The sequence below is a fragment of the Taudactylus pleione genome, unplaced genomic scaffold (genome assembly GCF_031769625.1).
Source record: "Taudactylus pleione unplaced genomic scaffold, aTauple2 ptg000086l, whole genome shotgun sequence".
Lineage (NCBI taxonomy): Eukaryota > Metazoa > Chordata > Amphibia > Anura > Myobatrachidae > Taudactylus > Taudactylus pleione.
This window is the reverse complement of record NW_028284488.1, coordinates 12,454,844-12,743,201: the sequence shown is the minus strand read 5'-3', so window position 1 is coordinate 12,743,201 and position 288,358 is coordinate 12,454,844. Positions and strand designations below refer to the sequence as shown.

The following is a 288,358-nucleotide window of genomic DNA, read 5'->3' as shown; positions in this document are numbered from 1 at the left end:
TCATATCAACGAGGAAATCGTTGTGCCGGCTTTTAACTCATCTGACCTTTCAGTGGGTGAAGCCACTTTGGACGTTGTGCGGGCCTTAAGGATTTATGTTGACCACACTTCTTCGATTAGGAAGTCGGACGCCTTGTTTGTCCTCTGTGGCTTCCGTAAAAAGGGTTGGCCTGCTTCACAGCAAACTTTGGCAGGTTGGATCCGTATGGCAATTTCAGAAGCTTATCTTCATGAAGGCCTGCCGGTTCCATCCCCTGTGAGGGCTCATTCCACTAGGTCTGTGGGTCCTTCGTGGGCAGCTCGACGTGGTGCCTCTGCAGTCCAGATCTGCAAGGCTGCCACGTGGTCCTCTGTCCATACCTTTGTGAGGTATTATGTGTTTGACACCTTTGCCTCTCAGGATGCTTCCTTCGGGCGGCGGATTCTCCTTTCAGCACAGGAGCGTCATCACCCTTGAAGGATACTGCTTTGGGACATCCCCAAGGTATCCTGTGGATACCCTATGGACCCTGAAGTAGAAAATTTGAGATATGGTAAGAACTTACCTTTGTTATCTCTATTTCTACGAAGTCCATAGGGTTCCACAGGACTCCCGCCCTGTCGCACCTGTGCTGCAGATGGGCTTTGCTCTGGTCACCGGTTTTTCCATCTCCCTCTGGTGAGAATGTGATTCTTGTGTGTGTCCAGATCTTTTTTCTCTCTCTTCCTTCTCCTCCGGCCTATGGCTTGGTACGTAACTGATACCTTGGCTCAGGGGCGGGGTATAGGAGGGGGACCCTAGTGCATCCTGGGAGGCTGAAAACTTAACTCTATGCTGCCCGATGCCTGACGTCATCACCTATACCCCAAGGTATCCTGTGGAACCCTATGGACTTCGTAGAAATAGAGATAACAAAGGTAAGTTCTTACCATATCTCATATTATTGCAGTCTAGTCTTGGGGAACTGTGGCAGCATGGAGTAATTATAACTGCATAATATATTATTATGACAGTAGGGAAATTATATACATGCAATACATGAATTCACTGCAATGATTTTCCGCTACTGCACAATGCTGCTAATACTCACTCCTGCTGTACCAGCATGTTTAGTACTCTGCACTGTAGCTACTGTACCACTGCCAACTTTATTAATATTATATTATGTGGTACACAACTCTGTCTGGACAAGGGACACTTCAACTTCACTATGCAGCTAGTTTTGGTCTTTTTTTTTTTGTCTTGCTCAGCAACACTTTATTGGCTTTCTCCGTCTGCTGTTTAGCATTTATTTTCTGCAAGATGATGATCAGCCTCAAATGTTCAGAGCCCTGTTACATTGGTCTGGAGAAGTGCCTGTGAAATGATGAGTCAAAGATGACTGTACATGCATTAATGCAATCGCTGATATTTATATATGTTTTTATTTTTAATCTGGAGTTAGTACATTTCTAGTGGCTCCACCCAACTTGGTCTCTGTCTCCACAGCACTGCTTGCTTTCATATTCAGCTCCAGGCTATGGAAACAGTTGTGAGCTGCAAGGAATGATTCCAGGTGTAGGGATTGGTAAAGCAAGTTATAATCCTGAATGACTGTCACATTACTGTCGACCAGTGAACATGTACAGTATTGTATTAATATCACTGTGATTAAGAACTGCACTGGAGGAGTGAGGGTATTATTGTGCACAAGGAATAGTAGTGTAAATAAAAGTTTATTTTTTGTACAATATATAGTTTGGCACTTGTTTTTTTTTTATCATACATGCACTGCACCACAAATGGCTGTCTATTCACTGCAAATGTATGTGCTAAACACCTAAGTATTTGGGGGGCCTCTATTCAGCTGCATCCACAAATTAGTCAGGACTAAAGTAGAAATTACTGTTCTTCTAATCTACACTGTTAGGGATTGGCCAGAGAAAAATGGGCATGAAATAGTGGCAACAGAGCCGCTCTCGCCAATGATTTGCAATAGCATGTAGCGAGTGCAAGTTAACTATTTCATGGTTTAATGATCAATGGTATTTTGGTGTGCAAGCGCAGTGTGACTAGAAAATTTGCACATGTAAACAGGAGCTGTGCTGTGAACACTGCTGCCAGGTGGCTGCAGCTGAATTGATGCAATGCATGGTCGCATATGCATCAGAAAACAAACAGGAGATGGTAGAAGCCGTCAAAATGTTGGCATCAACTGGAAAAACCATTTGCCTGGGATGACTGATTGTTGCTAACCATTTGTTTTCATCCCTACACCTTTGGAATCAAGCACCAGAGGGTTCACACCCAGAACCCTATCCATACACATTAACTGAATTTATTTCTTGATTTCCAGTCTACACTGATAAATCTGATTATGGACAATGTGACTGCAGCAGTGGATGGAAATAGGACTGTGCACCATTAAGGCTAGGAGAATCAAATGGTGCCCATACGGGGGATGCAGTCAGGAATCCGACTGTCGAAATGCCAGCCGGCTTCCTGTCTAATCCCGGCAGGTGTCTAATGACAAGCGTAGAAATCCAGACGCCTGTCATTATACCTAGGCCGGGAGCCTGGCATACCAATGGAAGGTAAGCTGGGCGCGGACACCCGCGGGGAGGGGGGGGGTCTCCTGGGGGGAACTTAGGGTTAGGCCCCCCCCCCCCCTCGTGAGGGTTAGGCACCCCCCCGGGAGACTTAGGATCCAGCACACCACCAACTTACCGCCGTCTATAGCGATCCGCGATCGCCGGTACCTATAGTAACTTGCTCAAAGTCGAGCAAGTTGATCTGCATGCACGGCCAATGGACGTGGCTGTGCATCGTTGGTCGAAGGTAAGTTGGTAGGGACCATTTAAAAGAACGATTTGAAAGATAACAATATCGCTACGTGAGTATGTACCATTACTGCAGGTTGTCGATCTGGGGATTGCGATGTGCGATCCCATGCAGCACTATGCGGGTGGGGAAGCCGACATATCGGGCGGTCGGCCACCCAATCGCACCGCGTGTGGGGACGCCTGATATGTCGGATCCCCCATCACATCGCACTATGGACCTCAGAGTCTCTCGCTAGCGCTGTGCGCTCGCAAGCGGCCCGATGGTTTGCGTACGCACATTCTTCGTTCTGTACATCCGCGAACTACTCTGTGCGATCACAGGCCTCTCGCTCGCCCAGCAAAGACAGCCCAGTGAAATGAGTGACAGGAGAGGCCGTTTGTGGGCGGTAACAGGGGCAGGACACTAATAATGGGAGAGTGGAGGTGCGAACGCAGGCGTGCCTGTGTGTTTCAATGCCATTTTAGAGAGGTGCATAATTAACACGCAGCATCATAGTACACGTCACATGCCTGTTTTGTACACTGAAGTCCTTGCAGTGCTTGTGGTAGGGGAAGGCAACCACAGGCGCTGCGATCGGTTCTGACTGTCCTCGATGTACCAATGTTTTAATACACTTCCTGGAGATGACGTGTGCTGGTGGGCGGCTCTGCCTGTGCGATTGGGCGTACGCTGGCCGCTCGCTAAGACATGGTGGGCGAGCTTATGCCGTGGCGAGCGATCACTTCCCGTGGCGTCACTTTGACAAATTTGCATACGCTGGGGGCGAGCGATCGCATCTAGCGAGAGACTTTGAATGAGGTCCTACGTACGGCCAGCTTGAGTAGCAGAGAAATATTTTTTAATATTCCCTTAGAAGAGCACCCAGAGACAGGAAAGGGAATGAGACACGATCGGGATAAAACGTGCTTTCCATTTACAAAACTAATCTTCCCGAAGCAGCATCAGCAGGTAAATAATCCTGGCCTGGGCGGATTCCAGGATCTACGTAACCTGACCGCAACACAGGTCCCTCCTAGTACAGCGCTTCCCTCCCTCCACGCTTACACAGTATGTGGGACTACAGGTCACAGAATGATCCGCCCCAGTAGCTGGAGGAATGACGCTTTCCTGCCTAGGCTCGCTATCCCTGTGGCAGCGGCCACAGTTATGCTGTATATATGAATGAGACACGTTGCTGCTGGTGGCTTTCCAGCCCCTGCACTTTCCCATGCAGGCAGGCTGCTATATATAATAACGCACCTGCACCGCCCCTGTCTATCCCGCGTTGTACACCATTACACACAGTCATTGTATAGTATATGATATATAGTGGCTCTGACGGGTTGAGGGCGGGGCAGGGGGGGGAGACTGTGAAGGAGAAAGAGGGAGGTGCCGGAGCCGGTAGTAGATCAGTGCTATAGGGAGGTGACGATGACGGGGCTGCCTCAGGACTGGCTGCAATTGTGATTGGCTGGCCGGTGACGTCATCGCACGTAGGGCGTGGACGTCCGTGCTCGTCTCCGTGTTCTTTCTCAGTCTCTGCCAGCACTTCCGCATCCGCTGTACGCGCAGTCTGTGAGCGCGCTCTTGACTTTTCTCCTCTGACACCCGAATCACCCGCAGCCGCCAAACATGAATGAGGAGTACGACGTCATCGTGCTGGGCACCGGCCTGACGGTAAGAGCCTGTTCTCTTACCCTTCTCAGGGCACCGAGCCACACCTCAGCTGTGTGGCCCGCAGCTTGCTGGTATACCCTGCCCATAAGGCCTAGAGACCGGGGACACTCCCAGCCTGGCATGGTGTAGCTCAGGCAGAGCAGCAGCCGATTTCCGGGCTATATTATGTGATGTGTCTATACTTTTATACACAGTTCTTCCTATTTCCCCATATCTACATATACTGCTTATGGTTCTAGAGGACTGACCAGGTACAGGAGGGTGATTTTATCTGTTACCAGACCACTTCTGTTAATGATATGTGGGTTAATTACACAATCAATAATTTGGTCAATTTCACTGATTTATAATATATTACTTTCTTACCCTGGTTGCTGCCAGCACATAGTACAAAAGACTGCAATGAGCATATGCCTCTAAAGAATGGGGCATATCTGTGTCAATGAGCTAGCTGGTTATTATTTCCCTCACCATCAATTCATAAAGTTATAATAATGTCTAAATAGTTTATGGAACTGTTGTGAGCAATAAGAAAATCAATCTATTACATTGGAATTTAATATAAAGCTTATGTTTATAGACTAAAAATTTCCTTATTAAAATTATACAAATACATTTTGTTCAGCAAAATGCAAATTTACAAATAGAGTGGCATCTCGATTCCGAAGCATAGCTCGTGCATGTGTTAATTCAACCACTAATATTTATATAATGTTTTTATTCTGAAACTGGAGTCTGTGCTTTTCTAAACCCAAAACTATCTCCAACTTCAGTCCTGCTTTTAGATATGATCAAATAGTGATTTAATAATTAAACTACATTGTGAATCACTGAACAGGTGTCATTCTCTTAAACTATGGATAACAACTAAACATAGCATGCTAGAGGTAAAGTTCCTTAAGCAAATCAGAAAGTTAAATGCTGGAGCTCCAGTTTCAACACTAATGGCCATATTCAATTAGCGGCGAAAAGCTGTTTTTTGTGAAACAGTTTCGCCAGTGATGTCATTTCGCAAGCGGAAACTTATCCCCGTATTCAATTGTTGCGACTTTTCGCCGGTGTGAAAATGCAATGCAAAGTACCCGGCGGAAAAGTTTTGCCTATGAATAGCTGGCGGAAAAAGGTGCAGAATTGTGGTTTTGGGTTGCAAAGGTGGGGAAACCACCCTGCACTCTTAGGACAGGTCCCGAAAGGTAAACTGCGTCAAAATAATCCAAAAAAGAATTAAAGAACACCCTAAAAAATGACTGGAAAAAGGGGGCAAAATAGTTCAAAGTTGGAGTACAAAATTAAAAACTAGCGAAATAGACTTGGGGGTTTGCAAGTATGGGGGAAGTGTCTTTTTGATTGCAGGTGTTTGCTGAAAGTGCGTTTTTAACGCTTTTTAAGACCTCACTTTAGCAATTCTTAATCATGCTTGCATCCATTTTCATGTACCCCAAATTTGCTGGGACTACTTATTTTTGTCCAAAAACTGCAAAATGCTATTCACTTGTGCAAAGTCGCAAAATAGCACCAAATGAGAGCAATTAAGCGCCCCAAATACCTCCAGCAGGGATATTTGGGGGTATCCATAGAGATCCCCCATGTCATTGCATCTTTTGGGGGGTGTCAGGCTGATTTCCCCCTATCTTTCAGCACTTTTCGCCTGTGTGAGTTTCGCTGGGACGCGTTTTCGCGTCCTTTGGAATTGAATGCGGGGATAGGCGCAATACTTTTTCGCATGCAAAACCAGCGATGTCAGCGGAAAGTCCAGCATGTGAAAAGTACGGGAGTTTTCGCTTCTAATTGAATAAGCCTCTAAGGGCTGTTTTCAATTAGAGACGAAAAGCCTTTTTTGCCAGTTTTTTGGTACTTTTCACCTATTTCTGCTTTTGCCTGTTTTGCAATTGAATTAGGCGAAAAGTGCGGACGCGCATGGAATGAATTCGCCTCTGAAACGGACTAATGAAGTGGAAAGTCAGACAGGCGAAAACTTTCCGACCTTTCGCCTCTAATTGAATACGGGTCTATGACCAAATTCTTTAGGTCTGCAGCTTCCCCTCCAAATCACCAATTTCTTAACTGAGATACTTCAGCTGACAGTCTTAAGGTACGTATCCACTAGGCGATTAAACAGGCCGATTGAACAATAACAACGTCGTTATCGTTCAATCGCTTGCTAATCGTCCGCAAATCGGCCATGTAAATGTAAAAAACGAACAGCGATGCTCGTGCCCACTGTTCGTTTTTGACATCTATCATCACTCGTACATGCTTGTCAACTTGACTATCACGTCAGGTTCAGCATGTCCGGGGATGATGGATGTGCCGAAACTGAACGTTCAGTGTAGGCACATCAGACTGTGAAATGACGGCAAGATTACAATGTCGTAATCGTGCTCTTGTTTCACAGTCGGGAAGTGGATATGCACCTTTAGGGGTAAATTTACTAAAGTGAGAGGTTTTTAGAAGTGGAAATGTTGCCCATAGCAACCAATCAGATTCTACATAACATGCAACTAGCACCTTCTAGAAGATCAGTGAACGTGCTGAGTGAAAAAAATTGTGGGTCCCATGGACCCCTCACTTTAAAATATTGGGGTCCTCCATTGTTTCTGGGTCCCATTACATATTGTGGGGGGTGAGGGCCGGGAGCAATTGGGACAGTGCTGGGGACATATAGCAGATGGGGTAGAGGGGGATAAGGGCAAGCAGCAGTTGGGGTAGAGCTGGATGTAAAGGCAGGGAGAAGTTGGGGTAGATCTAGAGGGGAGTAAGGGCAGTCACTGCTAAGGGTAGGGAGGGAGTAAGAGCAGACAGTAGTTTCAACAGTGCTGGGGGCCAAGGAGGGGGCTAGGAGCAGACAGGGCTGGGGTAAGGAGGTTGCAAAGGTGCAGTACTGGGGGTCAGGGTGGGGGCTATGGGCTTTCACTGGCATTGCACAAAAGGGTCCCACTACACACTGTCAGTACCCTGGAGCGATTAAGACGGGCAGACCTGTCGCCACTACTCTGGCTTTCCCCTTGTCAGTTCAGACCCCACATGTTACTCGTTCCTCCCCCCCATCCAATTGGACAAAGGAGACGCTGCGAATGAAGCGGATTGGTTTTGGAAGATACTGGGCCGGCTGTGTGTGTATGTATATATATATATATATATATATATATATATATATATATATATATATATATATATTTATTTCATTCACACACACCCTCCAGCACCTCACATCCTCCATGTCACCCCAGAGAGTGTAAAAGAACTGGAGGTGAGCTGTCCCCTCCCCACACTGTCACTTTTCACCCAAACAGCCTGCAGCTAAGGGCATTCTACCACCTCTCACCTGGGTTCTGGGCAGAGTGCCGTGAGAGTGTAGATGCTGGTAACTGGAAAAGGGCTCCAGGACACACGGCTCCCCTGACATCTCCTCCTTCTGCTTGGAGCTGGGGTGCAGGTGCCAGATGTACTGGGGGTGGACCGGACGTGCCGCCTGTACTTGTCAGGGATGCAGGTGCTGCCAGTGCCTGTATGGGGGAAGGATCAAAGGTGTTGCCGGTACTGGGGAGGGGCGCGGTGCATTCTGGGGGACCCATTCAATTTTAAAAATTGAGTCCATCATTGCTATAGCGCGTATTTTGCAAACACAAGATAATAGCTAGAATCTGATTAGTAGCTATGGGCAACATCTCTACTTGTGCTCAGATGTCAATTTTTTGACTTGCTTCACTAAAATCATCACTGCTTTTGCTCCCTTTTGTCATACATTAATATTTCATACACCTAAACCCTCCCCGACAATTACTATATAAAATAGTGAAAACTGCATCAGTGTGTGCAGTGGTTTGGTTCTCAACGGTTTGGTATGTAATGCTGGTGCTTGGGATCCCTAACTGTAATGCTAACCCTACCCCTAACCCCGCTACTTCGCCTCGGGGTTCCGGTGGTCGGCATTGTGAGTGCCGGAATCCCCACTGCTTTTCAATTATGAATGAATATTGTTCTAGATGTTAGCCCAAACAGGCAGACTCTTACTAGGGACTTTATTTTATACTATGTACAGATGTAGTGTACTTGTCTAAGATACATTTTGGTTGCAGTTTTATACACGTCAAAACTTCTTAAATAGGTACAAAATAACAGAAAATAGTTATTCATAGTATAATGTGCCTTTACAAGGAGTGCTTAGTCACACAGTGGCAAGATGGATGAGACTTGCAGCTTCTCTTTAAAGACATTGGTTAACTATGCATCTGGTGGTATAAAGAAACAAATGTAGTACAAAATCTACATAGAAACCGTAAAAGTAAATTCAAAAGCTTTTGCTGATGTACTGTAGGTCTATATTGAGTCAAAATGAATGCCCGCTTCATAGCTCCTTTCACATATTTCTATTGACAGTATAGTTTGGTCTAGGTTTGGCCATTGATGGTTACCAACCATCGATTGTTTGCCACTGATGGTCGATGGTTTTGCCATCAATAACTGAGGGCCTGATTCAGACCCGCTCACGAGCGCTGAGCACTCGCAAGTGGGTCGTTGTTGGCCCAGTGCGCATGGCACGACGGAGCCGGCTCCGTCGTGCGCATGCGCGAGACCCGGATAGCGACGGGCAAACCGTCGCTCCGGGTCTCGTACCAAAGGGGGCGTGCTGTCGATGTTGAGTGACAGCACGCTCCCTGTGGTGGGCGTGGCTGCCAAGACGGAGGCGTTCCCATGGGAACACCTACCGTCTGGGGCCGGCCCCACTGACATCACAAGTGATGTCAGTGGGAGTGGTTTCTGCTCTGTTAGAGCTGAAAGCACTCTGGGGCTTGCGGCAACGAGACTCTACCACAAGGGTCTTGTTGCAAGCCCGATGGTCTTGATCATCGCGACCATCTTCCTGGCAGCTCGCTATAGCTGTGGGTGGTAACCCACAGCTATACGAGCGGCCAGGAGACCTCTCTAAAATTCAGGAAGGACGGCCTTGATTCAGAGCGAGTGCTCTGTCAGAGCGTCCATCTCTGAATCGGGACCTGAGTCCAAAATGGTGAGATTGCAATCGCTTAAGAAAACTGTGACATCGCTGGTCAGGCCCTTGAATGCACCAATCTACAGTTTTTTAATTTTATAGGGCATTTATGCACATTTCAGTCACACTCTCTCATTTTGATTTGAAGTACCTCCGCTGCAGCCCCCTTGTGGTGCCATGGAAATAAGATTATTATAATAATGAATATCTTCTTGCTCCAGAGGAGTGAGAGCAATAGGACATATTTAAGTAAATAGCTCAGTTATTTCAGTCATATTAGTTATCTCAGTAATACATATGTTTTATTTTCCTTATAAGAAAATTTCAACCTAATGAATAACCCTTAGAAAATATCCATAGTCACCACAAACACCATTAGTGTTCTTACACAAAGGCTGTACTGTATTTATGTTCTCACTGCTCTTTGTTGAACACTACAGCATGGGTAAAGTTTCCTGTTAAAGAAACATTAAATTCAGCTTTAACAGCCCAGATTCTATTAACCACTTAGCTGACTAATAATTTTCTAAAAAAAAAAAAGTCCCCAAAATTATGTAAATACCATGATTCAGTGTGATTTTTATTAAAGAATATGCTAATTTGTTAATAAAATTATATTGAATCAAGCTTAAATAGCTAATATTTACACAACTTTCGGAAAAGAAAATAAGCCATTTGGGGGCATTTGGAAATGTAATAGTTTATATTAAGTAAAAAAAAACAAAAAAAACCTTACTTTGTTTATTTATTTATTTTTTTATATGTTAAACTGCGTTATAAAAGAGCAGTCACCATCTCTGCTGTGCTACCTGGGAGAAGCGCGGCTACAGACTGGCAGGCCGGAGCAGACTCTGTGCCAGACTGGGTGGCCATAGACAGCAACCCGCAGCTGCCCTAAGCTCCGGCTGCAGAATGTTTGCCTTCCTGCCCCCCTTCTGTAGCAGCCGCTGACATGCTTCACAAACACTGTCTCATCAGATGCAAATGTGTCGGGGAAAGCCCATCCTGGCATGGTCGCATCTGATGTGACCACATCAGGCATGTGGTTAAGAAGTTTTTAATGCAGTGTTAAATAAATTCCTAATGAAACTACATGCTTATACTGGATGTAATTCAGGCATTTTTCATTTTGAAAATCTTGGCCTATAGTATAGATTTTAGTTATTTACTAATTACTTTCTCAGATGAATATAACTTTCACCAAATTTCTATGGGCCTCACAAACTGTGCTTTATGTATTACATTGGTTAAATCAGCCTCTGGCAGTTCAATAGAAATGGTGCGGTGCTGAATGTACTGGAAATCCCGCTACTTCAGCCCAGATGGCTCTGTAATGTGCATTTGTGAATGGAGTATGCCAAATGCCTGGCCTGTTTTTGGAACTGGACGTGAGAAACTTCTCACTGCGATGTTGGATAGTGTAAAATAATGGCTTTTCTGCGCATAATCCCAACTGCTATATTTTTCAACTATAGGAATGAAATTTAATTTAGCTATATTTGAAATTTTTTTATTTTTTTTTGGACAATAAAAGCTATTACATATTCTGCTTAATTTATCGTTTATGTAGCGCCATCTTATTATGCAGTTCTGTACACAGAACAAGGATCTCTCTTAGCAGTCCTTGTCACACAGTGGTTCTCAGCCCACGTGTTTTCCCAACAGGTCATGTTTTGAGGATTTCTGTTTGTAAAATAGATTAACTCATCTGAGCATGATTAAAGAAATGCACAAAACATGACCTGTTCTGGAGTTGAGAACCACTGCATTAGAGCTTTATAACCAAATTCCCTATGACGCATACAAGGGGGCATTTTAGTCGGTAACCATTTAACCTACCAGTATGTTTTCATATTGTGGTTGCATACAGTAGCACCCAGGGAAAAAAAACACACGAACAAAGGTAGAACTTAATACAGAGTGTAAGTATTGGTTCATTAATTTACATAATTTTTTTGATTCCATTAAATTTGCATGAAAGTTTGGTTAGACTTTAAGAAAGCCATACGCATATAAAGCTCTGATCAGATGAGTTTTTGCTTTACTACTGCATCTTTAAGATGATTCTTACAGTCCTTTTGTAATCATTGTCCTAGTCTGTTTGGCGCGTAATGCACCACCCATTACTTATAGATGTGTATATTTGTCCTGTGGTTTTTCAGAAGTTTGCTACAAAGTCTCACAGAATTTATAATTTTAGTCATTAACTTCAATGTCCTTTTAAAGCTAGTACAGGTTGAGTCTACCATATCCAAAATGCTTGGGACCAAGCGTATTTTGGATATCGGAATATTCCGTATTTTGGAATAATTGCATACCATATTGAAATGTCTTAGGAATATGGCCCAAATCTAAACACAGAATGCATTTATGATTCATATACACCTTATACACACAGCCTGAAGGTAATTTTATACAATATTTTCAATAATTTTGTGGCTCAAACAAAGTTTGTGTAGATACATGAAATTCATTTATATGCCATATACACTTTATACACACAGCCTATAGGTCATTTTATACTTTAGTTTAATAATTTTTTGCATTAAACAAAGTTTGTATACATTGAACCATCAAAAATGAAAGGTTTCACTGTCTGTCATGCTAAAAATATTCCGTATTTCGGAATATTTGGATATGGGAGACTCAACCTGTATTAAAGTTCTCAAATTTTGTTTGGAGGCTGCTACTTGGTTAATATAAGCTGTGTTTAGTTAATGTTCAGTTGGATCATCTTTTGCAGCATCTATATCGTGGATTGTTGGGTTGAGATGTAGGGGGGAATTCAATTTAATGTGCCGTTGAAAGTGGCAGGAGGGAGCTTGTCCAGCTATTTCATTTAGTGCGCTGTTAGAGCGACTAAACTATTCTCGCACCCTCCTGTGGGTGCGAGGAGAAATCCATCCGAGTAAAGTGCCAGCCGCAAAGCTGTTTTCCGGTTTATCGTGGCGCTGACAGCCTCGGGGCTGGCACTTTAGTCGGAGAATGACTGTTCTTGCGACTAAAAACCCAGGTTAAGTCGCGAGAACCAGCATTCTCAGACTTCAATTCAGCGCAATGTTTAGTCCGGCAGTTAGAATTTAAGAGCTCTGGGAGCTCCCTCTCGGAGCTTTCAACAACGCACTGAATAGAATTGCCCCTCAAGAAACTAGTTTGGCATATTCTTAAGTCTGCTGTGGTATGAGAGGCTATTTATATTTGGCTTTCACATTGCAAAGGTTTTACTAAAGAAAAAACAAAAAAAAAATTATATATATTTTTTTTAATTTCTTTAATCCCTTTAAAAAAGAAAGTCACTCTTTTTTTAGTAAAATTCTGATTGTAGTTTAATCTTGGGTATATATTCAATTGCACTATATAACAATTTTTTTATTTTTTTTTGTCCTTGTATAGAAAGTGCTGTTTCTAAATTGCTTATCTCAAAAGTACGGAAAGTGGTATTTATTCCCCTCAAACTTTGCTTGTGTGGACATTTTATACTTGGAAATGTACCTATTTCACATGGAAAAGGGTGATTTTGCTTTTCTTTTACACAATGTGAGAAAATAATGTATGAAAATTAACATATAAAGTTGTACAAACATGACCACAAAATAAGTAGAAGTGAGTAGGTTTCTGAGGATTTTAGATTATACAGTACATCACTTTCCCGAATCAGCCCAAGATTGTAGTCTCCCAACATGTTCTCATTTATATTGCCCATGGCAGCGACATTCAAACTCTAGTATATCCTGGAGAAGCACACGTCTTGCTCCTCCAGGTACGCTCCTATGTTCTCATTGAATTTCTCAAGATGAGCATCAAGGATATTGACTTTGAGGGACATCCTGCACCCTATTGTGCTGAAGTTCTTCACCAAAGGTTCAAACAACACCACGTAGTTTTTGGCCTTGTGATTGCCCAGGAAACCTCAAACCACTGTGATAAAGCTGGTCCATGCAGTTTCTTCCTTCTGAGCGAGCACCTTTGAGAATTTCTTGCACTGCAAGAACTGGTCCCACAAAAACATCGTCTCTGATCTTTGCCTCAGACAGCTTAGGAAAGAAGTCTTGAAGGTACTTGAAGGCTGCTTAGCTTTAACAAAGTGTTTCTTAAGGCCCAACTTGATGTGTAGTGGAGGCATCAGCACCTTCCTGGAGTCCATCAGTGGCTCCTATTTGACATTATTCGTCCCCACAGAGAACTCTTGTCTGCTGTGGCCAGTGCCGACTGTTGATGCGGCTGAATGCTCTGTCCTGGTGGTTGCTGTGATATAAATCCAGTTAATTCCCAGTGAGCTTACAGTTCCCGCAGACTCCCGGCAGTATGAAGCAGCATTTGAGGTACAGTCAGTATTACTGAGCTACCCTCTGCTCTGCAGCCCCTGCATTGCAACTGCACTGAAGTATCAAATGTTCTGGACAATAATATTTGAAAAATATCTCTGACCAGGTCACAAAAGCATAGTTTGTGGGGAATAATTGGCATTTTCTATACTCTTGGGGCGTAGGCAACTATAAAATAACACTTCAAACACAAGGACAAACAAAAAAATAAAATTTGTTACATAGTGTTATCGGCCTGATCAGTTGATGATCGGGCAAACAAGGGGTTACTGTGACACGGGTCCTTAAGTATTGGATCGGACTATAGAATGTGCCAGTGTTTTAGAACTGACTCGCTCTCATCCTGGAGGATATAGAATATGTGGTTGGAAAAATTAGCCCAGTTGGCTGGGTCAGTCCTTCCTTTTGCCTTCGTAGAGACTCCCAAATTAGGGACAGACATTTGAGGATTGCTCCATCCACCTCATCTTGATTATAACCCCGTTGTACGAAGTCAGCCCCCATATTTATAAGTGTTTGCTGAAGGCTCTCCTTATCTAAGGTAATTCTTGCTGCTCTGATGAATTGCGGGAAAGGTAAGCCCCGCTTGAGGGGCTTCGGATGGAAACTTTCAGCATGGAGGACTGTATTAAGATCCGTCAGCTTCTTAAAAATACTAGTCACAAATTCCTGGTCAACGATAGCTATTGTAACGTGCAGAAAGTGGAGTGCTTGAGGGCTGCTAGAGTAGGTAAACCTGATGGTGCTGGTTAACCCATTCAAAAAGATACGAACTGATCAAGAGCTTCCACACCCCCCGTCCAAATTAGGAAAATATTGTTGTTTAATCTGGATGAGCGGGTGACGCGTTGCCGCATAGCTTGCCGGTACCCATCGGCAATATTGTATTGCCAAGTGGACGCGGCAGCTACAAGCTGGTAGTGTGACAAGTGAGACTCATTTTTGTCTATTTAGGATTAGGAGCCTTTTCTCACTATTTAATAGCCGACTCTGCTAGTTCCCTTGTACTCATGATTAAGGGGTTCATACACCGAAACGGCCGCCGTGCCCAGGGCTGATTGAAATGGTCACCAGGCATATGATAAGTATTCTGCCTGATACTGGCTCCTGTAATGTGATCTATAGCTGCTGATTATGAATGTTCAGCATGGCTATTTTTTTTAATGCTATATTACACATGTTTCTGCATATGATGATGGTGGTGTGTTGGTGTATTTTTTATTTTTTTATTTTTTTTTATATATAAATATTTGTTTTGAAACACCTTGTCACTTTACAAGCACAATAAATACATTAACAATACAAGACATGGGCACAAAGCATTACATCCAACAGTTAAAACAGATTTACAATGTGCCAGAAACATTAACATGAAATGGTGAACACCACTAGTGTAATTACATAAACAGGACTGACTTACTATATAGGCTATTCTTTTTCTTGCTTTTTTCAATTTCTTTTTTTTTTTTTTTTTTTTTTTTTTTCAAACAATACATGGCTTCCTGCTACGTATTTTAAGATCAGTCTGTCTTTCCTTCCTGTTAAGTTACTGGTCATACTGGGAAATCATAGTAGTAATAGGATCACTTGATATCAACTTTGTGAAAATGATTACTAAATGTAACCTAGACATAATTACTGCTCTTTGGGCCTGATTCAGAGGTGGACGCAGTGTCGATGTTAGAGGCATGCGCCCGAGTCGCATTTTGTATGCGTTCTGATGGTTGCCGCCAGGGGCTGCAGAGCAAATAAGGGGTTTATGGACGTGTTGCTGTCAGCTGCTGCGACTATTTCTTATCCGTAGTTGTACTGATTCCAGTTACCGCTTTCCAGCCAATCTGCCCCAACTGTAATTTTTCAAACGGAAGACAGTTGGGGCCTGATTGGCTTGAGCACCATTTATCATACGCAACACGTTCGTGAATGATAAAACTCGTAACTAAAGGCCCCCCTACATCAGCAATTGATTGCAGCAATTTGCAATCGATTGTGTATAAAAATCTTTCCCTTTTTCAATCGATTGCAGAATTGCCACAATCGATTTTTTTTTTTTTTTTTTTTTGCAGGCAGGATTGGTGCAATCAATTGCTGATGTATGGGGGCCTTAACATGTTATTGTTTACACTAATGGTGTGATACATCTGTGGCTTTTTGATGATCTTTTACAGTTGGATTACAGTTTAATACCCCTTTTTTACACCAAACAAATAACCCGGGTTATTACCAGGTCGATCCGGGTTCTGTGTGAACGGCTCCCAAAAAAAAAAACCGTGTCGATTTGCCGGGCAATCTTACTCTGGTTGAGAGCAGGGTTGAAAACGGGTTGTTCCCGGGTCATGAGGCAGTGTAAACGGGTGCTACCCTGCTTATTTGACCCGGCTAGCTCCAAAAGACGCTGATTGGAGCTTCTGGGGCACCGGCAGATGATGTAATTTGTCAGTGCCCTGTAGAGAGAGACACACATGAAGCCATCGCTTGCCTGCCTAACCTCCTGCACCACAGCAGCCTGACCAGCAGCACAAATGCAGGCAGGCACACAGCCTGCCACAGCCAGAACTGCAGCCTGCACCACAGCCTGACCAGCAGCCACAAATGCAGGCTGATACACAGCCTGCCACAGCCAGAACTGCAGCCTGCACCACAGCCTGACCAGCAGCCACAAATGCAGGCTGATACACAGCCTGCCACAGCCAGAACTGCAGCCTGCACCACAGCCTGACCAGCAGCCACAAATGCAGGCTGATACACAGCCTGCCACAGCCAGAACTGCAGCCTGCACCACAGCCTGACCAGCAGCCACAAATGCAGGCTGATACACAGCCTGCCACAGCCAGAACTGCAGCCTGCACCACAGCCTGACCAGCAGCCACAAATGCAGGCTGATACACAGCCTGCCACAGCCAGAACTGCAGCCTGCACCACAGCCTGACCAGCAGCCACAAATGCAGGCTGATACACAGCCTGCCACAGCCAGAACTGCAGCCTGCACCACAGCCTGACCAGCAGCCACAAATGCAGGCTGATACACAGCCTGCCACAGCCAGAACTGCAGCCTGCACCACAGCCTGACCAGCAGCCACAAATGCAGGCTGATACACAGCCTGCCACAGCCAGAACTGCAGCCTGCACCACAGCCTGACCAGCAGCCACAAATGCAGGCTGATACACAGCCTGCCACAGCCAGAACAGCAAACTGTAGCAATGCTGTAAGCAGTCCCCACCCCTCTTTTGTTGCCTTTTGTGACCATCTTTGTCAGACCTTAAAACAGACCATTTTTAATGACTTCTATAGAGAAAAGCAGGGATTACCTGGGTTCAGTGTAAACGGGGCAAACTCGGGAATAACCCGGGTCGAGTTGCAGTGTAAACGGGGTCTGAATCCGAGTTCGACCCGGGATTGACCAGTGTTCAAATCAAAATCAACCATAAAAACCAGTTTATGCAACTTTTGCCCTAGGATAATGGGCGTCAGCCTTAAGTCAATAATTAAAGGCAATCTGTGTTCAATTACCAAGAATTAGAGAGCGTACTATGATTGACAGGTAGGCGACCAGTTTGCAGAAAAGTGCTAGTGCATACAATGAATGAATTAATAAATCACATAAAATAAGTATGTGATAAAACAGTGGGGAGTAGCAGTCTCTTACCCCATGAACTTTACCTCTCTCTCTTACTCAGATAATCTGACATCCTATTTTTATTCATTTATCCATTTCCCTTATTGATTTGTGATTTTTTTTATTTTCATATGTCATCATCCTTAATGCATTTCAATTTTCTCTATAGAATAAATTATATTTTATATTTAATTATTGCACTTGATTTTTTTTTGATTTTTTATCACATACTCATTTATGCTACATGTGATTCATTATTTTTTTTCTCTATAAATATATATTTTATATTTCATTATTGCACTTTTTTATCACTGTTTTATCACATACTTATTTTATGCAACATGTGATTTATTAATTCATTGTATGCACTAGCACTTTTCTGCAAACTGGTCGCCTACCTGTCAATCATAGTACTATCTTAGCATTCCCGCTAGGCTGTTTTAGCGCGGCGCCCTGCCCTCCTGGAGGGCAAAAAGCACCCTGTCCTCCAGAAGGAGGGCAAAAAGCACCCTCCCCTCACAGCCTGCGGGTGCCGTCTTCACCCGCGGGTCGCAGTGTCCCACGGGTGGAGAAATGTGCGCATGTGTCCGGCATCTATTCTCCCTGTCTGCAGCGCTTGGGGGCTGGCCAGCGTGTCCGTAAGTGCCGTGCACGACCCCAAGAGTGATGAAAAGGGTATGTGCCTTATAGACACGCCCCCTTTTCAATGACCACGCCCCCTTTTCGGACACGAACGCGCCCAAAGGTGCCCTCTCTCGCTCCAGCGCCCTGCTAGAGTGAACACTACTATCTGTAATATACAAGTACTTAAATTATCTGCACAAATGGTAAATCTTGTGTAATTAAAGTCCCCTACACACTAGATGATTTTATTAACGATTTGGTCGATTCCAACGCATCGGAATGAGAAATCTGTAAAACCACCCAGTGTGTATGCCCTCTAGAGAGGGCAATCTTGTGCGCGCGTACGCCCGAAAAGGGGGCGTGTCTATAAGGCGCGTCCCCTTTTCGTCATACTTGGGGGCGTGCCCGGCTCTTACGGACATGTCGGGAAGCCCCCAAGCGCTGCAGAAAGGTAGAATAGATGCCAGGCGCATGCACCCAGCGTCTATTCTCCGGCGGTGACCAGGTACCGCATGTTTGTCCACCCGCGGGTGAGAACGGCTCCCGCAGGCTGTTAGGGCAGGGTGCTTTTTGCCCTCCAGAAGGAGGGCCGGGGCGCCGCGCCCCGCTAAAACAGCCTAGGGGGAACGCTACATCTGGATTTGAAAGGGGTGATGTTGAAAAACATATTTACAGTCAAAGGGCGGTATTCAATTGTTTTGCCCCCTTACGCTCCTGACAGCAGGTCTTCAATTGTTGCTTCTGTCGGCCGCAATCAGCTGCCAGCGCACCATTTCAGCTCGCAGACCCCAGGGGGGTGCGAGTTGAAATGGGCGAAAAGTGACCTGTTTAGTTGCCTAAGCTGCACCTTTCGCGATCGCGTCCTGCACTTTGGTTGGAGGTAGCCATTTTACGCGACTAAACGCAAACACTATGGACGTGATCAGCGGCAACAATTGAATAGAGCCCCACGATCTCCCGTCACTTTAGACGGGAGATCCGGACCGTGAAAACAATTTAATATCGCCCTCAATCTCTTCTGTTTGAGGATATCGAAGGCATTCGTCATTCTGGAATTGGAGTGCCACTATTTGTATAAAAAAAAAAAAAACATTTTTTATATATATATATATATATTATAAATTTATTTTATTTTTTTGAGCTATAGAAGATGCTAACATTCTCCCCTTTTCATCTTAGCCTTACCATACTGTAAACTGTCTATTTGGCACTTGATTAGTTGTCCAGATAAAGAGGTAACAGGTGTTCATAGGCTCTTAAGCAACACTTGTGGTGCGTACACACGGTACGATCAGTCAGCGATAACGATACGCTGACTGATCGTCCTGCACCTTCCTGGAGTGCTGTATGATCGCTATCAATCATCCAGCACACCGCCAATCGCGGGTCCCTATAGTATCGACCAGGTTGGCTTGCATACATGGCGATGGATGACAGTTATCGCCCATACGTGCTCGCGCATCGCTTGTCGTTGATGGGTTGGAAGGGACAAAAAATGCACGGTATGTACAATAACAATATGATCGATATCGTTCATATCGAGCATTTTAATCGCCCCGTGTGTATGCACCGTTAGAATTGCTGAACAAGGTAATATTTTGTAACTATTGACGTCTAATATTTAACACTAGTTGATCTATATGAATTATTAAATGACAAGCTTTGGCCTGAAATGACTTTTGATCTCTAGTATATTTATTTCTTCTTGGCAAGGTTGCAGCCTAGTAATTACAAGGTTTCTGCAGAGTAAGGTTATGTGAGCTCTTTGGTCATTATTTAATTTCAAAAGGTATGGCAAAGTGGCAGTGCTTTTATTTTTGTTTGATTAACATTGAGTTTTTATAGTATAGATTACACATACTTTCTAGCCCTCATTCAACTGGCTGATTATGAGCATGAATGATATTGGTCTCTGGCATATTTTGGTATATTTAACTTTTATTTTCTCGAAATAATCATAAATAGAACGATAACGGGACGATTTGTAGCTCATGGTGTGCACAGACAAGTGCCTCATGCTGAAGTACTTTGCACAGGTTGTGTAAAGGGGTGTACACTTTAGGGTGCCCGGCATCTTTGTTGTTCCTATACAGCAAATTGTCCCGTTATCGTTCTAGTGTGTACCTACCTTTTTGTTTGTCTTTAGAGGTGTACCCAACGGCATTATTGAACATTCTACTAAAATATTTTATTTTCAGTCTTTTTATGAAATTGTCAGTTTCAACATTACCTGGTGAGTAATGGAGTGTTGTAGCTGCACAAAGGTTGTGTTTAGAAAATTACTTGACCCATGGCTCTGAAACTAGAGGCTGCAACCCCCTTCTCTTCTGTACCGCTTATTTATTAAAACACCTTTTTAATGGGATAATACTAGGGCCGTAATGGCTTGTTGTCTTTATATCCACAAAACTGGATTGACATCATACTGTCCTTTCCTTTTTGACTCCATTAGAAAAATGAAATGTGTTTCACATTGAATACTTCTATGTGTTGTTGGTAACTGTATTGTTTGTTCATTGCAGGAATGCATCCTGTCAGGAATAATGTCTGTAAATGGCAAGAAGGTGTTGCACATGGATCGCAACTCTTACTATGGTGGAGAGAGCGCTTCCATTACACCCCTGGAAGATGTAAGATTGTACCTTTGTTACCTATAAACCAGTATTGGGGTTGCCTGACTCCTCTGTACACCTTGTGGCTAATTAATAAATAAGCGTAACAAATAGTATTGTCTGCTAGGATTGGCCACTGTTTATTCCCAAACAGAATATAAAAACCAACATTCTGTTGATTGGTAAACTATATAATTTAGAAAGCCCTTTACTGATTATGGAAAAATGAAATAAATCATTTTCACTGTATGTTGGCATTTGTACACATTTGACATAACAGCCAGTGTCTAATATGTTAAGTTTGTCCTAGAACTGCTGCAGGTTTTAATAAGAAATACTGTATACAATTAACGTCCTGGCTGTGGAGCTGTAATTGCTGTCTGCAGCATGCTTTGTTATGGTGTACGTAATACGGCAAGATAAAGCTACTGAAGTTATTTTTGTTTATCTGCTTTTCCACTCTGGAGGGCTAACTTTTACTGTAAGTCAACCATCTGTATAATCACAGTTTGAATTATATATTTATATTTTGACTTTTAGTTATACAAAAGATTTAACATCCCTGGGAGCCCTCCAGAGTGTATGGGACGGGGACGCGACTGGAATGTGGATCTGATTCCTAAATTTCTCATGGCTAACGGTAAGATAATTTTGCTGTCTTATCTGCTTAACAGCCAATTCAAGTGGAGGAATTGAGACGCGCCTTGTTCCATGTAACGGGTTTTCAAGGTGGTTGGAATTCAGATTTTTAAATTAATTTTTACATATTCATTTAGTTATTAAACACTTTATGGGTTTGCCATCTAATTAGTATGTAGTTTTAAACCTAATTTTGTATATATGAAGTATCTGTTAGACTTTTTATGCTATAGTAAATAGAATGAGGTTTTAAAGTTTAATCTACACAGAAAACAATTGGGATTGCCTTGCTGTTTGTTTGTAAAATGATAAATACAATAAGATTGAAAATGTGGATGCCATAACCTTTCTAGTTGTGGTATTAACTTTGTCTTTGTTAATGTAAATCTTAAAGTATAGATGGATTCCTTCCTTTAGCATTATGAGCCATCTTGGGAGTAAGATCCAGCCATTTCTGCTCCAGGTCTCTAAAAATCTGCTTTTCAGGTCAGTTGGTGAAAATGCTGCTCTTCACTGAAGTTACTCGTTATCTGGACTTTAAAGTGATTGAAGGCAGTTTTGTCTACAAAGGAGGAAAAATCTATAAGGTTCCATCCACTGAAGCAGAAGCTCTGGCATCCAGTGAGTAAATTTTTCTTTTTCTTTTTTTTTTTTTTATCGAATATATAGAAAAACATAGGGGAGATCAAACACATAAAATGGGGGAATAAGAGAGACAGGTCATCCCATAGGCATCAGTAAACAATCCAAGAATAACAAAATATAATAATCGTCTGAATCTACCATCGGAGTTGCATTTAAATTGAAAGGCGGGGAGAGGGTCTGAGGAGTAGCGTGTGCAGAGGGAGGGGGGGGGGGGAGCGCACCCTTACCCTCACCCTCTGTAACATATATATGCCATGGAAGCAACTTCTTAATGGAAGAGGCGGCTGTAGAATTTGGATTTCCAATGTTGGGCTATGGTGGCCCTAGCCGATACTAGAATGTGACCAAGGATGTAGCGGGCAGATTTAGGAACAATGGAAGGGTACCAATGTAGAAGGGCACAGAAGGGGTCTGGGGTCATAGTAAGACCTAATACGTCATATATAAGGGTAAACCCTTCCGTCCAAAAAGGGCTTAAAACAGGGCATTCCCAAAAAAAGGTGGAAAATAGAGCCATGAGAATGGCAAAGACGCCAACAAAATTTTGAGGTCGCAGGCCATTTCTTATGGAGTTTAGAGGGAGTACAATCTATTTAAAAGCTTGGCATGCATTTCAGTATGGTTGGTGCATTTAGAGAGAGAGATGGATAGATTCCCACTGTTTAAGGGTGAAAGTACGTTGGAGATCAGTCTCCCATTTTTAAACTGAACTAGGGACTTATCCGTCAGATCTGAGGGGGGAAGGATAATAAACCATACCAATAAGATATGGCACCACGAGAAGGTCTAATTAATCAGACTAAAATTTGATCTGGAAGTGATTTAAACACACTAGAATCATTTTTACATACTATCAACCCAATGTTGAAGGTAATAGAACCAAGCTGAGGTAATTAAATTTAACGCAAGTCAGGGAATGGTAAAATGGAGAAAAAAAATCTGTCAGAGACCCGATACCTACGCGCATCCAATAAGAAAAATGCAAATGGGGCAAAGATCTATCCTAACGCCTGGAGGGAAACATTCCTTGTGGGAAGAGTAATCTCAAAATGGGTTTTGTGCTTAAGATCCCAAACTCTTAGGACATCACAATGGAGGTTGTGGACGGAGCTGACTGGGCAACCAAAGGAGGTTAGGAAGAGGAAAACCTTCAACGATAGCATGTTCCAAGTCCACCCAGGGCTTAGAATGAGGGGGCAGAAACCAGTCACATAATTGGGAGAGTAGGGCAGCCTCATGATATTTAGTAAGGTCAGGAAGGGCATTTAATTTGTAATATGAAGCAGCACTATAGTTATCCAAGATAGTATGGTCTCCGGGCTGGTTACAAACAAGACTGTCTGCAAAAAGACAGTTTGAGAAGTATTCGAAAACTGAAAGCCCAGTGAACGCCAAGGACAGACTACTTGCTTGGGCAAGGGGTTTAATGGCCAACACAAATATTAACAGAGAGGGGGCAACCCTGTCTAGTGCCATTGGGAAAGAAGATGAAAGGAAACCGTTGCTAAAGATTCGGGCAGAAGGGCCAGCATGAAGGGCAGAGATAGAATGGAGAATGTCTCCCTGGAATCCAAACTTGGCTAACACCTGGTGCATGTATCTCTAGTGTAGCCTTTCAAAGGCTTTTTCAGCGTAAAGAGAAAGGAGGGGAAAAGGCGACTTAGTATAGGATACCCACTCAACCAAATCCAGAACCCTGCGTTTATTATCCAGAGCCTGACGTCCCAGAACAAAGCCCTCTTGGTCAGGATGTATTAGCTGCGTAAGCAAGGGGTTCAAGTGATTGACTTTAAATTTAGCATAAATTTTTACGTCCGTATTGAGAAGTGCAATAGGACGATAGTTCTTACATTCAGAGGGGTCCTTACCTGGCTTTGGAGTAGTCCTAATTTGAGCTTCCACCATTTCAGCAGGAAAGGAATCAGTATGAGAAGCCTCTGTATAAAGCTGTATTAGAAGGAGGGGGTGGGGGGGGGGGGGGAGACCAAGGGGTGTTCAAACACTCCAAACAATCCGCTAAAGCTTTTTTTTTTTTTTTTTTTTTTTTTTTAAATTTGTAAAGCCATGGCTATGTGTACTTGTGTATTTAAAAAAGCATCTTCAGGCTTGCAAAGAAATGTACGAGAAATCAGAACTGCAGACCAATTGCCCTTTAGAAGGTTATATCACCCTATGATTTGAAAAAGAAATGGAGAAGTAATGCCTCCTTTAGTCTAAGTTCTTGTTTTGCAGCAAGGGGGCCAACTGCGTATAGACTCTGGAAACAGATGTCATAGGGCATTGTCCTTTGGGTCAAAACGCTAAAATGAAACTTGTGAGCAATAGTTACAGTGCATCCAGATGGAATTTGGCAAAGCATTCCCAGTAATATTTCTTGACTATCTTCTCCATACGCAACTCTGGATAAGCAGCACTGTTTGATACAGCACTATTATCATTCTCACTAGAGAATTGTAGCATTATGTGACAGTTACCCTTCCTACATCTCTTGCTTTGTCTTCCTGTTTTAACTTGACTGTGCATTTTTTATATTTTTTTTATTTTTGATAATATATCTGCTTGTTCTCTGAGGAATGGTAGATTATATTTTCCTTTCCTCTCTTCGAAAAGGTCTCATGGGCTTGTTTGAGAAGCGTCGGTTTAAGAAATTCCTAAGCTTTGTTGCAAATTTTGATGAGAATGATCCGAAGACTCTTGAAGGAATTGATCCCAAGAAAACAAACATGGAAGAGGTTTACAAGAAATTTGATTTGGGCCAGGATGTCATCGACTTTACAGGTCACGCACTGGCTCTTTACAGAACTGATGAGTGAGTGTTTTTTTTGTTTGTTTTTTAAATTGACCTCAGGAATGTGTATAACAACATTATGAATACGTTCAGCATTGTATTTCATAATTGGTGAGGTTGAAGCCAAATCTCCACATTTATAAGTGTGAACATGCATGTTTTGATCTCTATTTTCCTATACAAGTGATGAGGAGTACACTGTGGAATTTCTATATAGACGCATATTCAATGGACATGTTCCATTGCATTTGGAGTCCTTATTGCCACAATTGATATGAGTCTCTTCAGTCCCCTTCAATAGATGACAACCAAAAATAGCATTAGCAGTTTGAAACAGACCATATAACATCTTGCACATCTGTGATTTGAACAAATATAGAACGGTCAGACGCCACTGAGTGTTTCTACTAATACAGCTGTAACATAGGAGAGAGTCAATCTCAATACAAAAGAGGAATATAAATAATTGTTAGCAGTGTACAAATGGCCTACATTAATTATTAACGAAGGTCTGATGACATGTCTCAAAACATAAATTTCATTTTGTGATTTAAAAAATATAATAACAGCACATGAAGAGGCCTCTTGCAGATAAAACCGCAGATATTTCTCTTGCAGCAAGGCTGGGGAACACTAGACAATGGGATTGTAGGTTGGGGCTGGAGCTGGCACCTAAATTAAAACTGTAGCTAGAAAAAGTAAGCTGCTCCCCCCTCCCAGCCCCCCCTGCAATTCCAGTGGTTTTTTTTGTAGGTGCTCACGGAGTAGGGCACATTGGAAAGAGCATTTCTACTTCAGGTTCCATAGGGGTCCACAGGGTTGACCTTGGGGTATATCTGGATCCATGGGCACCACGCAGTTAAAGCTTTGCTGCTCCCAGGATGCACTGGGTCCATTCTCCTATATACCCAGCCACAGGCACCTCCAGTTTTAGTTGGTGCCCGGCCGGAGTCGGGTCACCCTAGCGCAGGGGGGGCTGCTGGGCAGCCCCTAAGCTAACTATTAGTGAAATTTATTTTTTAGCACTTTTCAGAGTGGCAGCTTCAGACAGTCTATTGGACATCTAAGCTGCCGCTCCTTCAACCCCACTGGTGCCGCGACCCAGTACAGATCTGGGGATTGCAGCTGGACCCCAGAGTCTGCACGGGCTCTGGGCTCTCCCTGGACTGCTGCCGGAAGCGCCGGGGACAAGGTAAGCTGCGGGTCGCTACTTGCAGTGACCCGCATGTACTTCCTTCTAAATGCAGTCCTTTGCCTCTGGTCTCTGGGGATAGACCGGAGGCGCTAGCAAGTGGCGGCGGGCTCCCCCTCCCAGCAGGCATACCGCATGAGACCACTGGACCACCAGGGAACAAGTGCCGGCAGCGGGAACCGGCGTCCCTGGAGTTGAACGCTAGCCAGGGTAGAGAGCCTTCCCTGTTTAGCGGCTCCTCCCCTCAGCGCGCATTTTCTCCTGTGTTCTGGTGACGCTGAGCTGCTTCCTACTGCGGCCACTACCCCACTGAGGTCTCCGGTGGCCATCTTTTCTCTGGTGGGCAGCGCAGATCTCTCTAGGCGGTGTGTGGTCGATCCCCCTGTGTACCTCTCCCCTGCAAAGGTTAGTGTACACAGCGCTATAGCCCTCCCAGACACTGAGTCTGGGCGGTTGATTATAGTGACAAAGTGCAGGCTGTTTAACTTTCTACATTGCATGTGACTTTTGCTAGTGCTGTGACTGTATCTGCTGTTTTCTACTTAACTGTTAGTCTATACCTATCCCTTTCCTTTTCCTCCAGCCCTGGCACGTGTGTGTGTGTGAGAAGGGCTTTTCAAGGATTTCACTTATATAAATTAATGTATTTGTGAGGTCTTTCACATACGGTTGTGTGCTACACGTTGCCATATTTGTGGACTTGTGTGCTGCATACTTGTGGGCGTGGCAAGAGCTTCCTGGTTATATTGATAGAGAGATAATAAAAAAAAAAATATATATATATATATATATATTTTCTAAAAAATAAACACGGACTTCGTCAGAGGTCCGTGTGACGAAACGCGTAGGGACGTGGCCTGGCCTGGCGTGATTTAATCCATGGTTGATGTTACCAGAGCAGGTTGCTGTACCACCCAGAGATTTTATGTTTGGAGCTTTCAATACTCGCGGTGGTCTGATCGCCACCGTTGGTACGTTTTATCATTTTTATGATACGTTTTAAATAAATGTCATTGATGAAGCACTATGTGGCGCTCCCTTTGTTTATTTTTTAGATAAAATTTTTACCCGGTGTTTGTATACGGGGATCTTGGAGAGGGGAAGACGCTGGCCTATTTATGAGGCATTGCTTACAGACCGGCATTGAATTGTTTGAAAAACTACCGGGACTGTCGCTGTATTTTTAAAAGAATTTGCGCTGCAGTGGGGAGTGTGGAGGATTTATCACAGGATGGTGTGTATGATGTCAGTTACCTGGTCCCGCTAATCCCACAACTTTGGGACTGGATCCCCCTTGGGCGGTATTTTCCCAGGTGCTGGCCTCCATCGCGGACCGTCTGGTGGTCCCGACTACCCTCCCCCATAGGGGGTTACCACAACCAACCACCCCCCCCCTCTCCGGGTGTACCGCAATTATTGCAGTCTCCCCCTGGGCCTCAGACAGTTCATCCATATGTGGGGTTCCCTATGTATGTTCAGTCTCCTCCGATGACGCAGCAGTCCGTCATCCCTTTCCAAGGTCTCCCGCAAGCAAACCCACCGTGGGTAGATGTGTTCTCCAATTATGGCCAGAGTTTGGTGGCCTCCTCTTCGGCAAAGTCCAAATATCCCAATTTTAAACAGACGAAAGTGATGTCTGCTGTTGTTCCTTTTATCTGACCAACTGACTGATCATATGGCGGAGGCCTGGCAATCACCTAGTAAGAGGTTCATGCCGCAGAAACGTTTAAGCAGTAGTCATCCCTTTCCTGCTAGTCATTGCAAGAAGTGTGAAACACTACCGGCGGTGGATTCCCAAGTCACTCGCCTAATCAAGAGTGCTACCTTACCAATGCCGTCCATTTCATCCCTTATGGACCCCATGGACATGAAAGCGGAGACTTGTTTAAAGTCCATTTATTCTTTCTCGGGGGCGGTGGCCCATCCATACATGGCCATCTTTTGGGTGGCTAAAGCCATTGAAAGCTGGGCCAATGTACTAGAGGATACGTTTCCTGAGGAAGCTTCGGAAGTTCAGAGAGCTTTGATTGATTGGTCAAATGAGGGATGCCGCTTCCTATACTGGGGAGGCGTCTTTAGATGCTAGTCTTCTCACTTCTAGAGTGTCTGCGGCAGCGGTCTCTCCTCGCAGGTCTTTGTGGCTTTGTTCTTGGAGAGCGGATGCAGATTCCAAGACAGGCCTGGAGGCCTTACCCTTTAATGGGGAAATTTTGTCCTGTCCTGTCCTGACCTGGACAAAATTGTGGATACCTTGGCAAAGTCTAAATCTGCGTTTTTACCATCAGCTGCAGCCTTTCGGTGCTTTCGGACTCTGGGTAAGTCCAAGGGTCAATCGTTCCCGAGACAGTCGTCAACCAAGACTGCCCCTAAACCAAAGAAGCAGGCCTGGAGCACTAGACGCCCTGCTTCCAAGCCCGAAGATAAGCCTTCAGCCTGATGGGACGGGCCTCTCTCTGGGGGATCCCAGAGTGGGGGGCCGAATTTTTCAATTGGCCCAATGCTGGTGCAATACCACCACGGATGCTTGGGTACAAGAAGTCTCTCAGGGGTACGCCCTGTCCTTCCGGTACAGACCCCCTCAACAGTTCTTCTGCATGAGCCTTTCCCAAGACAAGACCAAGGCATTGTTGATCCAGGAAGCCATAGAGTCCTTGCTGAAAGCAGGGGTGGTTGTTCCCGTTCTGCCATCTCAACGCGGGACGGGTTACTACTCGTATCTCTTTCTGGTTCCAAAACCCAATGGGTCTCATCGGCCTATTTTCGACCTCAAATCATTGAACAAGTTCCTCAGAGTGCCTACTTTCAGGATGGAAACTTTGCGTTCCATAATTCTAGCTATGGAACCGGGGGATTATATGGTCTCCCTGGATATCCAGGACGCCTACCTCCCATGTTCCTATGGCCCCTTCACACCATCAGTATCTGAGGTTTGCTATACAACATCTTCACTTCCATGTTCAGGCTCTACCCTTTGGTCTTTCCACGGCTCCAAGGGTTCTCACCAAAGTGATGGTCGTCATGGCTGCACATCTGCGCAGCCAGGGTATATGGCTTCTGTCGTATCTGGACGACCTCCTATTGCTGGCTCTCCGGAGGTCCTTTTGCAACATCTACACCTGACAATCGCTTGTCTGCAAGCGCACGGGTGGCTGATAAACTGGAAGAAGTCCTCTCTCATTCCATCACAGAGGATGGTTCATTTGGGAGCCCTTCTAGACTCCCGTCAGCAACGGATCTTCCTGACTCTGGAAAAGGTTGCCTCCCTACAACTGCGAGTGAGCAGTTGTCTAAAGAGTACCCAGGTGTCGGTTCACTCAGCAATGAGAGTTCTCGGGTCCATGGTGTTGACATTCGACATGGTGGAGTATGCACAATTTCATTCCAGGCCCCTGCAGGGGCTGATTCTATCCAAATGGAACGGGTTGCCATACCGAATCAGGACTCAGATGCGTGTGTTGTCTCTGGAGGTGCGCCTGTCGATGACCTGGTGGCTTCAGACAACTCATCTCACTGAAGGCCGCCCCTTTTGCATCTCGGACTGGGTCCTACTCACGACAGATGGCAGTCTCCGGGGTTGGGGGGCGGTGTCGGGTCCCCTTTCACTTCAGGGCCCTTGGATAGAGTAAGAAGCAGTTCTTCCCATAAATATTCTGGAGCTTTGTGCCGTGTACAGGACCTTGCAGTTGTCCGGTCACGCTCTTCACGGAAGAAGTTCTGTCCGACAACGCCACCACAGTGGCGTACATAAACCGTCAAGGGGGCCTCGCAGTCGAGCAGCAATGTCGGTGGTGTCACGCATCCTGTCTTCGGCGGAATGCCACCTTCAGGCCTTCTCGGCAGTCTTCATTCCAGGAGTTCTGAACTGGGAAGCGGACTTCCTTAGCAGTCATGACGTGCATCCCGGGGAATGGTCCCTTCATGCAAATGTATTTCAACTGCTCGTGGACCTCATGGCCTCCCGTCACAATCGCAAATTGCCAGTGTACGGATCCAGGACAAGACGCTGGCGCAAGCCTGGTGGATGCGCTGTCAGTGAAATGGACATTTCAACTGGCGTATTTCTTCCCTCAGATAGCCTTGCTGCCTCGGGTCCTTTGGAAATTCAAACAGGATGGCAGCACGCTTCTGCTGGTGGCACCGGCTTGGCCCAGACGTCCCTGGTACTCCGATCTTCGGGGACTATCCATTGACATTCCGTTTCTTCTGCCTCAACGTTGGGACCTGTTGTCCTCAGGGGCCCTGCCTTCACCCGGACCTGGGTCGTTTGTCTTTGACGGCGTGGCTCTTGAGACATCCGTCTTGAGAGCCTGGGGTTTTCCAGCTGTCATCAGCACAATGCTACAGGCGCGCAAGCCTGCTTCCGCCAGGATTTACCACAGGGTGTGGCATACTTATTTTCAATGGTGTGAGTCCAGAAACTACGATCCTCAAGTGTTTCTAGGATTTTGTCGTTCCTTCAGTCTGGATTGGACTTGGGTTTACGCCTCGCTTCATTGAAAGTTCATGTGTCTGCACTTTGTGTAGTTCCAGTGTAGAATCGCTACGCTGCCTGATTTCCGTACCTATTTCCAGGGTGTCCTCAGGATTCAGCCTCCCTATGTTCCACCAGTGGCTCTTTTGGGATTTGGCAGTGGTGCTTCGGGCCTTGCAGGGTCCTCCATTTGAACCTCTAGAGCCAGTAGAACTCAAGTGGATGACACTTAAGACTTTGTTTTGCTTTCCTCCTGACAATTGCTTCAGCCAGAGTGTCAGAACTAAGCGCACTTTTTTACTGTTCTCCTTTTCTGATTTTTTTAGGGCAGTGCTTCGCACCTGGAGTGCGCATGCCCGGGTAATGATGTTTGTTTCTCCCTGCTATTTGCGATTATGTACAAACCTGCTGTCGGTTGTTGCTAAGCACGCTGAACACGGCAGGGAGTTTTTTTCTGTATGGGCCACAAGCCATGCAGTGGGTTTGGTGTAGTGGTTGGAATTGCTGCCTCGTAGCGCTGAGGTCTTGGGCCCACTCCTGCCGTTGCCCTGTGTGGAGTTTATGTTCTGCCAGTGCTTGAGTGGGGTTCCATCTGTGCACTCCAGTTAGCACATTTGGGCAATGTTTTCATTTGTGCACAGGATACAGTACAGTGTCCTCGGGGGCCTTGTGTGTGGGTATAGACCCCAGTTACGTGCAGGCACTTCATGGCTGCGTCCATCAGGGTGCAGCCTGCGTGGGCCCAGACTCTCAGTAGGTCAGTGTCCACCCTAGTGAAGCTGGTTGCACTTAAAGAGGAGAAAAAAGTCAGGTCTCCTTGCAGACTCTGGATTCTTCCCTCTAAAGGGTTTGGTGGATGGTATGCCAGCCACGACATGTCCCTCCCTGGCTCCGGGCCAGGTAGGGTGTGTCGTTGAAATTTGCAACTGTTCCCTCTCATTGGCATGCAGTATCACCAGCTGCGTAGAGGAAGGGAGGGGGGGGAGGACTTGTCAGTGTGTTCCTCCTTCTAGGCCCCAGCAGCCCAACTTCGATGGTACTTGTGGAGACTAGCAGACTTGCGGTCTTTGACTCACTACTGCAGTGCGCCAATTTCTAGGTGGTTGGATATGGATTCCCAAGCAGTGGCTGTGGGTCTGTTCAAGCGTTGGCGACAAGTTCTTACTTTTCCTTCTATGCATCTCTTCGAGGAGGCCTAGGAGACGCCGGATTGAGAGGTCTCCGATCCTCGCAGATTTTGCTCCCAACAGATTAGGTATCCGAATGGAAGCACCTCCCTCGGTTGTCGCTGCGGTAGCCATTTAGCTCACCAAATGCCCCTTCTTGTTTGGGGCTCAGGGTCCTTTAGGGATCTGCTAGCTAAACTTTGGCGGGTTCGGGGGCGTCGTTATCTGGCCTTAGCGAGCCTCGACATGGGTGGAGTGTGCTCTGGTCATTTCTGCCGATGTACTCTTCACAGGGGGTTTACGGAGATTTGCCTGGGGTTTTCCTGCCGGATTGGCGGGATAGTTTTGCGGCAGTATCTGTGTGGGAAGCCATGTAGGACAGATTCACAGGTAGCTTCTGGGTTTCAGCTACGGACATTTTTGCCTCAACGGGTGCTTTAGCTCTGGGTTTCACATGCACATTTATACCCAAATTGTTCCTTACAATATCTACAGTTTCGTAAGGACTTTTTCCTTTAGCTAGTCCAGGATACCATGTTTTCCACTGGTCAGGAACACTCTATTCTTCCGGTGGCTGTCCCTCCTGGTGGGGTCAGTCTTGCCAGGTTTTTGTTCCTCTTTTCGGGGTGGTGCGTTCTTGGAAGGTCTGTCTGCCACAAGCCGACTCTTGCCTGGCAGGGGTTCGGTTTCCAGGGTCAGTTTTCTCATACCATTCGCCACTGTGACACGGCTCCAGGAAAGCCTAGTGCTTCACGGGGTATCGCTCTCTACCCAGTTCACTTGCAGGTGGTAGAACAGTTGCTCCAGTTCAGAGATTGTTGAGGGAAGACCTGGGTGCTAGGCATCATTTGCTAGGGTTCCATTTTGGACTTCGGAGGTCTGCCGTCAGGGGGTGTTTTGTACTGCACCATTGCTCTTCCCCAGGAAGTAGCAAGCATGGTGGAATTGGACCAGGCTATCATTCCACTCCTCTCAGCCGGCTGTTTTTGCTCCAGTTCCGCGGCAAGTACAGAACATGGGGTTCTATCTCCTTTCTCGTTGAATGCCGAACGGCTAATTCCGCCCACGCTTGTCTATTCGGGCCTTGATTGCCAAGGGGTGAGGTAGTTCAGTTCGCATGAACTCTCTCCAGTCAAGGATCCACAGCACGGAGGCCAACAACTCCATGTCAAACACCTGAAACATATCTCTACAGGTTCAGTTTCGGGCAGGTCCTTCTTCCGCAGTGGGCAAGTGACAGTGGTCCTTGCCTATTCCGGGCCTAGCCGTTTGTTGGAGCCCCGCAATAAGGTCCATGCTGCCGCGCATGTTACGCACAGAAGGTATCACAATTAAGCCCACTTTGGATGGTCTGCTTGGGCAGAATACTTCGACTTCACAGTATGGACCTTCCTGGGTCACTTGTTTTCAGTTTTTTTTCAGAGCAGTGCAGTATCCTGACTTTGCAAGGTCTCCCGTGGCTTCCTTGTCTGCACCTTCAGTTCTAGGGGTAGCCTTTGACGCCTCTCTCCAGCTGTGTTTTTTTTCTTGCAGCGGAGTTTGCATGGACCCTACCGCACTTGGTCTTAAGGGTCTGGTCAGTGCCTCGTTCGTTGACCTTGGCATAATGGTTTCCGCGTAGGGACCATTCAGTGGACAAGGTTCTACTCACAGGGGGTCCGGGGGGTAATTCTCCAGACTTGGAAGGGTTGCTCTACATCCCTCTCATTTCTCATTATAGTCTGCAGGCACTCGTCACTCTCCATTTGGTTGAGGTTTTTCCATTCTCCTCCAGGTCCAATCTTTGGTCCTCCTGGATTGGCTCATTGTGTCCAGGGCCGCAACTCTCCTGGGATGAGGTGCCGTGAAATTACTTTTTTGGCTCCAGTGCCTTGGGTCACCATTCACAACGGCTTGGCTGAGTGATGGGCTCGGGCTCCAAGCCATCTCTTGGGCTCTCTTGGAGGCCTTGTCCGGCCTCACCGGACAGACGCACTCTGTTGGACAACGACTCGGTGGGGGCATATATATCTGTCTTCCAGACAAAAGTGTATGGGCGATGGGGGATGATGCCTTCAGTATTTTCCTGGGCAGAGACCTGTGTTCCAACTTTGGACCTCATTCAGAGCCGGACGCTATTTGCGCTCGCTCGTTCAGGAAAAAGGGGTGGCTATTCAAATGAACCGTTCGCTCTTTGCTGTCTGTTCACGCCTCTAGGTCTGAACGAGCGAACAAAACATGCGGTCGTTTTTTGGAAAACTACGCCCTTTGGCCGCTCGCATCCTACGTCATATCCGCTATTTATTAGATTAATCGAGTACATCGACCAGCGTATGAACTGCTTGCTATTCTTGTGGTTGGTTTTTCCTACCGCAATCTTGCGAGCAGTTCTGACTATAAAATAACCCAGTGACGTGGTCAATGACGCTGCTGTATTAATTATGCACACCCTTAAAACGCCCGTTTTGACCTTTAAGCACGCCTGCGTTCGGATCTCCACTCCCCGTTTTCAACACATACGCCTCCTCCTGTCACTCAAAATAGCAGGCATTAGCTATGAAGCGAACAAACGATTTTCGGCCGCACAGACTAGTTCGCGCATGCGTATTACGATCCGTACGCATGCGCAGTTGTGCAAACATCGCTCGGAACGAACGAGCGGCCGCTTACGAGCGGCTCTGAATCAGGCCCTTTGTTCCCACAGCTTCTACCGGTTGTGGGAACTTGGACAGCTTCCTCCTTCAATGGCACCACGTTCTCCCAGAGCAGTGGTCTCACCTTCCAGTGGTCTTCCGATCGCTTGTTCGGATGTAAAGCCCTCCGCAGAGGTATCTCATGGCCTCTCTACATGTTTTCTCCAGAGTTTTGTGTGTATCCGCTGTCTTCCGCAGTATTCTGTGAAATTTTTCATCTAGAGCATGGGTTTCCGCTGACCCCACTGTTCCCTCAGGTCTCCAGATGCATCAAGGATTCCCGAGTGAGGGGGACCTAGGGTCTCCAGGCTGGCTGCGCTGGTACGCGGCCGGTCTCCTGAGATCGGTAGGTCTGGGGTGGCGTCTTGCACTTCGCACAGACCTGCTACAAAAAGGCCCGATTTCTACAGGGGAACTTCCTCTTTTAGTTTTCATGAACTGACTTGGTTGACAGAGCGTGAGAAAACTGCTGGGTTTTTCTCTCTCGGTGGTCGGTACTCTGCGGCAAACCCTGTTTCCATCTCACACTTACCTCAGGGCTTGGTCGCTCTCTCTTGTGGTGTAACCATTACAAGTTTTTGCCTTTCGCATTCTTTGCCTTCCTTCTGGTGAAATTGGAGGCCAGTTGACAACTTAATTCTGTGACTTTTTTTTTTTCCAGCGGCAGTTGCCTTTCTTCCGAGGATCCAAACTGCTTTTACAGGGTGTGCTGCGTTTTGGCCACCGTTTTGTTTGCAGACAGAGCCGTGGACTCTTACTAATACTCTTCCACACGTTTGCTCATTTCTATGTTTCAGGTTTTTTTGCCTCCGGTGGCACCCACTTTGGGCATACTGTTCTCCGGTCAGGCAGCCTGAGCGTTCCCTCCCCTAAGGGTGGCTTTTGAAAGTCCCATTGTCCAGTGTTCCCCAGCCTTGCTGTAAGAGAAAATATGATTTTTAGTCACATTATCGTTGAATCCTTTTTCTCCTAAGCAGGATTGGGAACACTGCTATCCCTCCCTCACAGTCAGTTGTGCGAGGTGTTGCTTCTTGACCAGTCTTTTCCCTACTGGGTTGTTTGGCTGTTCATAACAGTTCCTGCTACTCCTCTACGGACTCTTTTTAAAGAAGTACTGGAATTGTGGGATTGCAGGGGGGAGGAGCTTTTTAAAGCTACAGTTTTAATTTAGGTGCCAGCTCCAGCCCCAACCGACAATCCCATTGTCCAGTGTTCCCCAGCCTTCTTAAGAGAAATGGATTCAACGGTAAGTTCACTAAAACTCCTATTTTTTTTATTTTTTTCAATGTGTGTAAAAAAAAAAAAGTCTGCAAATTCAGCTGTTAGTATGGCAAGACATGAGCTTCAAATATTGATGTATGGCCCTTTTACGTGAGACAAGTGTCCAGCTTTTTAGGTAATGGTTTTCTACCAGATCCATGGAAATGTTAGTGGTATCCAAATTAGCAATGTAATCCAACGCAAGATTGTTGGTTCCTCCTGTACCTGGTAGGTTTGCTGGAAGTCCCATAAATGAAATGAGTCCATGTCAAATAGAAAGGAGGTTCTTGTAGTAAAGTCACTGTTGATAAATTGTGTCAACTGATGCGTTTTTTGCATGTATCATTGTGCATTGACTTTTCTATTTATTTACCCACTAGATATCGGCATCAGCCTTGTCTTGAGACTGTAAACAGGATTAAGCTATACAGTGAATCCCTTGCACGGTATGGCAAAAGCCCATACCTGTATCCACTCTATGGCCTTGGAGAACTTCCACAAGGGTTTGCAAGGTAAGAGACCAACAATTTCACACTCATCAGACTAAATTCTCTGTAATCACCTAACCACAATCTGAGTTAGTTTTTTTATGATCACTTGGTTGCATGCACATGCCTTGTGGTATAGAGATGATTTTTCACAATATTTAAGTGGTGGTTTGCTAGACCTGTGAATAAAATATTCCTTCGTAACAGGATACAATTATGTGGTTGTCCTTTTGGGCCTGATTCAGCAGCGATCGCAAATGTAACTATATACGCAGATCGATTGTTAGCCATTGCGCATGCGTATAAGCTGCACTGCGATCACGCTAAGATTACACGCATAGAGGAATCCATCGCAGAGTGAGTGACAGGCGTTTGGTGGTGGTGACAGGGAAGTGGTTGGAAAAACGCAGGCGTGCCTGTCCATTTGAACATTGTTGCTTGGGCGTGCATAAATTAGCCAACGCGATTGCATATGCAGCTTGAAAGCCCACTGCGTTCGAAGAGACTTGCACTGTCTGCTGCAGGTCTGACCTGGCGTAATTGCTGCGTGACTGGTCGATGTGTGTGGATGGTACCGATGTTTACGAAGGTAAGCCACATCGTATGCATGTGAGAAGGCAACAATGGGCGTCTTTATGCCGACTGTGCTTTGGCAGGCATTGGCATATTTTTCACAGCTGTGATTGCATTAGCAATTGCTGCTGAATCAGACCCTTAGGTTCCCTTATCATTCAAAGAAACAAAGAACATGCACTAGTACAGAGGTTCCCAAACTTTGTCCTCAAGGCACCCTAATAGTCCAGATTTTAAGGATATCCATGCTTGACCAGCTGTGCGCAACCATAGATATCTAAAACCTGAACTGTTGGGGTGGCTTGAGAGCTGCGTGTGGTAACATCTGCACTAGTGACATAGCTGAACTCCTAAATTGAGGTCTGCAATAATCCTGAGTTAGTTACAGGTTTGTCTACCTAAATAACTCCATGGTGCTGGGTTTTTATTTTCTTTCTTCCTCCATATAACTTTGCCTTTAGAATTCTTTAAGAATTCCTTTTATATCTTGCTAATTTAGGACCTTCTGGTCCATAGCCATGTTCATATTTTTGCATTTCATGTTTTATTGGTAATTTGTCTATCCAAGTGCATTTTGTATCTTTTGAGAACTTGTAGAACTTTCATGTGGTGATCAGCATTAAATTAAGGTTATAGGCTGAAACTAGATTACTTTTTCCTTGTTTCTAGCCATATAGAATTGGCATAACGCTAGAAACTAATTATTACTTGACTATATAAGTACTAAATGTACTTTACCTTTTTTATAGACTATTCTATGTAGTGAAGACTTGAAAGACTATTCACATCCCAAAAGGTCTTACTTTTTCTAGCACTTCAAGAAGAATGGAAATACTAATATTTATATACCTCGTTCAACAAAATGGTCATTATTTGCAAAGTAGTTATGAAGATCAGACCTGCTGATTGTTTTTGTTCTTGATGGCAGGTTTTTAATCACTTAGCTTCATTGTGGTCTTTCTTTGCAGATTAAGTGCCATTTATGGAGGAACCTATATGTTAAACAAGCCAATAGAGGAGTTGGTAGTTGAGAATGGAAAAATTGTTGGTGTAAAATCTGAAGGAGAGGTAGGCATTCTTGTACACCTTTTTAAAAAATACATTTTAACAGGGTTTTGTTCATTGGCCAGTGATTTGGAAATTACATTTGTAACTAGCTTGCAAGATATAGTGAGATCAGGAAGCATAGGCGTAAAAGGAGTTACAATAAGTCATTATTTTTCTTTTTTCTTTTTGCAGCTTCATGAATAAATATGTATTTATTGTATGTGAAGTGGCTAGTATACTGGTGAAAGGTAAATGTGTTCTTGGAGTTGAAATATGGCTTGCGTTATTTGCATTGTTTATAAACATCAACCCATTTCAGAAGATACTTTTTACTGCAAAAAAGGAAAGCTTTTCAGTAAAATTATGTTGGTCAATATACTAATGTTGTTGGCTAAGTGAGAAGGAGACTGCGCAGCAGCAGGGCAACCTGTTGGGTTTTGTGTAACCTAGATGTAATAGTGACTGTTAATCGTTTTGTATATTAGTGCTGACCTTTGGCTCAACCGTTTCCACACTGCAGCCTCTAGAACAGGAGTTCACAAGGTGGTATGGTCGATAAGCCCCCATGATACTCAAGCTCCAGTACCACCTAGGCAGCCCACTGGAGCTAGTACCACCTAGGCACTAACCCTGGACCAGTCCTTGCTGCACTAACGGCAATGTCGCATTAATGATGGTGTGAGACAGTCATTGAGTCGCTGTGACTGGAGATCTTCGGAAAGAGCATGTGCCGTCAGTCGATGGATGGTGCCTAAAGCTGGAGAAGCGAATTCCGAACTGCAGAGTCCAGACACAGACAAGAGGGGAGTCTTAACACAAAGATGGACTGTTTACTACTGGGGTGATGGCTGGAACAATTGATTGGGTATACTGAGGGAGGGAAGGGGGAGAGGGCACATAAAAATAACCGATGGTGGGAGCACATAAATGCAGGCAAGCGAGGGAGGAGCACATGAATGGACATATAGATGATTGAGAGGAACAGTGCACATGAATGGGGTTAGGAAGGCACAATACTGAACATATGAGGATGTGGGGGAGAACAATACAGAACAGGATGTTGCATATAGAGTTCTTTACATGTTCATAAATTCATACCTTCTGCAAAGTGGTACTTGCTATGGTCCCCTAAGCAACTGTGCAAGGTTTTGCCCATTTTACAAATGAAAACTAAGACGTGATCTACGCCTGATATAAGAGCTAGGAACAAATCAAAACAAGCAGCAATTTGCTCCTGGAACAAATCCTGTTGCAATACAAAGGATTCAAATGTATTTCTTTTTGTGCACACAGGGCATTGTTCTCCCCAAGCTATTTTTTTTTTTTTTGGGTGGTCCGCCCGCCAAGCAACCCACTGCTGCCTGGTCCTTCCGGCGCACTCACCAATGCGTTACATTCCCTGCCACCTTCACCTCACTGTATGGACACCAGTGGAACCTCAGAGGATGGAAGATGGCCCTGTGACGTTGGCGCAGCTAGACATTCGGGCGCGTCAGTGCAGGGCAACAGACTGGAAGGAAGAGATCCCTTCCCCTGAATAAAAGCAAGGGTGCGCTGTCCGGTCGGGAACAGTCACCTGAGCACATTGAAGAGAGTGGTCCTCCTGCGTCCACTCTCTGTTCTGTGTATTTGAGAGCTGTAAGAAAAAAAAAAAAAAATCTGTGGAGCCAGGAATTGGGGAACAGTGGGCCTGATTCAGCAAGGATCGCAATTCTGCTTACTCGCTGTTGTAAATATCAGCCGTGCTATTTAAATGTGTGCATTCACATTGCGAACACAGCCTGACATAAGGACGCCCACTTACCCTCACTCGCATCCATATACTAGGGCAACATAGCAAAGCAATTTATAACATCAGACCCATATGCACAGTTAAGGCAGGTCAGACCACACATAGTGTGCTAACTTCTGCGCACGCTATGAGACCTCAGGTGGCATCTGGTATCGTAGTGTTTTAATTTATGCACGCCCATGCAACGGCGTTGAAATGCACAGGCACGCTTGCGTTCGCCTGGCCACCACCCACATACGGCACTTCCTGCCACTCTGCTCTGGGTCTGCGTAGCCCCTGCAAATGCAGTTCCCATCGCATTTGCTAATTCGCACACTGCGATGCATGCGTTATGTGAATTGACCAATTTGCATGCATATTAACAACTACGTTCCTTTCTGAATCAGGCCCAGTGTCCTGGAGCGGTTTATAAATAATTTTTTTTACTAGCATTCATAAAGCAATTGGGCAGTATCTGGGCATTTAAGAAAAATAAATTTGTGTCCATGACAAACCAAGGCAGTCCGTGACAAAGCAATTGGGACTACTAGGCCTCGAAGAAGAGAAGAATTAGTATATAAAATGTTAATCGCAATAATGAAATGTTGAAATCCTGACCTTTGATTTTAAATTTGTGAAGGCCCCCACATTTTCTGGGGAGAACACTGCAGGGGAAATAGTAACTGCTATTGCATGTATTGAACAAATACTTGTTATCTTTGTTTTGACCCTGAAATTAAAATTATGGCCTGTATTAAATTTAGCGCGAAAAGCCGCTTCGCGGCGAAAATTTTTCGGGGGTGACGTCATTTTCGCCTATTTTGGTTTTGCCCCGTATTCAATTTGTCAATGCAATGTACCAGGCAAAACAGTTTTTTGTCTATGAATAGCAGGCGGAAAAAAGGGCAGAATTGCGTTTTTTCGGGTGCGACGTTGTGGGAACCCCGTGCAGTCTTCAGATAGTCCCCCAAAGGTAAACTGTCAAAAAAAAAAAAACACTTAAGGACCCCCCAAAAAATGACTTTGAAAAAGGGGGCGAAAAGAAAAGTTGGGGTACAAAGTTAAAAACTAGCGAACTAGACTCTAGGGAGGTCCCCAAGTATGCCCCAGGTGTTTTTTTTTTTTTATTGCAGGTGCTTGCGGCAAGTGGATTTTTCGCGATTTTTACAACTACACTTTAGCAACTTATAAATATGCTGGCCCCCATTTTCAAGTACCCCAAATTTGCTGGGAATAGTTATTTTCAGGAAAAAATACTCCTGAATACTATTCTGCACCACATATTGAAAAATGCTACTTAGCAGCTATTGAGCCCGTTTAAAAAACCCAAATACCTTCAGCAAGCCAAATCGGGGGGTACCTTAGCTAACCCCCTTGTCTCAGCATCTTTTGGGGGGTGTCAGACTGATTTTCCCCATATCTGACAGCACTTTCTGCCTGTTTCAGTTTCGCCGGGTGCCGTTTTCGCATACTTTCATATTGAATACTGGGTAAATCGTGCACGCGCGTGATACTTTTCCGCCTGCCAAACAGGCGAAGTAGGCGGAAAGTCCGGGCCGCAAAAAAGTGTCTCGGCTCATATTGAATACGGCTCTAAGCTGGGATACATCCTTTCCAACCATATATCTCTGGGCACATTTTAAATCTGTCCCACCTCCAGTGCATCATGGGTTTAACGAGGAGCAAATTGTGTCCCCTCCCCCCAATGAATCAATTCCTCTGTCAGCAGCACTCCTTCTCAACATCTCTCTGGTCTCAAGACAATCCCAGCGCTGGAGGGGCATAATTTACATGCAGTAGTGCTGAGACTGCTTTGAATGAAGTGATTATTGTCCAGTAAGGAGGTTCTGATGAGCGTGCTTAGTAGCGCAGTCTGCATCCACTCACTCCAAGATCTGCATGAAGGATTTTTTTTTTTTTTTTAATCGGCCACTGAACTGCAGTGCTGCAAGGGAGCTTATTATATTGCCTACAAGACTCTAATTAAGAAAAATGCCTACATCCACGGATTTTTTTTGTGGAAAGAAGTCATTGCAAGAAAATATAATACTGCTAACTTAAGTTTTCCTATAACGTTGGGTTATTGTTTAATCACATTTTATCACTGCTTTCAGCTTCTTTCACTTAGACAATTTTCAACATTGAAACATTGGGGGAATGTATAAAGGAGCATTATGGGGTCGCTGATACCACTTCTCCCCCATATATTGTTGTGGAGATGAGATTGAAATAACCAGGGCGCTATGCGCCTCTGTAATTTTCGGCGCTTCTTTCTGCAAGAGAGTGCGCCGATGGGCAGGCAAACGTATGAACGGTTAAGGGCAGCTGTCGTTGCCGCATGCACAGCACTGTCCCAGGATGCAACTGCTGCTGTGCACGGGAGATCTCGTGCATGCCTACTGGAGCTGGCAGGCAGTTGAAACAGTGCAAAAGCAGTATGTTGATGCGCTGTGGGTGTCTGGCAGGGTTCACCGTGGGGGGGTATTTACTCCCCTGCTCCAGCAGACCAGATGTTAACTCATCTTGCCTGTACTACTTCCTGCTTTGCCTTTGTAAAGGGGTGAAGCAGGAAGAGCTATAGTGGCCCGATAATCCAAGCACACCCCCCCCCCCCCCCCCCCCCACCCCTAAATTTCTGTGCAACTCCCTACATGTAGAACTGGAGAAATGTCTAGTATATGATTTCCCACAGAATTATTACATGCCAAAAGTAAAACACATTTTGAATAATTTGAGCATGTTTTACAGTACACTGTATTTTATGTGCTTTTCATCTGATGGCCTTCGTTGTACAGATTTGTCCTTGCATATCTTCGCTGCAGTTGCGACAAAAAGCCCCTCTCGGCGCACCTGGTCCTATTAGAATGCTAGCGATGAGTGTCTCTTTTTGTGTATTTTTGTACTGAAAATACATCTAAGTCGCGATGCGACTAGGGCACACCAGCAGACAGAGCTGATTAATTTGATATGTAACACTTGTATATCTGTGTGCGAATGAGTCCCTAAATCTGTAAACTAAGTGCTACAATGTAGCAGTCGCAGCTTTTTTTATTCCAAGTTCCGTTGTGGTTCATATACAGACTCAGTTGTACATATACAGACTCAGTTGTACACAGATATACAAGTGTCACATATTAAATGAATCAGTCTGCTGATGCGTCCTAGTCACATCGCATTGTGACTTAGGGCCGTATTCAATTAGTTGCAAGAACTAACTTTTCTTTCGCCATTGGCGAAAATGTCTGTTTTCGCAAAAAAGGGCGAAAACCGCAACAGGCAAATAAGAGTAGTTTTCACTGGACCAGGAGAAAAAAAGGGTTCTGAAAGAAATCCCCACCAAAAATAGGGATTTTGCATATTTTTTATTTCTTGTTTTTTTCTCCTGGTCTGGGATGGAGAGAACTTTTCTCCGGGTTTTTTTTGCCTGTTGACGTTTTCTCCGTTTTTTTTGGTGAAAATTTAGTCGTTTATTTGGCGAAAAAATGGCCGTTTTCACCGCTAATTGAATACGGCCCTAAAATGGATTTTCTGCTAAAAAAAAATGTTTGGCACAAACAGTTGCACGGGAACTGGCAGGTCACTCACGCCAGGCAAGGTGCACTGCGTGATGTAGTGAGGCTAGATTGTGACTATCTGTAATAACATGGTTGTAATGTAGATTAAAGAGCTCATCGGTTAAGTCTAAGAACTGTGTGAGTGTTTCAACTGAATTTAATAGAAATTACCTCAAATAATAGGTGCCAGCAGTCGTCTTTTTTTATTTTTTTTTAATGTGTCTTTCAGAATTTTTCTTGTTCTGTTGTAAGGGATTCTTAATCAGATGTACATATAGTTAACACAATGACCCAGACCATGGTATTCACAGTGCATTATATGACAGACATTGCAGTGATTATGGTGCTCGCAGGACAGATTAACAAAGATGGCTGGTTGCACACATCTTTATACATTTATCAGAAATTAGGGAACTGGGTAAACGGCAACCTAAAGAAAAGCTGTCATGCTTTGCTTAACACCTGTTTTACATGGCCTTATGCTGCTCCTTGTACCTAATGCAGCTCTGCATATTTTATGCTCTTGAGAGAGCCTAGTAAATTGATGGAAGGGGAAGCGTATGAGCATAATCTCTACATACAAAATTAATATTTTGCCAGGGCGGTTTAAATCGTAGTGAAAATCTGTGAATTGAACAAATTGCTCTTCAATTGATTGGATTCTCTGTTGGATTTGTTTGCTGTTTTATTGGCAAAATAAGTGAGTGTCCATAAAGTTAGGTAACTTGCGATTCTGCAAATGACACTTAAATGTGTTTTGTTTTTATAAAAGAGTAATGCTGCTTTCCCACCCTCCAAAAAAGAAATTCCATTACTACAAATGCAGGTAGTTTCTGAATGGAGAGCCCTATTTTGATATGCATTGGTTTCAGCTAGTTTTTCATTTATTCTATTCATTTTTCTTTATTTTTTTTCCCATTTTAAAGTGTTACTACGATTTTTTTTTCTTCTATTTCTGTTTTACAGGTCGCTCGTTGCAAGCAGTTGATTTGTGACCCTAGCTATGTTTCAGATCGTGTCTCTAAAGTGGGGCAAGTTATTCGCGTAATTTGTGTTTTGAGCCACCCAATAAAGAACACCAATGATGCCAACTCCTGCCAGATAATCATTCCTCAAAATCAAGTCAACAGGAAATCTGGTGTGTTCACTGTATATCATTAATTGTGATTAATCCTGTACATACTCAAGAATAAGAGATGGCTCTTAATGTATTTCAAAATACTTTATAAATAATTACCGTTGTAGTAAAGGAATGTTTTTTTGGTCAGTTATTGCTTATGGCTTGGTTCTAATTTGTTCATTCTGTAATGACATAAAATGTAGTGATGTCACTTAAGGCAAGGCTGAGACACAGGATTAGCCCATATTAGAATAGAATTGTGTAACTTTTATTATGATCTTATATAAGTGAATCCAAGGTCAGATGTATTTTGTGATTTATTCAATATCTTTTTTTATAAAATGATGGTTTCATTCTAAATGTAACTTTCTTAATCCTCAAGATATCTATGTGTGTATGATTTCCTATGCACACAATGTGGCTGTTCAAGGAAAATACATTGCTATAGTCAGCACTACTGTAGAAACCAATGATCCTGAGAGGGAAATCAGGCCTGCTCTTGAACTCCTGGAGCCCATTGAGCAGAAGTAAGTGCACTTTTTATTTATTTGGTGATCGATGTGTGCATCTATGTAGTAATATTACTTTGTAGTTTTGAACTGCGTTGTCTTATAAGTGTACAAAATAAAGTTTTACCTTTTGGGTGGGATGTGGTTCCCTCAACATGTAGGGCCTATTTGAAATCAGCTGAGTGAGTGTTCATGGGTATGCAGGAACCCTATATATATATATATATATATATATATATATATATATATATATATATATATATATATTCACTCTAGCTCCGGCGGCAGGCAGGGCGCCGGAGCTAGAGAGGGCAACCATGTGCGTGCGTGTCCGAAAAGGGGGCGTGTCTATAAGACGCGTCCCCTTTTCGTTATACTTGGGGGCGTGCCCGGCACTATTGGACACACCGGGCAGCCCCCAAGCGCTGCAGAAAGGGAGAATAGTCTATCCTCTGGCGGTGACCGGGTCACCGCACATTTTTCCACCCGCGGGGCACAGCGTCCCGCGGGTGAAGACTGCACCCGCAGGCTGTGAGGGCAGGGTGCTTTTTGCCCTCCTCCTGGAGCCTAGCGGGAAATATTTATAAAAAAAAAAAATTTTATTTATTTTTTTACATTATACAGAACTGTTTTCATGTGAGTGTTTTCGCTAATTGCTTTTTGTTAAAACATTTTCTAAAGTTTTTTGTTTCGCTTTCAATACTGAGCAGAAAAATGCAGGGCAGTCTATTATGACAGACTATATAAAAACTTGTTTGGAATTTTAACCTTTGTAGGATAGTAGTAATAATAAAAGGAAGTCATTTCTTGTGCTCCTTATTTTTGATCATTCAGTATAAGTGGCTACTATTGATGTGTAAGCCTGAGTTGTGAGACTTTACAGAATAATTACACCTTTTTATGCAGATATCGACCTAAACCTCACCCTTCTCACCAACCTGTCGCTCTTTACCTTAAGACCCCCATACATGGCACGATATAGGTGCTATATCGTGCCGTGTATGGGCACGATATTGTTCTGCGAGCTCCCGCGGGATTGTACATCGCATCCCCTGGTCTTCCTGCAAAACCATCTGATCTGGGATGCGATGTACGATCCAATTCGGATGAAGGAGGGTGGAGCTGGCATATCGTGCGGTCCGCGGGGACCGCACGATAGCCGGCGGTGACGGCACGATCCGTCTGCCAACGGATCGGCAGTCGCCCTACACCAGGGGTCAGGAAACTTTTTTACCTTTTACCCCAAAATATATTTAGATACGCCGACGTTACCCCCTTGATTTGAAAGGAAGGAAATCCTAGCAGTGCCCCCATATTGTGCCCCTGTAGCAGTTCCCCCAATATAGTGCCGCTTGTACAAAAAAACCACTTACCTTAATCCACGCTCCTGCATCTGCCGCCGTCCTGTCCGCCCGGCTGCTCCTTGGCACTATGGGAGAAACATCATGACGTCTCTCCCAGAGTGCGCATGGAGAGAGCCGAAGCTGGAGTTCAGAAGAGAACTCCAGCCTCCGGCTAACGAGGCGCTGCATGGAAGGAGCCGGGCGCCCGCTGGTAACATCTCAGCGGGCGTCCGGCTTAGAGCCTCCCTGCGGCGCTGGGCTGGAAGTCACTGGCGCCGCACCCGGCGCCAGTGACCTCCATTCCTGGGGGTACTGGACGGACAGCCGTGCATGCAATGATTAATATGCATGCCTGGCTGTCCGTCCATTACCCCCAGGAATTTCATTTTTACCCCATTTGGGGTAATTCACTCCTGTTCCCCGACCAGTGCCCTACATGGTGCATCGCACAGTGTATGGCCACCTTTACCTTTGTACATAATCCCCTGAAGCAAGAGGCAGGATACTTGCAATTCCTAATTAACCCCAACATCACAATCTTTGCTCTCAGAACAATGTCATGCAATGTTCCAGTGCAATAGTCCTGCTGAGAGAATCCTAATGCACTCTAACAGCAAGGGGAGGGGGAGTCCCAGGCGGACAACTTTTTATATTCTGATGAGCTGAATCATGGTCAGGAAGGGTGAGGTTACTAGTTTAATAAGCAAAACTAAAAAAAAAAGGGTGACATTATTCTTCAGAGATGAATGATTTGAAAGTGATCTGTCCTAAAGAATCCTGTGATTGCTTATATTTTACATATGGATTTTCGCTTCTCCTCTAGGTTTGTTAGCATTAGTGACATGTATGGTCCTACTGATTTGGGAACAGAAAGTCAGGTAAGTCTATGAAGGTATCAAATTAAAGGTGTGCCCATTGAATAATTGATTAGTGCTTAATGTCTAGTGGTATATGTGTGTGTTCTATCTATAGTGTGTGTAGGTGCAGTACTAGGCAAAGGTGTTAAACATAATTATTGCACTTCAGACTGATCATGAGTGATACTCTATCTAAAATGAGGATAGAAAAAAAATTTAAATAACTTTGTTAAACAAAGCAACACATAAGAATGAAACAAAATCCTTGCAAATAAAAGTGACTGTTCAAACATATGCTGTGTACAGCAAATATATTGATAACAAAGAACATTTTTTTAATCATCCATAAAGTAGTCCTAGATGATTCTAAATCTGAATAGATCTTATATATGCAAGATCTACTCTAGACCTATACCTCAATGATTTTAGTTGCTTTAATGCTCCAATGTAAATAATGCTCGGAACAGCTTATCTGATTTTAATAGTAAATGTGACTGTTCAGTTAAAAAGTGTATCTAACTAGTTACTGGGTTGAAATATAGAAGCTTAGCAATTATTTTACATGTTTCTCAAACATCAAATCTGGTGGACCATGGGGTGTAGAGGGCTTGTTTGTGTGCTGCCTTCTCCCCCTCCAGATTCCACATGGAAAGCACCTTGTGCCAAAGTAGTGGGTGTATTATTCCTAAGGGCTGTCTGTAAGGTTTTCTATTTTTCCTGTCTTCTATTATTGAAGCCGTTACATTTATTTTCTGCTGAGAACTCTGCTGGTGGGCAGGTAGGAGCGCTTTTCTGCCCTCCCCCGCCACACCTGCCTTTGAGCTTCAGTTCTTCACGGAGAGGAGGTTCCAGGCCACTAATCTTTGGGTGTCAGATAGTGACCTACAGATGCCGCAAGTACAGGCGACTGGAATAGTGGTAGCACAGTAATTTTCACTGCAATTTAACGGGGCTCACTGTGATCCTGCCCCCAGCTGCTCAGTGCTGCTCTGCAGGTCTTCTAGCGGCTGACTCTGAAACCAACTATTGTTTCGTTCCAATAAGGTGGCAGAGAAATTGTCTGAGCAGCTCAGTTAAGGGTTACATTCCAGATTGACCAGACTTTTTACCCTTAGTGGATTCATGTAGAGATGTGATGGCCTATATGATTTACATGACCATGGACAAGGCTCTTGGCCTGTCCTGGATTTCTGCGTTGGTCGTGGCAGCCACATGCACTCTGGATGAATGCTGGAAAGTGGATGCAGGAACCAAACTGGTTTTGGAAGCTTTATTTCTTTTGCTGGATCTGTTCTCTTTGGTACAGGTCTTAATGCCATAATCACTGATGCAATATGAGGTTTTTGTGGCAGGCTTTACAGGAAGAAAAGTAGAGGGTAACTGTATCTGTCTGTTAGTGTCTCCTGTGGGATGCAAGGAGCTCCGCCACAAGGCTTCACAGGTACTCGCGGGTGCTACCAAAGAGGCGGTCAGTCAGAACAGGCATGTGTCCCAAGCCAAAAACCCTGCTGAAAAGCAGTCGATAACTGGGCTCTTCAGCACCTAGACCGGTCTGTGGTGGGGACCCATCTGCTCTGTTTTCAGGACCAGTGGGTGGAGGGCATCATCGAACGAGGTTATGGGGTGATTGCACCTGCTCCACCAGACAAGTCTGAGTTCTACTCCCACGTGTTCTTGGTCCCAAAACCAGACTTGGTCTTTCTGCCCATCTTGAACCACAAAACTCTCTGCCAACATAGTTCCAGACGTGTTTCAGTTGTTGCAGACAACTCGACACTCCCAGCTGTGGTGGCTAAGCAGACACCACCTGGGACAGGGTTGATCTTTCGACCTGGCAGTGGACCATAGTGACCACAGATGCCATTCTGCAGGGTTGGGATGCAGTGATGTGGGGTCTACAAGGGTTTTGGAGTCGGGCAGAGGCAAGACTTAAAGTAAATGTCTTAAGCTGGGTACACACTTGCCGATGTGTGTACCCAGCTATGCGATGATCGACTGCACGATGCAGTGACCGACCACCCGATAGGTTGGGCACCGGCTTCATCCACTATATCGGCATCTGGGTTGTTCCTTCGACCCTACATACAGGCCAATGGAACAACCCTGATGGACGACCCATGGGAGCGCGCATAGGGCTGTATTCAATTAGTTTTGCACCCACGTTACTTTTTCGCATGCTGTACTTTTCGCCTACATAGCGTATTTTAGCAGCGGAAACTAATCGCGTGTGTACTTGCTATTCAATTCCAAAAAACATGAAAGTGCAACCCGGCGAATGCAAACCAGGCAAAGTGCTGACCGAATTGGGGAAATCAGCCTGACACTCCCTAAAAGATGCACTAACATTGGGGATCAACGTACATGCCCGCATTTGGGGTACCTAAGGTGTCAATTTCTTCTAATTAGCGTCTTTGCACAAGTGGTGAAGAATGGCATTAAGCAGTTTTTTTGGTGAAAATAAGTAGTCCTGTCAAATTTGGGGTACTTGAAAATGGGTGCAAGCATGGTTTAATGTTGCTAAAGTCAAGTTTAAAAAAAACGCACCTAAAGCAAGCACCTGCAATAAAAATAAAAAACCCTCGCCAATACTTGCAGACCTCCCAAAAGTCTATTTCGCTAGTTTAAGTTTGTACCCCCACCTTGCATTTTTTCGCCCACTTTTTCAAAGTGCTTTTTTGGGGTGTTTTTATTTTAGGGTTTTTTGACGGTTATCCTTTGTCGGGGGGGGGGGGGCGCTGTCCCAAGGGCGCTGAGTGGTTTCCCCACTTTTGCATGCCAAAATAGTGATTTTGCACTTCTTTTCTCCATCTATTCAAAGGTGAATCTTTTTCGCCTATTACTTTGCATTGCGTTTTCGCCTACGCGAAAAGCAGATGAAACTGAATACGGCGATACTTTTCCGACAGGCATAAAGTCTCAATTGGCGATACTTTTTTTGCGGATTCCGACTTTTTGCGGCTAATTGAATACGGCCATAGTGGGTACACACTGTCCGATGTGGACTGTCTGCCCGATCCGCAGGATCAGGCGATCTATCGTCTGTTGTTTCTACTTAAGGGTCCATAGGGTGTCCACAGGGTTGACCTTGGGGTATAGGTTGGGAACCAAATCCGGGCACCACGCAGTTAAAGCTTTTAGCTCCCAGGATGCACTTGGGTCCACTCTCCCTATAACCCCGCCCCCCAGCCAGAGGCACCTCAGTTTAAGTTGGTGCCCGGCCGGAGTCGGGTCACCGTTAGTGCAGTGGGGAGCTGATTAGCAGCCCCTAAGCTTAAAATTTATTTTAAAAGAGTTTTATTATTTTTTACTTCTCTTCAGAGCGGCAGCGTCAGACTGTCCAATGGACGTCTAAGCTGCCGCTCCTACACCCCGCCGGCGCTGCGACGCCAGTACAGATCTGGGGATCGCAGCGGGACCCCAGAGTCTGTACTAGCCGGACTCTGGAGGAATCCCTAGGCTGTTGCCGGATCGACAGGGACAGGTAAGTCGCATGGTCACCGCTTGCGGTGATCCACGTGTGAATATGCAGCCTTATGCCTTCGGTCTCTGGGGACAGACCGGAGGCGCTAGCGGTGGCGGCGGGCTCCCCCTCCATGGAGGCATACCCCGCGTGTCCACTAGCCCACCAGGGATTATAGCGGCAGCGGGAGCCGGCATCCCGGGGGGTGAATTGCTAGCCAGGGGAGGAAGCCTTCCCTGTCTAGCGGCTCCTCCCCTCAGCTCAGCGCGCCTTTCAACACGCAGTCTGGCGTCGCTGAGCTGCTTCCTCCGCGGGCCACGCTTCTTCTGAGGTCTCCAGCGGTCATTATCTCTCGGTGGTGCTGCAGAACTCCTTGGATGACAGTGAGCCCAGTCCCCCTGCGTACCTGGCCATTTTGGGTGAGTGTACACAGCGCTATTGCCTTCCCAGACACTGAATCTGGGCAGTTGAATGTAGCGGCATTGTGCAGTATATTATGTCATGCAAATGTATGTATATATGTTTTTCTGCATTGTATGTGACTTATGCTAGTGCTGACTGTCTGTCTGCTTTTCTCACCTGTCAGTGTATATCTATCCCTTTTCTTTATCTGCCCTAATACAGGTACACCTAGGGTGGTTCTGAGACCTCACATATATATACTTGTTAATATTTGTGAGGTTTGTCACATACTGTTGCGTGCTGCACGTTGCCATATTTTAGATGGAACTGTGTGTTGCATACGCTGATAATGGGTCCCTGCAGCTAATCTTAGCGTCAGTCAGGACCGGTATGGCGCTGCTTAATATTTCCGTCAAGATAGTGAAATATATCTGACCAGGAGATTGCGCACGATACTGCACCCATTATTGCTATCCTGCAAGCCATGTGCTGCAGGTATTAGTGCAGAAAGGTTTTGTATGCGGCGCCATCTGGTGCCGGGCCCCTTGCACGACCCCTTTGGGCGGTTTATTTCTCAGGATCCTCTCCTTTGAGGATCGCCGGGCGGGCCCCATTGTCGTAACTCGCTTGTGGTTACTTCACCATACTGCCCTTTTCAACTCGGGGTATCTCGCAATTACTTGCACTTTACCCCTGTGTCACAGACTATCGCTCCCTGCCGGGGTTTTTCACAGTACATGAATTACCTCCGGTACCGCATCGGTCTGTCATTCCCCTTGCAGGGATTACCACAACTGCCACCCTGGTGGATGTCGTTTTCTACGAAATACTAAATGGCGTGATATACGCCCTGTGGTTACTTCCCAGTGGCTCTGCCGTGAACTGGAGGGTGTATTCGGCTCTTTCCCCCTCACATGGGGGGGAGCCGATTTCAAGTATTATTATTCCTGCTTTGGGGCTGGTAGCCGGGTTCATTCTGGATATATAGAATGTCGATCCTGCACCTGTATCATACATTTCCCATTCCCTGAGGGTCCTCACAAGTAATAGAAATCTCCTTCTGGGGTGGATTTGTATGTTAATCGTCGGGTTACAGGCATTAATATGCCTCCCATCCCGGCCTGGACGGATTTTACGGATCCGTAGGTGGTAACTTTACTGAAATCAATGTACTTGTTTTCAGGGCCTGTTGCCCGTCCTACCATGCCATCGCATGGTTGGTTAATACTGTTGCATGCTGGGCTGATGCATTTGTAACGTTTTTCCCCTTCAACACGTCTGGGATTCACATAAAATATGCAATTGTCATATGTGGGATTACCTACATTGGATGCCGGTCTTCTAACTTTCAGGATTTCGGCTGCGTCTGTATCCGCCGCAATACCCTATGGCTGCGTTATGGGAAAGCAGAGGTGCAGTCTCCTACCATGGGGAAGATCTTGTTTGGTCTGGCCTTGACAAGATTGTTGCGTCATTGGCAGTATCACTAATGGAGAGATGCTGTCTTTAGCTACTCCCACTACATTCGGACTAACTCTGTTAAGTCTTTTTGTCCTCAGGGTCAGCCTAAAGGCCTGTTTTTTCCTAGGCTGTTGGCCTCCACGGGGGCCACCATATCTAGTACCGAGCTGTCCTGGACTTCTGGACGGCCCTGCTTCTACGCCGGAGGATAAGCCTTCAGCCTGACGGGGCAGGTCTACATCTGGGGGATTCCAGAGTGAGATACTGATTCTCAACGGCCTCTCATTGCTCAGGCGGCCTCTTCACAGGCGTTGTTACACGGGCCCTTCTTCCGATCAGGGCCTTACAAACCCAGAAAGCTATACAGCCTTTGCGGTAAGCAGAGCTATTTCGGCCAGCCTCACTATCTCAGCGAGGGACTGGTTGTTCTTTTTTCTTTCTGGGGCAGTGACTGACTGGTCCTTCATTTGCCTATACTCTGTCTCAAATCCCTAAATCAGATTCCAAGGGTGCCTGGACTCAGGTGGAATCCTCCTTGCTCCATCATCCGACGTTTGGAGCCTGGGGACTTTATGGTATATCTGAGTATTCAGGATACGTACCTACGGGTACATACAGAGCCCTCTCATCAACAGGGGTTCAGGTTTGCTGTGCCACAGCAAAACTTGCAAGTTTTGGGACTGTCCTTAACTCCACCGGGGTTTACCAGCTTTACGGATTTTCTGACGGTTCACCTGTTAAGTGTATCCTAATGCTCCTTTCTCTGGACGTCATCCTGCTTTTAGCAGGATCACCGAGGTCCTTTACCGCCGGGTCAGGATAACCGTGGCTTTTTCTCGGCACAGATAATTAGTCACCGGAGAAAAGTCCTCCCTGCATCCCTCACAGAATATTCTTCATCTGGGAGCACTGCTGGATTCTCAGGAATCTGGGAATTTTTCTGGCGTAAGACAAGCTCTCCGCTCTTCAACTTGGAGTGTGCGGATGTCTACGCGGTCGACATATGTCATTACTCTTGGTGATGCGCGGTCTCCCAGAGTGTCTACCTTTTGGGAGGGGGGAATGTGATCAGTTCCATCTGGAGAAGAGTCAATTATGGCAAGGCCTGGAATGGATCGAGTTTTTTTTTCCATCTGATCGCTTTTCGGACGATGATGCTCTCTCCGGAGGCGAGTCGGTCTCTGTCCGGGTGGCTATGTCCATCTCATCCAGGGTATTCTTTGCTGCAGACAGTGTCTGGTCCGCATTCATTTCGGGGTAGCTGGACGTCTGTCGCTTCCGCCCTGCCACTTGTTGGAACTTTCGGCTGTCTTGGGCCTTCACTCTGGCCTAACCCTCATGTCACGGTAAACCTGCATAGGTTCAGTCCAACAGTGTCACAACAGTGGCTTCCATCTAGGCAACACTGGTAGTTCGGTGACAATGACAGGAATGTCATACATTCTCACATAGTCCAAGGGTCTTCTCCTGGCCAACTCTGCAGTGTTCATTCCGGGAGCTCTCCATTGGGAAGCGGGCTTCCTCAGCCGTCACGACGTGCATCCCGGGGACTAGTCTCTTCTCCAAGAGAGGTTTCAACTCCTGGTGAGCAGAGGGGGCCTCCCTGAGGTGATTGGTCCTCATGGCCTTCTGACTCTATCACACACTACCGGTGTTACAGTCCAGCTCTAGGAGTACTGAAGCTACCTTCAGTGACTCTGTCAGTGAAGTGGTCCTTCCACTTTGTGTACCTGTGTCCTCCGGTCTCCCTTCTTCCTCGAGGTCTTCGGAAGTTTAATTCGAGACGGAGGGGCTTTCCTTCTGGGGGCTCCAGTTCATCCCAGACGTCACTGGTACTAGGATTTTCGGAGTCTCCTCATCGATGCTCCGGTCCTACTGCTTCACTATCTGGACCTGTTGTCTCAGGGTCCTTGTTTTTCCCTGGACCTGGATCGTTTGTCTATGACTGCGCCCCTGCTGTGGTCCTAGGGCTTCCCTGGCTCTGTCTTCATTGAGATGTTTAGAGCAGACAGGCCAGACTTTGCTGGGATCTGCCACAGACTGTGGCATACGTAATTCTTACGGTATCGTACCTGTCGATATGAACCTCCGGTGTCCAGGATTTCCAGATATTCTGGCATTCCTGCCGGCTGGCTTGGGTTTCACCCTCGGCCTGGCCTTCCTGACAGTGCGGATCTCTACACTGTCGGTATGGTTAAGATATGGAATTTCTTCACTCTGGTATCCAGTTCATCCTTTGGTGTGTTTTCTGGCTTATGCCTCCATTTGTCCTCCCTAGGGACTCCTTGGGAGTTAGTAGTGGTTCTTCGTTCCCTCCGGGGACGGTCGATGGAACCGCTGGTTGTGATAGCCATTACATGGTCTATTGCTTAGGCTCTCTCTTTCTCTCAGGGTGTTTATATTAACCAGGAGAGTGTCTGACTTGGCAGCGTTCTCATGTGGCTCCCTCTTCTGGAGGGCATCATGTCAGGGTGTGAGTTGCTCTCGCCCTGTGTTTCTTCTTAATGTGGTTTTTAGGTTCCATATTATTCTGGAACTTATGGTACAGCCATTCAGCCCCCAGTCCTCTCGGCTGGTGTGGCCTCATTGACTGTGGTCCGGCCTCTTTGGATTTATGTGATCCGTTCAAGCTCCTTACGGAAATCGGACTCCTTATTGGTGGTCTGAGATTTCTAGTTTTCACAGGAAAGGATGGCCGGCCTATAACTAAATGTTGGCTGGATGGCCTCGTATGTCTTCCTCAGGGGCTTACCCAGGGGTAGGCCTTTCTGTTGTTGATGCTTGTTTTTTTCTCGGGCCATGTAACCCTTGTGGGCGGCTCGCTGTGGCGCCTCGGCTGTTTTGCCTTACTAGGTGGCCACGTGGGCTTCTGTCCACACCTTTTTAAGGTTCTAGGCATTGGTTTCCTTTGCCTCTCAGGATGCTTCCTTTTTGGCGACTGATTCTTCTCTCAGCACAGGAGCGTCCCCACCCTTGGTTGAACTGCTTTGGGACATCCCCAAGGTCAACCCTGTGGACCCCCTATGGACCCTGAAGTAGAAAACAAGAGATATGGTAAGAACTTACCTTTGTTATCTCTGTTTCTACGAAGTCCATAGGGTCCACAGGACGCCCGCCCTGACGCACCTGGCTTCATATGGGCTGTGTTACTGGTCACCGGTTTCCTGTCTCCTTTTCTGAGAGTATGGTTCTAGAGTGTTCCAGTTTTATCTCTTTTTCTCTCATCCGGCCTTTGGCTACTTATAAACTGAGGTGCCTCTGGCTGGGGGGCGGGGTTATAGGGAGAGTGGACCTAAGTGCATCCTGGGAGCTAAAAGCTTTAACTGCGTGGTGCCCGGATTTGGTTCCCAACCTATACCCCAAGGTCAACCCTGTGGACCCTATGGACTTCGTAGAAACAGAGATAACAAAGGTAAGTTCTTACCATATCTCTTGTTGTACCCAGCTTTAGAGTTCAGGGTAATTAATCTGGCGCTCCTTCAGGCATAGTGTCCCCTTCGAGGAAGGCAGCTCAAGATCCAGTCGGACAATGCCACGGTTGTGGCTATCATCAATCACCAAGGCGGAACCAGCAGCTCCATGGCGATTGTGGAAATATCTATCCTTCTTTCAGTTGAAAGTCACATGCCAATGATATCAGCAGTGTTAATCCCAGACATGGATAACTGGGAAGCAGATTTTCTAAGCTGGCAAGAGGTTCAGTCCAGGGAACGATCCCTGATTCAGGAGGTTTTTTTGTCCAATTCGTGGAAAAATGGGGTCTGCCAGAGGTGGACTTGATGGCCTCCATAATCATAAGGTGCCGCTCAATGGCATGCGCACAAGGGATCTAAACACAATCCTGTTGGATGTGTTGATTCTCCTGGAAGTTTAGTTTATTGTATCATTTTCCCCCGATTTCACTGATCCTTCGCATAATGGAAACAAGCCATATCAGAGGGAGTTCCCATCATCCTGGTGGCTCCAAATGGCCAAAAAGGTCCTGTTTTGCTGACATCCTCAGCATGGCAGCGGATTGTTCTTGGCGGCTGCTCGTCCGACCAGATTGCTCAGTCATGTCCGATTTAAACTCTTTTCACTGAAAGTTCACACGTTTCTTCATGTCCAGACACAGTTTGTTTCTCTGGTTGTTCCATGAGATCTCAATTTTAGTCCTGTCTGTACTTTAAAAGTCACATTTTTGCACCTCTTGATGTCGTGGATCTCAACTTTCTGACCTGGAAAGCTTTTTCCTTTTTACTGGCTGTTTTATCTGCTTTCTTGCACGTTACTGTTACTCTTTTTTTTTTTTTTCATTACGACAAGGTGGTTCTGTGCACCAGACCTTTTTAGCCGAAGGTTGCCTCCCTGTTTCATATTAACCCAGGATATTGTAATGACTCGTCCTCTTGCAGCAGGAATTCTTTGAGCCGCCTTGTTGAGGCCAGAGTCTTGCAGCTCTATATGGAGAGTATACCATAGAACAGACTGCTGCCTCATGCTCTATGATGCTCAAGGTACTCATAGGTAAGTTTGGCCATCTTCTAAACAGTCAGTGGCTAGATGCATCACAGCGAAAATCTGACAAGCGTATGTTTCGGAGGGGCCCCCAGTTCCAAATCCCTTGATGGCCCATTCTACCAGGACGGTGAGCACCTCTTTGGCAACACTTCACAGTGCCTCTGCAGAGCAATAATGCAAGGCGGCCACGTGATCCTCAATCCGTACTTTTACAAAATTAGACACATTTTATGTTTTTGTAGCTAAATATGCCAGTTTTGGGCATAAAGGTTTCGCGCAGCAGTAGCTGAGCATGTATCCTCCCTTAGGGGCATCTCTTGTAATGTCCTCATGGTATCCAGCGACCCCCAGATTGAATGTTAGAGAAATTAAGAGTTTTGATTCAACAGTGAGTACCAGTTTCTTATAATCCATCTGGGGGACAGTGTGCTCTCTCCCTTTCTGTTACTCTGTTTTCACGCTCTTGTTTGAGTGTTCTTATTACGTGTATTATCTATCTAATTGAAACTGAGGTGTTGTGCTCTATGGGATGTAGAGGGGGTGGAGGCAGCTCTCAAACATGCTCAAATTTATACGTGTGCCTGCTTCTTGAATGGCACCCTCTACACACCATGGTATCCAGAGTTCCCCAGATGGGATAAGAGAAACAGATTTAATGGTGAGTACCAAAAATCCTATTTTTGCATCTTCATGCTCCTCACATGGAATGGTCTGTCTAGAAACTGCTCCATGTGCTGTCCTAACTTGAGTGAGGGGAACCTCTGCATCTGACCAGGAATGTTTGGTGTACTGTATTTTGAACACAAATGCATTTAATGTAACTGGAAATGAGAAGTGTTCACTTAGACATTTTCTCCCGTTTGGATAAACATTTGTACTAAGGTTGAGTACATTTTAGAGTTTTTTCATGGGTGGACGGTCTGTCTGTTTGAACCTGGAAATGTACATTTTGTTCACTAGTAGTAATGTTCTTACCTATAGATTTTTATCTCGCGCACATATGATCCAACCACCCACTTTGAAACGACCTGCAATGACATCAAAGACATCTACAAGAGAATGATGGGATCAGAATTTGACTTTGAGGAGATGAAGCGCAAGAAAGCGGACATCTATGGAGATAACCAGTAACAACATGGATAAGTCTAGGAGAATTTCTGAATCTGCTACAAAAATTTATTTCTGGAAATTAGGAACACTGTATGAAACTCAATATTGTAAGGCCTGCTTTTTGTAAACACTGAAATTCAAGAATACTGCACTGGTAACTGCTCTATGCCCCTCTCCTATTTCATTTTGTGAGAACGCTGCTGTCCAGAATCAAAAGATAATCTGTTGTTACCAGCCTAATTTAGAAGGCACTGATTTTTTTTTTTTTCCAGTTTAATTGAAAAAGTAAATCATGAAGTGAAGTATATGCCTTCAATTTTGACTTTTGTCTGTGTATTTTAATTTAGTGCCCTTTCTGGTTATACTTCTTATCAAAGATATTATTATTTTTTTTTTTTATATATATATATATATAATCTGTAACTATAAAGATTTCAAGAAACCTTTACCAGATGAGCGTTCTAATCTCTTTTGCTGTAAGACGCTTGAAAGTATTTTGGGCAGCGCCTCTGCTACTGCTATTCCCTCCCTATGTTAGTTAATAGTCACGTCTATTCTGCAACATGGAGCTCAAAGTGTATGATTCTTGCAAAGTTTTAAACCTCTGACACCAGCTGGGAAAAGTTTGGCTGTAGACCTTTCTGTTTTAATCTAATAAAGTAAGAAAACAAACCTATAGTATTATGCAGGTAATTCCTCTTGATTTCCTGGCATTATGAAACAGAAATGCAGTATTGATTTGACAGTCCTACCCTAAAATGCTGTTTTAATAGGAGTTAAAGTTCCTGTGCTGCAAAGTAAAGCCAAATTGTGGAAACCAGTACTGTGTTTTATTTGAGCTGTGTCTAATGATATATATTTCAACGTAAAACAATGAGCAATTCCTTCCTTTTTTTTTTTTAATTGATGAAAAAAGGTTTAAAGTGAAGGATGGCTTGCCCCAGGGATTTATGCTGCAGAGGTGAAATATATTCCTTCTGGAACACAAGGAACCTTTCAACTTGGCTCCTAAATAAAGAACATGTATGTCGGAATGGCTCCGGTGCTTCTTTAAACTTCAAATTTTGTTTTTTCTAACGTCCACAAAATAACTTAGTTGTATACGGAAAACACAAAATAATATATAGTGTACACTTTTTAAAAATTAAATTCACTCTTTTCGTATTGATGAAGCGCTTTCAACAATCTCGCATTGTTGATGAATGGTGGCTACATACACAACTGTTATTAATTTGTGGTCTCTTTCAGTCTCTGGCACTCCAATTAGACAAGTTTCAACATAGTGTATACCAAAAATACAGGATTAATGGTGTCAAAATGCTTGCCTGCAGGTGGAAAATAAGAAGCTTCGGACATTTAACTCCTGATGCCAGTCTTTCCCTATTTGTATTGGTATAATACTGATTAAACCCCCTATCTTTAATGTGCCACTGCACACCATAAGGGATGGAGTACAAGTAATTTCACTAACATCATTGATCAATATGCTCACAACTGATTGACATCGGATATTAAAATGAATGTCTATAGTGCCTTCATTTCCACCAGAAGGTGAATACAACAAGTAATCATTCCGAAAGCATCTATCCAATTTGTGTTCGTACACACTATGTCGAACCTTTGTCTAATCTTTATCTTGCTGTACTGGAGATGGAGGCAAACCACACAAAAAAAAACAACTGAGTAAGCAACCACTATCGGGCAATAGTGCGAGATTGACTATCAACGCTGAAAGGGTGAGTTTGAGTTAACAATCCACATTTTTAACACAGTTTAGTTTTGAAAAAAAAACAAATATGAAGGTTAAAGTGCCCTTTATATGTTTGTCCATATTTGTACAACCGCTTTCAAATTAACTCAAGCAAAAATTTAAGTTATGGTGCATACACACAGTCAGATTTTTCTTCAGATCTGAACGATAACTATTTAAAAAAATCATTCAATTGTTCATATCTGAAGGAAAATCTGACATGCCTGGACGATGAACGATGCGCGTTCCTGATAGTCAGATAACGATATCTGACATCTGATGTGTTTGCAGTCAGACTTGGACGATTCCATTCATTTTAATGCAGTCAAAAATAATTCAAATCTTTGGTAAATCATGCAAATCGTTCATCTGACACCATTAGTGTAGAGCAGGGGTTCCCAACCACGGTCCTCAAGGCACACTAACAGTTCAGGTTTTAAGGATAGCCATACTTGAGCACAGGTGACTTAATTACTACCTCAGTTATTTTGATTTAACCATCTGTGCTTAAGCATGGATATCACTAAAACCAGGACTGTTGGTGTGCCTTGAGGACCGAGGTTGGGAATCACTGGTGTAGAGCAATGGGTACTGAAAGTAATGTTCATATAAGCTTACAGTTTTAAGAAATATGGAAATAAAAAAAAAATTATAAAATTCCTACATGTGTCCTTCAAAGAAAAACGAATTTTAATTTTTTTTTTATATTATAAACAAATATCATCTATAATAAAATACTAAACTGTGTACAGAAGCATATTTATCCTCATAGAACATGCGTTATCCACACTTGCACTACACAAGAAATTCAGGGATATGGATATAGTGCTCTCATCTTGGACAGCTGAATAAATTATTGGTGAAAACTAGTGGTGGCTGGCATTTATAAGATGATGATCTATACTAGAACTTATACATTTACATTTTGTGCAGAAATTATCCTGGGTCATAAATGAAGGTGACTTTCTAGAGGAAGTACTGTACTTTTTTTTTATATGTATTTTTGAATTGTTCCAAATATTACAGAGTTCCACACACAGCTTCTGATTGACAGGCTGTACTAAAAAATAGCCAGGTGTGATGCCGGATTTAACTAAATCTGAAATCAAACGACGTAGCTTTTTCCTGCATGTCACCAATTAAACTACCAGTTGGTTCTCATATCTGTGAACTTGCGTTTGTTTAGTTCTATCCATCTGTTAAAATGTCATGTAAGAAAAGGTAATGTACCTTATGTATTTATTGCATATCACATTGGTAATGCCACATTCTCTATAATACTGCATTTGATCTGTGATGACAAGAGTAAGCACTATACTACAACCCAGTGTTTACAGCATCCATCCTCCATGGACATTGCATTACCGGTTCTCATTGTACTACATTCTCTGGAAACCATCACATGTTAATTACAAATTAGATTTTTTTTTATTCAATATTTTGTTACACTTGTAATGACTGTAACCACTGCAAAATAATTAATTTCCCATGTACTAGCTCAGAATATAAATGCTCAATGTGGCTTTCAAGAAATCTCCCCAGGCTTAGGGTATTTAATGTACACTTGGTAACCTATGGACACCTATAACAATTTCAAATGCACGAAGCATAGAAAGAAAAATAAAGGTCTTCTAAAAATATGCTGAACACTTATTATTGCATTGTTAAACATTTTGTTTGCTTCAGATTTCAATATATAAATAAAGCTTACATTGCTATTGTTATAGCTCTAAAATGTATATATTATAATTATTTTTTCAATTTATTAATACAATGGAATCTCGCCAGAAGGGTTTTTCAAAACAAACTAAGCATGTTACAAATTGCAAAGTCCATTCATCTTTGAATATGTGATGATAAATTCATAGAGCATAAAACAAAAGTATGTAACCCTTCACCATCCAAGTACATTTTGGGTGGAAAGGATCATATGGCATGTAACACTTTTTTTTTTATTTGTGTAATAATAAATATTAAGGAATAAAAGTATAACAAGCTATTGCACAGTTCTGTGTTAGCGGGTTTCTCCCTTCTAAATTAGGTGGAGACGGGTATATAAAAAAAACACCCAAATAGTATAAAATGTGATGGCTCTACTTCCCCTGTGTATCTTCCTGACTCATCCAGAGGAAGGTCAGATAGCAGGGGGGGCTTACCGTCTCTTACAGTAGGTTCTGGTGATGCACCATCTGATGCTGCAAACAGAAGATGTGCTGGCTAATACGGATACACCAGTCTGCTGTCTCTAACGCCCCTCCCCTTCACTTTTTATTGAAGAATTCTTCAAACCATAGGAGATAGAGAGGGCAACTCAGGTAAAATAGAGCCAGTTTGTACAGGGGCCTCCAAATTGCCTCTTTTTCCTGCCAGTACAGGCTGACATGATTTTTTTTTTGCCCTAAACTTCACCCTAACCCTCCCTCCCTCCTGGTGCCTGACCCTAACAGTCCCTTCTAGTGCCTGACCCTAACAGTCCCTTCTAGTGCCTAACCCTAACTGTCACGGTAGGTGCCTGACCCTAACAGTCCCTTCTAGTGCCTGACCCTAAAATATTGTGTCAATCATTCTGGTGTTGACATTTTGACCGTCGACCATTTGTACCTGTCGACCTTCTTACATGTCATCCTTTAGTGTGTCTACCTTTTGTACCTGTCGACCTATTGCCTGTCTAACATCTGGGGTTTATCTAGACATAGACAGTAATTTGTTAGACAAGCTACAGTCCAGAACCCTTGTGTATATATGCTTTCTTTATGATTTATTCTTTACCAATGGCCGCATCGCTGCAGAGGAGGTGAGAGCTGGTTGCATGTCAAGCAGTGATACTATGGGGGCAATTCAATTAAGCGTGCTGTTTATAGCATCAGGAGGGAGATCCCAAAGCTATTCAATTCAGTATGCTGTTGGGTTGACTGAAGGATTTCTTCGCAGGAGGGTGTGAGCAGAAATCCAACAAAAGTGCCAGCTGCGTGGTGGTAACAGCCACGCAGCTGGTACTTTAGTCGGAGAATTCTAGTTCTCGCAACTAAACACCCAGTTTAAGTTGCAAGAGCCGCCATTCTCTGAATTAACCACTTAACTGGCGATTTTCCCAGCAAAGCTTGTCAGAAATTGTCGGATCTGGGAGATCTGTTCTTCACCTGTGTAAAACAAATTTCCTCTTCAAAAACAGCATGGTGGTGCGGTTCCACCTTGTCAGCTGAAGCAGAGCTGGCTGCAGCCCATACGACCATGTCAGTTAAGTTGTAATAGTCTGACTAAACAGCATGTTGAGTTGAATGGCTCCAGGACCAACTCCCCGCAGCTAGACAGCTCAGGCTGAATTGAATTGCCCCTTATGTGACCAGGGACTGAGGTCCTCATTAATTTGTCAGGCTCTGGAGATGAATCCAGTCACTACAGCAGCAGGTAGTGACTGTTGGAGTTATGGCTAGGAGCGAACTTGGACCCGGAAGTGGAGTCGGACGGTGCTGGAAGGGTTGCTTTTTGGTACTGGAAGGCAGCCGGTCTCATCAGGGTGTAACTCATGAATGGAGGATAGACGTAGGACAAGGACAGTTCTGGAGATACTGGCAGTACTAGCGAACTGGGGTCAGCTGGGCGTATAGCAGATGGTGTGCTGGAGCCCAGGAGCCGGACTGGAAGTGGGCTATGAGACAGAGGTACTGGAGCACTCTGATATTGGAACTCACCGATACTGTGGAATAATGAGGCAAGGGAGCACAGAGAACTAGCTCACAGATGCTAGCAGTGATCAGCCGGCCCACGGGGAGGGACAGTGTGCAGGGGGACCAGGATGTCCCTCTGTGATTGGCAGCTGTTAGAAAATTATTTTCCAGCAGCCGCGCACAGAGCTTTCCTGACTGGTCGTATCAGATATGACCATGTCAGGGAAACCCCAGTCTGGTATGGTATGGTCGTATTTGATACGACCATGCCAGGCAAGTGGTTAATGCAAAGTTTCCCAAACTCTATTACAGTCTAGGTTTTAAGAATATCCATGCTTGAGTCCATCGGGTAAATCAAATGGACTGATGTACTAATTAAATCACCTGTGCTCAAGCATGGATATCCTTAAATCCTGGACTGTAATGGCAGAGTTTGGGAACCTCCTAAATTCAATTCAAAGTTTGTACAATCTAGATTCCCCTACTAAGCTCCACATTTCTGGAACAACCTACCTTAGTCACTTTCATTTGCCATGTACTTTAGATATTTAAAACTTTTTGGAGGACTCAAAACTAATACTTTAACCCTTAAAAACAAATAAGACAAATGTATATCAGTTCTACACTGGTAGTGCTTGCCGACTAAGGTTTGCCATGATGATCACTCTCACAGGAGGAGGTATTGTGTTGTATTTTAGTTTTAAGATTTGTTTACTTGGGAGATAAGCTTACATTTCGTTAATGCATGTATATGGTTTTGTACAATGACAAAGTTGACTTGAAAACACTTGTCATTATAAATGGACATGAATCAAAGTTGCACATGTGTCCGCAAATGTGGGCAGAACTAAAAAAGGAATTTTTGTTCTTACCTGTAAAAACCTTTTTTCTTGAGTCCGTGAGAGACACTGGGACCATGGGTATAGGTGGAGCTGGAGGAGTCTGGGAACCAAATGGTTATTAAAGTTTGAAGCAAAAGCACAGGCTCCTTATCCCCTATACCCCACCCCCTGCATTCAGCAGCCAGGAAGGGAGGAAAAGACCAAGCACTTAGAAATTAGAAAATATAAAAAAAAAAAAGCTAAGAAAACATGTGACCTGAATGTGTGCCAGGAACCAACACTTAGCCAGACAGGGGCATAAGGGTGGGTGTACAGTGTACCTAATGGACTCAGAGAAAGGATTTTACAAGTAAGAACAAAAATCCTGTTTTCTCTTCCATGGAGACACTGGAACCATGGGACATCCCAAAGCTGTTCCCTTAATAAAGGGAACACCCCTGTGCTGCGCAGAGGACCTGTTGTCAAGACCAGTATCTCTAGAGGCGAAGGCATCCAATATGAATAATCGGATGAGGACATGCGCAGAGGATTGGCAGCGTTGCCCCACAGAGTTACTCCGCCAAACCTCCCAAGAAGTGCCCACTGACCGAATGGAATGCGCTCTAACCAATTCCAACTCGTTCGGACAAGGGGAAGCCGGATGAACAAAAAAAAATTAATCTGACCTACGGAAATCCTGAAGCCGATAGGGGATCCTCTCCACTGACAGCGAAGTGAGTGTTCAGTTACCGCAGCTGTAGGCAGTGCATGCGCAGCACTGTTTCCAGCTGCGGTAAGTTAGAGTAGAGAGGGAAAACTATCTCCTGAAAAGCTGTCATCGTAAAAATTACAGCTTTTCGGAAAAGATACTGATGGAGAGGAGGAATGATGAATTCCTCTGGTAATTAGGTAGAACGCCATGCGAGTTATAAACCTAATTACCTCCATCAAATTTTTAGTAATGATTAATAGGCCCCTGAATCTGAAGCACCCCCCTAGAGAAAAACTGAACAGCCTGCCTAAGAGCAATTTTTGCAATGGAACCGACAAGAAGTGCCAAGACATACCCTGTCAGAAAAGGTAGACAGAGACCTAATTCCAATAGAATAGCCAGAAGGCTGCAAGATTCAGATTCCATACTGTGAGGAGACAAGGGAAAAGTGCTTCTAGGACTTGCCTGCATGTTGAAAAGAGTTAACCCCATGACTCATTTTTGTGTTCTTAAATTGAAGCCCTCAGTCTGCATATCTCATACAGATAGTTTGCCAGAAGCAGACAGCAGGGGAGTGTTCCTGTTACAGCCCTCCTTCCTCTCTGCAAAGACTGACACCTGAGCCCACCAATGAGAGAGAGAGAGAGGGAAGTAAGGTGGTGCAGGAAGGGGAATTGTGGGATAGTGTGTGAGTACTGTGTGACTCTGTAGGTTGGGGTGTTGTCCCCTCTCAGTGTCTTAAGATATATATAGCAGCTCTGTGTGCCCTGTTACAGATGGCCAGGTAGGGAAGAGACATACAGCAGCTCTAAAAGACTTTGCTGAACTCTGAGTGGACTGTAATGATATAACCCTGCTTACTGTTTGCTGGATTTCTGTGTCTGCATGAATAAAGTTCATCATTCCTTCATTATAACCTGCTCCACTGTGTGATCCCTGAACCCCAGGATACCCAGGTCACCCGGTATCCTCACACATACTGAGCACCAGACCAGGTAGGTACACATCACCCAAGAATAGGCTCTCGGTGACCCTGGTCTCCTGGCGCAAATCCTTATATGCATACATATGAATTTTAGGGGTAGGCCTGGGCCCTGGACAGAAAGTTTAGTCCAGAGAAAAAAAATCCTAGGGTATAGGGGGTCTACCGACTGCTGGCAAAAGTCCCTGTACCAAGTCTTGCGAGGTGTAGCTGGGGGTCATCCGAAGAGCTGATCCGCCTAGCCAAAGGAGAACTTGTGGAAGCAGGAGCTGAGGTGGAAAACTTATCTACCAAAAGTAACCCCGAAGTGTTCTTACCATAGCAGGATTTGTCCACTCTAAGTCAGGTAGTGATTAACTAGGTAGCATTTCCCCATATGTTCTCGCCCTAGGAGGAAGAGTAAAGGGCGGCATAGGGACGTCAACTGTAGATGTACAGTACTGTTATCTAAAGCACCCTCACAAAAACTACAACATCTAAGGAACACACAGAAGAGATAGTGATTAACCCCAACAGAGGATAGTCCGTAGCACAACAAAGAGTGAACACCAAAGATCAAAAGAGTTGGACAAGAATGGGACTGGCTGACCTAACTTTTTTAGAAGACCGTGTGAGCCACACTGACCTGGCGAGCGGTTAGGTAACTCAAAACTGCTCAGACCATAGCCTACGCACAAAACCCTGAGGCTGAACATGGTGAACTTTACCAGTAAGAAAAACTGATCCGCTTAACCAGGGACCCAAGTGTTCATACTGGTACGGGAATGACGACCAGTCTCTGTCTACAGCAGGGGTGGGCAATAAGTGGCTCTCCAGGTGTTTAACATGTGTAGTTCTAAAACATCTGTGGGGCCACTTATTACCCAACCCTAGTCTACAGGGATACTGTAGGGTTTAGGTCACAGCGTACTCCTGATAGATACACTAGAGCAGGCCTGGGCAACTGTGGCTCTCCAGCTGTTGCGAAACTACAAGTCCCAGCATGCACTGCCACAGTTTTAGCATTCCTTAATTGCAAAACTGTGGCAGGGCATGCTGGGAGTTGTAGTTTCACAACAGCTGGAGAGCCACAGGTTGGCCAGGCCTGCACTAGAGGGAGAAGTCCCAATTTCCAATGTGGCACATGTATACAACAAAAGAAATTCATCATAGAGATCTTTCAGTACCACAGCAGGCCATTCAGTCACCGAATTCCATAACCCTGCTCCGGTGGCCGACCCAGTCAAAAGTGCGCCAGCCACCGAATCAGGGTGATGGAGCAGCTGGCGTAAGTGCTGCCTCTGCAGTGGTGCCACTAGCCGCCCAAGTAAAACCTTTACCAGCTACAGAGGCAGCTGAAAAACGTGCCCAGCTCCATTTGATACCAAAAAGAACTGGACGCAGGGAGTGGGTTATAGGGGAGGAGAAGCATGTGCTTCTTCAAACTAACTATTTGGTGCCCAGGCTCTTCCGGCTCCACTTAAGCCTATAGTTCCAGTGTCCCCCATGAAATATAAAGAAATGTGGATTTCTGCCTGCATTCAGTTATTCACATCTACTGTTCCCATCAATTCGCTGGTGGATGTAGTCATCATCATAATAAGCACGCATTTGCACCTGCCCTATCCTTGGTACAAGAGACTCAACTGAAGATGTGCAGATCTCTGCATATGCTCACCTCTGAATAGCAAGCAATTCTGACCACATACCAACAGCACGTGAACACTCCGTTACTAACAAGTTACTTCCAAACAGACGCAAATGGAGATACCGCAGATTCATAATCCCTCTGAATCACTTGTAATTGCTCTAAGTTGTGTATGCAAGCCTTCGGACACGTGCAGTCTGCTAAACATCAGATGAAATTGTGTGCAACTCAGAATCAGGCCCAATGTCTTTTATCTAAGTCGTACTGCATGAAAATAAGAGGCGACTGTCAATGTATATGTTCCTGATAATATACCAGAGATTGGTATGAGACAGATGGATATGAGAAAGACACTTTTGAAATATACAACCAGCTATCAGAATAGGTAGTCATGATGTATGACAAGTAGATAACTATGATATTTTATAATAGAACATTGTAATACTGATAGTATGGTAATAAAAGGTGGCATGGGAGTCAAACCAGACACCAATATGTAGTAGAAAATTGTGAGTAGATTTTTCTTTTATTTAATTATTATTTAAAACTATTTTCAAAAACTAACACTTTCAGGGCTGAATTCAATTAGCCTCAAAGGGCTAATTAGCAGCAATGTGGTGCCTGGGGTTATTCAATTACAGCCCATGGCAGACAACGCCGATTTCTGTTCACCTCCTCCTGATGCACGAACAGACATCCGCATTAAGTGGTATTTTTTTGCCCTTAACGCGGGTGTCGTGACAGCTGTAACACATAGCTCTGGGTACTTATTCCGGAATCTATGGGTTAACGTACGTTAGCCACAGATTTACAGCACAAGGAAAAGGGCTTCTAATTGAATAGCCTAGGGCGTAAGAGTCTTCAGCTACTACCCTTTTTCTCGTGCAGTAAATGAACGATGCTAATTGAAACATTTGACTACAATAATAACCTAGCTACCTCTTTTGACAATACAAGTTTGTATATGAACTAGACTTTAAAGTGAATCTAACTATCAAAAACAAATAAAGCACATGTAAAATCAAGCAGTTCTATACTGCCAGCGCTTGCTGACCAACATCTGCCATGAAGACCGCTCTCCAAGTAGACAATACTGTGCTGTATATACAGAGAGCAAATCAGCTAGAACACAGAACTTTGTGTATAGATATGTTGTAGCAATGTACGCTGAGCATATATAGGTAGTCGGAATGGTATACAGAAATGTGACAATGTTCATTGAGCAATAATTTGTAAACACACCCGTATTAACAATCCGTAGTATATATATATACATGTACATATACATACATACACACACACATAATTATTGCCTACAGCATATGAAAATATATATATTTTTTTCAGATTTATTTCCACTTTGAAATAGCCAGACAAATAAGTATTTCAGGTATATATATATATATAGTTTTACAGGTATTACAATAACGCAATTAGCACCAATAAAAATAGGATTGGAGTTATGAATTGTGATTAAACATTGGTATGCATGTAGGTCACAGCAATATGTATAATAACAGGGTGCAAACCAAAAGAGTGGCTACAGAATAAAAACCAACAAGCATTAAAGTGCTGTGCACTAGTCTGGTAACGTTACTGTACTGCTGGTGTGGGTTATGACATAATGGTGTTACTCGCATCTTTATGTTAGTGTAGCCAATCTTCTACAAATAATATACTGTTCTTTCAGTGCACCAACTGACGTTTATGCTCTCAATTCTTCCATTCTAACATGCTTTTTGAGTATAAATAGGCAATATTACTAAAAACAGTATAAACAGAAATGGGGTTTGATCAAGCACGCATTATTCAGGTCCATTCATTCATATATGAAAACTTAATAAAATGAGTGACATGAAAAAGGTAAAAGCGTCTTCGATACAAATTATATTATTGCATATGCTTTCAAAGTCAAAATTCTTTTCTGCACACTTTATTTATAAAATAGTTAGAAAGACTCTTTCAAACAGGTCAATAAAGAAATTCTATTACGGTCACTGTACATTTTCCATACAAAAAAAATACTTTCAGAAATTAGCAGAGAACCTTTCTATTTACAAGATCTACTACACACATTTTGAAGCTGACATGACAGTCAAAAAAGAAAAATATTAAAACATATCATTTGTACAAGTGTTGATTTGTAACATACATTGTTTTATAATACTAGCTAGTTTTTAAGCTGTTTGTAATAGCTTAATGTTGTGCATACATTAATTTACAAAGCATATCAGAAGACAAAAAATATAGTATTTAAATTGTGGTATACATTAAGTATTATTTTGACTACTTATAAATAACATTCTGTAAAACAAAATATTTTTTTTATTATAATTCCTATGAACGCAAATAATTTAGATATTTTAAAATTAGTATTATGTTAAAAAAAAAAAAAAAAAACACTAACCGTAATGTAGTTAGCTTGTTTTGTATTATTTGTAATGTTTAGTGAGACTGATGCATTGCCTCAAAAAATCTATTTTCAGACTACAGATGCATTAAACAAAACATTATGTGACTGTACACGCTTACTAGAACCAGTCTTAAAGTGGTCCGCAGTCAGGAAGCCATATCTAAAAAATCCCCAGCAAATACAGTTTGAAGGTGCAAAAGTAAATAAACACAGACATACAGACAGACATACAGACAGACATACATACAGAAATAAGAGCAGACGTGTGGCTGTTAAGGTACGGATTTTAAATAGAAATACACCAGGTAAACATTATTGCCTAGTGCCGTTACCCACAAACTGGAGCTGTATTTCCATTTGTTTTTCTTCTATATTTATTTACAAAAATGTATTTGACATGTATATATCTTTATTTCCTTTGTGCTATATTGATAACCTTATTATGCATCATGACCTGAAAAAAAACAAACAAAAAAAACAACATTTGGGTTAGGAAGCAGAAAATAATTCTTCATTACAACAACTGTTCAACTAGACTGACCCAATATTCTTAAGAATGCAACTTACTTTATCAATTCATTAGGGTCTAGTAACCTCTATTATTTATAGAGTGCATTTCTAGGAATAACCAGTCGGCGCACAAAATGGCTGCCTCCTAAGTCTATAGGTCAAAGTTTCATCTCCAGTCTTTATTGAATGCAAACAGTTCATACAATCTCAAGTGAATTTGAACCAAATATAAATCTCTTAGAATGAACTAACCAGTAAAGGCCAGTACACACTAGACGATTTCTCGTTAGCGATGCGTCCCGGCATCGGCAAGTGCATACACACTTGCCAATGCCTGGAGCCCCCGCTAACGATGTCACCAGTCAGACCTGCGGGCGATATCGCTGACTATGCGTGGGAGCGCACATAATCAGTGACATTGAGGGTACACAGTAAACAATGCTGCAGACATGTCGTCCGATCCGGCCGGATCGGACGACATATCGTCCGGCATAATTCATACACTTCTAACAGAAGATCTGGGTTGATAAACATGGAGGCAGATACATTTAAAGATAGCTAATGACTTGTCCTCTCTTAGGAAGATGGTGTTTTGCCTTTATTTGGTTAACAGTAGAAGAGAAAGTGATTTCCATTTTTTCAACTCCATGGCAGCCATAACTTACTGATTAACTCCTTAATCAGCTAGGAAAAAGAACCCCCTCCTCCCAGAAGGTTTAGAATGGAACTCTTCATTCCCCTTAGTGTATTTTTCCTGTCTATCAGCAGAGCAAGAGGAGTTTGTGCAACGATAGCTAGAAAAGGAATACTGAATACTCCCAGAGGTGTATTGCAGGGACCATCAGGGGAGGGAATCGGTATGAATTACCGCTGGACCCCTGGCCGGCGGTTCAAATCCCGACAGCGCCTGGCCGACAGAGGAAGAAATCCCGATCGTCCCTAGGTAAGTATTCACTAACCTAATCTACCCCCTAATCCTCCTTTAGGGTGCCTAACCCTAGCCTTCCCCCCCCTGTGCTAACCCTAATCCCCCCTTCCCTGCCGCCTAAACCTAAGTCCCCCGGGGCGGTGCCTAACCCTAACCTCCCTCCGGGGGTGCCTAACCCTAAGCCCCCTCATGGGAGACCTAAACACGGATGTTCGCTGCGGCGCCCGGCATCCGTTCAATCGGGATGCCGGGCGCCGGTCTCCCGACGTCGGTCAAATGACAGGCATCTAGATTTAGATGCCTGTCATTCGTCCCTAGTCGGGATAACAATGTCTGGAAGCCGGCAGTCGGCACTCCATCCGCCGGCTTCCTGAACGTATACCCAGGGGAGCAAGTGGCTTATTTGTTCCCCTGATGGTCCCTGGGACACCTTCGGAGTGCAAGCAGGAACTGGGTCACGGTCTGGTCTTTAAGCACTTGAACATTTGTTGCTAAGACACAAGCAAATCTCTGAGGTACGTCTGAAAACCAGAAAACAAAAATCTTTAGGAAGATATTTATGTGGTGAATATGACCCTGCTTCTTCTACCATTCCATAGAGGCTTTATTTTCTTCAGGAGATTAGACATTAAGAATTATCTTGATAGTTGTGGTGTCTGCACAGTGCTTTCTGGACACCAGGTTAGCATTGGAAAAACTTATTTTTCCAAGTTATCAAGCAGTAAAAAGAATTAGAATTCATATTAAACCTTCTGTATGGCACTTAGTGGCTGTAATCTTGTACTAGATGCTCCAATGGCTGTTCCCACGGAGCCTTTGCAATATGTCTCTATGAAGTATCTTAAGGCCGGTACCCAAACTAGTTAGCCGGCAGCGACGAAGGCCATGCTGCATTCGGCAGCATGGCCCTCGCTAATGAGGTCGCCTGTCGGACCTGCAGCACGTAGTTGTCAGCGACATAGTGGATACACACTGGCCGATGTGCCCGATATGTTGCTCCAATCTGTAGAATTGGGCAACATATCGCTTAGTGTGTACCGGCCATTAATACGGTAAATTATACTTCCTTCCTACCACCAACTTATGATAAAATATGAGATATGGTAAGAACTTACCCTTGTTATCTCTATTTCTACGAAGTCCATAGGGTTCCACAGGATACCTTGGGGTATAGGTGTGACGTCAGTCGCAGGGCACCAAAGAGTTAAGCTTTCAGCCTTCCAGGATGCACTAGGTCCCCCTCCTATACCCCGCCCCCGGGCCAAGGCACCTCAGTTAGTTACCAAGCCATAGGCCGGAGGAGGAGAAGGAAGAGAGAGAACAAAGATCTGGACACATACAAGAATCACATTCTCACCAGAGGGAGACGGAAAACCGGTGACCAGAGCAAAGCCCATCTGCAGCACAGGTGCGACAGGGCGGGAGTCCTGTGGAACCCTATGGACTTCGTAGAAATAGAGATAACAAGGGTAAGTTCTTACCATATCTCATATTTTCTACTTCAGGGTCCATAGGGTATCCACAGGATACCTTGGGGATGTCCCAAAGCAGTATCCTTTAAGGGTGGGGACGCTCCTGTGCAGAAAGGAGAATCCGCCGCCCGAAGGAAGCATCCTGAGAGGCGAAGGTGTCAAACCTGTAATACCTCACGAAGGTATGGACAGAAGACCACGTAGCAGCCTTGCAGATCTGAACTGCCGAGGCACCACGTCGAGCTGCCCACGAAGGACCCACAGACCTAGTGGAATGAGCCTTCAGAGAAGGAGGGACCGGTAGGCCTTCATGAAGATAAGCTTCAGAAATAGCCATACGGATCCAGGCTGCCAAAGTTTGCTTTGAAGCAGGCCAACCCTTTTTACGGAAGCCATAGAGGACAAACAAAGCGTCCGACTTCCTAAACGAAGAAGTGCGGTCAACATAAGTCCTTAAGGCCCGCACAACATCCAAAGAGGCCTCACCCACGGAAAGACCCGGTGAGTTAAAGGCCGGAACAACTATTTCCTCGTTAATATGAAACTGGGAAACAACTTTGGGAAGAAACTCGGGCCGAGTGCGGAGCACTGCCCTGTTCCCATAAAAAACCAAGAAAGGGGGTCTACAAGAAAGAGCCCCTAACTCAGAAACACGTCTGGCCGAAGCAATGGCCAGAAGGAAAACAGTCTTAGCTGTTAGCCATTTAAGATCCACTGAGCCCAGTGGTTCAAACGGCGGTCCTTGGAGAGCCCTCAGGACCACAGCCAAATCCCAAGGCGCCACAGGTGGAACAAAGGTCGGCTGAATGCGGAGAACACCCTGCATAAAGGTGCGCACATCCGGGATTGTAGCAATCCTACGGTGAAACCAGACAGATAGGGCCGAAACCTGTACCTTCAAAGAAGCAAGGCGAAGCCCATGATCTAGTCCCGCTTGCAGGAAGGCGAGAATCCGAGACAGACGAAACTCCCGCGGTGCATAACCTCTCGGTCGACACCACTGGAAGAACGTATGCCACACGCGATGGTATATCCTCGCGGAAGACGGTTTCCGAGCTCGCAACATGGTACGCACCACAGAGCTGGAAAACCCCCGGGACCTCAGCATGGCCGTCTCAACAGCCACGCCGTCAAAGACAGCCGAGTCAGGTCCGGGTGAAGGCAAGGACCCTGAGACAGAAGGTCCGGTCGTAGCGGCAACCGCAGAGGAATGTCCACGGACAGACCCTGAAGGTCTGAGAACCAGTGCCGTCTGGGCCACGCGGGAGCTATCAACAGGAGCGTCCCTCCTTCCTGTTTGAATTTCCGGATTACCCGTGGAAGAAGGGAGACCGGAGGGAACAGGTATGCGAACCGGAACGTCCACCGGACGGACAGAGCATCCACCAGAGACGCCCCTTCGTCTCTTGTGCGAGACCCGTACACCGGCAACTTGTTGTTGTGCCGGGACGCCATGAGGTCGATTTCTGGAAGACCCCACCTGTCCACCAGTAGTTGAAAAACGTCCGGGTGCAGGGACCATTCCCCCGGATGAACGTCCTGGCTACTTAGAAAGTCCGCCTCCCAATTGAGCACTCCCGGGATGAAGACCGCTGATATGGCCGGAAGATTGCGCTCCGCCCAAACCAGGATCCGAGAGACCTCTACGAGAGCCGCCCGACTGCGAGTTCCTCCTTGCCTGTTTATGTAGGCCACGGTGGTAGCGTTGTCCGACTGGACCTGCACCGGGCGACCCTGGAGAAACCGCTGTGCCTGCTGGAGAGCATTGAAGACCGCACGGAGTTCCAAGATATTTATTGGAAGCTCCGCTTCTGTCGGCGTCCACCTGCCCTGGAACAAGTGTGGACCCGAAACTGCTCCCCAGCCCCGAAGACTGGCGTCCGTTGTCAACAGGACCCAATTTGGAACCCAGAACGGACGTCCCTTGTTGAGGTGGGTCGTCTGTAACCACCACGTAAGGGACAGGCGAACCTCCTGGGTGAGCACAATCGTCTGGGACTTCAGAGACTGAGTCAGCCCGTTCCACTTGGACAGGATCAGGTGCTGCAGAGGTCTGGAGTGAAACTGGGCGTATTCCACCATGTCGAACACCGACACCATGGAGCCCAGTAACCTCATCGCCGAGTGTAAGGACACCCGGCGGCTGTGCAGACAACTGCGCACCCTTGACTGTAAAGCAGAGATCTTGTCCTCCGTCACGAAGATCCTTTGCTGTCCCGAGTCCAATAAGGCTCCAAGATGCAGAATCCTCCGAGACGGGATTAGAGTGGACTTCTGCCAGTTGATTAGCCAGCCGTGCCGTTGCAGCAGTGCAATGGTCAGGTCCAAGTGGCGTAACAGGAGCTCTGGAGATCCTGCCACCAATAACAGGTCGTCCAAATACGGCAACATGCGGACTCCCTGCAGCCGCAGAGAAGCCGCCATGACCGCCATCACCTTGGTGAAAACACGTGGTGCTGTTGCCAGGCCAAAAGGTAACACCCGAAACTGGAAGTGGTCGCTGCTGATTGCGAACCTGAGGAACTGTTGATGGCGCCAAAGAATAGGGACATGCAGGTAAGCGTCCTGTATGTCCAATGACACCAAGTAGTCCCCAGGTTCCAGCGCCAGAATGATGGACCGTAGGGTCTCCATCCGAAACTTCGGGACCCGCAAAGACTTGTTGAGTGCTTTGAGGTTGAGAATCGGACGATATGACCCATTGGGTTTCTGTACCAAAAATAGATTTGAATAGAAACCGTGGCCCCTCTGGGAGAATGGAACCGCCACTATAACTCCAGCCTGGAGCATAGTGTGCAATACCTTCCGCAGCTCCGTAGCCTTGTTCCGGTCTGATGGGAGACCCGTGGTGAAGAAGCGAGCCGGGGGTCTGTGCCGGAAGGAGAGGGCGTATCCGTGAGAAACCACCTCCAGAACCCAAGTGTCTGTCGTAGTGGTCGACCAACACTGGGCGAACTGTAGCAGGCGGCCTCCCACCCTGGGATCCCCCAAAGGGAGGCCCGGACCGTCAGGCCGCAGGCTTGTCATCTGGCTTGGGGGCCGGACGTCTGGTACTCCATGCCTGCTTCCGGGGCTTGACCGATTTCTTAGGGCCAGCCTGTCGAGGAAACGACTGTGGTTTGGGCCTGCCCTGGGCCCTAGATGACCGAAAGGACGATGGTCCCGAACCAGAAGGAGCAGCGGCCGACGGGAGACAGGCAGATTTGGCTGCCGCCAGCGTGGCCACAATCTTATCCAGATCCGGACCGAAGAGAACTTCTCCGGTAAACGGCAACGCTTCCAGACCTTTCTTGGAATCTGCGTCCGCCTTCCAGGATCGCAGCCACAAGGTGCGACGAGCAGCTACCGCTGCTGAAGAAATTCTAGACACCAGAGTACTAATGTCTAGAGCTGCCTCGTTGATGTAGGTGGCCGAATCACGGAGATTGCCAATCAACTCCGCCTGATCGGCCGGACAGTCGGATTCAAAAGAAGCCCCTAATGAATCCGCCCAGCGCTCCATCGCTCTGGCAACCCAGCAAATGGCCATAGCCGGCCGTGCTGCCCCCCCTGCAAGGGAATAAGCGGACTTCAGGCAGATTTCTACCTTGCGGTCCGTAGCATCCTTAAGGGAGGACATGGATGGCATCGGCAATGTGGCACTACGGACAAGACGGGTCACGTGAGAATCCACCTGTGGAGGGGATTCCCACTTCGCAAAATAATTATCCGCGAACGGATAAGCCACCGCCAGGCGTCTCTGCGGCTGGTATCTTTTGCCAGGTTGTTTCCACGCCTCCTCTAAATGGTCCACCAACTGACCCGAAAGAGGAAAGACTGTGGCATCGCCCTTCACATCTTTGAAAAAGGCATACTTAGATTTAGCCGCTGGGGGAACTTCGTCCTCAATCACCAAGGCTGTGCGGACCGCCCGAATAAGTCCAGGAATATATACTTTGGACTTAGCATCAGCGTCCTTAGTATGGAAAGGTTCCTGATCGTAAGGATCCAGAATCTCCCCATCATCAGACGTCCCTTCGTCATCCTCATAAGGAGCGGACAGAGACGCCACCGGCCTTTTATGAGGCCGCATCACAGACTCCCCTTGCAACACATCCGACAAGTGCTGTACAGAACTCGTCAGGGAGTTAACCCACGCTGGCTCCTGAGAACCCGGGAGCGGGGAAATAGGGAGACTGTGGGGTACCACCAATTGTCGTGGGAACCCCTGTATGGGTGACGACACCACAGACTGCTGGGACAAACCCATCGGAGTAAACGCGGGCTGCGGAGCTAACTGGCCCACTAAAGCTGTTAACGCCTGAGCGAAACAAGCCCAGGGCGGCTCCTGTACCGGTGCTGTAACCGTAATAGGCCGCGCCATGGACAAACACTGCCGGCAAAGGCCCTCCGCGCTACCCTCCCCCTCCGCTAACGGTACTTTGCACGTGGTACACTGTAGCCGGAGGGGAAAATCACTTTCAGACATGATGGCACCACGTATGTGACCTCTCTCACCAATTAAGTATTAAATAGGCGAGAGACCACCCTGCAGCACCGCACCGCAAGGGCTTTAGCAGAAAGAACAGGGACAGTAATAAAGCTGACAGTTTAGATGAAGAAAAGATTACAGGCAGCAGCGCTAGCACAGTCACATACAATGCAGAGAAATAACAATTCCTGCACTAACAGCGCTGATCACTCAACTACACAGACACAGGGCCTGGTAGGACACAGCGCTGCATACACAGACCTGACCACAGCGGAGGAGAGGTATGCGGGGGGACCCAGACCACGATGCTTCCGTCCAGCGCTTCCAGCAGCGTTCACCATGCGTTCTGGAGAAGATGGCCGCCGAGGAGCAGAGAGGAGGCTGGCCTGGGGGAGGAGCGCTGCCACAGGACCAGTCGGCAGCATGCAGAGAGGGCTGTGTGCAGCGGGGGAGGCGCCGGCTGTGAGACAGGGAAGGCGCACTCCCCTGGCATGCATTTAACCCCTGGGACGCCGCAGCGCTACCGCTATGCTGCGGTCCGCTGTCCCAGGGGGTAGTGGAAGCGCAGGTTGGTCGCCTGGCTCCACGCTGCAGCCAGTCCCCAGGGAGCCCCCTGCCTGGGGACTTAGGACCATGTGATCAGCGGGGACCCACCGCGGGACCCCGCTGCTTACCTCTGTCCCCCTTGAATCCGGCCATGGTCCGGAGCATCTGGGGTCACCGCTAGCTGTGACCCCAGACGCCCACCAGCATCCCCGGATCAGTACCGGCGTTCTGGTACCGGCGGGGTGTAGGGAAGACAGCATGGACGTCAGGACTGACTGTCCATGCTGTACATCCAGTTGTGCAGCCACAGCTGCATGAAGAATAAGCTTCAGGGGCTCTTCTAGCCCCCACTCCAACAGGTGCACCCGACTCCGGCCGGGCACCAAACTAAACTGAGGTGCCTTGGCCCGGGGGCGGGGTATAGGAGGGGGACCTAGTGCATCCTGGGAGGCTGAAAGCTTAACTCTTTGGTGCCCTGCGACTGACGTCACACCTATACCCCAAGGTATCCTGTGGATACCCTATGGACCCTGAAGTAGAAAGAAGAGCAATTACAAACCCTGGATCTTGTCAGGGTAATTCGCATTTCTCTCTCCAGAACAACTGAATTTAGACAGACATTACAACTTTCTCCCCATTGAGGAGCTGCTCCATCAAAACGCACTCTTGTAAAATGGCTCAAGGCTATCATTGTAGAGGCATACAAGAGGAACATTTGTGAGGTGGTAGAAGCAATAAAGGATCCTCCTACGAGGGCTGTGACAACCTCCTAGACATAGAGGGCTTCTTTGTACGGTCAGTTATACTTAACCCACCTCATTTATATGATGCTTGGGCACATTATGACTGCAATGGAGTTGAAAGTAAATAGAAGAATAGAAGTAAAGTAGTAAATAGAAGTAAATTACTTTTATTCCTCCAATACTCTATGGCAGCAGAATATTCCCACCTGTGGTGTCTGTATATACCAGTGGTGCTTCTTTTTCGGGTCTCTACTCTGCTGACTAAGGCAGTTTACCATTGCGGAGTACCCATCTTTGGAACCACACCTGTCTTTTGCTGCAAGGAATTTATCCCTCTGACAGGTAATTATAACATCAGTGGAACCAGCACCCTTTGGGATTTACTATCTACTCGGCTCAATGCTATTCATTGCTATTTCTGGACAATAAGCGGTAAGAGACTCTATAAGCATTTCCATTTAACCACATTGAGGAACTTTTACATATTTCAGCAGTCTATTTGAGGACCACAATTTTCCATAGACTGTCTATTGGATACTTTTATGCCACATTGTGTCAGCTCTGAGATACTTCACATTACAATTCTGAGTCATAGAGCTGTGGTTCATTTCTTAGATTTAGGCTTGTAGAATGAGACCTGTATTTTATATCAATAAATGTGTTTTTAGGTTTATATAAATCATTCTTGAATAATTGTCTAATTATTAAAGAGTGACATTGGACTCATCAACTGTCAGTTTTGAGCGCTTTACATTGTTTCCTTTTAGTTTATCGTTTGTGGGGTGCAGAACACACTTGTCAGACACAGCTGATATTGGGAGTTATTCACAGCGCACCTACCACTTTCTTTAGATATAGCAAGTAACTGTACCTGCACAAACAATGTAGCAATGCAAGGGGAGCAAATACATACATTAATTTTCCATGTATGGTAAATACTGGCTGTTTTTCATGTAGCCCACAAATACTGCACAACTTTATTTTTACCCTGCAATTTACATTTCGGTTTGGTCACGCCCCTCCCAAGAAGTCATTCTGTACATCTGCCCCACCTGCAGTGCAGCATGGTTTTACCAAGATGCACAGTTACATGCTCTGTCCTACTCTATTTCCAAAGCTGAAGCAGGCCCTAAGATGTTTACCCTTAAGTTATGACTGTCCAGGTATTTCAAGTAGAATACAAATAATGGCAATAATTATTCTTTTTCTGCATGTTTGTCTCCTTACTGCCTCTTCAGCTAGGAAAAAGTGCCCCAAGTGGTCAGTGAATAATGGTGGAGACATCAAGCCATCTGGTTTAGTAAAGACGGTTTCAGAAATGAACACACTCACCAACATGAAGCTTGGAGCTGTGCATCCACCTTCTGAATTTTTCCTATGAACGTATCAACATCATACACAAGGATCCCATTTCGTTCAAACTCCTCAGCCATGGTGCTGGGTGTGTCTGCAAATAAAACACCAGTCACTTCAACTTTTGCTACTTCAACCAGAAAAATCCAACCATTCAGAAAAAAACCCTGTAAGAGGTATGATGCCTCACTGTGCATGTATGCTTTTTGCCTATAGCTGTACAATAGATTGCATTGTGCTGATAACAAAACCTGTGGATAAGCCATTAACAACAGGGAGTGAAGTGATTACACCCACATGCTACAGCTGTAACGTCCATTTGTCATAATAATAGTCTTTCCTTGTAGATGGGGGGGCTTCCCATGTAAAGCATTCCACCTAACCATGATGAAAGCATCCTTGTCTAGATTACCAATATAAAATGGAAAAAATTGAAAAAATGCTAGGAAGTAATATTACCCGTCAAGTAGACAGCAAGTCTGGAAATGATGTGTTGACTTTGGATACTTATGAGACATGCAAGATCATCTGATATTTCCGTAGACAATTTGTCGCACTGGTGATAAGGCAGGATTTCAATAATATTTGATTGGTGGTAAGATTTAAGGAGAGAATTCTTTATCTGAGATACAGACTCTATTCTGTTGAGAAAAAAAACAACACAAAATGTAATCCCTAAAGCAATGAAGCAATATAAGTAACAATGCTAGATCTAAATTGTTATCATAGGTCCTGATTCAGAGGTGCGCGCTATGTTGATGCCGCACACAAGCAGTTGAAGTTTTCAGTCTGCGCCTGCATCTTAGTTGAACTGCGCATGCATTCCGGAAGGTTACTTCCTAAACAGCAGGACGTATTTGGACACAGAGGAGCGCAATTTCAGTGGGAGTTCCTATGTGGTAACAGGGGGTAGCTGGCCAGGGCGTGTAGCGGTCAGCGACTTTTGCAGCAGTTTCACAAATTTTGGCGCCCATGTTCAGACGGACATTCCATGTTCAGCCGGTGGGTGTCTTTGTACAAATCCCCTCGGCTGTGGCATTAGTGTGCAACCCTGATTCAGACCCATAATGTTCTGTTTGCGCAAATTAGGTTTCAGAATACTCGAGGAACCTACAAGTACATAAATATATTAAATACTGGCACTGGAATAGTTTAAACTGTTAAAAAAAAAAAAAAAAGAGAGTGTTATGGTAGACTTACCTATATAACTACTTTTCTTTGAGGTCCATAGAGATACCATGGGGATATTATGGTTGGAAGACCAAGCAATAAAAACAGTTCAAGCTTTGGCCAGAATGCCATGGTCCTCCTCCATATATACCCCGCCCCTATCCATAGGACTTCAGTTTAGTTAACAAGCCTAAAGACAGGAGTAGGAATAACAATTGTACACCAGAAACACTCTTACAGAAGTTGAAGGAATCTGTGACCGAAAGAAAATCACCCAATGAAGCCAGGTGAATCAGGGTGGGCGCCCTGTGGACCTCAAGAAAAGGAGTAATTCTACCATAACTCTATATTTCTTCTTCAGGATCCATAGGGATCCACAGGGATACCATGGGGATGTCCTAAAGCAGTTTCCCTAGGCAGGGGGACGCTCCTGTGCAGAAAGAAGAACTCGTCGCCCAAAGGAAGCATCCTTGGAGGCAAAAGTATCAAAGGCATAAAACCTAAGAAAAGTGTGGACAGAATACCAAGTGGCAGCCTTGCACAATTGTTCAGCAGAGGCACCACGACTGAAAGCCCACAATGGCCCTACAGACAGAGTAGAATGTGCTGTCACCGTACTTGGGACAAGAAGATCAGCCTGTGTGTACACCTGAGATAGTCATGCGTAGCCATCTCGCCAGAGTCTGCTTATTAGCTGGCCACCCTAGTTTGTGAAAACCATATGATACAAAAAGAGCATCTGATTTTCTAACACAGGTTGTACGCGCCACATAAATACCGAGAGCATGAACTACATCCCGGGTGGCTTCACCTATAGAAAGGTCTGGCGCCTGAAAAGCTGGAACAACAATTTCTTCATTTACATGAAAACGGGACACTACCTTAGGAAGGAAACTCTCCCTTGTACGAAGAACAGCTTTATCCTGGTGAAAAAAAAAAAAATGGTGAGCGACAAGTGCGCTGCCAAATCTGAGATTCTGCGAGCACAAGAGATAGCAAGAAGAAAAAGTGTCTTTGCGGTCAACCACTTCAAATCTACAGAGTCTAAAGATTTAAATGGGGGAAGCTTGTAACCCCTTAAGAACCAAAAGACAAATCCCACGGTGCTACCTGTGGAACAAAAGGAGGCTGAACGAGCAGAACTCCTTGGAAAAAAGTTCTAACATCTGGTAATGCAGCAATCTTCTTCTGAAACCAGATTGACAGTGGAGAAACCTGCACTCTCAAAGTGGCCAGACGGAGAAATTGTCTAACCCTGCCTGCAGAAAAGCCAGTATCTTTGAAATCCTGAACACCTTAGGATCATATTCCTTATGAGAACACCATACACCAAAAGAATGCCAAACTCTGTAATAGATGCGGGCAGAAGCAGGCTTCCGTGCTCTAAAGCATCGTTTGAATTACAAAACTGGAAAATCCCTTCGCTTTTAAGATGGAAGATTCAAGAGCTACGCCATCAAAGCCAGAAGGGGCAAGACCGAATGTTGGCAGGGAACCTGCGTTAGCAGATCCTGCCACAGAGGAAGAGGATACGGAGTGTCTATCGACAGATTCTGTATGTCGGTGAACCAATGACATCTGGGCCAAGCCAGGGCCACCACTGTTCCGCCTTACTGCTTGAATTTCCTGAGAATTCTTGGGAGCAGGGATATTGAAGGAAAGAGATACGCCAGCTTGAAGTTCCATCTTACTGCCAGTGCGTCCACGAAGGCTGCTGTTGGGTCTCTGGACCTGGCCCCGTACCTGGGTACCTTGTGGTTGTGGCGTGACGCCATGAGATTCATCTCTAGTAGACCCCATTTGTTTACCAGGAGCTGAACCACTCCCAGATGGCGAGACCACTCTCTGGCGTGTATGTCCGGCCGACTTAGGAAGTCTGCTTCCCAATTGAGTACTCCCGGAATGAATATTGCCGAGATGGCCGGAAGATGACGTACTGCCCAAACGAGAACATTTGTCACTTCCTTCATGGCCGCATAACTCCTTGTGCCTCCCTGATGATTGAGGTAGGCCACTGTAGTCGCATTGTCGGACTGGATCTGGACAGGCCTGTCCTGGAGCAGGTCCTGTGCCCTGACAAGTGCTTTGTATGCTGCTCGCAGTTCCAGAATGTTTATTGGCAGATGACTCTTGATTTGTCCATCTCCCCTGGAAGGTGTAATGACCTGTCACTGCCCCCCATCCGCGAAGACTGGCGTCTGTGGTGAGAAGCACTCAATTTGTAATCCAGAACGGGTGTCCCTTGTTCAGATGCTCCTTTTTTAGCGCCACCACAGGAGGGAGTGACGAACCTCTGGAGTGAGAAAGATCATCTGGGACCGTATTAACTGATGCTGCCCGTTCCACCTGGAGAGAATCAACCTTTGCAGAGGCCTGGAATGGAACGGAGCATACCCCACCATATCGAAGGTCGATACCATTGATCCCAGCACCTGCATTGCTGACAGAAAGGATACTCTTCGCTTGCGTAGCAGCATGTGTATCCGCTTTGAGAAGGCCAAAATCTTGTCCTCTGTCAGAAACACCCTTTGTGCCTGAGAATCTAGAAATGCTCAAAGATGTACCATCTGCTGTGTTGGAGAAAGTGATGTGCCTTTCTAGGCAGGCTATAGTCAGCTGAAGATGGTGTTGCAAATCCACCGGAGTCCGTGCCAATATCAGAAGGTCATCCAGATATGGCAGTATGCTGACTCCCTGATGCCTGAGATAAACCATCATGACTGACATTATTTTGGTAAATACCCGAGGAGCTGTAGAAAGGCCAAAGGGTAGAACCTGAAATTGGTAATGTTGCTGAAGGACAGAAAACTGTAAAAATTGCTGGTGGGATGGCATAATTGGAATATGCAGATATGCATCCTGAATATCCAGGGAAACCATGTAATCTCCCGGCTCCATAGCCATAAAATTTGGGAACATGGATAAACCTGTTGAGGGTTTTTAGATTCAGCATAGGGCGATATGCCCCATTTGGCTTCTGGACCAGAAATAGATTTGAGTAATAGTCCCAGTTCCTGTGTCCCAACAAGGAAGGGGTTATTACCCCTGCTTGTAGCAGGAAGTGATTGACTTCCTGAAAAGCCAAGGCCTTGTCCACATCTGATAGAGGCTTTGTGGCAAAAAATTTCTGGTGGGGATGTCTCCTGAAAGTGAGGGCATACCCCCGAGACACCACTTCTCAGACTCAGGCATTTGTAGTTGGAAGTTGCTTCCCGTATGTGGGAGATATTTATCATCTGTTCTCTGTTAGCATTTGGTAGAGAGTTTACCAATGCCTCAATCCATTCTTCAACAGCTTTGGCTACCCAGGCTCCAGCTATAGCTGGACGGGTAACAGCTCCAGATGATAAAAAGATTGAAGCCTGTCTTCAGGCAATATTTTCATCTGTGGAATCCCTCAGAGAAGACGCTGATGGAATAGGCAATGTAACATTTCTGATTAAATGCGTTACATGAGCATCCACAGTAGGAGGTACGTCCCACTTAGCACATACAGAAGGTGGAACGGATACAATGATTTTATTCTCTTAGCTACATAAATTTGCTTATCAGGGTTACCCCATGCCTCCTCAATAAGCTCAGTTAGCTGTTCAGACACAGGAAACTCTGTTTTGACCACCTTTCGGTAGGGATTAAACATTGGAGTCTTCTTACTATGTGCCGGTTCATTTTCCTGAATATCTAGCAGCGATTTAACCACCCTCACCAAAGAAGTAACATCCACAGTAGATGGATGATCCTCCTCCCCAGAAGTAGATCCTGAAGAGGAAACCTGTGCATCATCAGATTCCTCTGAATCCATATGTTGGGCAGACTGAGAAAGACAACTTGCATTTAGGCGCTTTAGTCATCACTGGTCTGTTATCAACAATAGATGGTGCCATACTCTGACTAGAATGGCATCAACATCCTTTATTGAGGAATGCATATGAGGTGTAAACATATGTGGACACCCCATCCAAGGAGGCATCATCTGAGTAGCCAAACAATCCACCACCTGCATCATAACCTGGGACAAAGAGGCACCCCAAGATGGTTCTTGTCCAACAACAGGTAAACCGAACTGGTGAGGTGGCTCTTTATAACAGACAACACACAAACCCTACTTTATGTCCTGTGAGGACACAAGTCGTACATGATTTATATGAAATCAGCACAGGTGGCTCCCCCTCCTGTTTTCCTTTATCTTTTAACATATTTAAGTAAAGGCAAATTATGTGACAGTCTTCACAAAATCTCAATGAATGTGAAGTACTCAGAAAGAAATAACAGTGATAGTTATATTTGACAGACAGAAATAAAAAAAAATAAGATCAGTCAGCAGCTAGCAAACAGTCACATACAACGCACATGTAATATAATTACAATTGGCTCTAAATCAACTACAGCAACGCAAAGTAATGGTAGGACATAAGAGCACCTTAACCAAGGGAGAGGTATACAGGGAAACCAACCGCTACTGGGCACACTGAGCGTGGACTGTGAGCATCTCATACACGTGGAGGGTAGGCAGAGAAACCCAGATGCGCAAACCCCTTCTAGGGACTGCGTCTTGGTCGGGGGAGGAGCAGCCGTGAGAGCACTTACCTCCCCTAAGCTGCATTAACCAGCCGGGTAAGCTGGCCTCGTGGCAGCAGATTGCGTCTGCTGCCGTTCCCCGGCGTCAGACGGTAGAGCCCCAGCTGGTGTAGTAAGGATGCGGACAATCCCTAGTCCTGACAGCAGTGTCTTCTGGTGCATCTGACACCAGAAGCAAGGACTGTCACGCGCGATTCCCCATAAGCGAAGAAATCGCCTTACCTGACATCTCCGAGCATCCGGTGCAGTCCGGGTCGCAGCACTGCTGTTAGCTAAGCTCAGTCGCGGCCCACCGAAATCACTAGCACAATTACTGATGTTGCGGCTGAGGTAGATGGAGTCGCAGTACGTGCGTCTTGATACAGACGCTTGATACTGCCAAATAAAAAAAAACTAAATAAAAAGTTAGGACTGACTGCTTGAGCAGTCCCGTTACAAAGGTGCGTCTGATCCTGCCGCATCAAACGAACAAACTGAAGTCCTATGGCTAGGGGCAGGGTATATATGGAGGAGGTCCCAGGGCATTCTGGGAGCCAAAGCTTTAACTGTTTGGTGCCTGGTCTTCCAACCATAATATCCCCATGGTATACCTGTGGATCCCTATGGACCCCGAAGAAGAAAATATAAATATTTTCCAGGGATACTATTCTATTAAAAGCATATCGTAGTACTATACTGGCTGCATTTTAGATGCCATGCTTAAGCTATTGCTTACAATTAATATATCAACTGAAAATATTTAAAAACCTCCCCATATCATCTTAACTGTGTTTTTGCACAGTAACGAACATGTTACACATGCATCATGGCTACTGGACGATCAAAGCGTGCAGCTTATAGACTAATATTATGCCACAATGCTTTGTACTAAAATGTACAGGAGTAACCTCTAATGCTTTAAATATGATTTGTGCCTGTAATTACCTAGTGGTACCTAAAACAAAAGGGCAATTGAATCTGGTGAAATGCAAGTTAGTGGCGAATTCGGGATGATACAGGGTGCCATTGCTGGCATTGCAACTTAAACTGCTCCAAAATTAATTGACCCAATAGTGTTGCTGATATCTGATACATATGCTTTGAAAACGGACCTTTAATCCATATGCAAAATTGCAGCACAGGTTTATTTCTGAGGTTTCATTACGTGATTTCAGGAAAAAGTAGTATTTAAAGTATCCGTAGTTGTTCCAATTTACTAAATACACAGCAGAGAGAGTTAACTCTCTTTCTTCGAAGTCCACAGGGAGACAATGGGGGGTAGGTGGTACCTGGAGGACCGGATACCAACAGCAAAGCTTTTTTCTGTCCCAGGATGCTCCGGTCCTTCCCCCCTATACCCGCCCACAGCCTAAAGGCAACTCAGTTTTGTTAACGAGCCCAAGGCATGAGCGGGATAGCAGAGAAGGAAGACTGGTACACTGAAGAATCACACTCTCACACAGAGAAGGAAACAAGTAACCAATAGAAGAAACCCATAGAAGCCAGGTGCGTCAGGGCAGGTGCCCTGTGGACCCTATGGACTTCGAAGAAAGAGTTAAGAGTAAGTTTTACCATAACTTTCCTTTTCATCTTCAGGGTCCAGAGGGCTCCAGAGGGAGACAATGGGGATGTCCCAAAGCAGTTGTTCAAGAGTGTGGACGCTCCTGAGCTGAGAGGAGAACCCGGCGTCCAAAGTAAGCATCCTGAGAGACAAATGTATCAAAGGCATTGAACCTAAGAAAGGTGTGGACAGAAGACCACGTGGCCGCCTTGCATAGTTGTTCGGCAGACGCACCATGAGGGACCCACAGAGCGGGTAGAATGAGCAGATAATGTAGCCGGTACAGGAAGGCCAGCCTACATGTAAGCCTGTGAAATGGTCAAGTGAAGCCATCTGGCCAGAGTCTGTTTGTCAGTTTTCCTGATGGAAAGAGTACGGTCCACGTAGATCTTCAGAGCAAGGACCACGTTGAAGGAGGCCTCACCTGCCGAGAGGTCTGGAAATTGAAAGCCGGAAATACAATTTCCTCATTAAGGTGAAATCGAGAGATCTCCTTGGGAAGGAAGCCAGGGTCAGATCAGAAATGGGGAACGACCAGAGAGTGCCCCTAACTCAGATACCCTACGGGCAGACGCTATAGACAGAAGAAAAAGTCTTCGCAGTGAGCCATGACGTCTACTGAATCCAAAGGTTCAAATGGAGTTTCCTGACATGCGTGGAGAACACCTGAGAACCACGGAGCCACAGGAGGAACAAAGGGAGGTTGTATACTGCAATTCTGCGCTGGAACCAAATGGACAGAGCAGACGTGCACTTTCAGAGAGGTCAGGCGGAGTCAAGAGATCCAATCCAGCTTAAAGTATGGCAAGGATTCTAGAAACCCTAAATACCAGAGGGTCATAGTTTCTGGTAGCACTCCACTGGAAATATATATGCCACACCCGGTGATAAATCCAGGCAGAGGCTGGTTTAAGTGCTCTGAGCATGGTTTGGACCACAGAGCTAGAAAACCCTGTAGACCTTAGGAGGGACGTCTCAAGAGCCAGGCCGTCAAAGACAGACGGGCCAAGTCCGGATGTAGACAGGGACCCTGAGACAACAGGTCCGGTCGTTGCGGAAGTTGGAGAGGAATGTCTATGGAAAGACATTGAAGATCGGAGTACCAATGGCGTCTGGGCAAAGCCGGAGGTACCAACAGGACTGTGCCTCCTTCCTGCTTGAACTTCCGAAGAACCCAAGGAAGAAGGGAGAGACTGGAGGGAAGAAGTACGCAAAATAGAAGGTCCACTTCACTGACAATACGTCCACAAAGGCCGAGTCGGGTTCCCTTGTCCTGCCCCGTACACTGGAAGCTTGTGGTTGTGTCATGAGGCCATGAGGTCCACGTCCAGTAGACCCCATTTGTTCACCAGGAGCTGAAAGACTTCTGGATGTAGAGACCACTTAGAGGCCTGCCTTGAAGAATATCCTGAGCCAGAGTGAGGGCTCTGTAGATTGCTCGGAGTTCCAGGACGTTGATTGGTAAGATTGCCTCGGCTGGAGTCCAGCGTCCTTGGAAGGAGAGCTGACCGTCACTGCGCTCCACCCGCGGAGGCTTGCGTCCGTGGTGAGGAATGCCCAGTCCGGGATCCAATAGGGGGGACCCTTGTTTAAGTGGGATGTCTGTAGCCACCATGATAGGGACAGGCGAACCTCTGGAGAGAGGACCATCGTCTGGGATCTGAGCAGATGGGGCAGCCCATTCCACCTGGAGAGGATCAGGTGTTGTAGGGGCCTGGAGTGGAACTGAGCGAACTCCACCATATCGAAGGTGGACACCATGGATCCCTAGTCTGCATTGCAGAGTGAATTGACACTCGGTGACTGTGGAGTAACCTGCGCACTCGGTGCTGTAGTGCAGAGATTTTGTCTGCTGTCAGGAAGATTCTCTGAGCCTGAGAGTCCAGGAAGGCTTCCAGATGCACCAATCTTTGAGAAGGGGTCAGGGAAGACTTTTTCAAGTTGATCAGCCAGCCGTTTGTAGAAAAACAATGTTTACCTGTAGATGGCGGTGAAGAATTTCTGGAGAGCTTGCGAAGAGCAAGAGATCGTCCAAGTATGGGAGCAGTCTGATCCCTTGATGACGAAGATAGGCCGCCATAACTGCCATGATCTTGGTAAAGACCCGTGGAGTTGTAGACAGCCCAAAAGGCAGTGCTTGAAATTGGTAATGTTGCTGTAGGACAGCAAACCAGAGATATCGCTGATGAGACGGCGCTATAGGTACATGTACGTAAGCATCCTGAATGTCCAGAGACACTATAAAAGTCCCCAAGTTCCATACCCTTGATAAACTTGTTCAGAGACCCGAGCTTGAGGAAAGGCTGATGAGACCCGTTGGGCTTCTGAACCAAGAAAAGGGTAGAGTAATAATCCATCCCTCGCTGTGACGACGGGACCGGAATTATTACCCCCGAGAGCTTTGCTTGGGTCTGATGGAGGTCCTGTGCAAAAGAACGGCTGGGGTCCTCCTCAGGAATGAGAGGGCATACTCATGGGAGACCACTTCTTGTACCCAGGTGTCTGTGGTAGTCTGACACCAGAACTGGGCGAACTGAAGAATTCGACCTCCCACCCTAGGAGCCCCCAGGGTGAGAGGCTCACCCCGTCAGGGTGAGGGCTAGTCCTCAGATGTGGTAGTTGGACGTCTAGTAGCCCAGGCCTGTTTGGTCCTAGGCTTGGAGGCCATTGTGGATGCCGACTGCCATGGAAAGGACTGACCTTTAGCTTTTCCCTGGGGATGAAAGGACCGAAAGGATGCTATCCAAGGCTTCGTAGTAGATGCAATGGGTAAGAACGCAGTCTTAGAATCTGCCAAGATAGTCACAATTTTGTCCAGTTCTGGACCAAACAGGATCTCCCCAGAGTAAGGCAAAGACTCCAAAGCCTTTTTGGAGTCAGAATCTGCTTTCCATGAGCGAAGCCAAATGAGACGGCTGGCTACCACGGAAGTAGCAGATGCTTTGGAAGCTAGGAGAGCAGTATCCAAAGCTGCTTCTCCTAAATAGGAGGCTGCATCCCTAATGTGAGAGATGTAGGACAACTGTTCCCGAGAAGCATCAGAGGGAAATGTGTCTTCTAGGGCCTCTGCTCACATCTCAGTTGATTTTGCCACCAAGGCCGTAGCCCTGGCAGGACAAGTAATAGCTCCTGTAAGAGAGTATATATATTTCAGGCATGTTTCAATACTTCTATCCGTAGTCTCCTTTAAGGAGATTGCTGTATGGATAGGTAAGGAAGAGATCTTAACCAGGCGTGTCAGGTAGCAGCCAGACTCTGCCTCCTCCATGGGTAGACGTACTTTCTACTTCAGTGCAAAGGAGGTCCTGGATTTGCAGGGCGTACATGTTGTGGCCATCCCATAGGGGAAACTACCGCAGGGACCGCTAGGTGGTCCACAATTTTTGCCAACACCTGTGAAAAGGAAGCCCAGAGGGTTCCTGAGGAGAGGCTGCATGGGCCGATGGACCCGGGGCCGTATAACAAGATGCACATAGACCATCTTGAATGAGATCCTATGAAGCTAAACAGGACTTACAAGAGGCCTGCTTGTTACCCTTGCATTTGCTAGACATAGCTGCAAGGATAGTATAGTGCACAATCTGGCACAGTGCAGTGAGCAACACAGATATATGTACAATATGGTACAGTGTAGTGCGCAAAACAGATAGAGTATGTGACAGCCCTCACAAATAGAGGTAGATGTAAGGTACAGTGAACCCCCTTATACCTCAGTATTCCAGGGTTATAGTGAAAGAAAGGGAAAGGTATAAGCTGGCAGTTGAGAAAAATAAACAGACAACATTGCTAGCACAAGTCACATACAATATAACTACAGTGGGCACTAAATTCAACTACACAGACCAGAGTGGCTGGTAGGAATTAGTGCTGTATAACCAGGCTAAAGGGAGACCAGACCCAGCGTTCCCGGAGACCTGAGGCAGAAAATGGCTGCCGCGAGTCTCTGAGGGGGCGGAGGGTGAGGGAGGAGCAGCTCAGGGGCGGCATGACCACAGTGGAATGGCGCCCTGAGCTGGGGGAGGGGAGCGTCTCCCCTATGCGGACATCAACCACCAAGTCCCTGGCCTCAGTTGTCCCCCACGCCAGTATAAAAGTTATGCCCTGGTGGTCTAATGGAGTCCAGGACGAACCGGTGTCTACATCAGCGCCTCCGGTCTGTCTCCTGAGATGGGAGGTAAGATTGCGCATAGACTGAATTAGCTTTACCTGTCCCCTTGAGTCCCGTCTGCAGTTAGGGGTACGAGGAAACCTGCTACCTAGGTCCCCTTCCCCCCGGAGCCCCGCCGAGAGTACCTAGCCAATGACTGGAGTTGCGGCGCCGCGTAGGGGTGATGGAGCAGCAGTGCAGACGTCCAGAGGACTATCTAGCACTGCTTGCTCTATTATAGTAAAAATAATTCATAGGATAAAGCTTGGGGTGCTTAAAAGCAGCCCCACTATATAATGGTGATCCAGCTCCTGCCAGACACCAACGAAACTGAGTTGCCTTCGGGCTGTAGGCGGGGTATAGGGGGAAGGACAAGAGCATCCTGGGACAGAAAAAAAAGCTTTGCTGTTGGTGTCCTTTCCTCCAAATACTACCTACACCCCCATTGTCTCCCTGTGGAGCCCTATAGACCCTGAAGAAGAAATTAGTTTAATTAGGTAAAGTTTTTGAGTATAGTTACCCTTTAAGAAAGGAGGCACAACATTTGTTACATTATTAATATGGTAATACTACTTTAACAATTTTAAGTAATCCTGGAACTGCATCCCAATACAGTTTGGTTTCATTTTTACATTAAAAGAGCCCCCACTTCCCTTCAAACAAACCACCGCCTACGACTTTCAAACACTGTCTTGGAAGATTGAAAGTCATAAATATGCAAAGAACATGAAGGCTAGCTCTGCTTTGTAGTATTATGTTGACTACTAGACAGAGCAGTGGGATCTAAAAGAAAAAATGATTACCCCATATACAAAACAAAGTTATAATAGTACAGATAGAAAAAAAAAAATAACCTTTTATCTTCTTTAAGTTTCCTGTTTTCCCTGTAATGAATTAGCCACTTCCAAGCTGAGGCTATGTTCATCTTCTCCATAACGGTAAGAATCTCCTTTAGTTTCTCTATAAAAAAATAAAAATAAATGCAGCATATACCATTAATTCCAAACAGTTTATCCTGTATGGTAATAACTTTTGTACAATGTGAGCACATCAAGCTTGTAAGAGTAGTGATATCATACAAACTGTATAAATTATAGGATGAATATAGTATTACCAAGCCTTGCCCAATACATAGCAGGTACCTGGCTGAAAGGTTTGACCCAGTATAGGATGCGAGAATCAGCTAATCCACTCACATCCAGCAATGTAACGCCCTAGTTGTCCAGCCTGCTGCAGAGTCCCGCAATATCACGCAATAAATACTGGTGGCAGAAGCAAGCTATTATCAAACTGTACCATACCAAACATAAAACCTAGAGAATAGAAATAATAAATACTAACCTAAAGTTATGTTTTCCAATACAGTTTTATCAGAAACCACAAATCCACCTGCTTTGAAAAGCTCCTGGTACGTAGACTCAGTAATATCTTCTGGGGCATCCACACCAGCAAAGGTTACATTTGGTAGAAGCTTTAGCTGCAGCAAAGATGGAATCTACAGACACAAAAGGATATACTCTAATATCTACAAGCTTACACATAACATTAACTCTGCAGATACTGAACAAAGTAAAACATAACTTGTATTATATTTTCAGTACTTGGGTTCTCTGCAGTATAGTATACTCATTATTATTATTATCAATCATGGTAATGTCCAAATCCTCTTCACGGAAAGGACCCTGACGTAATCAGCTAGTGTCCAGCGTCATTCCCAGTGTCCAGAGTCATTCCCTAGCATCCAAATGGGCATAGAGGGGGGATATAACCTTGTGACAAGCATAGCGATCCACCGAGCCCGCGTGGGGACAACTTTCTTCTTTAGGTGGGGCCAACTTTCGGTACTTGTGTATGTAAAGTACACAAGTACCATTTAAAACATTCATTGGGTTCTCTCTGCAATTAATCCGTTAAGTACACAAGTACCATTATTTTATCTAATAATGAATCTTTTTTTTTTGTTTAGTGATTCTCTGTCAAAAAAAAACAAAAACACAAGACCAGTACAAACATACAAATATTTGTATCATGCTTATAGAACAGGAAAAGGAACAACAAAATCCATGTAATGAGTGCTTAAATGATAAGAGGGACTTAAGCAGTCAAAATAAAGATCTTGATAGTGGCATTAGTGCAAATGTTGATCTATTTTATTTTCGTTAGGATGGAGATCAAGACAGTTCTCTTTTTTTGTAATATGTGAAGTCATTTTCTGACTCTACCTGCACTATGGGCCATATTCAATTTGAGGCGAAAAGTCAGAGGTCGGACTTTTCGCCATCATCGCCGTTTTTTCTGGGATAAAGTATCGGACGCGTGCCCGCTTATCCTTGTTCAATTTGGATACGGCGAAAACAGGACCTTGCGAAAAGTTAAGTATCGAAAAGTCCTGTCAGTTTTAGGGGAAATCATGCTGACATCCCCCAAAAGACGTTCTGCCATGGGGGATCACTATGGGTACCCCCGATTTGGTCTGCTGAAGGTAGTCAGGGTTTTTAATAGCCGTAGCAGGTGCATAAAATGCGCCAGTGAAGAACTGATAAAGAATAGCATTTATCTTTTTTTTGTTGGGGGAGGGGGAATAACTAGTCCCATCAAATTTGGGGTATATGAAAATGGGGACAAGCATATTTTTAAGTCCCTAAATTGATTTGGGAAAATTATTCAAAAATGCACCTACTGCCACCAGCCGCATTCTAGAAAACACCTGCCGCATACTTGGGAACCTCCCCGGGATCGATTTCGCTAGTTTAATTTTGGGGGTGAAAAAAAATATTTGGGGACAAACTTCTAAAGTACCTTTTTTGGGGTGTCCTGAGGAACTTTTGTAATATTTTTTGACACAGATTACTTTAAAGGGGACATTACAAAGGATGCAGGTTTTTTTTTTTTTTTTCATTCTGCACCCCTAAACCCCAAATTCTGCACTTTTTTTCACAACCTAAACAGTGGTGAAAATGTATCCCCGTTTTTTAAAAGACTTTTCACAGGTGTGAAAAGTCTTTTTTAAAAAACGGGGATACATTGAAATTGAATATGGGGATAAGTCAAACTGGCAAAAATGACGTCATCGGCGATAAAGTATCGCCGATGACTTTTCGCCCCATATTGAATATGGTCCTTAGTCTATATCAGACAAGTTATGCAGATGACATTTTGGGTATAGAGAGAAGCTAGATTAAATGGGCCCTTTTTCTGCCGAGGGCCATTTTATATATAACATTATTCGCGGGCCGATGCAGGCCACGCCCCCTCCATGTGACATCACACGGGGCGGGGCCACAATTGCCGGTGATTACAGTAATGCTCAGAGCATCCTGAGGATGCTCCGGGGAGCTGTAAGAGCACTGCTGTGACCGTCTGGAGGACGCTCCCGGCAGCACTGCTGCATAGATTCTGGCTGCAGGGTGCCATTCTAGGTACCCTGCTAGCCAGATGAGGCTAGCAGAAAAAAGTTTTGGGGGCCGTTTAAGGCCCTCGAAATAATTTGGACTGGCCCCCAAAACTTTTTTTCTGCTAGCCTCATCTGGCCTGAGGTTCCCCATCCCTGCCTTAAACCATAGTTAAAGCAGATAGGAATACATGCTAAACTGATGAATCACATAATGGGGCAAATGTATGAAGCTCAGGGAAGTGATAAAGTGGAGAGTGATAAATGACCAACCAATCAGCGCCTGTCATTTTTCAAACACAGCCTGTAACATGACAGTTAGGAGCTAAGTGGCTGGTCATTTATCACTCTCCACTTTATAACTTCTCAGAGCTTTATACATCTGCCCCAATGTCCCAGGCTGTTTAGAATGCGGAAGTCATATTTGTAACTGATGTCTTTAGGCTTTCTCACACATGAATTGAGGAACTTGCAGAACATACATGCACCCGGAATCTAACCAAAGGCGCAGCGGAATGTGCCAGCAATCTGACCTCTAAGAGGAAGTGTTAGGGTAGGGAGAGGATTAGCATACCGACCAACAAGTGTCGGTATGTTAACCATGCCGGGATCACGGCGCAAAGATTCTGACCGCCAGGATCCCGACTGTCGGTACTTCATACCGATTCCGTTAAATACATAACAAAATGATCTAATGGTGCAAATATCTAAGGTTCGATCACCAATTAGCTCTGTGGGCAATATGTGTAAATGTAAAGCAATAACATTATCTATTGGTGAAACATTTGGTTAAAATAACCAAATTGAATAAAAGGCCCTGTCCATATATGGACAGCTACAGTCAGTCACTTTAGGTTTGTTGAGAGAATGTATTTTCCAACAAGGACATGCTGAACTCTGTGTAAAGTAAACATCTTATCTGCAGCTTTGTGCAGCATTTACATGATGCAGTGCCCCAGTTTACACCTAACAAAGACGTGTGAATGTGTGCTCTATTTCACATGCTAATCCGAATATGAAATATTTAAACCTTTATAGAAAAGAACAAACATTTCTGTGCATACCAAACGACCAAGCCTTCCTAAATAAACAACAGATATTGATCCAGTTTTAAATCCTGCTGGCTTAACTCTGAAGAAATGCACATGAAGTGATTTTGTTTTTCTTTACTTCCTACTAAATTGTTGGGTTGTATCCAACATTTAGGAGGCAAAACACTGTCCAGAAATAGCACCTTTCAATTTCAATATTAGACCAGCAAAGTTTCAAAATCAACAGAGAGTAGCAGCTGCACAAGGCCTACATTCCTGAGAGGGTTTTTTTGGTGCTCCCCTACATGTTTGGTATGCAGTTACTTCTGCTTATGGAGTGACAACCTACAGTTTTGGTCTGCAGTTACTTCTGCTTATGGAATGACAACCTACAGCTTTGGTCTGCAGTTACTTCTGCTTATGGGGTGAAAACCTACAGCTTTGGTCTGCAGTTACTTCTGCTTATGGAATGACAACCTACAGCTTTGGTCTGCAGTTACTTCTGCTTATGGGGTGAAAACCTACAGCTTTGGTCTGCAGTTACTTCTAATTATGGAATGACAAGCTGCTGTGTCTAAATGGGCAGACTGATAATGGAGGGTCCACTTTACTTCTGTCCTGGTTCCCGAAGAAACTCTTATTGTCTGACATTATTGACAATACCCTGTGTAGAAGTATTCCTGGATGCTCACAGCCATTTGGTTTTGCTGGACAGCGTGTGCCGCGCTTTCACTGTTCGCTTTCAGTAACTTAATACACAGTGATCACACCTTCAATAGTCTTCATCTACCATCCAACAAACCCAAGCATTTGGCTTCTGGATGACCGGGTGCTTTTTCCAAATCAGATTAGACAGTTAAATCCAATTTTATGGTTTTACTAATGAATTCATCCTCTCAGTAACAAATATCCAAATCAGGAACATCACTGTGTGGGAGAAAGCGCAGTCAGTGTCTGCAGTCCAATAACGCTTCAGGGCTCACAGACCAGAATCTAAAAGGTGGGAACTAAATGTATAAGTTACATGCATTTACAGTGCATCCGGAAAGTATTCACAACGCTTCACTTTTTCCACATTTTGTTATGATACAGCATTATTCCAAAATTGAATAAATTAATTTTTGTTCTCAAAATTCCACACACAATACCCCATAATGACAACTAGTCAAAAAGTTTGAGAATATTGCAAATTTAATAAAAAAACAAAAAACTAAGAAATCACATGTACATAAGTATTCACAGCCTTTGCTCAATACTTTGTTGATGCACCTTTGGCAGAAATTACAGCCTTAAGTCTTTTTGAATATGATGCCACAAGCTTGGCACACCTATCTTTGGGCAGTTTCGCCCATTCCTCTTTGCAGCACCTCTCAAGCTCCATCAGGTTGGATGGGAAGCATCGGTGCACAGCCATTTTCAGATCTCTCCAGAGATATTCAATCAGATTCAAGTTTGGGCTCTGGCTGGGCCACTCAAGGACATTCACAGAGTAGTCCTGAAGCCAATCCTTTGATGTCTTGGCTGTGTGCTTAGGATCATTGTCCTGCTGAAAGATGAAGTCGCCACAGGCTGAGGTCAAGAGCGCTCTGGAGCAGGTTTTCATCCAGGATGTGTCTATACATTGCTGCATTCACCTTTCCCTCTATCATGACTAGTGCCCCAGTTCCTGCCACTGAAAAACATCCCCACAGCATGATGCTGCCACCACCATGCTTCACTGTAGGGATGGTATTGGCCTGTTGATGAGCGGTGCCTGGTTTCCTCCAAACATAACGCCTGGCAGTGTCGCCAAAGAGTTCAATCTTTGTCTCACAAGACAAGAGAATTTTGTTTTTCATGGTCTGAGAGTCCTTCAGCTGCCATGTGCTTTTTACTAAGGAGTGGCTTCTGTCTGGCCACTCTACCATACAGGCCTGATTGGTGGATTGCTGCAGAGATGGTTGTCCTTCTGGAAAGTTCTCCTCTCTCCACAGAGGAATGCTGTAGCTCTGACAGAGTGACCATCGGGTTCTTGGTCACCTCCCTGACTAGGGCCCTTCTCCCCCGATCGCCCAGTTTAGACGGCTGACCAACTCTAGGAATAGTCCTGGTGGTTCCGAACTTCTTCCATTTACGGATGATGGAGGCCACTGTGCTCATTGGGACCTTCAAAGCAGCAGATATTTTTCTGCACCCTTCCCCAGATTTATGCCTCGAGACAATCCTGTCTTGGAGGTCTACAGACTTGGACTTCATGCTTGGTTTGTGCTCTGACATGCACTGTCAAGTGTGGGACCTTATATAGACAGGTGTATGCCTTTCAAAATCATGTCCAATCAACTGATTTTGCCACAGGTGGACTCCATCCTTGAGATGTTCCTACAGCTTAATTGATCAGTGGAAACAGGATGCGCCTGAGCTCAATTTTGAGCTTCATGGAAAAGGCTGTGAATACTTATGTACATGTCATTTCTAAGTTGTTTTTTTCCTTAAATTAAATTTGCAAAAATCTCAAAAAAAAAAAAAAAACTTTTGATACGTTGTCATTATGGGGTATTGTGTGTAGAATTTTGAGGACAAAAAACAGGAGATATGGTAAGAACTTACCTTTGTTATCTCCGTTTCTACGAAGTCCTTAGGGTCCACAGGGATACCTTGGGGTATAGGTCTTGGCTCCACAGCCATGGGCACCACAGAGTTAAAGATGTCCTCCCAGGATGCACTGGGCCCCCTCCTATACCCCGCCCCCAGGCCAAGGCACCTCAGTTTTAATATCAAGCCATAGGCCGGGAGAGAGGAAAAAGGAAGAAGAAAGTCTGGAACACACAAGATTCACATTCTCATAGAAAAGGGAGACAGAAACTGGTGACCAGAACACCCCCCTACGAAAGCACAGGGCGTCAGGGCGGGCGCCCTGTGGACCCTAAGGACTTCGTAGAAACGGAGATAACAAAGGTAAGTTCTTACCATATCTCCTGTTTTCTACCTCAGGGTCCTTAGGGATCCACAGGGATACCTTGGGGATGTCCCAAAGCAGTATCCTTCAAGGGAGGGGACGCTCCTGTGCCGAAAGGAGAATCCGCCGCCCGAAGGAAGCATCCTGAGAAGCAAATGTGTCAAAGGCGTAATGCTTGGCGAAAGTATGGACAGAAGACCAGGTGGCCGCATTACAAAGCTGAAGAGTTGAGGCGCCACGTCGAGCTGCCCACGAAGGTCCCACAGATCTTGTAGAATGAGCTTTCACAGAGGGTGGCACTGGGAGTCCCTCGTGAGTGTATGCCTCAGAGATCGCCATGCAGATCCAACGTGCCAAAGTCTGTTTATTGGCAGGCCACCCCCTCCTATGAAATCCATATAGGACGAACAAAGAGTCCGATTTTCTCAAAGAACTGGTACGGTCCACGTAAATCCGCAGAGCCCGTACCACATCCAAAGAAGCCTCACCAGCTGAGAGATCAGATGAATTAAAGGCTGGGACCACAATTTCCTCGTTAATGTGGAAACTAGACACTACTTTAGGAAGGAATTCAGGACGGGTACGAAGTACCGCCCTGTCCGAATTAAAAATTAGAAATGGGGGACGACACGAAAGAGCCCCCAAATCAGACACCCTTCTGGCTGAAGCAATAGCCAGAAGGAACACTGTTTTTGCCGTAAGCCATTTCAGATCCACAGAACCCAGAGGTTCAAATGGAGGATCCTGTAGCGCCTTCAGGACCACAGCCAGATCCCATGGAGCTACCGGATGGACATAGGGAGGCTGGATGCGAAGGACACCCTGCATAAAGGTACGGATATCAGGCCGCGTGGCAATCCTTCGTTGAAACAAAACCGACAGGGCAGAAACATGCACCTTCAGTGAAGCAAGGCGTAGACCTAAATCCAAGCCTGCCTGAAGGGAAGCTAACACTCTCGATATTCTAAACTCGCGAGGATCGTACGCTTTAGGGCGACACCACTCAAAATAGGTATGCCACACCCTGTGGTAAATTCTAGCTGAAGCCGGCTTACGAGCATGTAACATGGTATTGACCACCGCTCTAGAGAAACCCTTGGACCTCAAGAGGGAAGCCTCAAGAGCCACGCCGTCAAAGATAGCCGACTCAAGTCCGGGTAGAGACAAGGACCCTGAGACAATAGGTCCGGCCTCTGAGGTAACAGCCAAGGAGTGTCGATGGATAGACACTGGAGATCCGAGTACCAACTCCTTCTGGGCCACGCCGGGGCCACCAGCAGGATCTTGCCTCCTTCCTGCCTGAACTTTCGAATTACTCGAGGCAGCAGGGAGAATGGAGTAAACAGGTACGCAAATTGGAAGTTCCACCGACAGAGCGTCCACCAGGAGAGCTCCCGTGTCTCTTGTTCGGGATCCGTACGCCCACAGCTTGCGGTTGTGTCTGGAGGCCATGAGGTCTATTTCGGGAAGACCCCACTTGTCCACCAGGAGTTGGAACACCTCCTGGTGAAGAGACCATTCCCCCGGGTGTACATCGTGGCGGCTGAGGAAGTCCGCCTCCCAGTTCAGCACACCCGGAATGAAGACGGCCGAAATGGCCGGCAGATTGCCTTCTGCCCAAGTCAGAATGCGGGACACCTCCTTTAGAGCCGCTTGGCTTCGAGTTCCTCCCTGACGATTTAGGTAAGCCACCGTGGTGGCGTTGTCTGACTGAACCTGCACAGGTTTCCCTAGCAGGAACGGTCTTGCATGTTGCAGCGCCCTGAACACTGCTCGAATTTCCAATATATTGATTGGCAGGTTCGATTCCTCCGACGTCCACCGGCCCTGGAAGACATGTGGGCCTGTCACAGCGCCCCAGCCCCGAAGGCAAGCATCCGTTGTTAGAAGGACCCAATCCGAAATCCAAAACGGACATCCCCTGCTGAGATGAGACTTTTGTAACCACCACGTCAAAGACAGGCACACTTCCGGAGTGAGCCTGATCATCTGCGTCTTTATTCGACGGGGATTTCTGTCCCATGGTCTTTTTGGGACCTGAAGGTCTCGGAAAGGACTGAACCCTAGGTTTTCCCGGAGGGCGATAGCGCCGAAAGGACGGATTTTTAGACCCAGACGGAGTCGGGGCTGAGGGTAGACACGCAGATTTGGCAGCCGCCAACGTGTCTACTATTTTGTCCAAGGCTGGTCCAAACAGGACCTGTCCATTGTAGGGTAAGCATTCCAAGCCTTTCTTGGATTCAGCGTCCGCCCTCCACGAACGTAACCACAAGGAGCGTCGCAGAAATCCTAGAAGTAAGCAGGCTCAAATCCAAAGCTGCTTCGTTAATGTACGTAGCGGAATCCCGAAGGTTACCCACTAACATAACCTGTTCGCTGGTACCCTCAGAAGCGAATGATGTCTCCAAAGCGTCCGCCCACCTTTCCATAGCCTGGGCCACCCAGCAGACAGCCATAGCTGGTCTAGATGCTCCTCCAGCAAGGGAATAGATGGACTTAAGACACACCTCCACCTTACGGTCTGTAGTATCCGTCAGAGAAGACATAGACGGCATAGGCAAAGTTGCGCTCTTTACTAAGCACGTAACGTGAGAATCCACCTGAGGAGGAGACTCCCATTTAGTGAAATAATCTTCCGCAAAGGGATAAGTACGTGCCAGACGCTTGTGAGGTTGAAATCTTTTTCCTGGAGATTTCCAGGCCTCCTCCATGTGATCAACTAGCTGACCAGATAGGGGGGGAAAACTGCTGCAGCTCCTTTAACCTCTTTAAAATAAGCATGAGTAGGCGCTGCAGGTAAGTTGTCGTCAGTAATTACCATGGCCGCGCGGACTGCCCATATGAGGCCTGGAATGTAAATACTAGACTTAGCCTCTGCTTGAGGAGTGTCGGTGTCCGACAAATCTAGAATTTCGCCCTCATCAGACGACCCGTCATCCTCATCATCCTGAGCGGATGGATATGACAATAACGGTCTTTTAGCAGGTCTGGATTGATCCTGCTGTGTGCTCACCACCCCAGAATCAGACAAAACTGGGTCAGCCTGATTAAGGACCTGTTGCGGGGGGTACTGCATTACTATCGGTCCCGGAACTCCCAGAACAGGAGGCGGGACTACCGCCTGCTGTGCCAACCCCAATTGTGGAAACGTAGGAGGGGCTGCAAGCCTATTTACAAGAACAGTCAGGGCTTGTGCAAAACAAGCCCAAGGTGGTTCCTGAGAGGTGCTGGGTACAGCAGAGTTACCAGGGACAGCCAAACATGCAGCACATAACCCATCCTGGAGTACCGCCCCCTCCCCCACACCTGCTTTACATCTGGAGCAGGAAAATAGGAGAGGAACAGAGTCCTCACTGGACATAGTGGTATGTGACTCTCCTCTCACAGAAATAAATCATAAACTGTGAGGTAAATTCCTACCCTGACAGTACTGGCACTGAGAGGGCTGGTCAAGAGGAAGAAATAGCGATAGCTAAAATGGCTGACAGGAGAAAAATCAGGCACACAGAGCTAGCATAAAGTCACATACAATGCAGAAACGCTGCACTAAGTGCACTATCACTTACACAGACTTACAGCCTGGCAGTGATAGCGCTACATACGCTGACCTTTACTGGAGGAGAGGTATGTAAGGGGCACCCCAGGCTCCGCACCCTGTCACCACAGCGTCTGCATAAAATGGCCGCCGGAGGATGAAGGGAGGCTGGCCTGAGGAGGATCACTGCCTCAGCCCGCCAAAGCCTTAATGTAAGGCGCCGACAGCAGTGATGGGGAGGAGCCTCCTGTGCGCTACAGGGAAGGCATCCTCCCCTGGCAGGCCATTAACCCCCCGGGATGCTGGAGCGTGTTCCGCAACGCTCCTGCCCCGTATCCCTGGTGGTCTAGTGGAGAGCGCAGGCATCCGCCTGGCTCCACTATACTGCCGTCCCCAGGGAGCCCCCAGCCCTGGGGACGCCGGACTGTGATTCAGCGGGCGCCTACCGCAGACGCCCGCTGCTTACCTGCTGCCCCCCGTAGGTCCGGCCACAGTCCCAGGCCCCCGGAGGTTCCGCTAGCAGGAACCCCCAAGAGCCCGCCGAGCTCCCCGGATCACTACCGGTGGTCGGCGCTGGCGGGGGTGTTGGAGCGGTAGCATGGACGTCCGCTGGACAGTCCTATGCTACCGCTCTTGAAGATCTTCAGGGGCTGTTACACAGCCCACCTCTGCGATGACCCAGCTTCCCGGCCGGGCACTTACTGAAAACTGAGGTGCCTTGGCCTGGGGGCGGGGTATAGGAGGGGGCCCAGTGCATCCTGGGAGGACATCTTTAACTCTGGTGCCCATGGCTGTGGAGCCAAGACCTATACCCCAAGGTATCCCTGTGGATCCCTAAGGACCCTGAGGTAGAAATCAATATTATTCCATTTTGGAATAAGGCTGTAACATAACAAAATGTGGAAAAAGTGAAGCACTGTGAATAATTACAGATGCACTGTACTTGCAAACTCCAACTTCTTTGACTGGGCTCACACTAGGGAGTAGTAGGTTAGAGGAGTAAAGCATTGACTTGTTTCTTTTTTTATTTCCTTGTAGAAATGACTCTTTTGTACCATTAAGAATGTATTTCTGGTAAGAAAAAAAAACACACCATACCTTGTTTATATTAGAAGATATATCTTCATTCCTTGTGATGACTAACAGCTTACTTGACTTTGCATGTTCACCATGACAGAAATCCTGTGGCTCAGTTGGAGTGTGGCCATCCTTTATCATTAAGTTCTGTGAGGAAAAACAAACCACAAAACAGATGTTACTAACTTATCACATGAAGCCCAACCATTTGGCACCAAATGGTCATATCAAGAAACTAGCAGAAAACACATAATTTCATGCATTGAGGGCGGTAGTACCTACAAGAAGTTCTTATATTCTTATGACTGGGTCACAAATGATGTTTGTAAATCAGCTTTAATACCTGCTCAGATTTTTATCATTAATATACTTTTACCAATGTCTACAATGTAAATGTTACCATTCTTATGCAATGAGTGGTATTGTTATCTTATTTGTTGATCCACCCTTGTATAAGTATATTTAACTGGTACATATACATATGATCAGTAGTATGGCCTTGGTACAGATTCATTTCCACATGGTCCTCATACTTGTCTAAGCATTTGTTCCAATAGTACACCATGGCTTCTATACCAGCATAAAAGAAATCAGTGTCAAGCGCCAGGACATGACAGTTTGCTGAACTTCACAGTCTGTTGTGAATCACCTTCCACCCAGGTGCTTCCTCAATGGTCCAAAGAGATAGAAATCACTTTGTGTCAAGTCAGGGCTGTAAGGAAGATGGTCCAGTACCACCCAATGGTAGCGATGTAACAACTCACATGTGTGGTTGGCTGAGTGTTGCCTGGTGTTATCGCGCAGCAATACGACGCCTGTTTGCAGCAACCAATGTAATTTTCAAGGAATTCTGTGTCACAATAGCAGATAGCATTCACAGTATCTCCCTTGGCACACCCTTGTGTTCTCATAACACTGTCGCCATGACCTTCTTTGCTGATGGAGTTGTTTTGAATTTCTTTGAAGGCGGGGATGATGTGCATTTCCATGTCATGGATGCTTGCTTCATCTCCAGTGTCACATGATGCACCCATGTTTCATTGCCTGTAACAATACACTGCAGGAACTGCACTTCCACCTCATGGTACCGTGTCAAAGGCACAAGAGACATTCCCATCCTATTGGCCTCGTTAACTTCTGTGAGTTGCTTCGGTACCCAGCGTGAACACTTTTTCCTGTACCCCACTTGCTCATGAACTATGTTGTGCACAGTACCCACTGAGATGTTCAGTTCATCAGCAATATCACTAACTTGAATGCATCTGTCCTGAATCAGACCTTCAATGCTGCACAAATTGTCATCTGTGGTAGACGTGTTTGGCCAGTCAGATCGCTGCTCATCTTGAACGTTTGTCCTGTTATCAAAGGCAGTGCACCAAACCCTAACCTGTTTCCGTGACATGACGTTATCACCGTACAACTCAACAAGTTGATGATGAATTTCAACTGCTGATGTGCCCTTAGATGCAGAAATCTGATCACACTAAGCCCTCAATGTGTGACCATGTTTCCACCAGCCCCACCATCTTACAGCTGATGTTGGGACAGTATAAGTGATATGAGGCGCAGTCTAATGGCTGTGAGGGGAAGCAGTGGTCTCCCTGCTCTGGCCTGGTGGGAAATTAGAATGAGATGGAGAACATTACACATGTGAGTGTTGTTACCTTACTTAATTAATCACCCTTGGACATTGCAATGGGTGGGTTAACAAGTGAATAACAACTACTTATGTAGTGCCTACATATCATACAGTACAATACTAGGTTCAGAAGGTAACAAACTACATACTTGGTTATAGATTAATTTGGTGATTGTTAACTATACCTTCTGTTTCAGCACCTGTTTATATAAGACATACCTGGGCTAAAATTTCTGTCCAGGTGCAAAATCATACACTATAACTGACCAGTGAGGCTCTAATCTACTTCTTAGCATAGACTAATTTCATCCACTTGAAATATATATATTTTTTTTAAAGTCCAAAATTAAAAAGCAGTATTATTTTGAGAAAATGAGGGGTGCGGTATATTACTTAGACAGTCAAAATGTAGGCACCATAACATTGGCAGTTGCATTATGTTGACAACTTAAATTGACAATCAATATGTCAACAGGAACATAATGTAGACTTAAGGTGCCTACACACGGCGATATTTTACCCGATCTGGCCGATTCCGACGCATCGGAATGACAGATCATGTAAAATATGTCCTAATTGTGAGTCCCCACTCACGATGACTATGCCGATGCGCGTCCCCGCTGGTCGCACGTCGCATCTTCAGATCTGCTGTGCTGTAGGTCAGATCTGACAATCTGGGATATGATGCACTGAACAAAAAGAAAGCATACACAATGTATAGTTTGTTCATACACCTAATTGTGTGCCAAATCGTGAGCAGGACTGCCGGGGAAGTTTCAAGGGAAATCGTACGCATCGTCAGCACATTGCCATGTGTGTAGGCACCTTAATACATAGGTTGAAATGTTGACTGTTAAACTGTAGACACTGTCAAAATATTGACATTTCAAATATAAAGCATAAGGTAGACTTAGATAAAATACTGAATAATGGTGACCAGTCATAATGGACAAATGTACAAGATGGTGTCCCACTGATAGAAGTGCACTGTGCATGCACAAACAGTTATGTCAAAATGTCGACATTGAAAATATAGGCAACTGCACGTAGCGTAGCCTGCAGTCAAAATATAGGCAACTACACGTAGCGTAGTCTGCAGTCAAAATATAGGCAACTGCACGTAGCATAACTTGCAGTCAAAATATAGGCAACTGCGCGTAGCGTAGCCTGCAGTCAAAATATAGGCAAATGCACGTAGCGCAGCTTGCAGTCAAAATATAGGCAACTGCGCCTAGCCTGCAGTCAAAATATAGGCAAATGCACGTAGCGCAGCTTGCAGTCAAAATATAGGCAGATGTACATGCTTTGCTTGTCATTTATTTAGCACAACTATGAAGGAGATTACGGCTACCATGCTGGGGTTTAGCGCAATGGTCGCGACAAATAATGTATGGTGCGGTTCATAACGGACGGCCAGTTAGTCTATACACAATTCTCTAGCAAGAGGGTGACAATGATTTTTATTATGTGACATTTAGGGATACAGTTTAAACATGCCCTAACAGCACATCTGTGGCAAGGCATCCTGGCATGTGTAGTTCCACAACAGCTGGAGTGCCACAGGACATATTTTGATTTCACAATTAGGCACATCAGACAATGTGACTGACATGACATGCTCACAGTTTGTGCATGCGCAGTGCACTTCTGTCAGTGGGAAACGATCTTGTACCTTTGTCCATGATGACTGATCACTATACAGATGTGTCCTTGCTTATCTAGCCTCAAAACGTCATGTAGCGCGACATGCCTGGCATGAGCGAGCCGTCAGGTCCCGTGCAACTCTGCTAGTGTCTGGCGTCTTTTTTTATTTTTGCAAAATATGCATTTAAGTCACAATGCGATGAGAATAGGACACACCAGGAGACTACTGATTAATTTGATATTGACACTTGTATATCTGTGTGCAACTGAATCTGTAAACGGAACCTGGCGTGGAAAACAACTGTGCACAAGTGTCACATATCAAATTAATCATCAAAGTCTCCTGGTGCATCATAGTCGCATCACATTGCGATTTAGATGAATTTATGGGTAATAAGGACGTAAAAAATATGCAAGGCTCTCCTACAGGGCTGTTTGACGGGACGTGTGTGTGTGGCAAACCTCAGACAGACAGATGGCACTCGAAGACTGTCATCAAAAGTAAAATAAAATATATTTAGGTGCAACAGCGGGCAACGTTTCTGGGTGCACAATACAGTGGTGTTGGCTTGAGAAAGGGGTTGCACCCAGGAAGGTCGCCCGCTGTTGCACCTAAATATATTTATTTTAGTTTTGATGATAGTCTTCGAGTGCAGTCTCTCTGTTTGGCATTTGCTATATATTTATGACAGGCACCGGAGCATTGTGCAAAATTTTACAGTGAGCACCGACATACAGTGGAAATGAGATTTTTTTCAAAACTCTAGAAGACTGGTGAGTGCACACCTATATTATATTATACTATTGGTATATGGACTTTTCCTATACTGAATATTGATGTAACACCCCAGCAAACTGGTTGTACTACATACAGTGAGTGCGGACTTTGTTTATATATATATATATATATATATATATATATATATATATCACAAATTATTCATTGGACTTGAATTGCTTTAATTTCAGTAAAAACTGGAAAAGTTACGGTGTACTAACAAAACTTTTGACCAAGTGTGTTTACAAAACGTATGTTTTCCATAGTACAGAATAATATTGTCATATTGTCTGGTGATCATCAGATAAAAAGTACCAAGGGGCTCCATCATTTGAAAGAGGTTACCCCTGCACTCTCCCATTCCCCCCATTGTATTTTTTGGCCTGTTTTAACAGTGTCTGATTTGTCCATTTTCTATTCTTTCATGCTACTTCTGACAGGAAACCGTAAGCAGCTCCTATTTAAATTAAATACAATGTTATCACACGCCTTCCCTTCAAGAGTGGCTTCCTGTCATTGGTCCACAGAGAAGGTACAGCAAGAGGCTTGTGGTATCACAGGATGGGATTGTGTGGATGGAAGGGAGGAGCCTCTGTCGCTCACAGATAAAAGCAGTAGTGTCTGTTGTGCCATAGCTATCTTGACAGAATGTTTATTTCTATACACAATAAGAGATCTATCAATGGCTACATATAACAAAATATGTTTTGCAATCATTCAGTGTGTACTCACTTATGTGCGCTGTGATGTGTAAAGTAATTCAGGGCACTATGTTACATCATTTCTGCCATCAATTTTATATTACTGTATAATTATGATGTAAAGATGTTTTCATCCATAACCACTGCTGTTATACACCATGTTTTCTCCATTTAAACAAACTACAGCTAGAGCCAATACATCTTGTTACCTTTAAACACCTCTTGTACACATTGCATATTTTTACTAAAACAAACTCCTTAGATTTTATTAGGTTGTACACTTTCAAGACTAATACACCACCACCATAGGAAAAAAGATGATAGTAAAATATTAGCAGGTATTGGGCTATAAAATACAAATACGATAATTACCTTTGACGAAGTGAAGAAAGTATCATCACTGGTCTCACTAATGTAAAAGTATACATTTTCTTTTCCAGACTCTCTTGCAACACTGTGTAGCCTAGAGTGTAGTGTTTGACAGAGATCTGAAATTATGTTTTTAACAGGATGTGATTTGTTGGAGAATGGTACAGATGTCCTTCTTGCCTGGCAACCATTCTCCTCTGCCAGCTGGCTGGCTGAAGTCCGATCTACTGCACTGTTACCCAAACCAACACTACTCAACTTTAAGTGATTGGATTGAACACATTCCTTAAGGATTATGGAAATGTCACTGTTGGATTTCTCCTGAGTATTTTCATACCTTAAACGACTAAAATGAAAAGGAGAAGATCGATGGGTTCTAACTTTTTTTGCAGTCCTTGTATAAAATAAAGGTCTGTTCCAAATTTCATCCTCATAGTAAGCTTGGCTGTAGTAAGAGCTTGGATACCATCTGTCAAGTCCTCTAAAATCTCTCCTGCGGTTTGGACAATGTACAGTGATTACAAGAGGACTTTTACTTTTAGCTGTAGAACTTGAACAGCCTGGAATCCTCTTTGACTCAAACATGGTCTGAAAAGGAGTTTCGCAACCATGTTTATCTGTGGTGGACTTTCTTAAAACCTCCTTTAACTTACAAATAAAACGCAAACGTTCCAGGTCAAGAGTATTTTGTGTTAGGTTATCTGAATCCATTTTTCTATTAGAGAATAAATTGTCCAGGTTACACATGCCAGTAGATTTGCTCTCCCTGTGAACTGTGTGTGGAGTCCTACCAGTGTCACTAGTATTTTTACTTCTAATGCTGGGATCATCTGCTTCGCATAACATAGTACTTGGGCAAGATTGCCCTTTAAAGTACTTTGGTTTCTTTGAGTGAGTCGGATCATGGTGAACTGTTAGCTTTTCAAAGGACGAACTAAGCTCGTGTCTTTCCTTCTGGAAACTTATATTTTCTTGATGGGACAGAGGTTCTTTATATGCCTGTATAAATTCAATATCTTCATCTGAGGTTTCAGACCAGCGATCATACTGTTCTTTACTTATACTACCGGTGTTTACTATGAAACAAATATCGGACTGCTCTTGGGCTAGATCCTTTTCCATGTTGGCAGTAAAGTCATCAGTGGATGGGTATATGCAGTTATTTTGAGGAGGCACCTGGACCAATTTCTCATGAGGCTCAGGCTCAGCACCAGTTACAGACGTATTAGGTACAGATATTTCTAGCAGTAAATGATCTTCAACAAAGGCAACTTTGTCAGGCACTGTGTCTACCACCATTATTTCTGTATTGTCAGGAGTGCTTTTATTTCCATCATGTATTTGGACATTTTCATCTTTACTTTTAGAATCCAACATCTGATTATGTTCCTCTGTGCTGAGGTTTCCTATTTTTTCATATACAAGTAATACATCATCTTCAGAAATGGAATGACATTGTTGACCAACGACTGTACCCAAACATATGCGCTTTAATTTTGACAGAATTTCTCTTCTATTATTGCTTGCATTCTTGCTGCTGTGGGCCAAGTCTTTAGGGGCTGTTTCTGCCAGCTGGAGAGGATGGCCCAAATAAAGAGCATCTGGAGAAATATCATTCGGCTGCATTTCTACAGGTAGTTGCTCAACTTCTATTGCACTGAGATTGCTCACTTGCGGACCACTTGAGGCGCCTAATCTTGACTCTAGAATTGTTACATTTGACATACTTTGTTCTGAGTTTCCAGCTACCATATGGGTTTTATTTTTGGGAGTAATTTCTTCACATATGTCTATGGTGTCAGAACTTTGCACAGTCATTTCACAGGTATTCAGTGTTTCGGTGTTCTTGTGTAAATCATCAAGTTGCATTTCCACCACCATAGAGCCAGGCAGGTCATTTGTCTCATTTAGGGAACCTACCAAAGAGATACTATTTCCAATACTTTTATTTTCTTCCGGAGACGGACATCGAATAGGAGGACTACTTCTTTCAGATAACTCTCTGCTCTGGATATCTGACTGCACACTATGCTTTTCAGCTACAATAGAAACGCCAACTGCCAGTGTGTCGCTGTCGCCTTCTGAATTTAAGCTTTCAACCACAGAACTGACTCCAGATTCAGCTGTGTTACCGGAGTCCGTGTCATCTGTTGCAGATTTTTGCCCTAAACAAATGACCATGTCTTCAGGAGATTTGTTTGCAATCACAAGAGGCATTTCTTCATGGTCTAGGAGTGGTTTCTCTTTACCAAGCGTAACCTCTCCACATATTTCAGACCTTTTTCCCTCCATATGGTCTGAATGTAGGTGGTTTATGTCATTCACTTTACTATTCATAGCATGTGATACTTTTGTTCCTGTGTCTGCTGAATCTACACGAAGGGAGATTGTATTCGCAACATCGTGGACAGAAGATAGTGTGCTCTGGGCAGGTAATGGCATCACTTGCTCTGTCTCTTCAGCTCCGTCAACCTATCAACCAAGAAAACAAGTTTTAATAACAGACAGGCAAAACAGGTGTGTGTATGTATGTATATATGTATATATATATGTATATATATATATATATATATATATATATATATACACACACACACACACATACATATGCACTGATGCACAGTACAAAAGTGCTGTAATCTGAGTAAAGTAATTTTAGTACACTTTATATAAAAAGAATCAAGGGTGTGATTAGTTTCTTTGTATTAATGGGCTTATATTTTAAGATTTAGAGCCTGTACATGGGCATTGAAAGGCTACATGAGCTAAGCTGGGTACACAATGGAGCAATGTATACCCGGACGATCTGCCTCCCTTTTTTTTCACCCCGATATGTGCACAGGCAAGATCGCAGAACGTCTCCGCTCACTATTGGATCTTAGCAGCCTCCACCGCAGCCCTGGCACTCCAGAACCACCCCATATAATTGATATATGCCACAGATGTGGCATTGTTCTATTGGGTCTGGATCAGCATGCCCTGGAGAACATACTGTGCACCGGAAAAAGCAAGGAAATATCTCCAAAGCTCTAAAACATTGATGCGAAGATCAAAGTCCCTGCAGAGAAGGTCACCGCCACCCCATTCCAGGAGTTTGGAATTTGTGGTCAAAGTGACCCAAGATGGAGATTCTCTGCGACCACCCACCACTGAAGGAAACAACGAGTATTCAGCAAGAGAGGAAGCAATTGAGGGCCAGGTGATCCTTGGACTGTGATCAACCTTTCTGAATTTTTTAATGAAACTCCAGGGAGAGAAAGCTGGCACACTGTATGGTCTCGAAGTACTCTTACTGCCTACACTATCACCTTAACTCGTCTGGACTGAAAACATCATAGCCTCCGAAAGCAAAACAAGCCCGCTCCCAGGAGAACAGCCACAGATCCCTTTCTAAGGGAGATAGCTGTAGCTGATCTGATACCCTTGAATTCACTTGGGCTACATCTTGCGTCGCCTCACAAGCACACTCTGCAGCGCCCGGGAGCTAGTTCACTAATTGCAGCATAGCGTCCTTAGACGAGTTCACCTGAAAGCCTTTGAGCAGCTAGTCCAAGCAGTGTTATATTAATAGCTACTGCATGGGTAGCTAGAGCTAAGGCCAAATGGACACCCCTGTGCCCATAAAAATGGACTTGAGGCAATCCTCTGGATCAAGTGCGTCTGTAAAGGTGCTGACCAGAGAAGAGTGGTGGTCTTGGCCAATCGTGCCCCTGGAGCGTCCACTTTGAGGATCTGCTCCCACTGATCCGCTGGAAGGGGTTAGAGAGATGCAAATTTCATAGGAATGGTGAACATTTTATCTGGGGCCGTCCAGGCCTCCTCAATTAAATCTGAATTGAGAAGTCATCTCAGAGCAGTCCTAGGACTGCTGGACTTCAGTACTCAGGTCCTCTATGCCCTGTTCAGAAGATGAATCTATTTCCTCATGGGAAAGCAGCTCCTCTTCATCAGGCCTCTGTGTACTACAATGGACGCCATGAGGAAGGATGAAGTTTCAGCGGCACCTCAAAGAACCTCATCTAGTGTGAGGAGACCTTTGCTCAATTGATTGCTGGAACTTTTTCTTCCGTCTTAGCAAGCAATGGCAGATGTGAAGCCACAATATATCAGACGGCATCCGTGGCTTAAAAAAAACAAAACAGGATTTTGGTACTTACCGATAAATCCCTTTCTCCGATTCCACAGGGGACACTGGAGTTCAAGACAGTGGGGTATAGACGGTGGTAGAGCAGAGCCTGGCACTTTAAATAATCTAGAAGTGTGACTGGCTCCTCCCCCTCTATGCCCCATCTGCCCCAGTTTAAGAACGGAGCCCGAGAGGAGACGGAGGACAACAGAAAAATTAGGAAAAGGAGAAGACCACAGAACGGAACAAGACCGACTGAAGGAGAACAAAGGAACCCATTGCAGGGAACCCATGCAGTCACACAACCATAGAAGGAACCAAACAAAACAGCAAGTACGCAGCGCTGGGCGGGCGTCCAGTGTCCCCTGTGGAATCGGAGAAAGGGATTTATCGGTAAGTACCAAAATCCTGTTTTCTCCTTCATCCACTAGGGGACACTGGAGTTCAAGACAGTGGGGACGTCCCAAAGCCAACCTCCTGGGTGGGAAGCGCGGAGAACTTGCTGACCCCTCGGCCAAACCAAAACAGGGACCGCAAAGAACCATAGGCCCAGCGGAAGCTGAGGATTAAGTGTCGTAGAGCACAGGAGACAAACACCACTCCTCGCTAAACAGTCATAGAAACTTCCATAACGTACAGGTTAAGTCAAAAGGAACAGAACGGCTGGCGAGAGAACAAAGACAGTTGAGAAACGTCAGAACCAGTAATCTCAACTGAAATAGACCAAACTGGACCGTTGGCAGCCGAGAGCCCCAACAAGAATCCATAGAAGGGCCGTAAACGAGAACAAACTCGAGAAACCGTACTAGAGGCTATACAGGAAGCTGCAACAGGTGCAGACAGCAGAATTCCAGCACAGCTGGACATAAATCGTATATACAGAAGGTATAACAATATCAATATACAGAGCTAAACTTGTCCACAGACTCCAAACAGAGTATGCAGGGAGTCAAAAGACTAGACCGAACAGTCGCCCTGAACCCTCCTTGAGGTCCAACTACAACAAAGTTGTTAACCAGCGGAAGGGTTAGGCCATAGAAGTCTCCAAAGAGTGGAGATCCCACTGGGCCTGAGACCGAGTCGAAATAGAGATTATTGAGACTACAAGACCCTTCAGAGGGTCAGACAGCAGTACATCCCATACTGAAAACAGGGATAAAACAGCAACTGAAACGCTGCCGCTAAAAAGAAAACAACTTCCAACCTGATGGAAGTGCCTAGTCAGTACCAACTGCTGGCCCGAACCCTACCAGTAAAAGAGCACGAATGCAACAGTCAACCAGGGAGAGCTACCAATATAGGGAAGCATCCAGTCAGCAAGGCTAGAGCACTAGGACAACCATGAAAGTACCCGTCAGGTACCTGTCAGTGTGATCAAATATCAACAGATATAGAACAGAAAGCCCAACCAGGCCCCCTGCGTGGAACATAGTGACTATTACACATCTATGTAAAGATGTGCACTAGCCCATAGGTGCGCTTCGGTCCATAACCCCAACAGATTCTAGTAGATAGTGTCACTAATCCAATGTTGTAACGATGCACCCACACACCAGGAAAACTCTAAAGTGTAGAGCCAACTGATTAAAAGAGTGGATGGCTGCTAGGACAGCAGCTAGGGTGCATTAGGGAGAATAACACTATGTATGTCAGGTTGCATGAAATAGGAGCATCTTCCTAGGCATCAGTGAGGTATGCTCTTACCTTTGAGCGACCAGAATCCCTCTGGACGCTATGTAGAATGTCACTGACCTTTACCAACACACAACAACCTGCCACGTTAGGAATAGAGAGTAGCTTCAGTGGGCCAAGACCAATGCTCTACAGCACGGACATCCATCTGGAGATGTGCAGTATAAAATACTGTGGAAACTAGCAAAATGTTAGTGGAGACAAGAAAGTCGTAGAACAGGACTCTATACTTGAGCCTGTTCCATAAGGGATGTGTATCTGTATAGTCGTGTTAGACCATACATATACCCCTAAAACGGTCTGCTAGTGTAAGTCCTTACATGAATATGTATAATGGTGAAGTGCGTATTATGCCCACCAATCTAATACCACCCAGGCATTCGATCCTGGGACCCTTCTGTTACTGGTGTACTCGCCTTATCAGGTGAGCCATTTTAACTCCAGATGAACCCGTTTTTGAAGTGGGAATCAAAAAGACGACCTCAATGCTGTGAGGCAGTAATGCCACCGCACTAGCCGCGCATCACTAACTTCCTCTTGTATGAGCCACCGAATGGAGCACAGAAGATATAAATCTATATAGATGCACATATGCATACCCTCTAACGTAAGTGAAAAAAATAAAAAGGTTTTAAGATCAGCCTATAATGTAGTATATGGTTTTCACATATATGCATGGGAAAAGTACTGCTCCTCTCAAAGGCGAGCCAATGTGAGGCCTAAGCCTGGGGAAGGATGCAAAAAAAAAAAAAAAGAGCTAACCCTGAGTGAAGGGTATGCTATAACCATAAGTTCTGGCCGCAGCACCAGAACAGCGGCTAATACTATACATTTAGGCAAGGTAGCTAGTATACCATGAGGTAGCTCAGACTTTAGATGAAGCTAGGCACCCTTTGTGATAGATGCGGTGAGGCAGTTCCAAGGGGAAGTCTGACGGGGTAATAGCAGGCGCTGCAATTGGCGGGACTGTGTCTCATCAGCACAGCGCTACTAGCCGGGATGTGCACCAGCTGAATAACTGGCCCCTCTGAGAACCTCATGACGCGGTGTTATAGTTCAAAAATAAAAGGGGATTGGGCTAGTTCCCATTCTGCTAGCAAACCAGCCATCACTATACTCCTGTCATCCAGTGACAGGCATCCCTACCGTTTGCGCTGAAGGACTCCCAGCGTGGGAGGGGGAGGGCATAGGAGACCCACGCTAAAGCACTCCCTGCTGCAGGTAGTGCCTAAGCTATACTACTTGTGTGCAGGAGATGACAGTAATATTTCTAAATAAGAACATGAGCAATAATTAAGAGCCATGAAATGAACGGAGCCCAAGGACAAAATTCACCCCAGCCCGTGTATGTTCTAGAACTACTGTCCTTAGAAGGGAAGCAGGGGGCGCAGAAATACCGCTCTGAGTGTGCGAAGTGTTACACTCCAGTCAGCACAGCGCTGCTAACCCCGTTAATAGAACTGACACTACTTATATCGGCAGGTGGCTCTAGGCCTTCATGATATGAAGTGTACACAAGGGCCCCTTAGAGACTAATTTTATTGAGATATGTGGCAATAATATGGAGTACCAGAATTGATATTGAGAAGGGTACCTGTACTTAAGGGTACCTGTACTTAGACATATAACGCGTTTGTCATCCCAAGTATCATACAAGGAATGGGTGTCTAATAAGCTTGCTACCAAGTAATAATAGGTCCTCTGAACAGGGCGCTGTAGATATAGACTGACGGAAACCGAACTATAACCCCAGGAGGGTGTAAGTACGTATCTTTATATACATGTGTGGACATACAAGAAGGCCCCAGGACATGTATAGGGTCCATACTGGAAGCAATGCCTAAGAGTATCACTATGTAAGCCGCATCACATGACTAGTTTATAGAGCACCATATAATATGTATGGAACTAGCCTACAGCTTCTGGTAAGCCCAGGCGGCTTTCGCATGCGTGGAATTATAGGTAAACCTAATGATAGTGGAAGTATAGGCATACCTACACATATACATAAATATATATATGAATATATACACACACACACAACTCAAACCCCAAGGAGAGATAGTGTAAAGCGGAGTTATTGTACCAACTAGCGCATCAGGAGAGCCAGCAACCAATCGCAGCCTCCTTCTTTCAATATGCTAGGTATCCGACATAAAACTGATAAGAACAGATCCTACCTCTGCTCTTATGGTAAGGCTAAGAAGCGATATCCACATATGGATACGCGTACCTCATACCAATATATATATATATATATATATATATATATATATATATATATATATATATATAACATATATATATTACATATACATACACCCACATATATGTACACACATACACACACGTGGCTTACCTCCACTCAGGGAGACTGCTCATGTGCCGCATGTGGCCGTCATTCTGCTACTGCGTAGGGGCAGGATATTTTAGCAGCATGCTGTCCCCGACTGGTTTTGCATAAAGCGGAAGCATTCAAGGCTCCTGATGCAAAACCCCTCATTAACTGAACCTCTCTCCTGCTAGACCGGAGAGGGTTCATGGGAGCACTGATGTTGTTCTAGGCCTACAGTTCCCGGTATTCCCAGGCAGTCGTAGGCTGCTATGGCAGGGCGTGACGGTCATACGTCGCTACATTGGGAAGCTGCATTTGGTATAACGTTAAGGCTATTAGCCCTATGCTATAGACTAGCCAATAGGGAAGCCTGCTCAGCCCCGCCAGGAGCTGCGGAATGCAGCGTCTCCTCCTGAGTTTAGATGAGAGCTGCTAATAGCTATTTGGTGGTTTCACTGGGGACTGAACCCAGGACCTGCTGCCTGTAAAGCAGATGTGATAACCACTACACTATGAAACCTCAGGTAGTGCTGCAAGCACAGGGAGTACACACAAACTCCACACAGCAAGGGCTGCGGTGGGATCTGAGCCAACGTCAGCGCTGAAAGGCAGTCATGTCAACCATTATCTGTGTTATAGAACAATGATAGCAGAACCACGCTGCTCTATGTCCAGCAGGTCTGCTGTAGCTTTGACTGTGCCTCAGCTGCGTATACTAGCTCGCCCTTTGAAAAGGCAGACGCAGCGCTCCTGTTATGGAGAATGTCGGGCCTCCGCGCGGTGCTTAAGATGATTCTTTGCACTTGCTGCCTGGGGCCCATAGACTGTACTGGGGAATACAGGGCAAGAGGGTGCACGGTGCAACGGAGACTCTCCCGCTATCATCGCACCACTCCCCTAACCAGAGACCTGACTCGCAAGCCGTGGTTCTATAATCCGCGGTGCAGCATCTCCTCCGGTAACAAGAGGAGGGACATTGCAGGTAGACAGGCGCGCTGTAGCGGCGTCTAACGGGCGTGCGGGAGATCAACCCGACGCCAGTGTTCTTTTAAGCACTGGCGCGGTGATTACAGACAGCCGCTGAACGGCTCTGTTAGGGTGCGCGGTGCATGCACTGAAGCGGTGTCCACGTGCCCCCGTCAATGCAGTCGCCGGAGCTTCTACATTACAAGCCCCGGCGCAGCTACAATTATTTGTACAGAGAAGCTCCTGCTAGTGGCGGGCGTTTAGCGCGCCTACCGCAGCTACCCCTCCTGCTCCCCATCTGGGGAGGAGAAGCCGGACTGCGGCCTGTCAGCGCTGCATTGACCTCGCTGCAGTGCAGAGCACTGAGGGGGAGAGCCCGCCTTAACGCTGAGCCACAGACGCTCTGTTACAAATGGCACCGCTGAAATGGCGGGCTCAACAGTGACCGCTAGCGGCATGTCACTGAGCCCAGCTAACGTCCACTGCTCCTGCTAATCAGGAGCAGTGGTCATACTTACGGACTGCTGCGGCCGGGATGCTGGGCTGAGGGGGCGGCGTGGAACCCGGACACATGCCGGTATCAGCAGTGGCGGGTCCTCGCAGGGTCGGATGACTCCATTATGTGTGCCCCCTCCTTAGGGTCACCGGACACAGGCTGCAGTAGCCGTGTGGTGCCCTTCCCGGCGGCTCCCACGTAGCAGGCAGACTGCCACAGTAAGCAGCCTGCCTGTCCTCAATGCTTGTAATAATAACTAAAAATATATATGAGAAAGGCTGGAGACAGCCTGATGTGCGACCGGCTCTCTCGGGCACATTCTAAAAACTGGGGCAGATGGGGCATAGAGGGGGAGGAGCCAGTCACACTTCTAGATTATTTAAAGTGCCAGGCTCTGCTCTACCACCGTCTATACCCCACTGTCTTGAACTCCAGTGTCCCCTAGTGGATGAAGGAGAAAAAGTTTTATTGTTTTTTTTTTTGTATGCACAATCTCTGGTTGCCGAAACCAAAAGCCAGGAACAGTGCTGTATGGTGCGGTAACGACAGCTGCGAAATCGATAGCTGCAGCTGTCGGAACGGTCAGTGCCACTGACTGTTCATACATTGCCTGCCCACTTCGGCACCCTAAGCTAGGAGCGCCGACAATAACAGGGGCACATAGCACCCCTGTAATTCTGCTTGCTTCCCTGCATTACTACATTGCATGGAGGCGGTAACTGCAGCACTTAATGTGGGCAGTTACAGTTTCCCCCATATCGCCCCTTCATACAACTCCCTCATGATCTGAAGAAGCAGGTGAAGTGGTGTGCATTCTGCATATCATACCTTTTCTGGGATAATAGCATTATCTCTATGCAGTGCAGGGACAGGGTCTTCAGTTGAAGTATTTATTATGGCCTGCTCTTCACTATTATATGTTTGTTCTGCCCGAGTGCTCTCAGGTGATCCTTTGCCAGTTTGATCCACATTCTCCTGTTCATATGTAGAATGTACTGATAAGACTTCACTGGAATTTACATCCGTCGTAACAGCGGTAGCCCTCAATTCCAGTTTCTTCATCCCCTCAGCAGTCACCTGTAATTATACAGATGTAATGGAGAATAAACATCACTATATAAAATCTCCAAATTTGTAATAATACAAAAACTGCCCTGAAACAAAGAGGGGTATTCAATATGAAAGGTTAACTTCCCTGGCGAAGTTAACGTTTCATATCTGAGTTTTTTTCTGCGTAAAGGTATGGTGTGCGCTCCCGCTTATCCCCGTATTCAAAATAAAATTAACGAAAACGGGAAACTCCGAAGTTGGATTTGCATAAAGTTACGAATTTTTCCTTAAAATAATTGTAAGACCCCCCTAAAGTTGTAAAAACATGGGGGAACAGTATGGGTACCCCCGTTTTAGCCTTTAATTGAAAGTCGGGGATTTAAATAGCCGCAGCAGGTGTTTTTTTTCCCGACATTGAAGAAGTGATGCAGAAGAGCACTAAGGTTATTTTTTTCGTTTTTTTAAGTGGTCCCATCAAATTTGGGGTACATGAAAATGGGTACTAGCATATTTTGGTGTCCCTAAAGTAATTTTTTTAAAATTCTGCATTTGTACACCTGCCGCTATAATTCTATTCTAGAAAACATCTGCCGCATACTTGCAGAATAGCCCTGAACCTATTTCCCTATTGTTTAACAATTTTTTCCCTTTTTTTTGCACCCCAATTTTTAAATACATTTTTTGGGGTGTCTTTTTTTTTTTTTTTTTTTTGACACAGTTCTTTTTTAAATGTCAATCTCAGGGGTGTAGGCTATTTTTTTTAAGGCTGCACCCCTAAACCCCAATTCTGCACTTTTTTTCGACACCTATTCAATGGTGAAAAGTTATCACCGTTTTTTATCAAAGACTTTTCAAAACTGCGATAAGTCTTTGAAATTGAATAGGGTGTAAAAGTAAAACAAGTGATATTAACGCAAAAAACGTTAAAAAGTGCGATATTAACGCAAAAAACGATGTTATCGCACCCATATTGAATACCCCTATAAGTGTTATCAGAACTGCATGCTTCTTGTATTACACACAGGTGGACCCTTTTCTCATCACAACAGCATGTCACACTTGTTACAAAATCAGTTTGTATGTGATGACTCAACAGCAAGCAAAAAGTTGTACTTTTGGTCATGTGATTGTACCTCTACAGAGCTGCTAGCTAAGGACATAATTACAGCCAAGAAATGCATAATATGGTGTGCACTGTCCTATCTGCTAAAGGGAATAACTGCTTACTGCTCACAGCCCAATCGCTGATAAGTTATTCTGTAATGATTCTACAGGACCATCGTTCCTCAATACAGCATATTAGCCAAGGATGCTTTCATTCCTTTCGTAGGTATGGGATTGCTTATATACAAAGATATCTAACAAATTAAACAATGGCATAGGGAAACATATTGCTTACCTTGCTAACATAGGAATGCTCATTTTCTTGACTATAACCAGAATACACGGTCAAAACATCTGTAATCTGTAATAAATGAATATCAAGTCAGTAAACTGTTTATATCAATGGCACAATGATCAGAAAGTGAGAGTTGTTAATAAATTTAGCTGAATTCTGCAAATGGTATAGTAAATAAATAGAACAAGCACATTCATGAATTACCGGAATATAGGTAGCTACATATCCAGGAAAAACCTATAGACATTCAGCTGAAATCTCTATAGAGAACATAGAATAAGACCCAATCATTCAGCCTGTGATCTGAACAACTTTATCTCATGAGGAAATAATGGAAAAATATTTAAAAATACAAGAAGTAAAAGTAGGGAAGAATTACGCTCTAATCAGAAATATATGGTTTCAAGAACAGGCTACAGTTAATCATGCACTTCGTATAGAGCAGTGTTTCTCAACCTGCTCCTCGGGACCTCTAACAGGTCACACTTTCCAGACCACATAGCAGGTGCACAGGTGCATTACCAACTAGCACATTTTAAGATCCACAGGTGACATGGAAAACATGAACTGTTCAGGTTCCTGAGGACTGAATTTGAGAAATACTGCTATAGAGAAAGAGCTGCTGCATGAGTCGGCACCCACAACAGGAGAGACTGCAGAAAATTAGAACAAAGGTACTTTGAAGATTCTACTGAATCTAATCCCAAGATGACCCGAGTGACTAAAGCCACTGAAAACAGCTTTCCCATAGTTACTTTGAGTCCAGCACAGAAAAATGCATCCTCTCTGCCATGCCCATAAAGCCAGAGTCACCTAACCGTGAAACGGATATTATTTGTTTAACAGAAAACTTGCATGCAGATCTTCACTCTGCAGGCCAGACAAAACAAGCATGGATCATCAAGACGTTATGCCATGTACTGTAGTTCCAACCAGTTTCTGTCAGATCATGAAATTCAAGGTCTTGGACATACAAAAAGGTACCTCACCCATATTAACAAGCTTCTACTACTGAAGAGCATTCTTCAGGGTTCCATGTCTTTTTCTTAAGGCTAAGGAATGGCACTCCTCTAGCATTTCTCTGCTTCGATGTGTGTGCTTCAAGCAGAACTAAATATCCGTTTGCAGGTTGTACATTGGTTGTCATAAATTGGGACATAATTATTATATAGGCAAAATCATTAGTATGGCTTAGGTCTAGGAAGGAATTTATTGCATAACGCTTAATAATGAATAGGATTGCACATTGTTCAAGCATGCCTGAAGGATACTAGGGGACTGAGTCAGTTGCACAGAAGACATGTTATGGACAGGATCTTGCTATTTGTAGCATGTGATGGGAGTTGGGGCACACACACATGTGAAAGCGGTGTGTATTTGTACGCACACTACATGTGAAAGCAGTGTGTATTTGTACGCACACTACATTGCCATTGTATTATGTACACCAATTCAATTATGCAAATGTCTAATTGGCCAGTCATGTGGCAGCATGCATGATTTTCATTGTTGGCAATAGATTAATAACAAGAAGCAAATATCGGTCAATGTTTTTTTCCAAATCGCTGATGGTAGCACTTACCTCGTGTGTTCCATTTTTAGTATGCTTAGAATTCTCCTCAGATTCAAAATTCTCCAACTCGTCAGATGAGTGCTCTGAAACGCTTTCTAATATATCTTCTGGTGTAGTACTTACACACTGAGCAGAGCCTATGTTATCTACTTCAGAGTTACTAAGACAATCCAAATCAATGATTACACTAGAGTCTGTGTCTACAGTAAGCTCCAGTGCTCTCTTCATTATATTCTGTGATACCATATCACTTGTAGTCTGATGTTCACTTCCATCTAGCTTCCTGTATTTCTCGCATTCCTTTGCTTGAGAGTGAATACTTGTGTTGAGACATTCAACAGTTGAAGTATAGTGAATGCTTGATAAGCCTCTATTGCTTTCTAAAGCCTACAGTAAGAAACACATGCCACAAGGTTGTTAGATTCAAAGTTTCGCATGATACATCCTTAAATCTCCAAAAAGGAAAAAATGTCACTTGAAAGAAAAGAAAAAGTACTCTAACACACACACATTAGTATTTTGTACCAGTCGTTCACTGGGTGCAGGTTTTTTTTAAATGCCTCTCCCTCCAGCCTTTCTACTATTCTTATTCCAACCCCCCTTCTGTCTCTTTTATGTCGACCATACGAATAGTCATAAAGTGGTCATACTATATCCAAATTCGCCACATGAAGGTGGACATGTTTTATTACGGGTCCTGCGGCCTGATGGTCACGCCAACTGGTCACATGCGTGGAGAACATTAGATGTCTAATGATACTATTTTTGTGCATTTCAGGGAATGTGAATATACTTTGGTTCTTGTAGTACATAACCTATTATATATGCAGGCTCTTGTCAGTCTAGCAGCTGCACAATAGAGATGAGGGGATGTCCTGCACCACCTCTCCCCTCCCTTCATCTTACAGAGCGGGCCCACCTACTACACTAGTCCCACTCACAGGAAGCATATGTAAAGACAGCATGCCCACCCCCATCTCCCTCTGTACCACCTTAATTTGCCCGCAGACAGAGTTTTAACACAGTGGCATTGCAGGCAATTCACATGGCATGTGGTGATGCACAATCATTTCATACTGGCAGTCGTGCTGCACTGTTCAAAATGGTGACTGGTTGCCCCGCGGGCTGTTAAGCCCCCAGCTCACCATGTTTGCCTCCAACTCAGCTACCGACAACCTCAACCACGACATATACAGGAGCATTTGGGCTGCTGCCTGGGTTCAAGGTACTGGGTTGTCGGCTGTCAGTTACCATCTCTTAGGAGGAGACAGCGGAGGGGGAAGGGGGACTGAATACAATTGGTTACATGCAAATAAACTCAATACTGTACATTTTAAGGGCTACAATAAAAATATAAAAAAACTAGGAATTTAACAGAAAGTCGCTAATCTTCCATGCCATTGGTTCTTTCTTGCATTAACCCCTTTGCTGCAGATATACAGCTAGATAGTGAAAGACTAGCTCCACTTGTCCTCTGCAGCAAGGGACTACGTTACAAAAAACAAGAGATATGGTAAGAACTTACCTTTGTTATCTCTGTTTCTACGAAGTCCATAGGGTCCACAGGGTTGACCTTGGGGTATAGCTGGATCTGGATCCATGGGCACCACGCAGTTAAAGCTTTAGCTGCTCCCAGGATGCACTTGGGTCCGTCCTCCTCTATACCCCGCCCCCGGCCACAGCACCTCAGTTGGTAAGCAGCCAAGGCCGGAGGAGGAGACTAAACAGAGAGAAGGAAGACTGGAACACACAAGAAACCATACTCACAGAAATGGGAGACGGAAAACCGGTGACCAGCCACACAGCCCATTTGAAGCCAGGTGCGTCAGGGCGGGCGCCCTGTGGACCCTATGGACTTCGTAGAAACAGAGATAACAAAGGTAAGTTCTTACCATATCTCTTGTTTTCTACTTCAGGGTCCATAGGGGGTCCACAGGGTTGACCTTGGGGATGTCCCAAAGCAGTACAACTAAGGGCGGGGACGCTCCTGTGCTGAAAGGAGTACCCGGCGCCCAAAGGATGCATCCTGAGAGGCAAAGGTGTCAAACGCATAGAACCTCAAAAACGTTTGAATTGAAGACCAAGTGGCCGCCTTACACAGCTGAACAGCAGAAGCGCCACGTCTAGCAGCCCAAGAGGGACCCACAGAACGAGTGGAATGAGCCTTAACAGAGGCTGGCACAGGTAAGCCCTCCTGTGCATAAGCCTCACAAATAACGGAACGAAGCCAACGGGCTAACGTTTGTTTGTTGGCAGGCCAACCCCTCTTGTGAAAACCAAAGAGGATAAACAAGGAATCAGACTTCCTAACCGAAGCCGTCCGGTCTACATAAATTCTAAGCGCCCGGACCACATCTAAGGAAGTCTCACCAGCTGAAAGATCAGGGGACTGAAAAGCTGGCACAACAAGTTCCTGATTAATGTGGAACTTCGAGACCACTTTGGGCAAAAACTCAGGACGAGTGCGGAGCACCGCTCTGTCCTGGTGAAAAATCAGGAAAGGAGGGCGACAGGAAAGCGCCCCCAATTCAGACACCCTCCTGGCCAAAGCAATTGCCAGGAGAAAAACCGTCTTAAATGTCAGCCACTTGAGCTCCACCGCCTCAAGAGGCTCAAACGGAGGACCCTGCAGGACCCGTAGCACCACCGCCAAGTCCCAAGGAGCCACAGGAGGCACAAAGGGAGGCTGGATCCTGAGAACACCTTGGAAAAAGGTGTTAACGTCTGGTAGTATTGCAATCCGCCGTTGAAACCACACGGACAAGGCGGACACATGAACCTTCAGAGATGCAAGGCGTAAGCCGAGATCCAATCCTGACTGAAGAAATTCCAAGATCCTAGAAACTCGGAACACCTGAGGATCATAATGTCTGGACTCACACCACTGAAAGTAAGTGTGCCACACTCTGTGATAAATCCGTGCTGAAGCAGGCTTGCGTGCCCTGAGCATGGTACCAATAACCGAACTGGAGAAGCCCCGAGACCTCAAGACGGCTGTCTCAAGAGCCACGCCGTCAAAGACAGCCGACCCAGATCCGGGTAAAGGCAGGGCCCCTGAGACAACAGGTCCCGACGCTGAGGAAGAAGGTACGGAGCGTCGATGGAGAGGCTCCTGAGATCGGAGTACCAAGGACGTCTGGGCCACGCCGGAGCTACCAGCACGAGCATGCCGCCGTCCTGCTTGAATTTCCGCAGAACCCGAGGAAGCAGGGATATCGGAGGAAACAGATACGCCAGGTGAAACGTCCATTTCACCGACAGCGCGTCCACCAGACTTGCACCTGCGTCTCTTGTCCTTGACCCGTAAACGGGCAACTTGTGATTGTGACGGGAGGCCATCAAGTCCAGCTCCGGCAGTCCCCACCTGTCCACGAGTAGCTGAAACACCTCTGGGTGAAGCGACCATTCCCCGGGATGCACGTCGTGACGGCTGAGGAAGTCCGCCTCCCAATTGAGGACTCCGGGGATGAAGACCGCCGAGATCGCTGGAATGTGACCCTCCACCCAAGTCAGGATACGAGACACCTCCGACATCGCTGCCTGACTGCGAGTTCCGCCTTGGTGATTGATATACGCCACCGTGGTGGCGTTGTCGGACTGCACCTGTACCGCCCTTCCGTGAAGAGCGGGGCCGGACGACTGCAGGGCCCTGTATACTGCCCGCAGTTCCAGGATGTTGATGGGGAGAAGTGCTTCTTCCGCTGACCAACGACCCTGAAGCGACAAAGAGCCGGTCACTGCCCCCCAACCCCGGAGACTGGCATCCGTCGTGAGCAGGACCCAGTCCGGGATCCAAAATGGGCGCCCCTCGACCAGATGAGCTGTCTGAAGCCACCAAGCCAAAGATAGCCGAACGTCCGGAGACAACACCAGCACCTGAGAGCGGATCCGGTGAGGTAACCCGTTCCATTCTGATAGAATCAGCCCCTGCAGGGGCCGGGAATGGAACTGGGCAAATTCCACCATGTCGAATGTCGACACCATGGACCCCAGAACTCTCATAGCCGAATGGACCGACAGGCGGCAACGGCTCAGGCAACTGCGTATCCGCAGCTGTAGGGAGGCGACCTTCTCCGGAGTCAGGAAGATCCTTTGCTGACGCGAATCCAGCAGGGCTCCCAAATGAACCATCCGCTGTGATGGAATCAGGGAGGACTTTTTCCAATTTATCAACCACCCGTGTGCTTGCAGGCAAGCGATCGTCAGGTGGAGATGTTGAAGCAGTACCTCCGGGGAGCTCGCCAGCAACAGGAGGTCGTCCAGGTACGGCAGCAGCCGTACATTCTGGTTCCGAAGATGTGCGGCCATGACCGCCATAATCTTCGTGAACACCCTCGGTGCCGTGGAGAGACCAAAGGGTAGCGCCCGGAACTGATAGTGGTGTTGAAGGATAGCGAACCTCAGATACCGCTGATGTGAAGATGCTATCGGAACATGGAGGTAGGCGTCCTGGATGTCCAGGGACACCATGTAATCCCCCGGTTCCATCGCCAGAATGATGGAACGTAACGTTTCCATCCTGAACTTGGGAACTCTGAGGAATTTGTTCAGAGACTTCAAGTTGAGGATAGGGCGATGAGAACCATTGGGTTTCTGCACCAGAAAGAGAGACGAATAATACCCCATCCCTCATTGTGATAGAGGAACGGGAACAATGACCCCTGCTTTCAGCAAGGACTCTATAGCCTCCTGAACCTGTAACGCCTTGGTCTTGTCCTGAGAAGGACTTGTGCAGAAAAACTGGTGGGGTGGTCTGTGCCGAAAAGACAGGGCGTACCCCTGGGAGACCACTTCTCGAACCCAGGCATCCGTGGTGGTATTGTGCCAGCACTGGGCAAATAGAAGAAGTCGGCCTCCCACTCTGAGGTCCCCCAGAGGGAGGCCCGTCCCATCAGGCCGCAGGTTTATCTTCCTGCTTGGAAGAAGGGCGCCGAGCACTCCAGGCTTGCTTCTTGGGTTTAGAGGCCGTCTTACTCGCAGACTGTCTCGGGAAGGACTGACCTTTCGCCTTACCCTGAACCCGAAAGGAACGAAAAGCCGAACTCCGAACCTTAGCAGGCAGTGCCGCCGAAGGGAGGAAGGCCGACTTGGATTTAGCCAGGGTGTCCACTATTTTGTCCAAGTCCGGACCAAATAGTAATTCCCCATTGAAAGGTAAGGCCTCCAGACCTTTCTTTGAATCAGAGTCCGCTCTCCAGGACCGCAACCATAAGGATCGGCGGGCAGACACCGCTGCAGCCGATACCCGCGAGGTCAGCAGACTAGCATCTAAAGAAGCTTCTCCAATGTAAGAAGCAGCGTCCCTCATTTGTCCCAACAACGCCCGCTGGACATCCGGAGCGTCGTCCGGGAAGGTATCTTCCAATGCATTGGCCCACCCCTCAATGGCCTTGACCACCCAGGAGATGGCCATGGACGGTCGGGCCACCGCCCCGGAGAGGGAGTAAATAGACTTTAAGCAAGTCTCAACTTTCCTGTCCGTGGGATCCTTCAGCGAGGATATCGACGGTAATGGTAAGGTGGCGCCCCGAGTTAAACGGGTGACATGGGAATCCACCGCCGGTGGAGTTTCCCATTTTTTACAATGTGCCTCAGGGAAGGGGTAATTAGAAGCCAACCGCTTCTGAGGAAGGAATCTCTTACTGGGCGCCTGCCAAGCTACCGCCATATGATCCGTCAACTGATCCGACAGGGGAAACACCGCAGAAGCCACCTTAGTTTTTTTGAAACTAGGAAACTTCGACTTAGGAACCGGTGCCTCATCCTCTATAAGAAGAATAGCTCGCACCGCCCTAACTAGTGCTCGCACATTAATGGACGACTTGGTATCCATTTCCTGGACCGAGGCGTCCGAGTCAGTGTCATCAGGGACCTCCCCATCATCTGAGGAACCCTCTGAGTCCGATACCTGAGCAGCCCGTGTCATGAGTGGGCGTTTTGAAATCCTAGAAGGCATGTCAGTCTGCAACATTGACTGAAAAGCTGAGGAAGCGGCCGCCAAATTTTGCACGGAGTTGGAGAGCACATCCACCCAGGGTGGAGGAGTCACCATAGGGGCCTGAAAAGGTACCACAGGCTGCTGCGGCACAGGGGAAGCCTGTATATACATAGGCAACCCCGCATAGGGACCCACCGACTGAGACCCAGGAGGACTCCGCAATAACTGCGGGACACCCGGGGAATGGGGGATGGTCGGCTGGGACAACGACCTAGTAGGGAGAGCAGTCGGGACCGACAGACGGTCCGCAATAGACACCAGCACTTGAGAAAACATCGCCCACGGTGGTTCCTGCGCCAGAGAAGGTCTGGATGGGCCAGGAGCCACCTGGCATCGACTACACAGGCCATCCTGTGACAAATCCTCCCTATCTACTCCTGCAGAACAGCGTCCGCAGGAGGCCAACACCGGAGCCACTGAGCGCTCAACCTCCTCGTCTGACATGACAGAATATATTATATATCTGGCACCAGGGTAGAAGTAAAACGCACTCACCGGTGTGCTGAACAACAGCCCACAATATGGCACTGAGTAGCACACAACTGTATGTGACGGACCTCACAAATACGTGATCTATATAAGTGAGGTCAGTAGAAACGCCCCTCCCCCACACACCTGTAGGGCTTGTAGGAGAAGTAAAGGGATAGGTATAAGCTGACAGTAAGTAGAAAATAAGCACAGACAGGCAGCACTAGCAAAAGTCACATACCATGCAGGAAGATATACTCACTGCACCTTTCCACTACAATCAACCTGCCCAGATTCAGTGTCTGGGAGGGCTATAGTGCTGTGTACGCTGTCCTTAATCAGGGGAGAGGTACACAGGGGGACCGGTCCGCGTGCTCCCTGAAGATCTGCGCTGCCACTGTGAGAAAATGGCGGCTGGAGACCTCAGAGGAGGAGTGGCCGAGTAGCTGCAGCTCAGCGACGCCAGACTCCGTGCTGAAAGGCGCGCTGAGCTGAGGGGAGGAGCCACTGACAGGGAAGGCGTCCTCCCCTGGCTAGCATATTAACCCCAGGGCTTGCCGGCATCCCGCTTGCCATATATCCCTGGTGGTCTAGTGGTCCCACGGGTTATTCCTCCTCAGAGGGGGAGCCCGCCGCCACCGCTAGCGGCCCCCGGTCTGTCCCCTAGGACCGGGGGCAAAGGACTGCATCTGCAGGCAAAACCCGCGAGCCGCCGCTAATCGGCGACTCGCGGCTTACCTTTTCCCCGGCGACTCCGGCAGCAGTCCAGGGAGGGACCCAGAGTCCGGCTAGTATGGACTCTGGCCTCCCGCCGCGATCCCCAGTGCAGTACTGGCGTCGCGGCGCCAGCGGGGAAGGAGAGCGGCAGCGTGGGCGTCTGCATAGACAGCCCGTCGCTGCCACACTAGAGCCTCTGTTTTAAAATAAAAATCTAACAGGCTCTTTTTTTTTTTTTTTAAATAAAAATAGAAAGCTTTTGGGGGCTGCTCCTGCAGCCCCCCTGCGCAGGTGACCCGACTCCGGCCGGGCACCAACTCAAACTGAGGTGCTGTGGCCGGGGGCGGGGTATAGAGGAGGACGGACCCAAGTGCATCCTGGGAGCAGCTAAAGCTTTAACTGCGTGGTGCCCATGGATCCAGATCCAGCTATACCCCAAGGTCAACCCTGTGGACCCCCTATGGACCCTGAAGTAGAAAAAAATAAAAAATGTACCTCTGATAAAGCTGCTGAGCCAGATTGTGAACTGCTATCGGCCCATTTAGTACCTATTGTCTGGTGATCAAAAGACAATGTTACTATTTTGGAAAGGTGACCTCAGCAAAAGGGTGAGAAAACCCTCAGCAGCGAAAGGGTTAAAAATCACACAAAAAGCAAACAGCTACATTCCAGCTGGTATTGAACCACCAAGCATGTTTTGCCAGCTGCTGGGTTACTAAAGCTAGTGCCAATAGCTGGACAGTTACAGGCTAATTCTGGTCTAGACTGCACATTGAGAGTAGAGTAATGTGTAAGCAACATAATTACCTTTCCATCCACTGATGCAGTGATGCTGGAGCCCATATCCATACAACCAGAAGAATTTATAGGTTTAATATGATGGGATGAACCTTCACTCAAATCACAAGTTGAATTATTATCAGTTTTCACCAATTCTTTGCCTTCTGCATTCTGTAATGCAAGATATGCAGAATCAACTTGTTCAATCTCATTTACATCAAGCAGAGGTAAAACGGAGGCCTTTAGCGAATCCTTGTTTTCAGAAATCGGTGGAGTAGAGCCATGCTTGTCAACATTGGGTGTAAGTTGCATCCTGGCATCCAAAAGACTCTTTCTTTCATAAGAATATTGATCGGTTTTATCCAATTGTTTTGGGTGTCCATCATTTTGGGTGGAAAGGCCAATAGATGACTGATTGTCATTTGTAATGTCAATATTTAAGACACCTGTAACCTCGGCATTTACAATATTCTTCTTTTCAGTACAAGAATAGTCCCTGGTTATCCGTAACTTGGTCTTCTCTGTAGCTTCGGGCTTCTCTTGAGACAATCTTACATTATGTAACGTTGAAGACTCAGCTTGTGTATGGCTGACAATTCCAGAGGAATGAGCATTTTCTTTATTTTCTTCTGCATCTTTGTTTAAAATTTTACAGGCATGTTCTGAACCACCCGTCCGTTGGGTTTCATTTACAATGGGGATTTTTTTGTAATATTCATGTTCATTACCTTTGTAACTTATCTAGAATTAGAAAATATAATGTAGCGGATTAAAATAATACTACATATACTAACATTAAAGCTTTAAGTATTATTTACAACAATGTCAGCAACAAAACAAAAAGAACCTACACAATTAAATGTGCACACGGTAGAATGCTAATGTCCTTAACTACTCTGTGGGGAATGAGGTCCACCAACTCTCTGCTAGGACATTCAAAGCAGATTTACAATGTTATATCTTACTAACTGCACTCCTCCTACAGGATGAGACCTGGGGGCTGCTTGTTACCACCATTATAAGTGGAAAATATGTAGAGGTGACCAGGAAGCGCTGCAAGTGTTGTAAGGGAGAGAGCAGCCCAAGATCAAAAACAGGTGTACCCACACCTAAATACACAAATCAATATGAAAGTATGGATCTAATCTCAACAGCTATTCTTACTTAAATTATATGAGTATTTCCTTACTGCGACAATGTTGCACCATAAATACATAGTCGGTCAATGTTAATGTGCATAAATTTAATATAATCTAAATCAACGGACTGAAAAATACAAGGTTAAAAGAGGAGTTGTTATTCACACAATAATTGTATAAAAACAAATATTCAAATAGCAGAAGAGATACTCTGCTGCTATTTGAATATTTATATTTTTATACAATTATTCATTGTGAGACCATTTGCTGTTATTTGAATATCTTAAATTGTGGATAACTACTCGTCTTTTAACCTTGTATTTTTCAGTCTGTTGATTTATATTACCGTATATTAAATTTATCCACATTAACATTGGCAGACTGTATGTATTTTTGGTGCAACATCGTCACAGTAAGCAGAGTTCTCCCCACGTTTTATTTGTCAGGCGGTCTGCCCCGGCAAAAATCCCCCACCGCCCGGCCATTGAGCTGCACTAAGAACTAGCGGCGGTGCAGCCCGTGCATTGCACAGGGGCCCGCACCCGCCGCTAGTGTCCCCAGGGCCCCACAAGTGTAGAGTAGCGGTCTGCCCTACACAGAAACAAACACACAGCCGCCAGCGGCAGCTGTGTGTTTGTCATAGCAGTGCAGCCAACCAATGAGAGTCATAAAGACTCTGTTTGGCTGCTGCGGCCACGGAGGGAGTCGGCTAGAGCTCACTCATGAGCTCCCATTCCGGCTCCCCCCGCAGCAGTTGATGGGAGAGACATCATGACGTCTCTCCCATAGTGCAGAGTGGGCCGGGAGCAGCGGACAGCAGCGGTCGTCGGCTGGAGCAGGAATCAGGCAAGTTGTCTATTTTTTTTTTCTTTTGTGAGTATGAGTTACTGTATAAAGGGGGCTGCTACTGGGGGCACTGTATCATGGGGCTGCTACTGGGGGTACTGTATCATGGGGCTGCTACTGGGGGCACTGTATCATGGGGCTGCTACTGGGGGCACTGTATAGGGGGGGGCTGCTACTGGGGGCACTGTATAGGGGGGCACTGCATAAGGGACACTATTTAAGCATGGGGGTACTGCATAAGGGGCCAGTCTGGGGGCACTATTTAAGCCTGGGGGCACTACATAAGGGACCAGTCTGGAGGCACTACATAGGGGAACTACTTCAGCCTGGGGGCACTGCATAAGGGCAAAGCTAAACTACAGGGCACACTGTATAAAGGGCACAAATGCAGGGGGCACTGCATAATGGGCACTTTTGACTGACAGCTAGTGGGGGAGCAGCCTGAGACCTGTCGGGCTGGATTGGTAAGGGAGATACCCCTTTTCCCAGCGCGCATAATTGCGAAGGCCCCCACCCGGCTACTTTTTGATGCCACCCGGCTGGAAAAAAATTCTGGGGAGAACACTGGTAAGGAAATACTTGTATAATTTAACTAGCGCTTGAGATTAGATCCATACTTTTATACCATTATAAGTGGAGTTACAGGAAAATGGTTTGTAGAGACTTTAGTTTTCCATCTGATAATAGAGAGCACTTCATAAGAGTCAGCTCAGTTTTGGCCAGGAAGTATGTATGAGGAATAGAAACATTGTATAGTTTGGAATTTTTCAGTCGGTTTTAAAGAAAAAAAATCTAACCTAAATCCAATATTCCTTTTTGTACTCTGCCATGTGTTTATGAATGCAATGATGGTGCCTCACCATGGCTATCAGAAACACACAGCATTCTCCTTAAGAATCCCCAGTAGACTAAATTCATGGAGGATTTCCTCAAAACATATATTTGTTTAATTGAACATAGACCTAGCTGTATTCTCTTGTTCTCCACAAATTACAGATAAACCTAAGAAGCTGTGTTTGCCATATTTGTGGCACTATGGCCATTAAGCACAATTATACTCAACCCCAGCCTATATTAAAGCTCACACCTTACCGTTAATCCATGCCCCCCAACCATTGTACTGGGAGGAGATCGTTACACAAACAAAAAATGCCTCTAGTCAAAAACCAGAGTCCAGGCGCTAATGAATGACCATACAGGTCAAATTTATTAAGGATCAATACTGAAATATAATTAAAACATATAGTAAAACAGCTGCAGCACCCTGATTATGACTTTGTGGACATTCACTAAAATACTTTTCTAACAAGAAAAGTGAACCGAATACAAGTAATAGAGTGGTGCTGTACTTATAATGTGAACATATAGTGGCAGAATGATGTCATCAATAAACGTGAATTGCTAAACAATTCCCAGATTACAAGAATAATATCCAGCTTGTATGTATACAAATCGGATATTACACTGGTAATTTGGGACATATGCAAGTAAACCATTTTGGAGCATATTTAACCATTAGTGCAACGTTAAGACTTTGTATAGCTACCATAGGTGATGTATAAATCAGACAGCTTTATTGTGTATATCGAGATTCCATTTACTTACAGTATCTCATTTTTAAACAGCGATTTATAGAATACCTTATTTTACACACTGATCTATATGTGATAACTTTCATTGTTATATATTGTATGATTAGTTTTTTAATTAAATGAGTTTTATTGTTTAGTAATTCACGTGTCTAGATTACATCATTCTGCCATACCAATACCTCTGTTTTCACATTATAAGCGCAGCACCACTCAATCACTTGCACATAAACACAATTTACACAATCAAGACAAATTTTAAAAAAGTTTAGACAGACAGCACAAATTGGGGAAAAAAAATAATCAAAACTGTCAAGACAATTAAGTGACAATTATTACCAGTAAAGGCCGGTACACACTAGACGATGTCTAATGTGTACCAACCTCGTAAGCAGCAGGACCCAGCGGGATGTCGGCATCGGCAATTGCGTACACACTTCAGGATGCCAGCAGCGACGGTGGGGGCCATGCTGCTTTTGGCAGAATGGCCTGCACTAACGATGTCGCCCGTCAGACCAGCATGCGCACCGTACATACTGCGTTTTGCAACGGCACAATGTATCGTTACATGCTGCACCGTGTCATTCATTGCATCGTCCCATCTGCTGTGCAGAACAGCAGATGTGATCTGGTGAACTACTATATGACGTGTGAAACAATGTAGGCTAGTAGACTAGGGAGATAGTTCCAGAGAAGGGAAGCAGCATTTGAAAAGTGTTGAGAGGAGGAATTCAGCAGTCAAAAGAAAGAGCTAAGAGAACCAGAAGGAGAATGAGCTGAGAGGTGGACAGATGTAGTAGGGTGAGTAGCAATTCAGTGCTTTGAAATAGGGTGTTAGAAGCTTAAACTGCATTATGTAGGAGACAGGAAGTCAGTGAAGCAGAGGTTGAATCAGAGCGATGAGACAGGATGAGCAGATGAGCAGCAGCACTTAGGATAGAATTAAGAGGGTAGAAGTGGAAGAACTGTGTGTAGGAGATTGCACTTCAAGGCGGGCATGAATAGCAGCTTTAGTAGCCTCCAGGGTGAGCAAGATTTGGATTATACAGAGATGCAAGCGGTAGGTTTGAGAGATAACATGAATGTGGAGGAGTGAAGGAGAGCGAAGAGTCTCGGATGATACCCAAGCAATGGGACTTGAGGTACAGGGGAAAGGATAGCATTTGAAACAGAGAGTAAGTTAAGACATGTTGAGTTTAAGAAACATCCAGGGACAGGTGAAGGAGAGATGGTTGGAGTTTTGAAAGAGAATGGAGGAGTAAAAGTCAAGGGAAGAAAAACAGATTTGTGTATCATCAGCATATATTGTAGAAGGACCTGTAAAGATCACAAGGGAGGAGGTGTAGAGAAAGTAAAAGAAAAAAAAAAAAGACGGCCAGGAAAAGGTCCTTAGAGAACAACTGGAAGAGGAGGGGATCTACAGACAGAGATGGAACTGCTAGAAAATAAAATCCATGAGAGGAAGTGTCATGGAGTCAAAGAGTGTGGAGGGTTTGAAGGAGGAAAGGGTGTACAACTGTGTCAAAGTGTGAAGATGTTCTCCTTAGATTAAGCGGTGAGAAGGTTATTAGTGACCTTGGTGAGGGCAGCTTCTGTGGAATGGAGGCAGTGAAAGCTAGGTTAAAGCAAATGAAAGTGTGGAGGGAAAGGAAAAAGGAAATGCATTGGAAGACAAGACATTCCAAGAGTTTAGAAAAGAGAGAGAAAAGAAATAAAGAAGTAGTTAGAGTAGGAGTCAGGATCCAGAGAGGGCTTTTTAAGCTTTGGAGAGACAAGGGCAAGTTTGAAGGAAGAACGGACAGTGCCAGTAGAGACAGAGATTTTAAAGAGGCGGCAAAGTGGGTGCAAGAATGAGAGAGAGGAAGTGAGGAAGTGTGAAGGAGACGAGAGGAGGTAATGGACTTTATTGCCAGTGTTGGAGAGGGAGGAGGAAAATGTGCATTGGCTAGGTGGAAAAGAAACAAGAGAGGGATTTTGGAAGGAAAATGTCCCGACAGATTGTAGCAGTTTTGGATGAAAAGCAAGTAGCAAAATCATGGGCCAAGAGGAAAGATGGAAGAGGATGACGGGGAGGGCAGAGGAGGAAATTGAAGATGGCGAAGAGGCGGAAGATGTTCGAGAATTTTGAGGAGGTAAGACATTTGGAATAAGGGTGCCCACACACTGGACAAATTTAGGCACGATTAGCACGAAAACGATACATCGGTCAAAAACTTGCAAATCGTGCAGCTTCCAGGAACGATAACGATACGAAGCGCGGTCCCACGGGTCGTATGCTCAGATCTTACCTACAGAAATTAAGATCTGGCAATCTCGTTAACGAGATTAAGGTCCTTGGTCAGATTGTATGTCAGATTGCACAGTTTATACAAGATACTGTTTGTCCAGGACTGCCGGGGAGCTGCCAGGGAGATCAAGTAAAAATCGTTAACGACATCATATCGTATGGGAGTCGTCCAGTGTGTGGGCAAGATTGTTTGGAGAGGGAAAGAGTGGAGCTGTAAGGAGTGCAATAATTTAATCAGAGTCAACAATATTTTCTCCAACTGAGACAGCAGGTTAGTCTAGAGTGCCAGGGTTGGGGTGTGAACGGTCAGAAAATGAGAGTAATCACCGTGGCAACACAGGGCCTGATTCAGAGCCGCTCGTAAGCGGCCACTCGATCGCTCCGAGCGATGTTCGCACATCTGCGCATGCGTATGGGTCGTAATGCGCATGCGCCAACCAGTCAGTGCGGTCGGAAATCGTGTGTTCGCAAAATAGCGAATGCCTGCTAATTTGAGTGACAGGATGAGGCATTTGTCGATGGTAACAGGGGAAGGTGCTTGAAAACGGGGAGTGGAGATCCGAACACAGGCGTGCCAAACGGTCAAAACGGGCGTTTAATGGGAGTGCATAATTAACAAAGCAGCGTCATCGACCACGTCACTTGGTTGTTTCTTAGCCTGAACTGTTCGCATGATTGCGGTAGGAAAATCCAACCACAAGCACTGCGAGCAGTTCAGACGCCTTTCGATGTACTCAATTAATCTAATAAATAGCGGAGATGACGTATGATGCGAACGGCCAGGGGGCGTCTTTACAAAATAGCGAGCGCATATTTCGTTCGCTCGCTCAGACATAGAGGCGTCAACAGACTGCAAAGAGTGAGCGCTCAATTTAAATATCCTGCCCCTTTTTCTGAACGAGCGAGCGCAAATAGCGTCTGGCTCTGAATCAGGTTCACAGTTCACAGGGAAGGTTAGGGTGAAGTTGTAGAGGGAAAAGCAAGTTAGGCAAAAAAAAGCAAGTCAAGAAAGGAGGAAAAAAGGAAAATCAGGATTGAAGACCTCAAAACTGATGAGTGAGGTTAGTCATGGTAGAGGTGAAATAAGGGATAGATAGGTAGATGATGTGATGGTCAGAGAGAAGGGGAAGAGGTGAAAACAGATGTAGCAACTGTGACAAAAGACCAGGACAAGAATGTGACCACTGGAGTGAAAGGTCAAATGAGTGAAATCAAGGGAGGAAGAGACAGAGAGAACTTTAGAAGAATAATCCAATGCATTATTAATAGGGATATTAAAGTTCCCTAGTTAGAGGGAGAGGAGGTCAAAGAGATAAGGGGAGAATCTGGGGAAACCAAGGACCAAAGGAAAATAGAGGAGGGACCACGTTGAAGAGGTGGATAGAATGGATTTTAAATGAAAAGAAAAAGGGGAATAACTTGATAGGTTCACTTCGATAAATGGAGGATACCCACGCCACCACCCTTCCATTCTCCAGGGAGGGTGATGTGGGAAAAACTAGCCTATCAAGAGAAATAGTAGTGGGAGAAGGTGTCCGAGTGGTAAATCCAAGTCTCAGTGATAGCGAAGAGGTTAAGGGAGTTAAAGATAAAATTATCATGGACACAGGCCACTTTATTATACATACACCTGACATTCCACAAGGCACGAAAGAGAGGAGAAGATGATAGAGTGGGAGAGGAGGATGAGTGTGGCTTGGTTACAAGTAGATGGGTAAAAGAAGATGCAAGGTGACGGACTGAAAGAGAAAAGGTGAGAGGGAGCAGGGCGGTAAGTAGGGGACACAGCAGGGAACAAGATGAGATTGTGGTGGACTAGGAGGGACGCTGGAAAAAGAACAAGCAGGAGGTGGCTTAGGAGGGAAGTGGGGCGGTTAGGGAAGAGAAAGCGGAGGAAGCAGAAAATAAACAAAGTGCATGGAGAAGGAGGGGAGAAGTATGGCAGAGGTGAAAGCTGACGGTATAGCGGCAATATCACCAAGTGAAGTGGCATATTCACAGAGATAAACAGGTCAGTAGGTGGTGATGATGCAGTAACAGTAATAAATATGATGTAGAAATAAAAAAATAAATACACAGGATGAATGGTGTAACAGAGAGAGAATTGCCAAAAGTAGCCAGACTACATGGCTAAATTAAAAAAAAATTAACTAGTAAATGGGCACAGAGGGGAGAGGAGGGTTGAAGGCTAAGATAAGCGTAAAATTGGGGCAGAGGGAAAGATCGTGATAACTGGCGGCAAAACAGAAGCAGCGATGTAATCAAAAAATAAAATGCAGTTTTGGAAATGGGAAAAATGCAGAAAACAGAATGGTCTAAATTTTGAAAACAAAATGATAAATATTTTTTGTATCTAATTCCTACTCCACTTTTCTTTATGAAAAATAAATGAAAGCCCCTGGAAGGCTCTGAGCAGACACCCGACACCATTATGCAAGTATACTACCACTAACCCTTACCCTAACCTCCCCCCCAGTGCCTAAACCTAACTTCCCACTCCCTGCATCCTAAACCTAATCCTCCCCCTAACCCAATACTTACCTTCGGGATGCCGGCACCGGTATTTTGACCTTTGGAATCCCACACGCCGGGAGGTGGACTACATCCCGACACACATGTCAAAAGTCTAAAGGTGGGTACACTCCTGCCAACCTCCCGATGCAAGACCCGATGGTGCTGATGAACTATATATCGGGCGGTTGGTACGCACTGCACCATCTGGTGAGCACCAGTCCAATATATCGTTCACCAGCACCATTGACCTTGCCGGCACCAGCCGCTGGGTTGCTCCGTCATCCGCACATGCACGGACAACGGAAGGACCCAGATTTCGTCCAGCAGGGATGCGCATAGTCGGTACACACTAGACATGTGCCCGATATGCAGACATCGCTCCAGTGTGTACCCGGCTTTATAGTGGCAGCAGCAGACTGAACAATAAATGTGACAGCAAACAGGCGAATTAAACAGAAAAGACAGCAAGGGACAGATTTACTAAGGCGTGGGTCAAAGCTGCCGATCATCGGCGAATTTGAATGATGGAATGAACATGGTATCTGTTTCTATTGCCGTTTTAAAATCATCGGTCAAAGCAGCAGATTATCATCTGTTTTGACAAAACGTGCGTAGTAAATCTACTCCCAAAGTGTAGGGAAGCCGAAAAGGAGACTAGTAGCAAGAGGCAGAAGCATAGATTATACAACAAAAAGGCTTTAAGTAAAATATAGATGAGAAAGCTCTCTTAGAATGCTATGGGAGCTGGAAGCAAAAAAAAAAAAAAATCTAGGTTGATGAGGGGAGTGGGTCAGACCATAACAATGGAATGAAAATTGCAAAAAAAAATAAAAAATAAAATAATGGCACTCTACTAAAGCTAAGCTTTCAATCACTACTTCGTGAATAGGAGGTACATTCCTATAATAACCATATTATAAATTCATTTTAAATATTTCTAATAGACAAATACAGAGAGAACATAAATAAGCAAAAAAATAAATAAAAATAAATATCACAGGGAATTACGTTATCATCTAAGGTAATGAAGGACGTGAATGAGAAACCCTACATACACACACACATATATCTCCAAATAATAGGATTTATAAAGTTTGGCGACAAAAGATCTGCAATACCCTAAATTGTCGGACACACATTGAGGATTTACCTTTTCAGAAGAACCACCAACAATATCCACACAATTCTCAGATTTATCATTTACTTCACTGTTAGACTGCTTAGTGTCACTGATGTAACATGTAGCTGGAACACTGGCACCAAGGATTGCTTTCATATAATTTGTAGGTTGGGGAGCACTTTTGCTCGTTTCTGCCATTTTGCACTTCACAGTTGTAAGAAGACTATTTGTGAAAAATGCACTTTCACTGCTCTTACACGTTTGGAAGATTTCACGTACCAATTCTATATTATAGTCCTGTAATGACATATTATGCAGATTTTTTGGTGTGGTAGTCAAAGATCTTATTTAATCCTTTAATGGCAGACTATCAGAACTATAAAAAGTAAATATAAAACCCTAATGCACAGATAAGTAAAATCTTAACTATAAATGGATTATAACGTTTATTTAAAATATATTACATCAATATTGCATTTCAGACTACCGTCCTTTCTATTCTCGCTCTCTCTCTCTCTATAGATTACCTTAACTAAGAGAGAATCAATGGGAGGTCATAAACTTTTAAGAGTAGGGCTATTTTTACTTAATGATTTAGGGAGATATCCAATTAGTTCCAAAAAATGTTCGCCCTTAAAAAAAAACACTTATTTTTTGCAGATTTTTTTTTTACCGTGCTATCCAATTAAACTCTGTTTATTACGGGCGAAAATTTTCTGTTTTTCTCACGAAAATACATAGGATCATGTATTTTCTCTATAGCGGTCAGGAGGAAAACACCTTCCTATCTGGGATTTGGTTTCGCCTGCCTGAAGCAGGCGAAACAATATCCCTGATATAGTGTTCACTCTAGCTCCGGCGGCAGGCAGGGCGCCGGAGCTAGAGAGAGCAACCTTAAGGGCCCGAAAAGGGGGCGTGGTCACGAAAAGGGGGCGTGTCCATAAGACGCATCCTCTTTTCGTCAAACTTGGGGGCGTGCCCGGCGCTTACGGACATGCCGGGCAGCCCCCAAGCGCTGCAGAAAGGGAGAATAGATGCCGGACGCATGCGCACGGCGCCTATTCTCCGGCGGTGACCGGGACACCGCATGTTTCTACACCCGCGGGACACTGCGTGCCGCGGGTGAGAACGGCACCCGCAGGCTGTGAGGGCAGGGCGCTTTTTGCCCTCCTCCTGGAGGGCAGGGTGCTCTTTGCCCTCCAGAAGGAGGGCAGGGCGCCGCGCCACGCTAAAACAGACTAGCGGGAACGCTACTGATAAGTGCCGGCTTAGGGGCTAATTGGATAGCCCCGTGTGAGGTAACTAGCTGCGGCTACTTGGATAGCCCCCTTAGTCAATGATCTTTGAAAGCTGTGTGTACATGATGAAATATGCAGCAAGCCCAGCATATTGGTCTTTAAGCCACACTAGCGGGTGTGAATGGGGGAGAGGAGGTGGCAACAATGGCACCAAAGAATGCTACAGTTTCAATTTACTTGCATACAGTCATTGTGGTATTTATAACTGCTCCACAAGCACATTGGAGATTAAGATCAAGGAATGAGTGTTTGATATTTTAAATTTTCACTGGGGTGCAAAACTGAATGCTTATAAAACCTTAGAATAATATAAAAAAATAAATCTTTCCAATTACCATTGGTGTGATACAGTGGTGTATTTCTTCCATAAGAATTTTGGAAACCACAAACTAGCATTAAGTTATTAACTAGGCTACAAATAGGGTACCAGGTCGACTTGTCGACATTTAGAAGGTCGACAGTCAATGTCGACATGGTCATCAAGCAATATGTAGACATGCATTTATGTTGCCATAGTTAAACGGTCAACACGTCCAGAATGTCAACAATTAACAGGTCAACACCAAAATGTCAACATACTTTTTTTTTTTTTTGTTATTTTTAGGGTTAGGGTTTAGGCCAAAATGACAAAAAAAAAAAACAATGACCATGACAAGCTTCTGACTGTTTGCATTCAGAACCTGTCTACCTTCTGGTGTCTACGTTCAGAATGTCATACCACACCCTACCAATACTACTTAATTTTACAGACAAATTATCCAGTTTTTCAGGTTGTTGAACATATTGGTGCCCGTCGGCCAGTGTGTACCAACGATATGTCTGTGAACGATGTCGTTCACAGAGATATCGCACTGGCTGTGCTGCACAGCCGATGGACAGATACTGTATGTCTGTAGATATAACTGTCAATCGGCAAGTGTGTACGGGTGGTCTGCAGAATGCTCGTACACATGCAGCGGAAGCTGCGGGGAGGGGGGCTGCCTGGAAGATGATAGTCGTGCAGTGTATATGTACAACCATCATCTACAGATATATCTGCAGATCACTCGATAGGTGTGTGCCCACATTAACTGTGCATAATGTTTCTGAACTAATTGTGCAAAAAGGTGGTGGGGCCAGGTCAGCCCTACCTCCACGCCTGCGAGACATAGCTTAAATTTAAATGTTGGGCACAGTGCAGCTAATATACAAACTTTCATCTGCAAATGTATTGTGTGTAAACAAATAGATTAAAAACGCATTTTGATGGTTCAGTGAAGATTGCAGCATATCTGATGGCATAATGCTGCCACTATGTTTTCCCATTTGCAGGGACTGGAGCTCTGATGTTCCAACAAACAATACTACTACTCTTCTACATATAAGACTAGCACTCCAATCTGTCCCTCGTCTGTTCAGTAGAGAATCCTCGGTCCTAAATCAATTCTCTGCCTGCTATTTTGCAGCACTGATCTAAAGCGAGTAATAGGTAAAGGGGTCAACACGGTGAACAAAGAGGAAAGAGGTAGGGAGAGGGGGTACCAGGAAAGATCTGCAAATGCAGCAGCTACATACACTACCCAAAAGTAAAGATTTCCAGGTACTGATGAAGAAGCTTATTCTCCTACAATAGGAGCAGACAGTAATGCAGGTTACTGACAGTATGTAGAACCACTAGACAAATCTGTAAAACCCCTCGCCCAGTCAGAGTGGCACAGTAAGCACATCCAGTTACAGTTGGATGCACCCACTGTAAACCTTTGTAGGATATTAAAGCCACCTTACCTTTGTTGGTATGCTGTACTCAATGCTTAAATCTTCTGGACGATTCTTATTCTGAGTTTTCTCTAATTTATGCAATAAAGAATGCTCATGCACCTTTCCTTGGCTAGGTGTTTCAGATTTTTTCCCCACAAGGGGAACTGCACTGGTATTCTCAGTATCTGCAGCACAGAGCTCAATAGCATCAGACTCCACAATTTCATAAAACTCAAATGGGTCAAGAACAGTGTTGATGGAGACATATTTTGCAGGGTTGCTGTGCTCCACCACTTTCCGTGAACTGCAGTTCAGTTGCTTGTTAGGTTTGCTGTAGAACAGAGCTAACCACATGTGCAGGATGATTTTTACATCTTCCACCTTCTCCTTCAAGTGGTGGTTCCATTCTCTAAAATATAAAAGATGTAAAATAGGAATGTATCCCATAAAAGATAAATAAAATAATTTACGCTAATGTATTTGTGCAGTGTCAACGCATTGTAAAAGGTGCTCACCAAAGAGATCATATGGTAGCAAACATTGATCAACCAGCCCAATATCGCAGGTCCCAACATGCATCAGAACTGTGTCATTAATCAGGCATAAAATACTTTTAGAATATATAACGGCTGACAGACCGTGTGTTCAGTCACATTTTCCCCCACACTAACAGGCTGCAATGCAATTCAATGCAACTGGAAGTGATCCGGACGAAGGTCCCAAGATCTCATCTGACCTGGCTATCCACGTGCCAAGCCAAACTGGACAACAAACTAGTCGCTAGAAGATAAGCATGTGGGTTGCTAGCTTAAAATATCTCCATAAGCTCCTTTTTAGATTTGCATTATAGTACTAAACCACATTAGGATAATAACCAGTCAGTCAGACATTACTATATTTTAAGAATCCACTTAAAGAACTTGTTCACTTTTGGAGAACCCCACCTTCATTCATATAACCTGTACCCTATTATTCGAAGTTAGGGAGATGGCTTGCAAAGCAGACCACAGCTCGGGGGGGGTGGGGGGGGGGGGGGATTCAAGGTCTTCAGTTCTCCAGCTCTAATAACATGACTGAATATATTGTAATACTCTGACTTATGATACATCGCATTGTTATACAGCAGATCATGTAGTGTGTATGGCACGCTACATATCGGTACATAGTTTGCCGCATTGCACCGTCGTAAGGTGTGTACCCAGCTTAAGAAACAAATCTTTCCACACAATCACAGCTGTATATGCTGATTAACATTACAACTCAATCAACTTTTAGCTATATTATTTGTGAATGTTATTGGTAGCTCTTTTATAAAAAGGCAACTTGTTTTTTTTTTAGGTTTTGGGGCCAGTTCAATTACAGACGAGCTACCGCCAAGACGGTTTCTAGTGGCTTCACGCTTTGTGCCTGAGAGCCAATATCTGCTGCAGGCTATGGAGGTGCGAGCAGAATTAGCATTATGTAATTGTATGGTATCTAATAGTAGAAAAAACAAACTGGACGCAGAACACAAGATTTGAAGCCAATGTGTCATTTATCAGGAGTCATCCATTAAAACACTGTCATTTGCTTAAGAAGGATTTGCCTATAAATGTGCAACCACTGCCATTAGCGGTGGAAACTAGAGAACTCTACTTGGGCCTGCGGCTTTTCCATCAATAAGATATTGCTACACATACACAACACAAAAGGAACAGAATAAACTGACAGCATAATTCTGTTTCCAGGACAGTATCATGGTGTATTATCGGTTCCATAGATATAATACCTATCTTACTGTGAACTACTGAGGTCAAGGGTGCAATTCGTTCAACTTAAAAATAAATAATAACTTCAACACATAGAACATCTGCATAATAATAAATAAACAGATTAATATTCAATTAGATACTACTTACCCATGTAGTGCCCTGTTTATAGTTTTTTCTAATGGATCACTGGTAAACTTGCTGTCCAAATCAAAATCATACTTTGCATCCCATTTGAAATGAATAACAAATTTGTCCTCCAATTTTGACACGATTCGTGGGTTAACCACAGGCAGAGTCAACTTTTCATTAGCCACAAGCAAAATCTTCGCTGGTAGGGACGCTTTTACTGGCTTCTCAACCACCGCCTGAGCAGTGGGAGCTGTGACGGATGGCTCAGCTACGCTCTGAACAGCATGTTCATTGGTCTCCTTTGAGGTGTTATCTGAAATCTCCTCTAAAGGAAGCTGAGAATACGAATGCTCCAAACAAATTTTACTTGTGGCATTATTCCGTGCTTTCGCCTTTGCAGCTGCGACATTAAATTTTTGTGAGGTTTGTTTTTCATTGTTTTCCATACGTCGATGGGATGTAATGTTCCCTTGCTTGGCATCACTACCATTTTTAGGCTTATCCTTGTCACCATCCAATATTTGTTCAGGCTCCTTGGATGCAGAACTAGGAAGTACAGAGAGGCTGCAGTCCTTATGTGGATGTTCTAGAGAACTGGCATGGTCACCTGTATTGGCCATCTCCTTGGTCTCTGGTTCATCTTTATGTGCTACACACTCACCCTGTATATAGTTAAAGCTTTCGGAACAGAATGAGTTTAGAGCCAAGTCTGCCAGTAGATTTAGAGCATGTGATTCATACATGCTTATTCTCTTCTCAATCATACTGTCATCAGGAGCCGGGGTAAAAAGAGAGGATTTCTTAGCATCTAAACAAACATCTGTGTTAGATTTACTGAATCGGTTGATCTGCTCAGTGGCAACGTTCTTAACTTTTTCTAGCTTTTTAAACTGCCTTACAGTCTTTTCACGGTGTCTCTCAATTGGTCTTTTAAAGCTTTCGGATTTATTTTTGATCTCAAGCGACCTGTTTCTGTTGCCTGTAAAATGGACAGAAAAAGACAAATTGGAAACACAAAATATCTACCTTATAAATTTCAATCAAAAGCCTAAAGCAGTCTGGACCAATGCCGATAATTATGCGATGCATTTTTTTTCTGTTGAAAAGTCAATACTTTGCAATATATGATTTTTTTGGTCTTAATGACATGAAATTACATACATAGAAAATTGACACATACTCCTGCCGCCCGGAGCAGAAGTATGTGCATTTGGCAATTTAAGCCTTGGAAAGGCATCCTGTCCAGCAATTTAGAGCAATTGTGGAATGACAGACATACTGTATACCTTTATCCTTTATATTTTTCCCTAGCATTCGCACCATGGCTAGGGTGAGGTTGGACTGCTGCTTCTTTTGTGTCTTCATAAAGGTCTTGTTATATGCATTTGAACCATTAATTTGACTTCTATATTAAAGTTTTTTAAATACTACACTGAGTGGCCTAATGCCTTCTTGTTTGGGTGCTTTCTGGTGAAACGGCGTTGTAACAGGTCGAAGTTTAATTTGCTTTGATACGGAAAGTTTAAAGAAACCACAGATAAGCTTTCATTCCCGTTTAATGTAATGCATATTTGAAAAAACACATTTTTGTGGATACTAAATGAGTACACTATCAGCACCCTTTTGGTGTTTGCTTGTGTATATAGCCAGCATTAACTCTTTCAGCAATTTGTGCTGCAGTAGATCTTCTGTGGGATGGTGTACCCGTCTGGCTAGCCTTTGCTCGACATACTCATCAATGTGTCTTGGATGCCCATGACCTCTAATTTTGTTATCACAAATAATGTGTAACCAAACGATCTACAGCTGGGCTATAGTTAAGAAGGAGATCCAGTGTTCACAAATACGCGCTATAGCGCGTATTTTATCCGATATTGGGCACCGGGGACTCACTTTTTTAAAGAAGCCGGATCCCCGGGGATTCGCTCTGCTGTGGCCAATCCCTGACAGCTGGCTGCAGCACAGCGCGTCCCCCTGAGAAAGACACAACGCTGTCTGTTAGAGCAGCCAATAAGAGTCAGATAGACTCATTGGCTGCTGCTGTGGAAAGCCATGCTGGGATCAAGTGTCTGATGCCAGCATCAGCACAGCATCCGTGCCCGGCGCTGGGACAGTGTGTTTGTTCCCAGCGCCGGGTAAGCCACCGCTGCGGGTACCTGGTGAAGGGACCACCAGTGTTGGCGGTAAAGTGGTGGCGGGAGAAGCTTGGCTCTGGGCGCAAGCTGAGCGGAGCTCGCTGCCCGGAAGCCAAGCGGCGGCAGGTGTTTGGCACTGGCCGCAAGCCAAACATGGCTCGCGGTCCAGCAGCCGATAGGAGGCAGACGCGACGAGCCAATCGCGGCTCGCCGCGTCATAGCCCCGCCCACTCGCGGCATCTTGAATAAGAAGCAGCTGAGCGGGACACTTCAGTACCAGCGGCGGAGGGGAGGAGTGAAGACCTCCCGAAGACAAGACAAGAGCAGCGCGGCAACAGTTCCCGGCGGCCATGCAAGAGGCCAGAAGACGGCGCGATCAAGGAGGAAGAAAGGAAGAGGCGGCGCCGCTGGCCAGGACGGGCCAGCGGGAGAAGAATGAAGCTGAGGACCGAAGAGGACTGCGGGGGTGGAAAGAAAAAGAGCTAATAAAGCTCCCCGCCGCAGCCTCTTCCACTGTACGGATAGACGGCCTTGGGCCGGTTATTTAACCCCTCTCTAGACCACCAGGGTTGGCGGGCACTAGGCCCGTGGGATAAATTCAGGCAATAGGCCTGTGGGTATATAGGTGGGCACAAGGCCCGGGCTACATAGGGGGCATTAGGCCCAATTGAAGGTGAGAGTGACCGGGGCATTAGGCCCAGGTCACTAAAGGGCAAATAGGTGGGCCAATACTGGGGGCAATGCATAGGGGGTAAACTACTGGGGGGCAATGCATAGAGGGTAACCTACTGGGGGCACTGCATAGGGGGGGGGATTACTACTGGGGGCAATGCATAACAAGAGATATGGTAAGAACTTACCTTTGTTATCTCTGTTTCTACGAAGTCCATAGGGTCCACAGGGTTGACCTTGGGGTTATAGCTGGAACAGGATCCATGGGCACCACACAGTTAAGCTTTTAGCTCCCAGGATGCACTTGGGTCCTCCTCTATACCCCGCCCCCGAGCCACAGGCACCTCAGTTGGTAAGCAGCCTAGGCCGGAGGAGAATATGGAACAGAGAGAAGGAAGACTGGAACACACAAGAAACCATACTCACAGCAATAGGAGACGGAAAACCGGTGACCAGCCACACAGCCCATGTGAAGCCAGGTGCGTCAGGGCGGGCGCCCTGTGGACCCTATGGACTTCGTAGAAACAGAGATAACAAAGGTAAGTTCTTACCATATCTCTTGTTTTCTACTTCAGGGTCCATAGGGGGTCCACAGGGTTGACCTTGGGGATGTCCCAAAGCAGTTCAACTAAGGGCGGGAACGCTCCTGTGCTGAAAGGAGCACCCGGCGCCCAAAGGAAGCATCCTGAGAGGCGAAGGTGTCAAACGCATAGAACCTCAAAAACGTTTGAATAGAAGACCAAGTGGCCGCCTTACACAGCTGAACAGCAGAAGCGCCACGTCTAGCAGCCCAAGAGGGACCCACAGAACGAGTGGAATGAGCCTTAACAGAGGCTGGCACAGGTAAACCCTCTTGTGCATAAGCCTCACAAATAACGGAACGAAGCCAACGGGCTAACGTTTGTTTGTTGGCAGGCCAACCCCTCTTGTGAAAACCAAAGAGGATAAACAAGGAATCAGACTTCCTAACCGAAGCCGTCCGGTCTACATAAATTCTAAGCGCCCGGACCACATCTAAGGAAGTCTCACCAGCTGAAAGATCAGGGGACTGAAAAGCTGGCACAACAAGTTCCTGATTAATGTGGAACTTCGAGACCACTTTGGGCAAAAACTCAGGACGAGTGCGGAGCACCGCTCTGTCCTGGTGAAAAATCAGGAAAGGAGGGCGACAGGAAAGCGCCCCCAATTCAGACACCCTCCTGGCCAAAGCAATTGCCAGGAGAAAAACCGTCTTAAATGTCAGCCACTTGAGCTCCACCGCCTCAAGAGGCTCAAACGGAGGACCCTGCAGGACCCGTAGCACCACCGCCAAGTCCCAAGGAGCCACAGGAGGCACAAAGGGAGGCTGGATCCTGAGAACACCCTGGAAAAAGGTGTGAACGTCTGGTAGTATTGCAATCCGCCGTTGAAACCACACGGACAAGGCGGACACATGAACCTTCAGAGATGCAAGGCGTAAGCCGAGATCCAATCCTGACTGAAGAAATTCCAAGATCCTAGAAACTCGGAACACCTGAGGATCATAATGTCTGGACTCACACCACTGAAAGTAAGTGTGCCACACTCTGTGATAAATCCGTGCTGAAGCAGGCTTGCGTGCCCTGAGCATGGTACCAATAACCGAACTGGAGAAGCCCCGAGACCTCAAGACGGCTGTCTCAAGAGCCACGCCGTCAAAGACAGCCGACCCAGATCCGGGTAAAGGCAGGGCCCCTGAGACAACAGGTCCCGACGCTGAGGAAGAAGGTACGGAGCGTCGATGGAGAGACTCCTGAGATCGGAGTACCAAGGACGTCTGGGCCACGCCAGAGCTACCAGCACGAGCATGCCGCCGTCCTGCTTGAATTTCCGCAGAACCCGAGGAAGCAGGGATAGCGGAGGAAACAGATACGCCAGGTGAAACGTCCATTTCACCGACAGCGCGTCCACCAGACTTGCGCCTGCGTCTCTTGTCCTTGACCCGTAAACGGGCAACTTGTGATTGTGACGGGAGGCCATCAAGTCCAGCTCCGGCAGTCCCCACCTGTCCACGAGTAGCTGAAACACCTCTGGGTGAAGCGACCATTCCCCGGGATGCACGTCGTGACGGCTGAGGAAGTCCGCCTCCCAATTGAGGACTCCGGGGATGAAGACCGCCGAGATCGCCGGAATGTGACCCTCCGCCCAAGTCAGGATACGAGACACCTCCGACATCGCTGCCTGACTGCGAGTTCCGCCTTGGTGGTTGATATACGCCACCGTGGTGGCGTTGTCGGACTGCACCTGTACCGCCCTTCCGTGAAGAGCGGGGCCGGACGACTGCAGGGCCCTGTATACTGCCCGCAGTTCCAGGATGTTGATGGGGAGAAGTGCTTCTTCCGCTGACCAACGACCCTGAAGCGACAAAGAGCCGGTCACTGCCCCCCAACCCCGGAGACTGGCATCCGTCGTCAGCAGGACCCAGTCCGGGATCCAAAATGGGCGCCCCTCGACCAGATGAGCTGTCTGAAGCCACCAAGCCAAAGATTGCCGAACGTCCGGAGACAACACCAGCACCTGAGAGCGGATCCGGTGAGGTAACCCGTTCCATTCTGATAGAATCAGCCCCTGCAGGGGCCGGGAATGGAACTGGGCAAATTCCACCATGTCGAATGTCGACACCATGGACCCCAGAACTCTCATAGCCGAATGGACCGACAGGCGGCAACGGCTCAGGCAACTGTGTATCCGCAGCTGTAGGGAGGCGACCTTCTCCGGAGTCAGGAAGATCCTTTGCTGACGCGAATCCAGCAGGGCTCCCAAATGAACCATCCGCTGTGATGGAATCAGGGAGGACTTTTTCCAATTTATCAACCACCCGTGTGCTTGCAGGCAAGCGATCGGCAGGTGGAGATGTTGAAGCAGTACCTCCGGGGAGCTCGCCAGCAACAGGAGGTCGTCCAGATACGGCAGCAGCCGTACATTCTGGTTCCGAAGATGTGCGGCCATGACCGCCATAATCTTCGTGAACACCCTCGGTGCCGTGGAGAGACCAAAGGGTAGCGCCCGGAACTGATAGTGGTGTTGAAGGATAGCGAACCTCAGATACCGCTGGTGTGAAGATGCTATCGGAACATGGAGGTAGGCGGCCTGGATGTCCAGAGACACCATGTAATCCCCCGGTTCCATCGCCAGAAAGATGGAACGTAACGTTTCCATCCTGAACTTGGGAACTCTGAGGAATTTGTTCAGAGACTTCAAGTTGAGGATAGGGCGATGAGAACCATTGGGTTTCTGCACCAGAAACAGAGACGAATAATACCCCGTCCCTCGTTGTGATAGAGGAACGGGAACAATGACCCCTGCTTTCAGCAAGGACTCTATAGCCTCCTGAACCTGTAACGCCTTGGTCTTGTCCTGAGAAGGAATTGTGGGGTGGTCTGTGCCGAAAAGACAGGGCGTACCCCTGGGAGACCACTTCTCGAACCCAGGCATCCGTGGTGGTATTGTGCCAGCACTGGGCAAATAGAAGAAGTCGGCCTCCCACTCTGAGGTCCCCCAGAGGGAGGCCCGTCCCATCAGGCCGCAGGTTTATCTTCCTGCTTGGAAGAAGGGCGCCGAGCACTCCAGGCTTGCTTCTTGGGTTTAGAGGCCGTCTTACTCGCAGACTGTCTCGGGAAGGACTGACCTTTCGCCTTACCCTGAACCCGAAAGGAACGAAAAGCCGAACTCCGAACCTTAGCAGGCAGTGCCGCCGAAGGGAGGAAGGCCGACTTGGATTTAGCCAGCGTGTCCACTATTTTGTCCAAGTCCGGACCAAATAGTAATTCCCCATTGAAAGGTAAGGCCTCCAGACCCTTCTTTGAATCAGAGTCCGCTCTCCAGGACCGCAACCACAAGGATCGGCGGCCAGACACCGCTGCAGCCGATACCCGCGAGGTCAGCAGACTAGCATCTAAAGAAGCTTCACCAATGTAAGAAGCAGCGTCCCTCATTTGTCCCAACAACGCCCGCTGGACATCCGGAGCATCGTCCGGGAAGGTATCTTCCAATGCATTGGCCCACCCCTCAATGGCCTTGGCCACCCAGGAGATGGCCATGGACGGTCGGGCCACCGCCCCGGAGAGGGAGTAAATAGACTTTAAGCAAGTCTCAACTTTCCTGTCCGTGGGATCCTTCAGCGAGGATATCGACGGTAATGGTAAGGTGGCGCCCCGAGTTAAACGGGTGACATGGGAATCCACCGCCGGTGGAGTTTCCCATTTTTTACAATGTGCCTCAGGGAAGGGGTAATTAGAAGCCAACCGCTTCTGAGGAAGGAATCTCTTACTGGGCGCCTGCCAAGCTACCGCCATATGATCCGTCAACTGATCCGACAGGGGAAACACCGCAGAAGCCACCTTAGTTTTTTTGAAACTATTAAACTTCGACTTAGGAACCGATGCCTCATCCTCTATAAGAATAGCTCGCACCGCCCTAACTAGTGCTCGCACATTAATGGACGACTTGGTATCCACTTCCTGGACCGAGGCGTCCGAGTCAGTGTCATCAGGGACCTCCCCATCATCTGAGGAACCCTCTGAGTCCGATACCTGAGCAGCCCGTGTCATGAGTGGGCGTTTTGAAATCCTAGAAGGCATGTCAGTCTGCAACATTGACTGAAAAGCTGAGGAAGCGGCCGCCAAATTTTGCACGGAGTTGGAGAGCACATCCACCCAGGGTGGAGGAGTCACCATAGGGGCCTGAAAAGGTACCACAGGCTGCTGCGGCACAGGGGAAGCCTGTATATACATAGGCAACCCCGCATAGGGACCCACCGACTGAGACCCAGGAGGACTCCGCAATAACTGCGGGACACCCGGGGAATGGGGGATGGTCGGCTGGGACAACGACCTAGTAGGGAGAGCAGTCGGGACCGACAGACGGTCCGCAATAGACACCAGCACTTGAGAAAACATCGCCCACGGTGGTTCCTGCGCCAGAGAAGGTCTGGATGGGCCAGGAGCCACCTGGCATCGACTACACAGGCCATCCTGTGACAAATCCTCCCTATCTACTCCTGCAGAACAGCGTCCGCAGGAGGCCAACACCGGAGCCACTGAGCGCTCAACCTCCTCGTCTGACATGACAGAATATATTATATATCTGGCACCAGGGTAGAAGTAAAACGCACTCACCGGTGTGCTGAACAACAGCCCACAATATGGCACTGAGTAGCACACAACTGTATGTGACGGACCTCACAAATACGTGATCTATATAAGTGAGGTCAGTAGAAACGCCCCTCCCCCACACACCTGTAGGGCTTGTAGGAGAAGTAAAGGGATAGGTATAAGCTGACAGTAAGTAGAAAATAAGCACAGACAGGCAGCACTAGCAAAAGTCACATACCATGCAGGAAGATATACTCACTGCACCTTTACACTACAATCAACCTGCCCAGATTCAGTGTCTGGGAGGGCTATAGTGCTCTGTACGCTGTCCTTAATCAGGGGAGAGGTACACAGGGGGACCGGTCCGCGTGCTCCCTGAGATCTGCGCTGCCACTGGGAAAATGGCCGCTGGAGACCTCAGAGGAGGAGTGGCCGTGTAACTGCAGCTCAGCGACGCCAGACTGCGTGCTGAAAGGCGCGCTGAGCTGAGGGGAGGAGCCGCTGACAGGGAAGGCTTCCTCCCCTGGCTGGCCATAACCCCAGGGATGCTGGCTTCCCGCTTGCCCCTTTATCCCTGGTGGTCTAGTGGTCCCACGGGTTATGGGGGGGGCCCGCCGCCACTGCCAGCAGCCTCCGGTCTGTCCCCAGGACCGGAGGCTAAAGGACTGCATTTAAGGCATTCCGCGCGCCGCCGCTAGCCAGCGACGCGCGGCTTACCTGAATCCCCGGCGACTCCGGCAGCAGTCCTGGGAGGTAGACAGTACGGACTCTGCCCTCCCGCCGCGATCCCCAGATCAGTACTGGCGTCGCGGCGCCAGTCGGGGATCAGAGCGGCAGCGTGGGCGTCTGTACAGACAGCCCTTCGCTGCCGTCTGTAGTAAAAAGAGATTAAAATAAATAAAATCTAACTTAAAATAAAAAGCTTCTGGGGGCTGCTCCTGCAGCCCCCCTGCGCGGTGACCGACTCCGGCCGGGCACCAGCTTACACTGAGGTGCCTGTGGCTCGGGGGCGGGGTATAGAGGAGGACCCAAGTGCATCCTGGGAGCTAAAAGCTTAACTGTGTGGTGCCCATGGATCCTGTTCCAGCTATAATCCCAAGGTCAACCCTGTGGACCCCCTATGGACCCTGAAGTAGAAAGGGGAATTACTACTGGGGGCAATGCATAGGGGAATTACTACTGGGGACAATGCACAGGGGGACTACTGGAGCAATGCATAGGTGGTCAACTACTGGGGGCAATGCATGTGGGGGGGGACTGGACTACTACTGAGGGCAATGCATGGGGGGGCTACTACTGAGGACAATGCATAGGGGGACTAAAGGGCATTAATGTGCAGCATAACGTGTAAAGGCCGGGCATGACTGTGTGGCACATTTGTAAGGGCTATTACTGCATGGCATACTGTGTAAAGACCGGGTTTTAATGCGCGGCATAATGTTTAAAAACCGGGCATGGCTGCGTGGCAAAATGTGTAAAGTCCAGGCACTGCTGTGTGGCATAATGTATAAAGGGCATTAATGTGCGGCATCATTTGTAAGGGGTTAGGGGGGTCTGAGGGGCATATGGGGAGCTCTAAAGCATAAATTATGATGGGACCCAGAAATGGTCAGGTAGGACCCCATTTTTTATTTTTTTTAAAGTGGAGGGTCCCTGGGACCCACATATTTTGTCACTCACCGCGATCACTGAGATCTATATGGAAATAGGGTTTAGTGGCAGTTAAACCACTTAGCTGCGTCCGTTAATGTAGGAGCTGCAGTCTCCTAGGTTGCACGTGTCCAAGAAGATAAATTCTTGGGAAGGGGGGGGGGGGGGGGGGGGAGATGGCATTCTAGACGTGTAATCGCTCAAAAAGGAAGAGAAACAATTTGGGAGCAGTTCCCCTAAAGCTAGCTCAGATTGAAAAATCAATGACAGAAGCTGGCATCCCGATGTCTCCATTCCCAGCCTAGCGCGAGGTTTGATTAAGTGAACTGCCCACACCGCTGGCCTCCAGGAATCTGCCATAGATATTTTAAAACACTCCCCCCCTCCCCCCTCCCTACATCACCAGTGCTAGTAAACCAATGCAGCTTTATTAAATTAAGTGGTAGGGTAACAGCTAACACCATTACCTCCGATGCATAGTCCTGACTCCCTGGTGCCAGATTGTAAGTTGGGGATCTAAGGTAAATAACCACCTGTAACAGTAGTGGCCAAGTCACACTAGAAGCATACTGATGGTGTTGAAAAATAACCCGTTGCAGTTTCTTAATGGCCCGTCCCAGGCATCCACACACTATTATAAGATGATGCCATTGATTACCATATAGAATTGAACATTATAAAATACAGAAAATGCAGCTAAAAAAAAAAAAAAAAAAAAAAAAAAAAAAAGGGTGCTCGGCTACATTGAACACTTATTAAAAGCTCATATGTAGGAGGGGATGTAGTTATCAGACCTGCAGGCGGCATGCCGCCAATCTGAATCCCGACAGGGGAAGCCCGACACGGGACTTAAGATAGGCGTCGAAATACAGACTCCTTTCTTAATCCTAACCCCGGAATCCAGAAGGATGGCAGCCCGAACGATGCAAGTCTGTGGAGCCCTTAAGTGTTAGCCGTGGGGAGAGTGTTTGGTTTAGGCAGCATAGCTGAGTTAGGTTTTTTTAAGGGGGGGGAAGACTTTGGTTTAGGCTACAAAAGGGCAGGTTAGGATTGGGGGAGAGGGTAAGTATACTTGCCCTCACCCCTGTCGATGCCTCTGTCGGTATATTGACAGGAGGCAACCCGACAGCCGGTATTACATACAGATTCCTGTAGAACAGCCAATTGGGGTATAGAGGAGTTAAAGCGGTTATTTTAAAAGTGCTCAGGCTCCTCTCACCATTCTCTATACCCAGTCCTCCATGGAAAGGAGAAAAGGCTGTTGTTATTTTATTTACTTATCGCTAAATCCAATTCAATGGTGTTGCGTGTCACGGGCAACAGGTTATGTATCCGTCTCTCAGAGAAAAAGTACAACCGATAATAACCTTCCTACTCTGTTTACCAGTAGTAAAACACAGACACAAAATAAACCAAAGAAGACACAAAACACAACTAAAACGCAGAGTGGAACGGCTGGATTTGTGACCCCTATATAGCATTTATGCTCATACGCTGTTGGTACAAGAAAAAAATTTGGAATGTTTTATTTCAGGAGCAATGCTGGCACTTTAGCCTTTGTAAAACAATGAGTGAAACGACTTGCCCTTAAGAGAATTTTCCTCAGAGTATCCTGCAAAGATGTGAGGTAGCAGCTATACATTTCGCCAAGAAGGATAAGCGGCTTTTGTTAAGCGCGAATGAAGTTGTGACGGTGATAGTCCAAATACAATTGATATCAATTTGGTCTGGTAGTGGCTGGCTTGGCCATGTAGTAAGCAGTAGTAATTGTTGCTGGCAAGTGAAACTTCCATAAAGCGTAGGGGAATGGGTTGACCGTAAAAAATTATTTCTCAGCGTTTTAAAAAGATTATACTATACTTCACACAGTAACTAATTATGCAGGCACTAGAGGTCTTCTAGGTTTTCTGGAATTTATAACAGAATTGCAGAAATACACTTTATAGTTAATTCGATTTATGTGTTTTTTTTAACATTAATTAGATTTCCCTACAGTGCCTCTGATATGCCCCTCTTCACTTTTACCTGGTTCAGAGGCTTTCCGTTTGGGAGGTCTGTCCGGCACACGAAAAGACTCTTCAGGTGCTAATATTTTTCTTGGTTTTCTTTTCACAACTTTACTCGTAGGAGTTGTTGCTCTTAGCTCTTCTTTTCTTTTGCTTAAAACTATTTTCTGCGATGTTTTGATTTTCTCATCTTGCACAAACTCTGCCGTCAGAATTTCAGCTCCTGTCAATGCAAGATAAAACGTATTTACTAAAGATTAAAGACGTGGTAGTAACTTCGGCTGTGTGCACACTTGGAGATCTATTGCTTGTTCTATCGACAAGCGATATATCGAGAGTGCATTGGCGGGTGTGTGCATCCGATATGCCTGTGATGGACACTGTTTACAGACACATCAGGTCGGTCCTGCAACACAGACGACGAAAGATATAAGGTGCATCTGGCTGTGTGTATGGGCTATCAATTGATTGTCTGTACACTGGCTGCAGGGTCCCACCAACACTTACATCTCAACTGGGCGGGCAAATTTAAATTCCAGGAGGATTTGGAGCGAATGGAAAGTTATATGAAAGCAGAGTGGTGTGGAGAGCAGATTATATATAAACATACATGGCTAAAAATGCTATAGGCATCTCAGGCCAATAACTCATTTGTAGTGTGAGGGAACATAACCACTCGTCAGTTCCTCCAGTCACCAGGTAAGTGAATAAGTTATGAGCTTTGCGCAAGTAGGCTCCAGAGCATGTAACCTAGATGAGCTTGGTGTCACTGCAACAAGACCTGGGCCACACCATTTAAAAAGTACAAATGGTAGAAAAACTGACTAGAAAGAGAAATAAATCCCATAATATTACAAACCTCTTTTTTTCCTCTGTGGATATGGATCGATGGCAAGCTTCACAGTAGTTTTGCTTGAAGAGCCAACTTGTTTCTGATCTACAGAGAGTAGCCTTCGCCTCTTGTTTAAAGTCTGGTTCTCACCGGTTTCAGTAGAAGATGGAGCAGCTTGGTGTGCACGTTTTCTTTTGCCTCTCCTTCCTCTTCTTTTTCCACCTTTCTTCAGTCTGCGTTTATGTGAACTCTTTTCTAAGCTCTGTGAAGCATTATTTCCATGTGGGCTTTCACTGGTAGCCTTCGCTTCTATTGCCACGGGCCGCTTCGATTCTGAGGCTGCAGGATCATGCCCTACTAAATTGCCTCCAATTTTTGTACACTTGTCACTGTTACTAGTGGTTGCGGTCTCCGATAAAAGGGTGGACACTTTTATTAGTGGAACACTAAAATTTCCAGGTGATGAAAAGTAAAGCTGCAGACGAGCAAAGGCCAATTGTCCACACTTTTCAGGAACGTAATTTTCCTCACTATTAAATAGACATGGGCTGCCACTTTGCTCTGCTATCACCTCGGAGGGACTTTCACTCTCCCGTTGGAGAAATGCGTATTTTCTGAAAAAACGTTCCATCAAAGTATCGGGATAAATATTTTTGTTTTTGCGCATCTGGCTTGTTTCCATAATGGCATATTGAAGGCCTGGCAGTAGAGTAGATATTTTTAAAGAAATGTCATCTCTGATGAATTTACATTCTTCTCTCTCTATATGTACAAAACAAGTGGAATAAAAAAAAAAATGTACTTTGTCAATTAGTTGTAATGCATTTTTATTTTAGTTTTATGAGGCATATATTTGAATAAAGCATTTTGAGTTATTTTACTTGATTACATCAGCTGTTAACTTTTTGCCTTCATCTCTGCAATTTCAATAATAAGTGCTCTTGCTTTTTTTTATTTTAGACAAAAAAATTTCATATCAAGGTACCCAAGTTATTCACTAGTTTAGAGTTTCTCATGTGACCTCCTTGAAACTATGCAAGTTGAGATCATAAAATGAGAGTTATGGTAATAACTTACCTTTGTTAACTCTCTTTCTTCGAAGCCCATAGGGTCCACAGGGAGACCTTGGGGTATAGGTTGGGGAACCAAATCCGGGCACCACCCAGCTAAAGCTCTCAGCTTCCAGGATGCACTGGGTCCACTCTCCCCGTAACCCTGCCCCCCGAGCCACCTCAGTTTGTAAGTAGCCAAAGGCCGGAGGAGGAAAGAGAGAACAAAAGACTGGAGCACTCACAGAGAAGGAGACTGGAAACCGGTGACCAGTAACATAGCCCATATGAAGCCAAGTGCGTCAGGGCGGGTGCCCTGTGGACTTCGAAGAAAGAGTTAACAAAAGGTAAGTTCTTACCATAACTCATTTTCTTCTTCAGGGTCCATAGGCTCCACAGGGATACATTGGGACTGTCCCAAAGCAGTCCTTTTAAGGGTGGGGATGCTCCTGCGCTGAGAAGAGAATTCGGCGCCCAAAGGAAGAATCCTGAGAGGCAAAGGTATCTAATGCATAGAACCTTAGAAAGGTCTGGATGGAAGACCACGTGGCCACCTTGCAAGACTGAACAGTCGAGGCGCCACGACAAACCACCCACAAGGGGCCCACAAACTGAGTAGAATAAGCATTAACAGAAGTCGGAACAGGAAGGCCTTCCTGTGTGTAGGCCCCTGAGATAGTCATACGAAGCCATCTAGCCAATGTTTGTCTATTGGCAGGCCATCTTTTCTTGTGAAAACCATAGAGCACAAATAAGGAGTCAGATTTCCGTAAGGAACTGGTACGGTCCACGTAAATGCTGAGAGCACGGACCACAGTCAAAGAGGCCTCACCTGCTGAGAGGGCAGGTGACTGAAAGGCCGGTACAATAAGTTCCTGAATAAAAAAGGAATTCAGAAACCACCTTAGGAAGAAACACAGGGCGACTGCGACTCACAGCCCTGTCTTGGTGAAATATGCAGAAGAGGGAGCCACAGGAAAGCGCCCCCATTCTGATACTCTCCTGGCAGATGCAAATGCCATAAGAAAGAGTCTAAGTAAGGTCTACCGAAACTAGTGGTTCAAACAGAGGCCCCTGGAGGACCCAAATAACTACTGACAAATCCCAAGGAGCCCCAAGGGGGGACAAAGGGAGATGGAAACTAGAGAACACCCTTAGGGAAGGTCTGGATACCCGGGAGTGGAGCAGTTCTACGCCGGAACCATACTGACAATGCCGAGACCTGCACTTTCGGGGAAGCCAGGTGGAAGGCTAGACCCAATCCAGCCAGAAGGAATGGCAGGACTCTGGAAATCCTAAACACTTGAGGATCGTAGCTACTGGTAAGACACCTTAGAAATATAAATGCCACACTCTGTGGCAGATCCCAGCAGAAGCTGGCTTATGCGCTCTAAGCATCCTGATGATGACAGAGCCAGAGAATCCTTTGGACCTTAGTAGAGACGCAGTCAAAGACAGACGATCCAGGTCCGGGGAAAGGCAAGGACACTGAGACAACAGGTCCTGACGTTGAGGTAGCATGAACGGAGTGTCGATGGAGAGACTCCGAAAAACTAAGCATCAGTTACGTCTGGGTCAAGCTGGAGCCACCAGCAGGACAGTACAGCTACGCAAATTGGAAGGCACACTTCACTGACAATGAGTCTCTGAAGGCCGCTTCGGTACCTCTAGACCTGGACCCGTACACCGGCAGTTTGTGATTGTGTCGGGAGGCCATGAGGCCATCTGGGAGGCCCCATCTGGTCACTAGGAGTTGAAACACCTTTTGGTGAAAAAAACAGTCCCCGAGATGCACATCATGACGGCTGATGAAGTCCGCTTCCCAAATGAGAACTCCCGTAATGAACACTGCAGAGGATGGCCGGGAGGTGACCCTCGGCCCATGCCAGAATGTGTGACACTTCTGTCATTGCTGCCCGACTTTGAGTGCCTCCATGATGTAAGCCACTGTCGTGACGTTGTCGGGACTGAACATGTACAGGTTAGGCCAGTGTGAGGGCCGCAAATAAAAGTATGGTGGTCGCTCACATCAGCTTAATGATATAGCACAGGTGCTTGTAAAGGGCGGGGTTTACACTGAACCACAGAAAAAACGGATATTCCCTCCAGCACACTGCAGCAATATCAACAAAAATACTTGAATCCTACATGATAATAGAAATTCAGAGGTATTAGTAGCATACATTTGCAAATATATGATTAAGCGCCGGGCCAACGTCAAGGCTCGTCTATACCGGCGTCCCTAATATTAAGGAGTTCACATCTGAGGCACAAGGCACCACAAAATAATCCAGCCAAGGATCATCCCCAGGGCATCACACGAAAAAGGGAAATAGGTGATAGTGAAGTGTAAAATATAGATGTGTAAAGATAAATCAATAAGTGTTAATATAATGAGAAAGAATTAAAATTACAAAAATAATGAACAAACAAACAGAAAGGTGATGAAAAAGTATCTATGCGAATTAAGTGGTGATGCCATGAAAAAGGCCCAGCCAGAGCAACTCCGGGGGCCCCACGCCCAAACACTCACCACAAAATAATTATTGCTACCCAAGACTGGCATCCAATGTTGCTCCTCCAACATAGTAAACTGCATCTTGCATGTGAGCAACAAAAGACATCTGATCCCCAGAAGCTTCTGAGGGAATAAGTCTTCAAATGCATCAGCCCAGCTCTCTATAGCGTTAGCCAACCATGCAATAGCCATGGTTGGCCGGGCAACAGCCCCTGAAAGAGAGTACATTGATTTCAGGTTAGCGTCCACCTTCCTATCCTTAGAATCCTTCAGGGAAGGGATGGGAGGCGTAGTAGCGCTCTTTATCAAACGAGTAACATGAGAATCCACCGCAGGATGCGATTCCTATTACTTGCAATGACCCTCAGGGAATGGGTAACATGAGGCCAAACGTTTTTGTGATACCTCTAATCTGGCGATTGCCAGACCTCCGCCATGTGATCCACCCGCTGGTCAGACAGGGGGAAAACAGCCGAAGACACTTTAACTTGCTTAAACTGAGGGTAATTTGATTTAGGTGCAGGTTCGACATCCTCTATAACTAAGATGGACCTGACCGTCAGCACCAAACAGGGATATCAATACTTGATTTGGGCTCCATCTCATGATGAAAGGAATAGGAGTCAGACACATCATCCATCTCTCCCTTGTCTGACGATCTGTGTTAACCCCCAGGACACCGGCTTCCCATGCCGATATTGCTCCTGGTGGTCTAGTGGAAGCGCAGGGTAAGTGGGGCATGCGTCCACCTCAGCGCCTATGGTCTGTCCCGAGACCGGAGGCAAATGACTGCTCACACGTAGGTCACCGCAAGCGGCTACCCTCCTTACCTTGTCCCCGTAAATCCGGCCGCAGTCTGGGAAGTCCACGGGACCAGGCTACCATGGACCCCTGGGTCCCGCCAAGATCCCCAGATCAGTACTGGCGTCGCTGCGCCGGAACGGCAGCACAGACGTCCAATGGACAGTCTGTTGCTGTGCGCTCTGGAGATCGTAAAACAATCAGAAATCATAAAAATAAAATAACTTTAAATAGCTTTAGGTGACAGTTGTAGGTGCGATAACAGTGACCCGACTCCGGCCGGGCATCAACTCAAACTGAGGTGCCTCTGGCTCGGGGGGGGGAGGGGGGGTTATCGGGAGAGTGGACCCAGTGCATCCTGGGAGCTGTGCACTTTAGCTGCGTGGTGCCCGGATTTAGTTCCCCAACCTATACCCCAAGGTCTCCCTGTGGAGCCTATTGGCCCTGAAGAAGAAACTCTTTTCCTAATGTTATTGAACTCAAGAACATTCTAACATTTATCATTGAATAGTTAATTTCCTTAGAGACCCAATACAAAGCCAATCCCTGTACAGCCAATACATAAACTAATGGTGCAATCACGTGAAGAGCCAGATTTAGAGTAGAACATTATACCTCAGTACCACCTGGGTTCTAGTCACCTGGACAGTTTCCCTCAAATACTGCCTGATGTGTTCATACCAATTTAATACAGAGATTCTACCTCAGTACATATACGTTACTTACTGGTATCCCACTTAATGCTATGTAGGGACTACAGCCGTTGTTTTCATGTTGGACAAGAAGAAGCGCCTGGCAAAATATATTGCCATCTGTTCTGAATAACAGATCTGCAGCCATAGAGAAACTCTACACTAATGTGACGTGGACTGGTCAGGAAACCTAGCTTAAAACTTGCCATGGGATGTAAAAGTGGAACACTGAAATATAAAGGGCACAATGACAACACTTGCCTTCCACTAACATTATTTCAGTGGTGTATGTGCCATTGCTAAGCGTACAAATCTGCTCCACTAATTCAAATTCAGCCCGGCATGTGAGTTGGGTTGGGTACAGAATGCTGGCTCTCTGGATCCCGGCGGTCAGAATCCTGACTCCGGCATCCCAACAGGGTTAAGATACTGACACTTGCCGGTCAGTATCCTAACCCGCCCCCTCTCCCTACCCTTAACCCTCCCTCCTTGGTGCCTAAAACTAACCTTCCCCCCTAGTGCCTAAACCTAACCTCCCCCTCCCCGCATCCTAAACCTATCCCTCCTCCCTTAGTGCCTAACCCCTCCCCCTAACCCCAGTACTTATCGTCGGGATGCCGGCGGTCGGGATTCTCACAGGTGTCGGGATTCTGGCGCCGGCATCCCGACTGTTCAGATTTTGACCGGATCCCTGTGAGTTCACATGACCAATACATAAGCTTTTATACGGACTTATTAAAACATGTTACAAAACAGTCATTTCTAAATTAATAATGCAAATATTAGTTACCTCTTTCAGCCAACAACTTTGTATGAGGAAATAACAGCAAGGCATTCAGTTGGGATGAATCTCTGGCACTGGCCCCTACATAGAAAAGCAAAATGTGTGAGTGGGTATGTTTTTATTTTTAACAAAATTATGAAAATATTATTCATTATATATGGTTCCCCATGAGAGAAATTACCTTTGTTGCTCTTAAGTGCAGTAGAGGCCACCAAAATAAGGAACCCTTGGTCATTCAATACTTTGATTCCAGCCTAAAACATGATAACAATAATAAATGACTGGGAAAGAGAAGATGTTATACCTGACTACATACAATAACTACCCACAATGAGAGTGGGCAACTCTGCTTAGTGCTATAGGAGTGATACATTTAGACAGATCATCGTACAACTGGTCTAAAAAGTGTTTGCAGGTCTGAAAAGCAAAGTGAACACTTTCAAATCAAACAAAAGGTTCAACAGTTAGCAAGTTGCAATGATGGCCACGGTAGTTAAGGGGCACATCCACTAGACGATCAACTCCCTTGTCCAATCGCTAAACTATTTTCCCTTGATTTTTTTCCCTTGAAATTTTATCTTTCAGTCTGAACGATTTGCAAACTATCTTTAATAGATCAAGTGAAATGGACCTGCATGTTCAGTTGACTGACGAGACGATCAAACGACCAGCGGGAGCGCGCATCGTTGATTGTTAACGACCAAACACTTGCAAGATTTATAAACGATAACGACGTCGTTATCGTTCAATCGCCTGCTAAAATCGTGTAGTGGATGCCCCCCTTTACACTGTAATGCACAATATCAGATTGTATTGTAGAGTCTATGTACTTGCGAGTGCGGTGAGTGTGTGGTGCAGTACAATAAACTACATCCACATATTCTATAACTGGCATTGGCTTCTCTAGCATGTCACATTTTCTGTCTATTAGAAGAGGCAATATTTATTATTATTAACAAAAGGGGCAGTTCAAAACACATTTTGGGTGTCAGGGTGCCATTATGCCAACTAAAAGATAGGTGTGAATAAAGCCCTATAACCAGATACTTTCATTGTTATATTGATAGATTTGTGCTAAGGTTCGCGCTACAGGGGTAGATGTAGCACCTTTAGCTACTATACACAGGGAAGATATCCCAACCTTCCAAAAGATAAATCTTACAGAGGATAGGGGTGTAGTGTAAGCGCTTTAAGATCCTGTTCTATCACTCAAGGTTGTGATTAAACTAGTGGTGGGCAATGCATGCAATAAACATAATTCTCTCGTAATGTTAAGATATCTGTGTTGTGTCGATATAGTCCTGGTGTGAACCACCTAAAGTAGTCTGTAGGGTGGGTGTTCTTACAACAAAGTCAATCACCGGTTTGCAAAAACTCTAGGCAGTTAATTTAAACTTTGTCTCAATATAGAAAGTAATGATGAATGGTGTTCAACAGTCACTGGTATGTTGTATGACAATGTAAATAATCCTCCCTTCTCTACCTGGTATCTGCGTGTCGGTGTGTTGCCACTTCACCTCAAAGTTCACACAAAAAAAACAGGAAAATATGAGATATGGTAAAGAACTTACCCTTGTTATCTCTATTTCTACGAAGTCCATAGGGTTCCACAGGATACCGTGGGGTATAGGTGTGACGTCAGTCGCAGGGCACCAAAGAGTTAAGCTTTCAGCCTCCCAGGATGCACTAGGTCCCCCTCCTATACCCCGCCCCCGGGCCAAGGCACCTCAGTTAGTTATCAAGCCATAGGCCGGAGGAGGAGAAGGAAGAGAGAGAAAAAAGATCTGGACACATACAAGAATCACATTCTCACCAGAGGGAGACAGAAAACCGGTGACCAGAGCAAAGCCCATCTGCAGCACAGGTGCGACAGGGCGGGAGTCCTGTGGAACCCTATGGACTTCGTAGAAATAGAGATAACAAGGGTAAGTTCTTACCATATCTCATATTTTCTACTTCAGGGTCCATAGGGTATCCACAGGATACCTTGGGGATGTCCCAAAGCAGTATCCTTTAAGGGTGGGGACGCTCCTGTGCAGAAAGGAGAATCCGCCGCCCGAAGGAAGCATCCTGAGAGGCGAAGGTGTCAAACCTGTAATACCTCACGAAGGTATGGACATAAGACCACGTAGCAGCCTTGCAGATCTGAACTGCCGAGGCACCACGTCGAGCTGCCCACGAAGGACCCACAGACCTAGTGGAATGAGCCTTCAGAGAAGGAGGGACCGGTAGGCCTTCATGAAGATAAGCTTCAGAAATAGCCATACGGATCCAGGCTGCCAAAGTTTGCTTTGAAGCTGGCCAACCCTTTTTACAGAAGCCATAGAGGACACCAAAGCGTCCGACTTCCTAAACGAAGAAGTGCGGTCAACATAAGTCCTTAAGGCCCGCACAACATCCAAAGAGGCATCACCCACGGAAAGACCCGGTGAGTTAAAGGCCGGAACAACTATTTCCTCGTTAACATGAAACTGGGAAACAACTTTGGGAAGAAACTCGGGCCGAGTGCGGAGCACTGCCCTGTTCCCATGAAAAATCAAGAAAGGGAGTCTACAAGAAAGAGCCCCTAACTCAGAAACACGTCTGGCCGAAGCAACGGCCAGAAGGAAAACAGTCTTAGCTGTTAGCCATTTAATATCCACTGAGCCCAGTGGTTCAAACGGCGGTCCTTGGAGAGCCCTCAGGACCACAGCCAAATCCCAAGGCGCCACAAGTGGAACAAAGGGCGGCTGAATACGGAGAACACCTTGCATAAAGGTGCGCACATCCGGGATTGTAGCAATCCTACGGTGAAACCAGACAGATAGGGCCGAAACCTGTACCTTCAAAGAAGCAAGGCGAAGCCCATGATCTAGTCCCGCTTGCAGGAAGGCGAGAATCCGAGACAGACGAAACTCCCGCGGTGCATAACCTCTCGGTCAACACCACTGGAAGAACGTATGCCACACGCAATGGTATATCCTCGCGGAAGACGGTTTCCGAGCTCGTAACATGGTACGCACCACAGAGCTGGAAAACCCCCGGGACCTCAGCATGGCCGTCTCAACAGCCACGCCGCCAAAGACAGCCGAGTCAGGTCCGGGTGAAGACAAGGACCCTGAGACAGAAGGTCCGGTCGTAGCGGCAACCGCAGAGGACTGTCCACGGACAGACCCTGAAGGTCTGAGAACCAGTGCCGTCTGGGCCACGCGGGAGCTATCAACAGGAGCGTCCCTCCTTCCTGTTTGAATTTCCGGATTACCCGTGGAAGAAGGGAGACCGGAGGGAACAGGTATGCGAACCTGAACGTCCACCGGACGGACAGAGCATCCACCAGAGACGCCCCTTCGTCTCTTGTGCGAGACCCGTACCCCGGCAACTTGTAGTTGTGCCGGGACGCCATGAGGTCGATTTCTGGAAGACCCCACCTGTCCACCAGTAGTTGAAAAACGTCCGGGTGCAGGGACCATTCCCCTGGATGAACGTCCTGGCGACTTAGAAAGTCCGCCTCCCAATTTAGCACTCCCGGGATGAAGACCGCTGATATGGCCGGAAGATTGCGCTCCGCCCAAACCAGGATCCGAGAGACCTCTACGAGAGCCGCCCGACTGCGAGTTCCTCCTTGCCTGTTTATGTAGGCCACGGTGGTAGCATTGTCCGACTGGACCTGCACCGGGTGACCCTGGAGAAACCGCTGTGCCTGCAGGAGAGCATTGAAGACCGCACGGTTCCAAGATATTTATTGGAAGCTCCGCTTCTGTCGGCGTCCACCTGCCCTGGAACAAGTGTGGACCCGAAATTGCTCCCCAGCCCCGAAGACTGGCGTCCGTTGTCAACAGGACCCAATTTGGAACCCAGAACGGACGTCCCTTGTTGAGGTGGGTCGTCTTTAACCACCACGCAAGGGACAGGCGAACCTCCGGGGTGAGCACAATCGTCTGGAACTTCAGAGACTGAGGCAGCCCGTTCCACTTGGACAGGATCAGGTGCTGCAGAGGTCTGGAGTGAAACTGGGCGTATTCCACCATGTCGAACACCGACACCATGGAGCCCAGTAACCTCATCGCCGAGTGTAAGGACACCCGGCGGCTGTGCAGACAACTGCGCACCCTTGACTGTAAAGCAGAGATCTTGTCCTCCGTCACGAAGATCCTTTGCTGTCCCGAGTCCAATAAGGCTCCAAGATGCAGAATCCTCCGAGACGGGATTAGAGTGGACTTCTGCCAGTTGATTAGCCAGCCGTGCCGTTGCAGCAGTGCAATGGTCAGGTCCAAGTGGTGTAACAGGAGCTCTGGAGATCCTGCCACCAATAACAGGTCGTCCAAGTACGGCAACATGCGGACTCCTTGCAGCCGCAGAGAAGCCGCCATCACCTTGGTGAAAACACGTGGTGCTGTCGCCAGGCCAAAAGGTAACGCCCGAAACTGGAAGTGGTTGCTGCGGATTGCAAACCGAAGGAACTCTTGATGGCGCAAAAGAATAGGGACATGCAGGTAAGCGTCCTGTATGTCCAATGACACCATGTAGTCCCCAGGTTCCAGCGCCAGAATGATGGACCGTAGGGTCTCCATCCGAAACTTCGGGACCCGCAAAGACTTGTTGAGTGCTTTGAGGTTGAAAATCGGACGATATGACCCATTGGGTTTCTGTACCAAAAATAGATTTGAATAGAAACCCTGGCCCCTCTGGGAGAATGGAACAGGCACTATAACTCCAGCCTGGAGCATAGTGTGCAATACCTTCCGCAGCTCCGTAGCCTTGTTCCGGTCTGATGGTAGACCCGTGGTGAAGAATCGAGCCGGGGGTCTGTGCCGGAAGGAGAGGGCGTACCCGTGGGAGACCACCTCCAGAACCCAAGTGTCTGTCGTAGTGAACAACCAACACCGGGAGAACTGCAGCAGGCGGCCTCCCACCCTGGGATCCCCCAAGGGGAGACCCGGACCGTCAGGCCGCAGGCTTGTCATCTGGCTTGGGGGCCGGACGTCTGGTACTCCATGCCTGTTTCCGGGGCTTGACCGATTTCTTAGGGCCAGCCTGTCGAGGAAACGACTGTGGTTTGGGCCTGCCCTGGGCCCTAGATGACCGAAAGGACGATGGTCCAGAACCAGAAGGAGCAGCGGCCGACGGGAGACAAGCAGATTTGGCTGCCGCCAGCGTGGCCACAATCTTATCCAGATCCGGACCGAAGAGAACTTCTCCGGTAAACGGCAACGCTTCCAGACCTTTCTTGGAATCTGCGTCCGCCTTCCAGGATCGCAGCCACAAGGTGCGACGAGCAGCTACCGCTGCTGAAGAAATTCTAGACACCAGCGTACTAATGTCTAGAGCCGCCTCGTTGATGTAGGTGGCCGAATCACGGAGATTGCCAATCAACTCCGCCTGTTCGGCCGGACAGTCGGATTCAAAAGAAGCCTCTAATGAATCCGCCCAGCGCTCCATCGCTCTGGCAACCCAGCAAATGGCCATAGCCGGCCGTGCTGCCCCCCCTGCAAGGGAATAAGCGGACTTCAGGCAGATTTCTACCTTGCGGTCCGTAGTATCCTTAAGGGAGGACATGGATGGCATCGGCAATGTGGCACTACGGACAAGACGGGTCATGTGAGAATCCACCTGTGGAGGGGATTCCCACTTAGCAAAATAATTATCCGCGAACGGATAAGCCACCGCCAGGCGCCTCTGCGGCTGGTATCTTTTGCCAGGTTGTTTCCACGCCTCCTCTAAATGGTCCACCAACTGACCCGAAAGAGGAAAGACTGTGGCATCGCCCTTCACATCTTTGAAAAAGGCATACTTAGATTTAGCCGCTGGGGGAACTTCGTCCTCAATCACCAAGGCTGTGCGGACCGCCCGAATAAGTCCAGGAATATATACTTTGGACTTAGCATCAGCGTCCTTAGTATGGAGAGGTTCCTGATCGTAAGGATCCAGAATCTCCCCATCATCAGACGTCCCTTCGTCATCCTCATAAGGAGCGGACAGAGACGCCACCGGCCTTTTATGAGGCCGCATCACAGACTCCCCTTGCAACACATCCGACAAGTGCTGTACAGAACTCGTCAGGGAGTTAACCCATGCTGGCTCCTGAGAACCCGGGAGCGGGGAAATAGGGAGACTGTGGGGTACCACCAATTGTCGTGGGAACCCCTGCATGGGTGACGACACCACAGACTGCTGGGACAAACCCATCGGAGTAAACGCGGGCTGCGGAGCTAACTGGCCCACTAAAGCTGTTAACGCCTGAGCGAAACAAGCCCAGGGCGGCTCCTGTACCGGTGCTGTAACCGTAATAGGCCGCGCCATGGACAAACACTGCCGGCAAAGGCCCTCCGCGCTACCCTCCCCCTCCGCTAACGGTACTTTGCACGTGGTACACTGTAGCCGGAGGGGAAAATCACTTTCAGACATGATGGCACCACGTATGTGACCTCTCTCACCAATTAAGTATTAAATAGGCGAGAGACCACCCTGCAGCACCGCACCGCAAGGGCTTTAGCAGAAAGAACAGGGACAGTAATAAAGCTGACAGTTTAGAGAAGAAAAGTTACAGGCAGCGCTAGCACAGTCACATACAATGCAGAGAAATAACAATTCCTGCACTAACAGCGCTGATCACTCAACTACACAGAAACAGGGCCTGGTAGGACACAGCGCTGCATACACAGACCTGAGCCACAGCGGAGGAGAGGTATGCGGGGGGACCCAGACCACGATGCTTCCTTCCAGACTTCCAGCAGCTTTCACCATGCGTTGCAGAGAAGATGGCCGCCGAGGAGCAGAGAGAAGCTGGCCGGGGGGAGGAGCGCTGACACAGGACCAGTCAGCACAGTGCAGAAAGGGCTGTGTGCAGCGGGGGAGGCGCCGGCTGTGAGACAGGGAAGGCGCGCTCCCGTGGCATGCATTTAACCCCTGGGACGCCGCAGCGCTACCGCTCTGCTGCGGTCCGCTGTCCCAGGGGGTAGTGGAAGCGCAGGTTGGTCGCCTGGCTCCACGCTGCAGCCAGTCCCCAGGGAGCCCCCTGCCTGGGGACTTAGGACCATGTGATCAGCGGGGACCCACCGCGGGACCCCGCTGCTTACCTCTGTCCCCCTTGAATCCGGCCATGGTCCGGAGCATCTGGGGTCACCGCTAGCTGTGACCCCAGGCGCCCACCAGCATCCCCGGATCAGTACCGGCGTTCTGGTACCGGCGGGGTGTAGGGAAGACAGCATGGACGTCAGGACTGACTGTCCATGCTGTTCATCCAGATGTGCAGCCACAGCTGCATGAAGAAAAAGCTTCAGGGGCTCTTCTAGCCCCCACTCCAACAGGTGCACCCGACTCCGGCCGGGCACCAAACTAAACTGAGGTGCCTTGGCCCGGGGGCGGGGTATAGGAGGGGGACCTAGTGCATCCTGGGAGGCTGAAAGCTTAACTCTTTGGTGCCCTGCGACTGACGTCACACCTATACTCCAAGGTATCCTGTGGCTACCCTATGGACCCTGAAGTAGAAAGGCCATAACCTCATTCATCAGTCTCTTAAATAAACCTGAAGGATCCTTCTGCTCCTCAGGCTGACACTCACGAGCATCAGCATCAAACAAACCCAGCACTGCTTCCAAAGATGAACAGACCTTAGAAAGCCTGTCCACCTGTAAACATTACCCTAAATCTAGTGGATTAACTACTATTTCAGAAGAGGGAGACTGAGATGGCGGGGTCTCCTGTAGAGCCAAAAGGAACTGAGGCACACATACAATCCCATACTACTTTTGCGAAATCAGCAATGGACTGGGCCATAATCTTAGCCCATAAGGGCAACACATCCACTGATGGACTATTCCTGGCCGAGCACTTACTAAGTTGCCTCTGTCTCACAATCTGCGCAAAGGGCACCCTGCTTCTACCTCCCTTTAAAGGAGTTTAGCAGAACATTTAAAACATGTATAATGTACCAACAGTAGAGCCCCTTGCTCAGCTTTGGAAGGTTTGCCTCCCTTTGCCGACATACCATTACCACTAATGATAACAGACACAAAAAAATAAAAAATTAAAAAGACACGACTTACGTCTGTTTTTTTCGAAACTATATTAAACCAAGCAAAAAAAATAAAAAACACGTTTGCCCCTTTTTTGTTACCTAGCTCTTTAAAAAAAGAAATAAATAAATAAGAAGACAGTCTAATTAATTCATTAAAGACACAAATAAAATAAATAACCCTAACTAAACAATAATCAAGCATAAAACCAAACTTTTAAGTTTCAGGTTTTTTCAATACCACACCCCTCAACCTCCCATCACAGCAGCCTGGTAGACATCAGCTGGCTGTCTTTTGAATAAACCTGGGGAGCAGTCAGCGGTCACCCGACCCAGCTTCTGAGCACGTGAGCAAGATGGCGGCCCCCTGGAGGCAAACAGCACTGGGTCTTCTGCAGGTAAGCTGTTGATTACTAGACTGCCCTCCTTGCAGGAAACCGGAGGTCTAGTAGAGCACTCCAGTTCACGCACCAATGCCCCAGAATGTGGGGAGCCTCCATCAGGGGTATTTTACAGGGTCCTAAGCACCCGCAGGTGTGGTGACCCTCTTCCGGAGACCAGGAGCAGGATGCGGCAAGGTGATAGATGACAGTTGCAGGTGTAATGCCCACTCCTACAAAATCTGATCCCATAAGGAGATACATAAGCCTAAAACAATTAATATAAAAACGACAAATAAAAAAAAAAGCCTAAGCCATAACTTTGTGCCTTTCTCCTGCAGGCACTAAAATAACTGAGTAGATAGGGGAAGGGGAGAGTATATAAGGGAGGGGGGAGTTTCAGCCATTTTTTTAGCATCTACTCCTTGGCTTCTCCCTCATATTCCAGCATCAGTGTTCCCCAAATTAGGATGAAAGAAGACTTTTATAGTGTGATCCTTTGTCCACAACATGTATGCTGCTTTAGAAGTGTTCAAAAAGCAGTTAAAAAAAAAATACCTATTAATTCCAAGTTGGAGCCAGTGAAATCTTTAGAGTTTTCCCATGCATACTATTGTATGGAATTAAAATGGGCAGTCCCCTGGTATGCAATCTGATTTAACATGTAAACAAACATTTTTGTTTTTATTTTCATATTAGTAAAATAAACAGTTACTAATTATTTTGAAACTCAGCACAGCAGGGTGGGGAGAAAGAATAAACATCACTGTAACCACTAAGTTTCAATTTCTCTAAACTGAAAGTGGAAGTAAGAATAAAAGTTTCCAGCATTATTCACAGACAGCATATTACTGTGCGAAGTGCAGGACACCTGTGCTTTGTCTATTTTGTTCTATATCTTCATTAAATAAAATGTAGGCTAGTAAAGAAGATAAAAGCAAAGCTGTGTAGAAGATCAAAATCTCCTAAAGGTAAGAAAATATTGTTAACCTGTTATGTCACTTTCTTTTTTATACCTGCTTCTATTAAGCACAAAACAACCCTTTCTCTGCCATCAAGCCTATTACACAGACATACATATACATACAGTCAGGTGCATAAATATTGGGACATTGACAGAATTTTCATATTTTGGCCTCTATTCACCACAATGGCTTTGAAATGAAACAAACAAGATGTGCTTTAACTGCAGACTTTCAGATTTAATTTAAGGGTAATTACATCCAAATCAGGTGAACGGTGTAGGAATTACAACGGTTTCTATATGTGCCTCCCACTTTTTAAGGGGCCAAAAGTAATGGGACAAACTGAACAATCCTAAATCAAACTTTCACTTTTTAATACTTTGTTGCAAATCCTTTGCAGGCAATTACAGCCTGAAGTCTGGAACGCATAGACATCACCAGACGCTGGGTTTCATCCCTGGTGATGCTCTGCCAGGCCTCTACTGCAAATGTCTTCAGTTCCTGCTTGTTCTTGGGGCATTTTCCCTTCAGTTTTGTCTTCATCAAGTGAAATGCATGCTCAATCGGATTCAGGTCAGGGGATTGACTTGGCCATTGCATAACATTCCACTTTTTAGCCTTAAACTCTTTGGTTGCTTTTGCAGTATGCTTCGGGTCATTGTCCATCTGCACTGTGAAGCGCCGTCCACTGAGTTCTGAAGCATTTGACTGAATATGAGCATATAATATTGCCCGAAACACTTCAGAATTCATTCTGCTGCTTTTGTCAGCAGTCACATCATCAATAAATACAAGGGAACTAGTTCCATTGGCAGCCATACATGCCCACGCCATGACACTACCACCACCATGCTTCACTGATGAGGTGGTATGTTTTGGATCATGAGCAGTTCCTTTCCTTCTCCATACTCTTCTCTTCCCATCACTCTGGTACAAGTTGATCTTTGTCTCATCTGTCCATAGGATGTTGTTCCAGAACTGTAATGGCTTTTTTTGATGTTGTTTGGCAAACTCTAATCTGGTCTTCCTGTTTTTGTGGCTCACCAATGGTTTACATCTTGTGGTGAACCCTCTATATTAGGGATGTGCAGGCTCGGAGAGGTTCGAGTTTGCACGCTGAGTTTGGATTTATCCCTCCAAAAAAACGGAACTCAGAAAGAGGCAAAACGTCATCTTGCATGGACAAACATCATCATTCCTGGTCCAGGAATGATGATGTTTGTCCATGCAAGATGACGTTTTGCCTCTTTCTGAGTTCCGTTTTTTATGGAAGGAAAAATCCAAACTCAGCGTGCAAACTCGAACCTATCCGAGCCTGCACATCCCTACTCTATATTCACTCTTGTGAAGTCTTCTCTTGATTGACTTTGACACATATACACCTACCTCCTGGAGAGTGTTCTTGATTTGGCCAACTGTTGTGAAGGGGTTTTTCTTCACCAGGGAAATAATTATTCTGTCATCCACCACAGTTGTTTTCCGTGGTCTTCCGGTGTTGCTGAGCTCTCCGATGCGTTCTTTCTTTTTAAGAATGTTCCAAACAGTTGATTTGGCCACACCTAATGTTTTTGCTATCTCTCTGATGGGTTTGTTTTGATTTTTCAGCCTAATGATGGCTTGCTTCACTGATAGTGACAGCTCTTTGGATCTCATATTGAGAGTTGACAGCAACTGATTCCAAATGCAAATGTCACACCTAGCATCAACTCCAGACCTTTTACCTGCTTAATTGATAATGAAATAACGAGGGAATAGCCCTCACCTATCCATGAAATAGCTTTTGAGTTGATAGTCCCATTACTTTTGGCCCCTTAAAAAAAATGGGAGGCACATATAGAAACCGTTGTAATTCCTACACTGTTCACCTGATTTGGATTTAATTACCCTCAAATTAAATCTTAAAGTCTGCAGTTAAAGCACATCTTGTTTGTTTCATTTCAAAGCCATTGTGGTGGTGAATAGAGGCCAAAATATGAAAATTCTGTCAATGTCCCAATATTTATGCACCTGACTGTATACACACAAACACACACACATATATACACACACACTCACAAGTCCCTGGTGTAAATAAGAGGTGTGGGGGGAGTTCTTGTAGTGGCTTTCTAGCATGAACTAAGTGACCCTAAGGGCAAATAATGTTCACAACCTCTTGAGTCAAAACAGCAGTTAATTTGCAAAACCTGTTGCACGATGTCTATGTACCATAAACTGAAATTAAATTATATGTTTGGGAAAGGACAGTTTTGGGGAGTAGGTCTGCTTATTAAATATGGTGTGCTTTATAACAAATGTCTGAGCAGCTGTCAAGTGCAAAAGGGGGATTAATAGACTAAAGATGGGTACACGGTAGATGATTTTTTTAAACGAGTTGCCGATTTCCGATGGGTCGGAACTACAAATCGTTAAAATCGTCCAGTGTGAACGCACTATGCGCTCTCTCGCAGGGTCATCCGTCGCATTTTCAGATCCACTGTACATGCTGCCCAATCTGAAGATCTGACTGACAACCCCATGCATTTGGATGCGGCGTGGGAACGTATCGTGCGGTCTTTCACCAGTTAGTGTGGTGTATACGGACCTCACAATATGTCGATCTGTTGCATCTGCTGTCAGCCAGGTACACAGGTCGTCTAGGGTGTACCCATCTTACCAATATAGTACTGAAAAGTACAATTTTAAAGAATATGGTCCAAGTATAAAGCAAACTATTTAGAAAACTAGATTTTAAATGTCCATTCCTGTCTGCTGGTTATGTATATAGTCTATTACATGTAGAAAGGAATGCACTCTATGTATAATTCTAACCACATAACCAGACAGTAAGAAACATCAATGGGAGAAGGTTTCACATGCTATAGCCAATAATACTCTTTTACAGTAACAAGACAAGTCACATGCTATAAACAATAATACTCTTTTACAGTAACAAGACAAGTCACATGTGAAACTGATCGGAGCAAATACACTTTCACTTTCTTTCAATTTGTGAATCTCTTTGAGAATGGTGGTTTCAGTTAGCTGGAAAAAATAGCTGCTTAATTATGCAATATGCTCCTTTAAAAAGTAATCTGACAAAATGTAAACTTATAAAAAGCGCAATTTGTACATTTCCCTTTTTGCTACTCAGAACTGATTTACTCTAAATGGCCAGATCTGTCAAAAAGCTAAGGTTATTCTGAGGTATCTTCCTCTGGTTATTGTAACGCACAATTCAATATGCCGCCAATATATAAGTAAATGTTAACAATAATAAATTCCTTTGATTAGCTATGGCTTCAGAAATAAAGGACAGGTCATTTCACTTTGGGATGACTATGGCCACATCTGTAATTGGGAAAAGTGAATTCTCATTAACCTCTGTTGCAAACAGAAGTGTATGAATGAGCCTTATGGAGGCTGCAGATAACAATGCGGTTCACGCCTACTTGTCTACCAGGGAAGTAAAAAAAAAAGAAAAAAAAAACCACACCAAAACGTTAATAAATGGTGCCAAATGTAATAGGATGAGTGTTTTGAAAATGTGAGAGTTTAGCAATAATCTCTCGCACTATTACATTGGTCGAGTTGTATCTTTAAACTGGGAAAAGATCTGGATGAGAGTTTAAATCATGAAGTTTTTTGAGTCTGAAATACATGTATGTTTGCATGTTCTCTGACTCTATTACATTTGTCAGGGTTTAAAAAGTGTGAGAAAACTCTCAGTTTCTAAACGCTCACCCTATTACATTTAGCCCATGGTGTTTGGTCCTCTCCTCTCTTAATGAAGTTTGCAGTGAAAAAGTGTACCTAATATATAAAGTGCTAAGGGTACAAACAATAGAATTACTACCAAGGAATGGACATTTCTATGAAAAATGGTCTCCCCATTAAAACACAAGCACAAATGGTCTTGCCCATGGGTGAGGGCTGGTATTTGCTATGTCTCAGATCTCTTGGACAGGGGATCCAGGCTAAACTTTCATGCTCTTAAATTGAAATTACTAGATTTCCATCAATTTTTTTTTAACTTTATTCAAACACACTTCCTATGGACACTTCCACCACTTTCCCATAGTATTATTGCATCTCCTTTTGAGAAACTCTGTGTATCCTCTACCTGATATAAAAGGAGATGATCTCCACCCACTATCACATGGGTATTTAACATGCGGCTCTGTAGCTGTGGAACTACATTTCCAGCATGACCTGATAATGAAACTCGTGAAAGGCATGCTGGGATGTATAGTTCTACATGTTGAATACCACTGATCTAGAATATTAGCAGCCAAGAGAGGGATTGGGAGAGACATTTTGGTCCACCCCTGAGGAGGATTATTGTGAAACAATTCAGGATAACATAGTCTTAAACGCTCTCACTACCTTGAACAAAGAAAAGGCAAGGTCTACTTTCTATGGCATTACATTACAGATAGACTCGCCAAAATGTATTAATCTACTAACCCATCCTGTTGGAGGAATTGTGGCCAGGCAAGAAAATTTATTCAAATATGGTGGTCCTGTCTGGCGATTTCCTTCTGGGATGGGGACCATGATCTATTCACCCATGCCCAGTTATAAAATTCCTTTGGTTTTTCCTTTTAGGTTACCTGATTGATAAATACCCTGCAAAGTTAGTCTCGCATATCTTCCCTGCCGCAAAGTATCTTATAGTGAAATCTGGAGGAGACCAGTATCACCCTATGTTTCTTACTAACTTCATATGTCTAGTTCATCGCACACTAGGAAAGGATTACTTACCATGATAAACATCTCATTTGACCAGATCTAGGCCTCATTGATATTCTCCCAAGGGCAATCCGCCAACCAGTTTTTCTTGGGTTATTTAGCTCTTCCTTGATTCTTACCACCGAAAAGAAGTCCCCTGCACAAGGAAACTTTACCCACAATTTATCTTGCCTCATAAGGCGAATATTTAATATTCTCTCTTTTCTTCTTAATGTTTTCTTCCCCCACTTACTCCCTTATTCCAGTCAACCCCACCACATCGTATATATCTACCTGTTACTTATTCTTCATATATGCAAACTTTTTTCCAAAAGGAAAAATTATATCAGTAACAGCATGCTCTTTGCGTTCTCAATTTTATTTGTTGAACAAGGTTTGTTATCAGATATTTGTTAAATAAAAAAAATGAAAGACATGTACAGAGAAGTTCTTACCAAGTCCTGATCTTTCAACAACTGCAGCAACTTGTCAAGTTCCAATCCAATAACATTGGAGGCGATTACGGAGTAGAGACTGGAGTAGACACTTTCACAGCACACTGTAGAGTCAGCAGACATTATGAAATTATGACGCAGCAGACAAGACAACAAGAACAAAATAAAAGTCATGGTTTCTACAGGATGTGAGGTTTCATCTGTTTTCGAAACCCACTGAACAGAGGGATAAAACATTTGTATACCTTTTTTTGTGCTTCCTTTTTCTAAGTACACTTAGTTTGGGAATATTTTATTGGGTTACCCAGTAAACTTGACATTTTCAGAATTAAAACAAAAGAAATCTCAAAAGCAAGATAAAACCAATAAAAAAAAGAAAAAAAATTATGAACTGAAATATAATCAATTACTACAGCAGGTTACACTTGTGTAGTTACAATTATTGTACACATGACACAAAACTGGAGTGTTTATAAACAATTTAAAAATTAACCATAAAAAAAAAAAATAGTTGTATGAATGTGAAAAAAGAAGCAATGCAGCACAGCTTATGTGCACTGTAAATTCAGAGACCATCAGCTTAAGAATATGAAGCATCTTCAAAATAGATTTGAAATTATATTGAGCAGGTATTATGGAATGTAATGTCTAAATCCCCTTCACGGAGAGGACCCTGACGTCATCAGCCAGTATCCCGTGTCATTCCCTGCCATCCAAGTGGGCATAGAGGGGGAATATATAACCATGTGGCGAGAGTAGCGAGCCACCGTTCCCGAAGCGCGGCGAGCACTGCGAGCCCGCGAGGGGACATCAATCTTATATAAGTGGGGACAAAGTACTTCTTTAGCTGGCTGTCATGGGCAGGAACTGCACTTCCGCCCTCACTCACGTCACTTCCAGGTCCCTAGCACGAAGGGGAAATACAGCCAACCATTATGGACTCTCTAAGTAGTGCTAAGTGGCAGTGGAAAAAATAAAACAGAGATACTTCCAAAGACACATAAAATACTCATCTGGATCCTAATGAAACAACCCTATGATCATAGGGCCTGATTTAAAGGTGGAAGCAACTCCAACGAGTAAAACAATTCTCTCTATTACTGTGCATGTGCAATAAAAAACTATGTGGAACTTTGAGTTGAGCTTAAGTTGAAGTTTAGATCTCCTATACATGTAGAGGATGATCAGTGGTGTGCAAGCGCAACTTCATTCCAGTAGTGGTATGCACATGTAAGTGTGGCTCTCCCCCAGGAGATGTGGTCTTTTTAGGGGGAGATTACATTTTTTGGGGAGCAATTCAATTGTTGCTCCGTTTGGACGCACAGGGTTTAGCTGCGTATAGCAGCTAACCCCATTTAAAGTCCTGCTTTGGGTGCCCAAACAGCCAACTTTTCGTATATTTCTGCTAGCACCTCATGAGGCTGCGAGAAAGATGTTTAACCACGGCTACGCTCGCCCGAACGGAGCAACAATTGAATTGCTCCGTCGGGCGTCCATTAGTTTAGGCGCCCTGTAAAACAATTGAACTGCCCGCTTAGAGTAGACTATGTCCAAATGCTCTTGTAGGAGACTTGAAACATGTGGTTTTCAGGGCCATTGTGTACATAGAAAGTGGAGCGCTAGTTTGATCAAGTGACCACACAAGTGTCAAGAAACAAATTTATTTAAAAATCAGTTAGTCAATAAATATGCATTTGCATCACACAGTTTCACTTTTGCATACAATAAACACAATAAAATATATACCTTCTGGTTAATTAGCGCACCTGATTTGTTGCATTGTGTACATATTGCTGATGATGACCACTAGCATACGTCTGCTAGGTAGCACGGCTTTTTTGCGGCTGCATACTTGCACAGCATGTCAATTTTACAGCAAAATGCTCCATACATGTTGGGGTCACAAAACTGAAATCTACTCTAAATCAGGCCCATGAGAGTTACTGGAATAAGACACAGCAAGGTCTCTTAATATACCTGGTAGATCATGCTTACCTTCTTGACCTGTGAAATCGGTATTGTGGAATATTTGCTCTGGTAATTTTTTTCTTAGTTCAGACAATCGGATAACTTCTTTTATTTCTAGCTTATATGGCCTGTTTGTACACAACGTAACAAAGAAAGAACAGTTACCCATTTCAGAAATGGAGCTGCACAGGGTTTACACCGAACATGGCAGATACATTAATGTGGCATATTTCAGTTAATATTGAACTTTCATTTACATAATGTCAACATAGTACACAGCATTCCAAAGAGGATGTGCAATCATCACCTCCTGTCCCTGCCACAGGGGTTACAGTATAAATTCTCTACCACACAAACTAGGGTTAATTACAGCAGTAGCAGAAGGTGAAAGGTATCTCCAAGATTAAAGAGGTCTTTGACCCAGGTGGTATAATTCTGACTTTTAAGGCCCTACAGGACAAGGCCCAATTACCACATAATCAGTTTTTTATGGATCTTCAAGTCTCACTTTAAGCTCGCACCAGAATGTTCTGGATAATTGGGGTCTATAATATAGACCCTATTCATAGACTGTTGTCGCTCCTAACCCTACATCCATATAAAACTAAACACTTATGTTCTTATAAGGTTGATAAATTCAGTGATAAATTACGGGCTCAATCAGTATCTGTGTGGCATACAGATATATCTTCTATTTCTTCTGTGATGCATATACTCATGCATTATGATACCACATTAAAACATTTGTGCTGTTCCTGGTTACAGGAAGTACATCTGAATACTATACATCGCACTTATGTCTCCCAGGCTCGAAGACGGCACATGGTGTCAGATGAATCTGGTAGAGGTCTCAAATGTAGACATCCCAATGCAACCTTTTTTCACAATTTTTGGTCTTGCCCAAAATTCATAAGTTCTGTGAAAAACTATGTTTTATTAATAGTATATTCAAACTTAATCTTAGATGTAACTCTTTAGCTATGTTGTGTGCAAATTCTTCAGAATGGTATTTAGGCCCAGAGTTAAAGCCATCAATACCTCTGCTTTCGGTTATTGTCACGGCAGCCAAGAAGGTAATATTGTGCCCCTCCCTTTTTGGAAGCCGTTAAGACCTTACTTTTTAAACTATTGTATTTTGACAGGTAAGCTGTTTTTCCAGCAATAGAATCTGGAGTTCAACGGTTTTATAAAAAAAATGGGGTGTCCACATTGAGACTCTTGATCAATCTACACAGGCTAAGATTCTGAGTATTTGAAACAACTTCATAGTACTTGCATCACAAATTTCCTAAGCTGTGTTTGATAATTTAGATATAACCAAAACTATATTATTTACACAGCTTGTTATTCCTGAGCCTCTGTTAATCTATTATAGTAAAGGTATTATTGGTAACTATTCTATTATAGATTTTCCTGATATAATAAGGAGTTTGGGAGTGTTCCTCACTATTCTTCCACCCCTTATCTGTTTTTCTCCTGTATTTTTATTAATACGATTTGAGGTAATTATTTCACAAGGCTTATAATTATTGATATTAGGATGTCCAGATCTTATGTGGCTTAGTGATGTCATTTCTCTGATGCGATATGTAAGTATGGGGTTTATATAGTGATTAAATCAGTTATGTTGATATTATTATCCCCCTCCCTCTACCTCCTTTGGCCACTTATGTTGTGGATCTATTTGTCATCGGCTGATGTGTTTTTGTATTTATTACCTTGTGTATCTACTCTTTATAATTTGAAATTATTTCTTGAAATAAATAGATTTTCAAAACAAAAAAATAGGATTTTGGTACTTACCAATAAATCCCTTTCTTCCGAGTCCACAGAGGACACTGCACCCTAGATGTACAGCGCTGAGAGATGACGAGCAGAGTCCAAGCAGCGCAGCGCTGTTGTAGTAACAGAGGGACGCGGCGTCTACTCCTCTGTTATTAAAGGAGAGCTGCTGATATACTACACATTTGCCCTTATCCGAGGGCACATTTAACAAGAGCTGCTAACTAATAACAGCCCTAAAGCCTGCTGTACCAGCCCGTAGTTAAACGTGCCCTCAGATTAGGGCAAATGTGTAGTATATCAGCAGCTCTCCACCTCTAAATACACAGGAGGAGGAGATGCCGTGTCCCTCTGTTACTACAACAGCGCTGCTTGGACTTGACTCGCCATTTCTCAGCGCTGTACATCTAGTGTCCAGTATCCCCTAGTGGATGAAGGAGAAAAAAAAAATATTACACCAAGAGCCAATAATCCTAGCAGTATAAACTTTAGAATTTGAGAGGAACCAGACCAGCGGGAGGAAACCCACACAGCTGCATTACAGTGCCGTAATGGTTATGGACTTCATTCCAACCAGGGCATCATCAGTGCCACACTACATACCCAATCTCAAAGAATGCCGATTGACAAGATTTAGATGCCTCAGGGAGAAGTGTCTACTAAATCAAGGGTTCAGAGACAGATCCCAGCTGGTTAAGGTGGGTGGGGCTCAAGAGGAGAAAGAAAAAATAAAATCTCCTTCTAACCTTACATGATTGGGGTAATTAATAATTAAAAAATATGCCTACATTTCTAGTTTAGGATATCAGCTGGGTTCACTGGGAATAATTAATATCATAGTCCATCCTATGATTTTTTATTTTTATTTTTTTAATGCATAGTTGAGTCAAAATCTTTATTTTAAAGGCATTATATAAAGAAAGCAGACAGAATTAGGAGAGGGTTGGTTGCAACACTTTTCCATGACTAATTAAAACATACTCATACAAAATGAGAGCTACCCAGATATCTCCACCAAAAGTCAGCTCGACTTTGAGTTTAGGGGTAACAAGTATGGGCATATTATGAATTCTTTGATTAATTTACAGCGCTAGCAACAAATACAGTTTGACTTTTTTTATTATTATTATTTTATGCTGTGACTGCACTACTGTAGGCACGAGGGACCCATGTGGCAAGGTCTTTATAACAAAATAAGGTAAGACAGGGGCAAATAGTCCTTTTTACAGACAATCAGACATTGTTAATTGCACAACAACCATACAAAATGTGTCAGTGTCACCAAAAAGTGGTTTACACAGTGTTATGGTGCTGAGGAATTTTGTGGGGGAACATGGACTTTTTTTTTTATTTTACAAGCAGTGTAATGGGACCTCATCCAAGATCTCTGTCTGTACTTGTATAGTGATCTAACGGTAATGGACATGCCCTGTGTTGCAGGAAAGACCTGGATTTGATGAATCCCTAATGGAAACAGTTGCAGCAATATCAAAATGACATTGCAAGTAGAGATGAGCGGTTTGGTTTTGACTCTGTTCTTTTCGCCAAATTAGCGCAAGTTTGCATGAGTTCAGATTAATCTTATTGGCTATTATTATTATCATCCTTTATTTCTATGGCGCAACACAGTACATAAACAAATGAGCACAGAAGAAATACAGGAAATTTTTAGCTACTGTAAGTCCAGGGAGATGAAGAAAGTCAGCTACTCGAATTTAAGAATTCCAAAACACGTAAAGGCTGGATAGCCAATACCGTGTTTCCCCGATAATAAGACCTACCCTGAAAATAAGCCCTACCCTTACTTTTGTAGCCCGGTCTAAAATAAGCCCTACCCCGAAAATAAGACCTACCTTTTTTTCTTTTTGAGCTGGGAACGCTGCAGAGACCAGCGTTCCCAGTCATGCAGTGCGCGGGTGACGTCATGACGTCACCCGCGCGCTGAGGATCCTGTGCGGCCGCGCCTGCTGGATCATATTAGATCCAGTCAGCGTGCAAGTGAAAGGGACATCCCGGACGGCGGTGACTCAGGTAAGTACCGTACTTGCACTGCAATAAGGGGGCCTGCATAAAAGGATACTGCTACGGGGGGGGGGGGCCTGCATAAGGGGCACTGCTACACAAGGGAGGCTGCATAAGGGGCACTGCTACAGGGGGGCCTGCATAAGGGGCTGTCAATGTTAGTTAAAATAAGACCTACCCCGAAAATAAGCCCTATGGTGTTTTTTGGAACCAAAAAAAAAATAAGACAGTGTCTTATTATCGGGGAAACACAGTATTATGCAGTTTTTGACATCCGAACATAACAGAGTAAAAAAAAAACAACAACAACAAAAAAAAACACTCATCTCTAATTGCAAGGTTTCAATAGTATCACCAATGCAAAGTTCTACTTCCACAGTAGAGAGGTGGCACATAGAGAGGTGTGTTTTATGGATTGTGTACCCAGAAGGCTTGGAACGCTGTTAGAATCATAAGCTGGCAGGGAAAGCCCAGTTCCAGTTTGGTGGGGGACAAAAAAAAAAAAAAATGTACCCAATATTATTGTAATAAAAAGAAATAGAAATACTCCACCCAAACAGGAATATGTTCATGCTTACAGTTGAGCTGGGATGCAGCAATTGCTTGGGGACTGTAATGCAATATCACACACCAGCTTTTCCTGGATAAACAACTGTCCTTTCCACACATTATAAAGCTCTAATAACAAAAAAAAAAAAAAAAAAAAAAAAAAGATAATTAGTCACAAAAATGTAGAAAAAAAAAATATATAAAAATGTACTGAAACCAGTGGTTTTCATACCTGGACTGGTCATCTGGACACTGGAGGGGAAGAAAGAAAAAAAAAAAAAGATGATAAAAAAATCCTCAACTGAATATTCACCAGTAAAATAAGTTACTAGATGACTACAATACATAAAAAGTAATACATGTGGGGCCCGATTCAGAGTTGTACGCTGTTGTCACATCAGGTGCGGTCACATACACAGCTGGTCTGTGAAAAATATATAAATGTTGCAGCTGCCGGGGATTGCATTGAGACACCCACTGGCAGCATCGCAAATCCAAGCAACTGCGTACAAATATGCAGTTCAGTCGCAGATCCTTATGGAGGGTACACACAGTCAGATTTTCAGGAAGATATGAACGATAATGATTGTAAAATTTGTTATATCGTTTAGATCGTTGACATGTTTGACATGCACCGATGAACAATGCGCGTGCCCGCATTTCAGATAACGATATCTGAAATCAACTGCACTTAGTATTTAAATGAATGAAATCGTCCAAATCTGTCAGAAATCATTCATGGTTTCTGAAATCATTGGTAAAATCGTTCATCATTGATCTAGCAAGTCTGACTTTGTGTATGCACCATTAGATTACAGGATTGCCGAGTACCTTGACACATGCGCATCGACAAAAAAGTGCTCCAACTTGTGTAAACATCTGCATAGCATACATTTCTGAATCAGGCCCGTGGTATGGTCCCTTATTAACTTGATGCGGTTTACAGCATAGCCACTGTTATATGTGTTGCTAGAAGGTGCTACAATTGCTCTAAAGGCAGCAATTTGGGCATATATGGTGATGACAGATCATCTTAAGAAGCTTGTGAAGTGTACGGACTTCGATGTAAAGTGACAGCTTAATTTTGTTTTTTTCAAAAATAAGAACTGTGAAGGCAAACTACACTGTACAGTGTTAGCATTTGATAAAAAATCCCACTCCATCACAGACAACTAAAGCTCCTCCTACATCTTTACCACAGTGTACTGATGGGATGTGGTACAGAGCATAAAGCTCAGACGGCAATCTTTATGCTGCCCATACATCTACGATGGATTGTCCCAATTCCCTGTTCTGCTGGAGTATCAGTGAAATCCAAAATGGTGGAAATCTTCGATTCGCCGATCCAGACCAAAAAATGATCGGGATCTGCAAGTCAGGATTTTTAACATGCCGTTTTTCCCCAATCCGCCGATGGATCGCCGATAACTGAGGTCAGTGATCTGCAATTTTGGTCGCCGATTGGAGTCAGAGTAGCGGGGAATTGGAGCGCTGATGTATGGCCCACATTAGATTGCTATGACATGCCTGGCCCTGCTAATGTGTACAAGTTTAACCAACCTCCATAGTGCATTTCTGCAAAGCAACACAGAAGGTCTACCAAAACGTCACTATGTATCTAATTTGGGGACCTCTCATGAACAATGTATCCACCTGCAGAGGAGTGTAAGCCTGGGTACACACTTAAACGATATCTGCTCGATTTGAAGTTACCTGCAAATCGGAACAACAAACTGGGCATATCGTTAAGTGTGTATGCCCGATTTGCGCAGTCCTGCATCCAACAACGTGCCGTCGCCCCCTGCATTGTGCAAGTGTGTATGCACTTGCCGATGCAGGCTCCAGTCGCCGCCAGCTACACATTGTTCTAATGTGTAGCCGGCTTTAGAGAGCATAGTGGGCAACCTTTCATATTTATTTGTCAAAAGAGTGGCAATTCAACTGGGATGGAGGGTACATTGCAAGTTTTCCCTTGCATCACAAAGAGGTACGCAGAAAAACTTTGCAACTGGCTGATGTGTGTGCAGCCGCAGGACATTGAATTGCTCCCAAACAATGCTTTACTGACACTTCATGATATAATGAACCGTGCTGGATTTTGGGTATACATGCAAAAAAGTGAAAGGTGTATGGCTGTAAATGCAGTGCACAATGTAATGTTTTGCTGTGTGAATCCTTAAGAAAATGATAATATTTCTAATAGATAATTGCTTACATATCAAAGTCCTGTAATACTGACATGTTACAGCTGTGTTCAAGAGGAAGAACTATCTTACATATCGAAAAATTGGTCTTGGCTGATGAAATCCATATGCTTAACACTGAAAGAAAAATAAAACAAATGTCTACAGAAACAGGGATACAGCAACACACAGATAATGTACAGATTGCTTTGAGTGACCTGGGAGAGCTAGAACAGGACTACATATTAAAATTCTTGTAAAATCTATTTTAAATACTCCTAATGATAGCAGGACCAGATTTAGTAACATGTTTCAAAAAGAAAAATATTGCCCATATAGCAACCAATACGATGCCAGCTACCATTGTTTAGAATGTACAAGATAAATGTAGGCATCTGATTGGTTGCTCTCCTCTCCTCTTTACCCAGCCCCAGCCACCGGCGGCCAAGGCTATCAAACATACTGGAGAGCTACCTAACTTCTAAATCACGCAAAGAAATGTACCTGCATTAATCCAAAGATAGAATTTTCTTCAAAACAATGATATTTGCAAGTCTGCAGATGAGGTTGCTAGTAGATGGCAAGGTGCAATTGGCTGTTTATTTCTTATCTGCTGACCTGTCCCTGTAACAGAAGTAAAATAAAATCCATTTGTTCCCCACCATAAACTGTGGTATTTCACATCAAGTAGTCAGCTAAGAGCAGATTTTACAGCTTGGCTCGAATAACCTATATAAAACATTGCGAATAGTGATTTAAAAAAAAAAAAAACACACATTCATCACAAGAAAACAACATGACAGCAGTTCCAAAACCTTATGCACAATAAATATGCATGATACAAAGTACAACTAGAAAAATATAATTTTTTTTTTTTTTTTTCACTATGGGTGACAATTTTGTGAATCTGAGGTGTGAGAATGGAATAACAGGATTTTTGTTCCTCCTGTGGGGGACCTTGGAGACATTGGGTACGTCCCATAGAGGTCCCTAAGGAAGGGGACGCTTCTGTGCGGAAGATAACACCCTGCGACCGAAACTGACAATGCGGGAAGCAAGGGTGTCATAGCGGTAGAATTTAACAAAAGTGTGGGTGGAAGATCAGATGGCAGCTCTACAAAGCTGTGTCGCTGAGGCTCCACAACAAGCAGCCCAAGAGCTCCCCACTGACCTGGTAGTGTGGGCCTTTTTCGACTCAGGGACAGGTCGACCACCGGAAATGCAAGCATGGCAGATAACAGCTCTAAACCACCTGGCGATCAATTGTTTCGACACAGGCCATCTGCGCCTGTGAGCATCAAAAAAAAGACAGTATCAGAGCAATGCAAGTCCTTAGTCCTAGAGACATAGATTCGAATATCATCGAAGATACGCAATGATGGGTCCGAAGTGCTGGGCTACCCCTCAGATTGTGGTTCCATCTCTATCTCTGTACGAAGGAACTCAAAATTTGTGCGAAGGACTGCGCGGTCCTGGTTAAAGACACAAGTAGTGTTCCCGCAAGGCTGTTTCAGCAGGGAGCCACACCCTGCTCTATTTCTAAAGGGCAGAAAGCACCCTGCCCTTCGGTGCGGCACCCCGCTGAAACAGCCTGCGGGTTCTGACCCCTCCCACGGGCTGCAGTGTCCCACGGATGGGGAAGACTGTGGTGCAGCAGTCACCGCCGGTGAATGGATGCCGGGCGCAAGAGTGACAAAAAGGGGGACGAGCCATAAAGACACGCCCCTTTTCATTGGTTCGGCTTTCTTTTCGGGTGCACGCAGAGGTGCCCTTTCTTTAGGTCCGGCGCCCTGTCTGGAGCCGGACCTAGAGTGAACGCTACACAAGAAATGGCTACCTATGTGACAAGGCCGATAATACGGAAACTCTCCTGGCCTATGGCCAGTAAGAAAACAGTCTTCCAGTTCAGGAACCACAAGTCCACAGAGTCTAGCGTATCGAAAGGAGGCTTCTGAAGCATCGTAAAAACCAAGCCCAGGTTCCAAGGCACCACCGGAGGCACGAAGAAATGCTGAATGTGCAACAGCCCCTGCATGAAAGTTTGGATAGCAGGAATGACCGCAAGTTTATTATGAAAAAAAACAGGAAGGTCAAAAACGTGAACCTTCAGAGAACTGAAGACCCAAGTACAGACTCCCTCACCTTCAGTATGGCTGTTTTAATAGCCTCCCCATCAAAGCCAGAGTCAGCAGATTGTGTTAATGAAAGGGACCTTGACTGAGAAGGTCTAGACGAAGAGATAGACAGCAAGGAGGGGCCACCGAAATTTGAAGGATATCAGTGTACCAGGAACGATGAGGTGAACAGGGAGCTATCAGACTTGCCAGAACTACTCTCGGAGCTTGTAAAGAACTCTGGGAATAAGAGCGGTGAGAGGAAAAAGTCAAGACTATCTTGAACTCACATGGAGCCAACAGGGCGTCGACAAGATAGCCCTCTGGATCCCGAGTACAAGAGCCATACTTGTCCACCCTGCAGTTCTGCCTGGAACCCATCAGGATGATTTATGGATAGCTCCATCAGAAACTGTACAGCCGTGGGATGAAGGGACCACTCCCTCAAGTGGACATCCTGACTGCTAAGAATCTGTCTCCCAGTTGTCCACTCAGGGGATGTAGACCACCAATATGGCAGGAAGATGCTTATCGGCCTAGGACACTAATTTGCACCATTTCCCTCATGGCCTGAGCACTTCTCATGCCCCCCTGGTGATTTATGTAAGAGACAGTAGTTGGGTTGTCCAATTGGACCTTGACCGGGAGGCCCAGAAGAAGGTGACAAGCCTGCACCAAAGCTAGGTAGACAGATTAATATTCTCAAGCTTCAATGGGAAGACTTGCCTCCTGAGAGGACCAGAGACACTGAAAGGTTGTGTGGAGGGTTATTGCACCCCATCCCCGGATGCTGGCATCCTTTGTAAGAATAGTCCAAGATGTTATCTAAAAGGGACATCCCTTGTCCAAGTGAGGTTCGAGTAACCACCATAGTAGGGACTGTCTTGTCTCCGGAGACAGACGGATGAACTAAGAGCGGATTTGAAAGGCGAGACCCACTCCATTTGGATAACAGGTCCCAGCTTGTCGAGAACTCTCATGCAGAGATGGATCAAGATTGTCCTCCATTTGAAAAGCAATGGAATGAGTGACTGAACCTCCAAGATCTTGTCTACAAGCAGGAAGACTCGTTGTGACAGTGTGTCTAGAAAAGCTCCCAAATGGAGCATCTGTTGAGCCTGAACAAGAGGGATCCAATCGTGAGCCTGTAACAAGTTTATGGATAACTGGGGGTGAGACTCCAGGTTGGACGGCGTCCTGACAATGAGTAGAAGGTCGTCCAGGTAGGGAAAAACTTTGACTCCCTGATGATTGAGGACTGCGGCCATGACGGACATCACCTCTGTGACTACTCAAAATGCCGTCGAGAGTCCACACAGCAGGGCTTGGAAATGAAAATGCTCGTTGAGCACTGCGAAATGAAGGGATTAATTATCCTGCCAGATTGAGACAGAGATAAACATCCTTGATGCCCATAAAGTCTCCGGGTTCAAAATATTGAATCCGAGGGAGAATAAAAGGTAACCATATGTCGGAAAGGCTGGAATTTGCGATGATGCCGATTCCAGGCCTCCGACAACTGTATGAATACTTCTCTAATACTGAGGATTCCTCAAAGTCGTCCAGTCAGGGTAGGCAGAGCCTCCCCTGTCATATTCCTGATATTTGATAGAAAAATTATTAAAATAGCACAAAGAATATATATTTATAAAACTTATAAACATCTTCTTTGTTTATTGTAATCATTTTTATAGTTAACACGCACCAGCTTTATGAAGCTCCCTGGGACTGCAGGGAGACGAGAGATGAGGCAGCAACAGCTCAGCCTCGCTTCTGTATAGTCAGACACTGCTTGCAGAGCTGGGGGCAGGGCCACACCAAGGGCAATAAGTTCCACAGAAAGAGAGCTAATAAAGGCATGTCCCGGAGGATGGACACCATGGATGTGTCATGTGATCAGGAAGTGCACTGCAGTGTTAAGTGATCTGAGCTCAGTCAGCAGAAGCAAGAGAAGACACAGTGATGCAGGTGGGAAAATCATTGGACACTGAAGCTTAGTGTAGTGAGGGGAGAGTTACAGTGAGTAGGGGGTGAGACAGGCTCCCAGCACTCAGACCCATCTCTATGTGTACCTCTCCAGCCATTGACCTCACCGCACTTCACTACTCAAAGTCAGATTCCTGTGACACAGGCTCCTTCGCCTATGGAGAACACGTTAGAGTGATCATTCTGCATGTCCGGGGCAGATAACTGACGCTTTTCATTGCATACAACTGCAGAATCTAACATCCGCAGTAGGGAGGATGAAACCTGCACTAAACCCTGACAGACTGAGATAAACCAGAAACCCAAGCAGGCTCCACAGAGGGCGGTTGGCTACTAGTACTGGGTGCTGCTGTAGGCGCTTGTCTAGACAGAGATAATTGTTGAGACAGCTGCAGCATAGCCTTTGAAAGGGTATTAGCCCAAGCTTGTTCAGATGGGGATGTAACTGGGGAACTAGCCCTCTGTGGCTCAGAAAAACATGCTTTGCAGAGCCCCCCACGGTCTGGCGCCTAGCTCTGAAGATTTTTCTGGCATGATACATGAGGTAAATCTATGGCCAGGAGCCTTGTCAGCAACAGCTCTGGAAGAGCTCCCTTTAGAGGACATCATGTCAATAAAGTGTGCACCAAAACTGTGAATAAAACAACCCACATAGTGTTTGCAAGGATATTCACCCACAGGGAAAGTAAGGTACAAGTTACTAGACTGAACCATAGTGAGTATAAGAACAAAAGAACACTTCAGGCACCCATACACCCTCTGAGAAAAGAGAAAATAACTATAGTTGCACAGATGGAGGCTGCGAGGTATAGGAGGAATTACACGGTCCCCAATGCCACTTAACTGCAGGAACTCTAAGCTGCTGGAGAAGATGGCCACTCTACGTGGGGAAAGGTGAGAGGCTCTTTGGCGGGCAGCATAGCAAGGAAGCGCGCCAAGAGAAGGGGAGGAGCAACGGAAGAGATCCCTCCCTGAGGCAGACCTCCCAGTTGCTGCACCATTTAGTAATGGCATACAATTCTGCTAATAGGGTATACTTAAGCCACCTATTTCACCGGTGGTGTAGTGAGGTTTTTTAACCCAAATGTCATATTATATATATGTAATAGAGATAATCTGGCACACAACCCAGCCTCCACAGCATGCCCAGGTGGCTCTACAGCAGACAGATGTAATATATAGTGAAAGGATGGCACTCGAGGTCTCAACAGCACTTCTAATACATAACAGGCACAGCCAGGATATATAGTCAACGTTTCAGAGCGTTGGCTCTTTTATCAAGACATGCAGTACAAAGAACAAAAAGGAGACAAATACCTGTGTCTCCACCCAGTGAGATCCAAGTTACCGCTCTTGCCACACACACTGGTGTTAGTTCATGGTCAGTACCATATATTTTGGAGTGTCCAGCATCCAGATCCATTTTACATGGTTTTGCTTGATTGTGCATATTTAACATTTATCCTTATCGCAAACAATGTGGTTGATGTGTTTGCACCTCTGAGTAGCCGCTGTAATGCTCTTTATGTTTATCTGCTGCTCTTTATGTATGATTATGCCTCTGATTTTATATAGTTTTTTTGTCACCATGGTAATGGTATGCACAGCCCTAACCACACCTCCCTGCTGGATCCCGGGTGTCGTCGCTTACTGATGAGGTCACCAGGTTTCCAGTGTGTGTGGCAAGGACGGGAACTTGACTCACTGGGTGGATACACAGGTATTTATGTCTCTTTTTGTTCATTGTACTGCATGTCTTGATAAAAGAGCCAACGCTCTAAAATGTTGACTATATATCCAGGCTGTGCCTGTTATTTATTAGAAGTGCTGTTGAGACCAAGTGCCATCCTTTCACTACAAATTATATATATATATATATATATATATATATATCCACAGGCTGGTGGCAGCTCCAGCCCCCCTGACAGGTAGGAGCTACCTCTGGTTGTATCAGACACCCACTTTTGACAACAATGTTGCACTCATGTGCTGTCCAAATTCATGTTTTCTTACTGAGAGAAGAATAGCAACACTCTCTCTAAATTAAGCTGTACTTAATACTTTGAAGTGCATGACATTCTCTATATATTATTTACTTGGAATTTAAAGCAGTGGAATTTGCTGATTAGTTAATAATAAGGTAACAAGCTGTGCTTGTTAGAGACTCTCATAGAATGTTTGTGTATATTTGTCTCGCCTAAGATTTTTTTTCAAACTGTCTGCAGCTCACTCTTATTTATACCACATCTCATAATTTAGACATTCACAAATCAATGTGTTAATCACAAATAATACACTCTGAGGCTATCAGCAAACCAAAACATAATTCAATCAATCCATGTATATATATATATATATATATATATATATATATATATATATATATATATATATATATATATATATATATATATATATATTAACACTGGGGTGCAACAGGCATAAATGCAGAGAAAAGGTTAAAGCGCGTTTCGCCATCTGACTTTTTCTAAGGCTTTTCAATTGCTAATTTTTTTATTTAAATTTTCCTTTATTTTTGTCCTGGAATAACAAGCAAAGCTGTTACCTGGATAAAATTGTATTCAGTACAGAAACATAGCACATTTGTATCTTCAGATAACTAAAATAAACTCTTGATGACAAACAATTGCCTTAAAAATAATATCAAAAAGAAAGTCTAAAATATAAAAGCAGAGAGCACTTGGTAAATCTTACACATTTAAGAAATCTAAATATGAAAATGTTTTTAACAAATGTGTATTTGAATGATATGAAATGCAATAAATGCCATCTTCTGTCTATAACATAGCATAGATAAAGTTCTATTTCTACAAACTACAAGTAGTGATTCTAGTAGCTTTCAAAAAACACGTGAAACTGGAATGCTGAGATTTTTATTTCCTGAGATCAATGTATTTTCTTATAGAAGATAATTAGCTCTATTTGAAATCAAGTCTGAGCGGTGGTCAGCAAGTGACTGAATGCAGTTCAAAGCACTGTGGATCTGGCTTTACAGGTTTTGTTTTAGTGATTTTTAGAAAGATTGTTGAAACAGAAATAAATAAATAAGTTACATCTGCATCACCAACCATGAGATTTTGTAGGGCTCTCACTAGAGTAGCAATGTAAAATTTACAACCTCTAATAAACGCATTTCAGAAATCAGCAGGTTAACAGGAACTACCGGTAACTTAAAAGAACAAGACTCCCAAGGGCTACAGACCTACGTACCTGCTATTAAATTTGATTTATGTACTGCTTCTGATTCACACACAAAGTGATTGCAACTGCCACCCAGTAACTGTCTGAAAGTGATTCTCTCCAGACAACTAGAGAATTACTCACCAGGTGTTAAGTGTTAAGTGTCACCTACAGATTTTCGTTGCAGTGGTCAGGCTGCTGTTATTTTCCAAAATATTTTTATTGCTACCCAGTAATGCCAATTCAGACAAAAAGTTGTATATGTAGGCCACAATGTTTGCTGAAAATCAAGTTTGGTATTACGTGCAACCCTGAATCAGGGCCTGTGTCAGCATGACAGGTATGTACTAGTGTACATTGATCACAACAGAAGATAATTTAATTTGTAATTCAGCCACTAGAAATTAGCTTTCGCTGAACAAAAAAAAAATATATATAAAATAAAATGTACTTTTGTTTTAACAATTTTCAGCACACTAATGCTGGACTACAACAAAAAAAAAGGTTTGGATAGTAGCACTCCTAACCATATACTGGGGTAGCTGTATGAAGCCCAGAAACGGTATCAGCGCACGTTAAGTGCGCTGATACCGTTTCTCCCCGATGTATGATCGGGGGTCTGGGCGGTAAATGACAGGGGCGCTGTGCGCCCCTGTCATTATCGGCGCTGCTATCTACAAGATAGCAGCGCCGACAGCCTGGGCTATGTACGAACGGTCAGATCGTCTGACCGTTCGGCCGGCTGTAGCTGTCGTTATCGACAGCTACAGGCTGGCGCTAGCCTATACCCAAAGCAGGGACAGCGCTGTCCCTGTTGTGGTGGCTACCGGCTCCAGGGCTGCACGCGGGGATCTCGCGATACTTGCGAGATCCCGCGCATGCTCAGTGGAGCCGGCCGGGCCTGACACACATCGCATCAGCACTAGGCTGATGCAATGTGGTCTGTAGCGGGTAGCGCCGGAGGGGGGAGTTAACGCTCCCTCTCTCCGGCCGGTGAGATGTTCACACATCTCACCGGTAGTGCTTCCTGCTTCGCCTCGGTAAAGAGGCGAAGCAGGAAGCGTTATAGCGGCACGTAACGTGCCACTATAATACATCTACCCCATTATGTCTTATCGGAAGAAAGACAACAGTTAAATATTAATTTGTTAACTTGTGGAGCATAGCTACAGTGTTCAAACTGGTTTAATATAGTGATTATATATAATACAGTGATGGTTGCTAATGTAGCAATGCATATTATCCATGTCTTGTCATGTATTGTATTGTTCTGTAAGTCACTGGTCACCTATTTGTTTATGTACTTTGTAAGGCGCTGCAGTACACTTGTGGAGCCATATAAATTAATTATAATAATAATTAACGCAAATTTTCATTTCAATGGATGACTACATTAACAGCAAGTACCAACACCTGGGACAAATGTAATAGTGTGAGAGTTTACAAAATGTGAGAGTTTAGCAGTAAAACTCTCACACTAATACATTGATCGAGCTGTATTTTCAAAACAGGAAACACCTGGATGAAAGTTTAAAGGGGCCTATGTATCAAAGCTGGGAGAGAGATAAAATTGTAACAAATAACCAACCAATCAGCTCCCAACTATCATTTTTTAAAGCACAGTCTGCAAAATGTAAAATTAGAAGCTGATTGGTTAGCACTTTATCTCTCCCAATTTTATCTATCTCCCAGTTTTGATACATAGGCCCCTTAATCCTGAGTTTATTGAGTTTGAAAAACATTCAAGTTTGCATGTTCTGTGACTTTATTACATTGGCTGAGTTTAAAAATGTGAGCGTTTTCTCTCACCCTATTACATTTGGCCCCTTTTGTTTCTGGAAACAGGAAGTTCTGTTACTGTCATCGCTAGTGTATTGTAACACTGCTTCCTGGAACTTGTATCACCAGACTCGACAATTTATGCTACTTAACAGACTATAAGCTTCAGCAGCATAGGTGAGTCCTGTTACCTTTTGTTATAGAAATAGAAAAAACGCTAATGATAAACATCTTCTATACTGACTCTTAACAGAATTTTCAGGGAGATATTATCAAAGCTTAGAGAAATAAAGTGGAGACAAAGTACCAACCAATCAGATTCTGTCATTTATGAAACACAGCATATAAAATGAATTAGGAGCTGATTGGTTGGTACTTTATATATCTCCACTTTAACTCGTCAAACTTTGATAAATCTTCCTCTTAAATTGGTCATGATGTCGAACACTGTGTGTGTGTGTGTGTGTGTGTGTCGGGGTCTCGTGTGTCAGAAGTAAAAAAAGAAAGTACTTTACATTGCTGCTAACAAGTCAGTTTATTAGACATTTGGGAGAGACACATGTAAGTGCACTTACAGAGCTACTACTGAATGGTTATTTGGCATCACAGAATATACCAGACTTCTTCTACAATAGACAAAAGTGGTTTTCTACTTTAAATAAGCTTTCTAGAAATATAGGTACTTGTGTACTTTACGGACTCATTGCAGAGAAAACCCAATTAATGTTTTAAATGGTACTTGTGTACTTTACATACACAAGTACCGAAAGTTGTCCGCCCGCCATGCTTCGGGCTCGGTTTCTCGCCACAAGGTTATATTCCCTCTCTATGCCCACTTGGATGGTAGGGAATGATGCTGGACACTGGCTGATGATGTCAGGGTCCTCTCCGTGAAGGGGATTTAGACATTACCATGATGGTGGATAATAATAATAAGTGTAGAACATTGGGTTCTCTCTGCAATGAGTCTGTAAAGTACACAAGTACCAAAATATAATACATTTAAGCTAAACCCAATCAGGTATTATATTGTGTATTCCTCTTTTCCATGACAACTAAAATGCCTCTTATAAATACCCACAGCCCTATTTGTTATAGTTCTTTATGCCCGTTTGTGGACTATGCAGAATACTATGGGAAGAGGTGGCCCCCACTTACATGTTTCTGTAGGTACATTGGCATAAGGGGGAGAAACATTTTTAGAAGACAATTGCCAAAAAGCAAGCAGGCAGGCAGGCAGGCACATATACACACACACACACACACACACACACACACACACACACAACTACTGCCGAGTATTAATAGTCCCTATTGCACAATCATTACACGAGGCTGTCCAGGGCAACTCTGTGCTCTAACACCAGCCCTAATAACCGCCACCTGTAGCCCTCTCCCTGCCTCACACCCGCATATACACTAATCCCGGGTCACCTACTGCCCGCTTCAAATAACGGACACATCCCAGCTACTGTCCTTCTAGTCGTTGTAATGGGCCCGCATCGGGAGCCTCTTCTTCTCCCGTCCTGTAAAGTGTATAGTATTACAGGCGATGGGTGACCCGACTGCGACACGTCCCGCCCAGGGGACCCGGTTACCGGGAGAAGGTGTAACACCCTGTGGGCTTACCTGACGCGTCTCTATCCCCGATCGTTACACAACAGCCACAGCGGCCAGAAAATGTCTGACGCTCATAATCTACACAGAGGACTCCAGGGAGGGGGCTGCGGCCACAGGAAGTGATTCGTGGGAAGGAAAAAAAGAAGAGAAAGTGAAAACTCACCCGGAAGGAAACGGAGGCCGGGCGGCGGCGTGTTACTGGGAGGTTCCGGCTGGTACTGCCCACACTTGCAACCACTGCTGAGAGTTCCTGTAATGCTGCGCCAGTGACAGGGAAAACTATGCCCTTCTTACATGTTTGTTTCTCTATCAGCTCCGGTTTCTAAGCAAATGGTTCACTCTCTAGTAATGGCATGGTGTCCTCCTGTGTCACATTTACTCATATATGAATAGTCTGATGACGTCAGGGTACAAATACTGAAGGGGATCTATCCACTACCTCCTGGGACTGATTTAGGGAACTATTTATAAATAAATATCACAGCCCAAATTATAGATCTGTCTCACTGTGATTTGCAGTGGCAGATCCAAATCTACCTGAGCAATTCAGTATTGCTTCGAAAAACAGTTGTTCATGTGATCCCTATTATCTACACTTTTGCCTCTATTTAAGTAGTGACAAAAGTTTTCACTGATTCCTCCCAGCAGTTGTTACTGCACATGCGTGACTTTAGGTCATTCATGCGCACTGCGTGGACTGAAGAAGGCAAAGAGATTTCTCTTCACAACTTAAATTCCAGTAGGAAGGAGCAGGGCTCAGCAGTCTAACACCATCTGAAGATGTCATTAGTACCTCCAGTCAAGTTCTGAAAACTTTCAGTTTCAGATATTGATGAACCGTCATCCCCATACTATTGTATTTGGATTAGGGATGAACATCGGAAGCCCGGAATAATGGTTGCCAGACTTTTGACATCAATTCTCAAGTGATACGATGGCTACTAGTCATCAAATCAATACCATTCAGTTTTATAACCATCAATGGTTACAATGTGTGCATGCTTAGAAGCATTGTTACCCATCGGTTTCCAATGTCCATCCCTAATATGGATGCATTGCACAGTGGGACTTTACTGTACGCTGAAGATAACAATGGTGAATGGGTCTATTGATTCAAACATGCAGAAATTACTGTTTCTGCATTTATAACAGACCCATCCACCTTGAGGAAATAGGGCCCTTAGAGATGAAAATAAAGATATCTTTTGTAGAAGAGTAATCAGGTGAGATTTGTGTTTCAACATTTATAGTTTGAATTGAATGCGTATTAAATCTTAAGTAGAAATTTGTTTAGGCCAAATAAGCAACAATCATGATAAATTTACTTCTCATAACTACATTTCAAAGGGGTTTACTTAACTTGTATCAACGAGAGCACATACAGTGCTTAAGAGTACAATATACATTACATGTGATAGCACTGAACATGATCAGCAAGCTTACAGATTTAGGGCCTGAGTCAGATAAGTACGTTCATCTTGCGTGATCAGGCACCGGCCAGGCTGTGGGATGCTTCATCTCCTGCAGCCTGACCAAAGAACTGACCATCGGTCGCAGTGCTGGTATTGCAAATGCAGGAAGGTTGTGTCTGACACCACCTTCTGCATTTGCATCTGAGATGGACGGATTTGCACAGGGCCTGATTCAGAGATGCACGCCAACCTGATGGTTTGTGTACACCTCTGATTGTTGGAGGTCTGTGCAGGTGCAGAACGAGTCCTGCATCCTTGTATGTTGTGTCCCCAAGCTGCAGCATGACTGATATGCTGCGGACATTTGGGGGCGGATCGGGGGTATAGTTGGCCTGCATTTTACGAAAATGGGGCAATGCTTTCTGGAAGTGATGAGGCCAAGGTCTGTTTTCCGTCGCAGACTTCCTGACCCTGGCTGAGCACATGCTGAGTAAGCTTCTGTTTACTCAGATGGGCGATTACTGCAGCCATCGTGACTGATGGTGATCACATGCTGCGTCTTCAGACACAGTACGTGGATCACAGATGCTGACAGGAGGCGTCTTTTTTCCTACAGACGCCTCCTGCTGCATTAGTTGGACCGTCCATCTCTGAATCAGGCCCTGAATTGCTTAACTATTGAGCAAAACTAAATAGGGGACATTTTGTCAGACTGCTATACAGCACTTATGTTGGTGATATTAATGTGACCATGAGGGCTACGTTATATATAGTACACCATATATATGTTACATGTTGCATACATCTAAAAAACACATCCAAAATTCAACCGTATCTTACACAAGACACTGCAAAAACTTTAATCCATGCACTCATTGTTTAAAGCATTGATTATTGCAATAGTCTCCGTACTGGTCTTCCTAAAAACAGGCTCTCACCACTACAATCCATTATGCATGCAACTGCAAGGTTGATCTTCCTTGACAAAAATTCATCATCTGCTACTCCGCTCTATCAGTCCCTCCATTAGTTACCAGTTTTCTATTCAATACAAAATACTTTTACATACACATAAGGCTATTAACCAAACCACACTAATATACATCTCTTCACTTATCTCAAAATATCTCCCAACCCGACCTCTCCGCTCAGTACAAGATCTGTGTCTCTCTCATTCCCACACATTACTTGCTCCCACTCACGGGGTTACAGGACTTTTTTTTTTCGGGTTGCACTCCGTGGAATGCCCTCCCACGCACAATAAATCTTTCCTCTAGTCTCCAAACCTTCAAGCATTCCCTGAAAATTCACCTCTTCAGACAAGTTTATCAGATCCCAGAGCAGCCCACATTACCTTCATAGCTTCCATATCAAATTACACTCCCTCTCACAGTCCACATAAAACCTCACACATATTCTTTCTTTCACATCCTCCTGACCTTTGGCCAACATTCCTGTGTGACTGGATCATACAGCTCACCAAGAACCTCTGCAATCTGGCTGGACCAAAATGCAATATATAGCACCTATACTTGTGTATCAATGCCTATTTCCCTATAGATTGTAAGCTTGCAAGCAGGGCCTTCCTACCTCTATGGGTACGATTCAATTCAACGTGAATTGAATAGCGCCAGGAAGAAGCTAACAGAGCTACTCAATTCAGCACGCTGTTATGTCAGAGAACGCCCATTCTCGCGCCTTAAACACGGTGTTTAGTCGTGAGAACCGGCATTCTCCCGACTAAACTGCCCAGAGTTTTGGCGGATTTCTGCTCGCACCCCAGACGGAGTGCGAGAAGAAATCCTTAGTCGGGCTTAACAGCGCGCTGAATTGAATAGCTCCCGGAGCTCCTTCCTGATGCTATTTAATTTGCGTTGAATTGAATTGTGCTCAAAGTCTGTCTGTTATTACCCATTTTTGTTCTATTAATGTTTCCAATTGTGAAGTGCAACAGAATATGTTGCATTATATAAGAAACTGTTAATAAATAAGTATATATAAATATATATGTATGAGTCTATAGCTGATTTTCCCACATATTATATTATGAGAATTCCCTACACTAAAAGACTGAATTACAGGAGGTAGTAAACTAATTTTGATATTTATTGAATGTATCCTAACTTACACAGTTGTTTGTAAAACAGCATAACAAGCAAGCACTTTTTTCTACACGCTCCTTATACTTCATACCTAGTAAAATATCTGTGGATAGTAAATGGGGGAGATTCAGTTACTGACGATGTGCCGCGGCTGCACTCAAATCAGTCATTTATGATACCTTTAAAATCGCAAATTTTCCTGTGAACCTTGAAGGAGTGTGAGGCAAAACATTGTCAGTGACTGAATCACCTGATGTAGGAAGAAAATATGGCGGTATGGGGGAAGGTCAATTACAGGCAATGTACCACTGAGCATTGCTGCTAAGCTCGGCTGCACACATATTTGCCAAATACTGCAATATCTTAAGTTTCCCTGCACGCTTCTATCTGAGCTAAAACTTGCGATATTGCTGGATGCAATGTGCCTGTTCTGAAAGGCACATTGCGAAAAATTGCACGTAATTGAATTCAGCACAAGAGAGAACAAGTTATATAAAAAAAGGGAAGGGGTGGAGCGCTCATATATAACGACAGGAATTCAACAGTGATTTATTGGCAGCTGACACAAGGGGATATCTGCTAAAAATCCCCTATAGAAGAACAAGAATGTAAAAAACACTAGTGTCTGCGTCTATAAACACCTGACCATATGAACAAACCAGAAAAGTAATATGAATGAATTTATTTCAATAACAATAGACCTGTTAGAACTGCAGCTCCTCAGGACATAAATTAAAACAAAGCAGTGATATAATAAACCACTTTTGATACTGAATAAAAAAAAATGAATAACAAAATGAACCAGTTCCTGGGTGGATGACAAAAGTTCCTCTGAATATAGAAATCTGGGTATAATGATTCAATAGAGATGGCAAACAATTGTCCCAGAGGTATAGGTTATCCGCATCTCCTTGGACCAAAAAAGGGGACTACTCACTGCTGATAAATTCAAGTTCCAAGTAAGCCAGTATGGATGGACATATGATGATTAATAAGAACCCGGTCAACAGAAAATTCCACAGTGGCAATGATGGGCAAATAGAAATTCAGCCTACCCGTTACAAGAGTCTCCAGACTCCGGGCTGGTATGCACCGTCTCAGAATATCGATCCCACGGACAAGATGATGTCCGCCGCCTGCAGACAACAGAGGGCAAGGAGCGGTAATGTAAACTTCCACACTTGGGATCAGCTGGAACAGGTAGGCGGTGATGTGATGTAAGCTCCAACACCCAGGATCAGCTGAAAACAGGTAAGCGGTGGTGACAGCGGGGAAATGCCACAGAGTGGAGAATAAGAGCCGCAAGGTCCGCAATGGTCTGTGACCGGGATAAACACTCCAGTGTGTGCAGTCTCCTGTAGCGGCAATGGTCCGTCTGAATTACGGAGCAGCAGTTCAGAAAAAGGTCAAAACCTTGACGCGTTTCTCCTCATTGAATGAGTTTTTTCAAAAGGCAAGATGAACAAGAGAGAACAACATGAGTCTGTCAAACTAATGTTATTTGACTGATAACACAACCCAACAAAAAAAAAAAAGTCTAGTTGCCAAGGATATTTTAATGAATTTAGTGTATTTTGGGATTGTAGAATTCAAGTTTTTTTTTTTAATTGGCTCTAGTTCTTGGGATAATGGATACTCTGAAGTAATAGGGAACTTAGCAATAATGCGTGCATATGGAAATCTAGAAGGTGAGACATGCAAATATTCTAGGAGATAATTTTGGAATATATAGAGATGAGCGGTTAGGTTTATCCAATTGGCTATCCAAAACACGTAAGAGCCAGATAGCTAATAAAATGCAGTTTTCGAAATGCGAACATACTTGAGTAAAACCAAACCACTCATCTCTAGAAAAAACTCCCAGTAAGCTGATGTAAGACTAACTTTTATAAATGTGCAATATAGTATTTAACGATTATATTTGTTGAAAATGTGACTAGCATGTTAATATCAATGTAGTTATCCATAGTAGTGACAAATAGAGAGTAATCTAAACCAAAAGCTACTATAATTGTGCTCAAAGAATGAAAAAGTACGGAATATATCTGAAATAGAAAAATTGTTGATTTTTACAAATGAGTAAGGGTTAATAATTATATGGCTATTGCCTAAACAAAGTTAAAAGTGACCTGATCTTATAAACTTTATTAATTTTACTATATTCATCACATCACTTTTTTCTTTACATTTATCAATAATTAAATTTTTAATAAATTCTACGACAAAATAGGTCCAAACTAAGTCATTTTAAAGATGCAAATAAAATTATGTTTTAATGATAAAATTTTTCTTAGTGGATATGATTACCTCATAACATGGGTGTAACTACCACAGATGCAAGGGGTGCAGCCGCTATGGGGCCAGAGCTGACAGGGGTCCATCAAAGTTACGTGTTTTATAAATTTTTCCCCATTGGGTGGAACATAGGGACCTTTACAAACTTTTGCTATGGGGTCTTCAAATACCTAGTTACACCCCTGACTCATAATAACAGTTTTCTCTTTTGTGAATCTAAGTGAAAAAGAGCATGGTGGTATACATCCCAATTATCCCGATTTAGGCAGGAGAGTCCCAGCTTTGTCCCATTTGAGATATATCCCATTCACTGCACAGCAAGGCTGCTTTCATGGCGCACCCAGCATTCAAGTTGGTTTTATGGGATGGAACAAGGGACTGGATGGTCTAGTATGTTGGAAGCGCTGATTCATACCTGTGACGCATGACAATGTTCCCGTAAAGTTTAACTATGCTCCCAAGTTGTGCCCACTGCACCTGTCCTAATTCCCCATCAGGAAAACATAGAAGATATGTGGCGAACATATTAACATGTATAAACAGATATCTATATTATACAGTTGATATATCTTAAAATAAAACAATATCTGTAAATTCCTGTAATTCCAAAACCTTATTATTTATTTTATACATGATAATAAACATATTGTGGATATTGGAATTAAGTTTCTGCACTAAATCATTGAGTGCTTCAAGTAGCTTGTTAAAAATCATAAGTACATTGTCTATATAACGGATCCAGAGAGCACATGCTTTACTCATGTGACACCTCAGTCAATTCCCACAAGCTGAGATGTATAAACTGACACTGGAAGAGTTCATTGCTATGCCAAAAATCTGGCATTACTGAAATAACCATGACAACATACATCAGTTTCTGGAATATCCTAAATGTTTCATTGCCTTTCATTCTGCCACAGTGTCCGCACACTCACTCTGTATAGTTATGAATATATTGGCAGTTAGGGTAAGCAGCATAATCTGCCTCCTGTAGTTAATGCGCCAAAGCTTCCACACTTAATTGAATCTGCACGCATAGCGTAATAATGCTATCGATATTTGTATGTAACACTTCTACATAACAGAGAAGGACACACCAGTAAAATATAATAAAACTGGAGAAAACAAAAGTATACTTCACCCTAGTATCTCATTTATTAAGTTAGTCTCCTGGTGACAGAATCACGACTATTGACACCATCCTATAGCTGTTTAACTGTAGTATGAAATATTTATATTTGAATGTTGCAATATATTTTTATATAAAACACATGCAGTTTAAATTATTTTTATTTTTTATGATGTTTTACACTATTCATGTTCATGTACATCATTGAAACAATTACACAAACAGATTGTAAGCCAACATACTGAAAAAAAGGAACATTCTCATAAACAAACAAAAAAATTCTATAAATTAAAAAAATGTTCCTAGAGAAAAAAATTATACATTTCACACACAACACATTTTGCTCACATTTCATTAGCTACAAGGCTAGTCAGCTGAGCAGGTCATAAGCTAGAATCCATGGTAGAGACAACAGGAACAAATATGAATTGACTGAAGCCAATCCGCTCCTAACTGCCATCTCACAGGCTGTGTTTGAAAAATGACAGTTGGGAGCTGATTGGCTGGCACCTTATCACATTTCACTGTCTCCTAACACTGCCTAGTAAATAGACCCCTCAGTAACAATAGTGTATAGAGGTTACTGTGATCTAAAAGCGAAAAGCGGCTAATTGGGCCAATACTTGCAGTGTATGGCGTAACTGAGCAGCAATTTTCGCTCTATCGTGCATGAGAAATCTATCAGCATGCCTGTAAAATGCAATAATTGTTACTTGGATCTGACAGCAGCTATACTAACCATAAGACACATAGACCAATTATCTGACAGTGTATGGCAATGTCAGATAATTGGTCTGTCTCTCTGATTGAGACTTTGTCTCAAGGTGTATGACCAGCATAATATTTATAATTGTGTTTATCAGATTTGTTTTATTCTAAAATGAGAGGGGAATATATCTCTAATACAGGGAAGGCTATACAAATGATAGATAGCCGATCTACTTATACAGCAAGTTAATATACACAGTGCGATATGCACCATGTATGACGACGGCCGATCCCATGCCCGACATATCGGGCGGTCCCCACACACGGTGGTGCCGCCCGATATGCCAGCACCCCCCTCCCTCACCTGCATAGTGCAACATGGGGTCGTACATCGCATCCCCTGATCGAGTGGATTTTCCACAAGATCTAGGGATGCAATGTACGACCCCCACGGGAGCGCGCACAGGACGATATAGCAGCTATCAGCTACTATATCGCACCGTGAATGGCCGGCTATAGACTATGCAGCAAAAGGCTGTTGGGACACCAAACAAAGAAATGTATTGAAGGTATTTCTGATAAGCAATTTTTATTATATTAGTTAAGAAATGTTACTTCATAGTTGTCTACTACCGTGTTTCCCCGATAATAAGACACTGTCTTATTTTGTTTTGGGTTCCAAAAAACACCATAGGGCTTATTTTCGGGGTAGGTCTTATTTTAACTAACATTGACAGCAGTGCCCCTTATGCAGGTGCCCCTTATGCAGGCCCCTTATGCAGGCCCCCCCCTGTAGCAGTGCCCCTTATGCAGCCTCCCTTGTGTAGCAGTGCCCCTTATGCAGGCCCCCCCCTGTAGCAGTGTCCTTTATGCAGGCCCCCTTATTGCAGTGCAAGTACGGTACTTACCTGAGTCGCCGCCATCCGGGATGTCCCTCTCACTTGATCTAATATGATCCAGCAGGTGCGGCCGCACAGGATCCTCGGCACGCGGGTGACGTCATGACGTCACCTGCGCACTGCATGACTGGGAACGCTGGTCTCTGCAGCGTTCCCAGCTCAAAAAGAGAATAAGGTAGATCTTATTTTCGGGGTAGGGCTTATTTTAGACCGGGCTACAAAAGTAAGGGTAGGGCTTATTTTCAGGGTAGGTCTTATTATCGGGGAAACACAGTATCCCAGAATGTTAGGGAAACACCTGAATTTTGGGGAATCTTTCTGGAACTCTAGAGCACAGGTTCTCATACTCAGTCCTCAGGACCCCAAACAGTGCATGTTTTGCAGGTCTCCTCACAGAATCAGTTAAATAATTAGCTCCACCTGTGGATCTTTTAAAATGTGTCAGTGAGTAATGAATACACCTGTGCCCCTGCTGGGTGACCTGGAAAACGTGACCTGTGTGGGGGTCCTGAAGACCGAGTTTGAGAACCACTGCTCTAGAGAAAGGAGACAAGCCTCTCGGATTTGCCTACATCACTAATGATTTGCATTGAAAGTGGTCGATGGGATGGGGCTGTGGTGATGTGATGCATGCTGTGTCAAAAAGGAAAGCTCTGCCAAACCAGTCTCCTTCCAACAGTGCCAAATCACTTACCTGGAAAAGGGCCAATAGGCAAAAAGTTGGTGGGTTTTCATTTAAAAGTGGAAGTGATAGGTATGGGGGAGGAGGGGAGTTATTTTGTCCCGATTTTGCATACTTGAATGTTGGCCTTTTTATGCATTCCCAATGTTCTGACATGTAATCTGTTCTACATATATGTATGATAGAGTATTACATTTCATAGTGTTTATATATTAAGCTTTATTTCCACTTTCTATACATGTTAAAACAATATTAATTCAAGCAGTTATTGCAATTGAAGAAAAAAACAGACACACTGACATGCTCCCACTGAGTTATATAATACACTATATTTATTTTTAAATAAACATTATACAGACTTGCCATTTATTTTACAGATCAATAAACATTTCAAATATAAGTAACATACGTATTAAAAATGCTAGTCTATGATCTCATGACTGAGGGAAGTTAACTACAACACTTATTACTTCTCTAGTTTCGACTACAGAGTCCATTTTACAGCTCAGAATTTCACGAGCCGCCATCTTGACAAAGGGAAGGACTATATTTCAGCCGTGTTTTTGATATAGATTAATGGAACTACCTGACTTTGAGGCATCAGTCAGATTACGGCGTGTGACACATTCACACTGACCAACTCATTATAGTTTAATTGTTTTTTTTTTATTATCATTATTATATTTCAATGCTACGATGTATGCCCTATGCAAAAATGGATGCAACCACTGTGTCCTACTCACAAAATGGCTGGTGGCTCAGGGGAATATTGGGTAAACAGCAGCAGCTCATACTACATGTCCCGGCGGCCACGGCGCGCCTACTTCCTGCATTATCATGTGACGCAGACACGTGACTGAAAGGGCTAGACAGGAATCAGGATGCGGAAGTGGCTGTGTGTGCCTGACACGTCGTTGTTCTTGTAAGATTAGCTGCTGCTGATGAGTTTATTTCCCCTTCATGCTAGGACGTCAGGGTCCTCTCCGTGAAGGGGATAGAGACATTACCGTTTTGTAATACTATTCTTGGCAGTAGAAGGTTCTATTGGGTAAACCAACAAAGTGTCCATTCTTTAATCGTATTTTGTCCACAGATTGCACTGCTCCAATTATTAGACAATTTTATATAGTGAATTGTGATTATTCGAGCAGTTTTATGCCACTTGCAGCAACAGTTGTTGAACTATGATATCTAATTTAATTTCATGCCAACTAAAGAAACACAGGTTGCATATCCCAGCCTTGATACATAAAGATTGTAAGCTTGCATGCAGGGTCCTCTTACCTCTTTTTATGCTATTACCCTCTCTCATTTTATCACTGTTTTGTTCCCATTTATAACGCACAATAATAATCTAGTGCTTTGTAAATGAAAGTAAATAAATTGGTATAACTAGGAATTAAATGTTTATATTTTATCATCAGCTGGCACATGGTTTGCAAAAAGTTTGGGTACTTGTTAATTACATACCAACCTACTGTCCTGATTGGAAGAGGCTGTCCCGGGATCTGATAGTCGCCACTTTTGTTTTAATTTTTTGGAAGTACTGTACTGGAGTACCCCCCATCATAATCAAAGACCTCATCTTGGTGAGTGAGCAATTTGTTTTTAGGGAAGGGGTCTAGTAGTTATGAAGTCCTTGGCAAACCCTCAGATTATGTGACACCTCCCTCACGCTTTGCTGTTTCAATTTTAAAAGAGACCAATGCCAGGAGGTATGTATTTAAATAAGGACCACTGTAACCAGCTCTGCACTGCTTTTAATTAAAATACTGATTCATATCTTCCTCTGCTGGCTCAAGATAGTGAATAAATCATCTGGTCAGCCAGACAGGGGCAGGGTACCATCTGCCCCCCAGACCGGTACTATTTTAGGGATCTATGGAGGCATGCCACCACTCTGCATGTACATGGCTGGCTGTGGGAGGCAGGCAGGGGATGCTCACTGGCCACTCTGCGCTATAACACAATTCCTCTCAGTCTCAGTAAGCTTCAAAGGTGTGAACGTGCGATCGTGACATCATTATGTCATGACAGGCTGATGTGCGCCACTGCAGGGGAGCAAGCCGCCGTCAAGATGCAAGAGTCGTCTTAGAACAGAATGGGAGACCAGACCAAAGTAAAGCAGGTAATGTTGGGTAGTGCTGTGAGGTGGACATTGAAGAGGCCAAGAAAGTGTGGTGTGGTGGGGTGGATATTAAAGGGGATGAGGAGGGATGCTGTGAGGTGGTTTTTAAAGGGGGGGGTGCTGTGAGGTGGACATTAAAAGGGGGGAGTGCTGTGAGGTGGACATTAAAAAAGGGGGGAGTGCTGTGAGGTAGATATTGAAGGTCCTGGGAAGGGGGGGGGGTGCTGTGAGGTGTAAAGTGAAGGATTGGAGTGCTGTGAGGTGGTCATTAACTGCTCTCAGGTGGACAGAGTGCTGTTAGGGGGGGCAGTGAGGCGGTCAGTGCGTGATTTGGGGGCAATGGGTACTTCAAGGAGCTCAGTGGTGTATGAAAGGAACTCGCAGTAAGAGCTATGGAGGGGACAATCAGGGACATATGCAGGGAGGACTCAATAAGGCAGCTATGGAGGGGGCAATCAGAGAGATATGCTGGTAGGGCTTGATGAGAGAACCATGAAGGGGCAATCGGAGCTATGCAGGGAGCAATGAAATGGCAACAGTTCTAGAAAGTTTGTAAATCCTTTAAAAGTTTCTCAATTTCTGCATAACTGTGACTTTAAATCTGAATGTATGTAATAACATTTGATAAAGAAAATACCAAAAATTCTAATTGCACAAAGGGATATACTTTTTCATTAATTTATTGACCAAAATATCCCATCATTAATTTTATTTGTTGAAAAGAGTATGTCATCATACAATGTAACACCCTTCAGCAGCAATTACTTCAAACATTTACGGTAATTGTTGGTGAGTCTCGACATCGTCTTGTAGGACTTTTGGCTCATATTTCCTTACACAACTGCTTCAACTCATAAATGTCGGTTGGCTCTTTTGCATAAACACCCCACTTCAGGCCCTGCTACAACATTATTATTGGATTAAGGGCTGAACTTTGACTCTGCAATTCTAAAATGTAAAATTTGTTCTGCAATTCTAAAATATAGTTTTTGTTCTGCTTCAACTGTTTTTGTAGACTTATTTGTGTGTTTAGGATCATTGTCTTGCTGCAAGGCCCTCCTGTTGAATTTGAGTTCACAGAGGAATACCCTAACATTTTCTAGTAGCATTTGCTGGTACAATCCAGAATTCCTGGTCCATCAATAGTGGCAAGCCATGTAGATCCCACGGCAGTAAAACATCCCCAAACTATGATACTGCCAGGACGGTTTCACAGTTGGGATGAGGTTCTTATTTTGGAATGAAGTGGTTTTTTTTCTAAGCCAAACATTCCTCATATAAAGGCAAAAAGTTATATTTTAATGACTCATCCACCCAGAGAACATTCTCCAAGTAGTCTTCTGGCTGGCTCATCCAGGTGATTTCTTTTTTTTTTTTTTTAGCAAACTTTAAACGGGGAGTAACAACTGTACAAATTAGATGAGTTTATTGTAAATCTTTGCATAAATATGTGTGTATACAACTTACCCATTGTGTTTTATATGTACTTCAACAGGATGTGACAGGTTACTTAAGTGTCTGCTATGGGAACAAGGAGAGATGGATTGTGTTACCTTGACAACCAAAACAGCAGAGCCTATTGTGTAAAGATGACTAATAAAAGGAATTATTACATTATTGAACTGCCTGTATAAATATATAGTTATTAACAAAACATAAAATGCTTACCACTTTTCCTCTCACTTCATCTATTTGGTATATATTGGGAACTTTCTTTCTTAAAAAGAGATTGTCATCATGTCTGGCTATAGATGTAAAATTTACATGTACTGTAAATCCATAAGCCAGATGTAATAGGGTGAGAGTTTAGAAAATGTGAGAATTTAGCAGTAAACTCTAACACTTTTTAAACTCGGCCAATGTAATAGAGTCCGAGAACGTGCAAACTCGCATGTTTTTAGACTCAAAAAACTCTCACGATTTAAACTCTCATCCAGGTGTTTTCCCATTTTGAAGATAAAACTCGACCAATCTGAGAATTTACTGCTAAACTCTCACAGTTTCTAATCTCTCACCCTTTTACAATTGACCCCATGGCTATTGACCTGCTCAAATATGTTCCACCTATATAAGAAGCACAAGCAGGCCATTGTGTGGGGAGGGTGGGGGGCATTTGTGGTGCAAGGAAGATCAGGCAAGAGCCCTTATAGGATGCCCAGTCTAGAGCAGTGGAACTGGACTTAAAGGAAGCTTAAATTTCTCCTGATACCAACTAATGGATGACAAGAGTTGGTGAGCAGAAAGCAGATAAGTTGGGTGGTACTATTCTGTCTGTAAAACCAAAAGAGCCGTGTACATATTGGGATACCATGATACCCTTATAAGTAAAAAGGGCTATTGTGTCAGCTTTTTCCTAATGGCAACTGCCTCATGAAAGGGCATATTGTGATAAACATGAGTGGAGTGTTCATTTTTTACTTCAATTAAATTGTCAAGCTCCAGAATATAGAATGGTGATTAGCAAATTGCTTTGATCAGGTGATCATTTTTTGGTCTGTTTAAGCTTCATTAACAGTTATGCATTCCAATATGGAGTACTTTCGTGAGTATAAAGGTTGAGATTTTTTTTCAATGGATTTTTTTTAACAGCTTAAAAATAGATTATACTTTTGTTTAACGCAAAAGAATAAATAAATAACACTTAGATTAAGTTACAAAAGCTCATGTTGACCTATACAGGACCATATGACTTTGAAATACATCATCAATATAACGGAACCATTTGCATGTTAGTCCATAAAATGTTAAAAACTATTTTAGAAATGCCTTTGCAAGACTTCATTTAGATCTTTGCTTAAAAAGTGCATGTGATTATAAAATCTGTTTTGTTTTGCGGTTACTAGAATGCTGTTTGTGTTTTGTATGCGTTAATAGAATGTGCTCTGCAATGACAACTGGTAAGATGGGACTGCATTTTATATATTATAATAGCTTTATGAAATTGTAATTTTTTATCCATTTTATTGGCTGGATGAAACAATGACTATATCTGTTTGGCTGCTGTGTTGGTACAATGTGGGCCTGTTGTGTACATACTGTACTGTAGGCTTACTGATGCTGGCGAAATATGAAATTAATGTATTTCATTTTTCCGTATCAAATATAGCTGCATTCCTATGATTAGCAATTTGGAGAAGTATTAAGGATTAAAAAGGAAAGAACCCTCAGCCGCACTGCAATATTTACAGTGGTTGGCTGAGGGACTCAGGACCTCATTCAGAGCCGGTTGCACAGAGCGTGCGGTCGGTCTGAATGAGGGGAGGACCTCTTGAATTTTCAAGAAGTCCTCCTTTGCGGTGGTAAGGCTGTGGGTTAACACCCACAGCCTTACGACCGCCTAAGGTGATGGTCGCGATGAAGACCATCGCGACCATCGGGGCTTACGACGAGACCCTAGGGTAGGGTCTCCCTTGTCGTAAGCCCCGGAGAGCTTTCGGCTCTGTCTGATGTCAGTGGGTCTGCCCCCAAACGGTAGGCGTTCCCATGGGAACGCCCCCGTTTGGGCTGCCACCCCCCCGGCCCGCCTTCCAAACGGGGCGAACTGTCAATCAACATCGACAGCTCGCCCTCTTTGGATCGAGACCCGCTACGACCGGCGCTGTCGGTCGTAGCGGGTCTCACGCATGTGCACGACGGCGCCGGCGTGCGCATGCTCTGTGGGGGGCCATCGACCCGGTCCAAGCGCATCGGCGCTAACGACCGGGTCTGAATGACCCCCTGAGTATCAGCACAGCACACCTGGCTGAAGAGGGTGTTCCTGGGTAACATGTAAGTCGATCTTGTGACTCCGTTCCACTAGATGTACCCCGTTGATATCCAGTATCACAACTAATAAGCGCTAAATATTGCAATGTGAGCTGACTTTTTTATCTCCTGAAAACTATAATGTAATTTGAATTATAGTTCACACAATTACACAAATATTATTTTTAAAGACTTTCCTTTTTTATAGTGTAACACATTAATGCACTAAATTCTAATTTTTAGAATTTTATACTGCTTTTAAATGCATGGCAACACTTCTTTTCTGAGTTATATATGTTCAACTTACTCTTACCTTCTATTCTTGGAAACTTTTCTCTACGTAGCTTAGATTGTAGGGACAATTCAATTAATAATACCCCTTTCACACAAAAAAGCAAACTCCCGGGTCAAGCATTTGGACTGTTGCTAATGATTTATTTTCTAGTGTAAAGGATTACTGTGGCAACACCAGTCACCTTGCATGTAGTGAGCAGAATACTACAGATCTAAGATATTTCTCTAATACATGGAAGGTTATCCAAAATATGGAAAGTCTACATCAGCCATTTCAAACTCAAGGCCCGTGACGCCCTGTAGTGGTGCCCAAGGTATCCCCAACCTCTGGATAGTTCAGGAATCACAGGGTTTGTCTGGAGGCTTGTATTTCCCGCATGGGTGGTGTCCAGAAATCTCATGCCTTGACCTCTGAAACAAACTGACTCCTCCTTTGGGTTCGAGCAGCGTGATGTGGTGACAATGCAACTTCAGAACAGGGATAACGTTGGCTAATGGGAGGGGGGGAGACTGGCACAGCTGCTTATGATGGGCAGACTGGACGGAGTGCTTGAAACCTGAGAAACAAAGTTGCTGTAACTTTTTCCTTCTGAAATCTGGACGCCTAAACTTTTCATGTTTCTTAAGGGGGTTCCAGGGAGAACGCAACTTTGACATGGCTGGTCTACAAAGGTTCCAGTACAAACAATTGCTGTTATGGCTGTTTGGACTAAACAAAAATGTATTTAAAGTATTTCTGATTATACTTTTTTTATAAAAAAAACACATCAAAGAAACCTTTTTGTTAAGCAATTTTATTTAGAATTGAAGGTCAGACTAAACTTTCCAGTTAGCAGCAAGGCATAGTGCAAAAGCATTCCAATATCTCACAATTGTTTTAAAACACAAATCTCAAAAGTGTGTAAATTTCAACCCAAAGCGGGCAGACTGAAAAGGGGCTTATTTTGTCCCAGATTCGCACATTTTAATATTTCTAGTGTCTCTTCAGATAAACGGTAGCACTTCTCTTGCAACAGCTGATGAATAGCACACTAGTCGAGTGTCTTAGTACAAGTTACCACAGCTAGTTTTATTTCGCAGCACAAAATAACTAAACAAAACATAAAAATAAATCCTAGTCTGTCCTGCTCTAACTATACACAAGTCTTCCTCTCTAAAAGTCACAGAACCTAATGTCCAACTCACACAAAACAGCATTTAAATAGAGCACTTACATAAAGCCGAAGCAGTGTCTTTTAACAGGTCTATCAGCCTGCTTTCCAGGAAGTGAGAGTGCCCAGAGAAACTGACACACCTTTAATCAGCATTTCACAGGTGTTCTGGAAATGAAGACTGCTCATTACCTGGATAATTACCACACAGAAGAACCTGGGAAATATAGATCTCCCATCAACAAATTCCCCAGTGCTTTTGTCACAGTAGGGGGTATATTTACTAAAGTGCGGGTTATTAGAAGTGGAGATGTTGCCCATAGCAACTAATTAGATTCTACTTAACATTTATTTAGCACCTTCTAGAAGATAATAGCTAGAATCTGATTGGTTACTATGGGCAACATCACAATTTTTAAAAACCCGTTTAGTAAATATACCCCTGAGATTTCCTGTATTTTATTTTTTTTTTCAATTCTCAATATTTATACTTTGAGACTATTATGGTAAAAATAGATTGTATCAGTTCTACATGTACGAATGAGAGTACATTGAGATTTCTAGTTAGTGTTCATATATATTTAGCTAAAGATCCAGCTTCAGTACACATGAAACACAAATGTATTAATGCAATCAAGATTATTGCAAGCAGGATAGCATCATACTGTTGCTATTATTAAATTAATGAATGCAGCTTTGACATACACATATTAAGAAACCACTCAACTTTGAGTAACATATTAAAAGTGCAAATATATTCTACAGTTTTAACCACAGAGTCCATGTCACAGCAGAGCATTTCACATATCACCATTTTCATAAAGGCTGTTTTATTTATAGAATGGAACCACCTTACTGTGAGGCATCTGTCAGATTGATGATCATCATATGAATAGCATAGGCAGTACTACTGATTACTAAATGAGCGGTGTCTCATGGGAATTGTAGGCCACTCTGCTTAGCAGCTACCTGGTGAGACTACAAGTCCTGACAATCACAGGACGCCTGGTTATGTGACTTATAATCACGTGACCCAGGAGGGCACTGTGACTGTCAGGAAACCAGAAGAGGTTTCCTAGCGGCTCTGTGTATAATGTTACCCAGCTACCCATGGCTAGGGATGCCCATTGGTAGAAAGCATCAATGGTTTGTCTATGCACATAGTGGTGCAGGCACTCAACATCGGGCATCAGCCAGCGATGTTTACCATCGGCAGCCTCCCATAGATTGTGAAACAACTCATTGCTATCAGACCATCAATGGATACTAACCATCAATGACAACCTTACACTGGGCTCAAAAAGTGAGACACATTACTATAAAATGTGCTGTTACTGCGCTCACGCTGACCTGCCCAGTGATGACTGTACTGGCCAGGAAACACAATTTACCTAACTCAAGCAATTAAGCGTACTCTACTTCGCTCCAGTCATGTGATTTTTTTAGGGCAGATTAATGCAACCTGTGGCATTTTAATGGTTGAACTATGAGCTCCAATCTAGTTTCACATGAACAAGAAAGACACAGATTATCTGTCTCAGTTTTATGATATTGTTGTTGTATGACCACAAATAAAATATGAATATTTGTATCAACTGCTGGCTCCTGGTCTTCTTGTTTTGGGGTATTGTTTAGGCGCTTGGGCACAAAATGGTGCTGGTGAGTTACAGCTACAGCGGTGTAGTTCACAAGTACATGAATGTGAAATGTCATAAGAAAATCTCTATTTTAAAGAAATGTTCTCTTGAAAAAGTCTTTACTGATATATTATGTTTCATTTAAAACCTTTCATCAGGACATTTTAGGTTTTAGTTGATAAGAAAACTGAACGTTGGATAAACCAGTATAGAGTGTTAGAAGACCTACAAATGCCCCGTTTATCATATGTCGTCTCTAATCCGAAAGCATTGGTACAAATTACTTTTAGTGTTCAACACTTAGGGGTAAATTTACTAAGAAACGTGTTGGTCTGATTCACAGAGTATTTTGTAATTTCTACAAACACAGGAATTCACTAAGGCAAAAACAGGTGTTTTTACACTATTCTCAGAGGTGAACACGGCAGAATCAGCAGTTGAATGCACCCGTAAATACAATTAGAAATGAATACACCATCATCTAAACACGGCAGTATTTTCCATAGACAGGAATAAAACACATGAGTTTACCAAGAATCGTGATTATAATCATGGGTGTACTCTAAGCAAACTCAGTTAAAAAATAGAAGTTTGAAAAAGACCCCCCTTCCTCAGCAGCATGTCTTGCAGAAACATACAGTGTGATCCATGTATGTTTCTACCTGTAATTAATAAAAGAAAGAGTTAATTTAAAAAGAAAAATGATGTGGGGTACTCCCCCAAAAGCCTAACTAGCCCCAGGTTCCAGTCTTGGTTCTTTAAATATTTTATGAACCAGCACTGGGCTTCCTGAGCCAGTCCAGGTTTTAAAAATACGGGGGGAAAATGGCTTGTGGTTCCCCGTACTTTTAAAACCAGCACCGGACTCAAACTAGCCGGGGTGTCATGCCACAGCCAGGGTACCCTTTTACTGGGTCAATCCTGCCAAAGCATTAACACCCCTGGCCGGTGGGTGCAGTGGAAATAATAGAAATCTATTATTTTTTAAAGTAGGATTACAGGTGTCAGCGTACCTGCCCTTTGACACTTGGCTTAAATATTTCTAGGCATGGATTAGACTAACTGTCCACACATATCAAAAGACCCAGACACTTCCATGGAACATGCCCCATACTATAATGTTTGGTGTTCATTCTAGCACCCTGCACCGCTCACAACCCATGCAGTTCCTCTTTTCTGCCTGGTGCGCTCTCTGGTACTTCTAGCACACTCTGGTGCAGTTTGTTGCATCAGCTGAATGTGCTAGAAGCACGAGAGCAGAGAGCAACACCCCAGGCAGGAAAGAGGAACTGCACGGGTTGTGATGGGTGCAGGGTGCTAGAATGAACATTAATGTTGCTTTTGCCAGGCTGAAGAGTGCTGACAACACAATAAGGATAATTAAATAAAATATAACGTCTTTATTAGATATGCATTAAAACATTCCAAACGGAATAAAATTACAGCGAAATAAAATAAAAAGAAGAGATGTGAAACTATTGGTAAGAAAAATGTGATATTAAAATGAAGAAAAAAATCCTGCCGTGTGAATTTTATTTCATATTCATATTATCATTGATTTCCATGCTATGTAGACATAGATGATTTATTTGCAGAGCTTCTGTGTTAATTAATGTAAAATGCGTTTTATTACATTTATAAGAACGTTACTTAAGAACGTCTTCACCTCCAATCAATATTCATACGGATAAGAGGTAACAGTATATACCAACGTGATAAATAGTTCCAATATAGCTCTATCTGAACGCTATTGTATGTTTATAGTTTATTTATTTATATGTGTATCTATTAAAGACATGTTATTTTAATACAGCTTTATATTGCTGCAACCTTAATTCAATCATTTAAGATATTAATTGCCAATATCAGTTATTTCAAGATATTTTGCTTATAATGATAGTTCTCAATTATAGAGAGCCAGAAATTTTAACTATATTTATATATAAATTTCTCACTGTATCATTGCTGTTTAAATTAAAATAAACATGTTGCTAGATGCCATTAGAATTCACATATATAAAGAATACACATTGTCCTGTAACTGGACATTTACCACATATACACAGATGTCCTGTAAATGGACATATAACACAGAAATATTGTAGCGCCCCGTTAACTGAATGGATAGTATATTTGTTACTTATGTTTCATTGTAATGGTGACTTGTTTCTAACATGTGAGAGATCGCCGTACAGCCGCTCAGGTATATTATGCAACAATGTTGCCAATCACCATCAGCTCAAATAACATGAGGCACACAGAATTTTACTATTAAGTTGTCCTGTAACTGGACAAGGCTACAATGCTGCAATATTATTAATGCACGGAGTATACCCGCCGTACCTGAGCGGCTGTACGGCGCTCTCACATGTTAGAAACAAGTCACCATTACAATGAAACATAAGTAACAAATATACTATCCATTCAGTTAACGGGGCGCTACAATATTTCTGTGTTATATGTCCATTTACAGGACATCTGTGTATATGTGGTAAATGTCCAGTTACAGGACAATGTGTATTCTTTATATATGTGAATTCTAATGGCATCTAGCAACATGTTTATTTTAATTTAAACAGCAATGATACAGTAAGAAATTTATATATAAATATAGTTAAAATTTCTGGCTCTCTATAATTGAGAACTATCATTATAAGCAAAATATCTTGAAATAACTGATATTGGCAATTAATATCTTAAATGATTGAATTAAGGTTGCAGCAATATAAAGCTGTATTAAAATAACATGTCTTTAATAGATACACATTTAAATAAATAAACTATAAACATACAATAGCGTTCAGATAGAGCTATATTGAAACTATTTATCACGTTGGTATATACTGTTACCTCTTATCCGTATGAATATTGATTGGAGGTGAAGACGTTCTTAAGTAACGTTCTTATAAATGTAATAAAACGCATTTTACATTAATTAACACAGAAGCTCTGCAAATAAATCATCTATGTCTACATAGCATGGAAATCAATGATAATATGAATATGAAATAAAATTCACACGGCAGGATTTTTTTCTTCATTTTAATATCACATTTTTCTTACCAATAGTTTCACATCTCTTCTTTTTATTTTATTTCGCTGTCATTTTATTCCGTTTGGAATGTTTTAATGCATATCTAATAAAGACGTTATATTTTATTTAATTATCTACAAGTGCACCACATAGGAGGACAAATCTTTGCCTTTTTCTCTTTGTGATATCTCAATTCTTTTTTTGTCTGTTGGCAGCACCCCCGATCTATATCTATATGAATTAAGGAATAAGGAATACGGGTTAATATCTCAAGTATTATGATAAGTGTGCAGATGTTTATGTTCCTTTGTATTGTAAACACAATAAGGATCCATGCTTTTGTACCGTTGCCTCCATATCCTCACCCTACAATCTTCATGGTGTAATTGAAAATGTTTGTCAGATTATATGACCCATTTCCAATCTCTTACTGTCCAATTCCTGTGTTCCTGAGCAAACTGGAGGAATTTCACTCTGTTCACAGCAGATAACAATGGTGTACTGACAGGCCTTCTGCTTCTGTAGCCCATACAATGTAGTGTACAGTGTACTGTTCGTTTAGAGGCCACCTGAATTGGCCCGATTCAGATTATCCATAATTTGATGCACTGTTGCCTGTCTGTGGGACAGAACTCTCTGTTGCGCTCAATCATCCAGTAACCGTTTACGACCACAGATCTTGCACTCAAAATTTTTTTGTTTGCTGGTCCAATCTGTGTACACTTTAATACCTACCTCTCTCAAACAATTTACTATTGCAGCCATTTACTTAATGCGTGCACTGCTACTGCAAGGGCCAACAATCATTCCACATTCAAAATCCGGCATATTATGTTGTTTACCGATTATTTCATTGGTGATACACTTCATTAGTCTCTGCATGCCTTTGTTATTATACAGATTCAGACATCCTACATCAGCATTAAGGCCCCCATACATCAGCAATTGATGGCAGCAATCGTGCAATTTGCAATCGATTGTGCATAAAAATATTTCCCTTTTTCAATCGATGCAGAAGTGCCACAATCGATTGAAAAAGGGAAAGATTTTTATACACAACCGATTGCAAATTGCACATTTGCTGCAATCAATTGCTGATGTATGGGGGCCTTAATCTACAGAATAGCTACTTTGCATAATTGTCTAGTGGTATTAATAATTTGTCCACTGAGTCTATATCTATCACACCTTTATGGCATTGGCTGGGGGAGAAAAGAGGCTGTATATATACATCAGGCATGCAGTGAGAGCTGTCAGGGGAGGGGAGGGCCTCTCTGCAGCTCTTACTGGACTGACATAGTAACTCATATAATTTTACGATACACCACGTTAGGTGTATAAAGATATATATATATAATTTCCACAGTACCTATTGCTATGCCTCGCGCACTAAGTATATTCTGTGTGCAGGAAGAGGCTGTCATGCTGCATACTCCACACCACTGCCCAACTGGGAGCAGGACTGGGAATTAAAGTGTAAATAAGTGTTATGAAGCCTTTTCTATAGCTTGAATTAAATGCAGATGTTATTATATAACTATGTATGTGCAGATGGTGCTAATACATAGGAAATAGAATCTCTCCCTTTGAAAATCATGCTCTTGACATTGCCCTAGAGCTCATTGGCCGTATCTTATCCAGTATGCACCTGGGCAGAAGTTGGTAATATGCAATCTTATCTGGACTCAGAGTCAGCCAATCAGATACAGTGACTTGTGGTGTTAAAGACAGTCAGGAAGGTGGGATGTTAAGTCCAGATACAATAGTACTTGTTACAGGTGCCCTCTTGGCCAATCAGAGAGCAGGATCCCTATTACTGACTGTTTCCTTCCCACAACCATTCACTGTGCTGCCCAGTAACTGTGTTAGTGGCTCTCACAGATAAGCATATCCTCTTCAGCCCTGGGGACTGAGCTGCACATGACACACAATGTTGCCAGCCAAGAGGTGCTGTTAGAGTCTGGAAAGCCTTGATGTTAGAGTTCTCAGGACAACATCGCACCCATGGCCAGAGGATGGTGAGGAGAAGAAGAGAGCCAGTGCTTCAGACACCTGACAATAGAAATGCTAATGGACTGATGCTCTGCTCCTGTATGTAGTCTCCTGTGGTCTACCAGGTGCAAGCACTGTGGTGGGCGCCTTGCACTCAGTGATATTCCATATAGCTACAGTGTACTGGCAGCTCCAGGTGCTGACAGGAAGGAACTTTCATGTCCACACAGTGTTAGGGGGAGAAGACTGGAGAGTTTGGATGTCTGCCAGCCAGTTAGAGCTGTGAGAGGTCCTCCAGGTCCCTACTAGCTGCTGCTACATATCGTAGAATATATATTCTACAGCGTGTGCTATATATATATCAGCCATACTAATTAAACTACTGAAGTGAATAACTAAAATATTTTAGACAGCAAGTAAACAGTTTTTGAACTTAATGTGTTGGAATCAGGAAAAATGTGCAGCGTAAGGATCTACGGACTTTCACAATTTTGATTGCTAGTCGACTGAGTCAAAGCATCTCTGAAATGGCAGGTTTTGTGGAGTGTTCCTTATATGCAGTGTTTAGTGCCTCCACCAAAAGTAGTCCAAAAAAGGTAGTCCAAGGAGGGACAACCAGTGAAACTACGTCAGGGTCATGGGCACAATGTAACACCCCAGTGACCCCACCCACAGATATCAAAGAGTGAAATGGTGGGGAGGGGAACAGATAAAATGGGATAACAGATATGAGAGACACAGGTAGGACATAAGGCTGGAGAGATATGGGTGCCATGATGCTGGGGAGACACTATGTACAATTATTAACCATCTGATTTAATTAGCCCTCAGAGAATCTAATAGTACAGTTGAATGTGCATGAGCAGGCTAATGTTCTCTGTGCATTTTATGGCTAGATATGGTATATATTGTTGTATATACTGAGTAGGCTCATTCTCAAAAAAAGGAGCCTCTGTCATGGCTGGCTACAGGAGAAATAAAATGCATAGAAAGTCCCATCTTTATTGACTCACTAATGGTGGCCATACACGGTGCGATGCTCCATGTAGGGCGACTGCCGATCCGTCGGCAGACAGATCGTGCTGTCCCTGCTGTCAATCGTATGGTTGCCGCTGACCGCAGGATATGCTGGCTCCCCCCTCCACCATCTGAATGGGATCATACATCGCATCCCAGATCATATGAACCTGCAGGAAGACCTGGGGATGCAATATACGATCCCGCGGGAGCGCACAGCATGATATCAGGTATGATATCCTGCCCATACACAGAACGATATAGCACCTTTATCGTGCCTATCCATCGGATCGGCACGTATATCGTGCCATGTATGGCCACCTTAAGATGTGTCCCTGATTGTATTGTCGCTGTACAGTCTACCCACCTTTTCCAGACTGACGACTCTGCTTATATCACCGCTAGGATGATGAGGTGACTGAAAACTCTTTTTTTTTTTCTATGCAGCCCATAGTGGATGAGTGGTGCCTAAGAAGATTTGCTAAGCGTTCTTAAACAAACTTCAGCCTAAATCAATGAAACTGAGCTCAGAGGAATCTCCCCTTACTCTATTAACCACTTAAAAGGCAACATCACGAGATGCCATTGCAGCCAGCAGTGCTTCAATTGCCAAGGTGGCAGAATATGCGTCCGTGCCACCCCACTGTGTGCCCCAGCTTTAGAAGAGATCTGTTCTGCACAAGTGCAGAACGGATCTCCTCTGACTCCCCGATCCCCCTGTGAGTGATGACACGATCTGTGGCAGCAGGAATCGTGCCCCACAATACTGTGTGAATGGAATTCTGGAGCACATGCACTGGGGAACTTAGTTCTCCTCCGAGAACTATTTGGCTGATCTCTGCAAATGAAGAGATCAGCTGTAGCAGGGCGGACTGATCATCAGTCTTTCCTGACACACGTTCTGCTCCGCATATGGACGAGGGGCGGTAACTCCTAGGGGGGGGATCTAGTATCAGTGTTGAGTAATATAAACCAATATGATGCTGGGGGGGATAAAATAATAAAAAAATACACTGATCACAGGGGGTGTTAGATTATAAACTATTATTAGGATTTATGACCACTGGGGGGGTCTATTTCCAATGGGGAGTGGGAAGTTATTATATAATGGGGGCCTATGGATACATGGTGTGAATATTTTTTTTAATTAAATATTTATATTAAATCTACTTTTTAAACTGTTTATTAAATATGTTAGGACCACCAGTAATCACCATGTAAGACCTCTAGAGGTGCACTGGTTAGGTGTTCTGCCAATAACAGCCCCCCCCCCCCCGTTTTTCCCCAGCTAGTACAGTCACAGTACTTAGGTTGCCGCCTGGTCTTAAACTCGGGATAGTAGAGGCTTACACGGCTATACTGGTGATCAGTTGGTATTAAGCGGCTGGTGGTGGATTCAGACAGGCACAGATCAAGATGATAATCCCTGTGCAGATTTGGTCACAGAGATGAGATCTAGATGATAGGTGCAACCAATTAAGAATGGAAATGGCTTATAGAACTGAAGTGTGGCTTTAGGAGCAGAGGTGTGGCCTTGAGGGCCAAGGTGCAGCTTTGGAAGCTTAGGTGCCGTTTTGGAAGCCGAGGTGCGGCTCCAATGGTATGGATGCAACCTTAAGGCCCGAGGTGCAGCCTTGATGGTATAGGTCATGAGACCGCAGACAGCTGGCGCTGGATATTTGGCATGAGCGGTAGTTGCTGACAAGAGGAGGCCTGAGATGGAATTTCCCACTCTGGGGTGCCGGGGCCACAAGCTGAGGCTGTGCTGGAGATGGTAAGCGGCAAACAAGTATAACGACAAGGACCAGAGTTCACACACGAAGAGTGAACTCTAACCAGCGGCTTGGTGCCGGTTCAGAGTAATAAATGATCCTCCACCAATGGGAGGCAGGTACGTAAATTGCTAAGTAGACAGCTGGTCCCAGCAGTACCCCTTGGCCGCCTGGCGTCCTGGTCTCCCAGCAACCATAGTTGCTGTCCCAATTCGGCGTCCATGTTGCCTGGTGGCAAGGGAAACAGTAGCAGCAGGAGAAAATAACAAGCCGCAACGGCGTTTTTGTGGAAAAAAATTGTCAGGTAAGTAGTTGAGGGATGATAGGGCGGACTATACTTGGGTAAATTGGATATGATGCTGGTTACGATCTGACTCAAATTTAAATTACTTTCAATAATATTTCTGCATTCCAAAATGGAGTATTTCATGACTGAAAAGTAAAAAAATTTGGGAAAATACACTTGATATCTTAATAATTTCTAATCACTGTGTAAAAACATCTTAAGAAATTATACTTTTGTTTGTTACAACATAATACATAATGTATGTATGTAACATTTATTAATTTATAAAAGATCCAACTGACTAATATAGGTCCATGTGGATTAGAAATGCATCATCGATATAACGTAACCATCTGCATGAGAATCCATAAAATAAAGAATGACTGCAGAATCACCTTTGTGGGAATTAATGTAGGGATTTGCTAAAAAGATCCATGTTTCTGATACCTATTATCTGTATAGCAGAGGTTCCGAAATGTGGCTCTCAAGGCACCCCAACTGTTCAGGTTTTAGAGATCCATGGTTGAGCACATGTGGTTAAATCAAATTGACTGAGGTACTAATTTAGTCACCTGTGGTCAGCATGGATATCCTTAAGAACTGGACTGTTAGGGTGCCTTGAGAAACATGTTTGGGAACCTCTGCTGTGTAGCATACTAATTCATATAGAAAACACATTTTTACCATAACAAACAATTACACTACACAATCATTTCAATTTCACTAACATATTTAAAGCAATATATAAGATGGATTCAGTAGTGTTTCAAACCCTGTAACATGGGGCAAAGATTTAAAACACATCTGGCTTCACAGATGAGTGTACATGAGATTTGTCTATAGGTGTGTCATTCAGCTCAATCACATATGAATGCACATTTAAAACCACCAGGCATATAATTAGCAATGTTACCATTAAAATCCTAATTCTACACTTCATTTCATAATAAAGGAGTTGTGGTGGATGAAAATTTGGCAGCTTTTGCTGGCTGTATGTCTATCACATGCAGGTAAAGGGCACAGTCATGGGGTCAACAATTGCACAATTATAGGCAAAACTGCACACTAATGCTGGGTACACCCTAGACGATTTCTCAGACAATATGCTGAATTGGATCAACATATCATCCGAATTGTCTAGTGTGTATGCGCTATGCACGCTGACATCAAGTTCGTTACGTTGGTTGTGCATGCACGGCCAATGGTGCGACCCAGCTGCCGACGCCAGGAAGGTGAACAATGTATATCGGGCGGTCGTTCACCGGATCATGCAGTGTGTACTAACCACCTCATATAGTGTGCCGTCGTAGCATCAGGCGTCGCATTGGCAGGTTGCCTAGTGTGTACACAGCCTCACACTTGCAAAGTCAATTAGACTTTCATCCTTTTTCCAAGTTCTTATGTTGCTCAGATGTAGTAATGATACAAGATTTGTTTTTGTAAATTGTTTGAATGGGAATTATCTATTGATTATAAGTTTGTTGGCCAGGCCCTCTTACCTCTCTCTGTTATTACCCAGTCTTCTTTTATTACTATTATATTACTGTTTTGTTCTTAATGGATAATGCATGCACTAGAGCAGTAAATATTCATAAATAAAATAGTAATGGGATCAGGCATATGCCAGGTCACATCAGTGTGCCTCTCCTACCCCCCAACTCCTATCTATCTGGCAGTGAGAGCCCTTGGAGGGGTGGTGTGCACCCCATTTCTAACTGTGCATGCAATGCATGTTGGAGATGGGACATACTTAGCAATTTATTATATAAATGATTTACAAAATATGGTTACATTGAGATAATAAAAAATTTATTGGATACTGGAAAAGTTAATAACCAAAACTTAAACAAAGGCTTATAAAAAGAAAATGATTAGAATGCCTCAATATTTCCATGTTAACGTGCTGCGCGGCAACATAGAGAATAGCTAATAAATGAGAGTAAAGCTGGGTATACACTAGACGATATTTTGGACGATTTCCTTCGGATCGGAATGACAAATCGTCCTGTATGTATGCACTATTGCGCGCTCCCGTGAGTCGTTCGCCGCGTCTTTTGGTCAGCTCTACATGCTGCTCAATCCGAGGATCTCATTACGATTTTCACCACATCGTGCAGTGTGTTTGCGCTAACAATCGACAATGTGTCGTTCGGAACTGCCCAATGTTGATGTCAGCTCAGTCCTTCCCCACACTCCTCCATTTTCTGAAATCTTTAAGATGGTCCTCAGATATTTAGAAAGCAAACGATTTATTGTTAACGATCATACGATGGAACGATGAGCGATAGAGCGTTCTGTTGTTTGTATGATTGCAGTGTGTATACACTATATCATTTGTCCGGGAGTTCAAGGGAAATCGACGATATTGCATCGTTTGCACATTGTCTAATGTATACCCAGCTTAACTTTGGGGGCTGTAGAGTATATTTACTAAGCCTTGGATGGAGATAAAGTGAACGGAGATAAGGTACCAGCCAATCAGCTCCTAACTGCCATGTCACAGGCTGTGTTTGAAAACTGACACTTAGGAGCTGATTTGCTGGTACCTTATATCCATTCACTTCATCTCCATCCGAAGCTTAGTAAATAAACCCATATGAGGAAAGGCCGCTGATCAGTCACTGATGCAGGTACTTGTCTAGCACGGATCCGAGCGGCAGTATGTTATGAGTGAGACACAGTAGGCCTCATTTATCAATGTGGTTTATCACTCAAAACATGTGATAAAACTCTTTGTGTATGATAAATGATGCTCCAGCTAATCAGCTCCCAACTGTCACTTTCAAACAGATGACAGTTGGGAGCCGATTGGCTGGAGCACCCTTACAATACACAGTGAAATGTATCACTCGTTGTGATGTTGATAAATGAGGCCCAGTATGTGAAAGTGGTGCTTTTAGTGACGAAACTGAAGTCAGCACAGACTGCTGCCACCGGAAATACAAATGATAGCTACCCTGCTGCACGCATCCGCGCCGTTACAATTACGTATGCACCATCTCATTGAAAGTCAACGCACAACCGCATATTACATATATGTCCCTTTTTCATGCGTGACTACTAAGAATAAATACATTGCACACGTCATATTGGACTCCACGTTCTTAGTACACTCGCAAAAAACAAAATGACCGTCAAGAAGGGGACCGCTGCTATTTCCCGAAGGGCAGGTCACACGGTTCAGCCTGCAGCGCCATCTGTCATATATGTGTGCAGAATATTCCGGTGGAATTATCACACAAGCAGATAGTAGTATACAATGACAGCCATGTGACACTGACGCAGTATAGGACTGAGAGACAGAGAGAGAGAGCGGGTTTCCTGTTCCGGCCTGGGTAGTGTGTACATACAGCATCAGTCAGTGGACTACAGCTCCCTACATCCTTTGCGCATTTGCTTATATCACTCTGACTACAGTTGGAGCCGGAGAGTTACTGCTAGATGCGCGGTGAGCGCAGCCCCGGGTCGTCGTTGCCATGGAAACTGGAGCAGCCATTTTCCCTGCCCCGGCGGCACTCAGGGGCCCTGTAATAGGAGACATCGGTAGGAAACCGGGGTACTCTGTTACTGACGTTATGACATTGACAACTGGTATTTATGTCCCGGGTATGGCGGTGTCAGCAGAGCATGGACTGTAGTACACGGAGCTGTCAAATAAGCATTCTTAATTTCGCATACTGATGACTATCTGTGTGTGTGTGCGTGTCTAATACCAATTACATTCAAAACGGCATGATAAGAGGAATATGATTTATTAAACATTATAGTAAGAGGAATATGATTTATTAAACATAGCAAGAAGAAATATGTCTGTACCCGTCCATTCCTGTCCCTAACTTACATAGCTGCTGGACCTAGGGTTACCTGTGTTTTGTATTCAACTGAATTATTCATTTTCTTTCTATTGCCATCAGTTTCTCTCTTTACTAAGCCTTGGAGAGTGATAAAGTACCAACCAAGCAGCTCCTGTCATGTTACAGGCTGTGTTTGAAAAATGACAGGAGCTGACTGGCTGGTACTTTATCACTCCACCTTATCACTTTTCAAGGCTAAAGGTTCGTGCACACTGGGCGATCAGGAAAGACAGTACGATTACGACATCGTAATCGTACCGTCGTTCCTGATCACATCGTAATCGTACCGTTGTTCCTGATCACCTGTAGTGTCTGCACTGAACGATCAGTCGCTTAGTGCAGGCATAGTCCATCATTCTTGAACATGCCAATGTGTCGTTATCGGCAGATTGGGCTGCATGTTCAGGAGAAGGACAATGTCGGAAACGACCAGCGGGAGCGCGCATCGCTGGTCATTTCTGACATAAAAATGCACAATTACTGAGCGATTGCACGACTACGATGTCGCACCTTTAGTACATCTACACCATTCTTGCCAACTCTTCCTGATTGTCTGGGAGACTCCCTGAAATAGTAGCAATCTCCCTGAAGAGTCTAGCAATCTCCCTGATTGCACCTTACCCCCATTATGTAGCGGTTATATACTTGTAAAAAAAGAAATCGGAGATATGTACATTCATATGGGATCATCAGTGCCATTTTCCCTGCATTGGCTATAAGGCACAATGATCCCTATAGCTATATGCATTTTCATATAAACTTTTATATGCCCACTTATATGGAGCCCCTTGTAAAACACAATACATGAGGCCTGAGAAGTAGCAGTGTGTTTTCATCAACAAATAGATATTACTAAAGCTGGGTACACACCTATACAATTGTCGTCCGGTTCTTTAGATTTCGAGCCGTTTGTTCCCTATCGAAAGAGTGTGTACGCGAAAACTGGTCAAATTGGAGGATCGTATCTTCTGTGGAGTTTAATTTTCATCTGATTTGACAAGGCCTGGTCGTACCGGAAGTGCTGTGTGTATGCAACTTCCACCGTTCTTGCGATTGTACACCAGACCTGGGGCTGCCTCTCTGGGCGTGCATAATTAAACTCAGGAAGTTCAGGAAGCATTCTGTGTGCCACGCTCCTCTTCATGTACATATTCGCCATTTTTTACCTTTACCCCACCAACTATACTGCAAGGCTTGGCTTGCTGGATTGTGTAGTTCCAGAACTTGCTGGGCTGTGTGGTACTGCAAATGATAGTGGACACAAGCATACGTCCTTTTGCTTTTGCAAACTTGCATCTTATTGAATTGACCCTATGTCATGAATCGGGGTCTTAGCATCCCTTACAGACTCAGACATTTGTTTATTTCTGTTTCCAAGACATCCCCTGTGTGCTCACCTGGTCAGCTAGACCAGTTGCTATTCACCACCTCCTATTTAAACCAGTTCCTGTGAGCAACCCATTGCCTGAACAATGTGTTCCTTCCTAGGATAGTTCCAGGCTTACGCCTGTATCCTGGTATCGTGGCCTCTGTGACTCTATCTGCTACTTTGTGAATTCTCACTATTTATCATCCGCCGCTGAGTATTGTCACCTGCTGGCACTGCAGCTTCCATGCTGTGTACAGACCGGCTTCTTCCACTCCAGTCAGCCAGCGAGTTTAAAACTACCAGCTTTCCATCTGCCGCTGTCTAGCATCACCTGTCAGTGCTGCAGCTTCCACGCTGCATACAGACCTGTCTTCCATCTGCCGCTGTGTTCCATTACCTGTCAGCACCACAGCTCCCCATTGTACATACAGACCTGCTCCAACCACTTCATCTCAACCAGCAAGTATACTGCCTTCCATCTGCCGCTGTGTATTGTCATCTATCAGCATGGTAGCTTCCACGCTGCATACCAAACTTGTTACTCCTCAGTGCAGAGCCGGCAAGTACAGCCACGGTCTTCATTCCATCATAACGCTGGGACAGTGCATGCAAGTTACTTGTGCGGTTTTACTCTATGCTTAGTGGTTGTCCTGGTAATCAGGTTATACTATTGTGCTGACCTTGTATTGGTTTCCCTGCGCTGTGTGCTATTGTCTTGGGCTGGTACAGAGAAGGGTGCTGGTTCCAGGGCTAGGGTTCAGTGTGCAGTATACAATCTGTACACTGTGGTGTGCAGTAAGCTGTATTACTTATCCTAACTCTGTTTCTGAGTTCCTCACTGGTTCCCGTTCCAGGTCTTGCGTCAGAGTTACAGCTTCCGCAATTTGTACTCTGACTACATAAGACTCCGATTCCTGGCTTGAGTTCTGAGTTCCTATCTACCAGTACCTACCAGTACCATACTGTTCTGAGTTTTGGGGGTCACCCTTGTCCTTGGAGTATATTCCTGGTGTTACTGGCCTTCACAAGTCACTAGATGTGGGGTTGCCCAGTGGACCTGGTCTGTTCACTCCAGTTCCAGTCTAATATCCATGCATACTGTATCACAAGTTTGTGGTTCCTACACTGTCACTAGTGTACCTAAGCTACCCATGAGCCAAAGTATCATCAAGCCACTTTGTTTCCTATGCACGTCAGTCATACCTAAGGGTCCCGAGCCGGATCTACATAATACTCAGACTGTGACACTCTATAGAGTTATCCATAACTCTGATTTATTCTACTAATTCCTAAATCCTCAACCCAACCTAAAATTTATGTTAAGGTGTCTATCCATTACACGACTTTGAACAATCCGACCAAAATCAGGAGGCATTGTTTACAAAGTCGAGTAATGGATAGCCGGCAAGGACCAGCGATGCGCGTGCACTGTGGGTCCTTGCCGACCCCGACTGTCTACTGAACATGCCGTCAACCTGACGACGCTCTTCAGGTTCGGCATGTTCAGAGATAGGAGGTCGGGCTCCTGCACTGAATGACGTCTAGTGAACGCCGTTCAGTGCGGCACCGCACCTCGGCGACCTGAAGGTCAGACTGCTAGACATTCAGACTTTCAGGTCGCGTAGTGGATACCCCCCTTCAGGCATAATAATCAGAAATTAACAAAGAAATAATAATTTACAAAGCTATAGACAGCAAATGGCATATGCTGCAAATCACGGTACCATATAGACATCTATTTTCTTAGCCTAGTGTCTAAAGCTGGGTACACACTAAACGACAGGATGTAGTTGGCATCCCGCCGTGCGGGATGCTGACGGCTGAAATACTGTCACCGAAATCCCTACAGCGTCGGGATCCCGGCACCAGAAACCCAAACTCCGGCATACTGAAGGTAAGTATCGGGCGTTAGGGGGAGGGTAAAGGTTAGGGTGCGGGCTTAGGCATTTGGTTAGGTTTAGGCACTGGGGGGGGGTTAGGTTTAGGCACAAAGGGGGGTCGGTTAGGGTTAGGCACCGGGGAGGGTTAGGGGTAAGGGTTAGTCTTACCTTGTTTCCTTATGGGTGTCGGGATTCTGATTTTCGGGATGCCGCTGTCGGTATTTTGACCAGCAGCATCCCGACCGCTGGGATCTCATACCCAACCCCTAAACGACATGTGTAACCAGCGATGCAGCTGCGGACCCCCCCTCTGACAGGCCAACATATCAGGCGGCCAGTGCCCGACCGCCCGACATGTCGGCCCATGCCTTATCCAGCTGCATTGGTCGTCAGCCGCATCGTCGGGTTGGGCTGCATGACGTTGCAGCTGACAATCCCACAGGAGTGTGCACTGCTCGACACAGTGGGTACCCATTGCACGATTTGAACAATTTGTCGCTCCGATTCGTCGGAGTCGGGCAAATGTACACAGCTTTAGGAGACTAATTTTGTTTCCATTTGTTAGCTGCACAAATTTTTGCCAGGAGAATGTAGGAGAAACATATACTTGCATATGCGTGATTTATATGGAGTAACAGACTAAAGAAGCACATGAGATATTAGGTAGGCCAATCCCGGGTGTGTTTGTTTTTTTTTTAATCATGGGAATTGGAATTGAAAAACGCTGAATCCCGGGATTGAGCTAGTATATGGGGTGGGCAAGTGCAACTGAATGGGCGGGCCTGTGTGGAGCTGCGCAGCGTGACCTGACGTCACTCTGCGCACAGCCGGGGGCTGGGGCAGCGGCTTAATAAAAAAAACCTAAATAGCGCATGCAGACATTAATCCCGAAATTCCGGGATTGGAGACAATTTTTGGCCTCCCTATGAGAGATGAATGACAGAACAACAATGGAGGCAGGGAGGTATTTTCCCTCAACCGTGTTCTTAAATCCATTTCTGTATACCACCCATATGCAGAGTCAGCCTGTTATTGACCATAATGGGGTAGATATGGAAAGAGAAACAGCCATGTACTCTAAGCTAACTGACTACTATGGTTTGTGTAGTGAAACAGTGCTTTCCTTATTCCATTCACTTACCTAACCCACATAAAATGTCTATTTTTGAACATATCTGATTGTAATCGTACTATCTTTACTCATATATGCCTTTTAACATTTGGTCTTATTGATGTGATTATTCTTATTCAGGAAACTGGGCAGACAGGACACCAATTCATGATGCTTCAAGACAAGGCCAGGTACAACAGCTTAAGCAACTGATTGATAGTGGAGTGTGTGTTAATCTGGTTACGGTGGATTCCATTACACCACTACATGAAGCATGTCTTCAAGGCCACATTCAGTGTGCGCAGCTGCTGCTTGCTGCAGGAGCACAGGTTAGTAACATTGTAAATTGTTTTATGGAAATAGACTCTACGGGGTCAATCCTATTAGCTGCAATGTCCCCCAAATAAGTGTTTCTATATGCTGCACTTACGGTACCACAAGATCTGTGTTTTTTTGTTCACAGCCCCATGGCTGTGTACTAAAATCCAAGTAGTACGGGATGAGCTAAGGCCATAAGGGGGGAGAGTTCTGATGCCATTGCCAGCGATTACATGTCGTTGCAATGGTTAAGTGGATTGAGCCCTATGGGGTCAATCCTATTGGGTGTGAAGGGGACGAGTTGCTGTTGCAATGGTGTAGAAAAGCCGACAACAGCACTGCAACTTGCCCCCTTCGTGACCCGATTTCACCCCAGACTCGAGGAATTTTGTACGCAGCATATAGCCTCACTTACTCGTGCCGCAAGGACACTTCTGGCTAATAGGATTCACCCCTAAAAGAGTGGATTATTATTCTGTATCATAGGAAATAATTATCTTAAATAGAAGACCAATGGTGAAGCGGATGTCTACAGAACAATATATGCCTAAACACACAGATTTGTCTTTGTGATATTTCCTTTTTTCCTCAAAGTGTTTGAAGTTGCCTTACGTTTGGTATCTAGTCATCCATGAATACTACAAGCAGTGCCTAAAGCTGGGTACACACTGGGCCTGATTCAGAGCCGGACGCTCTGAAAGAGCGCTCGCTCTGAATCCAGGGCGGTTTTTTTTTTTTTTTTTTGGTGCGGCCTCCCGGCCGCTCGCATAGCTGTGGGTGACCATTCGCAAAATTCATTCGCAAAATGAGTGACGGGTAGCATTTGGGGCAGGTAATGTGGGGTAGCTAGAGAAATGCAGACGTGTCAGGACCGATTAAACATTGTTTTCTGGGCATGCATAAATTAGCCACTGCGTTCTTGCTTGCAGCAGGAGAGCCCTCTGCATGTTTGGAGAGCCGCTATATCTGCTACAGGTTAGACCTTCTCAGCAGGCTGGTGGCCACCTGATCTGCGTTCGATGTTCCCGGTTTATGTGCATGTGTGGCGATGTGCTAAGCTTTCAGTGGGCGTTTCTATGCACTTGACGGCAGGGAAAGTCATTAGCATAGTCTCAAAATTGCGATCCGCGAGAGATCGCAACTGCGATTGCATTTGCATACAAACATGAATCAGGCCAAGCGCACAATCTAGTATAATACGGGTACGATGTGTAGTTACATGCTGCATGTAATAGCACCGTATCTTTCACTGCATCGTCCCATCTGCTGTGCAGAACAGCTGAACAACCATCGTGAACGATGAATCTGGTATACACACTATATGATGGGTATGATAAATCATTCCGATCAGTGTCGGAATAATATATTGTATAGTGTGTACCCATCTTTAGTGGCTGTCACTCCTCTTTGATATGGTTAATGATTGACAGTTGGTAACAGCTAAACTGAATTGAATCATTTGTTAACCAGTTTCATGATTCCTAGCAGTCCATCAGGCACAACAGCTGACACAGGTGCTCACACAAATATGCAGATAAACAAATATGTACGTTTTTACACATAGTAGAAAAAACATATACTTTGTGTTCATTGTCTGTAGCCTTTATAGAAAATTAACTTGTACGTTTGTTAGCATGTGCATTTATATGTTGAGTTCTCTACTTTATGGCACAGTAAGGTATGAAAAGGTTACTTTTTGTTAAACACCTCTATTACACACTACAGTCTTAAATTAACTTTATAGCAATTAATGACACAGGATGTGTTATAAGTAAAGATAAGTGGTCCGGTTTTGGCTGGGATCTTCCTGCGAAGTTCAGAATTCAGAACAGGGCAAAATGTCATCTTTCACGAACAAATATGACGTTTTGCCTCATTCTGAGATCCAAACTTGGCGTGAAGTTCCCAGCCGTAACCGTCCCGCTCATCTCTAGTTGAAAGATGCATTTAGTGTACTTTATGTCAAATGTGTTCCAAGCATTTGAGATGCAATAGTTCACTCACACAGTAAACTCACATCAAATGTTTGAGGCCAAAGTGTTAGCCTATGTTTGTAAAGCTTTCCATTAACATAAAGATGTGCTGAACAGTAAGAAAAACAGATGTTTTCACATGCACTTATCTTCAAATCCCGCAGTATAGCCACATTTGGCGTTCTATGTACTTTGCAGCTAAGCAACACCATATGTCTCGCCATAGACTATTTCACAAAATGTACATCTTATTCCTATCGCTAATGCATCAAAATTACAATGCACGGGTAACCTGGACGCTGGCATTGCATGCAGCTGCTGTGTACTCCTGAGATACCAACCAGTGTAAAACTGGCAAAAAACGCAGGTTGGATACAAGTGAGCCACGCCACACATCGTTGTGGTTAACGTGCAACTTTATATTCATTCCTTTGCCACAAAAGTACTAATGTAGTGAGCCTAGTACACTATAAGTGACTTTGTATGTGGAAGGTAAGGGAATCATTGCCCGTGATGTGCCACATACTGCAAAAAGGATAGGTATATGAGGACACATCTGTAATGAAATGCAGCACATAGCTTTTTGGATCATGTGTACTTCCTAATATGTGTCTATGTACTCTTCAGATAAACTAAGTAAAATGCATTTAAAACATATTGGGAACAATTTACAAATGCAAAATATGAATATACATCTGTTCAAGCCCTGACTTTGAAAACAAGACGTGTTTTGTTGACCTCCTTTATGATAATGAAGCAGAAATGTATCAAGTTAGGAATTTCAAACCCATCTAGAAACTTGAATTGTCTGCAGAGGACTGCTCGTACCAGGAATTTTACATTATGGGACATTTATGACAGCTGTTCTACAGTGGTTACTGTTCAGTAAAGGTGTTGTTAGAACTGCTATTACGTAAAAGAAAGAATCGTATTGGATGCTATGGGAAACAGTTGCTGCTACTTTGTCATTAATTGTACTCCAGTATATCTTCTTTACAGCACTGACTTAACCTGCATTGCAGGTACTTTTCCCTCAGAGCTGTTTGGGAGCTAAGCAGTAAACACTTAAAAGCTGTCCCACCACCGACCTAGTATATTAGCGTTCCCGCTAGGCTGTTTTAGCGGGGCGCGGCGGGGCCCAGATGGAGGGCAAAAAGCGCCCTGCCTTCACAGCCTGCGGGTGCCGTCTTCACCCGCGGGTTGCAGTGTCCCACGGGTGGGGAAATGTGCGGTGACCCGGTCACCGCCGGAGAGTGTGCGCCCGGCATCTATTCTCCCTGTCGGCAGCACTTGGGGGCTGCCCGGCGAGTCCGTAAGTGCCGGGCACGCCCCCAAGAGCGACTAAAACGGGACGCGTCTTATAGACACGCCCCTTTTTAATGGCCATGCCCCCTTTTCGGGCGCGCGCATGGAAGTGCCCTCTCTAGCTCCGGTGCCCTGCCTGCCGCTGGAGCTAGAGTGAACACTATATATGTTATACGCCTTTTACACCAGAGCAAAAACCTGGGTTTTTGCTGGGTCTACCCGGGTCACAGCTCAGTGTAAAAGGGTCCCTGAAAAATAACCCGGATCAAGTGACCCGGCAATCCAACCCAGGTACCTACCAGGATGGACTTTGGTAATGTTGCAGTGTAAACGGCGCAATCCGGGTTATCCAACCTGGGTCATGCCTAAAATGAGCTGATTGTTGTGGAGCAGTCACCTCCCACTCTTTATGACCTCACAAGTTTAGCAGGGCAGACCCAGGTTCAGTGTGAACAGGGCTGACCTGGAAGTAACCCAGATCATAGGTGCAGTGTACATGGGGTCTGACCTGGGTTGGAACCATGTACAAAAACCCAGGTCGGACCTTGGTTTTTGGTGGAAAAGAGGACTAACTCAAGCTTGGTACTCACTAAATGATTTGTGTACCCAGCGATGCGACCCACTACCTCTGCCGAATCGTCGACATATCCGGTGGTCTGTACACACTGGGCAATCCGGTGCCCGATATGCCGATAAGGGGTTTCCTCAACAGGTTCAGACTATACGGGTACCTTCTGTTCCCCCTCCATGGGTAGACGTATTTTCTAGCTCAGAAATACAATACAGGTGAAAACTATACTGGTGTTCCTAGTTATGCTGTCCGATGAATTCCCAGTCGTACACCAATACAATAACAGTAATAAAGTGAAAAAGGAATATCTCAGGGTGCTACTTTAACACCTTAATACAATGAATTCGTAAAACACAAAAAAGTCTTAATACAGAAGACCATTTTTGTTAAATAATAATGAAAGTTCCTTCAATAATGTAAAGGTATTTTTCTATCCGATGGGATGCTTCTATGTAATATCCATAGAACAAGTCGCTATTCAAATAGAACTCTTTCCAAGGTTGCATGAAGTGTGCTCTATTCTCAAATCATATGCACTCACAGCTAATGCGAGCGGCCAGGATGATGGTCGCGATGGTCAAGACCATCAGGCTTGCGACGAGACCCTTGTGGTAGGGTCTCGCGGCCGCAAGCCTACCATTTGGGGGCGGCCCCACTGGCATTACATCACTTGTAATGCCAGTGGGGCCGCCCCCAAACGGTAGGCGTTCCCATGGGAACGCCTCTGGGCAGCCATCCCCCCCGACCCGCCCACCAAAGGGGGCATGCTGTCACTCAACATCGACAGCACGCCCCCTTTGGTGCGAGACCTGGAGTGACGGATTGCCAGTTGCTATCCGGGTATCGCGCACGACGGAGCCGGCTCCATCATGCGCTCTGGGCCACCATCGACCCGGTTGTGATCGCTCAGCGCTTGTGACCGGGTCTGAATCAGGCCCATAGTGTTGATAAAAAATTATTTAATTATCACATACACACTACATGGAGTAAATTATATAAACTAAAATACACAAAAATAACCAGAACAATAAAATCTAAAATTATGGTACAGTGTGTAATGAACAGTGTGGACTGAAGGGATTGGAACCGTACCGTGATGGCTCCACCAAAGGGACCTTGGAAATGGTTGTTAATCAGTGGGGGGCTCCGGAAACTTCCCTCCTCACTTCCAGACTCCATTCCAGGAGGTTAGACCAGGTAGATTCGTTAGTCTAAATGTCCCAACGTCCGTAGAGATGTACACAGGTGGGTACAATAAACCGACAACGCGTTTCAAGTCGCCAGGACTCTTCCTCAGGGCTGCATGTATTTTCTAGCTCAGTATAGTGGCTACCTCTACATGCTTACAAACTATGTTGCAAGGTGAGAAGCCCCTACCCAGTAAAACGTCTGAGCGCCCTGTGTTATCTTCACAGTCCACGCAGCTCTCAGATTCTGATGTGTCATCTGAGGAGGCAGAAGATGCTGATTTCTCTAACACCGACTCCTCTCCGAGGGAGGAAGAGAGTCAGTCTAAAATTAATATTCCTGCTTTGGTGCGCGCTGTTAGATCCATCTTACTAATAGAAGATGACGAACCAGCCCTTAAATCAAAGCACCCACTGTTTAAATAACAGAAAGTAGCTTCAGCAGAATTCTCTCGGATCAACTAGCTGAACACATGGCAGCAGCCTGGCAGACGCCTGGTAAGAGGTTTCAGCCCCAAAAACGTCTGACCTCCTGTTATCCATTTCCTGCAGCTCATTGTTCAAAATGGGAGACTCCCCCTGCGGTGGATTCCCATGTTACAGGATTATTTAAGAGCGCTACATTGCCTATCCCTACAGTATTCTCTACGAAGGACCCTACGGATAGAAAGGTTGAATCTTGCCTTAAATCGATATACTCTCTTTCACGAGCTGTTGCTTGTCTGACCATGGCTATTGCACGGGTGGCTAAAGCTGGGCTGACGCACTTGAAGACTCTTTTCCCTCAGACGCATCTAGGGATCAGATGTCTTTCATAGCTCACATACGAGATGCAGCTTCCTATATTGGAGAAGCGACATTGGATGCTAGTCTCCTAACTTCTAGAGTCTCAGCCGCGGTGGTGTCTGCCTGCCATACCCTGTGGCTACGCTCATGGAAGGCAGATGCAGATCTGGGCTTAGAAGTATTGCCCTACAAGGGGGAAATCTTGTTTGGCCCAGAGCTTGACAAGATTGTAACCACATTGGTGGCATCAAAAACTGCATTTCTGCCCTCAGTGTCTACTACTACAAAGCCTCGGTCTACATCGTTTAGGTCCTTTCGTCCTCAAGGAAAGCCTAAAGGTCAGTCCTTTCCTAGACAGACTGCTTCCATTAGGGCAAAACCCAGGACAAAGCAGGCCTGAACCACCAGACGTCCTGCTTCAAAATCCGAAGACAAGCCCTCAGCCTGACGGGAAGGGCCTCCCCCTGGGGGACCCCAGAGTAGGAGGCCGACTTCTTCAGTTTGCCCAGTCCTGGTGTTAAAACACCACGGACGCTTGGGTAAGAGAAGTGGTCTCTCAAGGGTATGCCCTCTCATTTCTAAGACTGACACCCCACCAATTTTTGTACACAGGCCCTCTTTCAGACCCAAACAAGGCCCTGCAAATCCAGAAAGCCATACAGTCCTTGCTGGAAGCAGGGGTAATTGTGCCAGTCCCGCTATCTCAGCGAGGGTCTAGTTATTATTCTACTCTCTTTCTGGTTCAGAAGCCGAATGAGTCTCATCAGCCTATCCTCAACCTCAAGTCCTTGAACAAATTCCTCAGGGTACCAAGGTTCCGGATGGAGACCATACGCTCTATCATCCTAGCTATGGAGCCTGAGGACATTATGGTATCTCTGGATATTCAGGACGCTTAGCTACCTATAGCGCCCTCTCATCAGCGATATCTCCGATTTTCTATACTACAGCCACACTTCCAATTTCCGGCTCTGCCCTTTGGACTATACACAGCTGCACGGGTATTTACCAAAATTATGGCTATCATGGCGGCCCACCTGTGTGGTCAGAGTGTCCGACTACTACCATATCTGGACGACTTCTTGCTCTTAGCAGCATACCCAGAGGTTCTTCAACGCCATCTGCAGCTAACCATTGCTTTTCTTCAAAAGGATGGATGATTAATCAACTGGAAAAAGTCCTCCCTGAATCCCTCACAAAGAATGGTTCATCTGGGAGCCCTGCTGGATTCTCAGGATCAGACAATCTTTATGACATCAGACAAGATCTCCACACTAAAAAAACGAGTGCGCAGATTCCTTCACAGTCGCCGAGTGTCAGTCCACTCAGCAATGCAGGTTCTGGGATCCATGGTATCCATCTTCAATATGGTGGAGTATGCTCAGTTCCACTTCAGGCCTCTGCATAGGTTAATCCTCTCCAGGTGGAACGGGTTGGCCCAACGGGTCAGGGCTCAGACGATGGTGCTCTCTCCAGAGATTCGTCTGTCCCTATCTTGGTGGCTACAGACATCTCATCTAACCAAGGGTCGTCCCTTTTGGATTCCAGACTGGGTACTCCTAACAACGGATGCCAGTCTCTGGGGTGCAGCGACCGGTCAACACTCCTTCTAGGGCCATTGGACATCGGTCGAATCAACCCTGCCGATCAACATATTGGAACTTCGAGCTGTATACAGTGCCCCCTCATACTGGCCCAGGGCATACTTCAAGGAAAACCTTACGTCAACCATCAAGGAGGCACTCGAAATCGTGCAGCTATGACAGAAGTGTCACGCATTCTGACATGGGCGAGGGTCACCTCCCAGCCATCTCTGTGGTGTTCATTTTGGGAGTTCTCAAATGGGAAGCAGACTTCCTCAGCTGTCACAACGTGCACATCGATGAATGGTCTCTTCACCCAGAGGTTTTTCAACTCCTAGTGAACAGATGGAGCCTACCAGAGGTGGACCTGATGGCCTCCCGACACAATCACAAACTGCTGGTGTACGGGTCCAGAACAAGGGATGCCAAGGCAACCTTCGTAGACGCATTGTCAGTGAAGTGGACCTTCCAGTTTGCGTACCTATTTCCTCCAGTCTCCTTTCTTCCTCGAGTTTTTCGGAAGTTCAAACAAGATGGAGTCCCTGTCCTGCTGGTGGCTCCAGCTTGGCCCAGACGTAATTGGAAACTTCAGAGTCTCTCCCATCGACACTGCTGCCTCAAAGTCTGGACCTGTTGTCTCAGAGTCCTTGCCTTTACCCAGACTTGGGTACTCTGTCTTTGACGGCATGTCTCTTGAGACAACCCTCCTGAGGTCCAAAGGATTCTCTAGCTCTGTAGTCTCGACTATGCTCAGAGCGCGTAAGCCAGCCTCTGCTCGGATTTGCCACAGAGTGACATACATATTTCCAATGGTGTTTTACCAGAAACTACAGCCCTCAAGTGTTTAGGATTTCCAGAGTCCTGGCCTTCCTTCAAGCTGGATTGGACCTTGGACTCCTCTCTATCCATTTGGTTCCAGCGTAGAGTTGCTCCACTACCGGATGTCCACACATTCCTCCAGGGTGTCCTCCGTATACAACCTCCCTTTGTCCCTCCAGTGGCTCCATGGAATTTGTCAGTAGTTCTCTGTGCCCTCCAGGGTCCTCAGTTTGAACCCCTGGAATATGTGGAACTCAAGTGGCTCACAGCGAAGATTTTTTTTTTTCTTCTGACTATGGCGTCCGCCAGAAGGGTGTCAGATTTAGGGGAGCTCTCCTGTCGCTTCCCATTTCTGATATTCCATCAGGGCAGGGCTGTGCTTAGGACTCTGGTTTCCTTCCAAAAGTTGTTACTCGTTTCCACATTAATAAGGAAATTGTAGTTCTGGCCTTTTAAACACCAGACCTATCGGCAGGTGGGCCTCCTTGGATGTGGCCCGTGCCCTTATGGCCTATGTGGACCGTACCAGTTCTCTTCTCTTCAGAAATCAGACTCCTTATTTGTGCTCTATGGATTTCACAAGAAGGAATGGCCAGCCAACAAACCGACATTGGCTAGAAGGCTTTGCATGACAATCTCACAGACTTACACGCAGGCAGGCCTTCCTCTACCGGCTACTGTTACTGCTCATTCTACTTGCTCTGTGGGTCCCTCGTGGGCAGCTCGCTGTGGCGCCTCAGCTGAACAGCTTTGTAAGGCGGCCACGTGGTCCTCAGTCCATACCTTTTCTGAGGTTCTATGCCTTCGATACATTTGCCTCTCAGGATGCTTCATTTGGACGCCGGACTCTCCTCTCTGCGCAGGAGCGTCCCCACCCTTGAATAACTCCTTTTGGGACATACCCAAGGTCTTCCTGTGGAGCCTTATGGACCCTGAAGAAGAAAATGAGTTATGGTAACACCTTTTGTTAACTCTCTTTCTTCGAAGTCCATAGGGTCGACAGGGCACCCTCCCTGACGCACCTGGCTTCACATGGTCTTATGTTTCTGGTCACCAGTTTCCTGTCTCCTTCTCCGTGAGAGTGTGATTCTTGTGTGTACCAGTCTTCCTTCTCTCCTCTCCTCTTCCTCCAGCCTTTGGCTTGTCTTGAACTATGGTGCCTCAGGCTCGGGGACGGGGTATAGGGGGATGCACCGATGCATCCTGGGAGCTGAAAGCTTTAACTGCGTGGTGACCGGTCCTCAACCACCACCTACACCACAAGATTTCCCTGTGGACCCTATGGACTTCGAAGAAAGAGAGTTAACAAAGGTAAGTTTTACCATAACTCTCATCAAACCATATTTCTGTTTTAATTGTACAATTTCAATTAATGAAGAAAAAGATCTGATTGTTAAGTCTGGTATCGAGGAGCAACAACATCAGTCTGCAGCACACCTGGGATTTAAGCCAAGCTGCCAGATCACAGGGAGTCCTCCTCATACGGTTTGAAAATGATCACACATTGACTGACAGCTGTCATTTGCTGTCCACATCTATGGGCATGCCAATAATGACTAGGTGGATTTTCATGGGATCTTTTTTCTGTAGCACCTTGCTCATTTATACCATTAAGTAAACTATTGGGCATTATGCTATTCCCACTTGTGTGCATTAATATTGGAAGTATGCCAACATTGCAGTAAGAGACAGTTTGTTGATTTTGTTTTTTAAACTTCTATTTATGTCATTTTATTTACATCTCCAAGCCAATATATTTGTACTGTTGTATAGGTGGATGCCAGAAATATTGATAGTAGTACACCTCTCTGTGACGCCTCTGCTGCTGGCAGTGTGGAATGTATTAAGCTGCTCTTGGAATATGGTGCTAAAGTGAACCCTCCACTTTTTACTGCATCCCCGCTTCACGAAGCATGCATGAGTGGTAAGTAACTTCACACACTTTGCTTAATGGTATTGTATATTTACACAGTGTTTAATATCTGCATTTCCTTGCAGATTCCTTCTTCCTATAATACAGTTACACACATGCTGTTAGTCTTTAGTTACAAAATAACATTAGGCTATATAGTGGTATCACACAGTAGCATGGGCATAGCTATAGTCTGTGCAGGGGTTGCCGTTGCTATGGGTCACAGAGCCTTAGGGGTTCTGGACCCAGGTCACATAGTTGTCTACCATATTCCCGGAATTGCCCGCTAACCAATTGGCCCATTGCCCTGCCTGAAAAGGGGAACTTGTCTGCGCTCATATAGGTGGCGTTTTCTATCTCTCCCTGTCAGTAAAGCTCCACACTGATATGATCCATCTCTCATGCTCTTGTTTCACCCTCACAGGCACAGCTAAGGTAATCAGTGAGCTCGACACTGTCAGATCATAGGCTACTTGATTACAGCTTTGTAAAGTTATCACAGAGAGCATTGTATGACAGTGGAATCACTCTTCATATGCTTTCCATCACTACAGTGGTGGCATAATGAACACTGCTTTCCTAGCTGAAATCATTGTTCAAGCACTCTCCTGTGGCTTCACTCTCAATGCCTGATTCGGAGTTGCACACATATTGGCCTCCGATGGGGCCATATTGTGAACTCAGAAATAAATGTGGACTTGGCCACATATAGGCCGCAATTTTGTCTACACAACCACAACACATTTTCACTCTATTGCGCCTACATGTGAATGCCCAGTTTAATCCATTTACCCGTAAGTGGAGATGCGGCTGGGAAATGTGCAACTCTGAATGGCATGTAGTTGATCATCGATACGTATGCTCGGCTATGGAGCATTGCAGGCAATTCTGAATCAGGCCTTTAGTGAAGAGCCAGGCAGGAAAATGTAGGAACTAGCTTTTATTTTATAGAACCAGGGACATTTTGCAGCCAGATAGTAAATTTGTATAGTCAGTGACTTGGCTCCTGTAGTCACCATCACGGAGGTCTGGATGCCGGCACTCAGAACACCGAAGCCGGAATCCCACCAGCAGTCGGAATCCCGGCTCCAGAATCTCGACCGCCGGCATCCCAACGGTAAATATTAAGGTTAGGGGGAAGGTTAGGGTTAGACACTAAGGGGAGGGGTGAGGTCAGGCTGTGGGGGGGGGGTTAGTCTACAGGGGGGAGGGTTAGGGTTAGGCTGCGGGAAAGGTGGGCTAGGGTTAGACTACTTACGCTCAGGCTTCAGGATTGTGACTGGGATGCTGCTGTCGATATTCTGACTGTCAGCATCACAACTGCTGGTATCCCATACCCAACCCCCTGATAGTGTATGACCCAGCAAGCTTGCTTTACTATAGTGATCATTATTTCTTCTCTACTTCTATTATACACAGAACTTTTTATCTCTTTGTCTCCTATACATTAGGAGAATATATGGTAATGGTTTATTTGAATGCCTTTTTGTGAATAAATAATGCTGCCCATCCATTACACGATGCGGGGGACGACGGCACGATTACGACGCCGTCGTCTCCCGCGGGGTGACCTGCATACACTGAACGTTCAGACGTTCAGTGTATGCAGATCAATCATCCCCGAACATGGCAACCTGACGGCGGTCGTCAGGTTGACCGTCATGTTCGGACGTTGATTGATGTTAAAAACGACCAGCGGGCGCGCACATCACTGGTAGTTTTTTAACTTTTACTGCCCGATTTGCGGGCGATTACCAAGCGATGGAGCGATAACGACCGTCGTTATCGCTCCATCGCTAGGTATAATCGCTTAGTGGATGGGCAGCATAAGACATCCCTGTCTCACTCTAAAGCACCTGTTTTGAAATTTTGAACAGTAAGTTAAACTTAACCTTGATTGTGATGTTTTTTCAGGAAAACATGAATGTGTGAAGCTTTTAATTGATGTGGGAGCGAATCTAGAAGCTCATGATTGTCATTTTGGAACGCCTTTGCATGTAGCTTGTGCAAGGGAACACTTAGACTGTGCCAAAGTTTTACTCATGGCAGGTAGGTGGACTCCTGTGCATTTACATCAGTACCTTAAGACCCATACGCGGCCTTGTACCATTTCTAAAATTATATTTTGTTACAGGAGTATTGAAAAAGTAATATTCCAAAAATCACTTGATATGACACCTAGCATAGGCTACACTTTTAATGTGCTTGTTTTTTTGAAGACCGTGCATTCAATAGCTACTGTACCAAATGGCTCTGGTTTGGTAAGATTATGATACAAATCTATAGAGAAAACATAGGGCATAAACCTTTTAACATCCTTTGTCCACAACTTTTTATTTGCACTGTTAAATGACTCTGGGGTCTATTTACTAAACAGTGTTAGGAGACAGAGTGAAAAGTGATAAGGTGCCAGCCAATCAGCTCCCAACTGTCATTTTTCAAACACAGCCTGTGACATGGCAGTTAGGAGCTGATTGGCTGGCACCTTATCACTGACTTATCACTTTTCACTCTGTCTCCTAACACTGCTTAGTACATAGACCACTCTGTGTTCTGGGCACACATCTCAGTACATTACAGTTCTTGGGAAATGCCAGTTACAGCCTCAGGATCATTTTGAAAACAGTATATAGCAGTTAGGCCACATGCAAGCCTTCATACACAGCCGGCAGCTCATTCCTCCTTCTGTTGTCATGTTTGTTTGTTTGTTAGGGGAAGGCGGGGCTAGTAGTTACAAAAATACAGAAATTCAAATATCTCAAAAATCTTTAATCCCAACCAAACAGAAACATTTACAAACAAAACCGTATTCTTTTTTTCTATTTATATTGGGTGTAAGTTACATCCAATAATTTTTATTAACCATGAAAAACATGTTTTTCGGAAACAAAAATAATCGGAACAACCTGCCCCCGATGGGGTTAACTTGTTACGGGTTGGGGCAAATTGTTACAGATAAAATAATCTATACAAAATCTAGAAAACTTTGTACGTTTATCACAATCACATTTGGTATATATTTGGTATATAAGTCTGATGACAATGACAGACATCACTCATCGTCTACACTGCTGATTTCTGCCTCACGTGCCTAGTGGGAAATCCGCCACTGACTGTGGGGCACATTATTACAAGTAACAACTTGCCTCCGATATTGTGTAATAACTTGCCCTAATTGATGTTCGATAACCAAGATGGCCATAGTTCAATTTCTGTGTTTCAAGTCATGATTCTAACAATGATAATAAATACACAAATGGTCTGTGATGCTAACAAAATTAATGATAAACCCTTACCTTTAACAGTCCAGCCAAGATACGACTTCAACTCTAGGAGAAAAATATTACTTTGGAACAAGAAGAAAGAGTTTGTTTAGGTATCTCACAAGTAAACACAGAATTTATTTTCATATAAAGTAGAAAGCGCTTGCAGACAGTATTACAGTGCATCCGGAAAGTATTCACAACGCTTCACTTTTTCCACATTTTGTTATATTACGGCCTTAGTCCAAAATGGAATAAATTAATTTTTCTCCTCAAAATTCTGCACACAATACCCCATAATGACAACGTGTAAAAAGTTTTTTTGAGATCTTTGCAAATTTAATAACAAAAAACACTAGTCAATCACATACATAAGTATTCACGGCCTTTGCCATGAAGCTCAAAATTGATCTCAGGTGCATCCTGTTCCACTGATCATCCTTGGGATGTTCCTACAGCTTAATTGGAGTCCACCTGTGGTAAATTCAGTTGATTGGACATGATTTTGAAAGGCATACACCTGTCTATATAAGGTGTATGTCAGAGCACAAACCAAGCATGAAATTCCAAGGAATTGTCTGTAGACCTCCGAGACAGGATTGTCTTGAGGCACAAATCTGGGGAAGGGTACAGAAAAATATCTGCTGCTTTGAAGGTCCCAATGAGCACTGTGGCCTCCATCATCCGTAAATGGAATAAGTTTGGAACTACCAGGACTCTTCCTAGAGTTGGCCGGCCTTCTAAACTGAGCGATCGGGGGAGAAGGGCCCTAGTCAGGGAGGTGACCCAAGAACCTGATGGTCACTCTGTCAGAGCTACAGCATTCCTCTGTGGAGAGAGGAGAACCTTCCAGAAGGACAACCATCTCTGCAGCAATCCACCAATCAGGCCTGTATGGTAGAGTGGCCAGACGGAAGCCACTCCTTAGTAAAAAGCACATGGCAGCCTGCCTGGAGTTTGGCAAAATGTACCTGAAGGACTCTCAGACCATGAGACAAAGATTGTACTCTTTGGCGTGAATGCCAGGCGTTATGTTTGGAGGAAACCAGGCACTGCTCATCACCAGGCCACTACCATCCCCACAATGAAGCATGGTGGTGGCAGCATCATCCTGTGGGGATGGTTTTCAGCGGCAGGAACTGGGAGACTAGTCAGGATAGAGGGAAAGATTAATGCAGCAATGTAGAGAGACATCCTGGATTAAAACCTGCTCCAGAGCGCTCTTGACCCCAGACTGGGGTGACGGTTCATCTTTCAGTAGGACAACGACCTTATGAAGGACAACGATCCTTTGATATCTTGGCACACAGCCAAGATATCAAAGGAGTGGCTTCAGGACAACTCTGTGAATATCCTTGAGTGGCCCAGCCAGAGACCAGACTTCAATCCAATTGAACTTCTCTGGAGAGAACTGAAAATGGCTGTGCACCGACGCTTCCCATCCAACCTCATGGAGCTTGAGAGGTGCTGCAAAGAGGAATGGGCGAAACTGCCCAAAGATGGGTGTGCCAAGATTGTGGCATCATATTCTAAAAGACTTGAGGCTGTAATTGCTGCCAAAGGTGCATCAACAAAGTATTGAGTAAAGGTGGTGAATACTTATGTACATGTGATTTCTTAGTTTTTTTTGTTTGTTTGTTTTAATTAAATTTGCAAAATTCGAAAAAAAACTTTTTACACATTGTTATTATGGGGTATTGTGTGTAGTATTTTGAGGACAAAATTATATTTAATCCATTTTGGAATAAGGCTGTAACATAACAAAATGTGGAAAAAGTGAAGTGTTGTGAATACTTTCTGGACGCACTGTATATTTAAAAAGGATTTATTATCTACCATATATAATGTAAAAATTTGCACCCTCTGTCTAGTCACATTTTCCAATGTAAAAATTTGTCCCTTAAAGAAATTTCTGTTAAAGGATTAGAACAAATAAATTAAACCAATGTCAAGAGGTGGAGATAGATTCAGTCTGCTATGCCGTAGAGAGGCGTTCTGTATCTATCGGTTAGGCACACTATTTCCATTTGGTCTAAATGACAATATAGAATTAACCAAAGTGTAGACAATCCTACCCTACCCACAGCCATACCACACTGGACATGCCCAATCTCGTCTGGTTTTGGAAGCTATACAGTGTTGGACCTGGATAGTACTTGGATGGGAGACCACCTGAAAATTCCAGGTGCTGTGGATAAATATGAGGTGTCAAAGATTTTGAGATTCGCAACATCACCCTGCAAGATGTGTCACCAGAAGTCCCTTTGGGCCACGTCAGGTTGGGCTTGTAAGGTTGGACAGGTCAGACTAAACTGGGAAATATCTAACTGTTGTAAAAGGTTATTCAATTATTATTGCTCTGCTGGGGAGTTATATGTAAAGATGTGAAGATCTCTACTACATATATATTGTTCATATATGAAATGCGGGATTGACTAGAGAATATATAATTTCTGTGTTTGTAGGATTGATCAGATTATATGGTCTCTGAAATTGAGCTATTCATATAGGGAATATTTCTGTTCGTTTTGCTGTATTTTTATTAAACCTTCAAATAAAATGGGGATAAGAAATTATCTAAATAAAGGTGTGTCTTGTATATTGAATATAGAATAAAAAGAGCTGCACCTTTGTATATCCATCTATGGAGGACCTGAAAATTGTATATTAGGAAATAATTGTATATTCTTCAATATAAAGAATGACAATTACAATGTCTAGTGTAGGGAACTATATAAATGTAACATATTATAGCTGTCAAGGCCCTGATTCAGAGCCGGACGCTCTGACAGAGCGCTCGCTCTGAATCAGGGTCGTCCCTGCTCCTTTTTGGAGTGGCCTCCTGGCCGCTCGCATAGCTGTGGGTGACCACCCACAGCTATAGCGAGCGGCCAAAATGATGGTCGCGATGGTCAAGACCATCGCGACCATCGGGCTTGCGACGAGACCCTGCGGTAGGGTCTCGCTACCGCAAGCCCAGGAGTGCTTTTGGCTCTATCAGAGCCAAAAGCACTCCCACTGACATCACTAGTGATGTCAGTGGGGCCGGCCCCAGACGGTAGGCGTTCCCATGGGAATGCCTCCGTCTGGGCAGCCACGCCCCAGCACGCCCACCAAAGGGGGCGTGCTGTCAATCACCATCGACAGCACGCCCCCTTTGGTGTAAGACCCATAACGACGGCTTGGCCGTCGTTATTCGGGTCTCGCGCATGCGCACGACGGAGCCACCTCCATCGTGCGCATGCACACTTGAGCACCATCGACCCGCTTGCGAGCGCGTCTGAAACAGGCCCTAAATTCCATGTTCTTGCTGAAATCTATAAAGTTAGAAGGTCTATTATGTGTACAGGAAAACATTGGTACACAACCCGTTTCAAAGGGAGTGTGATGAGGAGAAAGATAGACCCTTCTAAAGTATCCACCGCTAAGCAGGAAATAAAGTGGAACGCAAGCCGGGATTTGGAACGCAGACCGACATGGTGAATTTAGGCGCCGGGTCTGCACAAATGAAAATGAACTGAGTAAGAGGCTTGATCAGCAAGGTATTTGCACATGTGCAGACTGGAATGTAGCAGCAATAAAGCCGGCTTTGGGACAGATCAAACACATGCTTATGCTGGGCATACACTATACAATTATCTGTCCAATCTGGCTGGCTAAAATGAAAATCTGGTAATGTATGGGAGCAAATGACAATCGTCCATTTGCTCACAAACACTGTAAAACAGACAAAAATGGTTGTTCAGACAAATTGGTTAAAACACGAATTTAACCAATTTGAACAATTGTTTTTGTCCGCTTTCCAGTGTTTAAAACCATATGATCGACTGTAATTTGCTCCCATACATTATCAGGTTTTCATTCCAACCAGCCAGATTGGACAGATATCTGACAGAAAATTGTATAGTGTATGCCCAGCATAACTGAGGAAGACACTGATATTTGGCACAGGCGGGGAAACTCGTTTAAATCTGCTATTGGAAATCCAGCTGGATACATGTATACACATTCCTAGTCTCTCTGCAGTATTTGGGGATTTCTCGTACCCACTCCTCATATAGTTGAGCAAGCACAACTGATACCTCTTTTACACCAGGGCTAAAACCCGGGTTATTGCAGGGTTAACTCTGGCTGCTCCTAGGTGTAAAAGGAGCTAGGGTTGGATTCCTGGGTCGAGTGACCCAGCAATTCCACCCAGGTAACTTGCAGTGCTTTACACTGAAACAACCCGTGAAACCCTGCAGTGTACAGCATGGGGATTTCGTTTACAGCATGGGGACTTCCGGATTTCTCGGCGCTTGGAGATGTCCTCTTCAAGCGCCGGGAGAAGTGTTCCTTTGCACCCGTGTGCAGTGTGAATGGCGCCGATCCGGGAATAATCCGGATCGGTGCCGCAGTAGAAAAGGTCTGTCCTGGGTCAGACCCGTTTTGGAACTGTGGGTCTGATTCAGAGCCGGACGCTCTGACCAGAGCGCTCCCTCTGAATCAGGGCTCCCCTACCTAAAAATGGAGCGGCCTCCTGGCCGCTCGCATAGCTGTGGGTGACCACCCACAGCTTATGCGAGCGGCCAAAAAGATGGTCGAGACCATCGCGACCATCGGGCTTGCGACGAGACCCTGCGGTAGGGTCTCGCTGCCGCAAGCCCAGGAGTGCTTTTGGCTCTATCAGAGCCAAAAGCACTCCCACTGACATCACTAGTGATGTCAGTGGGGCCGGACCCAGACGGTAGGCGTTCCCACGGGAACGCCTCCGTCTGGGCATGCATGCCCACCAAAGGGGGCGTGCTGTCACTCACCATCGACAGCACGCCCCCTTTGGTGCGAGACCCATAGCGACAGCTTGGCTGTCGCTATGCGGGTCTCACGCATGCGCACGACGGAGCTCCCTCCGTCGTGCGCATGTGCACTAGGGCACCATCGACCCGCTTGCGAGCGCTCGCGAGCGGGTCTGAATCAGGCCCTGTGTTCCAAATCTCGGGTCAGACCCAGGATTTAGGTGTAAAAGCAGTATGATATACAGCCGGGATCAGAGAGAGAAAAAACACGAGGAGATCCTTCCTATCATCAGACAAAGGACATGGTTACTTTTTAGATATTTTTTTTTCATGCCCATGATAAATTTAATAATTTTAGATAATAGTGTATGCATTTTTATCTAAGAACTCTTTTCATTGTGAGAAAGCCTATTTGCTGGAGTCAGTCATGAAACCTTTGTACTAGTAAAACATAAGTGATCGCTGAGACAAACTTACAAAATCTCCCTATAAAGACTCATTCGAAACAAAGTAGCAGATAACTTTTTTGGTGATGGGGAAAAAAATAAGAGAACATTTAGAGCTTTAGGGCCATATTCAATTAGGTGCGAGAACTTAGCCGGACTTTTCGCTGACTTCGGAGGTGTTGGGTGCGAAAAAGTATCACGCTCGTCCCCCCGTATGCCCGTATTCAATTCCAAATCGGCGAAAACGGGACCCGGTGAAAACGAAGTGAGCGAAAAGTGCTGTTATTTTTGGGGATATCAGCCTGACACCCCCCTAAAGATGCTGTGACATGGGTGTTCACCATGGGTACCCCCGAATAGCCCTGCTGTAGGTATTTTGCTGTAGGTATTTAAATGGTCTCAATAGGTGCTGTTTAGCGGCTTTGAAAAAGTGATGAAGAATAGCATTTAGCAAGTTTTTTTGGGGAAAAATGAGTAGACCTAGCAAATTTGGGGTACTTGAAAATGGGCATATCTTAAAGTGGCTAATGTGAACTTTTAAAAATAGTGAAAAATCCACCTGCAATAAAAAAACACATGTGGTATACTTGGGGACCCCCCTGAGTCTATTTCGCTAGTTTAGAAGTATGTCCCCCTACTTTGGATTTTTTCACCCCCAAAATGAAAGTACTTTTTTGGGGTGTCCTGGGTAACTTTAAAAAGTTTTGTGGCACGGTTTACATTTGGGGGAAAGTCCAAGGGGTGCTGGGTGGTTTCTGGAAGTATGTACCCCAATTCTGCACTTTTTTCCGACACCAATTCATAGGTGATACTTTTTCGCAGGGTTCGACCTATTGACTTTCCGCACCGGCGAAAAGTCAGAAGAATTGAATACGGGGATAAGTCCAGATTGGCAAAAATTACGTCATCTGCGAAAAAGTATCGCCGATAACGGCTTTTCGCCGGCAATTGAATATGGCCCTTAGACTGCCTTTGGATGATTCCAATTAACAACATTGCTTGATAGGAGGTTGTCTCAGGTGCTGTTCTGATTAACAGAGTTGCTGCAAGCTTGGATGCTTGTACTATTTCTTAACAGAGAAGAAAAATGTATAATGTTTAAATCATCTTAATGCATGCTCCTTTGTGATATAGATGGTTTATTATGGTGTATTATTGTATATTTTTTTTATCAGCTTGTAGTATCTAATATATATGGTAGATAATAAATCCTTTCTTAATATAATACTGTCTGACAGTGCTTTCTACTGTATATATAAAAAAAATTCTTTGTTTACTTGTGAGGGTTGAGTAATTCCCTTTCTCTCTGGAGAGCAGCAGGCAGATTAGTCCTACACTAAACTGTATAATTGGCTCCAGGCACTTCTTTTTCTGTGTACTGTTTAGGTACCTATTACATAAACACCTCTGCGTTTCGCTGAGGACTACGGTAACACGTTCAAACTTATACCCAGTCGCACGAACCGCTACGCGACTTGGGCGTGGTTTTAGAGTCATTGTAACAACCAGCCCCGCTTTTCCCTATACCTTGTAGTCTTTGGTTACAATACCTCCTGATAGGTTATTACACATAGGTGTTTATTTAACCTATTACTGATATTAAGAGTCTCATGCTGCCATTTTTAAGTTACAGGACTACCTCATGTGGCCTCCGAAGTGTGGCCTATCACTGGTGGAAGGAAAGTTCCCAGCCACACAACTTTGATGTAATAGTGGCTGTCATTTCAGCTGCCATAAGATCCCTGTTAGACTCATTCTACCAAAACTGGGAAGTTTTAGTAATAAATGTGGAAAACCAAAACATCACTTTTGATATTTGGCCCAGGCTTGCCCTCTGTGTGCTATATGTAAGGACCAAGGGCTTGATTCAGCAAGGAACGCACGCTAGCAGACGCACGCACCCAGCCGCTGTGAGAATATGCTACTCAATGCATACACATGGAGACTGCAGCACAAGAAGCAGACACACCTCAAAACATAAAGCTGCCCACCTATGCCGTGATTGACAGCGTAAACATCGGGAACATCGAGTGCCATCAAAGCTACGTGTAAGGTCGAAGGTCTCTGCGGGCTCCCTGCGTATTCTGAGAGTGCCCTTACCGTACTCAGCAACCTCTTTGCGCAATGCAAACAAATGTGCAAATTGCAATCATGGACTCGCACTGTACGTTGCTTGCTGAATCAGGCCCTGAGTCACATACTATGCCAATTTTCATGTAGTTGAGTGATTTATTTGTTTTGCAACTGTGCATGCACAAAAAATTCAGAAATGCGTTTCTGTTTTGATCGGCACAGACAGTATCAGAAATGGGGTGGAAAAGTGATGAGCGTTCCTAGGTGGTGACTGGGAGGTGGCTAGATTTGCACTCAAAAATTGTCCATCTCATGGGAGTTTAATGGGAGTGTCACTGCCGTGTCATTACAAGCAGCTGCGCTAACAGGCTCACAGCTGCAGCCATAGTAGGCCATAGTCAGAAGGAAAACTTCACCTGCATAAGTGTCGATAGTGTGAGCGATGGTTCATCAATGGTGGCGTCTAAAGAATCACCCGTACGGTATTACAGCCTACACAGACACTCAAAGCGGGTGTCTCAGTCCTTGCACATTCATATGCACGCTTGTACACCAGTAGAAGGGCTACTAGCATTTGCATATACTCGCAACCATGACTCCGGCAACAAATGCAGGTGCCTCCATGTCAGAATCAAACCCATGATTCATCTTCTTGTACCCCACAGCACTACCTACCTAACTTTCTGGAGTTCACTAAGTGTGTCAAAGAAAGTTTTAGGAAGAATTATTAAGTGGTGAGCTGTAAATGAAGTAAGACACCTATTTTGGACTGAAACATTTTATATGTCTCAGTATAATTGTATAAAAACCTTTTTATAAAAATATTTATTTTGAAATCTTAAATGCATCAAGCTTAGGTTTTTTTTTTTACTTTTTATATAAGGAGCTAATGTGAACGCAGCAAAGCTCCACGAAACAGCTCTGCATCATGCTGCCAAGGTGAAGAACAAGGATCTCATTGAGATGCTGGTGGAATTTGGAGGAAATGTGTACTCTAGGGACAATCGTGGAAAGAGGCCCTCAGATTATTCTTGGCAGAACAGTCCTACTGCTAAATGCTTTGAATACTATGAAAGTAAGTTCTCTCATTTACCTGAAAAATGTATATTATATGCAAAATATTAAGATTTTCACTATTAAATTATAATTTTTTTGTTACTACAGTATGTCCAATACAGTGATTAAATACAAAAAAAATGTTGTGTATACTACCAGGGGTATATTAAGGGGATGTAGTTACCATCCCTGTGGTAAGGATGCCGGCACTTAGAATACCGGTACCAGAATCCCGACTGCCGGCATCCCGACGGTAAGTATTAGGGTGAGGGTTAATGTTAGGGTTAGGCACTAGGGGGAGGGTTAGCATTAGGCTGTGGGAGGGTTAGGGTTAGGCTGATGGAAAGGTGGGTTAGGGGGGAGGGTTAGGATTCGTCTACTTACCTTCAGGAGTCAGGCTTTTGACTGACAGGATGCCGCTGTCGGTATTCTGACTGCCAGCATCCTGACCGACGGGATCCTTTACCCAACCCACATTAAGAGAGGAGGGGGTCCATGTGCCGACTCCGTTCGGGCCCCCTCCTCTCTAGCCGCCGGCACACAGAGTAGACTCTGAAGCTGTTCCAGAATCTACTGTGAGTCCCACCTATCACCTGTGGTTTTAGATTACATGCAGATGACGAGTCGGACTCATCATCCACGTCGTAGAGGTTAAATTTGTGCAGTCAGTTATCTGTAGCCTATTTATTACTAATAACACTAATGACAGTTATTTCACTAGTGTGAGTGTGTGACGTTTTGCTGTATGGAATATTGTATTATCTGAAGCTTGCCTTTTAATTTGTTTTTACTTCTAGAGACACCCAGGACATTATCTCAGCTCTGCAGGCTCAAGCTCAGAAAGACACTTGGTCAAGGAGCAGTAGAAAAAGTTTACAAATTAAATATTCCACGAAGACTTAAACACTATCTTGCTTATAAATAAATCAGTTAAACCCAAATTCACATAATCTTAAACAGTTATGGTACTAAAAGTGAAAGATTCTGTGGTGGCGATTCAGTTCAACACAATGTGAATAGCGCCGGAAAGGAGTTCCCTGAGCTATTCAGTTGTCCCCATCACGCCCTGCACTTTGTTGGGAGATGCCGGTTACCGCGCCTGTTTAGATGCGGTAATCTGCATTCTCCGACTAAAGTTATGGCCACAAAGCTGTTAGCATAGCGCTAAGCTGGAAAATAGCATTTCCGGCACTTGGTCGGATTTCTGCACTCACCTCAGGAGGGTGCGAACAGAAATCCTTTAGTCGGTCTTAGCATCACGGTCAATTGAATAGCTCCGGGAACTCCTTCCCGGTGCTATTCGTATCTCGTTGAATTGAATCGTCACCTATGCTTGAGGTGTATTCTGTCTAAGTGTGCATACAGGGGTTGATTCTGGGTTGGGAGCAAAGCAAAAAAAAAAGGAGTAACATTGCACCTGGGCAAACCATGTTGCAGTGCCAGGGGTATAAATACATGTTCTCCTTCATCCGCTAGGGGGCACTGGAGTACATATACTGGGGTATAGACGGGTGGATGAGTAGAGCTGGCACTTTAAGAATTCATTAGAGTAAAAAGTTGGCTCCTCCCCCTCTATACCCCACCATGCTCCGTTTTAGATTAGTACCCGAGAAAGCCGGATGCTTCTTGGGCTGTCTCAAGCCTTTGATTTTTCATTTCTTTTACATGTGAGGACAGGCAGACTGCTTACTGTGGCAGTCAGCCTGCTACGTGGGAGCTGCCGGGAAGAGAACCACCACGGCTAGTGCAGCCTGTCTCTGGTGTCCCTGAGTGAGGCCTTTCAAAGTGAGTCATTGGACTCAACGGGGTTCCGCAACAGTGATAGACACTAGTGCCCTGGTCCCCCGCTTATCTCTTCCTCCTCCTTCTCCCAACTTAGTGCATCTCCACCATTCTCCGGTTCGACAGTCTTGTTGGCTTCCTGCTTGGTGCGTGTTTGGGCTTTGTTTGTGTCCGGTTGCTTCACTTCTGCTAGGGTTGGGCTGGTTTACTCCAGCAGCTGACCGATGGCCAATATAGGGTCCCTGCCTTACACACCATTCTGGTTCCTGTTTCTCAGAGGACGATGTATCTTCGCTGCCCTTAGCGGTTTTAGTTTTTTTTTTCCAAGTACAGCTTTCACACACCTGATTGCTTGTGAGTGCTCCCTCATGCTTATTCTCAGGGTTCGCCGGTTCTCGGGAATTCCGTTTAGACGGATCCGTTTGGCTATATTATCAGTTATGTAATCTTGGTCGGCTTGCCCCTTGTTCTTATTCAAGTCAATACTTGAAGTTGCTGTAGGTATCTTGTGGATTGTCAGGTGTGAAGTTTTTCGTTCCTCATCGTGCTCTGCGATTCTCGGGCCACAGTTTTTTTCATTGGTTTATCCAAGAGCAGTGTTGGCTAACCTTGACACTCCAGCTGTTATGGAACTACATAACCCAGCAGGCACTGCTACAGTTTTGCTATTAGGGCATGCGAAAACTGTGGCAGGGCATGCTTGGATATATAGTTCCACAACAGCTGGAGTGTCAAGGTTAGCCAACACTGTCCTAGAGGGCTAGAAGTTTGGCGGACAGGTTAAAACTTCTCTTTTGAGTAGGCAGGTTCCAGTTTCTTTCCTGCCTCACGCCGAAAGTCTGAATTATTTTCCTGTTATGGTCTACTGTGTTGCTTCCTGGTGACCACTGTCTTGCAGTGGGCCCTGGGGTTCTGCAGCTTCTTAGCTCCTTCCCACCTGGGAGGTTAGCTTTAGGACGTCCCCGGTGTATAGATTCCAGTGTCCTAGTGGATGAAGGAGAAAAAAGGATTTTGGTACTTACCGATAAATCCCTTTCTCCTATTCCATAGGGGACACTGGACGCCTCCCAGCGCTTTCCTTCTTTTGTTTTCTTTGTGGGTTTCAGATGTATGTAGGTTCTCTACTGCGTCTCGCTTGTTGTAGCATTTCTGCTGTTGCGGTCCTTGGGCCTCTTCTTGGTTGGTTCCTCCTACTCCTTTCTCGCCTTCCTCCTTTGTCTTTGCTCTCCGTCTCTGCTCGGTGGGGTATAGAGGGGGAGGAGCCAACTTTCTAATCTAATGAATTCTTAAAGTGCCGTCTCTACTGATCCATCTCACTTTACCCCGTGTATATATACTCCAGTGTCCCCTATGGAATCTGAGAATGGGATTTTTTTATTTTCTGTATAGCCCACAAATGCTGGACAGATTTATTTTATACTGCAATTTAGAGTTCAGCAAGGATACAAACCTCCCAAGTCTAAATCTCTCAGCACATATTAAATCCCCCCCCACCTGCACTGCAACATGGTTTTGCCAAGGTGCAAACTTACTTGCTGATTTTTGATTTGCTCCCAACTCAGACTCAGCCCTACAAGCTGTAATGAATGAAAAGAAGGTTCATCGTTGGAGATATTCATTCTTCAATCCATTATAGGTTCTTCAAATGCCAGGAAGACTAGATATGTTTTCTACAGTTTACAATTCATGATGAAACCTCAATGGCTTCATCATGAATTGTTTTCAAATATTTATCTTCAATTTACTTTTAATTTATATAATTCTATTTTTGTAAATAGGTTTAAATTATTGAGAGCTAACATTATACAGTATATGCTACTTGATGAGTACAACTATTTAACCTCTTGCAATATAGATGTGACAAGGAGCTACAGAAAACCCAAACTTACTGGCCATCCCCAGTTAAACAAACAGAGATTTTTACAGAGGTCACCTTACATAACTGGCGGGACTCTCTTTCTTCAGGAGGTTCTCATATAGGGTACCGCAGCTATCCATTCAGCTCTTTTTAGCCACCTCTCTCGCATACAGTGGCTGGCTGGTAAGGCTAGATGTCATCGCTACCAGAACTGTAAGAAGTGAGTATGGATTAATTATGGGGAAGCTGAAGGATCTCAGACATTCTGTTTAGTACTGAAAGCCGTTTAACTGTACCTATCATATTGTTATTAAGTTATCAGTCAGTAAATACAAAGTCAGTGGGGAGTTCCATAGTTTAATCCTTATTAAAAAATCAGTAGTGACATTAAACCTTTGTTTATGCTACAGATAGATTGTACCACTTTGAAATTATGATATCAGTATAAGATAGAAATCCACTAGAGACTGTAAGTGGCACATCCAGGTAACTATTTCACCTGCTCATTATACCTCAGTATGTCTGTTCTACTGATCTCATTTTGTGCTGCTCCTCTTACCTATTATAAAGGGTCTACATGTCTTACTGGCTCCTTTTTTTTTATTCTTCCAACTAGTACTATAAACAGGTAGAAACCTGTTAAATAAATTCAGAAATGAAGAAAATAAGTATCTTTACATTTATCCAGAGTGTGGAAGCTCATATCTTGTATCAACTCGTAACTTTAGGTGAATATCTGCACCTGTTATTTTTTTTAAGAGAAAGCACTGTATAAATGTGGTTGACACCTTGTAGCTAATCACAATATATACATAACCATATAGATTGAATTGGGGCATCATAGGACAGTATATGGTATCACAGTGTAGTATTTAATATCTCTAGGAAGGGGATTCAGAGAGCTCAAGTGGGCATGTGGTCCGAGTAATGTTTGAGTTAATTTTAATAGGTATCTTGCTCACCCCACGTGCAATTTGAGCAATATTGCCAATTAGTTCGTTACCTTTTTCCTGGAGCGTTATGTGATTTTGTAAACTGCTGCTTGATACATTGCTCCGTGTGTATGGTTCCAAGGTCAAAAAACTGACATTGAAGTTTTAAATTATATGGTATGATGTGTGCTTTTTATCTTTGATATTTTGCACAGTTTTCCGACTGCATGTAAAATAGGACATAAAACCAATGCATAGAAAAAAATTCTTGGCCGGATCCCCTTTTGTGGAGGCTGAATTTTGTGAATGGTCTCTAAGGGGTAAATTTACTAAAGTGAGAGTTTTTAGAAGTGGAGATGTTGCCCATAGCAACCAATCAGATTCTAGATATTATCTTCTAGAAGGTGCTAGTTAAATGTTAAGTAGAATCTGATTGGTTGCTATGGGCAACATCTCCAAAAACTCTCACTTTAAATTTACCCCTAAGTGTTCAGATAATTTTGTTTGGGCAATTCAGATGAGAGTTTTTCAGTCTTCTGCTACACTTATTTTATTTTTTTCTCTTAAGCAGTTCATAAAAAACTATTCAAAATATTAATGTTTGTATACAGCTGTATATAAGAAATTCAAAATATAATGTAATTGCAAGAAAATTGTTTTGCAAGAGTTTTTTTAAGTATATGTTCTCCTCTTGAAAGTTTGTGAACCCTTCAGAGTTTTCTATATTTCTGCTGAAATGTGGCGTAAAACTACCTCAGAATTTCACACAAGTCCTAAAAGTAGATGGAGAAACAAATCAAACAAATGATACAAAAAAAAATTAGACATGCTCATTTTGTGAGGAAAATTATCCAATATCACATATCTGAGAGTGACAAATATAAATGCTTCCAATTATTTTACCCGTTCCCACATTACTAAGGGAAGCACTACAGTGTGGACATATGGCACTCTAGTTGATAAATGTTATCCAGCAATAAGAGTCTCGATAGCCATCTAGATGGAATGACTGTTTATTGGTACTTACTCTCTAGCATGCTTCAGACAAATAGAAGATTATTTAATACAGTCCATATTTTCAGAAGCAGAGCAATTCTGGCAATCTTGGTTGCAGATTTAAAGTGGCAATAATTTAAAAGGCAAAACCAGCGTGGTTTTGTATTTTAATTGTGCAGCTGAGATTGAATAAATCATGCTGATTTTGAAAACTTGGACCCTATTACATAACCCTCATAGTGGTGGATCAGTGATAAAACTATTGGGGTCTACAATTTGTAGCCACCAGTGGTAAAGGGTGTGTATTATAAACATACAAGAGATCAGGGGCCTGCATTGTAAAGTCTCCCAATGTATTGGTATATGTAATTATTTCACCTGTATGGGCCACTTAGCAATTTTTAGACTGTTGAGGGCAACACACACAATATTTTTTTTTAATTTACAATACAGATCATAAAAAATGCAGCAAGATTAAACTATAAGCAGAAGAGGTCTTCCGTCTGATATATGTTTCAGAATATCACTGATAATATATTATATGTTTTTTACTATTCTGGTAAGAGAGTCGGTCACCAGGTATTTATGAAGGCATTTTGGAATTATATGTATCTTTTAAATTAACTAATCTTTGTTTATACAATAACAAACTTCCAAATACTGAATAACAGTGTAAAGAAATAGTATCTATAAAAAAGTCAACGTTATTAATTGGACACATACAGTAACACAATACTGAAAGATAACATTTACCAATATAAGTTTCAGGAATAAAGTTAGCATATCCCATTGAAATGCAGCTTTGGGCCCTTGCACTTTATTGCGGGCACTTTCTCGGAGTCTTGTCATTTTGCCATATCTGTGGAACATACAATATTAAACACACTCAACATGGCTACTGTTGAGATTTCTGTCACATTACTTGACAGTGCTTTGACACAAAGAGATGTTGTTTTTTGCATGACATTACAAATGAAAAATGCATGATACTATATAACTGCATCTCTGACTATATGAGACTAATGGGCATGATATTACATAACTGCAGTTACTTAAAGACACAACCTTACAAGTTATATAAATATTTATATCTTATTGAACGATATTAATGTGCAGGATATCCTAAACACTGCAGTCATTGAAAGGAACATCCCTATAGGGTATATATATCAATTTACATTGAATAATAGTGCAACTGCTTGAAGAGTAATATGTGGTGTTGAAATTTGGGAATATCCTTGGATACTTTCTCAATACTATTTTTCTGATATAACTAGTGAACAAGAGATATTGTTCATTGTATTATATTTTAAAACCACAGGTGGTATGTCACGCAATGTGTTCCTCTAGGAATTTGCATGATATTATATAACTGCAGTTTATGCGATATGAGACCATTGGCATGATACCCGAGAACTGCAGTTAGATAAATTAACAAGTTCTTGGATCAAATAGCTGAGTCCTTGTTGCGAGTCAATTTGTTGGCACATATTTGAAGGTCTGATGGGTCTATTTGATTTGCTACTATTTTTTCACAAACCTAGGTATTATATCTTGGGTTTTGGATATTAATTAAACACATATTTTATTTTTAAAGGGATACGGATGCGCATTTGAGGTCAACAACTAATTTTCCTTAGGACAATATATATGACGTATACATGATTGAATAGATCATAAGGGTATTTTTAAAATTTTGCCAAGTTCACGTAATACTGGGTATTATTACCTAACAGCATCTTCTGGATGACCACATTATAATTCAGATTTCTGAAAAGTATTTAATTTCACTTTTAATTGAGGTTTAATAAGATACATATCAGGCTGAAATACTCCAAAAAATGTTTTAGGAATATCATATAATAAAAGTTATGATTTAAAACATCCATAATACAGTAAATTTTCAAAAGGGTGCCCCAAGAAAAGATTTTCCTGTATTTTTGCTTCTTCTGCAAAACATGATATAAGTTTCAGTACTTGAAGTCTGGGAGTACCGCCAACACAGTGCTGTTTGAGAATTACTATTAATAACAGCCGTTATGTTGGTTTCAGAACTCTTTCTATTCTAATTCAGTATCTGGTCTAGTGCAAATTCTATTCTTCCTTTGAATAACAAGTACATAACCATTGCAGCTCAGCCTTTCACAATATAGACACATTCTATTTCTGGTAATCATTCTTGTATTTACTTGAGACTGTGATACATTGTGTTGGATTGATCTCATACACAATATATATTATCGTTCCTAGGAATTTGTAGTTTATTTCACAGATATCTAGTACTATGTTTTAGTTTATGCATGTATGTATATGTAGTTTAATAAATATTGATTTACATGGAAATAGGAATTGTAGAGTAATTAGAAATTATAGAAAATAACTTTTTATTTGTTACATTTTGACTATAGATGGCGCTACTGGACAACACAGACATTTATTGTGTACAAATGGCACTATGTTATATTTTGGATCTTGCATAACATTACCACTGGATTTAATGTATTAATGTGTGTTCCTTCACTCTCTTTTGTGACTTATATTTGTGTGTGTGTATATATGAAAATGAATACAAGTAAGCGCCTCCTAGTGCAATAGTTTGTTAAAACACCAACTGTGATTAAAATTCAGAAATATAATGTGTTTCCAGGTACCAAATTACAAAGCGTTATATGCTTATCTGAACCATATATGGATTTCCACATAAGCCAGGACCAAATACTGTACCAAGTGTCACACTTTGGTATACAGGCTCAAAGGAAGAAAAATAGTAATCAAAGGGGCATATTTAATTAGCTGCGCATTAACCCTATTTCTACTTCAGCGTCCATAGGGTATCCACAGGATACCTTGGGGTATAGGTGATGACGTCAGTCTTCAGGCACCACAGAGTTAAAGTTTTCAGCCTCCCAGGATGCATCTGGGTCCCTCTGCTATACCCCGCCCCCGGGCCAAGGCATCTCAGTTTCGTCGGTGCCTGGCCGGAGTCGGAGGCACTGTGCAGAGGGGGGTTATGAAGAGCCCCTGAAGTTTCTTTTAAATGCAGCGCTGGCTGCACATCTGGGAGTACAGCATGGACAGTCAGTACTGACGTCCATGCTGTCTCCCCTACACCCCGCCGGTACCAGAACGCCGGTACTGATCCGGGGATGCTGGTAGACATCTGGGGTCACGGCTAGCGGTGTCCCCAGATGTTTTGGACCATGGCCGGATCCAAGGGGATGCAGGTAAGCAGCGGGGTCCCGCGGTGGGTCCCCGCTGGTCACATGGTCCTGAGTCCCCAGGCAGGGGGCTCCCTGGGGACTGGCTGCAGCGTGGAGCCAGGCGACCAACCTGCGCTTCCACTACCCCCTGGGACAGCGGGCCGCTGCTGAGCGGCATGCGCTGCGGCGTCCCAGGGGTTAAATGCATGCCAGGGGAGCGCGCTTTCCCTGTCTCACAGCCGGCGCCTCCCCTGCTGCACACAGCCTCTCTGCTCTGCCTGATTGGCCACAGTGTGTCAGCTGTCCTCCCCAGGCCGGCCTCCTTCATCTTCTGCTCCTCGGTGGCCATCTTTAAAGCATGGTGAACACTGCTGGAAGCCTGTGAGCGGTGGCATTGCGATCTGGGTCCCCCAGCATACCTCTCCTCTGTTTGTCACAGGTCAGTGTATGCAGCGCTGAGTCCTACCAGCCTGAGGGTCTGAGTAGTTGAGAATCAGCGCTAATAGTGCAGGGATTTGTTTCTTCTGCATTGTATGTGACTGAACTGCTAGCCTGCTGTCTGTACTTTCACTTTCTACTGTCAGCTTTATTACTGTCCCTGATCTTGCTCTGCTCAAAGCCCTTGCGGTGTGCAGGGTGTTATTCACACTATACCAATACGTATAGGTGTGAGTGTCACATACTTACCATCATGTCTGAGACTGATTTTCCTCTCCAGCTCATGTGTACTAAATGTAAGGTACCAATAGCGGAGGGGGAGGGTAACGCGGAGGGGTTATGCCCCCAGTGCCTGGCACTGTCACGGCCGATTATGGTCACGGTCGCGGTACAGGAACCTCCCTGGGCTTGTTTCGCTAAGGCGCTTACAACCCTTGTGGGCCAGCTAGCTCCACCACCTGCGTTTACCCAGACGGGTTTGTCCCAGCAGTCAGTGGTGTCGTCACCCATGCGGGAGTTCCCGAGACAATTGATGGTACCCCACAGTCTCCCTGTCCCTTCCCAGGTTTCTCCGGAGCCTGCGTGGGTTAATACTCTTAACTACATCGGTTCAGCATTTGTCCGATGTTTTACAGGGGGAGTCTGTGTTGCGGCCTCATAACGGCCGGTGGCGTCTTTATCTGCTCCTTATGGGGATGACGATGAGACGTCAGATCATGGGGAGATTCTGGATCTATCTGACCAAGAACCTCTCCGTACCAAAGAGCCGGACGCTAAGTCCAAGGTGTATATCCCTGGTCTTATTCGAGCGGTCCGCTCGGCTTTAGTTATTGAGGATATTAATCCTTTGGTGGCCACATTCATATATGCCTTTTTAAGGATATTAAGGGTGAGGCTACGGTGTTCCCTCTTTCTGATCAATTAGTGGATCATTTAGAGGAGGCGTGGAAAAATCCAGGTAAACGGTTTCAGCCCCAGAGACGCTTAGCCGTGGCTTATCCGTTTGCGGTCAATTATTTTTCTAAGCGGGAATCCCCTATGCAAGTGGATTCACATGTCACACGCCTAGTCAAAAGTGCCACGTTGCCTATGCCTTCGATGTCATCCTTGAAGGATGTCACTGACCGCAAGGTGGAGATCTGCCTCAAATCCGTTTATTCCCTTGCAGGGAAGCATCCAGACCGGCTCTGGCCGTGTGTTGGGTAGCCACAGTTATGGAGCGCTGGGCGGATAATTTGGAGGCGTCTTTGGACTCTGACTGTTCAGCTGAACAGACCGAGTTGGTGGGCAATCTCCGAGACTCGGCCACTTACATTAATGAAGCGGCCTTAGATATTTGTATGCTCACCTCTAGGATCTCCTCTGCAGCCGTGGCTGCTCGTCGCACCTTATGGTTGCGTTCTTGGAAAGCGGACGCGGATTCCAAAAAGGGATTAGAAGGTCTGGAGAGGTACTATTTGGTCCAGATCTGGACAAAATTGTAGTTACGTTGGCAGCAGCAAAATCTGCATGTCTTCTGTCTGCTACGATTCCTTCTAGTGCTGGTGGGTTGTCCTTTTGGCCTCACAGGGCCCAAGGTAGGCCTAAAGTACAGTCCTTTCCACGGCAGGCTGGGGCCAAGAAATTGTCCAAGCCCAAGAAACAGGTCTGGAGTACCAGATGTCCGGCTCCTAGGTCAGATAACAAACCTGCGGCCTGACGGTCCAGGCCTCCTTTTGGGGGACCCCAAAGTGGGGGGCGCCTGCTTCAGTTCGCCCGGTGCTGGTCGCAGTGCATGTTCCAATTTCCCAGAGGGGCCTGGGTTTCTATTCCATTCTATTTTTGGTGCAGAAACCCAATGGGTCTTACCGTTCAATACTAAACCTAAAGGCCCTCAGCAAGTCCTTGAGGTTGCCTCTGTTTCGGATGGAGACCCTGCGGTCCATTATTCTGGCACTGGAACCTGGGGACTACATGGTGTCATTGGACATCCAGAACGCTTACCTGCATGTCCCTATTCTTTTGCGCCATCAGCAGTTCCTCAGATTGGCAATCTGCAACAAACATTTCCAGTTCCGGGCACTGCCTTTTGGCCTGGTGACTGCTCCACGGGTATTCACCAAGGTCATGGCGGCTCTCCTGCGGACGCAGGGAGTCCGACTGTTGCATTATCTGGACGACCTCCTGTTGATAGCGGGGTCTCCAGAGCTTCTTTTACACCATCTGGATCTGACGATTGCGGTACTGCAACGTCACGGCTGGTTGACAAACTGGCAGAGGTCCACTCTCACCCCGTCTCAGAGGATCCTGCACGTCGGGGCCTTATTGGACTCCAGGCAGCAGTGGATCTTTGTGATGGAGGAAAAGATCCTTGCTTTGTAGTTGAGGGTGCGCAGTTGTCTGCAGTGTCGTCGAGTGTCGATACACTTGGCAAAGAGGTTATTGGGCTCAATGGTGTCGGTATTCGACATGGTGGAGTACGCCCAATTTCACTCCAAACCTCTGCTGCTATTGATCCGGTCCAGATGGAATGGATTGCCTCAGTGTCTCAAGTCCCAGACGATGGGGCTCACTCCGGATGCTCGCCTGTCTCTAACCTGGTGTTTGCAGACGACCCACCTCAACAAGGGTCGCCCGTTCTGGGTGACGAACTGGGTCCTGTTAACAACGGACGCCAGTCTCCGGTGCTGGGGAGCTGTCACGGGTCCACACTTGTTTCAGGGCAGGTGGACTCGGGCGGTAGCGGAGCTTCCAATAAACATTTTGGAGCTCCATGCGGTGTCAAGAGCTCTCCAGCGGGCACAGCCGGTTCTCCAGGGTCACCCTGTGCAGGTCCCGTCGGACAACGCCACCACGGTGGCCTATTTAAACCAGCAAGGAGGAACCGGGAGAGTGGTCTTTATACCAGGACGTCTTTCGGAGTCTGGTGGACAAGTGGGGTCTTCCAGAGATAGACCTCATAGCCTCCCGGCACAACAACATGTTGCCGGTGTACGGGTCTCGAACAGGAGACGAAAAGGCGTCTCTGGTGTATGCCCTGTCCGTCTAGTAGACGTTCCAGTTTGCCTACCTTTTCCCTCCGTTTTCCCTTCTTCCGCGGGTATTACGGAAATTCAAATCAAGAAGGAGGTACGCTACTGTTGATAGCTTCCGAGTGGCCCAGACCGCACTGGTTCTCCAACCTCCAGAGTCTGTCAGTAGACGTTCCTCTGAGGTTACCATTACGACCGAATCTGCTGTCATAGGGTCCTTGTCTTCACCCGGACCTGACTCGGTGTGGCTGTTGAAACGGTCATGCTAAGGTCCAGAGGGTTTTTCTAGCTCCGTGGTGCAAACCATACTAAGAGCTCGTAAACCTTCCTCGGCAAGAATCTACCATCGTGTGTGGCATACTTTCTTCCGGTGGTGTAGACCTAGAGGGTATTCCCTTAGGGAGTTCCGCCTGTCTAGGGTGTTGGCTTTCCTACAGGCTGGACTGGATCATGGGCTTCGCCTGGCTTCTCTGAAAGTGCAGGTGTCTGCCCTGTCAGTCTGGTTTCATCGTAGGATTGCTGCGCTCTCTGATGTGCACACCTTTATGCGAGGTGTTCTTCGCATTCAGCCACCTTTTGTTCCACCGGTGGCGCCTTGGAATTGGGCTGTGGTCCTGAGAGTTCTCTAGGGACCGCCGTTTGAACCACTGGACTCAGTGGACTTTAAATGGCTTACAGCTGAAACCATATTCCTTCTGGCCATTGCCTCGGCCAGACGGATTTCGGATTTAGGGGGTTCTCTCTTGTAGACCTCCTTTTCTGATTTTTCATAGGAATAGGGCGGTGCTTCGCACTCGTCCGGGATTCCTTCCCGAAGTGGTATCCAGTTTTCACATCAATGAAGAAATTGTTGTGCCGGCTTTCAATTCACCTGGACTTTCAGTGGGTGACGCCACTTGGGATGTTGTGCGGGCATTGAGAATTTATGTTGACCGCACTTCTTCTTTTAGGAAGTCGGACGCCTTGTTTGTCCTCTATGGCTTCCGTAAAAAGGGTTGGCCTGCTTCAAAGTAGACTTTGGCAGGCTGGATTCGTATGGCAATTTCAGAAGCTTATCTTCATGAAGGTCTTCCAGTTCCCTCCTTGGTGAGGGCTCATTCCACTAGGTCTGTGGGTCCTTCGTTTGCAGCTAGACGTGGTGCCTCTGCAGTTCAGATCTGCAAGGCTGCTACGTAGTCTTCTGTCAATACCTTTGTGAGGTATTACGCTTTTGACATATTTGCCTCTCAGGATGCTTCCTTCGGGCGGCGGATTCTCCTCTCAGCACAGGAGCGTCCCCACCCTTAAAGGATACTGCTTTGGGACATCCCCAAGGTATCCTGTGGATACCCTATGGACCCTGAAGTAGAAAATATGAGATATGGTAAGAACTTACCCTTGTTATCTCTATTTCTACGAAGTCCATAGGGTTCCACAGGACTCCCACCCTGGCGCACCTGTACTGCAGATGGGCTTTATTCTGGTCACCGGTTTGTCCGTCTCCCTATGGTGAGAATGTGATTCTTGTGAGTGTCCAGATTTTTTTCTTCTCTCTCTTTCTTCTCCTCCTCCGGCCTACGGCTTGTGACGTAACTGAGATGCCTTGGCCCGGGGGCGGGGTATAGGAGAGGGACCCAGATGCATCCTGGGAGGCTGAAAACTTTAACTCTGTGGTGCCTGAAGACTGACGTCATCACCTATACCCCAAGGTATCCTGTGGAACCCTATGGACTTCGTAGAAATAGAGATAACAAGGGTAAGTTCTTACCATATCTCATATTTTGCAAGTTACTGCGGCCAGTCACAAGATTTTCGGTACCCAGTTAGCTGCAGAAATTCAGCCACGGTAATTTTCAATAGTATTTTTAAAACAGCTTTTTTCTCATAGCCCTAGAGCAGGTGCAAAGTCAGGGAAACTCGCTATTTTAAGGTAAAATTGTCAGGAATTGGTTCAGAACCCCTGTGACACCTTCACCCCCAAATGATTAATTAAGCAATTAGAAGTTTTTAATTGGCTTCACTTGGCTAATAATTACATGTCATTTATGGGATGAGATTCTGCAAAGTGCACAATAATGGGTTAAAAGATGTGGGACAGGTATATGGGGTTGTATGGATGGGACACGTGTTTTTTTTTAATATTGCAGGTGGGAGTTACAGGTGGTTATTTTAACTAATTTTTAAAAGTAGTTTAAAATTACAAAGCAAATTAGCTTCCATACCCCTAATATAACTAGAGCATTTATTTGCTGAAAAAAACACGTGCTTTCTATAATTTATTTACTGTTGTTAAAAAATGGGATCTGAAATGTTAACCAATATTGATTTGCATGTTTTTTTAAGGTACAGGCTGATTTTATTTTTCAACAAAATTTAAGGCGAACTATTAGCAACAAACATTATCATGCGCGTGAATCAGGAGTACGCATAGACGCGTTAATCAGAAATTGAACACGATAGGTGCGTTATTTTAGCTGCAAAAATCTTGCAGCTAATTGGACATAGTATTTTAGTACACATACACAGAGTGTATTAAAAGTATCACACATACAATATAAAAATTTTTAATCAGCTTATATGAGCTCAAACAGCATAAAATCAATCCTTTAGGCATATTGAATGTTTGGGAACTGACAAATATATGTAAGACCTTAGCATTCATACGAGTCCAGCTTTATGAAATGGAGAAAAGTCAAAAAATAAATATACAAAATGATATGTTGTTACTAATTTAGATCAATAAAGTGGTACTCTCAACAAATGTATCCCATGAACAAACAGGATAATTATTGTAGTAAAAATATGGTGGTACATATGGTGATTGTAGTGGTTTTTCCATTTGATTGCTGTGTTCCAATGTTAGCTGCATTGAATGTTGCAGATATGATTCTCACCCGATGGTTGAATACAGCTGTCGCAAGTGTGTGCCGGACGCAGGACAATCAAGGGTCTCTACTGTGTATGCCAACCTGGGTTTCCTGTGCATGTGTGATTCATCACAGTGGTACTTTCATTGCATGGTTTTGATGTAATGGTTACTCACCATCACATTGGAAGACTTCATGTCATGAGCCCATCTAACATTCAATGATGGGCTTCTGATGTCCATCCCTGGTTTACACAATTCTGTATGCTGTCGCCACACTTGTGCAGGTTTTTGTTGTGTAATCATAAAGAGGTTACCAAGTAACAAGTGCATATTTAAAATGATTACAAAATTAAAACAGTGCTTGGCATGGACCCCTTCCAGTTTTACACGGGCATTCATTTTGAGGAACTATGTCTAGAAGGGATGTAGTCAGCATCTTGGCGGTCAGGATACCGGTGATCAGAATCCTGACGGTGAGTATTAGGATTAGGTTTAGGGGTTAGGCACTAGGGGGAGGGTTAGGGTTTGGTTGCTGGAATGGTGGGATAGGGGGAGGGTTAGGAGTTGGGATTAGGATACTTACCAAATTCTATCGGGATGTTGCTGTCGGTATTCTGACTGCGAGGATCCAGTACCCAACCTACCTAGACTAAATGTGTAGAAAAAGAAAATACCTTTTTTTCAATCATAGTCAATGAAACTTACGTTCAAGCAGAGACAACCCGCACCTCTTCACATCTGATGGGGGATGTTACTGTAAGCATTGTTCAGATGATCAATTTAATCTCACTTACCTACAAATTAGCTGATTTACTGACCAAAACGGTCCCTAACATCCCCACACTTTTCTGGCTGCCACACTTCATTATTTCCCAGGTCCGTAGGAATCACTATACCATACTTTGCAGTCTTATCAATTAACTGTTAACACTGCCAAACAATTTTATATAGGTAACAAATTCATCTAGAGTATAAGGACACTTACCCATTTTATAATTTAATATAAAAAATAGTAGTGATTGGTTAAAAAATGTTACAATATGATACAATACGTTGCAAAAATTAATTTAAAAATATGTAGGAGACACAACAATATACTTAAAATTATATATTCTGCTGCTAGACGGTGTTATCAGAATCAGGTTTCTTAAGGTCTGACCCTGAATGAAATTTCAGAAGATGTTTTAAGACATCTGTCACATCCCTAGTGACGTCTTTCACAGAACGTGTGACTAGTTGACAGAGTTTATGACAAGGTCCAATTACCTCTTCTAAATTACTTTTAAAACTTAAATTTGTATTTATCACAAATTGAATCTCCTGAAATTTACAGACACAAGAATAATAATACTCAAACCACTTTTCATAGATATCACATATCCCTATGGGGTTCGGTTTGGGATCCCAGCGGTCAGAATCCCGGGGCCGGCATCTCGACTAGGTTACCATCCCGACAGCTAGAGGTAAGTATACCTAACCTCTAACCCTCCCTCTCCGGTGCGTAAACCTAACCTCTCCCTAGTGCCTAAATCTAATCCTCCTCCCTTAGTGCCTAGCCCTCCCCCCAACCCTGCTACTTACTTTAAGGATTTCGGTGGTCAGGATTCTGCTGGTCCGGATACCATCTAGATATGCAGCTGCATATTCCTTGTGAGGTCACAGCAACCTGTTCATAGCCCTCTGGAAGGTTGCCGGAGCCCCATGCAGACCAAACGGCAGAATTTTATACTGATAAAACCTTCTGGGGTAGAAAAGGCTGTTTTGGCCTTAGCAGCCTCAGTTAAAGGAATCTGCCAATACCCTTTTGGTACATCTAGGGTGGTGAGATACTGACTGTTTGCTAAATTCTTCACCAGCTGGTCCACCCGAGGCATCGGATAGGAATCAAACTGTGACACTATTTAATTTGTGAAAATGATTGCAGAATCTTAAAGCACCTGAAAGCGTAGGCACTAAAACTGGGATTATTCCATTCACTATTTGATTCCTCTATGACCCCTAGGTGCAGCATTTCCTCTACTTCCTGTTTAACCGCTGCCAGCTTTGCCTTGGGTATATGGTATGGCCTCTGTTTTATTACCCCAGGAGGAGTAACTATATCATGCTGGATAATTTGTTTTTTTTCCGGAATGGCAGAGAACACATCTTGGTGCCGTGCTACTAAACTCTCCGCCTCCTGTTTCTGGCGGGTAACTTCAATGGTACCTGACAGTCTGGGGTTTTCTTGGCAACCAAAGAGGGCTGACCAGCGCTCTCTTTCCAGGGTTTTAACAGGTTTACATGGTAGATTTGCACTTTACTTCTAAACTCCTGTCGAACCTTATAATTAACAGGTCCCACTGCCTCTATAACTTCATAAGGCCACTGGGCATACATTTTGCTTTCAGTAGTGGGTACCAGAACCAGTACCTTGTCTCCAGGTTTAAAAGATATTAACCGTGATCACGTCATCAACGTTTTTGTCGCTGTTGTGCCCTATCCATGTGCTCATTCATGAGTGGCGCAATTTGCCTTAAATGGCCATACAATTGGGTCACAAACTGAACAATGTTAGGCTCTTGGCATGACTGTTGTTCCCACCCTTCTTTCAACAGATCTAAAATCCCTGTAGGTTGCCTCCCATAGAGGAGTTCAAAGGGACTAAATCCCGTAGAGGATTGGGGCACCTCTCGCATTGCAAACAATAAATAGGGTAGGAGTAAGTCCAAATCTCGCTTTTCCTCAGACACTGCCCTTTTTATAATTTGTTTAAGGGTCTGGTTAAAGCGTTCAACAAGCCCATCTGTTTGCGGGTGGTTAATTGTAATCTTATCCACCTTTAACAGTCGGCACATATCCTTCATTAGTTTAGAGACAAAAGGGGTACCGTGGTCCGTTAAGACCTCCTTTGGTATTCCCAAGCGGGTATATAGCATCAACAATTCCCGGGCAATAGTGCTAGATTTCATGTTACATAGCGGGATGGCCTCCGGGTACCTTGTGGCATAATCTACCACCACTAATATGTATTGATGCCCATGATCAGATTTTTACACTGGCCCTATCAGATCCATACCAATTCTCTCAAAAGGTACAGAAATGACAGGGAGGGGAACCAAGGGGAACCACACTGGACATTCCTGACAATACCTTTTTACTGCTGCATGAATGCCGGGCCAGAATAATCTTAACTGAATTCGCTGGAGAGTATGAGCCGCCCTTAACACCAACTTCTCGTGTTTCCGGGGAGCCAACAATATGTCTACTCTTACCCTGCAAATAAGTTACACAATATAACAAATCGTTTTTCAATGCAAAGTATGGTACACCGTCTGCTGGTAAAGCCGTGATTACTCTACCATTTACCTCTACAACATTTTCAAATGCATTTATCAAGTTCCCATCATTCTGTTGATCCTGGCCAAAGTCCTGCAAGGAAACTTCCTTGCAAATGTGAACCCACTGTGTCTCGGTCTCACTCCTTTCCGGTTGCTCACTGGCCGAGGAGGGCGATACAGCCACTAAACTTTGGGAAACAGCAGAGCTTGGCTCCTGGGACAGCTCTGATGTGGACCTTCTGTTGTCATCATGCCACGTAACCACCTCTTGTAACAACGGAAAGTCCCGACAGGATGAGTGGGTAGGGTGGCCTGGCGGCTACCACCTTCAGGGATCGCCCTTTGATCACTATTGGGAAGTGCACATGGGGGCATTCTTCTACATCCCCATGTACACATATAACCTTTACCGTGGATAGCACCTGATCAGGCCCAGGTGGATCCAGGTTGGCAGGGAGGATGGTTAATTCGCTGCCAGTATCCACTAAGGCCCAGACCTCCCGGCCTTCCACTCGCACCATCCAACGAAACAAGGTGGTTTGTGCCAGTGAAGTGCTTCCAGCAGCCATGCTGACCACTGGTCGAGTTGTTTTTCCTGCACTGCAGTCCATCGGCTTGCCCTGCTTTGGGCAGTACCGGGCGCAAATGACCGTGCTTGATGCAGTCAAAACACACAACTGGAGGTGGGTTGTTGGTTTTAACAACTGGGACCTGGGTTCTAGGCTTGGGAACTGGCTGGAATCCCTGTTTGGCTTTGTTTAACTTCCCAAAAGTCAGGTACCGTTCAACCACCACTGCTAACTCAAATGTTTGAGGATCAGCCTGTAGAGCCCACTATTGCACCACACGATCTAGTACCCACATCGATGGTCCAAAGCCACTACCTCTACTATACGCTGAGCAGAGTTCTTATTCGGCTGCAACCACGCCTTACTCAACCTGGCTAAGTTGGCCAGCTGGAGCCTTGGAGCTTCAGACCGGTTTTAACCACCATTCCTGAAACACCTGAGCTTTGCTAGGTCCAGTCACTCCAACTCTGCCTAATATGGCCTTTTTTAAGTGCGGGTAGGAGTTTGCCTCAGTCACGTTTAAATCAACATATGCTCTCTGAGGTTCCCCTGTGAGACAGGGAGCAAGTCTTGCAGCCCACTCCTCCTCAGGCCATTTTAAACGTGCAGCAGTATGCTCAAAGGTGCACAGAAAAGCTTCAATGTCATCAGATGGAGTAAGCTTCTGTAACACCTCTCGCTCCTGCCCACCTTTCCTCACTTCAGTTAACTATGCATGTGATAACTGAATTTGGGTCTGCTGTCCTTGTATCTGTGCTTGATGCGCTGCTGCCAGAGCTTGTTGCCCTGCAGCTATTTCAGCAAAACTTTTCAAAAGCTCCTCCATATTACACTGCTTTATTCCTTTATGGACAAACTTAGGAGGCTTTATAAATTCTCTTTTGGAAGCCAGATTCCCAACAAACTATGGCCCTCATTCAGAGCCGTACGCTCTGAGCAGAGCGCACGCTCTGCATGAGGGCCGGGCTCCATTTTCATGGAGCGTCCTCCTGGACGCTCGTATAGCTGTGGGTCACCACCCACAGGCTATACGAGCGTGCATTTTGATGGCCGCGATGGTCGTGACCATCGCGACCATCGAAATTGCGAGCCGGAGCCTGCGGTTGAGGTTTTCAACCGCAAGCTCCGGAGTGATTTTGGCTCTATCAGAGCCAAAATCACTCCCACTGACATCACTAGTGATGTCAGTGGGCCGGCTTCTGACGGGAGGCGTTCCCGTGGGAACGCCCCCGTCAGGGAGGCACGCCCCCGGCACGCCCACCAAAGGGGGCGTGCTGTCAATCAACATTGACAGCACGCCCCCTTTGATCGGACACAACGAGCGAAGGAAAGTCCTTCGCTCGTCGTGTCTGGCGCATGCGCACGACGGAGCTCCCTCCGTCGTGCGCATGCTCAGTGCAGACCATCGACCCACTTGCGAGCGGACAGCCGCTCGCGAGTGGGTCTGAATCAGGCCCTATATCAGCTGGCTTCTCTTAAAACTGCACCACATTCCCTTGCCATTCACCCATACACAGGAATTAAGCAGTTTTTATATTGTGCACAATTTGCATATACACAGACATATTATCACTGTGAACAGCTGCCATTTTATGGCTGGCCTGCCACCCTCACCCACCCAGCTGCTAGTAAAGCGACTCACTCACCAAGCTGCTGCGCAGTGGGTAGTGTGCTGCAAAGCATCTCACTGCCGCTGTGGGTGGATCCGGTCACTGTATCTGGACTCTTGCTGTGTAGCAGCAAGGGTCCCTGTTCGGGTGCCAAATGTGACAAGAATCACATAGACCGGGTAAAATCCATCAGTAGCTTTTATTGCTCACCACAGGCAGTTACACAGGATATGGCAGTTTCACAGGCAAGATGTCATACAAAGTCTTCCAATACAGCAATATTTCTTCTGTGGACTCGCAGGTCCAGTAACCCTAACACTAGTCACCCCCAGGCCTATAAGCTGGGCGACTGTTTCACTGTCGGGCTCAGTTTCCCCTGTGTCTCTGCAGTTCTTAAATCAGCTTCCCGCAGGTGTCTGCAATCAGCTGCCTTTCCAGGCACTGATTGAGGCAACACCTGAACTGGACATTTACACAATCCTAAAGCTGCATACACACACGATTTTTTTAATGATTATCGTTTAACGATAATCGTTTGCAAAAATCGTTCACTTTCTGAGTCAAACGATGAAGGATTATCGTTCATGCGCGTTCACGTTTGTCGTTTGTAGTTTGTAGTTCAGTCAGACTTGTCAACTGAACGATTTTCATTAAGGGAATATGCAAAAATCGTTTGTAGTTCATAAAAATCGTTCATTACATTTAAATGAACATAGTAAATGAACAACTTTAGTAAACGATTTTAGTTCATTTTTTCAAGGTAGAAAATCGTTTACTAAAATCGTTCATTAACTCAATCGTTGTGTGTGTATGCAGCTTTATGCCTTTGCTCTGCCAAACCTGGGAGATCTGGATATTCCACAGTTACTTCATGTGGAATTATGCTGACCCTGTCACAATAGATAAAAAATATCACATGTATTAACAGATCTTAATGAATAGACACCGAAAGTGTGGCCATAGGGCAACAGCAGACAAACCTTGTCCAAGATGTCTCAGGATTGGATGGTAGCATCAAGCTCAAAGCCTACCCTGGGATGAGCTCAGTCCACCAGATTCATTGTGATAAATGTTACATTGAGGCCAATAGCTAACTAGATTCTTAAGGTTATAAATACGGTTTTATTATTCAATATATGTAACTAGCAGTGTATTATATAGTACACATTGCACAGCATAAAAACTTGCATGAGTGTCATAATGGGTTTGAAAGGACTAAACATGAAAGCTGTTTGTTTAAAAGGGCCAGACAATGCTGTTTTGTAACTGGTACTAGATTGTGGGTGTGATCTAGCTAATCTAATAGAATGGACCTATTAAATAGCTGGGAGGGGTAGTATAAAGGTGCTAGTTGCTATCAGGAACCACATGGCTGGGGTAATTATCAGAGACACACCATGACAGTCAAAGCCGCTTAGTCCTTAGAGTAGTGGGGGGGACCTCTTTTCTGCCAAGGGCCATTTGGATATTTATAGCATCTGTCGGGGGCCATTCAAAATTATCAACTTAATAATTAGCCTGCTTTATTTGGTCAAAAATGTAATTAACTCACCCCATTTGTAGGATGTCACACCACTTTTACTATCTATCGAGTCACTGGATTCCAGTGTTGGATAACACTTTTGCAGTGTGTATGCTCCCAGCCTGCCTGGCACTGACTGTCCTCTGAATTACAATACACTGAACACACAGACAGATGTGCCACCATCACACTTACTTCTGTGGGCTCTGGCAGCCAAGAGGACTGGTAGGCTGTCAGTATGTCGCCAGGCAGAGTCTGGAGGGGCAGTCCCTATGGTCGTGTGACAGGCAAGGTGGAAAGGCAGCCCTGGGGTCCTCTCAGTCTAGCACTGATGTAATCAGCCCGGCCCTGCTGATGACAGGCCTGTACACAGCTCTGCTGCACTGTCTGCTGACGCTGAGGGGGACGCCCGCTGTGCTGTCTCTGCTGCTGCTGAAGGGGACACCCACTGCCGCTGAGGGGAACGCCCACTGCACTGGCTGCTGCTGCTGAAGGGGGCGCCCACTGCCACTGAGGGGAACGCCCACTGCACTGGCTGCTGCTGCTGAAGGGGGCGCCCACTGCCACTGAGGGGGAGAGAGTCACAGCCAACCCAACTGATGAAATGATCTTGCGGGCTGGAGGTTCCCCCATCCTTGCCTTAGAGGAAGTACTGTGGTTAAGAACAAAGTTGATGGGTTGGATAATGCAGCATAGTGAAGGATAATGCTGAAGGCAATAAACAAAAGGAGACTCTCTGAAGCACTAACAGAGAAATACATTTGCAAACTTTGGCCCTCATTCAGACCCACTCGCAAGCGGGCGCACGTACGTTAGGCGTACGTACAAAAATATTTAAATTCAATGGCTCGCTCGTATTTTCGTTCGCATCTAAAATTCCTCCCAGAACTCTGACGACCCCTCCTCTAACTAACGAGCGTACGAAATAGCGAGCGTACATCCCCGAAATGGCTTGAAAGGAACGCACGCACAAGTATAAACAGGAAGTGGCCTTGTCAGATGTCGATTACCTGCTCCTTTATTCTGCCTACCTCCATCAATCGTATCATGCCAATCAATGTATCAATTAGCTTAATTGTTTGTTTTTTTTCAACACAATGAAAGAAACTTTACTCTTGTCTGTGTTTGTGTTTACCCGCAGAATACGTACGGATGAAACATTCGCTTGTATTGTTTAAAAAACATGTGAACCACAATTAAACAATTGTACTATTGCTGTGTATCCCCGCATATTTCCCTGGGTTCATTTCTTTATTTAAATTTGCTTACGCATGTCACTGCATCAAGCCTATCCTAACTCTCCAGAGATTTCTGGCCCTGTCGAACACATGACTCATACACTAACCAATAAACTTGCTCCTGTTAATTTCCAAAATACATTAGCCAATCAGAAAATTTTTACACACTTTATCAAAAATGATTTTTAAGAAAAACACCATTGCCATCATGAGAGCCTCCGCATTCACCAGGCGTGAGCTGCTGGTGCTTACGGAGGTCATGGATCGCCGGATCACCAGCCAGCCAGAAACCATGACCAACCGGCAGAAGCGCTCCGCGTATGCGGAGGTACGGTCCCGCCTGCGGTCCTTTGGATCACGCCGCAACATCGGCCAGCTGGAGCGCAGGTGGTCCGACCTGCAACGGCGAACGCCCCGCTTGCTGGCATGCTTTCGCATGCAGATCCTGGCAAGTAAGTGTTATGTATTGTGGTTTTAATGTTTGTGGGGCAAACTGCGTGTGCATGTTTTCCTGTCTGTTCAATTTTTTATTTGTACTCATATCTGCGTCTGCATGTTTTCCTGTCTGTTATATTTTTTTTTTGTACTCATATCTGCGTCTGCATGTTTTCCCTCTTTTTATGAATTTTTAATTCTACTGCTATTTTTTTTTTTTTTATTTTTTTTTTGTTTGTTTGTTTGGCCGGATTTGTCCATAAACTAAACGCAATTTATTTGACATATTTTAGGGGGACAGCCAAGACTCCGCCGTCAACGTCGGCGTTCCCGCCCACTCTCCCCAACCCCCAGCCAACACTCCACCCCAAATCTTTCCCCTATTCCCCACTCCTCCCCATCCTTCCCAGACCCTCTCCCGGAAATGTCGGGACTCCTTCCCCTCCGTTCCACTTCCCCCTCTCCTCCACCCACCCCTCTTCCAATTACCCCCTCCCCGGAGTCCAGCATAACTCCGCCCCATTCTTTGGGGAATGACGGATCCTCCGAGGAGGATCATGGAGGTTTTGTCGGAGCTCCCGATTTGTTTCCCGGTATGTTTTTTAATATTTTTTTTTAAAGCACAAACTGTTTGTATGTAATCATGTGTCGTGCCTTTCTTCGTGTTTTTGTGGCTTGACTTTTGTTGATTGTGAAGGTTTGCCTTTACCTCTTCCTGGTGATTTAAGCATACACATATCATACCTGTGGGAATTTGTACCTAGGCCTTGTATTTTTGCCAGCCCACACTTTTTATTTATGTTTTTGTGTTTAGGAGTGATTTGTTTTTTAAAGAATGTTTTTCTGTGGAGTCCCTATTGTTGTATTAACCCACACACTTTTCTCACCCACAGAGGAACAGAGGCGTCGCCAAGAGGTGGCGGATGTTGTGGGGCAGATGCGCCACCATGTAATCGGCCTTCTGGTGGCCCTCGACCGACTGTCTGGCCTCCTTCGGCATTAGATTGTTTTTTTTGGTTGTATTTTCCCAATAAAATTTTAATGACAAATATACGTTGTGGATCATTTTTTAAAACCAAAACCAAGATAGTTTAGCCTGACATAAGTTCCTGCAAGGATTTCCCTTTTGTAAAAGTTAGATTGTGTTTTGTCTTTGTATGTCAAACAGACACCAGAAACACATAACAGTAACAATGTAATTTCCCTTTTTGGGTGTAGTGTCAATTTCAGATTTCTACATTTTCCAGGTTCCTACTTGGTGCGCAAGCTGCTTAGGCCAATCTTACAAATCCCAAGGTTGGGCCAGGCTTCCTTTTGGTGTGGATTGGAAAGCTGAAAACATATTTCAGTTTTGCTCATCTGGCGTCAGTACTGGTTTACCCCTTAGTCAAATGTAACTTGTGTTAACCTGGTTACACTTGCTGTTAACGTCCCAAAAAAGGAAGACCATTTCACTCTTCAAACATTTATTCACCACATAACAGAGCAAACAAAGTGGTCACTCCCCCAAAAAATACACAGTGATAAATTCAAATACAACACATACCAAGAAAAAAATAAATAAAAACACAAAATCAAGAACTGGTTGACGAAGGACCATGCCAACATGATTCCACAAACATGGCGTTGCGATATGGGTTCCAGAATATATGCCCAAAAGGACCAGATCCAGGTTTGGTAAGGGTAGCAGGAAGTAGTGAGCGTTGGAGTGCCAAAGATTATGTGAACAAACAGAAGATGGTGCGAAAAAAAAAAATTAATTAGATGTTTGCCCAAAAAAAAAAACACATTAGGTATAAACACTGGAGTTTTGAACAAACTTACCTAAAAAATCTGGCCACCACATCATCGCGTATGGCCCCCCCACATACTGACCTTCGACCAACCTCGGGGGGGCCATCCTCAGGTAAGGCATCCTCTGGCTGCATTGGGACACCACTCCTTATGGCAATGTTGTGAAATATCCCACACAGGACCACAATTTTAGACACCATATCCGGCACATACATGAGCTCGCCACCAGAGCGGTGGAGGCATCTGAATCGGTCTTTTAAAAGGCCGATACAGCGCTCCACCACTTGCCTGGTGGCTGTAAGTGCGGAATTATACGCACTTTGTGGCCCTGGTGTGGGAGCCAAATAAGGAGTGAGCAGCCAGGACATGCAAGGGTATCCACTGTCTCCTGTGAACAAAAATAGACCACATCAGGAACACTGTGTATCAAGCTTAACATTGTTATGTACTAAAGGTCTCCACTTACCCAGAAGCCACGCATCACCAGCTTGTAGGTTGGTTAATTTCTGCCATATCCCTGATTGCCGGATGACGAAGGAGTCATGAGCACTTCCGGGTAATTTAGCATTCAGGGACAGGATCTGGAGGGAGGCATCACATACCACCATTACATTCAGGGAGTGATAGTGTTTCCTGTTTCTAAATATGGCCTCCAGCCGTGCTGGAGGCTGAAGTGGTATGTGAGTACCATCCACAACCCCTATGATGTGTGGGAAGCCAGCTATTTGGTAAAAATTGGCCTTGGCCACACTAAGGGCACCCATATCGAAAGGCATTTGAATAAAATGATGGAGGTGCTTGAAAAGTGCCTCCATCACTGCCCTCAGGATCCGGGAAAAGGAGGATTGGGAGATGCCCGCCACTATTCCGACCGTTGTTTGAAACGATCCTGAGGCACAGAAATGTAACAGCGCCATAAATTGCGTCAGTGGTGGTATTGCTGTTGGACTGTCAATTTGCCGCTCAAGATCACTTTCTATTAATGAGAGAGTGTCTATGATGATTTTGGGAGGTAGACGGTAGCGTCTTAAAACCTCATCATCGGGCATTCCAAAAAGGGTGACACGTGTTCGAAATATCTGGGGCCTTGCATGCCTACGATGCCTACGCCTGGGACGAGTTTGAGGTTGGTCGTCTTCCGGGAGCAGGGCCAGAACAATTCGCCCCAGATCTATCTGAAATTCAAAGTTCACTATGTAAGGCTTTTGACCCACCCCAAAAGTAAGAAAAAAAAACTTAGCTTTCTGATACCATCCATAGCTGCTTACATGCCGGGGTATTGTCATGATATGTATAAACTGTAAAAAAGGCAACAATGAGACGTCAAAAATGTAAAGGGTTTTTTTTTAGGTAAAAAATTGTTGCAAGCCAACACAGAAAATAACGGAAAAACACATTTGGCCATCGCTGAAAACTACATTGCACACCGTACGTCAAATAGGGTTCAAATGGACCCAAAAAATGGAAAAGGGAAAAGCAAAACTGGATTATATGATGAATAAGCCGTCCAAAATGCGGTAAATTATTCGCAAATGCAAGTCACTACACCAACAGTCCAAAATGCGGTAAATTATTCGCAAATGCAAGTCACTACACCAACAGTCCAAAATGCGGTAATTCATTCGCAAATGCAAGTCACTACACCAACAGTCCAAAATGCTGTAAATTATTCGCAAATGCAAGTCACTACACCAACAGTCCAAAATGCGGTAAATTATTCGCAAATGCAAGTCACTACACCAACAGTCCAAAATGCGGTAATTCATTCGCAAATGCAAGACAAAAAATGGACTTACCCAACTCGAATATATAAGATGTCCTCAAAAAACTTCTTTGGGTCCGAAAACAAAAAAAAACTAACAAATATGAAATGAGTGTTAAACAAATTAACTAACCACAAAACAGAAGAATACAACAATTGGCCACAAATTTGAATGCACAAAACTTACCAAATCAGGAAAGGATGTTGAAAAAATGAAAAAAATGCGAACGGAAAAACAAAAGAAATGTAGCAAAAACACACAAAAAAACAACTCTCCAAATTCCTCCAAACGCAACCAACCAACCAAATCCAAACCACTTCAGCGACAACACTCCAACAACCCCACCTCGAATCCACACACACCAAGCCATAAATAGTGTTTTTTTTCCCGCACAAATTAAGGATGAATCATAGGGACGCACAATCAATGATGCGGCCGCAATCTAACGACGCATGTATAAATACGTCACAAAATCACATAGAATTTCTGGATGATTTCATGCTGGAAGCAGAGACATGGCTTCAAACCAGGGAAACAATGGTCAAAATTGCGGCGGTAAGGCCTTCATGCATTTTGTGTCAATGAGTATTTTAAAACATAATATTGTGCAAGTTGTGAAGTGGCTAAATCTGCATATTTACCCAAATAGGTGAGGAGGATGACATGGAAGAGACTGCTGGCCCCAGTCAACCCGCCAAAGCTGCAAAAAAAAAAAGGCAGCCACATTTCACAAGCAAGGAGATGGAGGTTTTGATCCAGAAGTGCGTTGACATCCTGCCCCAGGCAGCCAGGAATATGAGCCAAAGCCAGAAGTGGAGAATGTGGGAGGAGGTCGCCGTTGCTGTCAATAGGGTGGGTGATTATGTCCGTCTAGCCCGGGATGTCAAACGGCGGTAAGTAAACACTTTCCCATCCTATAAACAAACCCCATTGTTAAAAAAAGGATAATGGTTCCAAATTCATTCCACAGATGGGCAGACTTCAAATATCATCTAAAGCAAAAACTTGCCGACAGGGCTAGGCATGCAAGGGGGACAGGTGGGGGTCCCACCCCTGTGTCATTGGAGTTGACAGACTTAGAAGAGATGGCACAGGGGTGTGTGCAGGCTGTGGAGGTGTTTGGCGTGTCCAACATGGATACGGACATGCCAGACTTTGCGGCTCCTCATGTTGGCCAAGGTAAGTCTTGTGATGTCACCATCTCAGAAATGCTATTGTGCCAATATGTAGATTCTAATGTGAGTCTTTTCTCCAATTTCCTAACAGAGACAGAGGCGGATGAGTCTGCTCCAGAGGGGAGCCTTGGCCGCAGAATTTCTGCTGACTCTGCAGGGGAGGAACCAGTACATCCGGCTGAGGACCCTGCAGAAGCCAGTCCTGGGCGTGCCCCCTCGCAGGCAGTGGGCCTCCTCACAGAACTCAATTTTAAATCGGATTGCCATACGGAGATTCTGCAGAGGATGGACGCCAGTCTGATACGGGTGGCTGAGGCCCTGGAGCAAAATGCTGCGGCCAACGTGACCATTGCTCAGGCCCTGGCGGAAAATACCAGGGCCAACATCCGCATCGCCGATGCCCTGGAGCAGCTCGTTCGCCAGCACATGGTGGAGCCGACCTCCCTTCCTGCCGGAACATCCAGATCCTCCACCTCTGGCACAACATCAGCCAATCCTCCAAATGTGCCTAGCCCTGTGCCTAGTCCAGAGGCCACAACATCTGCCTCTGGACAGGCCAGCCCGATGGCATCCCGGACCCGGTCTGGCGCCCACCCTCACCCATCCAAACGGCCGAGAAAACGGTGACAGCAATGGCGACTTTTCCCACTTTCCTTCTGTGCTTGGCTCATATTCCTTTCTGGTCAAAACTTCCCTCTCCTTTCTTGTGAAATGTTTTTAATTTTTGTATTTACGATTATGTTAGTAGTTATGTTTTTTTTTTTTTTTAGTTCAAATATCTTGGCCACAAAAAAAGGCAATACAATATTATGCCAATTTGTTTGTGTGTAAACAATAAATTTTACAAAAAAAACAGACATTGTATTGTGAGATTATTGTACAAATGGGTTACATTTAATCCTGGCCTTAAACGCAAAAACTGACCCTCTTATGTTAAAAAAAAGGCCTCTTTAAGGAACGTTTAAAAAAACACATAGCGATGCAAATTCCACAGTAAACCAAAAAAAAGGGGAGCTAATTAAAAGATGATGACATTATTTTTACAATAGGCCATAACCAACAAATTGTAGTCAAAAAAAAAACACAAAAATGTACGCTAATTGATTATGTAATCATGACATTAGCAGCTCTGATTTCCACCTGCGTACGCTTTTGTGCTATCCCAATAAACTGCTTTCCAAACACATACCAAGCCGGATTTCAATCCAACACTAATTACTTTACTGACCAGCCACGATTAATCGCAGCACCATCGTGGAGTCCCGGGACGGAGGAGAAGGCCATCGCCAATGTGGTCGAGTAATCCTGACCCTAAGCTGTGCGAGCATTTTGAAGGGAAAGCGGATGTTTCAGTGACGTATGAGACGGTCCGAACACATTTGACGTTCGCATCTGCTAATGTATGTACGCCCCAAAAACGCTTCGCCACGCCTGCGTTTTGTCATCTCCACCCCCGTCAACACCCAAAAACGCCCTGTTCTGTCAATCACATTTGACATGTCACTTCCTGTACGCTATTTTAGGAACGAGAGAAAAAAAGCTCGCAATTTGCCGTACGCGCATGCGCGGTGTAACCCCGACGCATGCGCGGTTAGTCAACATCGGAACGCAACGAGCGTACTGTTGTTAACGTGCGGCTCTGAATGAGGGCCTTTGTGTTAAGCTTGGTAAGAGTGTGTTCTGTATAAAGGCTGCATACAGGTGAAGTCACTTAGTTTTGATTGACTTTTAGCAGAATTGCCGAGTGCAGTGTAATTTAAAAGTGTTACAGTTGTCAGTGTTTTTAAAAATACTTTTATTGCAGAAGCAAAGAAAAAAAAGTAAGTCACTCAAATATTTACACAGTGGTTACATAAACAGTACACAGAAAGTAACAAAACTTACATAAGTAACAATAGGAAGGGCAAATAGGACATCAAAAAAATAATCACAGTACAAACAAAAAAGGGAATTTCTCAAACACAGTCCGAGGCAAACAGTGTTCAATTGTCTTAAAATATATAAACAATGTTGAGCATGGTGCAGTTCAAAGGGTATAATTCAAGATCAAAAGGGGTGAGTACGGGATGCTGGCGCTCAGGATCCTGGTGGTCAGAATCCAAACTCCGGCATCCCAGCGGGCTTAGGATACCCCGCAGTCTAACCCAAACACCCACCCCTCTACAGCCTAACCTTAATCCTCCCCCTAGTGCCTAACCACAATACTTACCGTCAGGATGCTAATGCCGGTATTCTGACTGGTGTCGGGATTCCCGAATCTGCATTCTGAGCGCCGGGATATAAACTACATCCCAATCAAAATACCCATGTTGTTGAGACAAATAACCCCTATGGTAAATGTTATAAAACATTTCCCAATATATGCTAGAGGGCATGGTTTTAAGAGAATATGGGGAGATTTATCAAGCTTTGGAGAGAGATAAAGTACCAACCAATCAGCTTTGAATTGTCGCTCTCCAAGGTTTGATACATATCACCCTATGAGAGGGTTTTAAGTAGAGATGTGCAGGCTCGTATTGGTTCGGATTTTCCTGCCAAATTTCAGGTCTCAGAAAGAGGCAAAACATCATATTTCATAGACAAACATCATCTTTCGTGGACTTTTGTCATGAAAGATGATGTTTGTCCTCTGTAATGTCTGAATTTAACAGATTATGTTAGGATTTACTAAGCTGTGGAAGTTGTTTCTCTTGGAGAATTGAGTGATGAAGTGTGGGGCACTCTGGACTAGCCATGTAGTTCTTTGGATAATAAGAATTAAATTGTGAGAGGATGGCAGAGAGCGTCTGGGGTCTCTTCCCCTTTTGTGGGTAACAATATTGACTTAGAACCTCTATACACTCCTTCTAATATCCTGCCTATACCATCTAATATCCTGCCTATACCTTCTAAAGATGACGCTAATTTGCGTATGCAGTCATACAGTAAATAAAGACTTCAGACCTGGAATCTGTGGTTCCAAAGCACAAAGTATTGTTCAAGTAAAAGTACAGTCAGTACTATTGATCCATACACAATTAGGCGCAAAGGAATTATACAGAACCAAGTACAGTATACATACGCAGTGCTTCTGGACCAGATGTTAGGCATCAGCAAGAAACCCCTCATCAATCAACATTCAGCACGAAGACTAAGACCCAGTGTTGGAGCACACATATTTATACCTCCCAGAAATAGACAAAACAATAGAGAAGTTTGTTGCTGATGCCATTGGTTCCCAAGGGGGAATGCATCTGTTACAGAGCATTTAACAGGCTGATTCAAATAGAGGCTGGGTTGGGTCTAACAACTGGGGGTCTCTGGATTCCCGCCTCATGCAACATCCTAACAGTTGTTCATATCATATACACTTTGTTGCTTGAAGTCTCTGTGGTTCATAAGTTGAGAATGCATGATGCGATCTCCACACCGATGATACCGGAATACTGTGGAAAGAGTACGCATCAGTACAAAACCAAACACGGGTTACTTATCATGTATAAAACCTTAGTTACCAAATAATCTTTATTTCACAGCATTTATACTAAATGAACAAACTTAAATCTTATACCTTAAAGCTTATGGAACCTTGTATGTGGATATGTAATGTGTGAGTTTGCGGGGTTTGATACAAGGACGCTAGTTAACTTGGGGCAGATGCGTGCGCATTTAGCTAATAAACAGCGTTTTTATTCAGGGTCTTATACATTCGCTAATATGCGACTAGTTAACAGCGCAATTGTGTGTATTAATGTGTATATGAGAAATGGTGAAAGATGCAATCGCATGGTGCTAATAGTAATATCGCCATATGTACTTAATTGTGAGTTTAGCTAAAATGGCGCTTGGGCGGCCATTCGCAAAATGGCATCTTGCGATCTCATTTCCAAGATGGCGTCTTGCGGCCAGTCGCAAGATGGCGTCGCTGCGATTCAATTTTAAACTGATCTTGTCTCAGCCAATAATCCAGCTTCGACAGGGGGTCCTTTATGTTTTGAATATGAGACCTAGGTCGAGAAGCTGTAGAAAAATTTACCAAGACCTTGCCCACCTTATTGTACCACAATTGAATACAGAGGAAACTTTCCGCCTGGCGAAATGACGTCATCCACGATACTTTTTTGCGGATTTCGACTTTTCGTCGGGAATTGAATACGGGCCTTAGCCTGAAAGTCACCTTTCTTCAGATTGATAAACCAATCTATGGCCCCGCATTATGGCTTAGGAAGTCTCCTAAAATAACACAGAGTCGTCCCTTCGATCCAAATTGTCATCCACAAACTCCTGCCATTTAGTATTTAGATATGTAACAAAATCATCGGAACAACATAGGCAAGACTAGAGCCGCCAAAAAATATTGTTTACAAATGAACAGCATAATTGAATAGAAACAAGAACCAGGGGCGTGATCAAACACAAGTATGCTGCCAATATCTAAATGGGAACCAAAAAGATATATCCACTGCACTGGAATCTATTTAAATATTCAAAAGTAGAGGTTACCTCCCCCTCCCTAGGGAGTAACAATATAGATAATGTACTATATATTTATCTGGGACTCCTATAGGGAGGGGTGCTACCTAAGACAGTATATAGATATATATATATATATTGTTCACTTAATAGGGGAAAGGGTTAGAGGGGAAATAAATCTTTGTTGGTGCACACAGGTACCTAATTAAATATGGTATTTAAAAACATAACATTATTATGTTAAATCAAAAATATAATCATGTATTGTATTATATTACATATGTGAAGCAAGCAAAATCAAATTAAAAGGAATAGAATGTGTGTAGAAATAAAGATTGTGTTTAAAACAACTGTTCAGCTGGTGCTTTTTATTGTCTCACTTTAAATATTATTTCCTACCACATACACAGGTTTTATGTCCTATGAATAAAGCTCCACTCATCTACTGCACCTATAATGATGTACTATCTTGATAATCTCAGAATCTATAGGTAGCCCACATTTATTCAATATTTATATAATATAAATGCACTTAGTATTGAAATAATCTGGTGTATATTACCAGTTGTGAGATCCTATTAAGATTCTCTTTTACTCATAATGTAACGATTTCAGTAGTGTTATGAGACAGTTACATTAGTTTAATCAGATCCGCAACATGTGTACACATTGTTGCAGAAACCCAAGATTCATTATGTCTGGCGATTTCTTAAATAGTGATCTCTGCTCATTGATACAACAGCTCACTTTCAAAATAATACCAGTGCAGATCACACCATTATTCACTTCGAATACTGCTCACTTGTCGCTACTCATTGCAAGTGATATAAGGACTCAAATTCTATTACAGAAGAGCCTCCCATTACAATTTATGGGTGTTAGTAATCCCATTCATTGACAACGTGTTTCCTTGTAATGATTATCACATCCGCTAGGTATACCCCAAGCTCTGTTATGTGTATCCATACGCAATCAGTATGTAATACCGCCAGCCGCGTGGTTCTAATCCCGACAGCAGAAGCCCGGCAGGGGTGAAAATCCTGATCGCTAATTTAAGTAGGTACCCCTAACCTTATCCCCTACCCTAACCCTCCTTTAGGGGTGCCTAACCCTAACCTCCCCCACTAGTAACTAACTGCCCTCTAAGTGCCTAAATCTAACCCTGCCCCCTTCCCCGCAGCCTAAACCTAAGTCTCCCAGGGAGGCTGTCCGCGCCCATCTTACCTTTATTCGGTATGCCGGGTGTAGGGCTCCTGATCTAATGACAGGCGTCAGGATTTCGACGCCTATCATTAGTACCTTGCCGGGATTTGACAGTCAGGAAGCTGCCGGTCAGCATTTTGACCGTCGGCTTGCTGACTGCATCCCATCCATACACACACCTGAAGTCTGAGATTACTTCACTCTAGATTGCCACCTCTCCCCCACCTCCCTCTATATGTTTTTAAGCAGGGCACTAGCATGTGACTGCACTTGGTAACAGGCATAATCTAAAGTAAGTCCTATCTACAGTCAGGTGCATAAATATTGGGACATTGACAGAATTTTCATATTTTGGCCTCTATTCACCACCACAATGGCTTTGAAATGAAACAAACAAGATGTGCTTTAACTGCAGACTTTCACATTTAATTTGAGGGTAATTACATCCAGATCAGGTGAACGGTGTAGGAATTACAACGGTTTCTATATGTGCCTCCCACTTTTTAAGGGGCCAAAAGTAATGGGACAAACTAAACAATCTTAAATCTAACTTTCACTTTTTAATACTTTGTTGCAAATCCTTTGCAGGCAATTATAGCCTGAAGTCTGGAACGCATAGACATCACCAGACGCTGGGTTTCATCCCTGGTGATGCTCTGCCAGGCCTCTACTGCAAATGTCTTCAGTTCCTGCTTGTTCTTGGGGCATTTTCCCTTCAGTTTTGTCTTCATCAAGTGAAATGCATGCTCAATCGGATTCAGGTCAGGGGATTGACTTGGCCATTGCATAACATTCCACTTTTTAGCCTTAAAAAACTCTTTGGTTGCTTTTGCAGTATGCTTCGGGTCATTGTCCATCTGCACTGTGAAGCGCCGTCCAATGAGTTCTGAAGCATTTGACTGAATATGAGCATATAATATTGCCCGAAACACTTCAGAATTCATTCTTTTGTCAGCAGTCACATCATCAATAAATACAAGAGAACCAGTTCCATTGGCAGCCATACATGCCCACGCCATGACACTACCACCAACATGCTTCACTGATGAGGTGGTATGTTTTGGATCATGAGCAATTCCTTTCCTTCTCCATACTCTTCTCTTCCCATCACTCTGGTACAAGTTGATCTTTGTCTCATCTGTCCATAGGATGTTGTTCCAGAACTGTAATGGGTTTTTTAGATGTTGTTTGGCAAACTCTAATCTGGTCTTCCTGTTTTTGTGGCTCACCAATGGTTTACATCTTGTGGTGAACACTCTATATTCACTCTTGTGAAGTCTTCTCTTGATTGTTGACTTTGACACATATACACCTACCTCCTGGAGAGTGTTCTTGATTTGGCCAACTGTTGTGAAGGGGTTTTTCTTCACCAGGGAAATAATTATTCTGTCATCCACCACAGTTGTTTTCCGTGGTCTTCCGGGTCTTTTGGTGTTGCTGAGCTCTCCGGTGCGTTCTTTCTTTTTAAGAATGTTCCAAACAGTTGATTTGGCCACAAC

At 44.7% G+C, this 288,358-nt stretch overlaps 3 protein-coding genes, 1 non-coding gene and 1 pseudogene across 4 annotated transcripts; 3 read left to right on the top strand and 2 right to left on the bottom strand.

Moving 5' to 3' along the window:
* The first annotated feature begins 4,244 nt into the window (after positions 1 to 4,244).
* On the top strand, positions 4,245 to 58,692 carry GDI2 (GDP dissociation inhibitor 2). Its single transcript, XM_088468705.1, has 11 exons — positions 4,245 to 4,459; positions 20,541 to 20,648; positions 21,171 to 21,270; positions 21,756 to 21,890; positions 24,525 to 24,723; positions 35,844 to 35,975; positions 37,493 to 37,592; positions 43,863 to 44,034; positions 44,399 to 44,543; positions 46,692 to 46,746; positions 57,530 to 58,692. The coding sequence occupies exons 1-11, from the start codon at positions 4,415 to 4,417 to the stop codon at positions 57,677 to 57,679; spliced, it is 1,341 nt and encodes a 446-aa protein (XP_088324831.1). The 5' UTR covers positions 4,245 to 4,414; the 3' UTR covers positions 57,680 to 58,692.
* Positions 58,693 to 69,602: 10,910 nt separating this feature from the next.
* On the bottom strand, positions 69,603 to 185,591 carry TASOR2 (transcription activation suppressor family member 2). The gene is made up of 23 exons (XM_088468704.1): positions 185,486 to 185,591; positions 183,503 to 183,522; positions 183,300 to 183,399; positions 178,945 to 179,045; positions 176,950 to 177,053; positions 162,631 to 162,703; positions 162,456 to 162,530; positions 156,633 to 157,367; positions 155,793 to 155,996; positions 144,218 to 145,178; positions 142,347 to 142,728; positions 139,315 to 139,581; positions 129,817 to 130,530; positions 121,836 to 122,213; positions 120,254 to 120,319; positions 118,633 to 118,881; positions 108,193 to 110,661; positions 103,080 to 103,205; positions 92,431 to 92,584; positions 91,944 to 92,049; positions 80,114 to 80,295; positions 79,634 to 79,748; positions 69,603 to 70,085 (listed from the first exon to the last, which is right to left on the bottom strand). Exons 1-23 carry the CDS (start codon positions 185,509 to 185,511, stop codon positions 70,079 to 70,081), a joined length of 7,614 nt encoding a protein of 2,537 aa, XP_088324830.1. The 5' UTR covers positions 185,512 to 185,591; the 3' UTR covers positions 69,603 to 70,078.
* On the bottom strand, positions 116,790 to 116,862 carry TRNAV-UAC (transfer RNA valine (anticodon UAC)). Its single transcript has one exon. It is a non-coding gene; the product is annotated as a tRNA-Val (tRNA).
* Positions 185,592 to 225,782: 40,191 nt separating the features above from the next.
* On the top strand, positions 225,783 to 254,240 carry ASB13 (ankyrin repeat and SOCS box containing 13). The gene is made up of 6 exons (XM_088468899.1): positions 225,783 to 225,978; positions 230,791 to 230,978; positions 240,965 to 241,115; positions 243,018 to 243,152; positions 252,544 to 252,735; positions 253,514 to 254,240. The coding sequence occupies exons 1-6, from the start codon at positions 225,912 to 225,914 to the stop codon at positions 253,639 to 253,641; spliced, it is 861 nt and encodes a 286-aa protein (XP_088325025.1). The 5' UTR covers positions 225,783 to 225,911; the 3' UTR covers positions 253,642 to 254,240.
* On the top strand, positions 246,445 to 246,563 carry LOC148529168 (5S ribosomal RNA; annotated as a pseudogene).
* Positions 254,241 to 288,358: the final 34,118 nt, after the last annotated feature.

Excerpts from the sequence above, each read along its gene's own strand:
- GDI2 (XM_088468705.1), top strand. The coding sequence starts at position 4,415 with ATGAATGAGGAGTACGACGTCATCGTGCTGGGCACCGGCCTGACG. Across the intron at positions 20,649-21,170 it reads CCATTACACCCCTGGAAGAT|TTATACAAAAGATTTAACAT; the intron begins GTAAGATTGTAC and ends TTTGACTTTTAG. Across the intron at positions 46,747-57,529 it reads ATTTGGGAACAGAAAGTCAG|ATTTTTATCTCGCGCACATA; the intron begins GTAAGTCTATGA and ends TCTTACCTATAG.
- TASOR2 (XM_088468704.1), bottom strand. The coding sequence starts at position 185,511 with ATGTCAGTATTACAGGACTTTGATAT. Across the intron at positions 177,054-178,944 it reads CGATTTCACAGGTCAAGAAG|TGTGCTGTGAAAGTGTCTAC; the intron begins GTAAGCATGATC and ends CTGACTCTACAG. Across the intron at positions 92,585-103,079 it reads TATCTTCTAATATAAACAAG|ATTCCATCTTTGCTGCAGCT; the intron begins GTATGGTGTGTT and ends TTGTGTCTGTAG.
- ASB13 (XM_088468899.1), top strand. The coding sequence starts at position 225,912 with ATGGAAACTGGAGCAGCCATTTTCCCTGCCCCGGCGGCACTCAGGGGC. Across the intron at positions 225,979-230,790 it reads CCCTGTAATAGGAGACATCG|GAAACTGGGCAGACAGGACA; the intron begins GTAGGAAACCGG and ends ATTCTTATTCAG. Across the intron at positions 230,979-240,964 it reads TGCTTGCTGCAGGAGCACAG|GTGGATGCCAGAAATATTGA; the intron begins GTTAGTAACATT and ends ACTGTTGTATAG.